Raw genomic sequence first — 209,985 nt, 5'->3', positions numbered from 1 at the left:
CACCAAAACATTAAAACAGCTGTTTTAAGAATATTCCAGTTTGATAAATCAGTATTGCTTTGGTGTAATTCAGTCAAACGGAATTATGAACCATAAAGGAGTTTGTGTTAAAACATGTTAAATCCCATTAAACATAAATGCATTATTAGTGTGACAGGAGGTCGTCTCCCTCCTGGCCGCTGTTGGGCGCCGTGCCAGCGGTGCGAGTACCGTAATCGCTGGGCGGTACCATGCGCCCTTTATATTCAGGTGTGCAGGGGTGGAGCTTCCTGTCCTCCGCTCCCTGCTTGCTTCCGTGGTGGCTGTGGTTTGGCATGACGGCGTTGGTGGACGCAGCCGTTCTCTGGTGTATCCAGCTGTTGTGATTGCCGTCAAGGCATGCTGTCTGAATACGTAAGTGTTCTGCCGCCTTCTTTTATTTGTGGCGTGTGATTACATCTGCTGATCACCATATTTCCACTCCTTCCAGCGTGGCTGAGTGCTGGGTTGAATTCCCCGGGGTGAAGCGGGGATCTGCTGGAGCCCTGCTGGGCATAGGATCACAGGCTCGCTCTGGGTGGGTGTGGGTGTGTGCGAGCCGTATTCTTGTGGCTCACACCCTCCAGTTGCCAGGTACGTGACGGGTTGGTTTCCCCAGCCGCTATTCTGATTTTATGTAATGAGTTTTTTAACTCAGTGTTATTTTTCTTTCCAGTTAACAGCCCGGCATAATCGGACTGCCACCATCACTTCAAGCTGAGCTGCTGTTTTGGTTCTCTTTAATATTTGTTTGGTGAACTGTTTATGTTTTTTTCATTCAGTTGTTTGCGGCGGCTTGGAGCGGACTTCTCAGCCCAGCAGGGCTGAGTGCCGTCTGCGTCCACTCCGTGCAGAGGCTGGTTGTGTTGCTGCTGTGTCAGAACTTGTACAGCTGCAAGGGCTACTTCAGTTGATGGTGTTTTGTTTTCTTTGTTATTTGGAAATTAATTCAGGTATTTCCTTTTGGTGTCTTGGTTTGCTTTGTTGCATTAGTTTAATTGTGTTTTTGTTATTTTCTTTGTGAGTTTATTTAGCCTCATGTATTGATTTAATTCATCATTTATTGTTCTTTGGTTTTGTTTTCTTTTGTCCACACCAGTTATGGTTAGTTTGGGCATGTTTTATTAATCTTTGTCTCTGTCTTCTGTGTACAGGTGCTGTGGCTTACTGTGGCAGTTATTTCCTGCTGGTGGTGTCTTCTTCACGGTCCCCCCTTTCTTTTGGTTTTGTGTGTGTATTATTTGCAGTGTCACGGGTGATTCATTTGAGGATTCCTCTCCCCTTTGTGGTTGTCCTGCCGCAGGGTAAACCCCAGCCTGGGTTTTTTTTTTTATTCCTTGTTGCCCATTCTTTCTTTTAGTTAGTATATGTTAACTGGTGTGTGACATTATTTCCTTCCTCACAAATTGTTAATAAACATTGTTAAATTTGAACACGTCTCGCCCCCCTGTGTTAATGGAACTTGTTGAGCCTTAATTGGTTTAGGGACAGTGAAACACACCTGAGCTAGGATTTCCTGGGTGCAAGTCCCAGGTGGCGTTGTCGGGACCATAATTGGTCTAATTGGCTACAAACATTCCTCGAATTTTGCCACATTAGGGAATACAGAACTGTTTGGTTCAGATTGTTGACTCTTTTCCTACCAGTGTCTTAACAGACAAAATGAAAAGTTATGATGCAATCACATAAGTCACAAAATAGTTTATTAGTCAGCAGCAAAATCAGAACTATTTACAATGTGCAAAGTACAAACTGTGGTGGGCCTCTCCTACAGTGGAGGACTAAAAGTAAAACTATATACAACTAAATCTCAAGTCTCTGGGAGGTGGACTCACTGGCTGCCCACTGCCTGCACCAGCTGCCCCAGTACACCCAGCACTGCCTGCACCAGCTGCCCCAGCACAGCCAGGAACGACTGGTTGAAGGCAGCATTCTGGGCCATCTCCTCCCGCTGCAAGGCCGCTTCATTCTCTCTTGCCTCGCTGAGGAGCAACCAGATGTTCTCATCATGCTGGGCACGGTTCCGCTCCTTCTCAGCCTGCATCTCCACAAGTACGCTTGGAAGTTCCAATTTTCTGTTGCACCTTTTCCTCTTGCCTAGACCAAAGACAGAAAAGTGATCAGAATCGGCTTTAGTAAGTACACAGCATGCAAGGAATTTGGTTTCGGCTGTTAGTGTCACACTAGGAATATGGAAGAGGGTAATAAAAAATACAGAAACTATAGAAAGAGGAACAGGAAGAAAAATGAAAGAGCAAAATTAAATAAAACAATATATACAGAAATTTACAGCTAGCCTGGAATAATCACATTACAAGGCCACATCTACAAATGTAAACACTGCAACACAACTCAGACATGACTGCATGTTCACAGTTGAATTATGTAAACTATTGGAAAAACAAACTAAACTAGCTCTTTCATGTGTATGAAATAAAGAAAAAGTTCATCACCTACATCTTCAAATTAAACGGCAAAGTGTTGCTCTCCTCTACTTGCAGCAATACAAGGAAAAACAACACGGGCCACAAGAATATCACAGGCCCTCTCAAGAATGACCCTGAGGTGACATAGACACTATAAATGAGCTTTCACCAAACCTAGGATCATCTACACCTGTGCTCTTGTCCTACAACGAGCCTGCTTGAACTTCTGTTGGGGGTCAACTTAGAAGATCATCACTCTGGTTTGACATGGTAACCTCTATCACCCACCAAAAGACCATCAAACTCTCCTGTAATGTACACTGGATACATTACAGTATATTGAAGAACATAGACAAGTCAATCATATTGTTAAAATCTTTAGGCAACTTAGCACATCGCAGTCTATTGCTCAAGTTAAACCCATCACAAATCCTCAAGCCATGAACAAAACCACACCACTTGACCTCCACACTAGAAATAATATACGCAGCACCACATATGATCTTAACAGTGCAGAAAATAACACATGTTGAACTATAATGCAGCCTTTAACATTTTGAAATTGTACTCAATCTACCTGCAGCCCACCTGCACATTTATGCTGTCAATGCACTTCCTACTCACATAATCAGCTTCAGTATGTCAGGCAACTGTGATGGTGATGTGTGTGCCATCTATGCAGCCAATCACACTGAGAAATCCTAAAAGACATTAAAATTACTAAGCCCAATCTGACATTGCAACATGATGTCATTAACAGAACATAATGTAACATTAATTTAACACATCTCTACATCATTGATCTGCAATCCTGTGAAACTCCTCCTTCATGGCTCTGACAGGTTTATGTCCAGGGAAAACCACAAAGATGAGTAAAAACCCTTTCAAGGCCAAGCACACTTTCCTGCCTCTCCTACACACAGCTGCCTTACTGAAGTGCTCTGCACCTCACACATTATATGGAAACACTTCCATTTGCAAAGAACCACAGTGCAACACACAATATCTGCTGGGATGTCAGAGCATAACTGCACTTGGTAATGTCACAAATGTAAGGACAGATTAGGTTGTGGATGTAGATTATGAACTGTGATGTAAAACAGTACCACTCTAAAACACAACTATTCAGAAATGCAACAACATCTATGCACAGTCTGATAACAATCTCCCAAAAAATATTTAATTCTCTGCACAGTAATGCTGCTCCTTCAGCCACTGCACCATTAATCAAAGGACATGACATTTTGACACACAGCAGAACTGGGCTTCACAAAAACTCACCTGCTGACTGAATGAATGACAAAATCAAATAACACATGTGGCTGAAAAAGGCCAGAGACGGAGAGGAACTCAAGGTTTACTGAGATAAACCTGGTCCTGACCAGGTTACATTCATAGACTCCGTTACTACAGTAACTAACCAAAAGCTTTACTTACCTCTCTTTCTGAAACAGGCTAGAGTTACCCCTCTGTCTCTAGTTTGAGCTACTTCCCCTTGTGAAACAGAAAACCCTGAGTTTCCCTTATTTCAGGGTTAACAAACTCAGACTTTTCACTAAACCTACTGTTACAAGATTTTTTATATTATCATTAATGATAATATAAAAACCTTCTAACATTCCCTCCTGTTTATCATTAATACATTCCTGGTGTCCCGTCCTCCGTGCTGCTGAGCGTCTCTGTGGCCACATGAGCGGAGTCTGAGAGCAGCAGCAGCTCTGGGATTTACTACCGGGACTGAGGGAGCATCTGGATTAACACCACACACCAGATTTTTTATTTGTCTTTTTGTTTTGTTTTGTTTTGTTTTTTTTTTTTGAATTGTTGAAGCTTTTTTTTCTATTTCTGGTCTGAATGAACAACCTGCAGTCATGTCTTGGGGTCGGGATGATGTGAGCAAGCTGACAGAAAGTACCTACAAGGCTGGTTTGTTTTTATTGTTAACACTGAGAGCAGAAATCAGCTTTTTACAGTCAGGTGAGGCTGGTTTGTTGTCATTTAAGGGAACCCCAAAGGTAAAAAAAAAAAATTATAATATATATATATATATATATATATATATATATATATATATATATATATATATATATATATATATATATATATATATATATATATATATATATATATATATATCATGTTTCAATAAATCTAAATGCTAAATCTAAATATTAAATCTAAACCTAAATGAGTGAGACCGCAGCTGGTTTGTTTTTATTGTTAACACTGAGAGCAGAAATCACCTTTTTACAGTCAGGTGAGGCTGGTTTGTTGTCATTTAAGGAAACCCCAAAGGTAAAAAAATAAATAAATAAATAAATAAATAAATAAATAAATATATATATATATATATATATATATATATATATATATATATATATATATATATATATATATATATATATATATATATATATATATCATGTTTCAATAAATCTAAATGCTAAATCTAAATATTAAATCTAAACCTAAATGAGTGAGACCGCAGCTGGTTTGTTTTTATTGTTAACACTGAGAGCAGAAATCACCTTTTTACAGTCAGGTGAGGCTGGTTTGTTGTCATTTAAGGAAACCCCAAAGGTAAAAAAATAAATAAATAAATAAATAAATAAATAAATAAATATATATATATATATATATATATATATATATATATATATATATATATATATATATATATATATATATATCATGTTTCAATAAATCTAAATGCTAAATCTAAATGTTAAATCTTAAATCGTTTGCCAAGTGTAAAGCTAAATGTTTAGAAATTATGCAAATTAGGCAGGTTAACGCCAGTCTTCCACGCCCCTTGCCGTAGCCTCAGCTCACGAAGCCCCGCCCATACCTCCGACTGCGGCTCAGTGGGTGATGCGAGGGGAAGAAGCAGACATGGCGGGCTCGCTCCAATCAGACCAACACGAGAGGGCGGTTATGGCCGGTGTACGGGCTGCACTTTAGTCCACACCACAAACGGTAAGTGAAGCGGTTGAATTTCAACTCATTAACTCATTCTGGACAGAGTTGCTGTTAACTTAATTAGCCAGACCGACAGGCTAACGTTACCTTTCGTCAGTGTGATGCTAGCAAAGGTTATGTGATTCACATTAAAGATTTCCTATTGCTGTGTTTGAAAAACGTAAGCTCATTTAATCACTGCTTAGTGGGTACCAGTAGCAACAGTGACCATGCTGGGCTGTGATTAATATGTTAAAATGTAATTTACAAGTAGCTAACGTTAGCTTGATTGCCAGCTAAGGTTTACCTGGTCTTTACAAGTCTAAAATTCCTCCACTTTAGGCCGCAAGTCTAGGAGTTAAGCTACATATAGTTAGATCTTAAATATGTTGGTATTAAATATATTTAATATGTTGTAATATGTATGTTTTTATACACGCAAACCTTTAGTGATTAATGAGAGATCTTTATTTCCATCTGTAAAATAAATCAACCCTGATCCACTTGTAAGTCATCTTGAAATTGATTCATTTATTGATAAGCCAACATTTAGTGTAGTTATTTGAAGTGATTTAAGTGTAGTGACTTGAGACACAATGTAGAAAGAGATATTAACCGAAACAGTGTTTTATCGGTTCGTAAGTAATTAACTACTTAAAATTGGATAATTACTTTTGCCCAGTCTTTAACCAGTCTACCTACCCTGTGTTAGGGACAGGGGCTTTTCCACCACATCTGACATTTAAAACTTTGTTTCAGGTTTCCACACCACAGATACCTCTGGCCGGGCCCTCACATACTTCAAGTTTTGCCGCGACCACCACGTCACTAAGATCGGTAAGTAAAGCTGTCATATGTGGCCAAATAACGTAATGTAGGACACACTGGAAATGAGAACAGGTTGATATGTTTTGTGCAAATCAGGATACCTGTTGGCAAATTGAGTTAAGCCTTGGATTGATTAAAGACGCACTTGATAGAATTAATTTTTTTTAATTAATTTTGAAGTTCAACATTGGTCAAAGTAGGTTTATGTAAACAGTGATGTGGATTTTTTTTTCCTTGGATGGCATATATTTACATTCTGTGTGATACAAAAGCCTCCACATCACTGAATTTCAGCATATAGGCATATAGCATATAATTCAGATGTGTTGAATGTTTCAAAAGCAGCATCAGGTTTGTCAAAATGTATATTTAGTATTTTTGTTTTGAAGGTCTGCGAGAACTTTGACCAAAGAAGAAATCATAGGAATAGTATGGGCACATAGTGAGAGGGTGGTCACAACAGCCTACAGACCAATCTACATGAGCCGAGGGAATGTGTGGACGACTGCCCTCCGACAGTTTAGCAGGCATAGATTCGCTGACAGCACAGACATGCTGTATGTCACTTTTGCCAGCGATGAAGACACCAATGAGGATGCAGAAGACCTTGGAGGCCCCAGACGAGAATTCTTCCATCTACGTGGAAAAGCTGTCTTTAAAGACAGTGGAGCATTTGAAGGTAATCTTTTTTTGCATAAGTGCTGTGTAAAAAAATGTCATAGTATAGCATGTGGCTCAAAAAAGTCATAGTATAGCATGTCGCCCAAAAAACGTCATAGTATAGCATGTGGCTCAAAAAACGTCATAGTGTAGCATGTCACTCTAAAAATGTCATTGTATAGCCTTTGGTCCAAAAAATGTCACAGCATAGCATGTCGTCCACAAAACATCATAGTATAGCATGTCATCCAAAAAACGTCATAGTATAGCATGTTGCTCAAAAAACGTCATAGTATAGCATGTTGCGCTAAAAACGTCATAGTATAGCATGTTGCGCTAAAAACGTCATAGTATAGCATGTCGCTCTAAAAATGTCATTGTATAGCTTTTGGTCTAAAAACGTCATAGTATAGCATGTTGCTCAAAAAACGTCATAGTATAGCATGTTGCTCAAAAAACGTCATAGTATAGCATGTTGCGCTAAAAACGTCATAGTATAGCATGTCGCTCTAAAAACGTCATAGTATAGCATGTCGCTCTAAAAACATCATAGTATAGCATGTGGCTCAAAAAAGTCATAGCATGTCGCCCAAAAAACGTCATAGTATAGCATGTGGCTCAAAAAACGTCATAGTGTAGCATGTCACTCTAAAAATGTCATTGTATAGCCTTTGGTCCAAAAAATGTCACAGCATAGCATGTCGTCCAAAAAACATCATAGTATAGCATGTCATCCAAAAAACATCATAGTATAGCATGTCATCCAAAAAACATCATAGTATAGCATGTCGCCCAAAAAAACGTCATAGTAAAGCCTTTGGTCCAAAAAAACGTCATAGTATAGCATGTGGCTCAAAAAAGTCATAGTATAGCATTTCGCTCAAAAAAGTCATAGTATAGCATGTCGCTCTAAAAATGTCAGAATATAGCCTTTAGTCCACAAAACATTGTTTTGTCCTGGCTGTCTGAAGTAGGTCAGGAGCAACACAAAAACAGTCCAAACGCTGGTTTCCAGAGGGTTAGACGAGTATTTATTTGAAAGAGGAAGTTTACAACAACACAACATGTGAGGGGGTTAAAAGCAAATGGGTGTTAGTAAAATAAAAATAAATAAACAGAACTAAAGTGAACTTCATGTTGACATTGATGGGCATTCCAACCAGGAACAAAGTAAAAGATAATCAATACAAAAAAACCCTCTTCCTGTTCACCTCTTAAAACCCAAAAACACACCGCAGTAGCACCCTAAACTAAAACTACCAATGGGTTCCCTGTTTTCCTTTCTGAACAATTCAAAGGTCCCTCTCTATCTCCCCACACATCCACCAACCACTGGAACACATCTCCAAAGTTCTGCCGGGCCAGTTCAGCTTCCCTTCAGAAGAAGTGCCGCCACCTGCCAGATGAAGGAGCCTTTTGAGAGGCAGCTGGCATCGTGATTGGACTGTACTTTGGTCTGTTCCAATCCAGCTTCAGCTCCAGAGACGGCAGGCGGGACGAGTCAACGGAGGCCGGGTGGACGAAGGCATGCAGCTGAGTACAATCCAGAAAACAACAGAGGAGGAGTGCAGTGGCCCAGGGCCAGAACAACCACAGTAGCATCGTATGTCTCTTAGAAAACATCATAGTATAGCCTTTGGTATGAAAAACACCATCATATACATCGTATATTATACAAATAACAAGTCAAAGGAAAGAGACATACATTGTAGAATTGTAGTAATTCTGGGCTGACTGATTTACTGATTATCAGTATTTTGTTTTTTACCGATTTACGGTAATAAATCAATTTAAAAATGGCGCTACTTTGGCTCTGAACCTTGATCTACCTGTGGTCGCTCTGTCTTCTGGAGTAATTTGATTGGTTATACGTCATGAATAAAACTCCTTTAACATCTGTAAACAAAACAAAAACGTATCAACAAAGTTTTCTGTTAAAGTTTGTGTTCTTGTAAGTTTAACTCCAAGATTTTAAATACTTTCATTTACTGCAAATGAATATCCAAATGAATATACTCTAAATGTTTTACTAATAATCATTATCAGCCTTAAAACCAACAAAACACCCCTCTATACTCGACCACACTTAGTACAGTCCGGTTCCCCCTTCTATAAATCTGCTTGGAATCTTCCACTTCCTGTTTGTCAAAGTGGCCTTCTACCTGGACAGGTTTTGTTGGAGCTCATGCAACAAACATTTTGGGTAACTGCACTTTAATATGGATGGATGACACTGAATTAGAGTCTGTTTTAATGAGACTGAGTTAAGATGTGTAGCTCTGTCATTAAATAGGAAATTATTTCTCAGAATTCACAGAGAAAAGTCTGAAATGTTTGCTAGGTTAGCGTCCCACATGTTCTTTGGCTCAGCTAAAGCTAACTCTCTCCAACTTCTGGATCTCTTGAGTTGCTTGTTGTTAAAATATCTTGCTAGAGGTGCTGAAGCTCAGAAAGTCTGAGATGTTTGTTCAAAATAAGCTCATTCTCAAGTCTTATCTGAACTGTCCTCTTTTGTTTTAACTTTCCCTAAACTTAGGAGTTAATGACAGAGCAGCACATCCAGACTCAGTCTCATTTATGTAGAGATTAAACTTCAGTGTCATTCATTGATGTTAAAGTGCAGTTTTTCAAATGTTTGTTGCACATGCTCCCGACCAAACCAGTCCAGGTGGAAGACGATGTGAAGAGAAAGCTCCAGAGGATGAATATCACACATTTACGTTGGAAATAAATGTCCTTTAATTTGACATTGTCATGCAAATGATGTTCAAATCTTTGTTGAGTGTTTTGTTGATGTTGGTTTCTAAATGTTTTTTGACACTCGGCCCCAAAGATTAAAACCTTCTACGGCTCACAAGCTGCAACAATTCACACATTATCAACTATCTTTCTGACTAAACTAAGATAAAAAGTGAAAAACTGCCTGATTCCTGCATCATGAATGTAAATCTTTTTGGTTTTTATGACAGCAAACTTAATATATTTGGGTTTGACATTTTATAAAGCAAAACAATAAATGAATTACTGGAGAAAACAACAGATTAATGGACAAAGAAAATGTGTTTTCCAACATATATGGCTGAATTACTCCATTACAAGATATATACAATTTTAATTCAATTTTATTTATATAACGCCACTTACAGGTCAAATTGTCTGAAGACACTTTATTTTTATATTTTTTGTCATATCTAAAATATGACAAAGTAAGAAATTAAAATTTTGTGACTAATCCAATTTATTATTTGGTTTTTCAGAGACTAATGGGCAACTAAAATAACTTTCTAAACTAAAACTAATAAACATGAGGTCAAATAGAAGGAAGAGTTTTAAATACTGCAGTCCCACAACGACAAGAATAAAGTTTGTCAACAAAAAGTAAATCTGCTGGTGGATTCCATTAAAGTCCTAATAAATGATAATAAAGTGTGATACTAAAGGTTTGTGGTGCTAAAAATCTCAAAGTAAAGATATCAAGTTGAACATCTGGATGGAGGTTGATAAAAGTTGACCTCCCTTCATTTCTCTGGAGCGACTCCATGGATTTTATGGATGGTGGTTAAAGACCTGCTCTTCTAGTCGTCTTCCTTCTAGTCGCTGTAAAAAGTCAGTCCATCCTGACCGACTTCAACACCTCTTCATGACAACTTGTTCTGCCTCCGACCTCGTGGAAACTCCAGAAACTCGGGAAAACCTGTCGAGACTCGAAGAACTCGTGGAGACTCGAAGAACTCGGGGGGGGGGGGGGGGGGGGGGGGGGGGGGGGGGGGGGGGGGTGTTGGGGGGGGAGGCCACCACCCACCTCCCCGCCTACTCTCCGCCCCGGCTCCACCCAGACTCCGCCTTGGCTCCACCCATGTGGTCACTTCAGGAACTACGATGTCAAAGGGACGACGAAATTATTTCTTTTTATCTGATCTGTAGCTCAGTGAGTTAAGGATTTGCCTATGGAGCTGCAGGTCGCTGGTTCAAGACCAGACCCTTCTTAAGTTTTATCAAAATCCTGACAAAGACAAAGAAAGAAAACTGCCAGTGGCGGGTCTTGAACCTGCGACCTTCCACTCTGTAGTCTCTCTCTTATCCCCCTGAGCTACTCGCTCAGATACTAAATCTTCTTTTTTTTGCGCATTTATCATCTAGTTTTTGTCATTTTCGAGTTTTTTTTTTAACTCGAGTCTCGTCTCGACCGTTTTTCTCAGGAGGTTGGACTTCAGCCTTTGTGCTGGAGGGTGGAACCCTCAGTTCCAAGACTTTCCAAAGCCTCCAGACCTCCCGAGTCCTCAGGACCTGAGCTTTCACACAGTCTGAGGGCTGAAATTTTCTAAGTCCCACAGTAGTTCTCTGTTAGATTGAACTTTCAGACAGCCCAAGGACTGATATCTTCTAAGTTCCTGAGTAGTTCTCTGTTAGTTTGAACCTTCAGACAGTCTGAGGACTGAAATCCTAAAAGTTCTTGAGTACTTCTCTGTTAGTTTGAACCTTCAGACAGTCTGAGGACTGAAATCTTAAAAGTTTCTCAGTACTTCTCTGTTAGTTTGAACTTTCTGGTTAACAGAAGCCTTAAAACTTGTGACCATGAGTCTTGATTTCACATTTAGACCATCCATCTGAGTTCTTCTCAGACCTTCACCTGTGGGTTTTTTAGAAATCCTCAACAAACTTTGATTCTCTTCACTGAACAGTAAAGTTTGTGGAGATCAGAAGGTAACATTAGTTTGATCGATGCCTTCAACTACTAGTAGACTTTATCTGGAAAGCAGTTTTCTTAAATGAGTTCTTAGTAAATCTGTCCACAATCAAACCAAGAACATAGAAAGAGGAAATGTTTGAAGAAACAACTTGATGTTTTCATTTCAGACTAGAAAACACTTGAAGACCTTTATCTGTTTTTGCTCTTTTTGATCGTTTTATTGTCCCTTCTGTTTAATTTGATCTTCTAAAGTCTAACTGGTGTCTTTTCAAATGTTTTGTCTTTAGTTTGATTCTTCTTAAATGTTTAGTTTTACTTGTTTCTCACCTTTTATTCTTTTCTAATGTCTGATTTGATTTCCAAATGTTTTGTCTTTTTAATGTTTGTTTTTTCAAATGTTTATTCGGCTTGTTTGAAAAATTTCCTTTTCTTTCCCAATGTTTAATTTTTCGATTAAATCTTTAAGGTTTTTCTTTTTAAATGTTTTACCACCTTTTAATGTTTAATTTTCTTTTTAAATGCTTCATTGTATTTTCTGTTTAATTCCTATTTAAAGTTTTATTGTCTTTAAGATTTAATTTTCTAATTAAACATTTATTTTTTTAATTAAATGTTTTATCTTTTTAAAGGTTTAATAATCTAATTAAATGTTTTGTATTTTTTTTAAATGTTTAATATTCTTCTTGTTTAATTGTATTTTTTAATGTTTAATTATCTAAAATATTTCATCTTTAATGTTTAATATTTTGTTTAATAAACTTTAATTTCATAATTACATGTTTTGTATCTTCTGTTTAATTATCTAATTAAATATTTTGTCTGTTTAATATCATTTAATTGTATTTGATATTTAATTTTCTTTTTAAAAGTTTTATTGTATTAAATGTTTTTTTTCCTTTGATTTAATTGCTTTTTTTAATGTAGTTTATTTCTTTAATTTTTTTTTCTGTCAAGATTTTAACCCCAACCTTAAAAATGAAACAAACTCTTAAATCACAATGAAAATACTTCTGTTGTCACAATCATGAGTTAGTCAATTATTCAGTTTATCAATTCAACTTTATTTGTTTAGCACCTTTCACACAGATGACAAAACTAAACAAGCAAAGAGAAAAAACTATGCTAAAACTATGATTAAACCTCAAAAACATATTTAAAAAAAAAAAATTTAACATCGTAATTAAATCTGTTGTGTCCAGGGGATGGATGGAGTTTATTGAAGTCTTCTTGGGCTCACATGGGAAATCATTTAAAATATAAACTTGATATTCAGTCTAAGGAAACTGCAGAGTGACAGAAGAACCAACAATATCTCCTGTTTTCTCCTTTAATGAGTCGACTCTTCTTGTGCTTTCAGACCAAAGAACTACAGACTCTTCACAACCTGCTCAAACTCTTGGTACAGGACCTCACCACACGGGTCAAGAAGGTTTCCGTCTCATTTCTACTCTGAAGCTCACCTTCTCCTGCTCAAACTGCTGACAAATGTTTCTGCTGCTCTAAAGTCTGGTCTCCAGAACTTCCTAAAAACTCTCAAAGTCTCTTCTGCTGCAGGTTGCTTTGTAGAACTGTTCCAGAAAACCTCACTAAACCACATGGAGGGGCCTCAAGATAGTCGTCCAAATGAAACCGTACAAAAACCAAACTAGCACAACCCAAACGCTAAAGTCTCCTGCAGCCTACCAGAGAACCTCTGAGAACAGAGAATCAGGACAGGAACTCTTACCTTCTGGACAACCAACGATGGTTCTCAAACAAGAATACAGAATGTGTCTGACCAAAAACCTCTAAAGACTCACTACAGCCAAGATAAAGACACAACTCAGCTGCACCAAATCCACTAATCACTGCACACATTAGCACCATGTGCTAACTGTGGCTAAAGAACCACATTTACCAAGACAACTATCCAGTACAAAGCCCTAAAACACACCAAGAAACACATTAAAGACGATTTTACTGCTGGAAGCTGCAAGCCAACGCCTAAAGAACAAACTAAAGCAATGGAGCCAAACCCAGTTCAGTGGTGAAGAGAAGCAGAGGAAATGTTTGAATGCAGCTAAATAAAGCAGGAAGACACTGAGCTGCTCAGGTGTTCCTGATAACACCAAGCAGCCACCTGGACAGCCAATAGGAACACAGCTTACTGGAAGTCCAGAGGGCTGGCTTAGTGAAGGAAATTTAAAGTTGAGGCAGAAACTTAACAAAGAAAGTTGAAAACCACCTTCTGATACCTGAAATCTCTGAGTTTTCACACAAAGAACACCTGAACATGTCAAACTGGTTCCATAGTAGAACCATCATTGTAAAAACGTCATAGTATGGTGTGTTGCTCAAAAAACATTACGACCCGGCTGTCTAGGGTCGCCGAGGAGCAACACAAAAACAGGACAAACGCTGGTTTCCAGGGGGTTAGGCGGCTATTTATTTGAAAGAGTAAGTTTACAACAACACAACATGTGAGCAGAAAAATCACAAAGTCTGTCTTTAGTTCAACTGAAAATATTAGTTTTTGTCTTTTTTATTGACCAAACTTTTCAGGAAGTAGATGAAGAATAATTGAAGCTCTCATGTAGAAGTCCAACTTATTTTGGATCCTTGTGGAGAGTTTAATCTTAGAGTTTGTAAAGCTGTTGAGTTTTTAGAGTCACATGGATTGTTTTGACATTTAATAACCGAGTCCTGAAATAAAATTACAGTTGTGGATTTCTGTCATTTAGTCTGGACTAAACAAATAACAGCAGCATAAATCTCAAACGTCATTATGAGGAGTCTGGATTGAGGTTTCTCACTTGATAATGATCAAAACATGAAATTTAGGTTGGTTTAAAGGAATATTCCACCTTAAATCTTTGAATGGTGACCTAAAAGGTTGGTTTCAGGAAGTATTCCATCCAAAATCCTAGACCAAAAAATCTTGGTGTAAAGGAGTATTCCACCTTAAATGTAGACCTAAAGGATGGTTTGGAGTAATATTCTACTCTAAAATCTTCCAATGTAGACCTAAAAGGTTGATCTGATGGTATATTCTACCCAACATCCTGGAACATTTACCTAAAATGTTGGTTTAATGGTATATTCCCAGAAAAACCCTTGAACATTAGGCTTAATGGTATATTCCACCCAAAATACTTGTACATATACCAAGAAGTCAGTGTAAAGGAAATGTAGACCTAAAAGGATTGTTTAAAGGAATATTTAAACGATTATTTTCATTATTTAATAATCTGTTATCAGTCAGAACCCTGGCAAACTTATTTTCATCAGTTTTTTTAGTGGAAGTCACAAATAAAGGAGCTCTTGGTTTTTCCCTGGCGTTACTGAGTCCAAAGCTGCTGTTTCAACACAGAACGTTCACATGCATCCACAAACCTCTCAGCACTCAAACACCCACAGACAGGAGGCCGGCTGGACCGAGGCTCGGCGGCGTCCTCAGACCCACGAGTCGGGGAGTCGCTGAACTTGTTGGTCCGGTTTGAAGGCCTCCATGTGGTCCAGTAGAAGTCCACGTAGTCGGTGTTGGCTTTGAACCGCAGCGACTGGCCACCATCAGGTGGACCGGCTCGTCCTCGTAGGGCTCCTCCTGTAGCCTTGAGGGAACCACAGGAACATTCAGTAGCTGTTGGAGTTCTTCCTGTCAGGCTCGTGGTAGAACGGCTCTGAAGAATCTTGTACTTGTCTTATCTGGAACAATCTAACAGCCTAAACTGTTAACAGCGGTGTAAAGAAGCAAACACACAGGCATAGATTAGGACTCAAACTAGATTTATTTTAGAAAACAAATCAGCTTAGAGGCATTTGTTCACACATGTGGCTGAATAGGAGGCCGTCCAATCAGATTTGAGGTCTTCACTCTGTAGGTTGGTTGTTTGGTGAGACTCTTGGACCTCCATCAGCTGACGTGGATGTTTGATGGTCTTCCTCTCTAGTGCCAGATGATTCATCCATGAATTCAGCAGCTACAGACTGAAATGAAGCTCATGCTGCCGTTATTGAATTCCTGTTCCAGATCAAATGTTCAGAGCTCACCTTGAATGCAGCCGTCTGCTGTCTGATAGTTTTTCTCATTGTAGTCTTCAATAAAGTCTTTTTCCTCATGTCAGGATGTGGTGAGACTCTTTCTCAGTCTCTGCAGACGTCCCTCATTGTGCATCTCCAGAGAAGAAACAGAAAAACTGATCACTGCTTCAGCATCACAAACGCTCTCCAGCATTGAGAGTGTTTTAGGAATTCATTCATTGTGTTGTGAACTTTGAAGGAGCAGAAACTTTACAGCTGCCAAAGATATGAGCTCCAATTCTGGATGTTTTAGGAAATGAAGTTCATCAAATGAACACTTGATTTTTGCTGATAACGCTCATTAAATTACTGAAGAAATTTAACATAAAAACCTGTAAACTCTCAGGCAGCTTTTGTTAAAGTTTGTCTATAATTCTATCATCATGTTCTGGAACCAGGACTCTGCAGAAGTTCCTTCAATCAGATACTTGTGTGTTTCTATTTAAGGCCTCAGGTTTGAACGTACAGCAGAGGATTAGAAAGGAGTGATTTTAATATTTAAATCAGTCCAGTAAATGTTTGGCATGAAAATTATTAAAATTTTGATTTAGATAGATTTGTGTCAAATAATATTGTAGAGTCTCACTTAAATATATCCAAATGAGTTCAGTGTATTTACATTTTATAGAATATTTGATTTCTTAATCTCAATACTGTAGGGTCTGACCCTAAATATTATAATAATGATGTCAATTTAAATAATATTTTAGTGCAGAGTAATAAACTTTAATCAGCTAAACTTACATAATAAATATCACTGCACAATCTTAACCTGAACATTCATATTATTGAGGTAAATTTACATAAATCATGATATTCTAGAGTCTTAACTGGAATATTTCTAACATTAATCTTTTTGTATTGTGCTGATAAACAACAATAACCCGACTTTCAGATAATATTTGTTGTCTGTGATTGTGAGACTAAATTCCTCCACATTCTGGAACTGGACTGAATTTCCCAAAATGGAAACATGGACAGAATTTAACACTCATGTATCCATGGCAACGCAAAAGTTTCTGCTTCTTACCAAAGTTCACAACACAAGTAAAGATTTTAATGTAAAACTTCAGGGATGACTGCTGACCATAAGTATTCTGATCAATACTTCATGATCAATATCAGGACAGATGTTACAACTCCAGCTGTTCCATTAGACTGCAGTTATTCACAGAGAAATTAAAACATCACATTCCTCATAAAAACTAGATGGGACTTTTATTAAATAAAGTGTTGGTGAATAAACAGTGTAAAAAGTGCAAAGCAGCTCCATTAAATCAGGAGATGTGAGACTTCCACAGCATGGATCACCATCTGCTGTGTTGATTCATAGCTGAATGTCAGAATGAACTGAGCTAGAAAAGCTGCTTTGAGCTGCAACATTACGGTCTGACAATCCAACACCATCACAGTTTTCATCTGGTTGTTTTGCTCCAACATGCTGTGAAGTTCAGTTTTTACCTGAATCAATACAGAGATTCTATTTCCAACCAAGACTGGAATAAAAATTAGAATGTTATGAGGTTATTAATGCAACTAAATCCTTTCAGATGGAAGGATTTACTTCTAAGTTCTAATTCAAGTTTCAGTTGGAGCACATTGCATTCACAAAGAAAAACAGTGAAACCTTCATAGCAACATTTAATAAACCTAAAGCTTCCCTGTTGGCTCATTGGTGGAGTTTGTTACTGAGCATCTGAACCTTAAATCCAGTGAGACGACCATCTTCAGTCGAGGCCAGTCAGAGAACTTCAAGACCTTCCATCAGCTGGACCAGATGTGGCATCATCTCCCTCTGAACATCTGGATGACAGGAGAAAAGACAGAAATCAAACACAGATCACAGAAATACAATTTATTCACTTTCATCATTTTATAAAAGTAGCATGAACTTTATTAAAACTTGACAATATCAGTAATGGAAGTAAATGTTTTTATCTCGTGTTGAAGCTAAATTTAAAGTCAATTTTAATGACAGTTTATCCTGAGAGGAGTGAGAATGGAGCTTTTCTTTCCTTTTTAGAATATTCCCTCAAAATATTCTGTTTATTATTGGCTTTAGAAGCATTTTTCTTTACTTATTTATTTTTACATACCTCAGACTGATGCACTTTGCTGGTTTGCAGATAATTTCATGTACAATGACAATAAAGATCTTCTATTATAACATATTTTGCTAAAACAAGAACTGCAAACCTTCTCAACCATCTCTCAGTCTGCAAAATTCCAACTGCGACCAAGAATTATCTGATGTAGTTATTATTATAATCTTTACTGAACCAGCCCTGGAATTAATAAAAATCTGTATATGGATATGATTTTCTCTGATGGGACCACTAAAACTGCATACAATAAAGTAAATCTCTTCTGCACTGCACACATACTACACTTTTGTATAACTCTGGATGTCAGAGTAAAGGCAGACAGATCCACCGATCAGCCACAACATTCTGACCACTGACAGCTGAAGAGAACAACATCCATCATCTTGTTCTAATGCAACGTTCTGCTGGGAAACCTTGACGTTCATGTGGATGTTTGACATGTACCACCACCTAAACACTGCAGGACAAACAACCCCCTAGTCTCCATGGCAACAGCAGTCCTTGATGCCAGCTGCCACCCTCAGCAGGACAATCTAAAACTGCTACTACAGGAGTGGTCCGAGGAACACGACAGAGCTAAGCTGTTCACCTGGGTTCCACACTCCCCACATCCAGATCTGATTGAGCATCTGTGGGATGGTCCAGGATCAGCCTGGTCTAGGTAGGACCCACCCTGCAACCCACAGGATCCACAGAATCCACAGGACATCCCCAGAGGTTCTGATGAACCACTGGGTCAGAGGAGTTTTAGCAGCATAAAGGGACCAACACAGTATTAGTCAGGTGGTCAGAATGTTATACTGTTATATTGTCATGCTGATTATATGATCAGTAAATGCTACCATCAATTATAACGTCCACATTGATCAGGAAAAAAAACAAATTATCAGTTCATTCAGAAACTGTGGGGTTAAACCTAAAAACACAGACCTCAACAGCAGTTTGTTTCAAAGCAGAACACCAGCTGGTTTTCACTAAAAAAGCTTTCAAAGCAACAATTAAATTACAGTTTTTTTCTCATTAAGTTCAGAGTCAGCCAAAATAATGTACACACATCAGGAAAAGAAAAACTTTAATAAATATTTCATTTGTATAAGTACTTCTATACATATAGATACCTCTTTATAAGTTTCATCAAATCACGATAACTCTGTGTCCTGGTGTACGATGTTTTCCCAACAGATGGCGCTACCCTCATGAATGGAGCATCAACAAGTGACGTCTACAACAGAACAGAAATGTCTGGAAGCCAGTGGCCACCACTTTGAGCACCTCTTGTAAGTAATGCTTGTAAGTCTTTTGGTGCACAAATTCATCCTCAGGTTGGTCCTGGAATATATCGATACATGCATCCAGTTTAATATCTACAGGGGCTAGGAGGAGCCATACAAAGAACACTGCCATGCTAGCAGCTTGATTCTTTTGTTTTGTCAAGCACTTTATAGCTAGAATTGGGCAAACTGTATACAATGTTTCTGCATGCCAAAAGCTTCTTTTGCCATATTACAATTAAAAATTCCACTTCAGGTGATCTCTACTGCTAGAAAAGGGCATATTATACTATTATACTGAAATTTTAGTTTCAGGCAAAAACAGTAGCTAGGCAAAAAGTGTGTCGTTATCTGGATTACAGCAATATACATACCTCATTTTTTCCCAATTGTGCTCGAAAAGACAGATTGACTTTTGCAACAAGTTCTTTAAGTTCATCCCTCCAGGCTTCTGAAAATAGTGCTGCGAAATAAATATGGGAATTGACTCTCATTATTCTAAATCTAAACTGCATTCTTTCATGGCTCAGCTTCAGAAAAGTAATGAGAAAATTTAGGTGCCCTGTACGCACTTAAACCTCACCTGATTTGTTATTGTTTCCGCTGACTGCATGGAGGTTTTGAGTGAGTGGGAAGGTAAAAGTGGGCCCGGGTGATTTCCTGAGGACGTGGCTCTTGAGAAGTGGATGAGGAAATAATGATGAGGTGACACACCAGTCATCTCGTACCATTCAAATTGGCCTGCCATTGAGTCCTGTGGATGGGAGAGCAGCTTGGTAATGACTATGCAAACAGAAGATAAAGTACTTCAGAAGTAAGGGACAATCAAACCTGTACCCTGAAGAACTACAGCCATTAGATTCCCTGCTGAGACTAAATGCAGCAACTTCATGGCCACATCAAGGAGAAAAGTGACTCTTCTACCAATAAAGCAGTCGTCTCTTTCATGGAAGATATTGGTAATACAGGTGCCCAAAGAGCAGGCCATGAAATATTTCATTTGAAGTGTATGTAACTTCAAAGTGAATTATTACTAATCTCAGGCATGGACGCTGTCAGGGTTAATGGTCTCATTTATCTTGTTATTTAATGGATTTTCAAATCATCACCACCTGAAAATGTGGGTGTGAGACTTTCCAGTGGTAGAAATTTTACGCAAAGCCTCAAAGTGCTTGGCAGCTGCAAAGAGAAAACCCTACTTGGGGGAATCAGAATAAGCTGCACATGCAAAATTATCACATGAACATATTAACAGAACAGTTTTTAATGTAATAGGAAGCTATTCAAGCAGCATGAATTGTCTTAGCATCTGCTAACAAGTCTAAAAGCTCATCTCTGTCCATCAACTTTACATGTTTAGAATTTTTCTCCCAGAAAGTAATCCCTGCATATAATGGCTCAGAAGTAAGTATACCCTGTTGCTTCTTCTAGAATGTGCCAATCTATGAAATCCCTGCGTTTTTTTGAACCCACCCACCCATAGCCACTCACTGCAGCCCAAGCACTGCAGCTCACCTACAACTCAGCTTGAACACCACAAAACTACTCTGCACTACATAATGGCAAGTAGTAATACTGGAGTAATTTATCCATACATGTTTGACCAAGAAATTGAGGATTGGTTCCTTAGGTTTGTTCTGTATGAGACTCTGGAAGTCTAATCTTTCCAGAGATTCTGTGATTTTAGGATGGAAATGCTCAGCCATGGTGTCGACTGCTAATTTAATTCATGATTTGCCTTCCAGCATATACACAACACTATAGACATGTTTACAAGGTAAAAAGCTTGATTTCCAATGCAATTTTTAATACAATTGTGAACATTTTTATATAACAATGCATGGTATCCCTGATCTTTCCTGTAGCTTCACCAGAAGACTGAAATTTTGGGTTGTTATTGAAAAGTAGCTTATACATGTGTTTAATAAGGAAGATCTGTTCCCTCATGAATATGAGCTTTTCCTGCTGCATTAGTCTTTCCATCAATTCCATTTTCCCATGCAGCCAAAACACTTCACTCTCAATCTTGATGTCTCTGCTCCCATCCAATAATCTATCCACGACTCAATCAGGCTGTAGATTCTTTTAAATCATTGCAGTTCTGTCACTCTTTCTCCCAGCTGCTGAACATTTTATTCTCCTCCTCTCCATCTGCACATTATCACAGCTAGTTGTTGTTTTGTCTGTCACTCTATGCACTCCTGAAATCACTTCAATATTTTATGTATTTTTCAGCTGTTAAGTGTTTTATGCAACTGATTTACTTTCATCTTACAAAGCCATTGGGCCAAATTGACTGTTCTCTATTTTTTGAGGTTTTTGACCATTGTTGCAAAACTAATTATCCTGCTGTCAGCTTCAGCTGTGCTTTGTTTTTAGTATTTACATGCAGGCCATGTTAGCATTTAGCTCAAAACACTGCTGTTTTGTTTAGTAGAATAGATTGAAAATCAGAAAGCCTGAGTCAAAACAGGACAAAAGGTACTTTTTGTCATGATTTAAACAATCTGCAAATGATATCTTGATATAAACATGTCCACAAAACATTAGTGTTTCATTTTTACTTTTTTATGTAAGATTTGTTTTTGTGCTTCTTTCTTTTTTTTTTAATGAATCAAAAATGATGAAAATAATGACAATAAATAGAAATTTAAATCATGTTCCAAACCTCTCTGAACTAAGAAGGAAATCAAGGTTCAGCTTGAATCAGTTGCTGTTTCTAAGCTTGTTTATTAAACTTTCAGTCGATGCTGATCTATGAAAGAAACCATAAAGTGCATTTTTGGTTGTTAACCAAACCAATTAGTCAATATGAAATCAATAATCAATCAATAGATGCTAAAGTGCTCAGGGAGACTGCAGTGTCAGGTGAAAATTCTCTACAGTTCCCTCTGAATGGAAACGCAGGCAGGTGTCAGAAATAATCTGTTTTTTAATTTGTGTTGAATAGAGAGTCAATTATGGTGATCAATAATTGCTCATTTCTCCATCCAGTAATGATCATGATAATGAGTGGTAACAATTAAACACAGCTCTAAAAAATGCATATAATTATTTGAAAGTTGTTTAGAGGAAAGGAAAGGAAAGGAAAGGAAAGGAAAGGAAAGGAAAGGAAAGGAAAGGAAAGGAAAGGAAAGGAAAGGAAAGGAAAGGAAAGGAAAGGAAAGGAAAGGAAAGGAAAGGAAAGGAAAGGAAAGGAAAGGAAAGGAAAGGAAAGGAAAGGAAAGGAAAGGAAAGGAAAGAAAGGAAAGGAAAGAAAGGAAAGGAAGAGTTAGTTTAGAGACCTTGTTCTGCCTACCTTGAATATTGTCACCCGGTGTGGATGAGGGTTGTGCCGGGAGAAGAATGAGTGGTGACTCAAGGCCCCAAAGCGTGGGCTGCTTTTTGTCAGTGTCTTGGTAAATTCAGTGTTGAATGGGTCTTGATTTATTTGATTGTGGCTCCTTTCTCCTGTCGTTCCCTGGGAGTCTGGTGCTGTAAACGTATCTGAGTGATGAATGTAGTTTTGTCTAAATCAGAAGGAGAAAGAAGAAGTGAAAAGCTCTTTTGATATGATGTGACAGAAACACCAAAACCTTATTATAGTAGTAGTTTTTTGTTTCAAAGTTGCTAAAAACTAAACACCTGAGAACTTATCAACTACCCTGGTGCACACAACTCTGACTTCATGAACTAAACTTCAAGAACAAGTAATGTGTGTTTTGTGTCTGATTGGAAAGAAATGCATCAGGTAAACACATTTTGAGAAAATAAGATTGAAGGACCACTTTACCTCTGAAAATAGGGTGCAGCTCCAAACTTCTGGTACCAATGTTTGTGTGCTTTGGTTGCTAAGAAACCTCAACTAAACAATGGCATCTGTGTACTGGCACACTCAGTCAGGAGTTTAGAGTGGATGTGCAAAGCAAGTGCGATTACCTATGGTATAATATTCTATAATTAGTATTGTATGAAACAGCTGAAAAAAGAAATTAATGCAGAGAGAAGAGACACTGCACCCGACCACACATGTAGTTTTATCTGGCTGTAGTTCTATGTGGAGGAACAAGAGAAAAAAAAACAATGTCTTACCAGAAAAATGTGTTTGAATTGAAATTTTTAACCCTAAAACTATCTGCAGATGTTAGCTTCTCCTCTGCTCATGCATATATGCATTTTAATGCAGTCCAGTTCCTGATAAATCTGTTTTTATTTAGCTATTATTCAGTTTTTCTGTTGTCAGACTGTGGAAAAGTGTGAAAAAGTTCACTGGCAAGTTTTCAAACTGCTGTTCTGTTTAGTTAAAACACTGATTTTATGACTGCAATGTTATCTAACAACCCCAGTGCAGTGATGAGTTAACATGAACAGATGGCCAATGAATTCAGCAATTATTTATAAGGTAAAATAATTGTTCAGAGAGAAAGTTAGGAGTGACTGAAAGCCCTGATCTTGCACTGATTCATGGCTCAGCAGTGTGCTGGTTGGTCAACTGTTTTGCTCTGCGTGGTTGATCATAGATGCAGAGAGAGTTTTCTTCCTGAAGTGTGTGTGGACAGCAGTTATATTTAAAGTGACATACACTGAAACAAGCTGTTTAGAGCTCAAACTGAAATTTTCCCTGATCATAATTGAAAATTGACACACATAAGAGTTTAGATGCAGTTGAGAGTGATGGCTATGTGCCTGCTGTTTGCCTTCATTGTGGTTTTGTTTCTGTGTGTGTGCATTTCATTTCATTTCTTCATTTGTTTTTGAAATGGTACAATTTGTATGAATGTACATTTTCATGTAAATACAGTAGGTTGTAGTCATACAGTTAATTTCTGTGTAAAGTCTCACTGGCAGATCAAAATTAGGGAACATCATAAGACCATAACTGAACAACAAAAATATATATATATATAAATATATATATACACACACACACATATATATACACACACATATATAAAATGATAACACTTAGTGGACATAACAGACAGAAGTTGAGATGTTGAGGCAGCTACCAACCACTAATTAATTAACATTTATATGTGATTATATTGCAAATATCTCTTTGTTGCTGTTGCCCATATCTCTCTACATTATTGCACAGTCATATTACACTTATCTATGAATGTGTATTGTTGAGTGAAAGAAATTAACCATGGGTTGTCATCAGTCCAAATCAGGTGAGAGTCGTTGTTCAAATGTGAAATCAATTAATAATTTTCATAAAGAACAATCTGAATGTAAGTGTGATGCATTCACAGGTAAAGTTAAATTTCATGCATTTATGGTGGTCAGTGTAGCAGGAATTCAGTCATTAGTCAGAGCTAAGAACACAGATGAGAAACTTAAGATCATTGTTCTTTTTCAGGAAGAATGGAGTAAGATAAAGAATAAAGAGATTGAATGTGGATTTAACACAGAACCTGAGTCAGGATTCGGCTCAGTTTGAGGAAATGGTGATGTAGAAAAAGGACAGGGTGATGATGAGTTGATGAAAAAGGTTCAACAGTCTACATGTTCTTCATGTGTTTGTCTTCAAAGTGATCAGATGGAGGAGTCAGAGCTTTGTAAAACTAATGCAGCTTTCCCTAAATGCATGATAGTTAACACAGCTGTGTGTCAGGTTTGGAGCTCGGTGGAGGCCAGAGATCTAGTGTTTAGTGTATCAGATCCTTTCACTAGTGTGATGAAATATCTTGATTGGTTGTGGGTTCCAGCTCTATTGTATAATCTTGTGGTTCCAGAATGAAGTTATTGTTGCACTGTGTGTTTTGGAACAGAGTGGTCTGTGTTTGAGGAATCTTTTGATCTACTTCCTACTGAGAATGTCCAGTGACCTGACAACCTAGATGTGCAGACATGGTTAACAGAGAAGGTTAAAAAGGCAGTATTTAAACATGCATGCTGTATTGTAAAACTTTACAGGGTTGATGTTTGTGTGTAGGATGATGATGATGAGTCTCTGTGAATATGTAATGAATGGTTTGAGGAAATGTGGGAGTTAGGAATGGGTTGTGATATGAATGAGAACAATGCAGTGGTGTTTGGGTTAGTTGTAGGGAGTGTATGTTGTGAGTTGTGTGTTGATGGAAATGTACAAGGATTGTGGTTTTCCATGGAATGATGTGCAAAGGTTAAATATATGTTTGAAGTCATAGATCAGTGTGAGTGTTGTTTTTCTCAGAAGGGTGTTCCATGAAGAGAGTGGAAATGCAGACAATGCTGGAAGTATAGGAGAATGAGACACTGTGCCAAAGACTGCAGAGTAGTAAAGAGCTAGTCAGTAGAATGGAATGTTTGTAATTGTGTAAGTACTAGAGTTTAATATTGTTGTGTTGAAAATCTAATATGATGAGTAGTAAAAAGGAAAGGGATCATTTCAAAAATATTTTTTAAAATAAAAATGATTTTTTTCCTGTGATATAACTTCAGCATGTAATGGTTTGGTATTGGTGTGCTCAATAGTGAGAAACAAAAATTCCATTTGTGGTGGATTTAAATAAATTGTAATTTTAAAAGTTAACTATATGAAGTAAATTAATGTGTCTCTAGTAAATAAAATAGCGTTAAAGTTTTAGTCTCTGTAGTTTAAGGGTATTCTACAAATATTTAATTTGTTTTTAACATTTATAGAGTAAATAGATAGCAGAATAAATGGAACAAGATCAATTGGTGAAATCAGTAAAGTATATTACAAGTTGTACTGATCAATATTTTAGTTCAATATCTTTTGAAATGCTGTGCATTATTATGTAATTAAATTGGAGCTATTAATTGATAAAGGAGGTATATTTTCTGCTGTATGTTTCACTGATAATGTTTGCATTCGTAGTTCTCAAATGGTTGTTGTAGGAGTTTCAGGCACTCCATAAGTGAATAATTTTTGATCAAGTTTATGTTTCAAAATCAGGATTAGATGTGGAACATTGTATGTGATTCTCATAATGGTATTTTGATTTAAAGAAGGAGAGATGATCAGTATTTTTATCGATTTCTCATTTAGTTTACCATAGAGTTTCTATTGAAGGTTGAGTTGAGTTGAGTTGAGTTGAGTTTCTATTGAAGGTTGAGTTGAGTTGAGTTGAGTTGAGTTTCGTTGAAGGTTGAGTTGAGTTGAGTTGAGTTGAGTTGAGTTGAGTTGAGTTGAGTTGAGTTGAGTTGAGTTGAGTTGAGTTGAGTTGAGTTGAGTTGAGTTGAGTTGAGTTGAGTTGAGTTGAGTTGAGTTGAGTTGAGTTGAGTTGAGTTGAGTTGAGTTGAGTTGAGTTGAGTTGAGTTGAGTTGAGTTGAGTTGAGTTGAGTTGAGTTGAGTTGAGTTGAGTTGAGTTGAGTTGAGTTGAGTTGAGTTGAGTTGAGTTGAGTTGAGTTGAGTTGAGTTGAGTTGAGTTGAGTTGAGTTGAGTTGAGTTGAGTTGAGTTGAGTTGAGTTGAGTTGAGTTGAGTTGAGTTGAGTTGAGTTGAGTTGAGTTGAGTTGAGTTGAGTTGAGTTGAGTTGAGTTGAGTTGAGTTGAGTTGAGTTGAGTTGAGTTGAGTTGAGTTGAGTTGAGTTGAGTTGAGTTGAGTTGAGTTGAGTTGAGTTGAGTTGAGTTGAGTTGAGTTGAGTTGAGTTGAGTTGAGTTGAGTTGAGTTGAGTTGAGTTGAGTTGAGTTGAGTTGAGTTGAGTTGAGTTGAGTTGAGTTGAGTTGAGTTGAGTTGAGTTGAGTTGAGTTGAGTTGAGTTGAGTTGAGTTGAGTTGAGTTGAGTTGAGTTGAGTTGAGTTGAGTTGAGTTGAGTTGAGTTGAGTTGAGTTGAGTTGAGTTGAGTTGAGTTGAGTTGAGTTGAGTTGAGTTGAGTTGAGTTGAGTTGAGTTGAGTTGAGTTGAGTTGAGTTGAGTTGAGTTGAGTTGAGTTGAGTTGAGTTGAGTTGAGTTGAGTTGAGTTGAGTTGAGTTGAGTTGAGTTGAGTTGAGTTGAGTTGAGTTGAGTTGAGTTGAGTTGAGTTGAGTTGAGTTGAGTTGAGTTGAGTTGAGTTGAGTTGAGTTGAGTTGAGTTGAGTTGAGTTGAGTTGAGTTGAGTTGAGTTGAGTTGAGTTGAGTTGAGTTGAGTTGAGTTGAGTTGAGTTGAGTTGAGTTGAGTTGAGTTGAGTTGAGTTGAGTTGAGTTGAGTTGAGTTGAGTTGAGTTGAGTTGAGTTGAGTTGAGTTGAGTTGAGTTGAGTTGAGTTGAGTTGAGTTGAGTTGAGTTGAGTTGAGTTGAGTTGAGTTGAGTTGAGTTGAGTTGAGTTGAGTTGAGTTGAGTTGAGTTGAGTTGAGTTGAGTTGAGTTGAGTTGAGTTGAGTTGAGTTGAGTTGAGTTGAGTTGAGTTGAGTTGAGTTGAGTTGAGTTGAGTTGAGTTGAGTTGAGTTGAGTTGAGTTGAGTTGAGTTGAGTTGAGTTGAGTTGAGTTGAGTTGAGTTGAGTTGAGTTGAGTTGAGTTGAGTTGAGTTGAGTTGAGTTGAGTTGAGTTGAGTTGAGTTGAGTTGAGTTGAGTTGAGTTGAGTTGAGTTGAGTTGAGTTGAGTTGAGTTGAGTGACGCAGCGCTTCGCAGAGTGACGCAGCGCTTCGCAGAGTGACGCAGCGCTTCGCAGAGTGACGCAGCGCTTCGCAGCACTTCTTCCTGCAACAATAACAGAGCAACAACTTGCAGCGACTGACATTCTTCCTGCAACAACAACAGAGAACCAAGTAGCAGCGCCTGACGTTCTTCCTGCAACAATAACAGAGCATCAAGCTACAGCGCCTGACATTCTTCCTGCAACAATAACAGAGAACCAAGTTGCAGCGCCTGACGTTCTTCCTGCAACAATAACAGAGCATCAAGTTACAGTGACTGAGGTTCTTCCTGTGACAATAGTTTACAATCCAAACAATTTTTTCAATAAAGGTTTTTGTTTTTATTGACAACAAACTTGTACAAAACATAAAAAAAAGAATCAATTCTTGCAATTTCTCACAATAATCTATAAATACCAAAGGCAATCAATGCAGTCAAATGGAGTAGAGTGGAATGGAGTCAAGTGGAATGGAGTCGACACCAGAATGTGGCAACATTGACAAAACTCCTTGTGCAACATCCTCCAGGAAGGTCCGTGTCACCTTTGAAACATTTATCAGTAGGTCAGTTCAAAAGTCCAGCCAGTCACGCTTAAGCAGGTGATGTATTTTACGCAGACTACACTTTTATCAGTTTTTTTTTTTTTTCCCCGTCTTGATGGAATCTAAAAGCACAGATGTCAGCACAAATGATGGTCTAGACTAAACGGTGTGTGCTTTCATTTCTTACCCATTTTCAGATTGTCTTTGAAGGTTGTTAGGTCTTCATGGCAGAATGATTTCCACCTTCGTGGAAGCTGAAGGTTTCTGCTTGAATATTTCTGATCTTCATCAGGTGTATTTGTTACCCGGTAATGCTTTGTAGCAGATGGTCTGGGGGAGGAAAACATCAAAAAAAATGTGTTGAAGTATAGAAAGCTGAAAGCCACACACTAGGGCATATATATGAAGCACTGCATTTTATCCATGAGGAAATTCACCTGTGTGGGTTTTAAACGTTTATGAGGATTTATACATGAATAACCTAAACTAATCCATCAAAACTGGATACTTACCACGGGAAGAAACTCAGCTGAAGGGGTAGGTAGGAAACCCATACAGGAACCGGCAGGGGTACAAGGGCAGAGTCGTGTCCAAGAAGCTCTGGTGGTCACGAGTCGACGCAGGATGTGCACGTCCATGGTGGAGCAGGGAGGGAATGACAGAGCTGGCTTATATGCTGGGAGGTGGAATTGCAAACAGGTGACTGGTGTGAGCCAATTACGGCAGCTGATTCTCATTGCTGCAATCAGACTGCAGGCAGGTGGAAGATTCAGGGAGGAAGGGCTGAAAGCAGACAAGCAAAATCTGATTAGGAAAACAGACAAGACTACAAAATTCAACAAAGACTCTAAACTAACAACAGAGGGGAAATTTAAGAAAACCATAAATGAATAACCTAAACTAATCCATCAAAACCGGATACTTACAACGGGAAGAAACTCAGCTGAAGGGGTAGGTAGGAAACCCAAACAGGAACCGGCAGGGGTACAAGGGCAGAGTCGTGTCCAAGAAGCTCTGGTGGTCACGAGTCGACGCAGGATGTGCACGTCCATGGTGGAGCAGGGAGGGAATGACAGAGCTGGCTTATATGCTGGGAGGTGGAATTGCAAACAGGTGACTGGTGTGAGCCAATTACGGCAGCTGATTCTCATTGCTGCAATCAGACTGCAGGCAGGTGGAAGATTCAGGGAGGAAGGGCTGAAAGCAGACAAGCAAAATCTGATTAGGAAAACAGACAAGACTACAAAATTCAACAAAGACTCTAAACTAACAACAGAGGGGAAATTTAAGAAAACCATAAATGAATAACCTAAACTAATCCATCAAAACCGGATACTTACAACGGGAAGAAACTCAGCTGAAGGGGTAGGTAGGAAACCCAAACAGGAACCGGCAGGGGTACAAGGGCAGAGTCGTGTCCAAGAAGCTCTGGTGGTCACGAGTCGACGCAGGATGTGCGACTCCATGGTGGAGCAGGGAGGGAATGACAGAGCTGGCTTATATGCTGGGAGGTGGAATTGCAAACAGGTGACTGGTGTGAGCCAATTACGGCAGCTGATTCTCATTGCTGCAATCAGACTGCAGGCAGGTGGAAGATTCAGGGAGGAAGGGCTGAAAGCAGACAAGCAAAATCTGATTAGGAAAACAGACAAGACTACAAAATTCAACAAAGACTCTAAACTAACAACAGAGGGGAAATTTAAGAAAACCATAAATGAATAACCTAAACTAATCCATCAAAACCGGATACTTACAACGGGAAGAAACTCAGCTGAAGGGGTAGGTAGGAAACCCATACAGGAACCGGCAGGGGTACAAGGGCAGAGTCGTGTCCAAGAAGCTCTGGTGGTCACGAGTCGACGCAGGATGTGCGACTCCATGGTGGAGCAGGGAGGGAATGACAGAGCTGGCTTATATGCTGGGAGGTGGAATTGCAAACAGGTGACTGGTGTGAGCCAATTACGGCAGCTGATTCTCATTGCTGCAATCAGACTGCAGGCAGGTGGAAGATTCAGGGAGGAAGGGCTGAAAGCAGACAAGCAAAATCTGATTAGGAAAACAGACAAGACTACAAAATTCAACAAAGACTCTAAACTAACAACAGAGGGGAAATTTAAGAAAACCATAAATGAATAACCTAAACTAATCCATCAAAACCGGATACTTACAACGGGAAGAAACTCAGCTGAAGGGGTAGGTAGGAAACCCATACAGGAACCGGCAGGGGTACAAGGGCAGAGTCGTGTCCAAGAAGCTCTGGTGGTCACGAGTCGACGCAGGATGTGCGCGTCCATGGTGGAGCAGGGAGTGAATGACAGAGCTGGCTTATATGCTGGGAGGTGGAATTGCAAACAGGTGACTGGTGTGAGCCAATTACGGCAGCTGATTCTCATTGCTGCAATCAGACTGCAGGCAGGTGGAAGATTCAGGGAGGAAGGGCTGAAAGCAGACAAGCAAAATCTGATTAGGAAAACAGACAAGACTACAAAATTCAACAAAGACTCTAAACTAACAACAGAGGGGAAATTTAAGAAAACCATAAATGAATAACCTAAACTAATCCATCAAAACCGGATACTTACAACGGGAAGAAACTCAGCTGAAGGGGTAGGTAGGAAACCCATACAGGAACCGGCAGGGGTACAAGGGCAGAGTCGTGTCCAAGAAGCTCCGGTGGTCACGAGTCGACGCAGGATGTGCGCGTCCATGGTGGAGCAGGGAGTGAATGACAGAGCTGGCTTATATGCTGGGAGGTGGAATTGCAAACAGGTGACTGGTGTGAGCCAATTACGGCAGCTGATTCTCATTGCTGCAATCAGACTGAAGGCAGGTGGAAGATTCAGGGAGGAAGGGCTGAAAGCAGACAAGCAAAATCTGATTAGGAAAACAGACAAGACTACAAAATTCAACAAAGACTCTAAACTAACAACAGAGGGGAAATTTAAGAAAACCATAAATGAATAACCTAAACTAATCCATCAAAACCGGATACTTACAACGGGAAGAAACTCAGCTGAAGGGGTAGGTAGGAAACCCATACAGGAACCGGCAGGGGTACAAGGGCAGAGTCGTGTCCAAGAAGCTCCGGTGGTCACGAGTTGATGCAGGCCATCAGAGCTCATGGTGGAGCAGAGAGTGAATGACAGAGCTGGCTTATATGCTGGGAGGTGGAATTGCAAACAGGTGACTGGTGTGAGCCAATTACGGCAGCTGATTCTCATTGCTGCAATCAGACTGCAGGCAGGTGGAAGATTCAGGAAGCAGAGAGACACAGTAGAAAGTTTTAATCACAGATTAAAGTGTGGCTAAATGCAAAGAAGAAAAAAAACAGCAGGAGAAAAAGGTGAAACACTTAATCAGTCATTTACTATGGAAGTCTAAAAACAACAGAGTTAAAGCTTTATTAAACAGGATGATAAAACAAGGCTGAGTATTGAAAGACTTGATTTCATAGATTCAACTCTATAATCAGTCCTATCAGTTCTCAAATCTCTGACAATGTGGTTTCTTACTCATTTCATTAACAAAACAGAATGAATTAAGACTCCAATAACTCTTCATTAACAAATCTGAATGTCCCTTGAGCTACTTCCTCCCCATTTTAGACAGCAAGAAGCCTTTAAAAAAAAAAGAATCCTGAACATTGGACATGTTCTTAACACATTTTTAGTCTGACTCACCAAATGTGCTGTTGCAGGTAGGTGCCTGCCATTTCCAGCAGCATTTCATGTAATATTCTTTTCCCCTTTTGCTATTCGAGCGTTACTGTTTTCCCATTTACTTTGGAAAAAGCAACAATCACAGTGCTAGTCACCGTGCTGAAAATGGCAGGCAGGTCCGCTTGGTTCTTTCAGTGAATTAGCCATTTTAATGAAGGTGCTCACTTCTATATGCACAAATGTTCCACCAAAACAAATTCCCTCAGAGGTGATTTTGCAGGGACACCATTGCTGCATGCCTAATATGATTTTGACTGACAGGGGTAAAGACATACAAAGAAACCGGGACGTATTTCCACCCACAGCAGAATAGCAATAGGTGCACATAGACCGTTCTTCAATGCTGACACATTCATCCATCCATTCATTTCCCTCCACATAACCAGTTCCAGCAGGCTAAGCAGGTCATTCCATCTGCAATTCCATTTCAAGAGAATTTCTTGCTTTTGTTTTTCAGCCCTCCTTCAAGGACTGTTTTCTGGCTCAGCTCAGTCATTCTTACACAGTGAAAGGAAAATACATTATATTAAAATATACAAAAATACATCTATTAAATAGATGTAGAATACATTACTGATTACTCATCAGACGTTCTATTCAAAGTTGATGATAAAAATGCAGAAGAAGATTTTTTTTAACCCCTTTTTCTGGATTTAAAAACATATTCACACTGCTTCTGACCACCAATCTGTACAAACAGCAGCTCCATTCTCCTCTTTTTTATCTACTTCATTGCATGATTGCCATCTCGGTAACTTCAGAGCTGCCGTTAATCGCCACCCCACCGGCCTACACTGCTGAGTTTTCACGACTCTGCCTATCTTTGGTGGAAGTCAGCCGCCCACCCACTGCAGACACTCTTCATTAAGTCTCGCTGTATATGTACAGACAGATACCAGTTCTTCTTCAGCAACACTCATAGCTCTCAGGGCTATGCATTGCATTGCACCATGAATACAAACTACATTTGTGAACAAAGATTTACATAGACTTGCAAAGAACACGTATGTCATGGTGGTCCTGAGTTTCCAGTGACTCCCGTAACTCTGAATTTATTGTCATGGAATCATTAAAACACACTCTGTCACAAAAAACAATCATGCATGTTGTTTTTTCATCGATGACAGGTACTTTGGAAATATGACAAAATCCACTGCTTCAAAAAGAATGTGCAAACAGCAATGGTAATATTTGGTTAAACATCCCTTGGTCATTTTCACCTCAACTAGATGCTTTCAGTAGCCATCTCCAAGTTTCTGGCTGTGTCCTTGACCACCCATCTTGACAGAATCGGTGCAGTCCAACTAAATTTGTTGACTCACACAGACTTGTTTCTTCAGCACAGTCCACAGGTTCTCAATGGGGTTAAAGTCAGGAGTTAAAACCAGTCTAAAACCTTAATTCTTGCCTGATTTAACCATTCCTTTACCATGTTTTTGGTCATTGTCTAGTTGGATCACTTAACTCCATCCAAGACTCCTTCTGGCTGATGATTTGAGGTTTTCCCGAAGAATGTGGAGATAATCATCCACAAGAACCAACATGCACGAATGTTTTTTGGGACAAAGACACGTGTTTCGTTCATTCCAGCATAGAAAATTAAGAGCTATAGCAGTCACTGAAAATTCAAGATTGCCACAATATGCACGGTCTTTACAAGTGTATGTAAGCTTTTTTTCACTACTGTACATACTAACATCAGCATGATAACAAGCTTACCCTGACATTTCTCATGGTTGTTAGCGTGTCCCAGAAATGACAGATCATGTATTTTCTACATTTGTTTTTGATGGTTCAATACAGTGCCAGTTTGTATTCAGATTTAAATATTTTTGTCCTCATAATTTGCCATATTTTTGTCAAAACACTCAAAGTTCTTAACATATAAGTATTTGAGAAATTCACATTTTGCTTTGATAATGGAGCTACATGGAAGCTTAGGTTTGCCCAAGCTTATTTCATTCAGAGGCCAATTTTCCAAACTACTGTTGGCACAAAGAATCACCACAGTTTTTTGGAATCATCCTCTGGGAACCATAAATGCTTTTACAAAATTTCACTGGACAATCTATCCAATGGGATTTCAGACAAGACCAAAATGGAGCGACTGAAAGAGCAACATTTTAATCCATAGAATCATATTGAATGCATGGCTAAAAAACACAGACTACTGCCTGGACATCAGTGTAGATTAGTTTAAACCTAGAGATCGTGCTGTTATCTTTATATTCAAATGGAATCAGGAATTAAAACAATGCAAGAAATAGGCAGAAAAGCGTGAGAGCTGGATGTGTGTTTGACCAAGAGGAGTTTTAATAAGCTGAACAAAACATACTCCTACAACAGCCTTTTCATATTCAACCCAACACTTAACTGAATGGAAGACAGTTATCATGCACACTACTTCTGGCTCTAGGCTCATCTCACCAGAATACTTGTCACTCTTTGTTTGTATAGTACTCTTTTGTATGTTATGCCTTTTATCCTTCACCGCCAGTGTTTGCTAAATAATGAAAGGATATCATCTGTACGTTCTTGTTACATGTTGCCACATTGTGAATTGAATTATGAGTAATTATGTATTGTAAGTTATCATGAACACTTTTCTGCTCCTGACAGGGATCTTAAAATAGTAGAATGTATAACAGGGGTATATTATAGCAAAACAATAGACAGATGATGCAGCTGCGTTGTGTTTAACTGATGCCACATTAAAACAACAGCTCCAGGGCAAAGATGTCTCATTTAAATGAAATGCCTGTTGCCTTGACTCCTCAGATTGCGGACGTACAAACTGGGAAATGAGATGAGGCATCAAATTGTTCTGATCAACCTCCACAAAATCATTCAGCAAAATGTGAGTGCAGTCCATGTTGTTGGCAGCATGTAAACAGTAAGTTAATGCCCTGAATCGGTCCTGTAGCTTGCTACATTAGAATAGCATGCTAACATTTCTGTTATTCTAGCTCACTCCTTGTTTTTGTTAGTTTTTTGAATTACGTTAAGTATGTCCACGTCGCAAGGTCTGGATAGCTTTCAGCGCATGTGTTTTTTTCTGCCCACATTTTGGTGATTTCAGCCTCCAGGCTTCAGCCTACTATCCCACCACCTGCTCTGTAGTTGGTTACCAAGCAAGTCCAAAGAATTTGTGCTTGTCCTCCTTGGTTTTTTTGTTTTTGTTTCTTTTTGTAGATTTTTCTGCATTGTTAAATCCTTCTCCACCTGTTATTCAGCTCTTGGGTTGATCATTATTATTATTATTATTATTATTATTATTATTATTATTATTATTATTATTATTATTATTATTATTATTATTATTATTATTATTATTATTATTATTATTATAACAAAGCCTATATTTTGCTGAGAGAAAAACTTCCTTTGTTTGTCAAATGGAAAGGGATGCATTCATTTTGAAATGGCAATAAACTGTTTGTTTGATGTCAAACCAAAGCGACTGATGGAACAGTTCATATGCAAGTTAAATGCATTCATTTAACATTAAGAGACAGTTTGTACAGAAAAATACTTTTTACTGAGAGAGGAGTCAAACCTGGGTTATTTCATCTTTAGCTCTATTCCTGGCTGATAAGTGCAATGCATACAAATATCCCACCTCTGTTTGGTGGGATGAAAAACACATTAAAAGTCATCTCCCATGGGTATAAAGCTTTAAAACATTGACACCGCTTTGAAAAACAAAGTTATACAATAACACTGAATAAATCATTAAAAAACATGACGAAAAAAATAGCAGAGGTAAAACAGGGAGTGATAATGAAAAATTTTGAGGGGCCCACATAGGTGAGTCCTTGGACTTTATTTACTTATTTTTCCAAACCAATGCTCAGGTAAGAAGCTTCAGCACCAGGAGGCTTAGCAGAGCCTAACGGAAGACAGAAGGGGAGCATGCTGTGCTTTAAAGCTAAATCAGCTAAATCAATAGTAAATCACAGGGAGACGTGAATGGGAGTAATGTATGTTCTTCTCCTGGAATTTGTTGAAAACCAGCAGCAGCAGAAACTGCAGTGTTAGTAGAGAATGACTAACGGGGTAAAGCAAACAGTAGATCATGCAGTAGAGCTGCAAGGATTAATCACAAAGGTGCCGGTCAGTAGAAGAAACCGTGACTTTAAAGGTCAAACACTCCCGTTGTGGGAGAATGTTAGGGGAAAAAGCGAGCCTCGATAATGAAAATCAGGGTAGGGATGCAAAAATTCATCTCCAGCCAGCTAAGAAAACCAGGAAAATATCATCAGTATAGAGTTGGAAATTAGTGATTGTGATGTTTATGAAATATGCAAGCAAATGGTGACACATGGAAGACAAATGTAGTTTTAAAACAACTGCCCCCTGTAGGACAATGCTGGGGCAACAACTTTCTCAAATAAAACCACAGAATGATTTGTCAAAATCATTGGCAATGTTTTAGAAATAAAAGCATATCCTGTTCTAATATGGCAGTGGAGGTTTGGTTACAATAGTTAAAAATACGATTGATTTAGTTTCACTTTACTAACTAAGGGTAGTTTATTGGAATGTCTGTTGTTCTCAGGCCTCTTTTGAAAAAGAGACTAGATTAAATAACGTTTAAGGAGGGCTTTTATTTCACAGTTAAGATAATAACCACTTTGTCAAACATGAGGAAATATCACAGTAAAAAACTAATTTCTTCCGTGTGGATGAGCATATGACGTTTCAAATAACTTGACTGCCTGAAAGATTTCCCACACTGGTTACAACAATGTGTTTGTAGACTGATCCAGCTCTCCTTTACTGAAACCACTCCCAGCTTCAGCGGGAATCGAACCCGGGCCGCTGCGTCGGGGGGCCAGTTCTGTACATGCGTCACCCGCGTAACACGTTGAGCCATACGGGTGTTACAGCAGGTCCTTGAAGCATTTAGAAGATTATAGAAGTGCATATTGTGCTGCCCTCAATATCATCCAAAATAACCAACACAAATGTGTGTAAAATGTTGATAGCTGTTTTATACAGCTAAAACAAAGGACACCGATGCGTATAATATGTGTACAGGACATTGAAAACATATCATCATGTTCATTTTATGTTTACCCAGTCGTCCTCATCAAATTAAGAAACGTCATTAAATATGAAGCAAAAAAAAAAAAAAAAAAAACGTCAATCATTTATTTAGAGACTTTAAAGATTGAATGGAGTCAAACTGACCCCAAAAGTAATAGGAGGGCTAACTATATACACTGAAAAAAATGATTTTTTGGCTTTGTAATTATTGCTTCAATTATCTATAAAAATTCAACTAAAAAATATCAATTCAGTGTTTTTACTTTAAAATAGGAGTTTTTTTGGATCTGCTTCAGTTATGCAGATCCTCACAATTAGCCTGTAGGATATTAACTATTTCTCATTAACATTTTTTTCCCAGAGCTGTATATATATATATATATATATATATATATATATATATATATATATATATATATATATATATATATATATACATACATATATATGTATATATATGTATATATATATATGTATCATATGATCATTTTATAGTCACTTGTCAAAGGAGTGGTTGTGTTTTGGTCACACTTTCTGGTCACTGTCCCTTAAAGTCACATCTGACAGGTCAGTGGTTGAGAATTTGTCACCATTTGAACTGCTCAAAAGAATTTTCTGCATGATTGGCTAACTTCAACCCTTTTCTAAGCATCACATTAGAAACTAAATGTCTATCTTTCGTTTCCTATTGCATCCACATTTGGTCTAATATCTTTCTATATCACATAACTGATGTCTGTGACCACTGTGCAAAAGTGGCATTTCACTTTGAAAGAGCATTTGCCTGTTCTCATTCCCTCGACCAAAGACATGTTTTTCATCTTCATATAGTCTCATTACAATTTCATCAGGGGGCAGGATGTACCAAATGATTGCTTCTGATGTATTCTGAAAAAACAAAATCATGTTATCTGGCAGTAACAGTTATTATTGTGCAGGGTTTGAACAGTCTGACTCCCAGATAGTTAATTGCTGTTTATTGTGAAGCCACTGGAAACCTTGAAACTTCTATTCAGTACAAGCAAACAGCTAAATGTGTACAAAATGTGGCCACAGGCAAGCAAACAATTTAAATTAGACTGAAACTATCTCAACTTTTTCACAGTTTTCACAAGGGGGTGGGGGGGTGGGGGGGGGTCAACCACCAGGAGTGATAGAGATATTTTGCCTCAACTCAATTAAGTCAACTTTATTTATAGAGCACTTGAAAAACAAACACCGCGGAAAACGTAGTGAAAATGATGCCGTTGGACGAGGCGTCCATTCAGAGCGAGCTGGCTGAAATCCAGGCTGCTCTCCATGGTGCTGAAAGCCTGAGCGCATTCTGGGTGTCTTGTCCCGAGGACTATGGCACATTGAAGATGCTGGCTATGTATGTGCTCACCATGTTGGGTTCAACCTACATCTGCGAGGCTGCGTTCTCCAAGATGAACTCGATAAAAACACACGAGAGGAACCGACTGTCAAACCAGTCTTTGGAGGACTGTTTGCGCATAAGTCTGACAGCGGCCAAGCCTGATGTGAAAAAGTTGGTGTCAGAGGGGGAATGTAAGTTCAGCCATTAAGCAGTGTGAGGAGCCCATTTCAGCCTTGTGATCTGAAATCGCTATAGCCCACTTAACGTTTTATTTGATGTGCGAACATTATTTGTGACCTGTTTTGTTCTGGTACCAGGTTAGTATTTATTTACCATGCTATTTTAAGTTATGCCAGTTGGTTTTTCCTCCTTTTTTTGTCCTGAGAAGTCTACTAGTTTGAAGCTTGTTGTTGAGACTTTGAAATAAAAACCAAATGTTAAGTAAGGGCATGAGGAAAAGTTATGTTAAAAAAAAGAACTGTGTGAAACAATAAATGTTAAACAGTGCAGCGAGTCTGTCCTCATTTCGGAATGTAGCCTAAATAGAGTCATAAATGGTGGGGATTACTGATAGTTAAGAGTCTCAGTTATTGTTGTTTTCAGTTGCTTTAATAGTGTGGACCACATGATAGTTTCTCTTTGATCCTCACAATTTTGGAATCCAGTTGGGGGCCGGATTGGACGGTTCGGCGGGCCGGATTCGGCCCGCGGGCCGCCAGTTGATGGTCACATTATTAATATATATCTGAAACATCTATGGAATCTTTAAAGTAATATCTGACTGGTTTCCCTGTTGGAATCTGTAAGCAGAAGAAAAGTTATTGATCGATCTCAACAATAACCAACCCCTGTGACTTGGAAAGCATAAAAAATGCTACTTTTAAACTGTCTGTTCAAAAAAAGGGCAGTCCTTTCAAGTGTGTGACTGTCAGGACTGTGATTTTTTTCATGTTGATTGTTGCTGCTCACTCCAGCATTTCAGTGGGAAAAGAGTGCCATCATTAATGTTATTAGCTGCCTTTGTTACTTTCCAGCTATAACAGGAAAGACTTTCATCTAGTTTCAAAGAAAGATCAGATGATTTTTTGCTTTTACCTTCTGCAGGAAAAAGAAAAGAGCCGTTAAAATGATGATCACAATTGTGCTGCTATTCACAATTTGCTGGGCTCCGTTCCACACAGTCCACATGCTGTTTGAGTACTGTAAGTATTGCCGGATGCATTAAAGGTCGATGGGAGTTGTTGATATAGCTCAAACCTCACTGCATGCATCAATCTGAGTCCTCTCTGTGTCTGCATGTCCAGATGACCTTGAGAAGAAATACGACGGAGTCACACTCAACATGATCATCGCCATTGTTCAGGCCATCGGGTTCTTCAACAGCTTCAACAACCCCATCGTCTATGCCTTCATGAACGAGAACTTCAAGAAGAGCTGCGTCTCCACGCTCTCCCACTGCGTCCGGAAACCCAACCAGCAGGTCGACGTCATGGTGGCACCCAGGCTGAGCGTGCAGTTCATCAAACCCCAAAACAGAGAAGCCTTCATAAAACCGGACGACGGCAACAGCTTGGAGCTGCCCTCAGCGGAGAAAGGCCCTTCAACTTCATCGCAGGGAGAGCGCTCGCTGGAAATGATAGGCGAAAAAATCTCCACCATCCAAACGGAGCTGCCAGCAAATAGCTCCAGTCAAGTCAAATGAGGACGAAGTGGAGCAAAGTTCAGGTGTTTCAACTGTTCAACTCGACCCTCCTGTTTGCTGTCGATCCCTGGCGCTTGGCACAAGCAGCCACGAGCACCTTAGACATGATTTCAAGTCTCACAGTTGCAGTTCAGAAGCCTCAAAAGTCCAACAGCAAGACAACAAACTGTATCTCTGCAGTGGCAGGAGCTAGAATCTGTGTTTTCATTCTGGTCAGGAGTACAAGCAGGAGGACTGGGAATGGATATTAAAAAGAGGCAGCTTTACTATAAAAACTGGGAGCATTCAGGAACAGTGGTCCGGCAGGTGATTTATGATTTTTTGACGAGGGGACAGCCAAATAAGAGCACTCTGTTGGCAGGTTAACAAGAGGGAAGCAGTTTGGTAATTTCTCCCTCAATATCTACTCATCATCCTTTCAAATCGCCCACTGACCACTCTTGAAAATTGCAGGACATCCAGCCTCTCCCATACCTATCTTCCACCAAATTATTTCTGGTTCTTGAACTGGTTCCATTCAGGATTCTTGAAATCTTGGTGTCAAACAGTGAATAGGCTCCTGTCTCCACCAGTGATGGATCAGTGTAATTAAGAACACACTTAACAACAACAGAGAAGCATTGCACATCCTTTTTCTTTCCAACCAGTAGGGTCTGACACTCCCACTGATGTTGTGGCATTTCAGGGAAAGGAATAAAGCTGGGAACCTTCCAGGTTCTGAACCAATTCTTTTTTGGTTGAAACGCTCCTAGTGGCTAAAACTAGATGTGCAGATCAGAACAGAATGTGTTTCCTGTTGGTGGTGAAGGGCTTTCAGTGAGCATTTAATGATGCATGAGAGGCAACCATGCTCAATGTCATCCTGAATGAGCTCAGACTAGAAGTACGGTGTTCTCGTAGAAGGGAAAATGTTTGGAAATGTCACACAATTTAAAATGGCCCTCATTCATTCAACTGCTTACATGCACGTTTCAATACCGACCCTCAAAGTTCTTCTCTCCTTTGCCAACATGTTCATTTCACACACAAAAGAGAAACCTTGCAGCAACTTGTGTGTCAATCAGAACAAACAGAGATGAGAAGCCCAACGGGGAATACATAAAGCAGCTCTGTCTAATAGTTTTTAATGCAAAAAAAAAAAAAAAAATCACCTGATCTTTTTTTTTTTTGATTGTGCATATGAAATTATTTTACCACTGATAGGTTAAAGAATGTATGTAGCGTGTGCAAATCCTGCTCATTATGAAATTCAGTCACATCTCTACCCCCTATAGAATGTACTAAAATGTATTCTGTGGGTACAAGTCATAAAAGTGCAGCATAATAGGTTTCACTGGGCTTTGGTTTTCATGCTTTACAGAATCCATAAATCCTGTCCACATTATCCTTTTTTGAAAACTCACAACTGCTGCCGCTGGTGAACGTACATTTACACTGATTAGTCAAAACTAGGGATGACCAGATCATGCTTCTCTCCCCGGTTCCAATTGGATTCGTTTAATATTTCGTATCTGCTGATACCCAGTTATAATCAACACTATTTCCCGAGAAAATAAGCACTTAAAGTCTAACCCTGGCCAAAAGACTGAAATCATTTAGCAAATATTGTTTAGTCACTTGCGCTTACCTGTAAGGTCATACAAATGAACCCTCTGGTGGCGTCCTGTGGTGTCTGGCTTTAGTAAATTCTTTAGCTCCTGTGGGTTGTGGGGTGGGACGTCTGTGGATTAGTCATGTGGATGCTCGATCACACTGGGACTACTAGAATCTAGAGGCTGGGTAAACTCCTTGGACTCTTTTCATGTTCCTCAAGCAGTTTTTGTGGTTGCCCTTGCTGAGGGAGGAAAAGCAAAACAAGATTATCAACGTAATTCACTTAATCTGTGTATATTTTGGCTGATCAGTTTAAGTGCCAACAGGAAAAGTCCTGTTAGCAAGATGAGCACCAGCAACAAACAAAAGAGATGACATTGCAAACTACAACTGTTTTCACATTAACACTGAGATTCTGAATATCTTCACAGCGGAAGGAGTTTTGTGAAAGTTCAGGTTGTGTTTGTATGTGGATGAAAACGCATTGAAGTTAACTTTTAAAAAATATCTGTGTACGTGTGGACAAAGCCTCGGTTCAGCTTCTATCATTGACACATCCTGGTTTACAACATGATTAGAATTTCAACTACAGCTTTTATCCTCTGAGCCACTTTAACTCCTCTGCATTTTGAAGACAAATTATCTCTTCTTTTATGTAAAGTACAGATGAAAAAAAAAACAAGACTGAGAGCATAAAAGCAAGTCTTCAACTTAAATGGGGAACATCTTGTTTTTCTTTTCTTTTTTCTTTGAAAATTTGTCTCTCTCAGTGTGGTTATAATTTGGGAAATGGCTGTCCGTATGAATACATATGTGCAAAAACTAATCAGTGTTGCAGCATGTAAACATTTTCAGATCCAAAGAGATTGTGTTTTAGTCAAATTTGCATTCATAAAATGTGAATGTGAAGTCAATGAATGCTTTGTTGTGAAATAAGTGTGAATGTTGAGTACTTACTGTGAAGGTGAACTCAGCTTTAAACATGAGGTTTCTCATTCATTCCTATACAGTGACAAACTCTTCATAAGCTGCCTATACTCACTTTGGAAACTGGTCAAGAATCTTTACTGCCATCATGCAATTAGTTTTCACCAGTTACATAATGAAATTTTGTTGGTAGTACCGGCTTAAAAGTCAACATTAAAAGACATGGTCAGTAAAATATACAGTGCATTAAAAAAATAGTAAAAATACATTAAAAGTAAGAAAATATACATGCAACAGACTGATTTAACTAACCCTAACCCTCTACAAAGTTTCTTTAACTTACCCTTGAGACGGCACAGAAAACTGTGTGTGTGAGTCTGTCAGGGAACCTAATTTATTTTAATATTCTGATTTTGAATAAATGAGGGATGAAGGACTTTTGCAGACTTCAGCTAAGTATTAATTAAAACTCATATTTCAGTGAGTCTTACGGCACTAATGAACTTCATTAATGCTGTCAACAAGTAAAGGAAGAGTAATATGCAAAGTTTTATACAGCATAATATATATGGGAACACACATTTTTGTGTACTTTTGATCTTCGGCTTGGTGAATGTTTTGAATCTTAATTTTACAACATATATTAGAATGATATTCGGTCCCAAGTCTGAGTTTCAACTTAACAGTTGTTGAGGTAAATTTGTCATTATTTTAGTCTCACGATTACATTAGCTTGGTTGTAATTACAGTCTGCATTCCTCCACCGAGAAAATATTTACTAAACACAAAAAACTGTGATGAAGGGTGTCTGCTATATACAGACTTATAGTCCAACACAACCAAGCGGTTTTATATATGTGATTTTTATCTTGCTCCTTTGCTTTTTTTTACATTAGATCAGGGGTGTCAAACATAAGGCCCACGGGCCAAAACCGGACCAACGGAGAATCCAATCCAGCCCACAGAATGACATTACAAAGTATAAAAATTAGACAGAACATTAGCTGCAATTTTGAATTTTTCCACTGTTCTGCCACAACTTTAAATATATATATATATATATATATATATATATATATATATATATATATATATATATATATATATATGTTTTGTGCCTTTGGAGACACACTATGATCTGTAAATTGTAATGCACATAGTGTAAATGATAAGCAGAGGCACCTTAAGCCATGATCTAAAAGTCAGCCATGTACTGTGTGGGTGGAACACTTGACAGCAGTTTGGTTTAATCACTGCTGCTGAAGCTCCTGTGATGTCATTCAGAGGTTTTCCTGCACATGCGGATCAGGATGCCATCATTTCTTGCTGAAGAAACCCTTGGATGCCCAGATCTTGGTTTGTCTTCCAAGCTGTTGGTTTGTCTGTATTTCTGCAGAGCGTATCCAACTGCTGAAGGACTGCATCTGCACTTCCTGGCTATCAGGCAGCAGCTGCACCCTTCCTGGCTGAGAATCTGTATCTTCAGGCGTGTTTCCTGCGTTATGTTCCTTGTTTCAGATATTTTTGTCTCTGAAGAACTTTCAGATGTGCTGGCTTTATATAGACATGAAGCACGGCAACAAAAATTGTGTTGTTTAATAGAAAGCACGACCTTCATTAGTGGATCACTGGTACCAAAATGACCCAATACTCAAAAGTTTCTTATGTATTTTTATGGAACCAATCAGTTTTAAGTTTTTAATGGCTTTTTTCGGGATTTTTTTTTTTTTTTTTTTTGGTATTTTGTCTGTGACTGTACTAAAAGAAATAGTACTTGAAGACTGAAGAGTGATTCTTAATGCAGTATTTCACAAATGCATTGGGTGTCTGAAATCTTTTTTCCACCACTTTATGTAAAGATGGAAAAAACCTCCATGATGTATGTAGATGAATTGAATTAGAATAGCTTGTTCCATCGTTAAAGTCATATTTCACATAGGCATGCATACAGACATAAAGAACGCTCAGCTGAGTCACCTTGTACTTGTTATTTCAAGATAACACCAGAGTGGAGCATCTACCTATGTGGACTGAAGGATGCACAGAAGAATAATTTAGGTTTTAGACATAAAAACTAAACCAAATCATGTAGACTTCAGCACTTGGATCTGCTTGTCTTTTTTGTCCTATTATAGTGTTCTGGTGGCCAGTTGAACTACAAGGTGAATGTGAAAACTGTGTTTACATTTGTTGTATAGCCTCTATTACAGCCTTGCCTTTCTGCCAAAAACACACTGAATGGCTGTTTCAGTGTGACTGAATGGAAATGACAAATATAGAGGATTAACATATATTTATTGCTGAAACGCAACAGATTTGAAATCAGAAGCTGAAAGATGAAATAAATGTGTGCTAATGTTCTATAACTATAGGCCACCCTGGTAAATGAGAGCTCATGAAAGGACACTTAAGACAATGAAAAAGACAAAAAAGTGGCGTTATATTTTTATGGCTTAACATGTAACAACCATCACATAAGCAATTATTTTATCTAGCTGAAGAATAATAATACAAAAAATCAAGAATTATGACATTAGACTTTAGTTTAAAGAAATGACAAATGGTATTATTTGTAACTCCAGACCAACTTTACAAAATGAGGAGACTTTCATGACGGCTTCTCTTATTTTTTCTTACTGAAGCGACCTGTGGGGAGCCTCCTGTCTCCTCTGGTGCACTCGTTCAGTTGTGCTAATAGAAATGGAAGCTGACCTTTGTTGGGCAAGCAACTGCCACATTCTGCTGGTAGTAGCCACATCCTAGTAACAGCCTGAAAATGTTGCAAATTGTCCTGCGTATGTAACTGCATTTGGTCTCTCACTCCTGTGATCCTTTTAGGGTTTAGGGTTGTTGCATTTGGAGTGTTGAGATCTTTCATGACTGGGTTAGAATATAAAATATAAAAATGCTGCTTAAATAAGGGCTGGTCCACTGACTGTATTTAAAAGATCATATATATACTATATATATACTGAATGACCAGGTCTTTCCATCAGCGGAGTTTTTCTTCCCTGATGGCACGGACATGATCCAAGATGATGATACCAGGATTCATGGGGCTCACATTGTGAATGAGTGGATCAGGGATCATGAGACGTCATTTTCACACATGGATTGTCCTCCACAGAGTCCAGACTTCAGCAACATTGAGAATCTTTGGGATGTTCTAGAGAAGACTTTGTGCAGTGATCCGACTCTCCCATCATCAATATAAGATCTTGGCAGAAAATGAATCCAACTCTGGACAGAAATGTTGTGACATTGCAGAAGCTTATCAAAATGATGCCACAGCAAACGTGTGCCACACTCAAAGCTAATGAAATGGTCCAATGAAATATTAGAGTGTGTGACTTTTTTTGGATGGGGAGTGTAAAATCTGATTATATCGAAGTCTGTGAGAAAATGGTCCTGCGTCTCACTTGATTTGTTACCTCAATAAAATTTGTTTTAATATGTTTATGGACTCGACAGCTAGTGCCAAGTCTCCTTGAATATTGAATGATGTTTTTTAAAGAAAAATACAGTCCCATTTAGGGTAAAATAGATGACAAAGCAGGAGTTTTTTAAGGTGAGGCTACTTTGTGACCATATCACATCACCATGCATAGCATTTTTTGGGTTCTCCTGTCAGATCCACTGCTCACTTGTTATGTATAATTTTAATATAACTACATGACGACGACCAAATTCCACTCTTAAGGCTTCAGTATAACAGTCCACAAACTAGTAGGAGATGTCAGGGTCACTTTGTCTATTTTTTCTATACAGTCTATAGGCTGGACTCTCTGGAGAAGTCTAAAGAAAACAAATGGCACTGAAGATCGAATCCAACCCTGACCCAACCACACCAAGCAAATTTAAAATATCTGAGTCAAACTTCCAAACACCTCATTCACTGGAAAACAGTCTCACACATATACATCAATAATTACTATCATGCATTTACCATGTAAATTAAGAAGCTGCAAAACGAAGTTGACCATACAAAACCTGGTAGCCAGTTCAACCAAGACGTAGCTCCTTCCATAGTGCATTTTTGTTCTTCATATCCTGAACTTGAATGTTCAGCAAGCTCTCGCAGTCAACTTTAAGTGCCGACGGTGCATCAACAGTCTCTTAACAAATGCAGGGTCAGCATTCAGTCCGTATAGCCTCAGCCATCCAGGCTGATCTGGCCACCAGTAGCCTCAGTACGACACCTGATGACTGGATCAACTCCTTCCCACTGACAGAGACAAAGAGGTGAAAGGGATCTGAATTAAACTTTACTAAAAATGTGAGTTTAAAAGATGAGACATTCTGGTTTTCTTACCTCTGGTAGTCCAGCCCCAGCAGACTGACTCCATTAACAGCCAGGATCCTGTCTCCTGGTACGAGCTTCTCACAGCGGGCTGCAGGAGAGTCTGGGACGACTGCACGGATGAAGATGCCCTTCACCTTTAATGAAGTGTCCTGCAACACAGGGTCACAATGTCATGTTCTCGCTAGGGATTTCACGCTGAGGTGACACTGTATGGAATGTAGGAAAACAATCAAAACACTAAAGAGTTGGTGAAAATTGTTTTCAGTCATGTAAAGAGCACAAGTGGTAGCACACAAAATATAGATAATGGGGCAAAATAGGTACAACAGATCTACATCCTGTAAAGGAGATATGCAAAATGTTTGAGAAAAAACCCTTTAGTATCAGTTAAACCAGAAATTTGTAACTTGTTTAACAAACGTGAATATTTTTAAATCGACCGCATGGATATATTTTGTTATGTTATGACTGCAAAATATATCATGGATAACATGTACCTCTCACCACCTAGCATCACCCATAGATAGATAGATAGATAGATAGATAGATAGAGTAATAGTGGAAGAATATGTGCCTTGCCAGAGTTGGGTTTGTTTAATGTTTATTGGATTACTTTACCAATAGATATCTGTCTCTCAATTAAATATTTCATTGTTCATATTTATGTTGTTGTCTTAAATTTTTGTAAAAGAATAAATTACTTAGTATTCTAATTTTCCATTCTTGTGTTATGCGGTGGTAACCTACAATCAGTCACCGACCCAGTAGTGCAGTCACGTTATATCTTATATAATATATCTGACAATGCAATCATCCATCTGCAACATTATTTGGTCCCACATTGATTTGTTCAACTATCTGTTGAATATGTGTCAGAAAATGAGGGGTTTTCGGGGTATTTTTATATCAAAATGGCTCTCTTCACTCTCCCTGTAAAACTGAGACTCATGGAGAGAATCACCTCTCTACCCCACAGAGACCTGAAAGCATTTTCCTCATCAACGACCCTGCAAAAGAGTCATCTGTAGAACTGTTGGCAGGACTCCTCCAGCTGCAAACAAGCTTCGTCTTTTACTCTTTATATTATGCATTTTTTATTCCGGCTTCATATTTGTCCCCAGAGCTTAGACAAATTTGTTAGATTTTCATGACATCATCCCCATATAACTCCACTCTGGACCATTTCTTTGTGTGTGTGGATTTCATCAGTCACTGAACTAGAAGCATCTCTCACCCTTGTGTCAACCAGAGCAAGACCAAGTCCTCTTTCACCTCGCTCCAGCTCCAAGCTAAAAACCTCTTCATTATTGGCATCGTAATGGTCATCTGGCTCCTCTTCCTCCTCCTGCTCCTCTTCCTCTTCTTCTTTTAGCTCAACAAGTCTTTTCATACTGTTGCAATCTGATTTCAGACGGTCTACTTTCAGCGCAGACAGACATTCAAACACAAATCCACCTACAGAGAAGAAAAAGTGCCTGCTCAGTTTCATTTTGTGCAAAACACAAACAGAAGAAAAACTTGAATCTAAAATGTCTTTCTGTACCTTCATTATGCGCATCAACTCCAGAGGACCAAGAAGGAAGCATCTCACTGTCAGCCTTCATCCATTTCTCCTGGTCTACCTTCATCAGATCTACATGATCTATGAACTGTGGGGTGTTAGGTGGGGTGAGGAGGCAGGAGGGGTCCAGGGTCGACCTCTTCACCTCACTGCTCTCAGTCTCTCTGATCTGCAGCTCTAGATTTCTTAGCTTTTGGGACAAAATGTCAGCGCCACAGGAGCTGAAGTCATCCAGGTAGTGCGTGAAGAGAGGAGAAGGGGGTGACGGCGGTGATGGAGGCAGAGCAACAGAGGTAGTAGAGGAGGACAGGCAGTGTTGGACGGTAGCCTGAGATAAGATCACCTCAGCTGGAGGTGAAGCCGAAGTTTCCTGACCGGCACTCGGAAGGATCATCTGAGTCAGTTTATCCTCCATCTGAATGTCACCACCCTGGGAGAGAATTACTATTAGCACAAGACGAACACATTTGAAAACCACATTTAAAAACGGGCTAATTTAACACAGCAGTTTGGCATCTTGTATGCTTATTCTTTGCCATGTTGGGATTAGATGAGAAGATGTGCCTCTACAATAAACTTTTTCTTTTTCTAATTTTTTGTACAATTTAATGCTGCACTTACTGATTTTTTACCACTTGGGGTCACTGTGTCAAGCTGTAAATCCAACAATGACCTATAATCACTGCTTATTCACATCCACCCATATGGAAAAACATGAACATTCATGTGGAGTTTCTGACCACATGGTGAGTTTTCAGTCTCCTTATAGAGCTGTTTTTGTCTCATTAACTCCTGGGGGAAACATCTGGCTCTATAGATCCTAAATGTTTCGCTGTCTTTACTGCAAGCAACAATCTCTGGTGCTAAAAAAAATCAAGCTGACAAGCAGGTGTCAAAATTGCACTTCCTTGAAGAACGACTAAAGGGTGACTCCAAAAGCAAGTCCCTATCGATCTTTATGTTAAAATGTCCAAATTTACAGCAGAAATAAACATGTTTACAGTCTGGTAAAGTAATGGTTTTGATCTCCATTGATAATGTCCCTGTTCATGACAACTATATGAGTGTGAATTTTATATACATTAGCATCCTTTCTACAACCACAGGATATGTCTTCTAACACGGTTGTTCAAGAAATGAGAAGCTCCTCACTGCATCAGTTAGGATTAAATAAGTTGTTGCAGCTGAAATGTATCCGTCACTGCAGTAATTGTCCAATGAAAGGCTCTTACCTATTTGCTTAGCTAAATCCAGGTGGCGACTTTTTTTTTTTTTGGACAGGCAGCGTATATTAATGTATGCTATTTGATCAAACTGTCAAAGCTTAGGGTGCAATTATATTATGAAGCAGTTTCCCAGTTGTATGAACACTGCATCAAACAGGAGACACTTTATAAGGGCAGCTGCAGTAAAGGGAAAAGAAAAGGTATGTGATTTGGAAGAGTCAGTGTTTCTAGGATGCTCTTCTTGACTGGTTTGTGGTGTTGCAAATCATCAGTAATATAGAGCATATAAAATGTTATGTATATTTAAATATTATTAAAAAAAATCTAAAATCATTAATGCCATTTTTTGTACCTGTTGTTCCCCAGCAATGCTGACATTTAACTGGGAGTCAGAAAGAGTGGAAATAAACAGTTTGAGCTTGTCCAGCTGTTTCCTCAGGCTGGAATCTGTCACTGCCCTCCTTAGCTGGAGACAGTAACCGTCATCAGGCAGCACCAGTGGATGGTGGGTGTCAAAGCTCTCCGGGATGTCAGCTGAAGAAGGGATATTGCGAAATTAAAGGTGAACAAATCCTATGAGGATCCTGCACATCATCGTATTCATGGCATGCCGACCTCTTACCAGTTTGGTGTGCTGCAGTTTGGTCCTGTGCTGATGGAGTCCACATGTGTCTGCAGGGAGACGCTGGACTGTACAGACTCAGCAGGTGGTTCAGCTGAGCGGGACTCAGGGCCGGATGGTCGGAGCGCAAAGACACCCAGGACGTCTGCACACACAAATATTTGATCAATCAATACATCATTTAGAATATTTTAACCCTCGTGGTGTCCTGTGGGTCAAAATTGACCCATTTTAAAGTTTGAAAATGTGGAAAAAAAAAATTTTCACAATGAAACTTCTGATGTCCACATTTTCAACATTTTTGGTAAATCTTTGAACATTATTTGGTGGAAAAAAGAAATGTTAAAAATGTTTTTTAAGAGCATTCACCAAGAAAAATCAACCAAAATCCAGCAAATTTCACTGGATGTTCTTCAAGAAAATATTTGAAGTTTTACTGATATATATGGAATCACTTGAGATATTTTTAGGATTTTTTTTTGGAAGATTTTTACCCATTTTTTTGAAAATATTTACAAGAATTTTCCTGCTAAATTGGGGGATTTTTTTTTTAAATAAAACTTTTAAGGGAAACTTGTAAGGAATTATTGGAATTTTCTTCCTGAAGGTTTTGCAAATTTTCAGAAATTTGGGGAATTTTTTTGCTTAATTTTGGATTTTTTTCAGACAAGGAAACAATATTTTTTGGTGCCACATAAACCTATATACACTACCGTTCAAAAGTTTGGGGTCACCTACACAATTTCATGTTTTCCAAGAAAACTCACACTTTTATTCATGTGTAAACATAATTGCACAACAGTTTTCTAATCACCAATGAGCCTTTCAACACCATTAGCTAACAGAATGTAGCATTAGAACACAGGAGTGATGGTTGCTGGAAATGTTCCTCTGTACCCCTATGGAGATATTCCATTAAAAATCAGCCATCTCCAGCTAGAATAGTCATTTACCACATTAACAATGTCTAGACTGTATTTCTGATTCATTTAATGTTATCTTCATTGAAAAAAAACTGCTTTTCTTTCAAAAATAAGGACATTTCTAAGTGACCCCAACCTTTTGAACAGTGGTGTATACCTTGGAGCAGGACTGACAAAACAATGTACACAATATGTAGCGCTCAACTATAGTATTTGTCTTTCTTACTGTTGTGTATCACGTCTCTTTATACTTCACAACATGTGTGTTAAATAAACAACAAGAATGTATGATGTAAGTTATTATGAACACTGTTCTGTTAAATTGACAGAGATCAGAAAATACAGCGGTAGGTTGTAAGCAAACAATGAGCCGATGGTACATACTTCATATTTAATTGAGCTCACTCCTTTCCAGTGCCTCTTCCTGTCTGTCTGTCTGTCTGTCTGTCTGTCTGTCTGTCTGTCTGTCTGTCTGTCTGTCTGTCTGTCTGTGTCTCTGTGTGTGTGTGTGTGTGTGTGTGTGTGTGTGTGTGTGTGTGTGTGTGTGTGTGTGTGTGTGTGTGTGTGTGTGTGTGTGTGTGTGTGTGTGTGTGTGTGTGTGTGTGTGTGTGTGTGTGTGTGTGTGTGTTTTGATGGAATTGGCCACGTTCAACACACTTTCTGTCTGCCGGAAATCATCCAGCACACCTCAGGTTCATCAGCAGGAAATGAACTTTGGATCAACTCTTCGTTCTCCACCAGATTGTTCTTCCTGCTCATGTGGTTCTAACTCCAAGTCACCAGTCAGACCAACTTCCTCTGAGTCTCCACACTGGAGAATCTACCCACAGCTCGACACCTCTAAGCTCAGCTCCACAGCTATGTAGCTGATCTGAGCAAGGAGTGAAACCATACCATCAGCTGCTGTACGCAGTAAAACAGGAAGCTGTAATTTTCAGGGTAGACTGCTGCTCTGTTCTACTAGATTACATTTGAGCATAAAAGTCTATTTGTGATAGACTCCAAAAGACAAGCCAGAAAAGCATTAAACTTTCAGGATATCATTTTTTGTCCACCCTGCAGAAACTGCATCATTCAACCCTCAGTTATGGGTCTGCTGATGATTTATAGTTGGATAATCATAACTCTGCTGAGCCTGTGGTGTGTGTGTTTGTCTCTTTACCTGCAGTAAATTCTTTCGAGGTGTAGCCAGCAGATTGATAGCAGAAGAGAGGGTGTGTGTGTGCTCGGAGGCCACTTCTCCCAGTCCAGCTGCATGGGCCCAGTCCAGGAGCGAGTCCAGATTGGCCCGCATTCGCACGCCTCTGGACCACTGGTAGAAGCCTGGCTCTGAGCCTGTGTACACATCAGCGGACAGTCATCTCTGAAATGAATTCTTCGTTCACTGTCTTTTAGCAACACTGCAGCAACAATATTCATGTGTTTCTCGCTGTTGCAGACAAAAAAAGCAGACTTTATCAGGAGACATGTCCATAATCAAAAACTGGAAGAAACATCACTGCAAAACAATAATCCAGAGGCAGATTCAAAGTCAAGTGTATCTCTGCTTCCACTGTTGTCAAAAAAAAAAAAAAAAACACTCAACACCACATCTGTTCAGGTAAACAGTCACAAGAAGAACCAGTGTGTATTAATCCCCAGCAGACAATAGTTCCCATATTTATTTACAAAAAACCTGCAACCCACAGGACCCACAGAATCCACTGTCACAATCCTCAGAGGTCCTGAGTCCATGAACCACTGGGTCAGAGGAGTTTTAACAGCATAAAGGAGACCAACACAATATTAGGCAGGTGGTCATAATGTTTTGCTGATCAGTGTATATTTGTAGAAAACTCTAACATTTTAACATCCTGGACAGTTGTAGAGCTCAGTAACATACCGAGCCAATTTACGTGTAGATATTTTAACTTTCAAAACCCCCAAAGTGCTGGAGAGTCATAAAAGGAATGTTTTCTTTTGAAAATCTTCAGACTTCTGCACATTGGTTAACTTGCATAGCGACATTTATTAGTGCGACATTTCAGTAATGGACTTTCACCCAGAACAAAAATCTATGCCTCCTGTTTGAGTTGCTTTTGTGAAAATCCGCAGAAAAATGACCCAACTTTCACTGTGACTAACTGTTAAGAGCTTCAGTTGGAACCACTCTCCTTGGAACTGATTGGGTTTTGTTTTGTTTATCTGATTTGTGGAAAAAAAAACATAAAAGACAGAATGCTTGGCTCATCATATAACCTGGTGTTGTCTGCTTACTGCTTCTTTTTTAATGACAGCATAAGTACTTGTGTTTCACTGTCCACCCTGCACATTTCAGAGGTTTACAAAGGAGAGGAAAGGCCAATTCTCTGTACTGCCACTAGGGAGCAGGCAGTCACAGCTAAACATCAATGTGGTCGAGCCAACACTTGTGGTCTTGAGCACTTGCATGCTGGTTTATGAGCCTGCAGGTAGTAGACCAGTGTCTCACGTCAGAAAAATGTCAAAACACACCGCATGTTTAACTCACACTCAATGCATCACAGACTACTGAGCCAGCGCAGAAGGAAACTGAAGAAGCTGAAGTTTATACGCATGTTGTCAGTGCAACTGTTATTCGTCATATCCAAACATGACAAATCATTAACAATCTGTTCCTCTTGGTGCACCTGCAAAGCAGGGGTGGAAGGTAAGTATATTTAGTCAGGTGCCTCAAGTGCTTGCTTGTGCCTTACTGAGGTATCTCCATTTCCTGTTGTTGTACTTTTCACTACATTTATTTAATGATTTTAGGTCCTAGTTACTTTTTAGATTTAGTCTGATAATACAACACATAAACAACAATTATGATGTTAAATTATAGGTTAAATTGATACTTTATTGGTCCTGGAGGAAAATTTCACAAACTACCCAACAGATAAACTGCATTAAAAATAGTGATACATACATTATTCTGAAATATACCATTCTTCAAAATGAGTGCTTTTACTTTAGGTACACTTAAATGAATGACTTTATGATTTGACTTGTAACAGTATTTCTACACTGTGTTGTCTATACATTCATTTCTGGTGATAAACTGTAGATTGCATTTTTGTGATGGAAGACGTTGCTATAAGCCGGACCATGTTACTCAGAGCTGCAGTGGTGAAATGAGAGGGTAAAAACTGTCAAGAAAACTTCCAATTTGCAACTTTATAGTGTCATGCATTATGAATTTAGTGTGGTACCCTCACTCAGTGTCAGAACTCTGTTTAAACCAAAAGAGGACACATGAAAGGCTGGAAAAGCACTGCTCTTTTCTGTCAAGGATCCTACAGCAATGATAACAATTATTTCAGTGATCTGATTGGTCAGTGGTCAGAGCAGTTAACAGGTTTTGATCATATTAAAGCTAGCTGTGCAGTATAGGTAGTGATTTGCACTAATCAAAGGTGGGCCTAACGCTGTGAAACCTGAGGATGAAAAATACGTGGATAACCTACTATTCTTGATCTGTGATACGGGCTCTGCTGCTTTGTAAAGATTAGGCACCTTATATTCACTAATTAGCGACCATATTAAAATCCCTGACGGCTGAAAAGAATAAAAATGATTATCTCATTACGACGACGTGTTCTGCAGGCAAGTCCTGGGATTTATACATGCTACTTCAACACATATCACACATAAATATTGTTGCAGCTCAAGGAACACAAACAACAACCCATGAGGTTGGCCCAGCCTCTAAAATCCATGGATCCCAATTTGATCAAGCCTCCCTATAATGTCCCAGAACAAGCCTGATCCAATGAAGCCCCAGCCTGTAACCCACAGGACCCAAAAGATCCACTGTCCATGTCTCCAACAGGTCAGAACAGTTTTGGCAGCAGGAAGTGGAGCAACACAATATTACAGGTGAGTTTATGTTGCGGCTGATTGACGTAAAGTGCATTTAGGTTTAGATACCGCATATGTATGTGTACATGTACACTACCAGTCAAATGTTTGGACACACTGTTATAACGCTACTGGAAAGGTTTATCAGAGCTTTGAACAGAAATTGAGCTCTTGATAAAGATGTAGCTAATCTGAGAAAACCAGCAAGAAAATACAGTGTGCCTCAGTGTTAGAGGAGTGAATGAGTTCATTGCTTTGGATTATGAGGGTAGAAGGGACATTATTTGGATTTTCAGTCAAATGTAAGTTAAAAAAAAAAAAAAAAAAAGTTCTACAGGAAACACTTGTTTCTTTTTAATGTACAGTCAGAAAGGGTGAGGTAACTGAGTTGGGCCAAAGCTGATTAAGACATGTAATGTGAGCTACACGTCATACAAGATTAACACAACTTGCCCAGCGTCGGCCCAGCTCTAGAGGCGGACCCAGCCAGTGTACGATAGCTGATGAACACGTGATGTGCTCTAGACATGCTGTTACCTCTCTCCATTAGCGAGTTGAAGAGTGATGCGTTGATGAAGTAGAAGAGGTAGCCGACGAGCTGACAGGAGATCTCGTGGTGGACCTGACAGTCTGACAGTAGTGTCCAGCTCTCAGTCAGGACCTCCACCACCTGTTGGATCTCCCCTGGGACCTGCAGACCTCCGGTAACCAGGACCTGAGCACTCTCTCCACCCTCCTCATGACTCTCCCTGAATGGATTGCAGTCCAGAAGTCCCGGCAGGATTGGGTAAAGGACCTGGCAAGACAGAAAAGCAAATGTGTAGCTGAGAATGACTCACTCATCCATGTGGAGCTGGAGATTGTTGACAATTCCTGTGGGTCAGTTTGAGGTTGGAAAAGTTAATGTTGTGTGGTGGATGTTCTGATCACTGGGATAAACTAAAACATGTAACCCTCTAATGCAGACTTCAGACCACCCATACAGTCTCTGCATGTCTGTCTCTCACACTACAGTATAGCTGATATAAGATTAGTTTGACACAACCAGCAGGCGCAGCATTAAAGGAAGACAGAGTTTCTAACATTTCCTGCCTTTCAGCCAAAGGTCCTCGCTGTTCTTCAGGGCGAGCCCGGACAACGGCCGCTTTGTTCGGGCTAATTGTACACAGACATCCCCCTTCCCCTTCAATCTCGCTCTTACACCCACCAAGCATCCGAGGCCAGCGCCAGCCGTAGATCCACATTCCTAAAAAGCTGAATATGGCTCATGTGGGCTTGGCATGGTGTTGCAACAAGGACTGCTGAGTGAAGAGTTCTGAAGGAATCCACCCTGAGCAGATCAGTTTACATTTACTGTAGGCCCCCGCAGGCAGGCAGGCAGGCAGGCAGGCAGGCAGGCAGGCAGGCAGGCCGAACACGAACAGGAGAACATAACAGCCACGGCTCCCATCACGCATGAGGCAATGGATATGGCCGAGCATTAAACCAAATCATTTTGCGAGTGTTGTTGGTTGGAAAATGTCGCTCAGCGGAGCCAAGCCAGAGAGGATTCACTCACTCAGCAGCGCTAGATTCTGGGATTACCACATGCATCTATGGCACGTATTAGGATGGAGGCAAAAAATAAAATGCATTGTCTGCTTATTTGTGCGTTCATTGTGACAGACAAGCAAACACGCAGTCTGCCCACAAGCCTGTTAAAGTGCGCCGTTTATTCATCACGACATGTCATCAGCTGGAATAGCTGCTCACCAGTGGCGCCTTTTGTTTTCCATCCCGCAGCAATAACCCTCGCATCGCATGGACGAGCATGAAATATCCCAAATAAACAGAGATTTAAGAAAATGTTACCACGTCTGTTGTGGTTTTGATCAGGATTTGCTGTGAAGACGGTAGAATTAGTGTCACTGTCTGTGTCGTTTAATGGAGGTTGAAGGTGAGCTGAGGGAAAAATAAACTGTGGCTCAGTGTTCCTGTCTGTTGTCAAACCTTTACTTCTGACGCTACAGTGAGTTTTGCCAAATATCCCTCCGTCTGCTGAACCCTGTGAACCTGCTAGTGAAAGGACAGGATCACTGCTAATCATTAGGCCTTAGATGAGGTAACTGTGTGGACTGACACCGGTGAATACACAACATTCCTCGTAGATCTAAGCTGTCTGTGGAATGACAGTCATGATGGATGACACGACACGCATGGATTAACCGGCAAGACCAAGAAAAACTGAGACCATGTCAGAAGAAGGTCAGCTAAATGTGAAAACCAGAAGGGCAAAACAATGAGAAACCAGATTCTACGCCTTCCTCATTCAGTCAGCAACCAAAGCAGTGTATTACAGGCAGTGTTGGGCAGAGAAACATTCCTTAATAATGATTTACAGTAATGTTTCCATTGTTCACAGATGAGTACAGTGGTGTAATTACAGCAGTGCTGGAACTGAAGTACAATCCTGAGGTTCAAATTTTAAGCTACTTTATACTTGAACATTTTTAGACACCACATTCATTTGATATACAATTTTATTTACAGGAGAGATGCGGATACATGACGAATAATGTAACACACGCACTGTGACTTTTACTTACACAAATACATTTTGCTGAATTTACCTTCAATAGCAACATTTTATAGAACTTTCACACTGTGATATAGTAATTTTTTCAGAGGTAAACATTCAGAATTCCACCTCTGTGTTACATTTGTTAATCCCAATAAAGCTTCAACTAATATTACCACCATCTTTGTCTTTTTTTCTTCCTATAAAACATCAGACAATAGTGAAAAATGCCTGTTATATGTTATTTATTTGCCATGTGTCAAGACGACAAACCTTTGGGGAGCTGAAACAAACAAATGTCCATCACTATAATGATTATTTGTTGATCAAAAGAGTTTCAAATCAGTTTACATCAATTAAGCAATCTTGGCAGCTCACACTCAAGGTGATGCAGTGTTACTTCAACATTCAGCATGTTTTTAATCTGAATTTAATTTGTTGTCTATTTTATATCTGTGTGTCGAGTGGATAAAATGGTAATGACATGTTCGCTTAGCATAGAGGGTGGAGGTCATAGACTGTGTAACAAAGATGGTCAAATCTCTGGGTATGAAAAATGGAAGCCAAAGTGAAGTGCCTCAAACCTGCAGTCTGTCTAACAACCAGCAGAGGGCGACTCCTGGTAGTAAAAATGTTTTAAGTCTACGAGAAAAGGACTTTGTTGTTACTTGTTTTGTTACCTCGGTAAACATTTTCCTAATGGGTTTGCGGTCTAAATTGTTAGTCTGACGTCTCCTTCATTGCAACATGATGTTCATTTTGTAAGTTATGGTCTCATTTAAAGGAAAACAGATGATAAAGTAGGATGAGCTTTTGCGGTGGGGATACATGGTTCCTGGCAGATTGCTACTGTATCAGTGTGCATCGTGTCCATGAGAAGAGTAAGATGGTGATTTAAGGTTTTAAAAAGCAGTTCATAAATAAATAGGTAATGTCACAGTGGCTATATCCATCTATATCCAATCGTCTAATGGGAGTTAGAAGGACTTGGCAAGCTTTTGCAACATGAGAAAAAAGAACACTGCAGTAATAAGGAGTTGTCTAATATCCACTGGTAGCACCAATATGCAGAAGTGACCTGGGTTTTATCCACAGTCGGAGGATATCCCTGAGCTTAAACCAACTGTTGCTGCTGGTGATCATGAAAATTCATGCTGGCATGTGATTGCAGAAGCTGGAAGCTGTTTAACGACACTTTAGAAGGCATAATGGAAAGTAATAAGTAATGTAACTACTCATATCTACTTTGCAGTAAATAGTGAAGAAATTAAATGTATGTTTTTAGTTAAGCAATTGTTTTGTTTCCTTAACTTGCCCAGCCTCTCGTCAGAGGTGGAACAGTGTTAAACAGTTGAGTGTGAAACCCAACACAAGCACTAATGGTCATCTTCATGACAAGCTGAAATGACAAAGGCAAAGCAATGCATTGCTGAACGTTACATTTCTATATTGTAAGTTGCAGTCATGAATATCAGATTTTGGGATTATGGTTTTACTGACACAACCACATCTGGAAGTAATTTGATTCGTCAGACAGATTTGCTCAGGGAATGACTACTATCTGAGAGTAGGTAGTTAGATAACCACATCCTACTGCACTGAGCAAAAATGTGCTGTCTCAGACTTACAGAAGAGCAACTACTGATGAACTTCTATAGTGTCCTCTTTGGAGATCCACTGTGATTTCACTGACTTCCTTCCTGCATGGAAAACCGATAGTGAAGAAGACTTAAACGAAGCACATCAGGCACAAAGTCCATCTAAGTTCCAACTGGCTGGACATATGAGACCTGGACTTGGCTGCTGCAGTATGTCAGTTCTGCGCTGCATCGTGCTTTCTCTGATAGGCACAGTAGTTGACATGACACACGGACATGGATTTGTACTCTTTCATTCTTCAGTTGCTGATTTGTAGCATGAAGGCCACTGGAAATGGAGATGGGATAACCACCTTATGTTATTTCTGATTCAAGTCCCGATTGAGGAGGAACAATTTTTGAAAAATTAGTAATTTATATGTCATTGTGTGAACCTAAATAGGCCAATCTGTTCATTAGTATTTTTTGGATGCTGTTTTGACCCACACCCACACAGCCCAAGTGGAAATTTGTCTGAAACTTTCCTGGGCACAATTCCATGGGTGTGGTGCTTCAGTGAGAATGCACACAACTGAATACTGTGGCTACAATGAAATATTATTTTCTCTTTTTCCAATGAACACTGTGAGTTTAAAGCCCAATTCAGCCAAACGCAAACTCACAGTGTGTAACCCTGCTTTTTAACGTACAGTTTTAAGAGGCCTTGGTAGTTTGGGAAAGTATTGACTTTCCTGTTGAGAGCGAAACAAGAAGGTTGATTTCCTCTCATGTATGTGTGTCAAGGATGGAGCTAGAGCAAATTAACTAGCTTAGTATAAAGGCCGAGAAACAGGAGTCTACCTAACATATGATGATGCTGAAATAATTGTTAAAATAAAAAAAAGACAAATTTGAAGGATGCCATTTTCCACATATCATGTGGTGTCATTAAACTGTTCCTTTAGCCTTGTGCTCTCATGCGGATGCACACATGCCCATCTGTGGACACCCACTGTTGAACTGTTACACTCCTTTCTAGTCCGCTTTGAGGACACATTTGATACATGTGTAGTAGGTCAACATTTGCCAAGCGTCCTGCAAAGGACGTGCATGACTGTCCTTGTAGTGGAATCGTTGCACAGACTGCATGCAGATGTGCACAGTGGGGTCTGCATGGATATTAGCAGATCCGGGCAGATGACCAAATTCGCATCAGTTGGACCCTTATCGAAGCAGATGTTGAAAGTATAGCACAAAAATAGATGTTAAGCATGGAATTTATTTCAAATAAATAAGTGTCAATATTTTTGGGGGTACTTGAGGGCAGTGTATCAACCTGTATGTGATATATCAACATATAAGTTGTCAGGAATCAGCTGCCTTTTTACACATATAGTAAACAATGGAAAGATGAGAATTTTTTGGAGTCATGTTTCTGGACACCCCATGAAGGTATGTCCATGATTTTTTCACTCTCCTTTCAGCTCTGATTTGGTTTTCATGGGCTTCTTAAGAGGAATGTGGTTATTTAGTTGATAAATGCTCTCCCAACCTTGTCAGTGGGGAAGAGCATGCTGTAATTTGATCTATTGTTAATGCAAAAATATTGATTAGTGCAGCTTTAACAGCTTGACTTGTACAGATTTACTGGCTGAGGAGCAGCTGCTGCTCCTGTTTTTTGGTTTTCAGTCTTTTAAATGGCAACACATGGGCCTCGACAGTGCACTTGATATTGATGAATCTAAGACGGTGCAATGCGAAGGTTCCTCGTCAATATGAATGGCATTCTTCATCCTCCCCCAACACACACGCACACGCACACGCACACGCACACGCACACGCACACGCACACGCACACACACACACACACACACACACACACACACACACACACACACACACACACACACACACACACACACACACACACAAAGGTTCTTCGTGTCCCGTCTCTCTCCTGTCACAAAGCTCCCAGTGTGGTCTGGTAGTGCTTCTCTGACTAACTAGGCTCTTTATTCTCAGCATGTCTCTGATTATTTTCATTTCTTAAGACCACACATCATAATCATCAGTGACTGGACCAGACAGAGCTGCTACACAAGTCTGCTTGGATTCTTCTCTGATGGCCAAAATGATTCCCTTTAGCGTAGGTGATGTTAATACAACCATTACTTGTTTACATATGTTTGTTACCTTGGTAATGTAGTACACACACTGCTGGAACGCCAACATGATGACCTCCTCTAGGACAGCCATGGTCTCCTCGCTGGCTGAACGGACACAGGACAGACGAAGCTCCAACAGGGCTGAAACACATGTTCACAAGTACATAAATACCTATGAAGTGATATGGGCTAGAACAGAACTTATGCCAACAACATTTCTTTCAGTGATCAAACTGACAGTGTCTCGTCCATCATTTATAGAGCGCTAAATCCTTATTAGTGGCTGGAGCCTATTACAGCTGATTTAAGCTGAAGGCAGACAGGTCACTAGTCTATTACAGGGCTACATGTAGAGACAAACAATCACATCTACGGACAATTTAGAATTATCAATTAACCTCAGCATGTTTTTGGACTGTGGGATGAAGCTGGACTATCCTTAGAAAACCCACGCATGCACAGGGAGAACTCCATGCAGAAAGATCCCGGGAAGGCGGGGACGTGAACTGGGGATCTTCAAGCTACAAGGCGACAGTGCTAACCACCAAGCCACTGTGCAGTCTGAAAGTCAAACTAAATGCATTGTTTCAGTCACTGTCATCACATATATGACTAACCCAAGTTCTCTGCTTCCTTGCTCTCATCATCCTCCCTCTCCTCCTCTTCCTCTTCCTCCTTTCCCTGCTCCTTTCGGGTTCTCCACTCCAGAATAAGAGGCAGCTGGTACTGAATGAACTGCAGCAGTTCCAGACTGTTGGACATCCAGGCCACCAGGGGGCACAGTCCTGAGATCACCTCATGCAGAGTCGGACCCTGTAGGTGTTCTGGGTTTGGGCCTTCACTGAGACAGCAACACAGGAGAAAAAGATCTTCAGTGCTCTTCATAAAGTTTATCATAGGTGATTGCTGGAGGAAAAAGTGGAGTGTGTGCTTACGCTTCAGGCTGAACTGCAGCTAGGCCCTTGGTTTGCTCCTGCATGAGAAGATTGAACACACTGGTGGCTTAATGGAGGAGGTGTGAGTCAAAGCTGTTCTAACATGAATATGTGAGTACAGTCTGTTTTATTATGACTGTGGAATTGGACATAAAGTGGAAATGAGCGCCAGTCTATTTGCTGGTAAATGTGATGGTGCAGGTTCAGACAATACTTGCAGAACTCAGAATATGTACTTATCCATAATGCAAAGGAACTGTTCACACATGTATTTCGTGAGACAGGTGCATAGGAGAGGGACGCCTATTTCCAAAAGTGTCAAACGGACTGCAGCACATTGTCAAAATTGTACAAATCCATTTATTCGCAACATCTTGGCAGACCAAAACATCACCAATAAATGGATTTCCGTAAGTTAGACACTTTGCAGTGGCCTGTCCGAAACATTACCATAACTCACCCATATGGCACTCTGAACTCCACTTGCAATGAGCAGCAGAAGCCTGCGGAGGTCTGCGGTTTGAAGACACGCCGACGAATACTGAACACACATGCACAACAAAAAAGAAACAGTCAGCGGTGGACTGTGGTTGATGCTGCTGTTGCTTCCCATAGCAACAATCTCCTTGACAATACGATCCTGATCCTCAGCCTCATAGTTCAGAGTCAGACTGTGGCCTTTAGGGGAACTTAGGAATGGGGGGCCTCTGCTGAGGGGCTGTTTGCAGTTTGTATTCTGGAAGTTAGTGCAGGTTGAGATGCAGGTGTTGCAGAGGATCATCTGTCTTGTGTGGCTTGTTACAGCTGGAGAGGAGGTGTGGCCGAGTGTCCACGGAGCAGCAGGGAAGCTGGGATCAGGAGCAGCACTATTCGTGTCCTTAATTAACAAGAAATACAAGGCAGGATTTACATACATGTAAAGTTAAGAATTAATGAAAAATACATGTTTGATCCTATGAAGGGAAACTAATCTGTCATATTTAGAATACACTGGTGTCTCACCTTTTGCGTTACAGCTAAGGGATCTTTGAAAAGAAACAGGTAGTGTTGCCCCAACCCAATAACATCACCAGGGCTAAGTTGTGTGTCATTTCTCAGCACTTCGCCATTCCTCGTGACCACAGCGTCCTGACACGGGCAGAGCATGGTGGGGCCACCGGCACTGCAGCGATGGAAGCAGCAGTGTCTCGGCAGGATATCAGCAGCAAACAGAAGGATGTCAGCCTTTGATGCATCTTCATGATCGCTTTTCTGACCAATAGCAATGTTAGGGCCCGCAAGTAGGTAGATGACAAAGTCCTGAGTGCACAGATAGATGCCAAGTTATAGTGCAATCTGCAACAATTCAGCATTTTTTGTCTTTTTGTCTGCATCTCTTGATGTTGTTTCAAACTCTTTGCATCCAGCTTTGAAACATTTCCACTGAATTTTCTGTTGATATGTTCCTGTAGGTGGTGATCTTGTCTTAGCATATTTATACTCATAGTAACTAACCATTCTCCCGTGTTCCACATAAACATGGTGAAAAGCAACTAAATACATTCCCGGGAATAATACATTTCATGCTGCACTGTTTGCCACCTGAGGGCAATATGATAAGTTGCTAACATGCCAACATGATGGCAATGTATAGTCGTTTTTATGTGTTACCAGGTGTAAATTTACTATGGAATGTATGAAAAAATGGATGTAGCCAATAGGTCTGAAAAGTAAAGGCAATGGGGAACTATTGTAAACCTGAATTCTTTCTTACAGCCAGCAGGTGGCGACTCCTCTGATTGCAAAATGATGTCTAATTGTATAGAAGTCTATGAAAAATGACCCAACTTCTAACTAAATTTGTTACTTCAGCAAGAATTTTCCTCATGGGCTTATGGTCTCAGTCACTACCTTCAAGCCTCCAGCAAAACAGAATGATGTTTACTTTATAAATTTTGGTAAAATACACATTAAAGTAGGGCATGTTTTGAAGGCGGGGCTACCTTAGATTGAAAGGTCACTAATGTATTGCTGTGTGTAGTGTCCTTGAATTCTCAGTCACATCTACCCCTCGTTCATTACATCTGATTTCAACTGAATAAGATGGCCAAATTCCAAACTCAAAGCTTCAAAACAGTTGTCCACAATTGATGGGTTACATCAGTGTTGCTGCATCCATCTTTTACATTCAGTCTATACTATTTATAGATCAGTAAATGCAGAGAAACATTGGCATTCATTTGAAATCATGTTTCCCATCAGTAATCGCTAACTTTTTAAAACAGGTTGCCACTGTGTATGGAAAAGATGGTGGTGAGAGAGAATCAGAAAATTAAAGTTGCAGGCTTTAAAATCAAAACAAGAAGCTTCAAGATGCTACAACAGACTGTAGTTGAGGGGGGCTGCAGAATCAAGAAAGAACTCTTGGTGGGTTTGTCACTATTGGTGACACTGATTACATAAGATATTGTCATTTGATGCACTGGTTATGCAAAAATATTGATTAGTGCAGATTCACGTACAGCTCTGAGTTATTTAGATGGGAATTTTAAATGTCTATTTCACTCAATTTCACAGGGAAATATTATCGATTTTATGACAGCTATACAATTGAATTTGCACAATGTTATACATAAACATATTTTTTGGTGTCACTATTTTACTGCATGTAATAATAACCATTTTAAAGGATGCAAACCTGCATAATGACTGCTTTTCCTTTCTTTTACTTTTGATGCTTAAGTTTATTTTAAATGCAGGGCATATGCTTGTAATGGTTAATATTGTCATCTTGTCAACAGGACACATGTCTAAGTTTTTATTATTTTGTTAAGGACTTACAAAAAGCAGGAACACTGATTTTTAATTTAGTGCTGACATTTATTGCTTCCACCATCGGCACTGTAACAACAATCTCTCACAATGAAAGCTTAGTTGTCTGATTATGGGTCTGTTAGAATTACAGTCTTGATCCGAGAATAATTAGACAAACAATGTTCCATTAAACCCAGCGAGTGGCACAATGTGCAGGGATTATTATGTTTGACATTCCCCTTGTGATGCCTGATTTCCAACCAGAGAGATTTAACCAGCTGAATGAATACACAAACCTCTCTAAACCTTGTTCATAATAGTATTTTGAGATCTTTTGGGAAAACAGTTGTGACGCAGAGTCATAATCACCACAGTGTGAGAGAATTTGTGTGTGTGTGTGTGTGTGTGTGTGTGCGCGCGTGTGTGTGTGTGTGTCTGCCTGCGTATACGTAGCAGTTGTCCACTGTTAAAAACCAGTGGTAATCAGTCAGGAAGCAGTGCCAGGGCCATCGTTCTCTGTTTCCTGATCACTGTTTTGACACATAATTTTTCTATGTACAGTTCACTGACCTTACACACAGTGATCTCTCCTCTTTGCACTGAAAAAACATGCTGGTTTTTCTGTGTATTTTACTGGCAAGTAAAGGGCATAACCCTGTATTTACTTACTGTATTTTAATTTATGAACGTAATTTAAAATCAGCCTGCATGCACTCAAACGTGTGAGGGAGCTGCTATGTCAAGGAGGTCAAATTTACTGTTAGCGATCCCCGTCCCACTTGTTGTTGGCTGTCTGTTATCGCATGCCACATTGGCCTTTCATATAGATAACAATGGCAGTTACCATTAAAATACAGGGTGATGTTTAACACAAAGGGTTCTTGTGTCAGACAAAGATAAACAATGTAACCATCAAATGCCAATTTTGCATGCAGACCTGACAACTGTAGAAGCTAGCCAGCCAGCTAATATGGCTAACTCTGACTACAATGGCTATGGAAGTATTTGTCAATGCTTCATAGTATAGTTATAGCCAGAAGTACTGATTTACCGGTGACTGGACCTTCCATATACAGGTGTCTTTATATTACAATCACCGAGATACATTCACTACACTCAAACGATCTCCATTTCACTTATAGATAGAAGCTCTTATTTGTCATTGTGTAAATCCAACAGAAATTTATTTATTCTATTATGTATTGTTTATTTACACTACCATTCAACAGTTTGGGGTCACCCAGACAATTTCATGTTTTCCATGAAAAGTCACACATGTGCTAACATAACTGCACAAGCGTTTTCTAATCATCAATGATCATTTCAACATCATTAGCTAACACAATGTAGCATTAGAACACAGGAGCGATGGTTGCTGGAAATGTTCCTCTGTACCCCTATGGAGATATTCCATTAAAAATCAGCCGTTTCCAGCTAGAATAGTCATTTACCACATTGACAATATCTAGACTGTATTTCTGATTAATGCTGTCTTCACTAAAAAAAGAAGCTTTTCTTTGTGACTCCAAACTTTTGAACGGTTGTGTGCATGCTATTTATTCTGGTGACTACTAGCATCAGCTGGCTGCATCTGTGTTTAATTAGATCAGTCACCTTAAAGAGGGTGAATACTTAATTCAATATTAATTGATTACTTATTTTGTTTTATTTTTAATTTCTTTGGAATCTGTTTTCACTGACACAAAAGAGTCTTTTTTTGGTAATTCTAAATAAAGCTAAATTAAAGTGACCATGATTCAATGTTGAAAAGCAAAAAGGGGAACTTCTTAAGAGGTGAATACTTTTATAGACACTGTTCATTCCTGAGTTATAAATGTCACCTCTGATTGACTTTGTGTGTGTACCTGGGAAAGACTACTAATTGCACGTTTAAGTACAATTTTGAGGTGTCCTACTTATACTTTCTGTGAGCAGTGGTTCTCTTACAAAAAACAAAACAAAAAAAGCAAAACTAAAACAACTCCCTGCAATATTCTGGCAATAATGAGAAGCTTACCACTACTGGCAAACATGTTCACCAGTGGTTTGATTCCACAGTTTGCTAGCAGTGTTCAATTTTAGTAACCAGAAAAACTTTGCCGTTTGTGGAGAAATGTCAGTTTATGTATGCCATAAATTCTGGCATTAATGGTTTCTGTCAGAGCTGTAGTTAACATTTGGCAATGTGCAAGGCCATAATTTTATAGGCAAATTAGATTTGTGGCAAACTTGCAGTAGACTTCTGACTAACTTTGTGGAAATCTCATGGTAGGTTGCTAGAATGTTTACTGTGTGTTTAGTTGTATAGAGCTAATGGATTAGACCAGGGGTGGGCAAACTTTTTGGCTCAGGGGCCACATTGAGTTTTGAAATTCGACAGATGGGCCAGGCCAGCATCAGATGGATGGAAATTGTGCAAACTAATATGAATTACAGGTTAAAGACATCACTGACAAAGTAAAGAATACTCACATTCAGTTTCAGTGGGAACAGTGTTGTTGATCATCCTTTTTTTTCTCCAACCAAACTTAACCAGCGGACATGAGAGTGGTCAAGCAAGTGCTGGTGATCAGCATCAGTTTCTTCAAGAAACTTAATGAACTAACGATGCTGAAGCCCTCTCGCTCGTATAAAGTTAACGAGTTTTACGACTGGCTTCACGACATGATCAAGATGCAAAACAGACTTACAGAGCGCTTCCTGATGGATTATGCAGTGGAGGAAAATCGCATCCAACTCAGGGTTTTCCTCCTTCACTTTATCCTGGATTCTTTTCAGCAGCCCGATGTTTTTTCCTTGGCGATCCATCCGTGGTGACATTGGCGAGTTTACACCAAGGCAGCTTCAGCCTCTCGATGACCCCAGACATCCTGTCGTACAAGTCCTCCGCTCACGTTTCCCCTTCATGGAGTCCATGGTCAAAAATTCCTCCGTTGTCTCAAAATTGTCATTAATCCCTCTAATAAAAATGAAAAGCTGCGCAGTCTCTTTTATGTCATTACTTTCGTCCAGTGCTAATGAATACAACTTGAAGGACTCCGCTTTTTCGTTCAGTGAGCTGGCTAAGTCTTCACAGATTAGCTCAACACGGCGAGTAACTGTCCTGCGTTTTAAACTAATTTTTTCAAATTTGTTTGTGCTCTCTGGACACAGGAGACCTGCTGTCTCTTCCATGCATTCTTTCAAAAGCTCCCCTTCGGAGAAAGGCTAGCTAGCCTTTGTTATTTTGAATGCTAGCAAATAACTTGCCTTCGTGCTTGACTCTTGAATCGTAGTTTGTCGAAGAAAGTATTTTGCTGAGTCTGTAAACTGGCTGCTAACCTCTGAGCCGTAGCTGTCCGTTCTTATGCTAACTGGTTGCTAGCGTAGTTAGCATGCTTCGTGGAAAAGTGTCGGCTGATACTGTATTCTTTAAAAACCGCAACGGTTTCATTGCAAATAAGACATACAGCCTTTGAACGGACTTTAGCGAAAAAATATTTAGTAGTCCACTCCCTCTGAAACACTCTACACTCACTGTCGACTTGTCTTTGATCCACTCCTTGTTACAGCAGCTCAATTCAGTTGCAAAGTAGAAGAAGAGAGAATAAACCAACAAAGGTCACTTGTGTCTGGAGTGCGCCATCTAGTGGCGTCAACAGAAACGCCGGGTTCTGCAGGAGAAGGCCAAATGATTGTGGTCTTTACAGTAATTTCGTCAATTCTAATTTTGACCAAATTATTTTGAGGGCCGGAAGGGCCGTATGTGGCCCGGGGGCCGTAGTTTGCCCATGCCTGGATTAATGCCTGGAATATATTTTCCAGGCATTGGTAATGCAATATGCTGTATGATATTATAAAACATTTTTAAGGTAGCAGATGTGTAGTTCATGAATGAAGATTTGAAAGCAATGCTAGGTTACAGCTGTACATTATGAGCAAGACATGCTAGCGGTTGCAGCATACATTAGAAGAAATGAGGCACATAACCACAACATCCATGGTTTGATTTCCATTTCCACACTCCCCACACTCTCTGCTGGCTGTCAAATGAGGAGAAATTGCCAAAAAAAAATAAAAAAATCTAAGCAGATAAATGCACTATTTAATTCATTCCATTGTATCTATTATTGTGTATTTAGTTTTTACTTATTAAAAAACACTACCTCCCCAATTAAACCCTTTTAATGCACATTTCTCTCTTAATAGAGCCCCACACTGGAACATGTGGAGAAAGCCAAAGCTGGACAGGTCTAACCTGCCTTGCTTATTGCTGCTTAACCATGCTGGGACAGTTGTCTTTCAGGTTAGACTGTGTGTTTACCTGTGTGAGGCTCCAGCCCTGCAGCAGCAGCAGGTAGGGACAGTCATGAGGAGGGTGAATGGAGTACTGTGTGGTGTTATCGTCGCTGCTCTCCGTCTCCTCCCTCTCTGACTCCTCTCCTTCCCGCTCGCCCCTCGGCCCCGACGGACAGAGGGTCTCTGTTTTGGCCCGTGACCCACTGTCCCCCTCAGAGGGAGCTGCCAGGCTGTGAATGTGATTCTGTTCTAAATCTGCTTTGAGGCACTGCTCTGAAGCGTGATTCAGGCTCTCGCATCGACCCTTGACACATGCATCATGATCCGTGTCCTGTTTGCTCTCAGTATCTAAGAGGTCCATCTCGCTTTTGCTCCTCCACAGTTTCTGAGTGCGACCCAGAGTCCTGTCTATGAGGGTGGAGGTCACTCTGGAGCGGCTCTTCTGCAGCTTACGAGCCTGGGCGTTGATGCCTAACAGGGAGATGAATAAACACATTAGAGTGCTGGGAATGGTGTTAAAACTACGTGCAAATTCAGCTGCTATATAAATACATTAAGCGCAGGGCTGATGGAACGTGGCGATAGAGTGACACCCTTCCCCCCCCCCCCCCCCCCCCCCCCCCCCCCCCGAAGCAAGGTGAGGTGCACATTTGTACATGTTGTGTTTATGCCAGAGTCAACACAGAGAAGTCCCATGCAGGAAACAGACCTCAGTGGAAAGAAAGACAGAGCTCATGGAAATAAAAAAAAAAAGAACAGCTCACCCCCACAGCAGGCATCCACAAGCTGACACTGATAGAAGGCTATCACAATCTGCACCATTCATAAAGCAAAACACATAACAGGACACACTCCTACACCACAACCCCAGCTGTGTCAACTACAGCTGGGTCTCCAGTAGAAGTGATAGATAAAGGTCCACCCTGCACCTTTACAGCACCATGTAGTGTCAAAATCTGTGCAAAGTTCTGGTCATTTTTCTGTCACATCGTGCTTTGTAAGAATGATTGGATCAGATGTTTTGCAGAGTGAAGCCTTTCTAGCTGCTAACAGTGAAGTATTAAAGAGGGTGTGTCACTGGTACAAGTTTAATTAGATCGCAGTGTGTCTGCAACATTCATCAAATTTACAGTTTTAAAGAACATTTTAAAGGCAATAAGAATGAAACAGAAGTCCAAATTTGTGACAGAAATTGAAAAGGAAGAATAAAAGAAATAGTAGACCTATTAAAATATAGTTTGGTCTGTGTGGCTTGGCCGATTTTCACTGGAAAAAACAGAGTGCCAACAAACCACATTTTTACTGTGAGAACTCTAAAACTGCATTTAATACTGACAATGCTTCATTTAATGGTGAAGACTCATAGTCCAGGACAGGCAGACACCCTGATGCAGGATGTGGTGTGCTGGGAAGTGATCACTCCCTAAAGCGCTAAAGGCTGAAGCCTACCAGCAGTGATGGTGTCCTTCTCTTTGGATGTCTTCTCCTCCACGGAGCTTCTCTTCTGGATTTCAAACCGTCTTGCCAAACCCTCTCTGGGTTTCCATAGTGACTGCAAGAGGAGGGGCTTCTCGTTGTCACCGACAACTCTGAACCCTTCTGTTCTCCACTGCAGATTTCCAATGGAGCCAATGGTGTCACAGAGAACATAGGACTCGGCCTCTTCCTTACCCAGGCCATATCTAGTTCACACAGTTAACACAAAAGTAACTGTTAATGGAAATAGTTGTGTACAAAGAATTATCCAATTCCTGGAAAGTTAAATTCAGAAACCTAGCTAATGTTCTAGTAGGCTCGGTAGGGCGTTATCACCTCATTTAATGGTGGTGCAGCCATCATTTAGCATTTATAAGTCAAAATACTTTCACCCAGGAGACTTGTGTTCCCATCAGGGACCACAATTCCCATTTTATTTTTTAAACTAAGTCTTGTTATGACTTTTGCCGTCACTTCCTGTTTTTCACTCAGTGTTTGGTTTAATCAAATTACTTGGACAGGTTTTGATAGGATTTTTGGTTCCTGTTAATGTGTCTACATGTACCAGTTGTTATAAAGCTCCATTTTATCCAGTGCAGGTAAAATCTCCGGAAGTTCACCAAAGTTGTCAAGGCTACATTCCGATTTTCAGTGATCAGAATGGATGATATTGTACCTACTGAGTCTATTAGAAGGTGGAGGAGGTCCTTACTGGCTCATATGTATGGACATGATGTGTGTTACCATTTAATGGGCTGACAACATCCAAATCAGGTGCTACCTAAAGGCAGCACAACAGCTAAGCATACCAGGCATATGGTCCCTATTAATAATTGATACATACCTGTTGGCAAATAGCTGCTTATTTACCCAGAATAATGCTACCATTCATTGAGAATTGTGTTACCTGTCCGTTTAATGCATGTAAGTAAAATATTTACTCTACTTTCAGCTCTGTTTTGGTCTCCACCTTGGAAATATCTGTCTTTATAGATACTGAACGCAATGAAATGTTGCTAACTTTGTCTGTCTGCTGTTTGGTGCAGAGTAGTTGTACTGTATGGTGAGTTTTTAAGCTGGAAATTATGTTGAGGGAAGTGAACCAAAACAGAAAAGCTGCAGGTCATCAAACTCAAATTAATGAGCTTCAAGAAGTAACATGCTTGAAGTAGGCTGCAGAATCAGAGGATAATTCTCTGTGGGTTCCTCACTAAGTGCAACACTTTTCACATTAAAGATAGCAATATGTCCTGCTGTTAATGTAAAAATATTGATGAGTGCAGCTTTAATGTTGCTTTGGAAGTAAACAAACCCGCTTTTACGTGTTTCCACAGACTAATCATAGCAAAATGTATGAATATTTAATTCCCCCTGCACACAGCACAGAGATACAGTTATCAGGAGTCATAAAGATGCCATGTGTTTAATGCTAAACCATCACTATATGCATGATGTAGGAATGACACAGCTAAATGTCACTGCTACAGTGTAGGTTTTTTCACATAGAGTAAAGAATAATGATTGAGTCTTTCCTCTACAAGCTGAATACCACTTGCATTAATCATTCCATTATGTTTTTTGGCTGAAACATAAGCAAAGACTGACAGACACTGACTCTCTAGAGACGCTGCCTCGGAGCTCGTGCCGACACTGGCTGTCTCTCACACAAGTCTGTGGTTTGCTTTAGACCTTTTCAGAATCACTAACTGAACGGTTTGGCACACACACACTGTGAGCACTGTAATGGAATTACAATAAACAGAACAACGGGTCAAATCGACTTTGTTCATCTGAAATACACTAATCAAAACAACATGAACGTGCGAAGCTTCCATCAGCCGCCAAAACTTCATGCGTAAAAAACTGTTCTGACTGCTTTGATATACAAATGATGTAGCACAGAGGTAGAGTACAGCAGGGGAAACATGTGGATGGACATAACTCACCCTGAGCAGACACACAAGGACACACATACAAAGCAGACACATGTCAGGCAGGCAGACACGTGTAGCCAGATAACACATGGTCTCACCGTTCAAGGGCCTCCTTGACGAGCTCTTTTGCACTAGAGTGTGTGGTGGCCAGGACGCTCTTATAGTGAGCTCCTTCACAGATTTCATTCCCAAAGATCTTGAGGATTCCTGGAGCAGTTATCTGATTGGAAAGCTCCGCTGGGTCGTCCACTATTAGAACATCTGCAGGGATCACTGCAGACATGACGAGGAATGGAAAGAAGCTTTAATGTTCGGGTCTCAGTTGTGGCTTATGAGCACTGATGCAAGACAGTACACCCTCATTTGATTGCAAAGGCAATCAGTGGAAGCCCAAACACTGTTTTGCAATGACTATACAATAAACAAGAGCCTGTACTAACAGGAGATGATGCAAGACATGCACCGATGAATGTAGTATAAGCTGGTTCCACGATATCTGTTGAGTAGCACTGCCGTTAAAAACCACATTAAACAATTGAGCAATTTAAGATTATTTGTAGGTATTTGTATTTTTAGCTTATCTTGACAATTTTGCAGAGTGAAAGTACAAAGTATGGTGAGTATTTACTGTACAGTATGTATCAGTCAAACAGGTGATGTCCCCACTACCTAAACGTAACAAAAAATGCAGACTAGATTCCAAAAAGGCCATCAGTTGTCTTGATAGTTGTAAACCAGTTACGTTTTGCACTTCTGTAAAGTTTAGACAAATGGTTTAAAGTGGTTATAATTAAAATGACAGAGGCAGTGACATTCTAAGGTTTAGTAGAATAAAACTGCTTCATTCTTTCGGTTTTCCACTGCAGGCTAGAATAAGGGTGGCCCACACCTTTAAGCATGTTCCTGTACAGGAACTGCTCCTGTAGAACCTCTTTCAGGACTGTTTTTGCGAGAGAAAAAGTAACTACTGCAGGGTAGGTACTTCCTGCTGTACAGGTCTCAACTATGTTTGGTTAAATTCAGAGGAGACAAGAAGCACCTTTTTACTGTTCTCCTAATGTCCTCATTGAGTAGCAGTCTTCTCCTCTGTAAAATCGCCATCTTCAATGTAAAATTTTCCGCATAGGTGAACGTAACAAACCTCCATTGTTTCATTTTCCTAAGTGTTCAAAAGAACTGGAGTTACATCCAGTAACTACTATTTGTCTTTGTTTTGGTGCACTCAGACTTTTTTCCTCAAAGCTGAGGGTGAAACAGGGCTGCACTCTCAGCACCACTCTGTTTAACATCTTTATGAGGAACTGGCAAACCACTAGAACAGTCAGGTATCCCTGGTTAACATCGCGGTTGAAGCTGTCAGATCTACACCACAATGGAAACGGAGAGGCTGGGAGGGCCGACTACATGGAAGTTCAATCCACTGTGCACCTACGCCGAGTTCCTGCAGTGGAAAGATGCCTTTTGTCAGACGTTCCCTGCCTATTAAAGGCTCATGTCATTCAAATGCTTAGTGATGCAAGATTTCGTGCTTGAAGTGTGAAGCCTCAAAGCCCAAGCTTTAGCACTTCCTCCAGAGCCACAAACAGCATTAAACTGTTTCCACAGTTGCTTCTGTGACTAGTAAATGATCTTTATGAATAAAATCAGAGGCTGCTTTAAAGTAAATGATATTTAAAAGTCAGTACAGACATGCAGAGAGAAAATAACATCATTGTCACGTACCGCTGGCCTTCCTGGCTTGGACAGACAGTGATGACTTGAGTCCTGCAGTCAACGCCATGGAGCCTGAGCTGGAAGTGGGCCGGTGGAGAAAGACACCTGAGAGGCGGTTGGTATGGCGACGGATGCGGCTCTTGCTGGGCTGTCGGACGGCGACGCCCTCGGCTGACCTGCAGGTGGATAAACTGCCAGTGGATGAAGCTGACCTGGTGAATGAGAGAGAAGATAATGGAACATTTTCAGTTGAGTAACAAATGAAGCAGTAGCATTGGAAAAGGGAGGGCCCGGAAAAATAAATGAAGAATCAAAACTATGGGCCTAATGATGACAAGAACAAAAGAAAGTTTTTAGCAGAAAGAATGAAAAATTAGCACACATTGTACTTTTTAAAAAATGTTTAAATAAATTTTTAAATAATGACAAATATCTCTAAACAAGCATTTTTTTTCTTTTTTTGCTGATTTGAATACAGTAAAAAATAATATATGTGATTTCATGGTCAAACACTGAAACAGAATGAATTACCAGTTATAAAAATTTACATTTTTGGCCAGTTTTGTTATTATTAACATGTAAATTTATACTTTCTTTTTGAGAGTATGCTAGTTATTGTCCGTAATTTGACAGAATATGGAAAATACGTCAAATTGCAGTAAATTCTAAAAAAAATAAATACTTTTTAAAACAATATAGTGAACCCTCCTTTCATGTTGTGGGTCAAATTGGCCCATTTCAAAGTTAAAAAAAAAGTTTTAAAAATTGTTAAAAGTATTTTTTTTTGGGTATGAAACTTCTTCTGCTTGGCTTAATAAGTGTAATGAACATATACAATTAAAACGGTTCATTTTACATATTTGCAAACCCACCCTGAACAGAAGTCTCGTGTTTATTTATCAACTCCATAAAAACAAAAAAATTCTAAATGTAGAATAAATAAATTTAAAAAATCTATGCCATGTAAAACTATTGTATTTTGTATGTAGCTCTTTTCAATGTACATTAAAAAAAGTTTTAACATGCATTTTTTAGGAAAAACAAGTGAATTATCCTCACTGAACCATGATCTGTGATAGGTAAGGAACGTCATTGCATTAAACATTGTTAGTTAATAATGAGATATGGACAGTGTTTGTTGAGTTTTTTGTTTTTTTTTTTGCTTTCCAACATTTTTGGACAATTAAACATGACCCAGATGCTGTTCCTGAGAAATCAACCCAACAGGAGGGTTAAAGCTACATTGCAAGATGAGGAGTTTCATATGAATTGTGTCTTCTTAATGCACTTTTTCAAGCACAAATGGGAATTTTAAATTGCATGCTATATAGGCCATAAAGTTGGAAAACATAATTCAGAACTGTATACAAATAGCAAGTGACAACACCGACCATTCTGTTAAAAATGAAAAAGAGAATATATTTTTAAAATAGCAATTCTATCAGAAAATGTGCATAACTATTCCATATATCAGGACTGGCCTAACATATCCCAGAGTAATGCAGCGTATACATACCTGTCTGTCCCCAGCTCCCTGCCCTGGTCTCCTTCACCATGCCTCCCTCAGCTCTCCCAGAACACTAATGAAATAATGAAGGTGCTGTTTTGCTCAGACCAAGCTTGTAAGCTTCTTATCACTATGGTTCAAAGGTTCTCTGCAGTTCCGCCACCGCTTGGATATGAAAGATTTTCAATTTCAGATGAATACTAGAGTGGAACTGGTGGAAGTTTGTGACAGAGAAGCATTGCAAAGATATGACACATGTGGGATAGTAGTTCGAGTGCAGCATCCAGCTGCGTTTATAGAATAATGAGATCTACCTCAAGCTCTGTTGCCTTCAAATGTGTCATTATTTTAAAATAAATACAATTTCTGAGGCTTTTTTTGTTTACTGTTCCAATGAAGCACATTAAAGCACCCTTACAATACAAGAGTATGCTGCCTTTTATTGATAATAATTCTAAAATAACCTGTGTATTTGGTTGATACTCACGGCTGAGAGCCATCACTAGTCTTCCTTCCCAGCCTGACAAACCGTCTCTTCGGGGAAGCTGCAGGTAAACTCTGAGGTCTTGGTGGAAGAGAGCGCAGCTCCTCAGAGGAGATTTTCATCTGATTCATTCCTGTCTGATCCTCTTGGGTGTTCCTGCTCAATATGAACGGTTGCAGATTTGATTTAAATCAGTGGAGAGGCGTCTTCTTCTCATGTCCCATCGTAGCGCAGCTGGTGATGCTTCATTCTAGAGATGTTCCATCCAGGACAAGCGGCACAAAGCCATTCAGCTGCTGCTTCATTTTACGCACAGGCTCTGCAGATGTTTCCAGTCCTCATCCAGCTGTTGGAACTGCTGACTGTAGACGGGCTGTTCAGTCCAACGACGAAGGCTCGAGTTACAAGTTCACCGCGTAGTTTTAGGACGATGACACATGAGAGGAGTTAAGACATATTCTGCTGTCAGCATGCCAGCAAACAGACGGATCAAAACACTGGTTACATTATGTGATTTGCTCTGCGCGATGCCAGAGGAGGCAGTTTGTTTCAAATTCATAAGGAACCCGCTCTCCAGATGTGCGTCCACAGCGCAACTGCTTGGAGATGCCAAGAGCGCACACACCCGCCCACCCACAGGAAATCTTTCAGAATAAAACCGTCACAGAGGAGTTCCGGGGTTTTTAAAGCCGGTTACGGCATTATTCAGGAGGGCACTTATTGAAGAAGACTCTTGGATAGAAAATGTGCTGAACTTAAACGCACATCAGCCTGAGAAACAGGCACAGAAACGAACTGAATGAACCAAGCATTGAAATATTTCTGACTCCAGGATTCCATCTTCTGGCTGCGCACAGATCACAGCTAAGATTAGAGGATTTCTTGTAAGCAATGGTGAAAAGTAACAAATGACATCTACTCAAGCACAGTACTTAAGTTAACTTAAACGTGAGAGGTGTATTTCCACTTTCTGCTTCTTTTTATTTCAACTTGAACACATTTCAGATGGAAATATTCCATTTTCTACTCCATTGTATTTATTTGAATGCTTTACCTACATAAAGATTTCACATAATGGGTAATTTAAGCTTTGAAAATGCAAAACGTTTGTAAAGGTTTAGATTCTTTGGAGCAGGATGCTCTGACTATGAAATACTATTAAAGATTAAACCAGTGGCTTCCAGCCTTTTGGCTTCTTACTTAACTGAAAACAGATTTGTGAATCAGAGCTAAGTCTTTTGTTCTTTCCTCTTCCATTAACTGTGTTCGGAGCCCCTAGATTGATCTGTTTTCCCTGTACATTAAACTGGGTATAAAGTGGGTCAAACTCACTCCTCCTGCAGTAACAACATTAACATGTTGCTTACACACTTAAAGACTAAATTTACTTACATTTTACTGCTAACCTTCTTAAAGGGGTTCTACTGGGATTTTATATTTTCCTTCCATAAAGGCAGGGGACACATGAAAGACAGATGAAAATGGATGTAGCCAGAGGTCAGATATCATGGCCTCTACTCTTGCAGAATCGTACATCCTACTCTGGACATTCACCTTTATGTCTTTAAACCAGTTAAGCTTTAAACAAATCTTCTCTCAAGTTAAATATCTCTTGCAGACTAGATCAGGTTGTCCTCCAGGGTTTTGCTGCATTGATTTTACCCTCTAGTTTTACAAGCCTTCCAAGGCCTGCTGCCAAGAAGCGCCCCTACATCATGATGCTGCCACCACCATGCTGGATGGTGGAGTCGTGATAATGTGTACAGTGTTTGGCGTCTGCCATACTTAGCGTATGATTTGATGGCCAAAGGGTAAATTAAAAAATGGTAAATTTTGGTTTTATCAGACCAAAGAACTTCAGAGCCTCCTACATGTCTTCTGGTGAACTCCAGCCCAGATTTGATATGACCTTTTTCAACAGTGGCTATCTGTTTACCACTCTCCCATAAAACTTTGACTTTATGAAGACCAGTCAACAGTCGTTGTCTGTCTCTTTGGTCTCAGTTACAGAAGCTCGTAACTCCTTCAGAGGAGTTATAGGTGTCTCGGTGGCCTCCGTCACTAGTCTGTTCCTTGCAGTCATTCAGGTTTTGTGGACCACCTGCTCTCGGTAGATTTCCTCATGTGCCATATTCCCTCCATTTCCTAATGATGAATTTAGCAGTACTCCAAGGGATATTAGTTGACTTGGAAAAGTTCTTGTATCCATCTCTTGACTTGAGGTTTTTTGGTAACCTTTTACACAGTGTCTTGTAGTGTTCTTTCATCTTCATTGTGTAGTTATATCAGAGGTACTGATTAACCAGTGACTGCACCTTCTGAATAAATGTGTCTCTACTACAATCACTGAGATACATTCACTGCACTCCAATAATCTCAGTTTCATTAATTGTGACTTCTAGTACCAGTTAGCTGCACATATGTTGAACTGGGTGACTCACTTTAAATGGGCTGGATACTTATGCAATCACTTATTTTATTTCTAATTAACTGTCATTACTTTGTTAAAAAAATAAATCTATTTTCATATTGATATGAAACTAATGAAGAGTATAAATTCGTGTCCAAAAAGCCAAATTAAGTTACTAAGAGTAAGTTTAGTTACTTTTACTTAAGTGAAGGATTTCTGACACATCTGTTGCAACCATGATCACCAACATTGATTCAAAGTTTATACTTGTAATACGGTTTAATAAGGTTAGTGCTAATTTAATATTAATGCTAATACTGAAATAAATATTCCTGTAAGCTCCTCATCATCTATTCTGCTACTCCTCTTATGTCTACCAAAACATATTTCAGTGTTTGTGCTAGTCAAAGCCATGGTGATATATGCATTATCCCAGTTGACCACTAGATGGTGTGCTCTGCCTTGGAAACACGTAAGTGGAGACGCCTTAAACAGTTTACCAAAGTTCTGCCTTCATGCTATCAATGCTTGTAGGCATAATGAAATACAAGGAACTAAAAAAATAAAAAAAAAGAAGATGAAATTATTATATATCATAATATTAAAACTGTTGCAGCCATGTTGTTTAAATGCAGCTTTTTGTTTCTTTTGAGCTCTCTCTCTTTTTTTTTTTTTAGCTCTGTGTTCTTCAAACTTCCGTGCATTTGTTTGATTTGTTGTAATTTGTATGTCTTACTAAATCAAACAGCAGCCAGTGAGCCAAAGGGAAATCCCTCCAGCTTCATGAAGAGTTAAATGGGCTTACCCAGCACTGGGCGGAGCTGCTCTGTAAAGGCCCTGCTTAGATAACATGACACTCCTGATACCTGAGGACTTGTGACAGCCCCTGGAGTGTAAATACAGGGCTTCCCTCACGTGTTGTGGTAGCATGGTGAGTTCACACTCTGCAGGCCCTCTGCTGGGTGGCTTGATATACCAGCTCTTCATCAGAAAGGTGTCCATCTAATCTCGAGCACAGAAGAATCTGCCCAGGGGCCAAGGTCAGCTCTTCTTGGAATGTAGGAAGAGAACAGAAGGGCTTAACGTCTGGTAATCAGATCCCCGGTTGGACAAGAAGGAGTGACACCTAAAGCAGGAGTGGAGACTTAGCCAACCCTTACTTCTAGCACAGGTTCCACTGGAGTACTATCTGAAGTCAGTGCTGTTATCTCACCACCAATGATAGACCAAACACATCTGCTGTTTTGCAGCGAGAACCAAAATAAAGTAAAGCATTGTATCTCTCATGTCTCTGTAATTTGCCTTGATATTTGCAGCAATATCTGGTGTTTTAGTTAAAACCTTAACTCCTGAAACTGCAATAAAGATTATTGAGAACTTTAAAGCTTGATATCTTAGAACTCTTTATCTCAGGCAGATATAGTCTTATACACAAGAGCAGTATCAAAATATTAAGTTAAGGGTACCATCATTTTTGTCCAGGCCTGTTTCATGAGTTTATTTATTAAAATAATTGTTAAACCACGGTTCAAAAGTAATGTCTGATTTTCACTGCTTAATTTTCATAGAATTATTATTTATTATTACTTTTGTCAGATTCAGATTATGTCTGTGACCATAGTGGGTTTTTCTTTCATTAACCGAGGGGTACCAACAATTTTGTCCGTGTGTGTATAACAAGCAGCACTGGTTGTTGTTATGCTGCATGTGTTGTAGCCATTCACTGAGGACAGTTACACATCTCTTTTTTTTACTTTCAAGACAAGGATCAGTCAGATGGTAATTTAACAAGGTAGTGTTCTTGTAAAGAAGAAGGTCTTAATGGGGCTCACCACTACTATTAATCAGGATGTGTCAGTATGCTCAAAGCAAAGTAGTTCAAAAAATGTATGACCAATGAGTGAAAAAAATGAAAAATTAGGAAAATATAGAAGTGCCAAAATTTACATTTCCTTGAATGGCTTAATGAGAGTCAGTCCCCATAGACCCCATGTTAAAATATCCAACTTTACAGCAGAAATAAACATGTTCACAGCCTGGTACACAAAACAGTTTTGGTCTCTTTAGCTAATTTTCCCATTCATGACAACTGTGCAGGGGTCACCTTCTGTATAACTTACCTGTTAACTTGTATTAAGGCTCAAAGTTATGCGTTAAGTTTAGCGGTGTAGCTGCTTTGAGTGGCAGGTGAGTAATAGGACAGGCCATGGCCCAGAGACATTCACATGACCCACCTCAGCTCCTGTCACGCTCCACCTCTCTGCTCATTGTTGGATTCCTAGAGCGTTAGGCGGAAACAGGCACTGCTAACATACCGATGGCTGGAATCACCACACCGAGCATCAAAACCACTATTTGAAAAGCTTCTAGGTGACATATGGGAGGGTTTGTCCATCTTTAGTTGCAGCGGTGGCCACATTACAAGACAGCAAGGAATGGGGAAAAGAGTACGATGCGTTAGTTCAGAAAAAGTGATGATGGCACAAACATGGCTGAAAATCTTTCTGGGAAGGTATTCATAGAGTTGCACCCTTTTGTATGCACAAAAAGGACAGAAATATTGTTCTGTTGTTGCATATTTGTGATTACGAATATCAATTCATGTTCAAATCTGTAAATTGTATTCACTGGGGGTATAATGGTATGCGATGGTAACAGTTCTGTTTGCACATTGGTCGTGGGGTATGTATGCTTTTGGTTTAGCTGAGAAAGACACAGCTGTCTTATTTGAAAAAAAAATATTTTTATTCTCTGGACAAAACCAACCAGTGGCTTGGTGCTTAGGCTTATAGTGAGCTCCACATGGTGACTGGCTGACTGATACAGTGCAGGAAGGTTGGTTAAACAAATAGTGTGAGCGGCACAAATAGTAAAAGAAAAACAAAAAATGCAGTGATTCTCTCCGACACAGATATGAAGGTTAACCCTGCTAGCATGCTATAGCTGATAGACAACAAGCTGACTGCCTACATAACATGTTCTAGGTGGAACTCAAGGTCTAGAATTTCTACTCTGGAAGTCCGAGTATGTAAACATAAATAGACCTCTCGGCGTTTGAACAAGTCTCATTCCTAACTGAACATCAACTTCCAGGTCTTAGTTACGACTGGGAAAACTAACATGGAAGCCTAACAACAGCCAAAGAATGTGGTTCAGTGCTACTGAACTCAATTTTAATGGATATGGTACGTCAGGATTTTCAGAGTCTTAAATTGGGAAAAGTCATCAGCATGAGAAAGTGTGACAGGTATATGGCAAGCACTTAGTTTGGAACATACTGATAGTGTAAAGCTTCATTAGCAGTGAGCTCACAGCTACTTCACACTTGCGTATCCGACAATGAGCTCAGGGTTTACTCAATTCCACCCCAGAGCAGGGTCATCCCTGACTTTTCCTACTGTATCCTGAAAATACAAAGTTGGTGTAAAATGTTGTGAATGTGATTTCAAAAATGTTTCAGTTATTGATCCTTGTGGCTACATTTGCCCTCAGCATCCGACCAACCATGACTGTTTGAGAGGCAGTCATGGCCACAGGGCAGCAAACTCTAGCTCTGAGGCCAATGTCCTCGGAGAGGCTTGCAGCTGTTTCAATGTGGAGAAGAAGCAAGTCACATGCTGTAAGCATTCTGAATCATAGTCTAACCTCTGATTGCTTATGCTGTGTCCACATGAAAAGCATAGAGTGTCCAGCATGTTAGTTCTGCTCAGGCACAGCTCCAGATCTGTAGGTCCGTAGGTATCCTGTATTTGGCAATGAAAAATATACAGTCGCTGTGTTTTTCGCAAATAAACAAACTTGAAGCATAAACATGCACTTCATGCCATGCTTGTGGGTATCTAGCATGGATGAAATGTCCGTATAGACAGCTTATTATGCAGTCAGATGTGCTTGAGACTGAGGACTCAAAGACTTTCTAGACACAGTGTCAGAGTGATGGTGTAGTACAAGAATTAAAAAAAAAAAATGCAAATGTGAAATGAGGATAAGCTACCTTCAGGCTGGCCAGAGTTCTATTTTCACTAAAAATATTTTTTTTCTGTCTTGGCTGTAAGTAATCTGATCTATTACAAGAGGGCACACAGGGTGGTACCTTTTTGGCTAAAATAGCTACACAACTAAGAAAATATTTATTTCAGTTGTGTAGGCCACGTCAAGCACCTGATGCATACTTCAGGTTAATATTTAGTAATACTGAACCACTCCAGGTTCTCATGCACAAACAAGCAGGCTTCAATGAAGACAAGTGTTAGGCTTTTACACACATACTGTTCGCTGGGCATGTGCCAACTGATAAACTACTATTCCCAATGACAAGGAAAAATGATGCAGCTGTACAAACCAGAACTCCCTGTAGGGTGAGCTCCTTTCTGTCAACTGGTGGCTTATGTCTCGTGTATGTCACAAGACATATGTCTCTGACTGCATGATTTACTAACATACAGACTCTTGTGGCCCCAAGTATCACAGCCCACAGGGAGTACTTTAACAGCACAATTAAATAAAAAGCAGCCCAACTGGGTGGGAAAGTTCCTCATAGTTGTGAATGTACCTTCAAATATTGTTTATATCTACAAGAGTGTCTGTCTGAAAGTCTATGACTCTGCAGGTTTGTCCAGTAAATATTAGACCAAGTGTCCAATTAAAAAGCCCCAACATCAAAACAGCTACCATATAAAAGTGAATATCAGTGAGCATCTTGTTATAATGTCATGTTCTTCTGGAAAGCCCTGAATCCTGGCTTTTCTCAACATTGAAACATAAAGCATACACCCCCCCGCCCACCCCTGCCCCTCATGGCTGACCCTTCGCTCTGACCCCAATTGGGATATGCGAAAACAACATTTCACAGCGTTGTAAAAATGTATTTGTGATTGCTCAGGAAAGGCTGAAGAAACAAAACGAAGGGCCCAAGGGTTTGACCGAGCCTCCAAAGTGCCCAGACCCCAGTGGAGCATCTATGGAATGCAGCAGAGCAGGATGGATCCACAGAGGCCCCACAATGAAATTCACAGGACCCAAAGGATCCACTGACAATGTAGCAGTGCTGGACACCACAGGACAACCCCAAGAGGTACTGAGTCCATGCCCTGACAGATCGCAGCTGTTTTGTTGGCACAAGGTGGATTCACATGATATTAGGCAGATGGTTTTAATGTTGTGGCTGTTCAATATTGTGTAAGTTTACATGTAAATACATTATTTTTCCTTATTTGGGAGCAGGACACAAGCAGCACAGAGCGAAAAAATAAACAAATAGAGTGAAAAACAACGGGAAGTTATCAGCACACTGAATATCGTGTCAATATACATACCAAAAATAGTATCTCCATATAGAACAAAACAAAGTACCCCTCATATCTCTAAAATAATACAATTAGTTTATGTTACCACATGGTAGCTGTTCTAACAAAGTCTGTAGTTGGGGCCTGGATCTTCAGGATGACCATGTTCAAATAATTTTATCTATTTGATAGAGACAGTGCACATTAACGAACGTCTATTTAGACAGCAATAGACGTAAATATGCCAGATTATAGCAACAATGCTAATTTGCATCCTCAATCCCCAGGCAGATTTAAAAAAAAAAAAAAAAGAAAAGAAAAAAACCAGAACAGTGAAACATAGGGCAATAGGTCACAATAAAAGCACAACTTAAGGGGATTTTTTTTTTAGGTGGTATTCATGACCATTTTAATGAACACAAGTTTTTAAATTGGCAAATTAAAAAAAACAACAAATTGTCTGCAGTGTTAAGTAGGTCATCCACGGGACTTGAAATTGTGACGTCAAGGTGAAAGAATGCAGTTGTCGAGCTAATTTCATTCATTCATCTCAATTTGAAATTAGTTTTAAACCAACTTATGCAGATCCATCTATCCATTATCTATACACTGCTTAATCCTCATGGGCCGTGGGGGGCTGGAGTCTATCCCAGCTGACTTAGGGTGAAGGCAGAGGACACCCTGGACAGGTCACCAGTCTATCACAGGGCTACATAGAGACAAACAATCACACTCACATTCAATTCAATTCAATTTTATTTATATAGTGCCAATTACAGTTCGGATTGTCTCAAGACGCTTTATAGAACCCATATGTCTGAACCCCTAGAGCAAGCGTTAAGGCGACAGTGGCAAGAAAAAACCTTGAGCAGAACCCAGCTCAAATAGGGGGACCCATCTGCCGCTGGGTGGCAGGTTGAGAGGGACAGAATCTTCTGGGATACATGCATGATTAGAGTAACAGATGATACATACAAAGTACAAGCCAGCATTGAAACTGATTCATAAGTTTACTGTTATGGTGTAAGGCTCTGGCATTAAATATACTACATGTATAGCTGGTAGTAAGATGCAAACAGTGTGTAGATGAGCATATCAAGTGTAGTAAGGGAGATGCAGAGTAGGTTACAGTAGTGTACAGTCACACCGTATATTCAGAATCACCGATTAACTTGAGCACGCTTTTGGAGTGTGGGGAGGAAGCCGGAGTACCTGGAGAAAATCCACGCATGCACAGGGAGAACATGCAAACTCCATACAGAAAGATGCCAGGAAGGCCGTGACACGAACCAGGGACCTTCTAAGCAAGGCAACAGGGCTAACCACCAAGCCACTGTGCAGCCCACTTATGCAGATATTTAAGTTTAAGTTACAGACAATATTCAGTTGATGCAATTAGAGACGCTATTATGCCAGATGAACCCATAAAGAATAATGTTTGCATAATGTTTGAATTACCTTTTAGAATGCAGAAACACACTGTAAACAACAAAGTGCAACAAAGACAGAAAATAGTGAAATCTAAACAGTTTTCAAGGTTCAGTTGCTCCCAGCATCATGGAGAACTTGTCGTCTGTGGGTTTACTGCGACTCCTGTGTTTCCTGATGTGATCCCAGACTGACTGGTGATGCTGGGCTCTGTGGGGGCCATCTGCTGCCGGACCAGATAACTGATCATGACTCAGCCTGTGTGTTTGGGCTGGTTGTCATGGTGCACAATGAAGTTGAGAACAATCAGACGCCTCCCTGATGACACTGTGAGAGGAGAAATTAAACAGCTGGATCAGAGAAAACCGTTGCAGTTTCACATTTGTAACTGTTTGTTTGTGAGGAGTTAAATAATGTTAATAAACAATAAACTTCTTCTTTTGTTCAGACTGGATTGACTAATATAAAAAAGTAGGAACCACCAGACTCTTACCCAGATTTGACCCTAAATCCCCTCCTCTAAACCCTGATGACATGACACAGCAATAAACCATAACTTCATGCTGCTGAGTCATGCTGAGTGAGTGTGTGCGCTTGTAGCAGAGTGTGTGTGGGAGCGGGAGGGGCGGGGCTTAGTAAGCAGCCGCCCTCCTCGCCATCGTGACAGCCTCCCGTAGAAATAATTCCTGCCTGACTCCGGTTGACTTTTCTTTTCACCTCCGAGCGGAGCGTTTCCTGACGCCGCCACCGGCCACGCTGCCACGAAAGACGGGGAGTGAGACGCAGACAACCCGGGGCGCTACACATACCTGTCCGTGTGGCATGTGACAGCCAGAGAGCGACTTGTATCGCGAAGGAAAGCTGGTCGGCGAGACGCCCCGACCTGTAGAGGGATAAAGAGCTCTCCGCTGGTTCCTGGTCTCCCGCCGCGACTGAGATGGAGCGGCTGTGCGGACCGGACCTACCCTTCTGGGTGAGTAACTACCAGCCGCTGGTGTTCCCGGTGGTTTGACGTGTATTTTAAAAATGTTCCTCCGTCTTCACCTCATGTACTACCTGACAAGGTTGTAACCGTCAGTGTTATGTCAGCTTCGTTTTCTTTCCGGGCAGCCATTCAGAAGTGCAGCTAGCTAACTATAAATATCCCACTTAATAGCATTTACCGTGTTAACGAGCTCAATTAACCACACGTTGAATTAGCTGCTTTCGGTTCGCCGAAAAGTCGGTCAGTGTTTTCTTCTTTTCTCGAGGAGGAACACTTCTTCAGGCTAATTAACTGTCAGGTTTAGCTCCATGTCAGTGTTAGTGTGGTGTTTGTAGTACTACAAAGTCACGGTGTGTAAACTTATCTCAGAGTCCGTTTACAGTAGCAGGCCCTCCACTAATAGAGATAACACTACTGTAAAGGGAGGATAGTCAATGAATAGCCCATTAAAGACACTGTAGTGAATTATTCTGTATGGTAATAAAATACTTCACAGTAACAGACATCACTTTAATATCACTATCTGGCACCGCAGACACATTCTTATTAAATATTAATATCATGAATGTTATAGTAAACCACAGGCTATGTCAGGACAAAGTCACTACTACACAGCTACATAAATGGAGTCCTCAGTGGGAATATTAAAGGAAGTGTTTATTTTTTGACCTTAGTTATTTTCCTCAAAGATCAATACTGTTGTTTATGATGTGTTAGAGGTAATCAGGGTCAGGCTCAGTGTCATTCTCACCTTTGACATACTAATCCCTGTTTAATCTTGCGTGCTATTGACCTGTTACAGCCATAAAACGCAACAACAGCTCCTATTGTGCTTTTATTTGGATGTGAGGCTATAATAATTTTTAGAATGCACACCCTGTCTTTTTTAATAGGTCAATGATAGTTGTTTTAATGTGTTATAATGTCAATGCCACCACGAGGAAGTCTGTTTATGAAAGTGTCGCTGTGGTAAATCAGTGTGTCTCAGAATAGGTGTGGGTGACATCGAGAAAATGTGTAAATGTCGTGATGGAGATGAGAAACGGTATACAAAACGTGCAGCATACGTTGTAATAAAACCAGAACAATAACAAGCTTATTTTAGGAAATAACATTGGATGTGAACATGTAGAATATATTCAACTTTGTGTTCATTGCACTGAGTACAAGTACTAAGACAATGAAAAATAGTTTAGCATCTAACTAAAGGTGTAAAAGAAGCATTGAAAGTGCAGCATAATATAAAATGTCTATGTGGAATTGCTTTAGGAGCAGTATGAATGTGCTAAGATTTGAACAGTATGAACAGTATTAACACCATAAACTGTGCATATAAGTATGAGAGATACATGAATATCCAAGATGTCTAACTAATACAGCACATATAGTAAATTATTATAGATGTACCCACAAACAAAATGACCTTGCGCTGAGTATAGGCTTGTGTTATGCATGTGTACATTATGTACGGATACTGAATCGTGTGATCTAAATATGTAGCAGGCGGTGGGAATTGATGAGACTCGGAAATACCCCCACAATTTAATCAACTGTTCCTTGTATTATTTTGGACGGATGAGTCCGCAGTGGTGGATTTGTAGTAGGATCGCAGTCAGGTGATCGTCAGCAGGCAGCTGACATAGTGTTCAGTGTGAAATGTGTTCAAAGAAAGGGCAGTTGATGTGCTTATAGTGTTTTATGCGGTAATAATCCATCACATGGTTTAAATCTATTACCCAATACATATTAAACTGAAGTTATAAAAACATATATTGTTGATCACAGTATCTGTTAAAAGAACTGCAACTAGATATCTTACCAATTGTTCACAATTGTTTAAATAATTACTTTAAAAGTGTTTTGGCCACACACTGACATATCATTATGTAAAGTTGTCATGTTGAGAGCATTAGCCAACAACTGCCTATTTAATCATCCAGCATACATGGAGTGATATTAGTGTATTTCTGTTCCTGTCTTCACTCTGGTGCTGCTATAGTCCCCACTATCTGGATGTTTCTCAGATCCATATGTCATTCAATCCACCAGCTATTGGCAACTTTCTGATCCTGGGAACTCAGGGTAAAACTGACCTACTAGCTGTTTATCAGAGCTTTTGTATTGTTTTGAACCAAACTAGTAATGTTGCAGAACCTATAACTAAAACAATGATCTTTAAAGATGCTAAAACACTAGAGCTGAGGGCCTGTGCACAGTTGGATCATAACTCTCAGTTTGTGTCCTTTCTGTATTAAAAGTTGTCTTTGTAATTATTTGCTAATACGAAAATATCCACGAATGCAGCTTTAAATACATTACAATACATTCTTAGAATGTGAGCATGATGACATCAACAAGTCAAGCCTTTATACCATTCAAACACCCAAATTGTGTAGATCAAATATTATTATACTGTGTGTGTCTCTATTCTGTGAGGTCTGTATGAGGTTTAGGAAGCTCTTGGCCCACAGTGTCATGAAGATACCCCTCTCTGCATCTAACTGTGCAGCTGACTTGCCTCTGGCTGGATCTTACACTAAAGGCTTCCTTGTTGTCTAGGTCATCTGAGGTGACTTGAAGAGGACATGATGCTTCTCCTTATTTTCTGTGATGTATGTGTAACTGTGTGGGGTGTTAGGAATTGTAAATTATGCAAAGCCATTCTGGAGCAGTCCCAGAACAAAAATATTGAGCCGGGAATGAGGATAACACGTCCTCTTTAGACTATTTACGTTCACCTCAAACAATTTGGAGGTATTTTTAATCCGCCAGCACTCAGTAGTGCGTGTTCAGGGCATTTCAGGTTGAATACTAAGGTCTGGTCAAGGGCTTCATTTGCAGTCGTATTGTTTGTTAAAAGGTGCTAAATGTACCCTGCACCTTTATCTCTAGGTGATAGTTCAAACAAGCTTGTACAAGTAAATGTGCTGTTGTAATGCTCATTGCTTTGCTGACTGGTCTGAGTTTGCCTTGGAGTGAATTAAGCTGTACATGATCTTAATGAAAAAGAGATTGGGAAGTCTTGGACGGGCAATGTTTTTGCTTTCACATTTCACAAGATCTAGGTCGCCTATTTGACAAACCTTCACTTATGTTTGGTTAAAATCTGCCTGCTTTGCTTGTTTTCCCAAAACAAACCAAATATGCCAGACGAGTTGATTGTATTTGACATTTGCATCTGTCATACTGTCAGTCTATAGTACCGTGCATGACAAATCACTTTTCACCTACATTAGAGAAAACATGTTGTGTTGTTTAGGTTTATTTCATAGATATTTTAATTTAAAACCAATACATAATGGTGGGATTGAAAGCATGTGCTTCCTTAAAATAACCTTGCATATTTTTATTAAATGAATTTATGTTTCTAGTGTACAATATATTGACCATCATTTTAGCAGCTTTTTGATAAACGCTATTTGTTGTGAAGCTGTAAACAGATAAATTTAAAAAAATATATGTAGAGTAATGATTCTTACTAACAAAAGGTCTGATCAGTCAGAATTAGACGTGGGTGTCTCCTGTGTAAACATGGCCTGCAGTTCAGCTGGAAATTCCCAGATTTTTTTTCACCAGACTCTTGGTTGGAGCTGAGTCATTAATGGCTTCATAGTTGTGCCAAGGAGAGCATCACTGATTTTTTTTTCTTTTCTCTTTTTTTTCCTCTTTTTGCAGGATCTGGTGCAAATATGCTATTTTTGAATGAGAGATGTAAAATAATGTGATATTGATGAAGTCAAAATCATCTGTTATTGTTAGCTATTTACAGACTGTGTGGGCTGAAACAAGAAACAATATTCACCTTGAGGTAAACTCATTAAATATGCAATAATTATGATCAGTGTTTGTGAGTGGTGGCATTAAAATGTGCCAGGGGACTTTTCGGGGCAAAATTTTTGTCCATGGTGCCCCCTAGATCTCCCTAACGTCCCAGTTATTCCCAATGGCCGACTACTTTATATCTTTGTGGAAAGTTCTGGTGATGTCTCTGCTGTCTGGCTATTACTCCACCAAGAAACACGACAGAGTTTTGTGACAATCGGCGTACGTTTATTTGTCTGTCTGTCTGCAGATTATCTTCTGAATTATTTCTTGTGGCCAGGTGGCTAAAATTTCAGAAATGTCCAAAATGTTCATCACACCATAATTTTCCCCAAAGCCCAAGGTGAAATATTTATAATGCTTTCATTGGTCAACCAACAGTCAAAACAACAAAGATTTTTACACTTAAGAGGCTACCACAAGTACTTAAACAATTAAATGGTTATTTAAAATTGTTGCATATTTTTTTTCTGTCTGCCAGTAAATCAATGAATCTAGTAACTGATTCAGCATACTCATGTATTCATGTATTTTTCACTTCACTTTACACACTTTACAGCACTTTTTTAGTACACAAATATACATTGTACAAAAAAGTGCCGTCAGTCATCAGCTCAACAGTCGTGTTTGTCAGTTGCCTGCAGCTGCTTCTCTGTGAATGGTATCCTGTTCTGCTTTTTTAATGCCACATAAATTCTAGCTTTTTGTAACCTGGTTGGAGTTGTGATGAAATGTTGTGCAGCTCTATTATCATGTGTTTGACAGTAATTTTGTGTGTTTGTTTTGAGATATCGTCTCATAGCGTGGACTGACAATGCAGATATATTTGTTAGACATTGTGAAATACTGTGTCCGTCATGAAGATTCACAGTGAGCTACTTGTGACATGGATGCATGCAAATTTTGATGAATGTTACTCTGTAGTTTCACTGCAGTGTGACTGGTATTTACATATATTTACATGTTGTGTGAGCAGTGTTCCTGGTCTACTGTCTGTCAAAGTCTAAAATATTGCGATTTTCCTTGTAAACCAGTTGACTAAATACTCACCAAAAAGTCCTTTAATATCAGTCTTCCTACAAAGATTACATTTTCATTGAATTGTAGACTTTCATCTCTCTGACCATTTTAATAAAGGACTTGAATGTCAGCTTCAAGGTTAATGTTAAATGTCTTTCTTAACACTGGACTTAATTTTGAAAACATCCCAGAGATCAAAAATGCCCAGAAAAATCAACAGTTCTCTAATAACTAACCATACTTCAACTGCCTTTAATGAACCTTTATAATGAGAGCATTTTCCAAAGTCTTAAGTGTGTTTAACAAAAACTGACTGACGCTTTCAATAAAATTTTTATGAACTGAAGTCGTGATGTTTAAGACTTAAATGTAATAATTGGAACCCACATGTAGAAACAACCACATGCTAGAAATGTGCTTTCCAGCTACAAGAGCTATGAGGAGAATATTCATACACGAGGGTGTACAGTGACTCAAACAGAATATATGGCATGTAGTACACACATTAACAGGTTGATCCAAAGCCTGTTTATCAGCAAAAATGTGATTAAACAATTTTAATCTTCAGCAGCAGGTAGGATTACAGTTGCGTTGAGGGGAAGAGCAGGCAGGAAGGAGGACCTGGGAATTCCCTGTGCTCTCAAAGACTGTAAAGACTAAGCATTGTATAAATCTGGAATAACCTCTGTCTTATTTATCGTCATTGGTTACAGTTTGATTACTGGGGCTGAAGCTGTATTGAAACTAAAAAAGAGGAAGATAGAAATGGAGAAGTCATGACTATAAGGATATTTGGTGGGAAAGCTTAGTGCTTCACAATAATCCCAACACATTTATGGTGTTTGATTTGTAACTGACATACAGAAATATTTTGACCCTTTAGGTCAAAGCCTTTCACACTGAATGAGCAATCAGACTGTAGTAAACACTAGTAGCACTGATAATGACTGAATTTAAGGGAGTCCATGAAGTTCAAATAGAGTTGCATTTATCAGTCCATACACAAGGCAGACTGACCACCTGTGTGTTATTTTTTCTGAAAAGGAAATGTCTCACACCCTGGAAAATTGCCTTTCACTTGTTTATTCCTTCACTGTTACTCATTGTATTTTTATATTTTGCTCAGTTCACTGAAAACCAACTTCCTCATTGTTGTTTTTTAAAATAATTCAGTAACAGGGCTTGAGTCAGAATGCGCTAATGTTACAATGACTCCTTTAGAAAACAGAAACATAATGTGCCACTACAATTGTTAGAATTAGCAGGGTTCTCATTTTAAAATTTATTGTGTACAACAGAAGTGCATGCGCAATATCATTTAATTTCAAAATCAGCAATTTCATTATTTTTAAGTTGACAAGCAGAGTTTTCTCAAGCTTTGGAAATATGTTGAAAATACAGGCCCCAAAGTGGAAATTCGATGCAGCTAAAGTTAATGCACCATCAATGAGACACAAGTTGACAACTTGTGATCACTGAAGCAAAATTAAGAACACCTGTGATTTCCAATTTGCCTCCTTGCATGTACATTTTTTAAAAACAACCTTTGAACACCAGAACTTGCTCAAATTTTGGCCTTTGCTGTGTGTCTCATTTCCACATGCAAAGAATAGCCAGAGGTATTAAAAAGCTTGATTGTAAAACTTCACAAAGATTAAAAAGAATGCCAGAAGACCAGCAGTCCACTAACAATCAGCAATAATCAGGAGGCATAGAGCAAGGTACAGTAATGGGAAAATCAAGCTCTGACAGTCAAACAGCTGAACATCAACTTCTATGAAGGGTATAAGAAAGACACTTTCTTTGCTCTTCAGCACTAAACTGTAGGATTAAACTTGACTAAAAGGCATGAACTGCAACCTTGTGAATATTGGCAGTTAATTTAGTCAGATGAGACCAAGATAAATTTGTGGTGCTCAGGTATTTGATGTGAATCTGACCAGGACAACCACAGTGATTGCATAGTCCTGGCAGTAAAGCACAGAGGATATACCAAAATACTGGCTGACAAGATGACTCCCAGTCTGCCGATGCTTGCCAGAGGAGTGATATTTCAGTGTGATAACCATATAAAGCACACTGCCGATATCACACTGGACTTTCTAAAAAAGAAAAAAGTAAGAATTATGAACTGCCAAAGTATGTTGCCTGACTTGAATGTAATGTAATACCCCTCCAGCAAAGAGCAGCTGAAATAACATTTACTCTGAAAAAATGAACATCTCTCCCGAAATTTCTGCAAGACTGGTATTCCCCATACGAAAGATTTCCTCTGTTGTCAGAAATATGGTCGAAATACAGTCAAAATCTGAGTTGAAAAGATGTGCTGGCTTTCATTGCATTGACTTTCACCTATGGACATAATGTATTTTTTATGTAGAACATAGAAGCTGTTATGAACTAAGAAATAATACAGTTATTGTAAGGTGATACAATATTGAATCATTTGACATTTAAATGATACCACACAGGTCTACTCACTTTTGTTTTATGGTTTATGAACTGTATTAACCTCCTAAGACCTGGCATCCAGGTCCTGTGGACATCATTTTTTTCGAAAAGAGTGTGTTGTTAATACTACTACTACTACTAATAATAATAATGATAATAATAACGCTAATAATAACAATAACATTAATGTAATAAACATAATAATCACATATTAGATATTATCTGATTATTATTGTTATTTTTTGGTTGCTCCTTATCCGAAATAACTGGAAGAAATCTAAAATGCAAACTCAACCAAAGCTCGGGTCTTAGAGGTTAACAATTACTTCGTTAGTTAGCCAAAGTACAAAAGTCAACTTTTGGTTGTTACCTAGTAAACATTAATGGCATGCTGGGGTCAGACTGCCACAAGATGTCACTGAACAGATAAATAAAACCATCTAGCATTAGCTGGCTATCATTTGCCATCTGTTTGCAGCTATACACCAGAGACTGTGCTGATCAAAAACTAATACTGTGTGATTTTAATTTTCCTGTCATCCATGTCAAAGTAGTCTCCTTGTGCAGCAATATAGTGCTCCCAGCGCTTCTGCAACGCTTGTAATGATCCCTGAAAGTCATGTTATGTAAACATTTCAAGCAATATTTGTGATAGAGGCAGATTATCTTACAATGTGTCAAAACAGCAAGCTATTTGACTTTCCTTGAAAGTTGTACTTCTTAACTTTCATTTCGGGTAAGATGACAAAGTCACAAACGTTCTACCTCAGACACCTCAGGACAGGAATGCTCTTTGTGTGACCCTGACTTGTTGTTCTAGTCCTGTTTTGAAACCTGCAGCTCTTCTGCTGGTTCTTCTCTTAGATCCACCTCTCATGATGATCCTCTAGATGAAGGCTGGATGAGCCTCGCTGCTTTCTGACACAGTTGCCACGTTTACATGAGACCTTTAATTCCTCTTTAATTCGGAATTAAAGTTAATTCCGCTTTAAAATCTCCTTGTAAACACTTAATTCCGAATTAAAAAGTTAATTCCGAATAAACTACCTGGTTTATTCCGATGTTAATTCTGAATAAACTAATTCCTGTGTACGTTCTATTCATATATACAGTTAATTCCGCTTTAGTTAATTCCAGTCATTCTGTGCATGCTTGGCTCCTCACGTAGCGATGACGTAGCAACGTACACAGCTTGGTCGTCTGCCTCCCTTCTCCGGTATTCTATCTCTCTTCTCCTTCTCAAATGACGCAACAGAAGTAGTATGCCATTGTCGAGTTGCTGTTTCAAAACAACAATAAAAAGCAAGGCAAAAAGCGTGCTTATTAGTTGTTTCTCCATGTTGTTGGGGGAAAGAAATGCCACGGCAAATGGAGTTTGTTTTCTTCCGGTAAACAGGGATATGTCACGTCCACTCCCTGTCCAATCAGAATCCTTTCCAACGCCCAAGCGTTAAAGCGGAATTAAGGAAGGAATATTTCCATGTAAACGCGAAGTACATAACTTTAATTCCGAATAAATTAATTCCGAATTAATAATTCCGAATTAAAAAACTTCATGTAAACGTGGCCAATATGTGATGTTTTTTTCTCTGCTCTGGTTTTTGGTCCACAGAGAAATTGCAAATGTGCACATGTGCGTGTGTGTTGCATATGCATGACTGTGAACATGCACTACAAACGGTCTCAGAACTTTTTGATCAATCCTTGTAGCTATGGAGAACTGACAAACATCTAATGCTAGTAGATGATAAATAACAGTTGGAATACATCAGATAAACTTACTTTAACTGATGTTTTAAATTTTTAATCACCTTAAGCTTAATCTTTGAACTTCTTCTGTAAATTTGTAAAACTGTTTGCCCACATGATTTTAGCTTACAGCTTAAGAAGTCACAGAGACCATTTAGTAGATCTAGTTTAGCTCATATTTTTTTATCTTCAACTGCTATTGTCAGCAGCTGCAGTTTGTCATTATTGTCACAAATGGAAAACTATGAGGCGGACATCACTACAGTGACTGTAATGCCACATTTGAACATCCATTGAATAGCTACACTTGCTTGAACCCTGAACAGGTCATCAGCATATTGAAACATAATACTGTGAATAATGAAAAGTTATTTCTGTTATTCCAGTTATGTGTCAATTGTCACTTTAATGCTAACCACAGTAACCTGTGAAGTCTAGGTTTCTATGGATTTTGTATTTGACGTAGGAGAAAATACTGATTGCATGTCTACAGTTAGGTTTGTAAAATTTTACAATTTCTTTTAAAAATATTGCTTATTTGTCTAATGTAATATGTCTGATTTCATTCTGTACATGATGTTATTCCATGTTTTCAAAGTATTTTAAAAAGTACCATTGGCTGCTATTGTTTTGCCCACTTCCCTCACTGGAATAGCAGAATCCCCAAATGCAGTTTGTATTTCCCAAACCCAAACACTGGTAACTTAGCAATAAAAGCAATTAGGAAGGGTGGTTACCACCCAGTGACAGCATGTTGCTTAAAACGTTTGATGTGAACCTGTGAGGTCAGAGCTGCGATATACCAGCTTACTGTTAAAAAATGTCATTTAGATTTGTTGAATGAGATTCTTTCCAAGCATTCCAAATTAGTGCTCAATTCCTTCACGTTATCTATGTCTTATAGCATGTTGGTCTGCATTTTATTTCTGTCTGTGCACTGTGTAGCATTGTAGTGACTTTCATTTACAAGTTACACAGCAAATCTCCTCTGAATTGTAACATTTTGTCCACTACAAATATGAACGTCTGTCCTGTCATGTGTATTGAAGAGAACCGGCAGTGTCCACTAAACTGTGAAGAGTGCAGGTCCATGAATAACATTGTTAGTGTTTTCCATGTTGAAGAGTAAGCACACATAGCCAGCAGCAGTTCCTGTCCCCATGCAGTCTTTACTGTTGTCAGCCTTCCATTCGTACCACCGGACAGCTTTTCAGTGTAACAGAGAACAGATGGAGAGCCCGTTGTAATTTATTTTCTCAAATCATTAAGTACACTAGAAAGCATACTGTAAGCCTGACGCCCCCACACCTCCTGCACAGTTTACAACCTTTACGATTGACGGCTGTGTTTCTCAACACTGCAGTGTTGAGCATTTCAAGATCCATGCAGAAGGTAGAACTGATTCATAAAGTATAAAGTGTCTTTGTAATTATTAATTCTGTTCTTTGGTCCATTGTTTGGCTTCCATTGCTCTGCTTCGTGGTATTAAACCACTTGTGATGAAAATACTGAACTAGATCCACAAAATTTTATGTAGTGGAACTAGTAGCGGCGGTTGTATTAAATTGAGATACTGTACTTGGATATTGATTTGTAAACCACAGTTACAAAATAATACCTTTACATTTGCAGAATGAAATATGTTTTTTGTTCACAATGGTGTGCCAACAGAGAAACCATACTAATAATACAGTAATCATTTCACATTTTGGAAAATACTTTTATGTGTTTCAGTGTTTGATGAGAAAATTGCTGCCACTCTGTGGTCTGTATTCTAAGCATAAAGGTACTGCCTTATAGCCCATGATGATAATGTGATTAGGATGTACCAACAATAGAAAAAAATGTATATGGAACGTTTGATAGTGTCACTTAAATGCTTTTGATGCAAAAACATGTGTTTCCGTTGCAGTAAGGATTTTGTGGTCTGAAAACACTCATGGTTCTGACACTTCCACCAGTTATTGATAATGGTGAAAAGAAACACTTTATTGTACTAACATTTTCAGCTGTTTTGCCCAGCCCTGCTGCCAACTGCTGTGTTGTGTCAGTGTTTTCTCCTCTGCTTCCTTATGGCTTTATTGAAGTTGCAGCTCGTAATGCAACTGAGAACTTCCTTCTGCTGTTGCTGCTTCATATTAAACCCTCTCCATTCATGAACCTCAGGAATGTGTTTGAGTGTAGTACAGCTACAGGAAATACACTGACAGTGGTAATTTTGGCACCTGATGTACCTCTACTCTGCAGTCATACACTTAGTGCTCACTTAGCATTAGCATTACCACAGTTACCATCTCGCTCCACTGAAAAGCATAAGCTCATTCAGTAAAATTCACTCATTCACCATCATTTGTTCATTAAAATCCTGTTTCCTTTCAGGGTTTAGCCTTAATGGTTAGAAAACATTAATCCAATTATCCCACTTTTCAGAGCATCTAGAGAAAGCTTTTGACGGAGTGCTATCATTAATGTAGAACGGACCCATTCCTCCTGACAGGAACATGAAAGTCATCTGACTAAAAGTAACATTAATGTAACATCCACATCAGCTATGTTGCATTAGCAGTGTTAGATTACTGTCTGCTTACCTTTTTAGAAATGTCAGCTGCTGCGGGCGTCTTCATAGCTTGTCTCAGCTGGTTGGTTACAGCTTTTCTGTGTAATTACTCTGCCAAGGAACACGGCGGTGTTATGTGACGATCGCGGTACTTGCATCTGTCTGTTCACAACATTACTCAAAAACAGACAGAGTTGGATTAAATTTTCAGGGAAGGTCAGAAATGACACAAAGACCAAGTGATTAGAATTTGGCAATGATGCGGCTTATAGTGTGGATGCACGGATTTGTTAAAGATTTCTGTATCATTGCAAGATAGCGGCATGGCGTCACTGTAACTATGACAACAAGTGAACACTACGTCAGCTGCCTGCTGATGATCACATGATTGTGATCCCACTACAAATCCACCGCTGTGGACTTATCGGGACTTATCCGTCCGACATTATACAAGGAACAATTGATTAAGTTGTGGGGGTGTTTCTAAGTCTCATCAATTCCCACCGCCCGCTACATATTTAGGTCACGTGAGTCAGTGTCCATACATAATGTACACATGCATAACACACACCTGTGCTCAGCGCAAGGTCCTTTTGTTTGTGGGTACATCTACATTAAATATTGAATGGCCACAGTCTATGTTGCCCTGATTTCTGATCATCAATAACTAATAAACAAATGCTGCAATTATAAAAAAATTCTGCATTTCTGACAATGCCATATGGGGGAATGAACAGGCTTGGTGGAGTACTGCACTCTCTGAGTGCTTTTCTTGTTAATTAATTTTGATGGGAAGGTTAAAAAATGTGGTCATAGTCAGTGCCCATCTTAAAAACTAAATTTTATTTATCTTTAGTTTTGTTTTCGTTGTGAAAATTGATGTTTCACAGAGGTCACTAGGGATGAGTATTGTTAAGATTTCAATGGTACTACTACTATTACCAATCTGCTTATTGATCTGGTACTTTTAACTGTCTTCTTATTGGTCCTTTGGGATTGTTTTGGTTTGTTTTGTTTTTGAGAGAAAAAATGATGATAGTCTGTTGTAGACTGCATACAACGCACAAGCTTTTTGATGTAGATCTGTATTTGGTCTTATTACAGTTTACATTGTAAGTGATTTTTGCATTTGAAAAATATAATTATGTTTACATATTGTTTCACTGCTTCAGTGTGGAATCAGCTGATGTTTCCTGACTTCAGCCAGTACAGAGCATTTACACATGAATCGCTTCAAATTAAGTTTTTGACCTGGCGCCAGCTTGCTGTCAATAGCTTTACCACTAATTCTGTCTCAGTCAGTTATTTACTTTACTACCCATTTATAGTATAGTCGTTCTGTGACATGACATCCATGGAGGAGGTTCACTGTAGATGCTGCTATTTAAACCAAAAGCTCAAAGGCACTGTGTTCTTTGTATAAGTTTCTTCTGATGAGATGCATCAGTCAAAGAGGCAATTTGCTGAAGGGTTCATATTTACCTTCAGATCAGGCATCACATGAGCCACAGAATTTTTTATTTTTCTTTGAGATAATCAGTTTGGTTTTGTTTACCTGAGCACCTGTAGTTATTTACAAATTCTCCCATGAAGCACTTGGAAACACATAGGTGATCCAGAGCTTGTGGATTTGCAACATGGTCATTCCACAAACCGTATACGGCTCCTTTGTTTTTGTGTTTTATAGCTGAAGCGGTTCTCATTTTGGATACACTTTAGACTTCTAGAGAGTCCACCAGCATCTTTCATTTTCTCCAGCTGTGGCCACAGCAGCTAAATGTACATGACGTGCATTTATAAAAGCAGGCTTGAGGTGATGAGAATACTGTATGAGAGTCCCTCATCAGTCCTAACTTCTCTTGGGACTACCACCTGATGTTTCCTGACTGTCACTGTCATAATATGGTTCGGCTTTTAAATTATTTGATTCATGAAGGGGCAATAATTTCTTATCATAAGCAGCCTCAGATACATTTCATTTTGCAGATGTGTTGTCATCTGCCATCTGCACTAAACCTTTAACCAGCTGCAGCACGACAACATTACTAACTAGAGCCGCAACTCTTTATCAGTTAGCTGTCAGCTTTTAAATTGATTGAAACTATTTTGATAACGGAGTATTTGGGTTGGGTATTTTTAAAAGAACCTTCTTAAAATTTTGACAGCAAACTGAATATTTTTGGATTGTAGACAAGATGAGACATTTAAGGACACTATCGTCATCAGAAACACTGATCTGAATTTTTCAACGGCCAGGTAATATATAAAATGATCAGCAGATTAATTGACAGTGATAAAAATAATTTAGTTGTCGCCCCATCATTAATATGACCATTACTACTGTGACTAATACAAAACGTTACTGTAACAATAAGCCATTCAGACACACTTCTGCATTACTATGTCCAGGTTTTTGACTGTAAATAAAGATGCGTCATACAAATTTGAGCACCACGTGAAGAGCTCAGAATTAGTAGACTGTGTATTTGTGTCTTTTGTGACTTCCAGTCACTCGGAAGGTGAGAATATGGGACAGACAAGAGCAGGAAATGAAATGAATTATTCCTATATACCATGAGTCATCTTAAAAGCTCAGGTCTCAACAGCACGTTTCATGATTTGTAAACAGTTTGGAAAGTGTGTCATGGTGCAATCCAATCCTCTTTGACACACTGATAGTAGTCAGGGTCAAATTGTAATTTAATGGTTGATATGGAAGGAAGATAGAGGCTATTGCACCTTTCCTTTGACTTTATGGCGTTACTGTTTATTACCAGGCTTGGCAAAGAGAGACAGCAGTTTACCGTTATGGTAACCAAGTGGCCGACTTTCCAGCCTGCTGTGCTGATTTCATGATGAAGTAAGATGGAGTTATATTGTGAAAAATGCCAAGAATATAAGATTACTGGCTTTGTTACCAGCTGATTTGACAATATACAGGTAGTGTGCGACTGTGTGCCAGCCCGTGTTTCTGTGCGTTTCATTTCACTCTCTTTTTTTATTTAGAGGTGTGGGTTGTCTTTCATTGTGTGTAATTCTACTGTCAGTCAATAGGAAGCTAGCGTGTGAAACCACAACTTACAAAACACACTGTCTCAATGTCGTATCTCTAAAAAGTGTTTTGCTGGAAGTTCAAATTGTTTGTTTTCACAGTTGTATTAGTGAAGGCTGTTTGATCTTTAATTGATCTCTGCTGCATTCAAAGAAAGGAAAAAAGCATGTGCCTATCCTTTGTTGCTTGTTTGTTGAGATGTGGGCAATACGAGTTCTCTGATATTCTCCCTTTTCACTGTCAGTTTTCTAAAGTTGACTTGTCTCTTTTTGTATCTCTCTGTCTTCTGTCTGTGCTTGTGTGTTCTGTCTACCAGTCCTTTTAGAGTGTTGTAAATTTGTGGTCCTTCACTTGAAGTCCCCTTCCACTCAGAATATGCTCTGCTTGTTGTTACTCCACTTGAATGTTTGAGCTTTACCATGGAGACTAACGAGTGTGAAGCAAAAGGTTGTTTTAAGTTCATCTGCTGAAATAGGAAAGTTTCTTTGTGCTGTCTGCAAATCTTAGTTAACACCTGAACATACTGTACGAGTGGGAATTTGACTTCATATCTATTCTGAAAGCCAGTCGTTTGTCTACAGGGCGACGTGGAAACTTGAAACCTCAAGTGCATCAGTTACATTTTTGAGCTCTATGGTGGTGTAGCAGGGTATTTTTGGATTCCTGTAGCCAGTTCCAAGTTGATGAAACACTGAGATTTTTTAAGGTCAGCAGCCAGCAAATCCCTCATTGAATCTCTGACTCGTGATCTCTGCTTAGCTATGCTCTCTGTGACACTGTAGGCAGCAGGGCCATGCCACCATACCATGGTGTATCAGTTAATGACACAACTGCAAAACTCAATATTTGTAGGATAGGGTACGACAACACTTGTGCTAAAATATTTTAGATAAGAAAAATGAGTGCTCGGCCTTTGTTTTATTGTGTTCTGTGACTTCTTGGAATGTAGTAATGCAACCATGAGTCTGCACCAAGAAAATATTAAAGCAATCTGCGGAGTTGAAGCTAAGGTATTTAGGGCAAAAATTGTTTTAATGGAAAAAAAACTCCTACATATGTAACTTTGACACACAGAGGTGAATTTTTTAGGGTTTACTCCGTGACCAATGAGTGATTCTTAAGTGGTTCATGCATACAAAACGTCAGTGATTGGAAGTGATATTTTGAAGTGTGATGTTGATTTAATTTTCTACTGCTGCCCCAAGAAGGAGAAAATGATGTTTTCTCTTGTAACAAAAAAGAACATTCAGCTGTGATAGAATAAATGGTAAAATCCCCACATCCCTTCAGCAAAGTGGAATGTCTATGACTTAGGCTTGAAAGTCAATTAAAATAGTTTCTATAATAATCTTTCTAAACTGAAATTACACTGCTTCACCTACACACAACAAAACAAGCAAGTCATGACATCAACTCTCGTCGTCATTCTTGTCTGGTAATTGGTTACCTATTAAAATTACCAGTAGTGTTGTTAACATGGTCAGAAGAAGCTACTGAAACAACAACAGCACATACTCAAAAAATTTCAGGGCCGCTAGGTTGGTGAATGACTGATTTCCTCTGGCCTTGAGTAGCATGACTTGTTCCAAAAAAAAGGAAGGAGATGTTTGGATTTCCGATACAGGAAACTTCAAACAAGAGGATATTATGACAAGACGTGATTTGATTGTTCACACAGTACAACTGTTGTAACAAGTGTCAATTTACAGCAATAATTCAAAGCTGCAACTAAGGCTGCAGCTAATGATTATCTGTTACACTAACAATTTTGTTCGTTTTGATTGAATAATTGTTTACTCTTAGAATATCAAACAATTTATCAATTCCCTAGAGCCCAAGAAGTTCTGTTTAGTATGACTATAAGTCTTGAAGCCAAAGATATTCATTTTACAGTGATATTGAAACATTTTTCACCATTTTTGTTTGGCAAATTGATTAATATAATAATTCATGATTAATCAACTAATGATTACTATGAAGTGAACAGTGCGTTTACTAAGTTAGATCCATTCGATCTCTAGTGGTTCTGAAAACCCTGTGATAATAACTAGGTGCTATGCAACAATCCCACTGAGTGATGAGAATAAAAGTGGCCCAACGTGTAGTTGAACTCTGTTTCATCTCATAGCCAGTTCATTTCAAACTCTCTGGTCCTTTATTGTGCAGCTTTTCACTCAGTTAAGTAAAGCAATCTTCTTGCCAAGCTCTCTGCTGGCTGACTGTTATCGCATAGCGCCTCACCCTTTTCATTTCTCCTTTTGTTAAAGTTAAAGTTTCAGGTTTCAGGTCGTAAGTGTGGTGATAACTGCCGTGGAAGTCTGTGATATACAGGCTAGACAGGCTGTGTTTAGTAATTGCTGCACTGTGTTAAAAGCAGCTTTTCTGTTCTTTTTCATGGTAATCATGAGCATTTTTTTAATGTAATGAAGGTAATTTCTACTGCTTCAAAAAACTTTTTAAAACTTACCTTTAATTCACCTGTTAGAAGCATCAATATGGTCAGTTCTCAATTACTAAAGCCTTTAAAAATGTGATGTGTTTGAATTTCAGCAAGAACAACATTGTTTCTACAAAGCAACAAAGCACTCAACAATCCAAGCCATTTTTTGGTCCTTTTAGCCTATGACAGCTATTCTTCCAGTGAACACAAAAGTCTTAATATCTGTGGACAAATGTTTTTCAAATATTGTCTTATTTAAGGTGAGCCATGAGAGCAGAAGCTAATTAGACCACATCTTATGTACATTCAGTGCCATGATAAGAAGTAATATAGCACGTATGAGTGAGAGCAAAGAAACCCTTTGTGCAGCATGGTCAGTCATTAATCGCGGTATTTGCTCATGGCCTTTTCCTCAGTGTACAGTGGAGATATGGGGATGCTTTTAAATTTGGCATTTACCATTCATTGCTGGGTGAGAGAGGGGTTTGTGTTACATATTATATGAACACAAATAATGTGTTGTTGGTTGTTCTCTGGCTGCTCAGGTTGACCTTAAGCATAAATGTTGGAATGAAGGACGTATGATTTGCAATGCAAACACTGCAGGAATTATTACTTCTACTGAATATATGCCATAGAGGAGGGCATAAAATGAAACATGAATATATCCTAAGTCCAGTGTGGTGAAATTTAAAGGATTTATTGTATTCAGAAGCAATTCCTTTTTCTACACCACACCTTGAGAGTCACTTTAAAGCAATAGCCTGAAATGTTGGGAAATATCCTAATTACCTTTGTGGGTGACGGCTGCATTACAAGATTGATAGCACTCTAATGTGTGTCTGATAAATATGAGTTGTGACAACAAAAGGATGAGAAATGGTTTGCTGATCACATGACTCGTGCTATTTTGCATCCTTATTATTTGTTCCTTGTGAATCCTCTAGATGTACCTATTGCACGTTGTCTCAGTTTTTAAGGACCAGTTTAATTAGATCAAAGCCTTTTTCAGGTATGAACAGCAAGGGCTTATTTTTTACTCCTAGCAACTCCAAACTTGCTAAAATGGAAAATTCCAGTTTAACAACAATATGTTTATGTCTCTTCCAAGTGTTTATTCAATTTTCTGTTGAGTCATCAGGAGATCAACAGTGCATCGTGTAAATATTTGCTGTCAATAAGATTAATGAAACCACTGATTCACAGCTCGCTTATGAGCCAAAATGTTGAGTCCATCTAAAAAGACATTTTACAGCTGCTCTCCTTGCCACATTACTCACATGCACCGGTGCAGGCAGCTACCAGACACCTCGCTACTCCAACGCTTTCACACACACTTGACCTTCCATACATGGGTGTGGTGATTTGTGGAAAGTTGTTGGAGGCTGGCAGCTGTGTTTATCTTGGTTCTATCTGTGGGTGGGCCTGCAACCGTGTTTGTCCAGGGGAGCATGATAACCTCTGCGTGAGGGTGTCTCTGTGATTCATGTTTACTTTACCTGCCTCGTCCGGATGTCCTCTAGTTATTGTTCTTCATTGCAAAATGTAGAAATCATATCTGTTTCGTGTGAAGTGCTGGAGGTTTAGTAGTAACATTTTATCCCATTTGGAGCTTGTCTTATGCTTGTTTCCTGACCTTTTTCCTACACAGAGGTAGACAAAGTATCGTCTCTGCCTTACTTGTGTAACATCAGCATGATGTTTGGATCAGTTTTTAACAGTATGAATTACTGGTGCAATTTACAAAGTGAGCACAGCACTTACACCTTAATGGGTCTAAAGATCATTTATGTTTCAATGTGTTACCATAGACGTGTGTACATGGAGCTTTTTAGGGTCATCCAGGGTCTGTAGTCAAGGAAAGAAGGTCACTGATGTGTAATCTTAGGGCCAAGAATGATACCCAATAATATCAGTCTAACAAATATAAAAAGGAAAATCTGGAGATTTTTTAGGCAGAGGTGTTTATTTCTTGAATACTGTGTGAGTATTGAGACAGCCTTTAATAAAGAGAGGCACAGCTTAACATTCACAACTGGCTTAAGTCTGCAGTACATTCCCTACATTATCAGATATGAGCATTGGCTGAAACTCCATTATCAGAACCCTAACAGTATTTTAAATTGGCCAATAATATATCACTCAATTTAAAATGACAAAACATGCCACTTTACGGCAAGCTTCAGATGCACAAAATCAGAATGTGCGCGTTGTTGTGCAGTTAAACGTGAATTGGAATTTGGCTTTTTACACACTTACATTCCTGTTAAATGAACTATCTCTGCTTATTGGAATGTTGTCAGGCTGTTGTGAATCTGACCTTAAACTGCTCCTGTGAAGCTGGTAATCTTGAAATTTATGGGTATTACTTCCTTGCAAGGTATCACTTTTTGTTTCTCGCCCCTGAGCTTAGAGATAGGAGACTTCTAGTTCAAGGAAAACATCTGGTATGATGGCATTGTGGTGTTTGTTTGTGTGGGCGGTGAATGTTAGCTGACACATGAATTCACTGTTTGGACTATGCATCTTGATTTCTGTTACCACTAGATTGTTTCTGTCGGTTAGGGCTGAAACGATTCCTCGATTTATTCGGGACGCTTCTATTTTAACCGGTGCAGCTTTTCTAGTGTTTACAGCGTTGTGCAGATCAGAGGACTGAGCTATGAAAGCATTTTCACATTGTCCGGCTTTATTTGTGTGAGTCGGCTCGACAAAAACTAAAACCTCAGTCAGAATTAACAGGTATGAAGGTGGTTTTCAGCTTTCTTTGTTATCTCAGACTTTCTGCTTTAAACTCGTCACACAAACAGGAGCGTTTAATGCATCATTTGACCCGTTTTCGGCACAAAACGAAAGGATTGCAAACAGGTTGTTTTTATGGAGAACAATGAGGAACATGAAAATTTATGATGGTAAAAAGCTGTGACTGGAAATTATGTAAGACAGGAATACTTGTAGAAAACTGTTAAATGTGTGTAATGTATTTATTTTACTGATCAGTGCAGCTGATTATTTCTAAAGCTGCACAATTATTATATTTAAACATAAGGTTGTATTGCACAGCATGCTCACTTCAGCTTTTGATGCTGTAATGCCAAACACAGAGTCCAATTACTTGATTAATCACCAGAATAATTGATAGAATACTCGATTACTAAAATGATTGATAGCTGCAGCCCTACTGTTGGTAGTAAGGTCCACTTTGCTGTTGTTTCATAAGAGATAATGTCTGTAAACTAAAGCTCTGTTTCCCGTCTCCTGTGTCTTTACAGGTAGCCAATGAGACGCTCCACACAGATCGGCCCAACCTCCCAGAGTGTTTTCAGCTCTCTGTCCTGTCATGGCTGCCAAGCATCTACCTGTGGGCTGTCAGCCCAGTCTACCTCTTCTATCTCAAGAGGAACAACAAAGGGTACATCATGATGTCCATTATGAACAGGTTCAAAACGGTGAGAGGGAACTTCATTCATTCATTCATTCACTCATTATTTTACTCATTTGTAGTTAAATATGTTTTCAGTGTACAGTTCCATCTCAGAAAAATCATTTTGGGATCAAAAATCAGCACCACCTACAATAACATCAAGGTCGGCCAATATTTTCAACAACCTTTTGTGCACATATTAAAGCATTTCTCACGAGATCAAATACAAACATTACTCATTCTGTTAGGATAGATTAATTGATTTATATGAGTTTTCTTAAACTTAATACGGATTATGTCGGTTGGCTACTGTTATCCTCAGGACCGTCCCACATGAATACACATGCCCACATGAATATGAATTAGTTAAATGTCTTATCTATTAGGACAAATGAGCAAAGAATGAGTGGTTCCCATTCATTCTTTATCTGTGCTAAGCAAAAACAATTTAAAATATAACTTATACCTTCCAGGTCAGTTTCATCTCTTCTTCTTATCCATCTGACAGCCAGTCTCAGGGCTTGCCCTACAGCTATTTGAAGTGTCATATAACCCAGCATATGGCTTTCTCTACTCTGCTTTGTAAACCTTTTGGACACATTAGTTGCACTGTTACCAGGTTTGTTAGTGCACATGTTCATTTTGTGACACTGTTCTTCCACGTAAGGTTAAACTGATAAATCTGGTCAAACTGTTTATGAGACAGTTGTTCGGACCAGTGTCGGAGTGAATAATGTCTTAGGTGTCATTCTAATGTATTCATTAAAATGACCAACAGAACAATCCCCAGAACTTAAATGGCAACTTCAAATAAACATGGTTATTACTGTAAACAGTGAGCTGGGACCTGGCCAGAAACTGGTCCAGTGCTATAAAGTTTAGATTGTTTCATCATCTCTTTTACTTTTTTCTGTTTTTATAGTGTTTCATGTCTGTTTTTCCTCTCTGTGCATCCCTTCGCCCTTTCTGTTTGCTCTCAGGTGTTTGGTTTGTTGCTGTGGATTGTGTGTTGGGCAGATCTCTTCTACACATTCCATGAGCTGCGGCAGGGACTCAGCCGGCCACCCATCTATTTTATCACTCCGCTGGTGCTCGGCATGACCATGGTGAGGAACATGTACCTTTGTAAAGTTTACTTTTGAATAACTCATGGCTTGAGAGCAACATTTATTCAGCATGCATCTTTTGCTGTGGAATTACACAAATGAAATCTTTTTTTTTGTAACATGCAAATGCAGGCTGATCCAAAGCACAGGGTGAAGAGAGGCTCTCTGAGAACATAGTGATAAAAGCTAAGGGTCACTGAGGCTGCACTGTAAAAATGACAGCAACACGTTACGGCTAATGCTGCCTCCACTGTTTTCAATGTAAATCTAGTGGCTGTTGATCCCAGCAGCAAAGAGATGGAGGGTGGCTGCTGCTCTCATATGGCGGGGTACTTATTTGAATGAATCAGTTAATCAACATTATAACTTTTTCATGTCAGCTTTTTGGAAAAATTAATTTGTCACATGGGCAGGAAGTCTAACCTTAATGCTGTGGGGCTGTCTTTACTTGCATGTAGCTTCAACTATAAATCAAAGCTTACCTTAGTAGCAAAAAAACAGTCAAGATCTGTTAACAAAATAAAAATTTCGTTGTTTTGTGTACACCCACACACCGATGCAATGGACCTCCTCCGTCCTTGCTAGCGACTAGCCATTTTAAACAATGTAACTTAACTATGCAGGACGGTGAGGACAGCCAGAATCATCCCACCGCTGGAGAACGGCAAGCAGTCATGAGTGCAGATGAGGAAGAGCCGGTATAGAGAAAATAATAGGTGTTGGTCTTGTGGCCACACTTTGGCTTCAGAAAACACGATACAGACTGAGGCCTCTTAAACATTTTAATCATCTTAAACACTTATGTCACAGAGTGTGCTGAGTGCATGGCCAAGAAAAACAAGAAAAGACAGCAGAAAATTGCATACATAACTCAGACACAACGGTCTATTCCACAGTGTTTGCTAATGCTGCACCATAGGCTAGAACTATTTAATATGGAATGCAAAGACTGCAGTATTTAAGCTATTTGTTTTTTTGATTTCCAGAAGCAATAAGAGATATGAAACAATCCTTGAATTGTAGTAAAAGAGTTTCAGTAAAAAACACAACTGGACTTTTCACTGGAGCTCTTGGGATTACTATAACCTGGATTATTGAGTTTCTACACAGACCAATCCCATAGTCTTATTTTTTGATTTAGCAACCAACAACAAATGCCTCCTTATAATATCGATATCACCCTGTACTATGCTCTAATGAATGCACATGGCCCTGTGCCTCTGTTTTCAGAGTTTATGATGGTTCAACTTTTCAACTTGCCACTGGTTTGCTGTGTGGCCATGGCAACTACAGAAACTACAGAGAGGGAGATAGTGCAGGAAAGTGATTTTACAGGTACTGAGGTATTCGTGTTAAACACCTCTTCACCAGCAAAACACAGAAAGATCAATGAAAGAAAATGCCATTGAGCAGCATTCAGTGTCAGAGTCTGATTGACTGAACTGCCAACAACACATAGTTTTAATAGAATTATTTTACCTCATTTGAAGCTAGTCAGTATTACAGTAGTGCTTGAATTTGAGCCACAAACCAAGAGTTGGGAAGGGAGTGACAAGTGACTTGGGTGCTTTGTGTTGTAGAGTCACCTATCTAGTCTGTCAAATGTCTACAAATTCTAAAATTACTGAAAAAGGGGTCTAAAACCTGAAGATATTAAGTTGGCAATTTCATTTCCCCATCTGTGCGCATTTAGTGACCTCACCAAAATAGTCCAGTGAATCTGTTTAAAGTTATCTCACACCTTTGGGTTTCCTTATAAAACGATAATGCGAACAACAATGAAAGCAGAATTCAAAGACAGGAATGTATTATTTTTTTCTATTGATGTGAAGTAATTGAGCTGAACTACAAGGCTGAATGTAAAAAAAAGAAATCAAATACATTTTCATGATCTCTGTCACGCTGCAGATTATCGTGCTTCACAGGCATCTAAATGATCATTGTCACCGTGCAAAGCTAGTGTTAGTATTTTCTACATCTGTGAATATGCCAGCATCAGATAGGGTTCTCGTGACGGAAATTTAATCATCTCTTCATGTCTATCGGTGTCTGGTGCGCATGCTTGGCAGTAGTGTTCATGCACGGAATATGTAGATACGACTTACTGCGCATGTATGGAAGTCTGAGCGGACTCCAGCAGACTAAAAAAGTAGCATCTAGCATCAACTATGTCTCCGTGGTGTCCGCAGCTGTCTATGCCTGTGTGTCTGCGAGGCAGCATAACCAAGGCTGTTGGCCATGACATATCATTGTTTTACAGACGATTGCCACACCATCAAACAGTTGTTGCCATCCATCCATCCATTATCTATACACCGCTTAATCCTCATTAGGGTTGCGGAGGAGGTGGAGTCTATCCCAGCTGACTTAGGGCGAAGGCAGGGGACACCCCGACCAGGTCACCAGTCTATCACAGGACTACATATACAGACAAACAATCACACTCGCATTCAACGCTACAGACAATTTAGAATCACCAATAAACCTCAGCATGATTTTGGACTGTGGGCGGAAGCCGGAAAACCCGGAGAAAACCCACGCATGCACAGGGAGAACATGCAAACTTTATGCAGAAAGATCCTGGGAAGGCCGGGACACGCGCTAACCACCAAACCACTATGCTGCAGCAGTTGTTACTAGTTATTTCAAATGTAGTTAAAGCCAATTTTATCTGATGGTTACACCAGATAAATAATTTATTTTATTTAAAAGCGAAAAGCATTCTTGGCTTCTCCAGGAATTTATAGCAAGTACAACTTGTTCAAGCAGTAAGAAGCAGAGTCATGTGCATTCAAGGGTTTATTTTTCAAACAAATTGTGAAAAGGCCAACACTGTAAACCTAACCAGAGGCTGTGTAAATAGAAATACTTGGCATGATGAAATTGAATTGGTCTTCACAGGGGATTTTCACTTGTTATAGCTGCTTAAAGCAGGTCAGGTCACTGTTAGTATCCTGTGTAACAGGAAAGTGACATTTCTTTTCTTCTACAGCAATGGAATGTGTCATCACTTCTGTTGTTATTATTAGCATATAATTACTGTCAAGAGAAGAAGTTCAGTGTAGATTTAACAACCAGTGTGGAAGCCTGAACTAACAGTAGCTCCTTCTCAAAACAGTAGGTCATGTTTTTTTTCTCAAATGAAAAGATATGAACAAACGATTTTAGATTTTATGCTGTAGGAACACAATGTACTTGCTACAATAACATCATCAGAGGCTTTCCTATTAATAAGAAAATTAGAGACATGAAATGCTTCAGTATCGCTACAATCCAAACACAGACCTGCAGACTACAGCATTTGCCAAATCTAAGGCAAGAGAGGAAGTACTGAGATGAAAGAGGTCACAGCAGCAGCAGAAAGTTTTGAGAGGATACAGCTTACTTCTAAGTGAACTGAAAACTTGAGAGAATCTTAAATCAGGTTGTGAGGCCTCAAATAACTCAGGGTTTGGATTGAACTCAAAGCAGTAAAAACGTGTGTTCTGAATTTGTCACACTACTGGAAAATATGCTATTAGCCACTGAAGAAAAAAATCACATCATCATTTTTATATTGATTTCAATGGAGAAAAAAACAAAGCATTCCCACTGTAATTAACTCATATCACAGTCACAATATCTGTCAAAGTAACCCAGTAGCGTTCAGCCTTATGTGCTACCAATTATTCTCTGCAATGAGATTTGGATAGAGGAGGCTAATTGAAATGTTTCACCTTTTTTGATTTGTTCTATTTTCCAAGATCATTTCTGGAACTGTCCTTTCTGTTTTGCACTGCATCTTTGGAGAATAATTTGTCCAATGACAGCACACTCAGAAATGGCCGTGCATGTTGTACAAATTCTGATTAATTTAGTCACTTTTCCAGTTTAAACAAACTTCAGACGCAAAAGCTGCTCTGAATTAGTATGGAGCATGAATATGGGATTGTTTATCTGTTTAACAATACAGACCGTAATATCCTGTCAGAAGCATATGTTTTTTGGCGTCCCTATGTAATGCCAGCAGAGAAAAGTATCTGGATAGGGCAGCATAATTGAGAATAGTTTGTCCACAGTTGTCTGAAGGCTGTGCTGGCTTACTGATAATCCAGAAAACTTTTGGAGCAGCCGTCTAACTCAGTGTTTGATGGAGTAACAGTCGGCACGAAAGGCTGACCTAGTGAGACTGTGGTTTACCTCGCATGCCCTTAGTCGTTCTGTCTCGGCTAATCTAACTCAGTCTCTCCCTCTTCCCCCCAATTCCCTTTCCCTCTCTCCTTGTAATATCCCCCTCCCTTCCCTCTCAGTTGTTGGCCACGTTTCTGATACAGTTTGAGAGGTTACGTGGGGTTCAGTCCTCAGGGGTCCTTTTCATCTTCTGGTTCCTGTCTGTGCTGTGTGCCATCGTGCCTTTCCGCTCCAAGATCCTACAGGCCTCCAGTCAGGTGAGAATACACCATATCCCTAAATGCCTTTTACATGTCTGCCATCATCCTCACTGCCTGCTGCTACTTCATCTTCAACCCTCAAAGATCTTTAACCCTCAAAGATCTTCAACCTATGTTATTCTTACTCATCATTCTTTTCCACTCCTTTGCCTCCTAAACTGTTTAGCATTCTTGACGTTTAAGGACACTTGATCAGTCAGCTTTGCTACACCCTTCCTTCCATCTTGTTGTTTTAGTAGTTAGTTTGGAGCTTGCAGTGAGTGGATGTGCTGGAGGAGGTCAGATCAGGGCACTGCTAAGCAGAAAGCAGAGTGGGAATAGTAGGCCTGTTGTTCATAGCATACTTATCTTACCTCCAGCTGCAGGGCTGCAGCACACAGTAAACAAATGCTGCAGGCAGCAAGACAAGACAGTCTATGGTGTTAATCAACAGAAAAAAATACTGTTTGTGCAACACAGACTCCCCCCTGTTTTTTGAGAGCAAAGTGATTAGTCACCTACGAAATATTTCTGCTCCTAAGGCTGAAAAGCAATGTTTTTTAAGCAGAAAGAGTTATCTAAAATTCATTAACAAATTTTCTGTAATTTCTTGTGAAAATGTAGGAAATATAGAGTCTTTTTGAATTTGTTTGTAATTTAGTTATGATAATATGATGATAATATGATGATAATATGTGTATATATATATATATATATATATATATATATATATATATATATATATATATATATATATATATATATATATATATACATACACACACCACTCAGCTACAGGTAGACCTGACTGTGAGAGATCTTACTTCACATTTTTTGTGTTGCTTCATATTAGGCTGCAGGTATGTCAAAGTGCAAAAGGTGTGTCTGACTTTTACTACAGATTAGTTGCTTTTGTGTTGCAGTCTAGAGACATGATGGATGGAGTTTGGCATTTATTTGTGAAGTGTTCTTTGGTAAGCTTGTTCTGCAATAGTCACATTGATCTAAAAATGAACCTTTGCCCAGTTATGAGTCAAGCAATTTTAGGCTGTCAAGTGTGTAGCACTGATTCACAAATGTCTTCATGTGCTCACGTGAAAAAACATTCTGTGGGTGTGTTGGCTGTGGGTGCGTCCTGAGAGCTTGAATGAATGGATAGACGTTTTATGTCAAACGACAGATATTGACGGACTGCTAGCATGGTTTTACTCTTGTTTGCTCTGCTGAGATTCATGCAGAATTCTACTTAGTCTTTCAAGTCTTTTTTAGCCATGCAAGTAGCATTGCTTGAAGGATGGCAATGTTGGTCTGTCACAAAAATCTTAACTGGATTGCTATGAAATGTTACATAGACATCTGTTGTTCTTAGAGGGAAAAATTATTGACTTTGTGACCGGATTTCCTGACTTATTATCCAGTGGTACCATGAAGCTGAGGGTTTAATTTGTGATTTTCAATGACATACACTGATGACCGCTGGATGGCTAGCCATTAAATAATATTGTTGCTGCATCTACCATCACCATCCACTTCCAGAGTTTATCTCTATGTGTGTTTTGAAATAGCTGCATTTAACAAAGCAATTTGTAATTTGCCAAGGCTGCAGTCTAGGCTACATGTTATACATCACCAAGGGTCTAAACTGTTGTGTCAGTCGATATACAAATTTTTGAAAGGTGTCCCATGGGATAATGACTATTTGCCTGATAAAGGTCTTGCACCAAAACATACGCTTCTCTCCTACACACCTGCCTCATATAACAGTTGTGCAGAGTTCCTGTGGTTTAAATCATGGAACAATGTCCCATCACAAGTATTACATTTATTACAGTTGAATATTGAACTGAAGCTGAACTGTGATGATCACAAATCCAGTCACAATATCTATCAGAGAGGTCACATTATTTTTCCTAAATCTTTCAGCTCCTTTCACGCTAGCATTGCTGTAGACTCTTAAGTGTTGTGACACCCACATTTTGAGGAACTTTAGTTTCCCAGTAATTATTGGGCAGGAAATTGCCCGTAAATGTAAGTACATGTAAATTAAGTTTTCCCAGCAAGGCCAAAGCGCTGGAAGACAAAGCAAATTAGTCTGCTGATGTATCGAAAGCACAGAAGTGTTGAACTCTATCTGAGGGCTCCATCTCAAACTGCTCCATCCTTCAGAAAGTACTACCCTTGAATAGTGACTTTTTAAAAACTTTAATAGGTAAGGAATACTCCTTTAGGTCTATGAAGTTTTAATATCTGTGCACAAATGCATTGATGTTATGTTTTTCCTTTCAGTGTGAAACAATGTCCATTTAAGCATAGGTGTCATTTTAAAATACTAATTAAAGCACTAAAAAATGTTAGAAAATCTTTATTGATACACGATACACATTGCCTGACTTTACTTTATGTAAACCCACTATTGTACTGCTTTTAACTAATTTCTACATTAACTCTCTGCATTTGGGAGTGACCGTGTGTGTGTCTTTGTTTCACGTTTCAGAGTGAAGTCACAGACAAGCTGCGATTCACCACGTTTTACTTCTACTTCGGCATGGTGGTCTGTGAGCTGATCCTGTGCTGCTTCAATGAGAAGCCTCCTCTTTTCTCCAATGTTGTCACTGATCCTGTGAGTCGTACATTGTGCTGCACTCTCCACTCACCATCCAGGAAGCATGTTTGTGTGTTCCTGAACATGTAAAGATCTTAAATCCCTGTAGATATTGTATTTTCAGTGTTCTGAGTGGTTAGAAGTCTTGAGAATGCTCTGCAGCGGCTCCATGCTTGTTTAAGCAGGTCACACTCTCTTTCACACACACATGCGCGCACGCACATTAGAATTCAGTTGCTGCTCACAGAAGTGTCCTCGTTTAACCTCCCTGGCCTATTTTTCTGAACATTTTTCAATTTCTCCTCAGAATCCCTGCCCTGAATCCACTGCAGGTTTTCTCTCCAAACTGACGTTTTGGTGGTTCACAAGGTGGGCTCACACTTCTCTCTTCCACTGCACCCAGCTTCCTTAGACACACACTTTGTTGTATATGTTGTGTTTTACTTTAGTAAATACATTGTAATTACAGAGCATAGTATGATATGGAGCTTCAAACTGTTCAATCATTATGAAGTGAATAATTACCTGTATATTTCATTTTAGATTTATTTTTCAAAAATACGATTTCTAAGGTCACTTTTCATAAAGCTAAATCTTATTTTATGTAGCAGACTTTGCTGTTAGTTAGAGCAACAAGAAAGACAAAGAAAGTCTAAATTAACCAGCAAGTTGTTAGTTCTGTAAATGCAAACCACAGACATATTTCTCTCTAACTTCTTCTCTACCTTAACAAGGCTAGACCAGCAACCTAAATATCAAATATGCCATTTAATATATCTAGCTAGTCTATATTGCTAGCCTGGTTTGCATTGTGAGAAGCCAGTGTTAGCTGCCAGCTTGGGTGACCACAGTAACATACTGTATTGTTGCTCCTCTCAGAGTTGTGTCTTACTCTGAGGAACATGTTTAGAAATCAAATCACTATCAAAGTAATGCTGAATTAACTAGCTGCTGTTGTTCATGCAAGCGACATAGTAGTTGATTTGTGCATTTATGCCTTGGTCATTAGTAGAAGCAAATGAAACTAGGTTTGAGATGATTAGCAATTGTCCTCGGTGGTTCTGTTATTATCTGTTTATGATACCTTTCATTCCTGCAAAAAACTGTTCTTGTTTTTCTGGTAGGAGCACAGCATCTTCTTTCTCTTTTGCACTGTAAGCCAATCTCCCACTTGAGCTAGACAATACATCAAGCCAATTTCCGGTGAAATCTAATCCAATAGTTCATAATGATGATTAGCAAATCCAGGAAACTTGATTAAGGTTTTTTTGTGGAGAGCAATTCTTACTAAGATGCCTCTTAGATAAAGGATTTTAGTTTCAGAATCACATTTTGATAAATCAATGAAACACACACAGGGGATGGAAGAAATCATTCTGAAGGAGGTTCAAAATGTGGTCTAATAACTATTTAGGTAATGTCTCATTTGTTTACAGTAATTACACTTGTTAGTGTCGAATTGCTTAATGTACCAGATTGAATTAAACTGCTGTTTCTCTCTCTCAGTCTGGCCATTAAAGGCTACAAAATGCCCCTACAAGCCAAAGATCTGTGGTCTCTGAATCACCGTGACACCTCCAAAGTGATGGTGCCCAAACTCCTCAAAGAATGGGAGAAGGAGCAGGCCAAGGCCAAGAGGTATGTTTGTTAAAAAGAAGGTTGGAGGAATGGTTGCAGAATTGTTGATTTCTGAAATACATGGTATAGAAGACATGTTTTCCAATGTCTCTCTGTCACTCATATGAAAGTTTGGCATCACAGTGTATGAAATTGAAAAAGTCTTTGTGTTCGCACACTAAAACAGCAGGATATTAGGAGAAATCAGGGTAAAGCTGGTGACTGGAAAACTATTATGACCTGGACACTTTGAAATCGGCAATTGGTCTATAGTCAGATCTATTCGCTACCATGTTTTGAACCTAAACTAGATTATTACTCCGCCACAGAACACAACAGTTATATGACTATCACCGTTCGTTTGTCTGTTTGACTGTGCGTAACATTACTCAAAAATGGAATAACGGATTTGGATGAAATTTTCAGGGAAGGTCAGAAATGACACAAGGACCCACTGATTAGATTTTGGCAGTGATGTGGCTTGTAGTCTGGATCCACGGATTTGTTAAAGATTCTTGTATCATTGCAAGATAGCAGCACGGCGTCACTGTTACTATGACAACAAGTGAACGCTACGTCAGCTGCCTGCTGATGATCACATGATTGCGATCCTGTTACAAATCGACCACTATGGACTTGTCCGTGAGAAATCATACAACTGAGCAGCCTTGATGGAGTACTGCGCACCCTGAGCGCTTTTCTTGTTCTAAATGTATTACTAATATGTGGCGCTTCAAGAGCGACAAGGCTCCCTAGTGGGAGCACTCCGTTTTTCCTTTATGTGAAGGGTTCTGCATATATACACAGAATTGTATGTTAATTTCACGTATTTGTATGTTAATTTCAGTCTCAGTTTGAGTCAGAATTTGGATTAAATTGTCCTGGGCACAGAAAAAAGAAACTATGACTTCTTTCATCTCTCAGCACTCTAGCCAAAACAATTGTGTTTTCGTGGGCCCCAGTATCCTGTTATGAAGCTTATCACAGTTTTGATTATATTGGAGATGCAGTGTTTACAAGAAGCACAGATAAATCTGGCTCTAAATATCCTGGCATACATGATAACTGCCAGTATCCTAGTTACTGATTATTGTATACCGTAGGTCCCTGTGGTGTTGACAACACAAATTGGTAACTTAACCTGTCATTTCCATTATTACTAGCCTAGCCTTAAACTAACTTGGCTGTGTCTATTGAAAGTGAGGCAGCCTTGACTGTTAGGTGGCTTAGCGTTGTTAAATGTGAACGTTTTGTTTCTCCTTATTGCCAGCAAAGGGGAAATGAGATGTCCTCCGCTTTGTCAGGCTGTCACTGCCACTAAGTAGGACAGAGAACTGTGGATGAAGATATGCAGCTGTTACTGGTGGGATAGATCATAATGAAACCCTAAGACATCAAGTGGAGATAAAATTTCCATTTGAGTAGGTCATTGTTCCTACTGAGGATATAGATGTTTTTAAACATCACTATAATGCTCGGCATTATAATTTTCAGCATTTGTTGGGGACTATGAATGAATTCGCATTAGGTGCCTTTTTGAGTATTTGGTGCGACATTACATTGTATGTATACTTTATAATGATAAACTACAGTGTGTGTGTTCCAGGTTATGAAAGAACATGTCAACCCATGCAAAGGTGTGGCTCACTGATCTTATTTAAAGCTCAGTGGCACAGAGGAACACACACACATTTGTTATACTTGTTTTACTGCACTTGTTAGCATAGTGGGATCAATTTACTGTGGATTTTTGGCATTTGGATATTACCAGACCATTTCCTGAAGTGATAGTGGATAATACTTTTCCTTTCTCCAGCACCATTCAAGCTGTGTTAATTTAGTTTCCATCTTCACAACGTAGTCCCACTGAATGAGACCTTAGGTTTGCAAGTTAATCCTAATTCTCACAGAGAATTGTTTACTGTGACTCATATACATCTAGAATATGCCTCTTTTTTGCAGTGTGCAACTTGTCATGGACTCAGACTTTGTTTTTTTCAATGAAACAGCCCCTCCTCTTACTTCTTTGTCAGATTAGAGAAAGGAAAGGAAGTTGTCTTAGAGGGCAGGGCTCTTTGTGCTGGTGTGTGTGTGTGTGTGTGTGTGTGTGTGTGTGTGTGTGTGTGTGTGTGTGCGTGCGTGCATGCAGTCATAGGTTCGCTCTGTTTTTGCACAAGTGAAACCATGAGCATGTGTTGTGTAACCTTAGCAGCAGAATAGCTACTTACAACTGCTACTACTGCTGCTATTTATTGTCAGTAAAGAGCTGAGGGAAACTTCTTAAAGGAAACATCAAAGAGAAAATAAAAACCTTCACACACATAGACTGCAGTCATGTTAGCGTCATGTCTGAAGACAATCAGCACACATCAGAGAGAGCATATGAAATGCTCTGCTGTCTTCTGTAGCATTACTGCTCTCATATGCTCTGTATGTTTATAGAATATTTTGTTTTTTTAATGTTACTGCCTCCAGGGATAAAACAGATCCCCCACTGCTCTTCAAAATTAATCACTTTTGTCATGTCTGTAATATTGCATTCCATGGTGTAAGTCTGTTTGCCTACGCACTAGACAAAATTGGTATAGTTCTGTGGTTGCTGGGAACAGCATTTCAGCTACACTTTGTACTGCTTCAGCAAAAAAACACGCTCAACAATTCGGCTGAACTCTGACCTCCATCAGACTGCTTCCTCTCTCTGTGCTGCAGTTTTCCTGTCAGAGTTTCACTCTGATTTTTTTACACTGAAAGCAACTTGTAAAATGATATGGAAAAGCTTGATTAGGCCTTTTCATTTGTGGTCTGGAAACCTGTTTGGTTTGTCTTGTTAAACTGTAGTCATTCGTTAGTTCACCACTGGAATTCGACTCCTGCACTTTAGACTGGTATTAGAATTTATTTTGTGTAGTTTGCTAAGCATTCTTTGCACTGATATTTACTTGTACTATGTCCCACTGCCTGAGGTCCTTATAGACAAATGGACACTGTTATTTACCTGTTGAACAAATGCAACCACCAGCAGTCAGTACAAGGGACACTACTACATAGATGCTAATTACCTTTCAATGTTTGTGTTACTACTTGCTGTTTTGTCACAATCTTTCTGTTTTTGTCCAAGAGATTTGACATCTGACATGTGCTATATGATCTAACTTTAGAGCTAAACAATTTGTCATTTAAACAACAATAAAAACATCTGTTGAGGGGTCTGATTATTGTTGCTAATAATGTTGAGGCTCCGATACAGCTTAAATGTTTTTATTTTCCAACATAAGAAACATAAAAGAGTTTGCGTACCAAGAGATATTTCTAAAAAGTGTCTATTGTCTGTCTCAGTCTGTTGTCTTTCATAGCTTGTGATTAAGAAGTGACAGTTGGAAAGAATTAAATCCAGCCTGAAGATGACAGTTAGGGCTGGGGAGGAACCCCTGGCATATACAATTGTATCATCTAAGAAATTGACAATTAATTACTGAACAGGAAGGATGATGTATTTATGGGGTAAATAGTAATGAACCAAGAATAGAACCCTGTGGCAATCCATTACTGATGGTTAGAGGGCTTTACTGAACACCATCTGTAGTCTCTGCAGTCTCTCTGGAAGCACATGACTTTAAGAGCATGATCTTTGTGACGTTCTCTCGCTTTCTTTCTGAATTTCTTTTATCCCCCAAATGCCCAACCTTTCAGCCATTGCGAACAGAGTCTGTCGAGTCAAGCTGCGTACTCCAAGCCCCCACAATTGACCACCAACCACACTGCAGGAGGAGGAGGTGAAAGCAGCCCAGAGGAAGTAGAGGTGCTGCTGTCCAATCAGAAATCTGCTCCCCGCCAGCCATCCTTCCTGCGCGCCCTCATCAAAGCCTTTGGACCCTACTTTCTGATTGGCTCGGCCTACAAGCTCCTGCAGGATATTATCACCTTTGTCAACCCTCAGCTTCTAAGGTAAAAAGAAAGATTTGAAATTGCATGCTGTATTTGCTACAACACAGTACCAGGCAAACTGCCAATGTTCCAGTGTTGTCAAATACTGTCTTCAGAACATATTTTGCAAGTTTTGCATTTGGTTTGATTTTTTTTTTCTTAAGTATGGCAGCTGTCTTTTTTAGAAATGCGTACAGTCGTTGTTCTGCATGCAAAGTCATTATGTAAATATGTTTCTTCTATATGCTTGTAATGGCCCAAATGGAAATTTAGTGTTAACAGCTTTTCTGTGAAAGCCTTGTCTCTATGTAAATGAGATAAAGTATCAGAGATAGCTGACCAAATATCATGCGGTTCAAGATTGATCTTGATATTATATCTTTGCTACTGGTGTCAGGCAAAGCTGCCAAATGTATCTTAAGTCTAATTTTAGATTCAAATCTGCTGTTCTTTCATAAGACATCACGACATTAAAAATGGATCTCTTGATTTGCTATGCTGCTTTATATTTGAAACAAAGCATCAAATTCAGTGTGGTCGAATACCACTAAAATAAGGAATAGGAAGTAGATTTTGGGAGATACTTTTGAACCTTTGAACGTGTTCTACATGAGCAATACTTGAACCTTTTTGTTACAGATAAAGTATGTCAGACACATTGCAGAGGACTGTTTAGAAGTTTTGGTACTCAGAGTTTAGTAAATACCTTAGCAAGATAGTTTGACCTATCATTAAGTAAAGCAGTGGCTCTCAGGCTGTGCTATCATTCATCTAAAGTTGCAATGCCATGACAATACCATTATCTTGCTCTATTATAGCTTGCCTTTGAGCTGCTTTTAAAACCTACACCCACCCATGCAAACCCCAGACCTGAACATCGTTGTCTGCTCAGTTATTCAATCATCACGATAGATTCGGTTTCCACTACTTTTACCTATAGCCAGTACTTAGCCACCTTTATGCATATGAGAAACTATAAGAAAATTGTCATAAATTGCACCCCTCAGTTGGTTAGGTAACATGCTGCCTGAGTCATTAGATACATCAAATGACAGAAAATATGTTTAGCTGTTACTGGCATGCTAAGATAACTGTCATGCTGCCCAAACCACCAAGTACATAGAACAAAAAGCTGCATGTTAATGCTGCTAGCATTTAAGGTAAGTAGTAAACTAAAAGAATGCCAGGCTATCAGCATGCTGCACTCTCCACCAAACTAACTAGTATCCTGGATGCATGCTGAGCAATCCCAAGGTGACATTGCTACTTCTCCTTCGAAAATAACATGCATCCAGACAGACAGATAAGTAAAACACTCACAAAGAAGTATATATTATTATTTATGGAACCATTCTCTACACAGACTTGGTTTCCTGAGGCTTCAAGGAATTTGAATCGCTATAAGGGCAAATGCTTGAACACACAGGACTAGCAGGTTATTGTTTTAAAAAAAAAAGAAAAAAAACATGTTAACTTTACCATTTGTAATTTTTGTGTTGTCAAAACAGTTTCAACAACGTATTGTTGTACACTAGACACTGGCTGTATGAAGCATGTTTGGTTTTGATAACAATCGGCATGTTGCAGACGAGCCAGAGAGGAGATTAGAATCCTCGGGAGGGCAAGTAAATAGAGGTGTGCTGACTCTTTCACAGCAGAAAGGCAACATGGCTGCTGAGTTTTCTGCCAGTGTGAGCAATTTTTAATAATTGTTCCGGGACTAGTTACATTATCTTGTGAATGCTTGGCTTAGTTTTTAATATGGTATTGGGGGTCACCAGCCAGGTTAAACTTTGTGTCATAGTAAAAGGTAGTATTTAAAAGTCATGTTAGGAGACTACAAATGGAAATCTGGGAGTACATGGGGAGTACTTTAGCATAAGCATGGAAAAATGCCTTCATATCAAATACTTAGTGACAATTTTTTTTTAAACTTAAGTAAGGAATAGTTCTATTCAAAAGTAACGCTCCCTAATACTGGATATACATCATACCTGCTTTTGTTGTACATCAAAATGAGCTCATTTTCACATTAAAGTTGCTATAACTGATTAACATTGTGGTCTCTCTGCAGTAGTCCCTTGTCCTGATGCCAAACCGAAAAAAGTTGTTTTAATGTCAGAATTGAAATGATGGATGGATGGATGGATGGATGGATGGATGGATGGATGGATGATGATGGATGAAACGGCGAGAGCGCAGACAGCCCAGCCGGGCGGAGACACGATATTTGGCAAAATCGTGCGCAAAGAGATCCCTGCCAACTTTCTGTACGAGGACGATTAAAGTTGCTATAACTGATTAACATTGTGGTCTCTCTGCAGTAGTCCCTTGTCCTGATGCCAAACCGGAAAAGTTGTTTTAATGTCAGAATTGAAATGATGGATGGATGGTTGGATGGATGGATGGATGGATGGATGGATGGATGGATGGATGGATGGATGATGTGAAGTTAACTATGTGCCCTAACACTGGTCAGTTCACTGTTACGTGCTTTAATATAATTGAATAGTTCCTTTTCTTTCACTTTTATAGGCTGCTGATCGCATTCACAAAACAGAAGGGCGTTCCTGATTGGTGGGGTTATGCACTAGCCATAGCCATGTTCTTCACAGCCTTGCTGCAGACTCTCATCCTCCATCATCAGTTTCAGTACTGTTTTGTCACTGGAATGAATGTTCGCACAGCTGTCATTGGCGCTATCTACAGGAAGGTATGCCAGAGGTTGCATCCTAATTTTCTGACTGTGCAGTCTTAAAAAAAAGGAAGATGCTAATATAATAAGTTCTGGTCATGTAGTACATGTCATTTTGGAGGTCATATGGTATGCTTCACAGAAGAGGAATTTATCGCACTGTTAAGAGTTGTGTTTTTGTCCCTCATCATTATTCTGCAGTCACTGGTGATAACTAACGCCGCCAAGCGTTCATCTACAGTGGGAGAGATAGTCAACCTGATGTCTGTGGATGCACAGAGGTTCATGGACCTCACCACTTTCCTCAACATGCTGTGGTCTGCTCCTCTTCAGATTATGCTGGCACTCTATTTCCTCTGGCAGGTACATGCACAAACAGCAGGAGTTTTTCATATCTTTGAGTTCATTTTGTGGAATGAAGTCATGAGTAAATTGTATAGTTATGACCAGGATTTTCTTTTCATGTTTAAGAAGCTCCTCAACGCCACAGGAAGTTGGGACAGGAGTTTACATGTACAACAATGAGTCTCTCAGTCATTGTTGGCCAACCCCACACAGTGGGCTGTAACTTAGCCTTTTGTTTCATCTTTCAGTAATCATTTGTTTCTCCTTAGCCAGAAGCATTGTAAAAGACAACCTCACCTTCATTGAATTCCACTAAATCTAATTACATTAAAAACTGTTGAACCTGCACCAGAAAATCTGAAAGACTCAAACAGGAGCTATGTCTGAGTTATGTTAGTAGAATTGTGTTAGTGCAATACAGCAGTAAGTTTGTGCTTCAGTTTATTTTGTTGGATTGTTAATAAGTCACAGTCGCAATCCAGATCAATGGTTCTCAACCTTTTCAAGTCAGAAACCCCCTTAACATCTAATCAAGTCGGTGACTGCCTTCCCCCAAACATTAACAGTTGGACATTAAAATTCACAACCCCATAATGCAAACACATCATTTGCTTCTAAACTGTCTGCACATCTTTTGTCATTACCAAAATCTCTTCCAGTAGCTGCACTGTATGCTGGCAAGTAGAATATTTATATATCTTTGCTGTTTAGAAGCAAGTAGGCATATGTTCTTCATAATGAGTATCGCTAAATTGTTGTTTTCATGTGTAGATGCAATGCTGTCCATAATACTGAAACAGAGTGGAGGAGAATGATAGACTGACAATTGAACATGTTAGTTCAGTTGCACTGTCTTTTGACTGATTAGTTCTTCTTTCTCACATTGAAAGACCCTAAGGATCTGGTGATGACAGAGGTTTCATTTCCAGATGTCTAGTTTTAAGACTTTATGCGTTTGGCTGTGCATGTGAATCTATATTGCGGAAATCCAAGCTGGGACTTCCAGAGCTTGTAGAGAGCTTAGTTGATAGAGCTGCTTCTTGGACTTTCAGCCACCTTCCTGTTAGCCTGAACGCTGAGTTTGAATACTTATTCTCAGAAGCTCCATAATCCTTCTATGTGACAGCTAGCAAAACTGGCTGTGGCTGCTTGGTTGAGCATAATACTGTTTGACACAAGCCCCAAAAGATTTTTTTTGTGTGGCCAATCAGAAACCGTTTAGATACAGATCACAGGTAAAGGTGCTATGATGTGAAACATACTCCAGTCTAAAATAAGTTATTTTTTTACGTTAATTTATTCTTTTCTCCACAACCATCTGGTGAATCCCAGAATTTATCTTACATCTTGGATTTAGCATCTGCAAATTGAGAACCATTGATCGAGAATAACTGATAACTTGCAGCATTGGACATTAGCCATCAAACATAATGAGTTACACATCAGCTGATTTATTTCTCTTACCAGGTCTGAGATTGATGTTTTTCATTGGTGTCAGACTGTTTAGGAACTTCTTAGATGTTGTTGAACTTCTACTTTGTACTGCATGATACCTTCAATGTCTTGTTTAAATGTACATGTTTTTATTGAAAACAGGAGTTGTGTTTCATCTTGAGTTTTATCTTCATAATTTGCTGACTGCGTTGTATTTTACAGAACCTCGGTCCCTCTGTGCTCGCTGGAGTAGCAGTCATGATCATGCTGATCCCTTTTAATGCTGTCATTGCCATGAAGACCCGAGCCTACCAGGTATAAACAGTTAAACTACGAATTTGCTCAGTTTAATATCATATTGTGATGTCGTTTCATAGATTTTGAAAATAATTTTTTTAAATAAATTAGTTAAATTAGATTGATTTGTGTTACTGGGTTTTGTTGTATTTTTTCTGTTTACAGGTAAATAATTCCTTCTGGTAATGCATGAAAATCAAATGTAATTCTTTACATTACCCATCGGTTAATTATTTTTATGTGGGATTTTGCCAAACTGTCCCTATATATCAATATGTCAAAAATGAGGAATTAATATGGACAGCATTAGCTTGTATAGAACACTACCCAGGTTTGACTTCTGTAGTTTTGTTTTGTGTGAACTTGAATGCATTGATTGATTTGGAATGTGCTGCAGTGTGAAGTACAGTGTGTCATTTATAGGATTTACTGGGTTTGCAAAACCTTATCTTTGTTTACTTTTCACTATTTTTCGAGTTTGTTCAGTTTCAAGTCTTGTCAATTTTGAGAAAAAGAAAAGTTTCTCCTCTGGGCATTTTTAGGTGGAGCAAATGCAGTACAAGGACGCTCGCATAAAGCTAATGAATGAGATCCTGAACGGCATAAAAGTCCTCAAGCTGTATGCCTGGGAGAACTCCTTCAAAGAAAAGGTCCTAGCTATTCGTCAGAAGGAGCTCAGTGTGCTTCGCAAGACAGCCTATCTGGGAGCGTTGTCCACCATGGCCTGGACCAGTGCCCCTTTCCTGGTAGGCTTGGTCTAATGTCTGGAAGAGACTTTACTGTGAAACTGATTTGTCAATATCCTGGACTTGTGCCCATTTTGTTCTACTATATCATATGAACCCTAAATGTGCAACAAATGTAAACAGGCTGCATGAATGTCTGCCAAAACACGTCTAACATTTTCTTAAGGTTACAACATAAGTATTAACACTGTTTGCTAGGTATACCTTATTAGAGGAAGTCTTACTGCCTTCAGGTCGCCTTCTTAAGCTCATAAATAATGTTTGACAGCTGTAATTACAACTTGGCAAGTGTTCAGGTAGCCTAGTTTGTGGTCAGAATGTACTAAGGAGCTTTATTTAAAACTATTTTAGAAACCAGGAAATAAATGAGCTGCTTTGTGTGGAAGCTGATAAAGGAAGAGAATATTCGGGTCAGTTTTGCAAAACATATTTTAATGACTTCAACAAGTGAGGCTTGCCTGGCATTAACAAAACTTACATTTCCAGAAAATGCTAAATGTCACATGTAGGCATCATGGGAATTAAGGAACTCTTAATTTGTTGGCTGTTTTGCATTGAGTTTTAACCAAAGGGTTTTCATATTATTTGCAAATACAGAGCCACATACATCATTTAAAATCATGTGTTGTAGTTTACATGAACAATCAATTAGTCACAGACAATAGAGTTGCAGAATGCCCAAATTATAATGGCTGAAGCAATTTGAATATGTTATATTGCCAGAAAGCTTTGGACAAAGGAAATTTAGATAAGCCACGACTTCAATGAAACCCACAACAACTGATTTTTTTGGGCCATTTAGGGTAAATGGAAACAAACTGTGAGCACAACATTGACATATTGTTACCTTTTAAATTGATATATAAATAGCAGTAACTGTTACATAACAAGAACATGTCCAAATAGAACAACATAAGCATCAATTTGGAGTCATGTTTGTGTCCTCCGAATGAATTTAAGTACAATATTTACTTTCTTTTAGCTCTGGCTGAAGGCTATGGTTCTACTACCTCCTAAAGAGGATCTCTTGTCTGAAACTGTGTGTCTCTGCTGTTTTGCTGCATAACAGATAGTACACAGTGTATTTTTGGGGCTTTGTCAACAAAAACAGCTCCATGCTGTGGCCAAATTTAAAAATAATTTCCAGTCAGGTTATTACACAAAACTATTTCTCTATGCAAGTAAAACCTTACCATTTTCTTTCCTTTGCAAACATTTAGCCTTACAAGTTTGCTCCCCTCATGACTTTTGTATTACAGACAAGATTTCAATCAGTGTCAACTCACTAAAGTTGCAGCACAAACCAAATGCAATTAGGATCTATCAAAATTAATCACACTGCAGTTGCCTGCCCTCAAATTCTCGGAATATGCTGCACAGGTTCACAGTAATATGTCAGATCTGACCCTTTCCAGTGCTTTAAGATGACCTGCTGACAGACGGCATGGTTAAAGGTTTTCATGACTGGGCCCTCTACCTACTGACAGCAGACACAGACAAGCCTGAGGGCAGATACCATAGCAACAGTGCCCGTCCACTGACTTAAATCATAAATTTAGTGAAAGACATGGCCTCTGTTACTTTTGTGTAAAGAAAAGCATTGAAATGCCTCCACATATGCCATGACAACAAGGTAATAATGTAGGAACAGTGTGAATGAACAACAGCTTTTTTTTTAGGAAAAATGTGGTCATCTGCATCGGGTTTTAAATGTCACAGTTTGATTTTGTTTGCATGTTTTTTTTGTCAGATAAATTCACTTTTTATCAGCCATACCCGGTGAACATCAGTGATTGTAAACTTTGTAATGTGCTGATTATCCCCAGCTTTTGACGTTAAGCTTTTTGCTGAGTCATTGGTCCTTCCGCATCACAGCACTGACCGATGTACATCTCTGTGGTAATCTGATGGACTTTGATGTCTGAGCATCCTGTTGCCATGTGTTTTCAGGTTGCCTTGACAACATTTGCCGTGTATGTGACTGTGGATGAGAACAACGTGCTGGATGCAGAAAAGGCCTTTGTGTCGCTCTCGCTCTTTAACATCCTCAGGTTTCCTCTTAACATGCTTCCTCAAGTCATCAGCAGCATGGTGCAGGTGAGCATGCGTTCCTCTCTTTCTTATCATTGCCTTTGGAGCATCTTTTCCTGTTTGTGTTTACTTAGCACATTTCACTGATTGCCTGTGTGGTTATTCTACATATTAGGCCAGTGTGTCACTGAAGCGAGTCCAAAGTTTCCTGAGTCATGATGAGCTGGATCCAGATTCAGTAGACAGAAAGAGCTCAGCCACAGGTAAAGTGAAACGTTCAAGTAAAGTTAGAACCTGTACTATGCTACTGTCCAGCTACTCTCCAGTTTCTGTCGGGTTTTGTTGGATCCATGATTTGTCTGATTGCAGTATCCTGAGAAAATGTGCATTGCATATGTCATCAGTCCATAGTGTGAGCTGTTGCTTTTTTTTTTTTTTTTTTTTTTTTTAATACATGGCTTTAGTGCAAAGCCATTGCTTTACCATTTATATTTTCCACCCACTGACTCAGCCTGGAGAGATTTTGGATGACTAATAGTGTTTTCAGTCTTTTGTCCTATCAAATCTGCACTATCATCAATTAAAAAGCAACTGAAAAGAAACCCATATGTCATTTTGTTTTGCAACAGACTTTTCAGTGACAGTTGTCAATGGGAAATTCACCTGGGCTAAAGAAGATCCTCCTGTTCTGCACAAGTATGTCATGAAAAGCCACTTACTGTATGTTTTTGGGCTGCACATTTTAAACAGTTTCTTTAACGATCTTCACAGTCATTTGAGACCAAAATAATCCTCATATCTGATCTACAGGATGAACTGATTTGTTCAATGTAGTTAGCATTAGTTCAGCTGCTCAGCTGAACAGATAAATACTGTTAGAACAATTGATCAATTCAGATAATGTCAGTATTTACTGTTAACTCTAAAATGGATTTGTACTCAGAGTAGAGCGTCGCTGATACGCTTCATCACTTTAGTTGAAATGTTACTGGAAATGTGATCTGAGTCCGGCTCCAGGTCTGTGTTACTGTCTGAAAATCCTAGTTTAGCGTAAGCACTGGTCTCAAGTAGCTAAGCTGAACAACCATCAACTTTGTCCAACTTAATACCTTCAGAGTTCATCAACACGACTGTTACAGTTATCAGTTAGACAGCAGGGAGGTTCACTTCTTTTATGAGACCCAACGGCTGTTATACACCTGTAACTCCATCTCGGTAACATTAAGAGGTTCCACTTGGTGTCACATCCAGGTACTACAGAAAATCTTAAATACATTTGCTGTATGTTGTACAGAAAATCAGATTGTGTATGTAGTCTGTAGCACGTACTATGTTTGTTCTTGTCATGTGTGTCCTCTCTTCATAGATTTTAATGTTGGCTGTGTGTTTGTAGTATTAACGTGATGGTGCCTCAAGGCTCCCTGCTGGCTGTGGTGGGCCACGTTGGCTGTGGAAAATCCTCCCTAATCTCTGCACTGCTGGGTGAAATGGAAAAAGTGGAGGGAGATGTTTCTATTCGGGTAGGACTTTACTTCATCTTCACTTCATGTGTAACATATAGAGAACGGCAGAGTATATATATTACTACAATGATCATTCCTAGACTCGATGGAGAGTTTAAGTGTTTGTTTTGGTCTTTGTTTTGGCTTTTTGGGTGTATCTTTCCTGATTTGGTTCAGTCTCAACTCTCACCTTATCCTCATTTTCATGGAACAAAAAACAAAAATACAGCATTAGTGTTCATACTGGTTCAGAAGTAAACATCCCTGGGGGCATTAACATTGAAATCTCTGCATCATCTGTTGATGTTGTCACTGATGCATTGTCCACATTCATATTTTATACTCTTTTTTTAACTACCTTTATTTCTACATTTTGTCCCATGACACCATACATCAGCTTTTTTACATTATGTACACATTCACAAAAGACAGAGAAAAAATGCTAATAATGAATGGATTGTCAGCACACTTCAAAGAGCTTTACAAGTTGATGCAAATCTCATTGAAAAAACAAGCAATTACTCAAAAAGGAATCAAAGAAATATTACCAATGCACCTAAAGTTCACAGTAAATATATAAAGTAAAAATTAAAAAATGGAAACATGACTATGGGAGATTTTGTTCTTGTGCAATGAATTTGAAGCTAATGATGAGAAAACTCATTGCAGTCTCACTTTAAATAATGACAACTAATCTCAGTGATTGAGATCAGTTATGATTAATGTTAATGACTGATGTCTTTCTAATGTTACTGACATTGTGAGGAATTTGTATACATTTTAGAAAATGCATTTACATTTATTTGTACAGATGATTGTACCTACAGTGTGTCAGTTACTGAACATTTGAGGTACTTGCTAGCTGTTCTGCCTTTCTTTTTAAGTCTTTGGCCAAATGAAACTAAGCTAATCACCAGCTGGCTTTAGCTTGATGTTTAATGTACAGCTATGATAATACTATTGACCTTTAAACACTGTCAAACGGCTTCTGACTCTGGTTGTTTAGTCATTAAAATGAAACATTCAAATAAATGTTGAGACAGTGTGTCTCTGCTCCATACTTTATGAGGTTATAAAGAGCACAAATTATTACACAGAAATTCAGAAGAGTTGCATTTCGTAGACTACAACAATATTGTGCTTAGCAGATTGTAATCTGTTGAATATCCTCTATGCATTTTAGAAATTTCTTAAGAACTTTTTTTTCTACGAATATCTTGTAAATGAGAAATCATATTTTGTGTATATAAACATGTTACAGGTTTCTAACAGTTGTCTGCTTCTTCTCCCAGGGGTCAGTGGCTTATGTACCACAGCAGGCCTGGATACAGAACGCCACCCTGCGGGACAACATCCTATTTGGGAGACCTTACAACGAGCAGAAGTATCGCTGTGTTCTGGACGCCTGTGCCTTGACCCCGGACCTCCAAGTCCTACCTGGAGGAGACATGACTGAGATAGGAGAGAAAGTGCGAAAGCAGAACAAGCACTTTGATTTTCCTCTTTTGGTTTTAGTGTCTGCTTTAGTTCTGGTTTCCTCGCAGCAATTTTTTTTTTTTCTCTGAAATCTGTCTCTTTCTCGAGTTAGCTGGATACTTACCCTACTTATAAGTTTTACTTACACTGTAAAATGCACATGGTGGACCAGTCAATAACCACAGTGATTGAAGTGTCGTGTTTTGTTCTTGTAGGGCATCAACCTCTCCGGTGGTCAGAGGCAGAGGGTGAGTCTGGCTCGAGCTCTGTACAGTGATGCTGAAGTTTACCTATTGGACGACCCACTGTCCGCTGTGGATGCCCACGTGTCGAAACACATCTTTGACAACCTCATTGGCCCAGAGGGGGTGCTGAAGGGCAAGGTAAGCAGATTCGACACTCAAGTTTTAAGTTAGTTAACAATACAAAAAATCCCAGGAAACAACACCACAGAGGCAAACTAACTAGAGAGTGCAGTAAGTAAATCTGACATTCACCTTAAGTCCTTGAAATGTTACGCTGTCTGTTGGAAAAGCACTATTGAATCTGGTCAGCAGAGTCTTGTTTCAGGCTACTTTCATTTTCATGAGACAGTCAACATAGAGTGATTTCTATCATAGCTTTATGGTCTGTCCTCCTCATTGGTGTCATGAAAATTTGTGTTTTGACCATGAACATAAATGCTACCTAAACGATGAAATGTAATGGCTTTGGTGAAATCCTGACTTCCTCTGCAGTGACATCAACAAGTTAAAGATTTCACTAATCCAGCTTAACTTTGTGTTTAGCCCTCATCAAGAAACATTGAATGCTAAAAACTAAATTGAGATGGTTGCCATTGTAAACATTGTACCAGCAAACACTAGCATGTTAGCATTGTCATTTCACACCTGTTCACATGCTCATCTTAGCATTTAGCTAAAGCACCACAATGCCAGCCTCACAGAGCTGCTTCCCTGGCTGTCCTATTTCTCAATGTTTACTCATTTGAGGGAGTTTTATCTTATCATTTGACCGTAAAGGAAGTTGCATCTGGTTTTATCTGTTTATTGCTCGGTGGCCTTTTCTGTTATGACACCATTCTCTGATAAAAATGGTGTGACTTCCGTTATGACTGAATTCTGCTGCCAGAGTGAGGCCACTAAGATTGCGTTTTTAAATAAAAGTTTGTCTATGTTCATCTGTAGGTTTGCTTTATTTACGTGCTTATATGGTGTTCTGTGTGTCATTTACTAGATCACAAAGTAATTTCTTTATGTTGTTTGACTCCAGACACGCATTCTGGTAACACACGGCATCAGCTTCCTGCCTCAGGTGGATAACATCATGGTGATGGTGGATGGCCGAGTGTCAGAGATGGGTTCATATCAGGAGCTGCTCAAACAGAACGGAGCATTCGCAGAGTTTCTCAGGAACTACTCCCTGGATGACATTGTAGAGGAGGACGAGGCCACCGGTACACACTTTTCTCTTCTGTCATCTTACAACAGTGCAAAGAAGATGGTTGAGCTTGTTTCTTGGTTGTGTGTCATACTGTTCTTTTCAATGCTTTTACAGAGGATTTACTCAAAGATGAGGAATTGTTCCCTGACGATGCCCTTAGCAACCATGCAGACATGGTGGACAGTGAACCAGTGATCAATGAAGCTAAGAGAAATTTTATGAGGTACTGGAAATATTTCAACAAAATTTTGTTGAGTTGTCCTTATAAGAGCCTTTCACAGTCTATGTATGCTGTCACAGTCTGTGCTTAAAAAGTATTAAGTAAGCAAAACCTCAAAACATGCTTATGTTAAAATGATTTTGATACAGCAGAGCAGTAACTGACTGGATATCTGGTCGTTAAAAACACATACGTAAATATTCTTGTGCTGGAAGTTCTATATGTAACATTTAGTACTTTATTGGCTTTTTCTTAATAGGATTTTCTTTGTTTAACTTCCTAACATTACTGTACTTAAGACATAAGACGTGGTAAAAACATAAAATGACCATTGCCAAACAGTGCAATACACAACTGTGCTTGAAAAACTGTTACTAACATAAAAATATATTAGGAAACCTACATTTGTAACACCATGGAAATAAAAGTGGCATCTTGCACACTGCCATTGTACACTGTCCTGAGCTCGTTGCCGTCTCTCCTTTTCACAGGCAGATCAGCATTATATCTGCGGATGGAGAGAACCCCAGATCCCGTTCAGTAAGGAGACAATTCTGCAGCCAAAGGAGACATTCAGAGACACAAGAGAAGAAGAAACCACCTGAGGTGGAGAAACTCATCCAGGCAGAGACAGCAGAAACAGGCAGGGTCAGTCCATCCATCACATTTCACTTTTCTTTTGCAAATATCTAAACTAAAAAGTATCTATTTCTATATTCTCCTCCTTTTCACAGTGTAGTGGCCTCTGGTCATTTATTTTAAGGGCAATTTTTGCAGATTAGTCTGATGAGCAGATAGAATAGAAAAAAGGTACCTTATTTCATTTCTTTTGATGACAAAACAATGCATTTGGCATTTTTCATACTAAACTGTCATTAATTAATGACACCATTCCCTCATAGTTTCAAATGAATCAGATTTAACAGGTGTAGGTATATGAGAAGTAAATATTTACACTTGCATTTAATTTCTGATGATGCATTACATTTAATAAGATAAATTAAATAAAACCAAAACCCTTAAAAAATTGTTGCAGTATCGTCGGTTTCCTATCTAAAAATGTCCAGTGTTAGACCCAGCACTATGCAGACAGAAAAAAATCTCTTTCTGAACATAATAACACCAGGGAAAACACTAAGTCTGTTATCATCTTACAAAAATAAAATATTTTTACACCATCAATGTGGCTCATTTATAGATTTCAATTTATAACAAACCTGTACTTCCTTGTTTCTGTCCACATACTTAAGATTGCAATATTACAAAATGCTGAGTTTAAAGAAACATAAGACCACAAAATACAGTTATCTGCATGATGAAACATCATAATGACCTGAGACTTGACAGTAATCTGTTAAATGTACTCTCATTCCTAACCAGGTGAAAACTAAAGTGTACCTGGAGTATGCCAAAGCGGTGGGGCCGTTGCTGTCAGTGTTAATCTGCTTTCTGTACGGCTGTCAAAGTGCAGCTTCAATCGGCGCAAACGTCTGGCTTAGCCAGTGGACCAACGATGCCTCGAGTAATCAGACCCAGGAGAATGTTCATATGAGGGTGGGGGTGTACGCAGCACTGGGCATTGCACAAGGTAAGAGACACTGATGCTGAACACGACAGTAAGTTATGAATAAAGCACTAGATGTATTTACTGTATAAAGCTGTCGTTTGTCAAAAAAAGTACAAGCTGTTCTTTCAGGTGTACTATGCTGCCATGTCATGGTGCTGAAATAATTATTATATCTGGACAGCAACTTCACTCAATGGTGCCACATGAAACTTCCACCCACACAGCTTCTTGTTGCTGGTTTCATTTAAATAATCTGAATGTATTTCCCTTGCAGCCAGTAGAAAGGTCTTTACATACTGTAAGATCATTAGAGAGTGCAGAAGACTGGAATAGCTTTAATACACAGACTCAAAGGGCCGCCATTACATCGAATAATTACTATGAATTGTTCTTGTTTGATGGTTTTTGTTGGTTGAATGCATGGGGGCTGTGGATGTGAAACAATGATTTATTGCAATGTCTTTCCCAGTGAACTGTTACTTTGACCTTTTTACACTCAGGACAGATGCTGCCTGTGTCTACTAGTAATTCCATTGCATTTTCATTCCTCAATAAAACCTTCCTCTCCAATATCTTCTCCTCTACTCCTCCTCCTGTGGTTCAATCCAATCCCAGGTATCCTGGTCATGATCTCTTCCTTCACACTAGCCATGGGGAACATCGGTGCAGCCAGGAAGCTGCACTTTAACCTGCTCGAGAACAAAGTTCACACGCCCCAGTCTTTCTTTGATACCACTCCTATAGGACGCATCATCAACCGCTTCTCCAAGGACATCTACGTCATAGACGAGGCTCTGCCAGCCACTGTGCTCATGTTTCTGGGCACCTTCTTCGTTTCTCTGTCCACCATGATAGTTATCGTTTCCAGCACTCCCATTTTTGCAGTTGTCATAGCACCCCTGGCTTTCGTATACATCTTTGTCCAGGTACTCGGGTAGGGGAATGGGGTTGTTGCTCGTGTGCCAAATGATCCTCTCTGTTCCTCTTTTCCTTCTAAATGTGTGACTCTTCCCTTTCCTGGAGTGGCATGCCGCATGCACGTTGGTGCAGCAAATTTTGTAACCTTTCAGTTTTGGCTTTTGTTTCTCCGTAGCTTGTGACGTTGTCCATGATGGTCACCTGCTGCTGTGGTCTTAATCATAAATTTACTTTGCTCTCTCCGCAGCCAAAACACTTCCTGTCTTGCCTGCAGCCTGCTTCGACACCTTTCCACACACACACAACACACACACATAAAGGCAAACACTCTGTCACGTTGACCAGTACAGTCTCAGAATGCATAGAATATACTGGAGCTGACTTCATATGGAGGTACTTCCTTCTTTATTCAAGAGCTTGCTCTTTCAATTTAAGATTATTTTTTCATTTTATGTTCAGATTTTGTAATTCTTTCCCACCATACCTTGCCTTCCTTCTCAAAAACCCCCTGCCCTCTGCTCCTGTTCTGAACTGCCTGTCTACGTGCAGATGCAGAATACTTACTTTCTTACAGAACTCCTCGGGTTTCTTAATACATATACCAGTGTTCATACTTTCCTGTACTAGCTACATATAATAGTATCCTCATAGCACATTGGTTTCTTACAGACTTAGATTTCTCATAGCATCTGTTATGGGCAGTTACTGTTTAATCCTGTTCAGCAGATCACTCGCCAACATGGACCATCCCAATCAAAGACCTCAAAAAAGAATTGAATTTAAATCTTACTGTCGATTTCTTCAGATTTAATTAGTAATGACATATTTGAAAGGATGCAGTGACAATTTTATTGGTCAATGTTATACGTAGCATTCTGTTGGTTGGGGACTTTGACAGGTTAGTTTCACAAAGATCCGAGAGCGAGAGCACAAATCTGAGAGCAGAAGTTTTGCAAGTGCATAGAAGCAGTCCGAGAGTGAGCATACTCACCCAAACTGAAGCACACCATATTTGTGCAGCAGCAGCCTATCTGAGATGCAGACAGACACTTTTGAGCAGGATCAGAGCAGACTTGCACCCGAGCAGGGGTTATTTGAGAGACAGGACAGAGATTGGAGGTAAAACATGACAAAATATGAATGTAAAATGAAGAAATAATGCCTTCAAACTTAAAGCTGATGTTTTTGAACAAAGATAGGAAATTAACTCTGTAACTTCTACATAGTGCCTGTTCATTTAAGCAACTAATGTAATGTTTGTCAGACTTTAGTGGTCCATGACCTCCCTCTAGTGGTGGACAAGTGTTAGTACAACAGAATCTACTCAGTTTACTGGGTCTTTATTGTAGGCCAGTGTGACTAATTTCAGGGTGTCTGGATTTGTTATGGGGATTATACAAGGTATGTCTGTAGAACTGGTTGTCACGATTATTGCATAGCCTTCGTGATTTAGTAAAGTGTTGTCATGGAAACATGGAGCTTCTCAGTTCTCTGGTGGAATAATAGCAGCTGTTCTATTAAGTTAAAAAAGAGTCCCACATATTTGTTTCAATTCAAGCTTATTAAAAACTCCAGTATTTCTAGTCTATTTATTATTTTTAGTCATAGATAATAACCATGCATTATTAGTAGTGAAATTATATTTATAATTGATGCCATACAGGATTTAGGTACAGTGCTAAAATGCTTAAAAACTGCAGCTGAATAAGACATTGGATCAGCCTCATTCAGTGTTATAAAGTTTTTCTTCATCACTTATATTAATTTAGGTGTGACAGAATGCAGACTTAGTGTTTCCTATCACAGCTAATCCATAGCTTTGTGTTACTTTACTTAAAATTGATCCCACTACAGTCTACAGAATTTAAATGTGGGGAAAATAGAGCACTGCTATTGGATTAGTACTCTGTGTGGGCAGATACCATGAGCTGAGGTATTAGGAGGTTTGTGAAAATGCAAAGTAAGTGCACCAGTTAATCCCATTAACACTGTTCCTATTATTACCATTGCTGTAACACATCTACAGCTGTGTAATTTATAAGAAACAACTATTCTAGAAAACTGATTTCCTTAAGTAGGTGAGGTACAGAGTCACAAGGTACAAATGTAGAGGCAGGTGACGTCCCTGTGTGCGTTGTGATCCCACATCTAAAGGACTGTGGCCTTACAAAGCAACAAGTAATTAGAAAAAAAATGATTAAACACCCTCTACTTTTATCAGACTGCCCTGGCACAGAAGAAGTGAGGATTTCTATGTCTTGTGTTTGCTTTAATCACATCCTAAAATACTTAAACTTAAAAATACCCTGCGTAGTAATAAGCACCATGGCAGCATAGTCAAAAAAATTTAAAAGGAGCACATAAAAGGACAAAGTGGTTATTAAAAAGCAGCTTTAATTTGGTCTTGTTTTCAGTCTTATTAGGTGTTCAAAACCCACAGTTGAGTGCTAAACCTGTAAAACTTACAGTGAGAGTGGAAGCTGCTGTTTCTCTCGACATTTAGAACGGGTTCTAATCTATTTAACGAAGGTGTTGTTGTGTTGTCACACTTGATCCCCTCCCCTCCCCCCTTCTTGCAGGTGTGCTGTTGTTGGTTAACTGCCTGTTGTGCCGGGCCTACAGTATGCTGCGGGCAGCCAAGCTCACACACCACAACATGCTTCAGGGGGTCCTGCGAGCTCCGCAGGCCTTCTTCGAGAGCACCCCTACTGGGCGGTTACTAAACCGCTTCAGCAAAGACGTTGATGCTATAGACTCCCACATCCCAGACAATATTGACATATGGATGCGCACTTTCTGGTACACACTGAATGTGCTGCTCATATGCTCTGCCCTCACCCCAATGTTCCTCATAGTCATAGCCCCGTTAATGGTGTTCTATTGGTGGGTTCAGGTAAATAGGAAACGAGTCTGCTAACTCATTAATACAACATGCATGTCTGAGAGTGTTGTTGAGTGTGTGTGCTGGTAGACTGCTGCATGTGTTGAAACAGTGATCATTGCTGTTCTAGTGCTTTAGGTGCTGTGTGGTTTGGTCTCTGGTAGTCCAGTAGGCATCGCCAGTGGTGGCTGTTGTGGCTCAGTGGCTCGTCTGTAGTTTAGGACTGCGTGAGCTCTAGTTTGCAGCACCACTTGGTTCAACTGGTTACGCACACTTTTTAGGTGATGACAATGCAATGCAACAAAACACAAGTCAATTTGAATTCCGATGTAATTGGCAAATTTCACTTATTCCTCTGAACCCCCATACCTGCCAGCAGCTTTCATAGGCCGGTTTTTCTTTTAAAAATTGCCAAAATTACACCATTTAACGTGGCATAAAACAGAAAAAATCGCCAGACGTTCAATGTTTCGACGGCCTTTGAACTTACCTTGTGTGATGCACAATTAGAAGAGAGAAAAAATATCAAAACCTAAGCCTAAAATTGTGATATCTAAACAAAGTTAAGTTATGCTACATGTCTCATTCAAAAATTTGCTAAAAAATAAAAAGTACCAGATCCTGTAAAACACAAAACACCTCAGCGCCCATCAGCACAACAGAGAAGCCGTTAGTGACTCCACTGACAAAAACTGAACTGCAGCCTGTGTTTAGACAAAGCAAAGAAGATGACAAGTGAGACTGAGAGGAAAATAAAGCATACTTGATCAGTAAAATAAATGCCACATGGCTCAAAAATAATGTACAAAGGAGCAGGCTTTCAGCATGGTGAAGTATTTTTCTAGAGCTGATGTGCAGAGTGGTGTGAAAACTGCTTAGACAGTAGATGTTGTTAAAATGCAAATAGACCTATCTAGTCATACATATCTATCGTATGCAAAGTACCTAATCCTTTCACTACATGGAACTCCTGTGGGCACATGTAAAAATACTGTAGATATTGATTCTTTTTATTTTCCATAGTTCATAAAAAACTAAAAATCCACCAATGGTATATGGTATTGGGGTTCAGAGGATTAAAAAACAGTCAGTTATTGGAGGCAGGGCTGCTCTGAAGGCAGACTTGATTCATATCAGATAAAGGGCTGTGCACATTCATATTTTCTCCAATATGTTGAGAAAGGACGAATATTCCTTTCGAAATGTGTAGTCAGAAGGAATGTGGTCTACTCATCCAAAAGGTTTCATCATTTTCAGAGCTCAGAATTTGCCTACTAACTAACTAAGAAGGGCTGTGTTCGTACAGGCTACATGTTGTTGTGAGGTTATGCAAATAAAACTATTTTTATTACCGTATGTGCTTGCACAGGTCTCAGTACCAGGCAGCTTACGGAAGACTGATAATTGTTCTGCCACAGCAGCAGCTCTGTCTAACTGTTAGCGGTTATGGTGTCAGAGCCAGGTGAACTGTGGTAGCTGAGAACAGCAGTTAATGGTGGTGTGTGGGTGTGTGTGTATGTGTGTGTGTGTAGTGTTCATCACTACAGCATAATCAATAATACAGCAAATTCCAAATCAATGCAAATTTTTGAAAATAAACACTTAGTAGAGGTCTAAGTAGACTATTTTTGTGTAGTGTCATAGATGGTTAACTGAAATGTTTGGGTTAAGAATGGCATTCAGAAATATATGGCAATGTTAGCTTAATAGCATTAGCTGCCTGTTGCTCTCACTCTAGACATCAAGAGGACAAATTTCTGCCATGTCAACAGTTTTAAGACATGAAATTCAGTTTACTTGTCACAACGAATACTAATTAGTCTGTGAAAACACTTAATGAATTCTTGTATGGTTTTGGAGAGAGCTTCCCAAGTAAAAAACAAAAACAAAACAACAAAACCCCACAAGATCAATCTTATTTCATCTTGGGCTTGATCCCTAAAATGTTTGATAGAAATCCTGCATTACAAACCGTAGATGTGAGGTTGAAGAGGATCAAGCTGTGTCCCATACATAGGATAAAATTCAAGATTCCTTGACCGGAGCTTCCTTAAAGTGACATATGAGGTATGATCAAAAGGTTCAGAGACTGCCGATAAAAATGTGAATGCGGTCTGTATTTGCATTGCGCTGCATCCCTGTCGAAGTGGTCCTCTTGTGCAGTGATGCACCGCTTCCAGTGCTCTTGTAACACTTCCTCAAAGTCCCGTCATGTCAACAGGTCGATGACGATTGTGTTGTTGCAGTCTAAGTACCCTCATGCCATCGCAACACAGTTCAGGTGTTTTGCGCTGAATGCTCTCCCTCAGACACCTCAGGACGTTTAAAGTATTCTGCCTTGACCAACCTTGCGGAATTTATTCAAAGTGCACAAACAGATAAACACTGAAGAGAACAAGCATGGTCCTGGTGCTCCTCACATGATGCCTTTTCTGGTTTTGTAACTGCGGACTCTTCCACCACGAAAAGTGCAGTTTCTTCTCTTTCATTGACACTGATGATCCCACACAAATGCGTGCGGTCATAAAAACACACAGCGAACACAAAAGTGGTCACAAAAACACATCAAACTCAGGTCCCTATGTTGATAGCACAATGTCACGTGACACCCTGAGTCCTGACAGTTACTGCTCACTTGTGTACTAGGCGCATGGCATGCACATGCAACACAGTCTCAGAACTTTTTGATCAGAAAACACACTAAACCACTGGAGTTCCCCTTTAACACACTGAGGTGAAATCATACCATGTTTATCATTTGGTGCTTCAGATTAGCTTTCAATTAAGCCAACAAACACTAAGTTTAGCGATTAAGCAGTGTAACATTCCCTATGATGCAGTGTCAGGTGTAAACTCACTACTTTTGTTGCATTAAGTGATGAAAAGACTTGTGTCATAATATACATTTCAAGCATGCCCTAAAAATACTCAGTCTGTCATAAGTCAGTCAGAAATCAATTAGACGATTGTAGGACAGGTAGTCATTAAAGGGATGGCCTTTATACTCACTTTGTCATACTAATCAAATCTAAATTCTGAACTGAAATCAGCTGCACTAACACAAGCTCATATGATTGCTCCACTTTGTCATGGCATCCATCCTGCATGGCCTGTCTCTTTGTTGCATTATGTGTCTTTAATCGTACTGTTTGGAGGGGCTTCTGTTTGATTGATGCAAACAAAAATAGCAATATGATAACACATTCTGTAGGTGCTAAGGTTAACAGAACTATTGCTCAAATCTTTTATCACTTTCAAAAAACATGAGACTATAAATTTGGTGTGGATGCCGATGTATGTGTAATGAAAAACAAAACACCTGCAGTTAAAGATCTCAGTGTTGTTGACCCTGTGGACAGCATGTATGTTTATATGTTATATTGGTGACTTCATTAAACTGCTGACATGCACCTCAGAATGTAAAACATTCCTGTGGTTAATGCAGCAGAGCTGATTTGCATGTAGACTTGGAACTCACAGCTTCAGCTGAGCTTGTGTAACCACAGCTAGCACCTCATCAGAAATCTAAAAATGAATATCAAATAAGCCCTGCAGGTGTTTTGTCCACATAGGCTTCCTTTATTACTCTGCGTGTGAATGAATGTGTGTGCGTGTGGGCTTGTCTGTGTGCATCATTATTGTTTTCAAATATCTGAGCATTTTTAAAGCCTTGCTGGGTTGTAATATTGTGTTTGTTTCTCTCCCTTCAATGCTTGTAGAGATTTTACGTTGCCACATCTCGGCAGCTAAAGCGTCTGGAGTCAGTCAGCCGCTCTCCCATATACTCCCATTTCTCTGAGACCATCACTGGCTCTAGTGTAATCCGAGCCTATGGCAGACACAATGCCTTTGTACTGATGAGTGATATGAAAGTGGATGAGAACCAAAAGAGTTACTTCCCTGGTATAGTGTCCAACAGGTACGTATCCTGTTTCAGCTCAGCACAACAGAAGCTCTGTGTTCCAGTTTTGTTGAAAAGGCTTCTTCTGTCACTCTATACACAGCCACTGGTGTCATGGATGAGGCATTTAAGATCCTCTGTCTTTGTGTTGTTGGATCTGGGCCAGTAGCAGTGTTGAATTAAGGCTGCTGTTAGCTCATATGTTCTATCATCACATCAGATAGGTGTTCAAAGTCAAATATATTACATTTGAGGGTAAACAGCCTTTGAAAACTTTCTGATAAGCTCATAGTGTCAGCATTATAGTTACAACTAATCATTATTTTCGTAGCTGCTTAACTGATCATAACTGTTACTTTTTAAAAATAATCGATTGCTTAGTAAACAATGCAAAATGCCCATCACAAGTTTTATATTTTGATGGTCACATTATCAGATGTCCTAATTTGTACATCAGATAACCCAAACCCAAAGATATTCAACTTGCAATAATGTCAAAACAAGTAGAAGCCGCAGATTCATGAAAATAAAACGCCAGACACACCAGATTAAACTCTAGGTCAACTGTACTGCACAACATATCCTATACTGCAGTCTTTGCAATCTGCTAGTTGCATTGTTTCAGATTGTGAGTTCAATTTGAAATTGATTAAGTGCTCAGCTCTTTTTATACCACACACTTACATTTTGGCTCAAAGTGGCATTCATAAATACAAATCAGCGGGAGCACTTTATTTCAGGCAGTGTGCAAAGTGTTTCATGTCTGTGTTGTATTCATCCTATAGGACTCAACTTTGTCCTGGTTTGAATATGAAAAATATGTTTAAATGAATATTACTGCATGATTCAGAACTTAAGGGAATAGTCTGAAATTTTTGGCAGTTTGCCCATTTGATTTGTTGTCAAGCGTTGGTGACAAAATATTACGTCTGCCACTGTATGCTGCAGCCAGGAGGTGGTTATCTCAACAGGATCAGCAGCTTTCCTGTTATGTGACAAGTGGTGGTTAAAACCACAGCCTTAGATGTTACTGGTAAAGGGGGTTTTGCAACTTTTAGACAGCTAAGACAGCAGTTTCTACCTGCTTCCAGCCTTTTTGCTAAGCTGATCTATTTGACTGCTCGCTGTAGTGTTTTGTTTTTCACATACCAATAAATAATTCTTGGCAAAAAAAAAAATAATGAAAAGTGCCAAAACACACCTTTAAATACATGTCAGTTTCTTCAACGTCTTATCAAAATCGGATAGTGTTTACTTCCTTTATGTACTGTATTTGAGTCTGATAAAAATGTCTGTTTGGATGATGGAGACACATTAAACATATTCTGCAGCATTACACAGGGTTTCCATCAACAAGTGTTAGCACTGACGAAATATCTACAACAAATGTCTCAAGCGAACTCCATTACATCCCTTTTGTTGGAGATGTAAAACACAGATGGTGAGAGGCACAAAAGACAACAACCTTTGAACACTGGAACACAGTGTTTACACGCTTAATTGAAAATCCACACAACCAAGGCTCAAAGAGTCATTACTGCAGAAGGATTCATTTAAACATTTACTACTCGGCGTATACACTCACATACCTAAACCACAATGTTTTGTTGTACAACACCTCAGCACAAACAACTCCACCCTCCAATTGGACACATTTTAATCAAACTGAAATAAAGTAAGTAAACACTATCCAATTTTGAATAATCAAAGAAATTGACTTCCCTTTAAAGGTTTGTTTTAGCAGCTTTTAATTTTTTTATTTGCCAAGAATTTAAGGATTGATATGTGAAAATATATTACAGTACACCACACTTCCACCTTTACTGTACTCTATTTAATGGCACCATTCTCAGCAGACATTTTGACTGGTTAAAGTACAGGTTAACAAAGGTTCAGTTTCACTTGTTCAGTAATCCAGAACATCAAACTTGTTACACTTTTATGTAGAAAACAACCCTAACTGTGGCAACATTACTGTTAAATTACCTTATAGGGTAATACATTTGCACTCACTTCCATATTTATACCGGAAGCTAAGTGTCTGAGTTCTCTATGAAGTCTGACTTATAACTGTCACCCTGCTGTCCTACAGGTGGCTCGGAGTGCGTATCGAGTTCATTGGAAACTGCATTGTGTTGTTTGCTGCTCTGTTTGCTGTGACTGGAAAGGAGAATCTGAACCCAGGCCTTGTGGGTCTGTCAGTGTCCTACGCTCTGCAGGTACTACTACAAACTAACTGCCGTAATATTATCTACCTATACCATATGTTACCAGTAATTGACAGTTTGAATGAGGTAGCTGTGTCATCCTCATCTTTACATATGCTGACTTTACAAATGTTGTATAAGTATTTATCTGTTAAAGCTGTACCAATCAGTATTTTCACTCCGCCAAGGAATGTGGCAAAGTTATATGATGATCTGCATACGTTTGTCTGTCTGTGCGCAACATTACTCAAAAACAGAGTAACAGATTTGATGAAATTTTCAGGGAAGGTCAGAAATGATACCAGGACCAAGTGATTAGATTTTGGCAGTTATGTGGCTTATAGTCTGGATCCATGGATTTGTTAAAAATTTCCATATCATTGCGAGATAGCAGCACAGCGTCGCTGTAACTATGACAACAAGTGAACAGTACATCAGCTGCTGCTGACGATGACAAGATTGCGATCCTGCTACAAGTCCACCACGACTTACCCATCAAAAATGATACAAGGAACAATTGATTAAACTGTGGGGGTGTTTCCGAGTCCCATCTATTCTTGCCAGCTGCTACATATTTAGGTCATGCCATTCGGTATCCGTACATAACGTACACATGCAGAACACACCTGTGCTCAGTGCAAGGTCATTTTTTATTTAAGATTTCAGCCGTCAGAAATGATACAAAGACTGAGCCTTGGCAGAGTACTGCATTCTGAGTGCTTTTCCTGTTATATTAATATTGGATTAAATTAGTCTTTTAGCCTCTTTTAACTCACTGTTTTGGTTTCTCGTGTCATCAACCTTGTTTTCAACATCTTGCATCTTTTTACAGCCATAAAAGCTCTGATACAGCCAATGTACACCAACAGCCCGACACTGAACAGCAGAATTTAGCTCTGTGGTTCTATAAATATGTAATGAATAAACAGTTTTGACCATTTTATTATTAGCCATTTATTCCTTACTTTAAGTCTTTTTACCACAGACTTACTTTTAACTAACTCTTACAGCTTTCATGTTTGGCCAACTCTTTCAACAGTTTATTTAATACTTTTCTCCATTTAAACAGTTTAGAAACACTTAGTCATGTCTTTCAACTGTTCATCTGTTATTTAGCCAACCATTACTTTTAGCTAAATATTTTAGTATTTTTTACTTTAAACAGTTTTAACCACTTAACCGTCACTTTGAGCTAACTTTCAACTATTTATCCATTATTATCCATATACTTAACTGTTTCGATCAATTATCTATACCTTATAAGTAATTCAAGCATTTATGTATTAACTCTTTAGACCTTTGTTGCTTGCTAACATGTTCATACACTCAGTTTTAAGAGCTAGTGTTCAAGTGTTACCCCGGGATTCAACATGTGGATCTATTTCTAATATTGCAATTTTTTTTACATAGCTGAGTTACTCCACAATGTCTACACACACTTTCTGCCTCCAGAAGTACCTACTACTTTGGCTCTATTACTTTATTCTGTTCTTGTTTAATGTCTCTTACAGCTGTAAAGCCCTTTGAATTGCCTCACTGTTGAAAGTGCGGTAGAAATACATTTGCCTTGCCTTGTTTAACTGCAGTACATATAGTAATCGTCATTGTGAATTGCTGACATACATGATATAGCATTAAAAGACCTTATAAGCATGACTTTAAAGCCAGCACTGTTTTAATAGGTGACCATGTCTTTGAACTGGATGGTGCGGATGACTTCAGATCTGGAGAACAACATAGTAGCAGTGGAGAGGGTGAAGGAATACTCTGAGACCAAGACTGAGGTATGTTATGAAGCATGGGAGTGAATTCATACAGGATGTGTCCACTTCTGCTCTTTTGTTCTGCACCTCTGTTCATGTGTTTGCTTTTAACGTGTTTGGCATTATCCTGCACTTTAAACTTAGGAATGTGCCCACATTCCAAACAACTGCCCCGCTGCTCAGCTCAAACAACACAAGACCTATAAACTGTAACTAGATCCAGAAATGTTAGATACCTGGTGCCAACAAGGGCCCCTCTGTTACATAAGACAAACAAGGCATTTGTACTGTACACAATGTACTTTTTGAGCAGGCATCATAATATGTGCCCCTTCTGTACTTTGTTTGATTCATCCAGAGGTGAGTTAAACATTCGGCAGCTCTGAGTGACTTTGAGCTGTTTGAGTTCTTAGAGTGATAAACATATCAGTTCTACCTAAAGCCAAGCAGGCTAGTGAGTTGTTCAGAAAGTTTTCCGACTCCAAAAAGCTGTGTTTGTGTTCAAAGGCCCCCTGGGAGGTGGAGGACAAGAAGCCCTCTTCTGAATGGCCCATGCAGGGGAATGTGGAGTTCAACGACTACAGCGTTCGATACCGAGAAGGACTGGACCTTGTCTTGAAGAACATCACGCTGAAAGTCAAAGGGGGAGAGAAGGTGGGAGGAGGGTGTGGTGAGGTGATATCTGACCAGCAAGAATAAGCAGATCAACAGTGTGCTGATTACAGTTGTCTTTCTGTGCAGATTGGTATAGTTGGCCGTACAGGTGCTGGCAAGTCCTCCATGACGCTCTGCCTCTTCAGGTTGCTGGAAGCAGCAGCAGGAGAGATCACCATTGATGATGTGAAGATAGCTGAGATAGGCCTGCATGACCTGAGGTCCAAACTCACCATCATCCCGCAGGTACACAGCCCTCACAGTCAACCTCACTCAAAATGGGGTGTCAGTATGAATCATTGTGGCCCAGTACCCATATGTTTCAACTGGATCTTCTGGTCTCTATCACAGCTTTCCTCGTAATACATTTTGTTTACGGATTTATATGACAAGCACAGTGTTCACTGACAGACATGAAGAATGAGTCAGGTAACACAAAAGGCCAGTTTTCCATGTTTCCATCTTGCCAGTTGGTAAATTCTATTTCAAGGTACACAGCATAGCTGATATACAGACTAATATCTGAACTAGTTTAATCAACAACCATACCGTCAATATTCTCAAATGTATGTCAGCTCCCTTTCTGTTGTTTATTTAAACATGACTCTGAAATCACCAGATGGCATGACTCAGTAAAAACACTGGAATTAGGTGACCACTTAGCCTGGCTCTGTCCTGGTAAAAAAGGCAGAACTATTGCAATCAGCTGATTAATCGCTAATTAATAGCAGTGTTCACTAAAAGCGACATGATTCATGCTTACTTTTCACCAACGCCAGCTAAACAGCTGTGGCCAGTGGTGAGCCTGTGTTTCAGCTTTTTAAAGTCCACTCTCTGCCACAGGAGCCGGTGCTGTTCTCTGGGACACTGAGGATGAACCTGGACCCCTTTGAGAAATACACTGATGAAGATGTGTGGAAAGCTCTGGAACATTCTCACCTCCAAAAATTTGTCAGCAATCAGCCAGCAAAACTGGAGCTGGAGTGTTCGGAGGGAGGAGAGAACCTCAGGTGTGTTCAGAGGAAGAGAACCACAGTCAACAAGGGTTCTCTAACTGTGTTTCCATAATATAATTTATATAAGAGTTCATGGGACTGGCAAAATTTGAAAGAACTTCCTCAATTTCATAAATTGCTTTTACACTCACTTCATGTGGTTTTTAATCTTTTTTTAGATTTAATGAGCTTCATGAGAGATGGAAACACCTTTTTTGAATAAGTTCCTCAGCAGTAAACATTTAACTCTCATGACTGATCAGCTACTGCTTTTGCTATATTCGTCTTAGCATGATTTTTTTTTTGGCCACAATTCAAAATTTGCTTGAGCTTCACTAACATGGACTGATAGGTTGTGTGCTGATGTGTTTCCAGTGTGGGCCAGAGGCAGCTGGTGTGTTTGGCTCGAGCTCTCCTGAGGAAAACAAGGATTCTCATCCTGGATGAAGCTACTGCTGCTATAGACCTGGAGACAGACGATCTCATCCAGTCCACCATAAGGACTCAGTTTGAAGACTGCACCGTCTTCACCATCGCACACAGGCTCAACACAATCATGGATTACACAAGGTTCGATCTGTATATATGTGCTATTACTCTGAAGGAAAAATCCACCACAAAACTCTTTATAACTGTGAAGAGAACAGCAAGTCTGTTTTGTAAATAACCGTTGATATGATGAAGTATTTCAAGTGGGCCCACAGTGTAGAAGATCCTACAGGTATTTAGAACACTCACACTGAATGTTGTGGTTTTGGTTCCAGAACCAGAGAGAGAGAGGGAGTAAGCACGCTTTCAGCAGAAGGATTCAACAATTCGACAATTCAATCAGATCCATTAGAGAAGAGGCAAAGAGAGCATTGGTCCATTAGCAACAGCTGTGTGTGCAACACGCAATACATAATGTTGCTCTAAAAGCATTTGGGGATATTATATAGATATAAAGGACATTGCTAAATAGACAAAGCGCCGCATTATTAAATTATAACACTAAATAGCCATTTATAAACCTTGTCTTACATACAACTCATGACCATGTTCCAACATATGACATACACTGTCATGTCTGATAAGCATCTGAGCCACTTTCAAATACTCTAAGCATTAGTAAGTTCACCACTGTGCAATATCATTGTAATGCCAAATGGTCCTAATTGTTTTATCTTACAATAATTGCATTATTTCTAAGTTGAACAGGAGGTATTTCCTCTTACATAAGATCAAAAACTGTTTAGATTTACTGTATTAGAAATACAGGCCCCACAGTTAAAACTCAACGCAACAAAAGTCAGTACGTTTCATCACTGAGAATCAAATATCTTGATTTTATTTTTGTATTTTACATTTTTTTCCACCTTTATTTTAGATGACAGACTCAATCCTCCTCTGCATGGAGGATAGCAGTGTTGCGCAGTTTTCTGGAGAGATGCTCCGTTCTTCTTCACAGACTATTTTTTCAGCTGCTCTTTGCTGAAGGCATTCTGTTTCTCTACTTTTCTCCTAAAATACCCCAAAGGTGTTCTATTGGATTCAAGTCAGGCGACATATTCGATCAGGTCATAGTTTCCATGTTTTTCTTCTCTAGAAACTCCTGTGTGATTTTGACATTGTGCTTTGGATTATTATCTTGCTGGAATATTGCTCTTCTGCCAAGCTTCTGCAGACTGGGAGTCATCTGGTCAGCCAGTGTTTTGGTATATCCACAGGCATTTGTAGTTGCATCGTTAAATATCATTTCCCCAACACCTTTCGCACTTATGCAGTGCCATATCATCACACTCTAACCTCCGTGTTTCACAAATGGGAGCATGCATTCACTGTGGTAGTCCTGGCCACAACAAATAAATCATCTTACCAAAGAATGTTCTCCGAATATTCTCCCAAGTCTGAAGCACTTGGCCATCTGTTTCTCTGAGGTAGACTGTAAAGGCAGTGTGTCATTTTAGGAAAATAACCACTATAGCTCTGATTAGTGGTACTATGGCTTGTTCTGTAACTCCTGATTACTGTTGGAACTGTGTTTCAACAGATTTTATTTGGTTGCAGATCTTCCTGTATCCTTTTCTGTCTTTGTGAAGACTCAAAGCAGCAGGCAGACACACAGATTATGCAAAATAAGTTCTGGTGTTCAGAGGCCTCATTTTTGTTGTACTGGTTTTCTACTTTTGGGTCTGTATTTTCAATATAGTTTTTCTAAATTGTTCATTCAGATATGAGTGTAGAAATAATTCAGGAGAACCAAAATCAAAAACAACGATCAAAGTGTACTGCCTGATGAATGCAGCCTGTCTAGACATGGGGACGACTCATTTGAAACCATCTCACATTTACTGATGTTGCACTCAAGTTTGTCCCAACATTTTTTCTGATTTGCCTTTGCCAAAGAAGACATTCCTCAATGATAAAAAGATAAAAAGCAATAGAATGAGTTTTAAATAATCAGATGTAATCACCAACATTGTAATTTTGTAAATGCAGTTTATATTTTTTTCAGTATGTACATATATTTTGCTATCTGGCACTGTTTAAACTGTACAGGCTTTGTGAGTGAATCATCCTCTCCTCTCTTCCCACAGAGTGCTGGTGCTGGACAAGGGACAGATAGCTGAGTTTGACAGTCCTACAAACCTCTTATCACAGAGAGGAATCTTCTACGGCATGGCTAAAGATGCAGGACTGGCACAGTAGAACCGCTTTCTGGTCCCGATGACACGAACTCTGGCTGAGGATCAGCTTAGGTCACATCAGTCTCACTCTTTTAGACCTTCTAAACTTTTAAACCTGGCAGTGGAACTGAAGAGTACTTTTTATGTGCACGTGTTCTTTTTTCAGGACACTTACTACTCTTGTCGAATCAAGCCTGAACTCCTTTGCAGATTTGGGTCAGTTAGCAGTTGCAAAGAGTTTTAGTGTTTGTCAGAAGCCACTTCAGGTCATTTACATGCTCTTTGTTGTGACTGTATTGTCCTGCATGGCATCCCTGCCCATCTGTTTGGTGTCTAAATAGAAAAAAAAAGCCATATATGCAAATGCTGCTTGATCCAAGTCTGCTCTTTAGTGCCTTCTGCCAGTGGGATAAAGAAAGCCAGTGAATGTATCATTTTCTAATCGGCTGTCTGCTGCAAAACAGCAAAAAAAGGAGGAACTTTTTTTATTTTATTTTTTCTACAAAGAAGAATACTGTGCCACTGTACCTTCCTCACAAGAAAATACTACAGTTTTGTGATAAACCCACTTATTTTTGTACTGTAACATTATTTAAGCTACTTTTTAAAGAACTGTCTCATTTAGGGAAGTTTGCTCAGTTAAATATGTGATTCTTCTGTGAACCAAATCTATAAAAACTTGAATTCTGTACCACCAAAATATGAGATATGATAATGCCTTTATTAAAAAAAAGAAGGACATTTGTGTGCTGTTATTATGGGAAATTATGGGATTAACATCACCGTGAGCATTCATACATAGATCTCTATGGTAATGTTAACAGGTTCTTGCATGAATTCATGTAAAATCACTGAATAGGGCAAGTAATATTAAAGTCAGACCACCTCCTGTAGAAACATAAATCCCATTAAGGCTTTCAAGGTAATATATTATTTTTAAAATCACTGTCTTGTTGCAAAGTTCAGTGCTGCAAAAAGGCAAGTTTTTCTGCAGACTTCCTCCAGAATCTTACTGTAGTTTTTTTTAAAATTTATTACATGATGCTGTTCATTTCTTATTTCTTTTGCCAAATGAAAGCCCTGTCTGTGTACAAACAGCTCCATTTTTGTCTCACCCAACCACATAACTGATGAACAAAAGCTTTCTTCTATGACCAGTTAAGCTTTTGTAAAGGCTGGGTGAGCTTTTGTGTGCCTGTCTTGGAGAAATAAAGGCATCCTTGGTCAACACCTATGGACACCAGCATTGTGCTATGTCTACTTTGAGATGTTGGCACTAGAATTGCCCAGATTCATCAGGATGGTCTTGGTGGTGAACCTTGGATTTTTCTTGAACACACTTTCAGCTTCCTACCATGACCTTTAAGATTTTTCACAGTATGGAACTACTTTTTTTTAGTGATGCTTTGCACTGTGGCCATTGGGTCTTGGAAACACTTGGACTTGACTTCATAGCCTGTCCCCATGAACTGAACAGAAATCTACTGCATCAGCTCTTCTGCAGTTTGCAGTGTATTAGAACGCACTAGAACAAAGCAGAAGCTACTGGAGGAGTAGAAGAATATATAAGCTGACAATTTCAGGGTATGAATAAGTTTGGATGTGGCATTTAGAGAATGTTTTGTCACTTGTTAATATAACTTTCAGCCAAAAGAAGCCTATCAAGTCAAATATAAAGTCACTATAAATCAAAATTTGGCATTGGTATCACAAATATGGGGTGTAATTATGTACCTAAACAGGGTTGCTATATTTGACTTGATAGCATGGTGTTACGGCCAGCGCCTCCTACCCTGTGTGTGTGTGTGTGTGTGTGTGTGTGTGTGTGTGTGTGTGTGTGTGTGTGTGTGTGTGTGTGTGTGTGTGTGTGTGTGTGTGTGTGTGTGTGTGTGTGTGTGGGTGGGCGTGCGTGCGTGTGCGTGTGTTTTAACTACCGTAATTTCTGGACTAGAAGCCGCTACTTTTTTCTCACGCTTTGAACCCTGCGGCTTATACAACGATGCGGCTAATGTATAGATTTTTACGTGCGAGCTTCATGCCATCAATACGTTTAGCCTCGTCACATCAGACCAATAAAATTACCGAACAGGTCACAGTGGACCAATGAAGCTGTTCAAATTAAATCAAACACACTCACACTAAATTCTTCAAATCAGTCATTTTGCGCTTCATGCACACATCCTCATCATGGAAAACACGGAAAGAAATGCATATGATGCAGCTGTTGCAGGCCGAGTCTGCTCTCCTTTACCCTCGGCAGGTTGCGATGTGTGTGTGTGTGTGTGTGTGAGTGTGTGTGTGTGACGTGAGGAGGAGCGCTGCAGGTGTGTGTGTTGCAGAGATGAGTGTGGAAGCGGAGGCATAGTGAGATGCACCATGATGATACAGCCAGTTATACAGGACAAGAGTGGGAAGCCAGTGCACGTGGACAGTTGCTGCTGGTTCAATAAAGTGCCTCATTCTCCCCCTGCAAAGTTTGTCCGGACTTATATCTGGCGGTTACCATTAACGAGCCCCGCTAAGCTAAGCGGGCTAGCGCTGCCCGAGGCTGCCCAACCGCTAAGCTAAGCGGGCTAGCGCTACCCGAGGCTGCCCAACCGCTAAGCTAAGCGGGCTAGCGCTACCCGAGGCTGCCCAACCGCTAAGCTAAGCGGGCTAGCGCTAACCGAGGCTGCCCAACCGCTAAGCTAAGCGGGCTAGCGCTACCCGAGGCTGCCCAACCGCTAAGCTAAGCGGGCTAGCGCTACCCGAGGCTGCCCAACCGCTAAGCTAAGCGGGCTAGCGCTGCCCGAGGCTGCCCAACCGCTAAGCTAAGCGGGCTAGCGCTACCCGAGGCTGCCCAACCGCTAAGGTAAGCGGGCTAGCGCTAACCGAGGCTGCCCAACCGCTAAGCTAAGCGGGCTAGCGCTACCCGAGGCTGCCCAACCGCGGTTCGGCGGCCGACAGAATCGGGTCGGAAACACAGTTTTTTAGTTAAAGGCAACCGATCTGCCTGTCGAAGAAGGAAATAGAGCGTAAGCTTGATATCAATGAATCAATGGTGAGACGTTGGAGTCGGCCGCGTGAACTGACTCAATACGTTTTACTGTGATGTTACAGGCACTGCTCGGAAAAAGCATACTTTAATTAAAAGTTTAAAAAAAAATCTTTCTGTGTAAATATCTCATGTTACAACGTGGACACCTCCGGCTTATAGTCAGGTGCGGCTTGTATATGTACAAAACCTTCGTTCTTTTTCAATTTAGTGGGTGAGGCTTATATTCCGGTGCGCTCAATACTCCGGAAATTACGGTATATGTTGTGGCTATGCAAATAGGGCTGTGTGATCCCCACTCCCTGGTTGGACCACGACGGCAGAGGCGTGACTGCAACCAGGAGGCTGGTGATGAAAGGACAGAAACTTAAAGTACCTGCGACTGATCTTATCTCATCAAAACTTTCTTGTGCTGTATGTAATTCTCCACTCTAAGTAAGGAAACTGTTACTTTTATCAAACATTGAATCCTCAAATAACCCCTTGCCTGGGGGTGTATCATTCAATGATTTTGTGGTTTTCATTGCTGCTAGGAGTTTTATTTGATTCCACTGAATAAGCCCATCATTTCCAATGTATTTCTAGCCCCAACATGTATCTATCATCACTGGGTTTGACAGGAGTTTATTAACCTGTATGAAATCTTTCATTTGTGAATGACATGTTCAGACTGTGGAGAGCCGACTTTACCCTGTTCTGAGGAAGTGATGGGAAATTTTGTTTGATGTAACACTCATGCATTCTGATCGTGACGAAATGTGTGTGTGTGTGTGTGTGTGTGTGTGTGTGTGTGTGTGTGTGTGTGTGTGCGTGTGTGTATACAGTAGTACATATACACACCAATCATCAATTAGCCTTTCAACACCATTAGCTAACACAATGTAGCATTAGAACACAGGAGTGATGCTGCTGGAAATGTTCCTCTGTACTCTGTAGATATTCCATTAAAAATCAGCCGTTTCCAGCTAGAATAGTCATTTACCACATTAACAATGTCTAGATTGTATTTCTGATTCATTTAATGTTATCTTCATTGAAAAAAAAATGCTTTTCTTTCAACAATAAGGACATTTCTAAGTGCCCAACCGCGGTTCGGCGGCCGGCAGAATCGGGTCGGAAACACAGTTTTTAAGTTAAAGGCAACCGATCTGCCTGTCGAAGAAGGAAATAGAGCGTAAGCTTGATATCAATGAATCAATGGTGAGACGTTGGAGTCGGCCGCGTGAACTGACTCAATACGTTTTACTGTGATGTTACAGGCACTGCTCGGAAAAAGCATACTTTAATTAAAAGTTTAAAAAAAAATCTTTCTGTGTAAATATCTCATGTTACAACGTGGACACCTCCGGCTTATAGTCAGGTGCGGCTTGTATATGTACAAAACCTTTTTTCTTTTTAAATTTAGTGGGTGAGGCTTATATTCCGGTGCGCTCAATACTCCGGAAATTACGGTATATGTTTTGGCTATGCAAATAAGGCTGTGTGATCCCCACTCCCTGGTTGGACCACGACGGCAGAGGCGTGACTGCAACCAGGAGTCCTGTGATTGGTGCGGCGCTCACCAGGCTGACCAACCGAAAACTGCCAACTCTTAAAAGCGTTGGCAGTTCAACTGAACGAGGCAGCTGACTTCTAGCGTGTCATTCTGTGTGATCTGTGTGGTTGAGGCAAGATAGACTGTGTGGTAGGAACTGGGCCAGGATTAGTGTTAAAAACTGATACAGCAACTTTTCATTTCATTACAGGTAGTTTTCGTTTGTCTAGTTTTCACCAGGGTTAGGGGTGCTGACTCCCATGTAGTTTTGTTTTGTGCCAGTTCCTAGGTAGTGAGCCTTTTTGTTTAATTTTTTCTTTTGTCCACAGTGATTGTATTGTAGTGTAGTGTTAAGTTCTCCTTATGAGAACTCCTCTTGTGTTTTGCCGTTTTCTTTAATCTGAGCAGCACCCACCAGCCCTCTTCCTTACTTTTGCCTCATTTGTATAATATCTTGCACATTTTTGTTCAAACTTTTCTATAATAAATAATTAGATTTTTACCAACTACAACTGTTTATGTTGCTTCCCTTCCCCACCAAGCCGGGGTTCTAACAATGGTGAAAGGTAACTGCATAAAAATCTTTGAATGTAAATCACTATGTAATTACTCCAGTTATCCACAAGAGTGTGCTCACAGTTAGTCAGTAATCCATGAGCTCCACTGCTGTCCCCAACCTCCGCACAGAAAATTTACCAAGTAACCTTACCTAAATGTGTGTCTACTAAATGTTTGTATACTTCTGCAGTGCAAGTGGTGGTTGTCACATTTCCACACGGCATTGTGTATTTTATTATGCCTTATCTCAATGAATGAATGAATTGATAGTAAGTATGATTACTTACAAAAAAATACACAGATCATGACAGGACTAAGAAGCATTGTTCACCTCTGATCCCTTACAGCAAAATGTCTCTTTGACACCCACTGCAGTTAACATTTCTCAACGGTTCCCCTTAATTACTGACTGTGCACACACCCTCGCTTTGTCTCTAACATGCCAAAACTGACAGATGCTGATGTCCCGGGATGAATGAGCACTTAGCTGCCAGCTTGCTCTGTAACGTCCCTGCCGGTGGGGAGGTTTGGCTCTGGCTCTCTGCTGATTTGCCCCATCAGTTTATGCTGTAGGCAACTGAACCAGACTTGTGAGGAAGACTGTAAACAACCTTAGCAAAGCAGTGACAAAGCCAGAAGTTCCTTGTTTTTCTTCCAGCACTTTAATTGGGATGTGCCAGAGTGTTGCTCAATGTTTTGCCTGTTAATAAGAAACTGCTAAGGATGTGCTTTTGCTATATTTGGGCCACCCACAGTTGTCTAAAAAGTTACAAAAATTCTTTTTTTGGAAGAAACACTCGTTTGCTTTTTTACTGAGACTTCGATAAGAGGACGAGCATCAGTCTCAGATGAAATATGGAACTACAATCAGTAGCCTGCTAACTTAGTTTAGTTTAAAGACTGGAAACATGGAGAAGCAGTTAGACTGACTCAGTCCAGGTGAAATAAACAAAGAGGCAGCGGTAGATTTAACACATTCACTTATAGTAATAGATGTACTTAAGCTACATGATTTAGGCTGAGCTTGTTTGTTTACCATAGCATTAAAAACTAGCATGTCTGTACAACAAATATCTGTTGTATATATATATATATATATATATATATATATATATATATATATATATATATATATATATATATATATATATATATATATATATATATAGACAGAATGCTAACATATTGGCGTATATACGGCCCTTATGTGCTCAGTAAGATATTTTAGTTTTTAGTCCTGTGAATATTATTAATGGTAACGTTTCGGAGATAATAAAATCAAACTACTATTTGCACTTGAAATGCTCACTAATACATTGTACAGTAATTATATTATCAGGTGCTTTAAAGTCTAATGTCAGCCAGTTGAGTTACTACAGTGTTTGACACTGGACTCAGGAGGCTGGTGATGAAAGGACAGAAACTTAAAGTACCTGCGACTGATCTTATCTCATCAAAACTTTCTTGTGCTGTATGTAATTCTCCACTCTAAGTAAGGAAACTGTTACTTTTATCAAACATTGAATCCTCAAATAACCCCTTGCCTGGGGGTGTATCATTCAATGATTTTGTGGTTTTCATTGCTCCTAGGAGTTTTATTTGATTCCACTGAATAAGCCCATCATTTCCAATGTATTTCTAGCCCCAACATGTATCTATCATCACTGGGTTTGACAGGAGTTTATTAACCTGTATGAAATCTTTCATTTGTGAATGACATGTTCAGACTGTGGAGAGCCGACTTTACCCTGTTCTGAGGAAGTGATGGGAAATTTTGTTTGATGTAACACTCATGCATTCTGATCGTGACGAAATGTGTGTGTGTGTGTGTGTGTGTGTGTGTGTGTACAGTAGTACATATACACACCAATCATCAGTTAGTCTTTCAACACCATTAGCTAACACAATGTAGCATTAGAACACAGGAGTGATGGTTGCTGGAAATGTTCCTCTGTACCTCTATGTAGATATTCCATTAAAAATCAGCTGTTTCCAGCTAGAATAGTCATTTACCACATTAACAATGTCTAGATTGTATTTCTGATTCATTTAATGTTATCTCCATTGAAAAAAATGCTTTTCTTTCAAAAATAATGACATTTCTAAGTGACCCCAAACTTTTGAACGGTAGTGTATATAAAGCAAAGTCTTTAGATAGCGCAGAAAGGGACCAGATATGTGACACCTCCCACACAGTAAATAGCTGTTAAAGAAAGCTGATATTCACATATGCAGAATGTGTGCAGTTGCTTGTCATTAGGAGTGAAACAGAGCAAATATAATCCTTCTTACAAGACTGAGACCTGCAGCTCTGGAAGCTCAGAAAGCTCTAGATAAACAAGGCTTTATAGTTTTTGCCTGTCATGCACACACACACACACACACACACACAAAATACACAAACTTACACAACAAATCATCATGTCTGCCTCAAGAACAATTTCCCACACACACTTGGACACAGCTTGAGTTCGCTGTTGTAATACTGGAAGGTGTTCTAATAACTGCCATGTCCTCAGCTGAACTATGGAGAAAACCAATCAAAGTAGTTTACACAGGACAGGAATGAGCAGGGGAAATTCTAATAACTTCATTCATTAAATGCTGTGCCAACGCACACGCCCACTGCAGAGCACATCACCTGATCTTTAAAGCATTTTTTTTTTTTAAGTTTTACTGTCCTCATCTCACCTCTTCTGAGTCAGATTTGTAAAGGCATGTATTCAAAGCTACATGTTTGCTATTTTAGGTCCTGGAAATGAGGCCACATTCTTAAAGAAGTACTTGAGTGTTGGGTGATAACCTGTTGCAATGCTGCAATTAAGATTTTCTCTAGTCTGTCTAATGCCCCAACGCATGTATTTGCAGCAGCAGAGTCAGTTTTTTTTTTTTTCTGGAATTTGTTTGCCTTCTGAATGAGTCAGTAAATTTCCATAAATCCACACAAAGTGCTTGTACGGACACAACTAATCCAGTGTACAAAGACATGCTTTGTAGGATGTATACAGTGAAAATAAATTCCATTCATGAATGTCGTTGAGAAAATAGAAATTGTTTTGCCACAGCAGTCACGTATTACCGGTTACATGCATGCAAAACTGTATTGTGCTTTTAAGCATTTGTATCTTTAAAATTCCACCATTTATGTTGTGTTGATTCAACCTATTTCATAGTGCACAAAGTCTATTGCAGTTATTTCTAAATATGTGTCAGCTCACTCAGTATTTCAGCATATTCTTTAAAAACCTGCTCCATGCAGTCAGATAAAGCTGCATCACAAGTGCTGTTGCTGTCTAGAATATGTGCCAGATAGAAAAGATAACAAAATGTACATAATCATGGCAAACCTGAAGGAAATTTGCTTTTATTATTATTGTTGATAGCAAATAGTTTCTTTATTCACTGCATTTTAACTGAGTTTTATCAACCATTAATGTCAAACATTTTCCATTATAATTATTAGTATTTTAAAAATCCAAGTATATCAGCAGAAATAATAATTTTGTCTTAGTTTTGTGTTTTGTATAAGAAAAACAAACAACATACTTTCGAACTGCATATTTTGTTGTTAAAAGTTAAACACAAATCCTTGTTTTCTGAAACGTTTCTCTTCCTGCAACAGACGAGTAAAAAATATATCGATTTTTATGATAACGTACTCAACAGAATATACATCGTGAACCTTCACACGTGATGACACGTTGTTGTACTTTTTAATTATTGCACTTTTCTGTGACAAGTACAATAATTGTGTGCTCCGCATCACTTTTAATTATTGCACCATAAAATACCAAACGCACAACATTTGTTTCAAACATTCTGACTGTGATGTAAACCGAGCATGTGTTTTGAATTCCTCTAATTGTTAAATAATACCTTTTTTAAGCAACAAATGACCTTGGAAACTTTTTTCTCCGTGCGTCTTTACGCACGGTGCGCTCCGGCGCCGCTGGAGCCCGCAAAGGGTTAAAAGGGGTTACCAGCAATTCCTTTAACAGGCAGGTGCCCCGCCAGCTCCAGCCCAAAGATCGCACCGACTTTAAAAAAAAAAAAAAAGCTTCTTCCACCATCTGAGGAGGAACTCGTAGCCGTCATGTTGTGTGTTGGTTGGCGAGTTTGGTTTACGGTGATGGCTGCAGACCGACGGTATAAATAGAGCATCATCGCCGCAACTGAACTGGATTCATCAGTTGGCACGCTGATCAGGCTGAGTCCCACATGCAGGCACGTGTGATGCGCATTTGACTTTTTTCTTTTTTTTTAAATTTACTTTTATTTTCAAAGAAGTGGAATTCGTTCACAGCCGAATCACAGAAGTGCACAGATATTTTTAATCTTCACCTCTCGTTGAGTTGTGTCCCGCTCTGGAGATGTGGTGGATGCTGTTTCCACGGTGGATCTGGTTCCTGGCGTGTGTGTCAGTGTGGATGGAGCTCCATGCCGGAGTTTTGTCCCATATTATCTATTCCCACGCGGGTATGTGTCCCAATGACATGAACCCCAACCTGTGGGTGGACGCCATGAGCACCTGCACACGAGAATGTGAATCTGATCAGGTAATGTCAGAATATTATTTTAGGATGAAAGTTTATATTAACGGCTTGTAAATGTACTATTAAATAAATGCTTTTCTATTCAGTTTGTTATGTAATTTCTATTTTGTTTATGATATATATAATATATCTCAAGTGTATTGTTAAGTTTTGTTTGATCTCTAGTTTATAGTCTACTTTATCACTGCCCACCGTATGTGAATGCTCTCCACACACATTTAGAATCTTGCATCTGTCATTTCTCTCGTCTCCTCTTACAGGAGTGCGAGTCCTTTGAGAAGTGTTGCCAAAATGTCTGCGGGAATCGGAGCTGTGTGGCAGCCCGTTACATGGACAAAGATAAGGGCCCCGTGGGAATGCCCAAAGAAGCAACCTGTGCAAGTTTTATGTGCACCCAGCAGGGGTCTGAGTGTGACATCTGGGACGGCCAGCCGGTGTGTAAATGCCGGGACCGCTGCGAGAGAGAGCCGCACTTCACCTGCGCCTCCGACGGCATGACATACTACAACAAGTGCTACATGGATGCAGAGGCGTGCTCCAAGGGCATCACCCTCTCTGTTGTCACGTGCCGCTTCCACCTCACCTGGCCCAACACCAGCCCCTCACTGCCCCAGGCGACCACTCTCCGCCCCACCACTGCTCCCCTGCAGGCGACTATCCCACCTCCTACTGAGCCTCAGCCCCCCGTGGTGGTCAGCAGCCCTGCTCAACAGACCGTGAACGTGGGGGACACAGCTAGCTTCCTGTGTGATGTAACGGGTCGGCCACGCCCGGAGATCACCTGGGAGAAGCAGCTGTCAGATGGAGCTGAGAGGGTGATCATGAGGCCCAACCACGTGCGGGGCAACATGGTTGTCACAAACATCGGTCAGCTGGTTATCTACAACGCCCAGCCGCATGACTCGGGCGTCTACACCTGCACAGCTCAAAACCCATCGGGCTCTGTGAAGGCCAACCATCCGCTCACTGTGCTGCCCACAGAGGTGCTTCAAACTCCTGAGCCCAAGAACCTGACTCGCTGCCTGCCTGAGGAGTGTCAGAAACCCCCTGACAGCTCAGATGAATGTGGGAGTGAGCTGGAAAAAGTCAGCTGGTACTATGAGCCCAAGACCAACAACTGCTTCTCCTTTACACACTGCCACAGCAACAACAACAGCCAGCCGTCCAGGAGGGTGTTTGATACGTACGAGGAGTGCATGCAGTGCTGCGGTCCGGAGCTGTCAGGCCCTTGTGGGCTTCCTAGCCTGCAGGGCCCCTGTAAGGCTTACGAGCCAAGGTGGGCCTACAGCAGTGCTCAGCGGCAGTGTCAGTCCTTTATCTACGGAGGCTGCGAGGGCAATGACAATAACTTTGAATCTAAAGAAGCCTGTGAGGAGATGTGCCCCTACCCTAAAAACCACCACTGCAAGGCCTGCAAGCCCAGAGGCAAGATGGTGACAAGCTTCTGCCGGAGCGACTTTGTCATCCTGGGTCGTATGACGGAGCTTACAGAGGAGAAGGACTCAGGTCATGCCCTTGTGTCTGTGGAAGAGATCCTCAAAGATGAGAAGATGGGTCTCCGCTTCTTTGGCAAGGAGCCTCTTGAGGTTACTTTTCTCAACATGGACTGGAACTGCCCGTGTCCAAACATCACCGGTGCCGCTGCAGAGGGACAGGTCATCATCATGGGCAATGTTAATGATGGCATGGCCGTCCTTCAGCCTGAGAGCTACGTAGGTGCTTCCAGCCCTCGTCGGGTACGGAAACTGAAAGAAGTCATCTCCAAGAACACGTGTGACATTCTCAAAGCGATCACCAACAGCCCGCAGTAGGGTTCAAGTTATCAAGTGTACCTAAAGTTTAGTCAGAAACAACAAGCTGAAATCTTATCAGCATTCACTGCGGTAATGTTTTGATTTTTAGAGGCCATTCCTGTTACATTAAATGGAATTATTTATGTTTCTAGACATTTTCAGGAGTTCCTGATGAGAAATCCTGTCATATGACATTTTGTATGTTTTCATGTGGTCTGTTTTGCAGCTGAGCTTTTGTGGTTATGTTGTGGCCATTGGTGTTGTTGATTGAAATACCATGTATGTGAGCACAGGAGACATCCATCACAACCTTCTAGTTACCTTAACCCCCAGACTCTGTCTTCCCTCACGCCCCGTCCTGCCTCCAGCAGAAATGGAGCTTGCAGACTTTGACAAGACACAAAGAAGTCTGATGGTATTGTACATAATGTAACTGTCTTTTGATTGTTGTATTTTCTCCCTGACACTTGCTTTACTTACCTTACTTTAACATCAGACATTTAGTCTGTATTTCATACATTATCTGTGTACCATATTGCACATGAAATGTGACAAGGTAGATTTGGTTAATCCAGATAAATGAGTTGTAATATATATTTTTTAGCTGCTGCATTTTCTCACAATAAGTCGTGGAATGTTTTTTAAAAAAATTATTTTCTCCTATTTCTTGGCTATTTATTATCATATAAGCTTTTCATTGTTTTTGTCTATGTTTTTTTGTTGTTTGTTTTTGTTGTTTGTTTTTGTACTTCACATCATTTCTAAAATTAAATGGAATTTTGTATAATTTTATGTAATTTGTGAAGAAAATAAAAATACTTGACTTCAGTGTCTTTTTGCTCCATTTTCTTTGTATTTATTTTTGTAATACTGAATAAAATTGAAACTATAGGCCAGGCTGAATGGTTTATTTTTTTGAAGCTAATAGGGATAATATACACATAGTGACTTTCTGCATTCAAATGACCCTTTCACCTTGGTTTTGGCTCCCTTGTACCCGCTGGATGACAGAGTGCAGCTGCTTGGCTACCTGTGTGGCTTCTGACAGGCTGTGATAAAAGAGATGAGGGAATAGCACATCCCCAGCCCACCCTGCCCCCAACCCCATCCCCCCAAAAGACTCCAAACAGAACCCATCCATTCTAAAGACCCCTGTGGCATTGTAAAAACTTCACCCTATTTTGCTTTGCCTCCATGGTCTAGCCTAATTGGATAAGGAGCCCAAGCTGTAAACCCCAGATCCACTCCCATGCAAGAGTTATGTGTTTCATGCCGTGCCAGCAGGCGTCTCTGGGTTACTAGGAACGGGCCTTGGTGGGCTTCGACGAGGGTGTTCTACATCCCAGATGAGATTCTGTTTCTCCCATTCACAGCGGCGAATGAGGCAGCAGATCAGCCCATGTACGGTGTTCCTTTACTGGCAAAACCACCTGGGAGCTCAGACCTGCACTTCAGCAGCTGTTGAGGCTCTGGAGCAGAAAGATATTAGATCTGCAGCACCTTGGATCACATCACAAAGTGATATAAACAAAGTTCACATCAACAGCACAAACCTCTCAACACTTCTGTGGTTTGCCAGCCATTTAATGGTTTTAAGATACATCGTAGGAATGCAGTTTTTTCATTCCAAAATAACACACTTCCATTGCACTTGCAACATTACATCAGCTCCTGGTGTCTGCAGTGTGGGTTCACTTGGTTCATTCACATAGATATTTTCTGGCCTATTAATGTTAGAGGTTCATTAATGATTTTCCTTTGAATCCTTCATATTCTGGTTTGAATCCTTAAAGTTTCTGGTGTGTGTGTGTGTGTTTTTTGTTTTTTGTTTTTGCTTCTGTCATATTTTTGTTCACTGTGGACACATTTTTCACTGCAAAATTTTCTCTGTAGTATATTTTTTATTGAATATATTACAGAATCTTCTCAAAACTTTGAAGCTCGACCACTATTCTGAGTCTGTGAGAGTACTGCCCACAATTCTCCTGATTATATCAAAATATAAAAAATATACTTTGGGGTTATTTAGAGATATGTACAGTGGTATGTTGCCACAGGTAGGTAGTCCTACTGTATGGAGCAGAGATATGGAGGACAACAAAGACCACCATCAGCAAGGTGCAGACGTTCATCAACAGCTGCCTGAGAAGGATCCTCCAGATACACTAGCTAGGTTACTTAGTTTATAAATCTGTAAATCTACGTACTTTACACATAGTCAAGGTATACTGGAGGCTGCCTGGCTTTGTGTTTAGATCTGTGTGTGGGAATACATGGAACCCTATTCCTGCCAGGAAATAAATAACATACGTGAAAATGATAGAAAATAACAATACAGTAATCTGAAATAAGTCAGAATTATGAGCTATTATTTGCAAAATATGAAACCCAAATTCAAAATTGAGAAATTGTAAGTCAAAATTATTAATCACTAAATCAACGTTATTAAATAACTTGACAAGTCAGCATTGTGAGATAACGTCATTCGAGTAAGTTAAAATTTGTTGATTTACTAATTCAAAATATGAGATCCACATAGAGGTAAAGAGGGTGTTGATGTTGCCAGTAGGATGTTATCCCACTCTTTCCAACGACTTGGTGAAGTTGAAGGACATTTTCAGGAACAGGATCATGTTGTTGAACACGTCCATCCAGAGCTGTTTGAAACTGTTTCTTAAATGACAAATTGTGGAGTTGTGGACATTTCAGTGCCCTCAGTGACAAACCAGCATCGAGCAGCCAGCAGCCTCTTCCCATCGTTCTCTTGTCATCTGTAGCATTGTGTCATCTGAATATAGCTGCAAGCTGCGAAATGAGGGTGAGAGAGATGCAACAAGTTATTGTGGTGCATCGTTGCTCTCTTAACCTCGAAGGTACGTGGGCGCCATACTTTGTGACTTTTTAAGCAGTCAGATAAACCTTTGGGAGGTACAGGATAAGCCTCTCTTTAACACACAATGGAGAAACTTTGCTTTCATTATGATTATGGGTGGTACATACACAGTGGAGCCAAAACATTACAGGCCTTCACAGATGAAGCAAAAAGCATTGATTATCTCATAAAAATGGCACCCGTCAAGGTCTGGAATATATTAGTTGGTATGTGAACAGTCGGTTCTGGGAGTCAAGCGTGTTGGATGTGGGATAAATGAGCAGGTGTTCAGACCTGCAGTACGATGGGAACATTGTGTTGAAGCATTTTTGAAATGGTGAGGCCTGTGATGTTCTTCTAGTCAGTAGTGGTGGTGATGATGGTCTGAGGAGGGACATACCATGAACCAGTGACAGGATGTTTGAGGATGTGATGGAAGAAGTTTAATACAAGGTCACTCTAAGTTGCAGCTTCCAGAATTGAACGATCTGCTGCTAACCTTCAGAGGTCTTGCAGAGTCCAGGCTTTGGCAGGATGGTGTTGTTTGGATGGGGAACGAACTATAAACAGCATATTATCATGTGATCATCATGCTTTCCTCATCCGTGCATGTGCATTGAGTGTATTGTCCCTGTAATGTAGCTTGGATTGGGGCCAGACATTCACTGGTACAAACAACAGTTCAGCTAAGGGAGCAAGTTCAACTATCAACTCAAAACTGCTTAAAACAACCGCAAATTCCATCAATTATTTTTCTTCTCTTCTGATTTTCCAACCTGTGTCTATTAAAAAAAAACACCTTTAACCACTTCAATGCATACTCTGGGGTCTACAAAAGCACAATTTATTATCAATTAAAATTCAGCATATTTGAAACATGTGTGATCCTTATTTTTCAAGCACTCACAGACTTTTATGCTTGTCTAATTTGAGTTGGGCCAACTAAAAGGGCACAAGAGTTATGCTTTGATATGCTGTGCAGAATTTTCGCTCATATTTTTTTTTCCTCTCCTTTCTTTCAGGCTTTGTTGATTTGAAGGGGTCATTGCGTTCAAGAGCTCGGTTCACACAAGCCCAGAATAGTCAGTGTGGTCCATGCGAGGCTCAGATGTGGACCTGCATCAGGTAGAAAGGATGCAGAGGGGAGCAGAGATGGGGACTGTGGACCTGGTTACACTCTGTGTGTGTATCTGTTGTGTATCTAGAGGAGATCGGACGGTAGCAGCTGTGGAACAGATCAGCTAGCCGGGTGGTTTAAGACCTTTGATTCATGACCTGCATCTGTTATGGTCATATCATTTGGAACGTCCATTGAAAAGATACAGTAGCCACTCACACGCATTGAGTGGAGATGAACAGGCTCCCATGGCAGTATATCATCCTGTGGCAGCAGCGACTGAAAGGTCTGAAGCTGGTAGGTGGTAGCTGCTCTGAAGCTGACGGTTCAGATCTCTGGATGGGGAAATGATTGAGATATGCTGTCACTTCCACGAATCACACACAGAGGCGGCCTTGAACAAGACGCTTCACCACCAGACCCTTCTTCGTCAAATGTGATAGACTCTTTGACGCTGTTTGTCTGAAAAGGCAATCAGCGCATGATGGAGTAAAGGCCAGGAAAATAGTAAGTCAAAATAAAGCTTACGACAAATCTACTTCTTTAAACAAGAGAGGAAATTAAAGCCAAATCATTACAAGAACCATCTTGAAGTAATGTCAACTGGATTTTACTGTATAATTTCATAATTGATAAAGTCATTGTCACCGATAGTTTCTTTAGTACTCGCCTAAATTATTTATGGGACTATACTGGACAGGGTCACTTGCATGTTTTTGATTGATTCATGGTCAGCATATAATGAAAGCTTGGGCATCAACAATTACACCTATTCGCCAATCTGACCTGATTAATATTGTGTGTTTTTTGCAAAAGTGTAAATGTTACTGATTAGGAAGATTTTAGTTGAGTGGGATGTAAGGTTTGTATTTAGCGCAGTAAAAGCATTCTCAGTGATCAGTGTGTTTGACTCCGTTCCTGTTTTGTGGTTCTGTATTTGAAGAGGTAGTGAGAGTCACAGCATCCTCTGGTGTTGACTGCAGTTTCTCTCTGCTGCCAGCACTCAGCACAAGCCAAACTAGATAGATATTGAGAAAAAAAAAAAGTTAAAATCTAAATATTAAAGAGTCTGTTCATTAATTAAACCCATTAAAACTCATATCTGTGTATCAGTTACATGTTTAGATTTTTTTTGCTTAAAGATTCTGCCTTTCTGCCTTTAATTTTCTTAGACACAACTCTACACTTTTGCTTTTTTTAAAAGATCTATGTATTTGTACTTCTTTCACTTTGCAGAACTCCCCTGTTAAAGCAGCTGGAGCACACCAGCTCACCTACCACTCTTCTCAAATACTGTAAAACTATTCTACCCTATGAAATGGGAAACTTAAACACTGGACTATTTCATGAATATACACTCCCTGGCCAAAAAAAAAAAATGCATACCAATATTTCATTGGACCGCCTTTAGCTTTGACTATAGCACACATTCACTGTGACATCATTTCAATAAGCTTCTGCAAAGTCACAGCATTTATTTCTGCCCAGCGATATATTTATTTTTCACCAAGATCTTATATTGATGATAGGAGAGTTGGATCGCTGTGCAAAGTCTTCACCAGAACATCTCAAAGATTCTCAGTGGGGCTGAGGTCTGGACTCTGTGGAGGTCAATCCATGTGTGAAAATGATGTCTCATGATCCCTGAACCACTCATTCACAATTTGAGCCCCATGAATCCTGGTATCATCATCTTGGATCATGCTCATGCCATCAAGGAAGAAAAATTCCAATGATGGAAAGACCTGGTCATTCAGTATATTCAGGTCATCAGCTGACCTCATTCTTTGGGAACATAATGTTGCTGAAGCTGACCAACCCCAGATCATAACTCTAACCCCCACAGGCTGGTAGACACTAGACATGATGAGTGCATCACTTCATCTGCCTCTCTTCTTACCCTGATGAACCCATCACTTTGGAACAGGGTAAATCTAATTTCCTACGATCAAATAAGAGTTTGTTCCAACCACATTTGTTCCTCAAGATGATGGTTCACCACTATCCTTCAGGTTTTAATGATGCATTGGACAGTTCTTAACCTGATTTTAGTAGTTTCAGAAATCTCCTTAGTTGTTTTCTTTGTTTGATGCAGGCCAATAATTTGATCCTTCTGAAACTGATTAACATCCTTTCCGTGACCACAGGATATGTCTTCCAACATGGTTGTTCAAGAAATGAGAAGCTCTTCACTGCATCAGCTAAGGTTAAATAAGTTGTTGTAGCTGAAACATTTTCATCACTGCAGTAATTATCCAATGGAAGGCTCTTATCTATTTGCTTACTTAAATCCAGGTGGTGATTTTTTTATTTTTTTTATTTTTTTGGCTGGGTAGTGTATGTTCTGTGATCTGTTATAAGTATATATTAAATAAATTAAATAAATCCATGTTTTTGAGGCTGTCATCGGTTATACTGTATATTCACACTTCAGATCTGCTGATCAGGACCTCGTGTTAAATTGTTTTTAGATTTGACCAAGTAGATTAAGATTTTGGTTTTGATTGTAGTTAGGTGTATTTTACATTTATTTGCTTTTTAATTCAAATGATTTCCGATAATCTTCTCTATAGATTAAAAAAAAACTATCATTGATGAAAAACACACATTGTCAGTCAATTTTAAAGTAATTCTTGTTCTGAATACAAAGATAGACAGACAGTATTCATCAGTGATGGGTGAGGTATTCAGAACCTTAGTTAAATAAAAAACACCACTAGTTAAAGCGCATTAAATATGGTCATTAAGGGACTAATTAATGGATGTGTGCAACAGCATCTCAGACCAAAACTAATTGAAAGTCTGCCAAACCTCCCCACCCCCTTTATTTTAATAACCAGTGTGTGTGTGCGTGTGTGTACGTGTATGTATATATATGTACATTAACTATATATATATATTTGGGTTTTTTTGTTTGTTTTTTAAATGGCCACAAATTTTAGCAAACTCTAGCACTGCAAACATAATGAATAGCAGCAACAAGTTGTTGTCAAGCTGACTAATGGTATTTTCACGTCACCCGTTTCTTCTTTGCTGTGCTCTGCTTCAGTCCATCTGTATGTTTAACCATGATTCTGCGACAGCAGTAGAGACACACATGGTGAAACAGAGAACTGAGGAAAACAAGGAAACTTCAGAGGAGACTCCATTGCTGAGCTGAAATGAAACAAGTGCACATAAATTAGATAAATAAGAGGTCAGGCTGTTTATAAGTCCAGGAACTCACATGTACTAACATGCACACGTGATTGGACCGGCCATTACTCCACTATATCAATACATAGTAATAGTTGTTGCTACACTAATGTTCAAAATCTTATACATGTTAAGTAAAAGTAAGTCAGTATAAAACAGTAAGAGAACACAAATGATTAAAACAAAATAGTCCCTGTGATATCTTATATTGTGACTCATGCATCAGCAAAAAAGTAATTGGTTGAGTACATTTTTAAAAAGACTGTGTAAACATGATTATTTTCAGGACATATTAAGAAGTCAGTTGGAAGTCAGGGTTGCAAAAATTCAATAGCCAAAGTGCACATTCACAATGCTTTGGTTGCTTGGTCTGACTAACAGTCCAAACCTCAAAATGATAAATAATTTATAACATTAAGAATAATTAAAAGACAAAACCACTGGAACCATGAAACATTTGGCATCTTTACATGAAAAATGACTACTCTCTGAATAGTTACCAGTGAATTTGCAACACATTGTTTCAGCCTCTTTTAGGTTCTTTCATTTATAACACACTGTAATGTTTTATAAGGGCTTCCAATTGAATTTCTTAAGTAACGTAATCTGATACAAATTAGTGGTAATACCCACTTTTCAGCACAGGTGATCCCCTCACTTGTCTCTAATAAGAAGTCAGATTCTACTTAAGTCAGCCTCCATGATCATAAGACAGTCCAAGAAGAAAATATATTACACTCATTGATACATGCTTTTCTCTTTATGTTTCCCAATAAGTCTGTCTGCATTATCCCTGCAATGCATGTGCATGTTTAGAGTGCTTTGCGATGCATGCTGGGATATGCCTCTGCTGCTGTGAGCTCAAACAGAGTGCAGCACACCTTCAGCTCCACTAGAGGGCAGCACAACCTCACATAATCTGCTGCCTCCGTGCTGAAGTACAGAGGAATGGCACTGTGACTTTACAACATCAATTCACTATCTGTTAGTGCATTTTCCCCATGGACACATTTGGACAACTTCAGAGGCCAATGGTCCGTTGTCAGAGTCTTATTACCCGCAATGCAGGGACACGTTCAGGAAAAGTAGTTCTGGTGTTGCTGGTGTTTTATTGTCCTCTGGTGGAAAAGTGCTGTTATCTAAGGCCCAGATAATTGACCATGTAATGAGGACACTAAAGGGAGCTATTCAAATGGACTGCAGGGTTCTGTCTCCCATCCAGCTGCAAGATTACATTTTATACAACCTCACACTGAAAACTGGTTACTGAGCCTGGGGTCACTTCTGTTCCGCTACCGCTGCCGTCCTTATGTAATGAACGATGGGAGCATATAAGAGCACACACAGTTGTGTTTCCATCACTTCAGAGGATAGTACTGTAAAGTCTTCACTCTAAAGGTAAAGATTTATGGTACAGAATCCCCCAGAGGAAGGCAGGTCTCCCCCATGTATCTCATTCAGGTCCCCACAACATATATAAGAGACACACACACACATACACACACACACACACACACACACACACACACACACCCAAAATGCAAGCTCAGCAGGTTTCAGTGCTTGGAGCAAAACAGTGACCAGCTGGTGGAAAATGAGGGGAGAAAGTGCATCATCCTCCCTTCATTTATTTTCATGCCACGTGGGGCTGAGATCACTGAGTGACACTTTCAGAAGCACTTTACTGTCTCTGATTGACTGTTGCTGAATATTTCATGGATGATAATGAGATCTTTGATACCGATTCCGTGGCATGGAAATCCTGACAGCAGTAAACATCAGCAAAGATTGCATAACAGTGGAGTGAATTTCACGTTAAACATTTAAATCAGAGTGGAGTGTAATGTGCTTGATTAAAGGTATAAGGGGAGTTGTGTGAGGCAGAGTATGTTTGACAGAAGAGGCAGAAGTGGAAAGTAACTAAATCTAAACTATTTTGAATTACTTTCCTGGAGGATTTTCATTCTATGCTACCTTTTACTTGACAGCTTTAGTTCCTTTAAAGGTGGATATTTAACACAGTGGAGAGTAAAGCAAACTTTAAAAAAAACAACAGCAACATATTGTTAAAGATCAATCCAGTGGTTTTAAACCTTCTTTGATTCTGACCTCTTACAGAAATATTATATAGTTGGTTCACAGTTACAATTTTTCCTTCTGAATTTCTTACCTTGTTTTATTTTTCATTGAAAATCAAAGATTAGAGAAAAAAAATCAAAACAGTTTTTTTGTCTTTCCTCTTCCATTAATCATGTTTGGAGCCCTCAGATTTATCTCCTGTCCCTGCATTAAAGCTGTATATAAAGTAGTTCAAACTAGCTCCACCTGCAGCAGCTACAACAGTAACATGCTGCTGACACACCTATACTTCAATTTTAATAATCGAAGGATAAATATATGCCATATAATATACACAGACAGATGGTATATACAGAGAAAAAGCTTGGTAAATTAGATGAAATTTAAATATCATCATTGGAAATGCTCATGCTAAGCTATACTGTAGCTGTTTAAGGAGGTAGACAACATTGGCTACAGTATAACTACAGTTTACTGGTTTTAGTGTAGCTCTGCTTCTGGTGTTAACGTAGTCTAGCATGACATTTAACATATTCGTTTTTCCTGTTAATGATCCCTAAAGCAGATTTAGATAAGTATTTTGCTAAATGCGCTCTTCCACCTTCTTTGGTGGTAACGGCTAGCTGTGCCTAAAATATCAAAACATATATGCCTATGTAGAGGATGGGGAAAAGCCTCTGTTAAAAGTATCATAGAAAAACTGACACCCCCCCTTAAAAAAACAAAACACAGTAATACATTGTTGTAGAGCTATTTTATTAATTGTTTTTAAATCAGATTAGAATGTCAAAAGGTCACTGTCATAACCTTTTTGTGACAGTAGGTGTCACCCAAGTGCCAGGACCAGTAAGAGAAACACCACTGAAGCGTACTGTCACGTGTGGCAGAATAAAATGACGCTTGCAGCGGTCACACACGGATAATTGCGTCTGTTCCTTACCGCTCCACAGGTACGTAGAACGTGATGTTAAATCACTTAAATATGAGCCGGTGTTTCACTTCGAGTTTGTTTACACATCCCGGTTTACTGGTGTACAAAACAAGTGTTTGAGGACAGAGTTTGACCATGGTTTGTGTACAAGGTATTTTCCGAGTTAGCCATTAGCTTACAGTGTCCACAATATGTGTCTGAGTTAGCCGTTAGCCACGACGTGACAATGTGTGGAAATGTGTTGTTTTATGAATACTGTGAGATAAATGATTTGCAATGTAACCCTAACAGAACCTGATGTAAGGCTGAAGCACCCGTTCTGTCTTTTGTTGCCTTGTTACTAGTTGTATGTGAAAATAGAGTAGGTTTGTATGATGTTGTCGCACCGTAGTGCATTAATGGCAGCCGCCTTGTGATTTTGCACTGGTCTTGCAATTGTTGCATTTTATGTAAGAACCCTGTGTGAGATGAGTTCATAAATTAATGTTAATGTTTATGTGAATGTGATGTACATGGTGTGGCATAAATATGTTTCAGATGACTAGAAATGACTGTGGATTTGAAATTAAGTGTCTTAGAAATGTGTTTTGGCCACGTAAGTGGCAGAATAAAATGACGCTTGCAGCGGTCACACACAGATAATTGTGTCTGTTCCTTATTGCTCCACAGTTTCTGAGAATTGTGAAGCAACAACGGTACCGGCCCAGGCACCCCTAGGCTGGAGGCCTACTAGGAATTCTAAAGCTTCCTGGTTATTGTTTTGTATCTTGTCATGAAGTAGTTTCAACATTTAACTCGCCCTAAATTCTAATGTTTTTACATTCCTATTTTTGTTTAAGTTAAACATACAATATTCAAAGTATAAAAAGCTTTCCAGTTAGCAATGCTGTTTCCCCCTGCCTCCATTTTGTGATGCTTACTTAAACTAAACATGTCATGACTCCAGCTAAAGCGCAGACCTAACACAGTTTTTGTGAACTCTCAAACATTTTTTAGGGTGAACTATGCTCTGAACAGTGTCTTGCCTATTTGTGACTGGCGTTTTCTCCTGTTATGAGTTTTTAAGCTAAGCTAGGTTAAAATATCCTGACTCAAGAGGTCATATGTGAAAACAAATGTGAGTGACATCAAGCTTCTCCATCCAATTGAGAAAACCAAATGAACAAGCATGCCTTCCAAAACATCATATTGTACATTTAGCATTAGAAATATTTAATCATTTATGTGGTAGTACGTTAAATAGATTCCACCCTGAGTCAAATATGTCAACAAACCAAAATAAATGTTGATGTGCTGCTTGGTCATGCAGCATGTGTTTGTAATGGTTGACCCACTGGTGAGTCAATGGAGCTGAAAAGCTGAAAAACAAAATTGTTCCACTGTGTTCATGCCGTAGCATGTTGCTGAATGTTACATAGGAGCAAAACTGGCTCTAAATTTAATGTATAAAAACACCCCAAAGCATCAGTAAACCCAGAGCATTTTAAAAAGGCAACCTATAGGCCTAAACACGGCAAAATTGTACTATACTAATGGTATCAGAAAAAAACTGATGTTTACTGACTGAAACAAGACATTTTTATTGTAATAATTTTTTCTATTATTCTATTTTTGCACATTTATTGCCTCCCAGATGACCAAAGATAAACAAACAGGAGATATGTTGAGTGTTCCATCTTTAGACACAAAAGGAGCCTCCTAAATTACACGATTCAGGCAAGTTGTGACATTTCCACTTGTTCTAAATGTGTGTATTTCTGGGTCTGGTTGAGGAGGGGGAGTGTTGCTGTACATGCGTGGTGCTCGCCCACTCGTTCAGGCTGTTTTATTTTTGGAACAGCACACGGACTGGTCAGGAATAGAACAGCGGTCAAGTCGAGAGGGTTGACAGCCTGGAAGGCCGCTCTCTCCTGGTTTCTCCTTCACTTCCCTCCATCTCCTCTTCAGACATGGACCGAGCTCCAGTTGCCTGAGTGTGTCTGGTCTAATCACTCACACTGACTCCCAGAGCCAGCATGACCTGAATCCATCCCTTCTTCTTTCTTATGCAATCCCTTCATCAGAGAGAGAGACAGAGAGAGAGAGTGAAGCTGCTGTTCTAAATCTCCACTGCCCCGCTTCTGTTGCATGTATTATGCAATCTGCTTTAGAAGTTTAATCAGGGTGCTGGCAAACCACAAAGGCACAGAGTGAGCGTGTGTGAGAGAGAAAGAGATCAATACAGGATCTATCAGGGATGTTACACACTGAGCCATGTTACACAGTCATCGTTAGCAGTATAAACATCAGAGTCAGAAGGAACACGACTGATTTAGTTTCAGATTAGAGCAGCAGTGCAGGGTAAACTCGAGCAAACTAAAACAAACCTTCTATTTTTGGCTCAGTGGAGTTGATCCGCCTCGATCTAAATCTGTGTGACATAATTTGTGACGTAAGTCGGCGTTGCTAATTGCATAAAGAAAAGTCTGTTTCAGGATGGGAACATTCTCATTACTGCTAATTTGGAGCTAAAACAATTGTTTATGTTGGTCATTAGTGGTGGGAAGAACATTAACTGTTCTCAGCTACTGCTTCACTTGTACGCTTATGAATAACTTATATTATTTCTATTATTCTATTTCATATTTCTACCATACTGCATTTTAGAGAAAATTATTGCTCTATATAGTTCCTTATTTAAATTTTCTATTTCTGCAATTCACTGCTATACACTTATTAGATACCTCTGCATGATCATACATGAGAGATTTTTCATGTGAAACATGATCAGCTGTTTGTATGTAAAATATGTGATTACATTAAATTGTACAATGTACTTCATCCTTACATATGAAGCTGCACAATAACAAACACTACAAAACGGCTAAAATGAGCTCCATCACAAACAGGTGAAACATTAAAATGCCACTCATATGTCAAGGCATCAGTAAAAATAAAACATTACTACAATATAAATAATGTTGTTTAGTCGGGGAATTAAAATTCTACACAAGTATGACTACTCTTGATTCTAAAAGCTAACGCTAAATTAATTGATGAATCAAGTAGTCACAGGTCAAGTACTACTTTAGATACTTGTTTAAGTCATTTATGAGGCAAAACATTGATTGTTTACAGCTTGTTTCATTATTATGCACTTGACAGACTAAATAATTCAGATTATTCAGTGATGAGAATTATCACCAGTTGCAGCACTACTTTAACACTTACAGCTGTACTTATTAATTTTATTTTAATGCTATTATTCACCCACTTGGTGGCTACAGACAAAAATGTGAAAGTTGACTTCCTACCAGTTTATATGACTGGTTAGTGAAAGTGAGGTTGTCATGTTGTTTGTGTTAGTGTTGATATAAACAAAGTTTGCGGGCCACAAAACCAAAAGCTAGTTGACAGACGCTAAAGCTAAAAACCCTTTAGTATATCTGATAGAGACTGTCTAATTTGGAGATGATTCTTGGTTGGTGTGTTAATAAAAATGACCCCATTCACATTATGCAATGTCATTTAATCCACAGATAAGTTAAAGTATTAATGGGTTTATCTTTAAGTTTTTACTGCTGGCCTGAATATCTTCCACCACCACTCTGGATGGACACATTTTGGCAAAGTTATGTTAAATGAAAATGGAAAAATACTGATGGTCAGTACAAATCCATATGCAGTAAGTGTCTGTGTGAACAAATGTTTTTTCTCAGCTTACATTAATTGCATGGCAAATTGCCAAAACAGACAAAAATCGCCCTGTCCTAATAAGTGCAGCGGTTATAATTGGAAAATGAAGTATGAGACAATTTCTGTTTTGTCAAAACACAATTAGAAGAGTGTCTCCAGCCTCCAGACTGTAAAATCTGTCGGCTGTGTGTTGGCGGAGAACTTCATTAATTCCTACATGGTGTTGATCTCAGCCGAGTCCTCTTCCTCTCTTGGCTCCATTGTTTGTAGGCTCTGAATAATTTGCTCATGTTAAAGCGGAGCAAAGCTTTTAAACCCAGATTTCCCTCGCTCATTCAGTCATTTCCCTCATTCCCCCGTTCATCTCTATCTCTCATCCTCCTCTTCCCTGCCTGTATCAGTGTTCCTCCATGTTGTAGGACCCGCCTCCCTCCCCCCTAATCTGGGATAGTGCTATCCAATGAGCTTCTACTAGGGAAAAAATCCATCTTAAATAGTCATTAAATCTTTAATTGACGCTTCAAATCTCCTGTCAGTTCAACTTGAATCAATTTAACTTGTCTCCAACACAAACCTTCACTTCGATGTTCGAATTTTCTTTAATCAGCTTACATTTTGTGATACTTGTAAAGAGGCGTTTCCCTTAGTACAGTAGTTCTGAAATGACATTTACAGTATATCTTGAGGTTTGTGATAAGTATTTTCCATTGTGGACCTTCAATTATGACCCACTGATCAGCAAATAAAGCAATATTAGGATTATGTTCCGTAAGCAAACAACATTGTCCTTTTATTTTGTATGCTAAACTAGCTGGGTAGTTTGAAAAACCAACAAACAACAGATTGATGAGGATCTCTACACTGTTAGTTTATTCTTCATGTTTCAGCTCTTTACTATAAGGAACTCCCTCTGGAGGAAATCAGTCTGAATGGTAAAGCTGCTAAAGGAGGAACCAAGTTGCTGCACTATTAGTTATTAACGATACAAATAACAAACCTTAACTGCGAAATGCAACAGAGCACTAAGACTTAGCAAAATCTAACAAACGTATGGGTTAGGAGCAGGGTTATGTTCAAATTCAGGGCATCAACTAATTGCCTGTCCAGATAAACACGGTTAAACCAGCATCTGGAGTCTATCTGAATAGGTCAACCTGACCCAGTAACTCTTCATTTGACCGTGGTTGGACACACGTCTAATACAGGTCCGTTTTTGGTTAGGGTCATTGACACAAGTTGATTTTTTAGAATCTGATTGTATGCCACATAAAACATGTGAGTATAACATAAAAGATTATGACTGAAGCTTCTGTTAAAGCAAAGCAGTAGTTGCAGTAATGTTCCATAAAGTGGCCACTTGAAGAACCTAAATCGTCATAAAGAGATGACTGTACATGCTGTGTTCATTCCTGTGTGCTGTGTAGAGTCCACACCATTTCCACTTTAACTGATGACTGTGACACTCTGACTGGCCAGTGATGAGTGCTGAAGTGCTGTAGTTTGACCAGTGACCTCTGAACGTCTCCAGTGCAGACTGAATGCACATCTCTAGACAGAGGCAACCACAGGGGCATGTCAGAGGTCATTTAGGCCACCGGGACTGGTAGAGTACAGATACAAACAGACTCCCACACACTGTCTAACTTGCTAAGATACATTTATTGGCGCATCGTTTCAATGCTAGATCTGGAGTCAGGCACTGCCAAGATGGAGCCATCACACTGAGGTTCAGGAAACCTGTGGGTGATGTCAGAGAGGGTTCATCCATCTTTATATACAGTCAGTGGTAACAGCTTTCGGTTTGATTGTGTGGTCTACAAGAGAACATGTGACCTCAGATCTGTTTCCTTTGGTTTTGCCATGTATAGTGGCTCACACATACAAAACATTCTTAAGACATTTTAGATTAAATCGTCACACTAAAACAGCGACTTTGACCAATAACATGCTGTGTGTGGCATTTAAGGTGTTCAGTCAGCAGTTACACGGAGCTCTTTTACAGTTTCAGCGACAGTCAACAGGGGAAAGGGAATGTTTTATGTAGTACCACATTTGACCACCGAGACAAACTGGCAGCAGAGCTGAAACTGTTGCACCACACTGAGTCTCCTGGTCTCTCCTGGGAAAAGTGCTTCTTTGAGGGTAAATGAACAGAAGATGATCAATAATCAAAAACTTCATCAACAGAAAGGTGCAGACCTTAGAGCCACCCTAATGACCGCTTAGCACTTGGCATGTCGCCAAAGTAAGAACAAGAGGATCTCGAGGATTATCACTTTAAATTCTCAGTGCACGTGCTGGTGTGGCGCCTAAGAGTGTGTGTGTGTGTGTCGGTGTGTATTTTAGGGGTTCTGTTTTGTCTTTATGCCACTGGTGCCAGCCTGCAGGCTTGGCAAAGGGGACAGCCTTCAAGCCACATGAGCAAACCCTCTACTCCACTGAGCTTCCAGAGGACGAGTGAAAGGTAGTGAGGGATGAAATACAAGGAGGGAGAGTGAGGGAGAGGAGCCTGTGGGTGGAGGGGAGGTGGTGTCGAAACCATTAACGGGCTGCTGAAAACCATGAAAAGACTCAAGTAAGGTTTGGAGTGTAAGTGCAGGAGGGGAGAGATGAAGCTGAAGAAGAGGATAGAAGTCAAGGGCACCGGAGGGGTATCAGTGGCAGTACGTGATGGGTGGTGGGGGCAAAGCGAGGTCACAGGGGTAGATCGGGTTGGGGCAACGACAGAGAACAGGATCAGGGCGGAGGGTGTGATAGGAGGTGTCCCCGAAGCACATAGCTGTAAGCAGTCTCCCACAGTTGGACCCGGCCCAGGAAAACTGTGCCTGGGTACATCGTGTTCACTCTCCCATTTCTGTCTCACACACACACTCAGCACACACAGACCAGCACACCAACACTCCCACGCTCAAATTTGTTCAGAATTGCTGAGACATATTGACACAAATAACAGTCTAAACACAGAAAACAATCTGTTAAGCCACACAGGCGTGCGCACACACACACACACAAACACACAGAGTGACTGTTTACCTCATGCAAACTGTAATAAGTAACCAAAGAATAATTCGAGCAAGAATAAACCAAACAAGTAATTCTGCAGCTAATCTCCTAACTGGTCATAAACATCACAGGGTTTGATTGGAAAGTATTGCAGCAGACTTCCATTCTGTGGGAAATATTCCCATACGATTACTTTTTAAAAGAAAAATACGTGATTGCAATGTTAACAAAACAAACATATATGTTTCCCATAATAAAGAACAAGCATTACAGTTCCCACTGTCATGGATTCCGTGGACATGTTGTCTCTTGCTTTCAAAAGATTCTCATATGTCCTTTTTCAGAGGACATCTAGCAGCAGAAACTGTTATATTAAGTTACAACTATATGACCTTAATGGATTTCCTTTGGTGTTTTTGTTCTTCTTGTGCTGACATTTGCGTCTCTACTCACCTTTCCTCTATTAACCGCCTTCATTTTGTCACTCGTGATAGAAAACACTATATTTTTTGATAAAAACTCTTTATTGTTGACCAGGACTGGTTTTCTGTTGCTTTGTTTACAGCAGTAATTTCTTCTTTCACATTTAAAGGCAGGAAACGAGGCTGGCATTTTCAGTTAGGATTAGTTGATGAATACACAGCATGCTTTATTAGGTCAAAAACAGAGTCTGGCCCTTTAAATTACATCTTGTTTACAACATCCTTGTCTACTTTAGCATTTACTTAACTAACTTACTGAGGGTGTCTCTGCCCTTTACCCAGACTAACCCCACAGGTCATTTGTGCAAGCTGCTTCTGACCCATAGTCATCTTATATTGCAGTTCTGCACCGCCAGTGTGACTGCATCTCATTACCATGCTGCTACATGGGGGGAAGAAAAAGCCTGTATTTCTTTTTTTTTTGCAAATTTCTTGAGCGATGGTGCCCCTGCAAAATAGCCTTGGGGACGACCTCTGTAATTCAAATGTTTAATTCACCTAAAGATGAGTAAGCTGCTGCTCAGAGGTTGTTGTTGGAGCAGGAAAAAATCTGTGTGAAATGCTTGGGTTTCTAGCCATCATCTACAACTGTTGAGTTAGACTAGTGCCATTGCAGTAGTGGCAGTAGTTACACCAACAACGTAGGAAGTGGGGACACAAAACTGTAGCATTACAAAGGAGGGGTTGACAAAAGATTGGATTTTAACATGATTATACTGTAATGCTCATCTGTGACATCTATACACAAGTTCAGACTGGAATCATTCAGGGGATGAATCATTCAGTCTGAAAAGACTGGATGCTGACACTCTTTCCTAAGAAAAATGTGTTATTTTTCAGCTGTAAACATGCTACTGTACTGGCAGGATTCTTGTTTTGGAGAAATAAATTTTACAGTTGATGCAAACAAAAATGGGTAGAACAACTAAAGAATGTACAGCTCAAATCCCAGACTGTAGAACATTATCAAACTTACAGAAAGGTATTAATAGGATATACATTTTTTAACTACAATGCCAGTAAAATTAAAATATTCCAAACACATTACAGAGATTACATTCACTGAAGAGTGTCAAACAAGACTGAGATCACACTCAGTGGAGTTTCTTGTTTGAATGTTGTAAGGTTTTAATGACAGTAATAAAATAAAAAATCCCTTGAATGATAAATAAAGTCAGGCAGAAAAAGAACATTTTCCCTTGGACTCTGTTATATAACTAATACATGCATATAATATTTCCCTGTTTCCAGTTTTTACATTATATCTTCTGGAGGCTTACTTGTAGTTCTCGGAATTCTTCATTGAGAGAATGCCAAGAGTGTGCAAAGCAGTAATCAAAGCAAAGGGTGGCTATTTTGAAGAATCTAAAATATAAAAAATGTTTTGACTTATTTCACACTTTTTTTGCTTACTACATAATTCCCTATGTGTTCATTCATAGTCTTGATGCCTTCAGTGAGAATCTACAATGTAAATAGTCATGAAAATAAAGTAAAACCATTAAGTGAGAAGGTGTGTCCAATTTTTTGACTGGTAGTGTATGTATAATGTGTGAAACTCGGAGAGTTTTAATGTGGCCCCTGCATTATTACCTAAAGCTGGAGGTCATCTTGTGTCTGTGTGAAAGATTGGTTTTAATATTGCTCTTTATTTTATTGAAGGGAAGTGACGGCAGCTTGGGGGACCACAGCTCTGGGACATCCATACAGGTTCATCCAGCCCTGCTGTGTAGCTATTGGGCTCCTGTAAGAAGATACAACAATGAGACACTCTACACTTGTTCTAATGTGATCAGGAATAGTGCAAATGCACAGAAGGTGAAGAGGGGTCGTCAGACATGCCCTGAGCTGATGCCACAGCAACTCTCCTCCATGCTGGCTGGAGTGGACTCCCTCCCCGGCCCCTCAGGAGCAGCCTGATGAAACCTAAATGAGTCTGTCTTAAAAAAGAAAAAACAACCACTCTGCTCCATGAGGGATTTGCGGTGATGCAGCAGATCCACTCGACTGGGAAAGACTCTGCACCGATAGTTGTGTGTGAACTCACCAAGGAGAGGCATTGTGGATCCACAGACAGACTCCCTCCAGGATGACTGCTCTTCATGAATACAGATAGAGACTGTGTTAAAACGAGATGAGATGAGTCACTGGCTTTTCATGTTCCTCATCTTGTCTTCTCAACGTCTAAGGTTTGTCTCAAAGGAAGCTGCCAATGTGAATCTCTTTTTTTTCCTTTTTTGCCTCATAAGCTAACCTCGAGCGTTGCTCATAAGTCTTCTAACTCTGAATGCGATTCTCCTGTGCATTCATTCCAGCTGCTCAACAGCTGATGCTAATGGCTCTGTAATTCATCCAGCCTTCGGTACATTATGTTCTTGTAAGAGTCTGTACATGTCAGTAGCTGAAACATGTTGTTCCCTCTCACGATTGCATTTGATCTGTTCAGTTCTTAAAGGATCAGTCAAATTCTAGAAAAAATATTTTCCCCTTTACCTAATTACTGAGGGTGTGTTTTCCCTTCACCCAGAACAACCTAATATGTCATTTGTTCTCGCAGCTTATTACAACTCATAGTTGCCGTTCAGTGTGACGGATGGCTGTAGTTACTGTGATACCAGCAAAGGAAGAAGTGAGGCAGCCAAATTATAGCACCACAAAGTTCCAGTCCAGGGGAGGTTAGGGAGGATGGACGGACTGGCAACACATTGGGCTTTCACACAGTAGAACTCTGTTCAGTCTAATTTCTTTTCTTATCAGTGGTGAAAAGAAATTTACAATGACTCTGTTCAGTGAAACTTATATTAAATAATGGATAATAGTTACAGGTTGGGGACAAACAGTCTACATAGTTAATATGTGGGCTTGTCTTGAAATGATCATAATTAAAGCACTGGTTAAATTAAATGGATTTACCCAGTTTGGTTAGCAGTGCTACTTCCTGTACCCTGTGTGGGGTCGCCTTGTTTGCACAACTTACTACCGTTTCCACTACATTTTGGTAGTTTTGTACTTGTGTGGTTGCCTATTGTTGTGTAGGTGTAAGCTGTCTCTTGCTTTTGCACAGTAAAGCAAGTCTACTTTGAGATTAGAATCTAACCCTGGTAAGTTAGATGATGAATAAGTGAGCTGAACTGATTTCCAGTTTCTACCACCAGTTCAGCGCATGAGTGAGGTAATCCTGAATGGAGACACCAGGCTATGTCAGCCTGTGTTGTGCAGTGCTGTTGACAAGTCATTACTGAAAGCAATAATTTGCTTTTAATGACAAGTTTTGGGCCTGTCCTATGAAGCAAGTTTAACATACCGAGCAGTCACACTAACCAGTCACATGAAGCTGGTTATTACTCTGCCGAGAAACGCAGTGGAGTTATGTGACGATCGGCGTATGTTTGTCTGTCTGTCAGTTCGCAATATTACTCAAAAACAGACTAATGGATTTGGATGAAATTTTCAGGGAAGGTCAGAAATGACACAAGGACCACCTGATTAGATTTTGGCAGCGATGTGGCTTATAGTCTGGATCCATGGATTTGTTCAAGATTTCTGTATCATTGCGAGATAGCGGCACAGTGTCGCTGTAACTATGACAACATGTGAACACTACATCAGCTGACTGCTGAGATCACATTATTGTGATCCTACTACAAATACACCACTGCTGACTTACTGGGACTTGCCCATCAGAAATGATACAAGGAACAATTGATTAAATTGTGGGGGTTATTTCTGAGTCCCATCAATTCCCGCCACCCGCTACATATTTAGGTCCCACAATTTGGTATCTGTACATAACATACACATGCATAACACACGCCTGTGCTCAGTGCAAGGTCATTTTGTTTGTGGGTACATCTATATTAAATGGATACATTCTATGGTACCATGATTTTTGATCATCAGTTACTTATTTTAAAAAAATGCTGCATTTCTGATAATGCCATATGGGAGAATGAACAGCCTTGATGGAGTACTGCACTGTCTGACTGCTTTTCTTGTTAATTTGTTAGGTCAGCTCAGGTTTTCTGAATGTAGCCTTGGTTGTGTTCACACTACAGGTGTGGTATTGACACCAGATGGTCAGTCGCAAACATGAACAGGTCTAGAACCATGCATTTCTACCAAGAAGAACAAACTATAATCCTAAATCTATATGAAGATTTTAAAAAAATATAATAGGCTACAAGCAACAGTGTTGCTGCAATCAAAGCAGGAAGGAACGCTCACAAAAGAAATACTGTGCGAATACATAGGTTAATAGGATTATCAATATCACTGCCTCATGATTAGGCACAAGTACATCTGATTATAATTACAGTTATGTTTTCCATTATTGTAATATGTTGCTTTGATGTATTCTTATGCCGTGTAAAACTATTTTAACCTTATTGTCCTGGTGGTGTTAAACGTTCCTGAAGGCAAGCAAAGAACAAATCTAAAAACATAATTCAGACTGGTAAATAGCTTATTAGGGCTCTTATAGGGTCAACAAGTTCAAGGCTTTAATGCTTTAATCAGTCTCTGATTTAGGATTATGACGCTGTACAAAGACCTATAGAACAATGAAAAGGCTTTGGAATAGCTTGCAGCTCTAGAAACCTTTGCCCTCACAGGATCTGCTATGTATCGTGATGCTGCTTTTGTAGGAAGATGATTGGTCAGGAGCACTCATCTGTTACCTCAAACATAACCTGTTACGAAGCAGGTTTGATGTGCAGCAAGTTACCATGGTGATGTATCTCAGTAAGAAGTGGAGCACTGTCAGAACCCTGAAAACCCAGAGTTAAACCTGAAGTGACCTTGTTAACCCCAAGCCCTGTTTTGCGGTACAGGCCTCTGGTTAAATGAAATAGAAAAGAAAACACCATGCTGGATGGTGCTGTGCAGAGTTAACACTGACCACTGCTGGGTATGAGGTGGTGTTCTGAGTAGGTAGTACGGCACCGGGGTATGCTCATTACTCAGAACTTATCTGTATGATTGCCTGGTGTTGCAGTGAGTGGGCAACAAGCCTGCTATGATAGCCTTGCCCTGGCTGCACCTCGCAGCACTCTCCAAATTGCTCTTGGTTGTAAACAAGAGAAAAACAGAACTTGAGAGAATAGTTCAAATTCTGTGTATTTTCTCTTCTGCAAACTGGTTGTTGAGACAGAAAGTCCCAAAAATCATCATATCATCCCCTCTGATTGCCGCTTTAAGAAAGAAATCCACAGTGAAGCCTTTGAGCATCACAGGTAAAGTTCTATTTACCTTCAAGTTGCACACTCTAATATTTCATTGGACCGCCTTTAGCTCTGAGAACGACACACATTTGCCGTGACATTGTTTCGATAAGCTTCTAGAAAGTCACAGCATTTATTTCTGTCCAGAGATACAGAGATTACTTTTCTACCAAGATCTTATATTGATGATGGGAGAGTCGAACAAAGTCTTCTCCAGAACATCCCAAAGGTTCTCAGTGGGACTGAGGTCTGGACCCTGTGGAGGTCAATCCATGTGTGAAAATGACGTCTCATGCTCCCTGATCCACTCATTCACAATGTGAGCCTCATGAATCCTGGCATTGTCATCTTGGAACATGCACATGCCATCAGGGAAGAAAAAATTCCATTGATGGAAAGACCTGGTCATTTAGTATATTCAGGTCATCAGCTGACCTCATTCTTTGGGAACATAACGTTGCTGAACCTGACCAACCCCAGATCATAACTCTAACCCCCACAGGCTGGTAAACACTAGACATGATGAGTGCATCACTTTATCCACCTCTCTTCTTAACCCGATGCCCCCATCACTTTGGAACAGGATGAATCTGATTTCCTACGATTATATAAGAGTTTGTTTCGACCACATTTGTTCCTCGAAGATGATGGTTCACCACTATCCTTCAGGTTTTAATAATGGATTGGATGGTTCTTAACCCAATTGTAGTAGTTTCAGAAATCTCTGTAGTTGTTTTTTTTTTCTTTGCTTGATGAAGGCCAGTAATTTGACCCCTCTGAAACAGATTAACATCCTTTCCATGACCACAGGATATGTCTTTCAACACGGCTGTTTAAGAAATGAGAAGTTCCTCACTGCATCAGCTAGGGTTAAATAAATAGTTGTTGCAGCTGAAACATATTCATCACTGCAGTAATGATCCAATGGAAGGCTCTTACCAAGTTAAATCAAGCTGGAGACTTTTTTTTGGACAGACAGTGTTCTTGTGGAGGCAGAAATCTTGCAGGAATTCTGTAACATACTTTAACAATTACACGACAGCAAAAATGGCACTTTGTCAATTACCTCACACATGTAAAGTAGTTCAAATACTTTACACCTCAGATTATTTACGTGTGTCTGAATGTCAGTGCTTGTTGATTCAGACGCTGAGTGTGTGTTTCTCATCACACTGTGTTTATATTGGACATGGAAACACATGCGTGCAGTTGATTGTGATGAGTCACTCACCCACCTCCCCCACTCCTCTGCTATATTTGGACTTTATCTCGAGGCTCCAGTTAAACATTAAAAAGTGAAAGAGGCGAGGAGGAGGAGGAGGAATAGATCTCGTGTGTGTAACAATTCCTGCCGTGTGCACTGTGACGTCAGTGTGTCTACGTCAGAGCTGGGGAGACACTGGTTGTTACCACGCAGCGTGGTTCTCCACTGCTGTTGTCAGTTCCTCCAGTGAAGGAATATTCACAGCCCGTCATGACGCTTTAAGTTTGGACACCATCTGCAGAGTGGCAGCAGCGATACAGGCCTGCTGTCTGGCTTGATTGGAAGCAATAAAAGGGATTACGCTGATTGTGCCACATGGGGGATTTTAACTTAACAACAGCACTATAGTCTGCAGCACCAAAATAAATCTCCCTTCCCCTGATTTTCTTCCCAACACAGAATGCCACTGAAGTCAAAGATGGAGCCTCAGAGGGAGAAAAAAACATTCCAGTGTTTTATTTAAAACACCTTGTCCAGCTTCTTAGACTGTCGGTTAACTCAGACTCTCCACAGCTCTGAACAATGAAGGCCTCGGCATTCACTTCCCCCTCCTGCTGCGTTCCAGCACTTAAGCTCATTATTTCTCTGATCCTACATGGTAATTAGATGGCTATTTCTCCAAATCAGCACGCTTGCTCATTTTTAATGTGACCAAAATACATTGAGGTTGCCACCCTTGATCTGTTTCGCAGCATCAGCTTATTGTATGAGGGTTTAGAAGAACAACGGGAGGGAACGCTTCACGTGTGTGTGTGTGTGTTGCTTGAAGCTCACCTTATCAGTTTGTTTTTCAGCTTTAAACGCGTTGACCAAGAAACTGGGAGGGTTACTGTAGCGACACATTGTGATCTGCTCTGCCTCGTGACTTTTACAACATTGTGATTGCATTACTGCTGCACTTTGACTCTATCAAGCTAAATTCCAAAGCTGAGAGAAGAAGTTTTCCTGCATCACTGACTGTTCTGTAGGTGGCTGTGTGGATCTACAACCAGGTGTCTTTAAAAAATAATTGCCTCTGTGATATTTTGTTCTAGAGTACATGCATAAATTCAAGGCTTTATTAGCACACGTGCCTCAACTTCCAAGAATCACACTATATTTTCCTCCTTAAATGACTTGTGGGTGACAAAGAAGTTGAGTATTTATGAGAAAATGACTCTAAAAATTACTAATTAACCAGACAGACCTGAGACACAAACTTCCTACTTCTGCTGCTCTCAAGATACTGTTAGCATGTCATGTTTGCACCAATAAAGGAGGCAGTAAAAAAATAATCAAAACTCATCACACAGCCACACATATACCAGCTATTTTATTGAAATGGTGTAAGAAAAAAAAAACAGTATTCAAATTAGGCATGTTTCCAATAGCTGAGCAGATAATAGGCTTCCTGAAGGCACATCCATTAGAAAAATGGAAAGAATCCTTTAGGAGTTGATTAGTAACAGACCAGATGTTACTGTTCTTTCTGTCGAGATAATCCTGGTTATATTTCACACATTCTGTCAGCGGAACAAAGTAATGTTTCCATGCATCAGCTATGTACTGCACAGCCGTGATAGGAATTTTAGATGCAATTTGAACATCTGTCCCTCCATTATCATCTACTCATTTTATCCTGGAGAAGGTTGCAGAGGGCTGGAGTCAATCTCGGCTGACATTAGATGAGACATTAGGGTTCCCTCGGCACATGTCATCAGTTCATTGCACACAGACAAACAAACATGCACGCTCACAGTAACAAATACCACAAATTTAGAATCACCAATTAGCCGATTACCATGCAAGCAACAGGAGACAATGCAAACTGTACACAAAGAGGCAGCAGCTGAGTAGCAGGTATCAGGAGAAGATCGACAAACACTCCTACACACCGTGCATTGTCAATATGTACTGAAAACATACATTTTGTATTGTGATCTCTTGTCATGCTTTTAATGTTTTCAGTGCGGTACCTACACCACCACTGTTCTCTCCTAACTCCCAGATAATCTACAGTTAAACAAAGAGGAGGAACATGAGTGGCCAAACCTTTTTTTATGTATAACTTTAAGCCTTAGTACAATTTAAATAGGTGAGTTATGTATAAATTCACCGTCTGCATGGTTGTCATGAATGGGGAAATTAGCTGCAGAGACAAAAAAAATTCTATTTACACGTTTATTTCTGCTGTAAATTTGGGCATTTTAACATCGAGGTCTTTGTGAATTCAATTCACTCTGGCTGTCTTTATTGAAGTTAATATTTTGTTCAGTCTTGTCAAACTCCGAATTTTGCTAAAGAAAAGATGTAAGTAAGGAACATTCTGTTGAACTTATTTATTTTTTATTTTGTTGAAATTTTTTAACTACATGTTATTAACATCGCATGGTATTCTATATTTACACAACATGAGAATATATATAAACATGAAATGTGCAGATGTAGTTTATAATGGAGTTTTATATTTTATTATAAAAAAGTAGTCTCAAACAGTATAAAATCTAGTACAAAACAATTAAACCTATTACAAATAATTCATAATATCTTTCAGAAAGATATTATTAATTATTTGGTTGGTGGGTCCAGACAGGCGGAAGTTAAGTGGAAGAGGTTCGACCTGAGTCAGGACTCAGGGTGAGGTTTGGTCCCACCACTTTTCTTAAAGAAATTGACAAACCTCTTCCACCAGGTCTTCTTTTTTTTTCTGGTCTGTCCACCACCTCCTCTATAGAATCTATTTTCTGGTACGAGTTATCTTCTTCTTTAGAAAATGCTGTCTTTAGCTCTGCTTCGAGACGGCACTTTTCCACCTCCCACTGGTGCTGCTGTTCCTTAAGGTGCAGCGGAATTTTTTCAAGCTCCATTTTTAGTTGGGAGTTTTGGTTGACCTGTTCGACCAGACAGGTTTCCATCTCTGTCTTTTCTCTCCTGACTTCTTGTAGAGATGCTTCCATTTGTTCAATGGTGACTGAAGTATCTCTCATTTTCAGTCTCTCTTTATACAGATCCATGGACAGATCAGCGATCTGTCTCGTGGACTCTGCCTTGATAGCTTTCAACTGCAATATGTGCTCTTCAGCAGACAGAGGATTTTCCTCAACAACAGCCTCTGGCCCCGGTGTCTCTATGGGCTGTGCTATGGTCTTTGGCACTGGTCTGGCCAAGGGTTCTGGCCTGGGTCCAGTTGCAGGCTGGTGCCTTGGTCTGGCCGCTATCTGTTGCCCGGGTCCAGCAGCGAGCCTTGGTCCGGATCGAGCCGTGGGCCTTGGACCGGGTCTAGCCACGGGCCTTGGACCTTGGGTTGCTACTGCTGCGACCAGTGGAAGCTCTATTGGAGAAACTGTGACATGGGTTGCTCAGGTCTCTGTGTATACGCAGTTTAATAACATTGTTTTGTATTTATTTACAACCCTGCAACCCACAGGACCCCCAGAATTCACTGCCACCATCCTGGTGCCACAGGACATCCTCAGAGGTCCTGTGTCCATGAACCACGGGGTCAGAGGAGTTTTAGCAGCATAAAGGAGACCAACACAATATTGGGCAGGCGGTCATAATGTTATGTCTGATCGGTGTATTTTACTGTTCGCAGACATACAGATTGGTAAACGCAGCTTTAAAACATGTACCGATAGATGACAATGTAAGATGTAGATTGAGACCTGTGTATACAATTTTGACACACTTGCTCCCATGACAAAAAGAAAAGTTATCCTAAATGAATGCGTAAACTTGCATTAGCCAATGAGAGCTTTACAAGGAGGAAAAAAGAAGACATCAAATTAGATTTAAGTAGATAGAAGGAAGACTGACCTTTACAGTAAGTTAAAACTAGACAGCAGCCCCACTATCGTCACTAACACACCTCTTAATTACGTACTTTGTTTCTTTTTAGGGTGACTGCTCACATGCACCAGTATGCCCAAGGCCAGTGTTCCCTGGTAACAGGGTGAGGTGTGGGGTGGGGGAAGGTCCAGGGTGACATGTGTTTATGAACAACTGTGCAGCGTTGATGAACGACCAAGCAGGCGAGCAACCGTTTGAGATTAATGCGTGTAGATGAGTTCAGCCAACAGTGGACACTAAAGCACCATGACCGCAAATAAATCTGCCAAAGCAGACACTATCACTCTGCTGTGAAAGTAATCGTGCCCACGATGTTCACAAACACAGAAGCTACTGGTGCTGCAGTTCTAAACTTCTCCACTTTCTCCCTGCTGTCTTCATTTTAAGCTGTGCTGGCTGACTGGTCATATGTAGGCGGTTTCAAATGGCAGCAAACTTTAAAACCCACAAACCCTGCAAGGTGACATCAGCGCTTCAGACCTGAGTAACTTTACAGTGTACTACTTTAAACCTGTAGTGTGCCACTGCATTTCAAATGGGAAATATTGTACTGATCTTACAGCTATGATTGCTATTATTATTAGACTGGTTCTACAGTGGGGCAAAAGCGAGATGTGGGCCCCTTGTCAGACCCGCCTACCCCTTTCCTCACCCTCTGAGCCACTCATGTCAGTTTGTAATGAATTAAATTCAAAACTATGTAAGAGCTTGATGAGTTTAGCAGAAGTGAGTTTAAGATACAGAACAGTCTGGTAAAAGGCTGCCATTGGCTGCACATTTACACTACCATTCAGAAGTTTGGGGTCACTTAGAAATGTCCCTATTTTTGAAAGAAAAGCATTTTTTTTCAATGAAGATAACAATAAATTAATAAGAAATACTAGAATGACTATTCCAGCTGGAAACGGCTGATTTTTAATGGAATATCTCCATAGGGGTACAGAGGAACATTTCCAGCAACCATCACTCCTGTGTTCTAATGCTACATTGTGTTAGCTAATTATGTTGAAAGACTATTTGATGATTAGAAAACCTTTATGCAATTATGTTAGCACATGAATCAAAGTGTGAGTTTTCATGGAAAACATGACATTGCCTGGGTGACCCCAAACTTTTGAAGGGTATTGTAGCTTTCTTCTCCCATTCCACTACCTACATGCTGCTGTTTCAATAGTTCTCTTCACCATGGTAAACAACAACAACCTATGGGCAGCAACTTACATGCAAAAATTTCTAATTTTGCAGAAGGTTTGGATTCTGCAGCAGATTATTCTCTTTAATGTCGGTGCTCACCTCTCTGCATTCAAATGTTCCGCCACACAAATCCGACATCACTATTTTAAGTTAACAGTGCTGGTGTATCCTGTTCTTAGTCCCACACCAAGAAACTTTGATTGGTTTAAAGAAATACAAATAATCCAGACATTTTTTTCCCCTTTAGGAGAATGAGGTGTAGCCAGACCATTCTTTGCACTACTGAGAAGATTAGCCTGGCTAATCAACACTATTCACACAGTGTCAAACAAAAGTAATGGCGCTCATTGCATTATGCAAAATTAAGGATTCTGTATTTTAGGATCATGACTCACACAACAGACTGTAATTAGGATGTCTTGGACTCTCCTACTTCAATTGTGGTGCTTCTTCTTGTAATCTGTTCCTTGTTTGTCCAGCCAACTTTGTGGAAGTGCAATACTGAAATACTGAACTACCTCTTAGACCCCTTCTCATTTTAGTTTAGATTATGTGTTCTGGGTGAATATTACCAAACAAATGTTCAATTAAAGTCACAAAGTAAATGTCACAAAGATAAAGGATTTGTGTGCCCAGCTGGTGATCCCTGCCAATTGTAAATGTATGCAGTAATTATAACAAGCCCATTTTGATTAAAATGCTTCTTCCTCATTATTGACCAATGAATACTGAATATGAAATCATAGTATTTCTATGTAGTGAGAGCTTTATTTTAGCTCTAAGTATAGGGTCTGAAGACTTCCTCCATCCCTACAGTGAACTGCACACAGCGTGTTCATGTTTATGCTCAGCCTGTGACACTTGATTCCAGCACATTCTACAGATAAGTGAGGTCGGAAAATATTCAACAATGAGTTCAGCTTTCACAAACTGACCGCTGTTGTAAGATATATTTCTTTCTTGATTCTGAGTCATCGTTTCATGTGGGAGGGAGACATGTCCAAACCCAACAGCAGAATGTCATTTGGGCAAATAGAATGCACAGCATCCCAGTTAGCATTAATGGTATGCTCTGTGTAGCAGTGGCACTTTGTGGTAGAAGCTGATGAGTGTGTTGTGACATAAAAATATCACTCAGTGCAGCGTTTTCTTCTCCTTTGTGTTCTTGCTGTTCTATGCTTTTTCTCGCTCCCCTAACTCTACCTCAATCACCCCCCCGTGTTCCTCGCCTCCGTTGCCCGTCAGCGTCACGAACAATGCTGACATCATTCTCATTATGCAATTCCATCAGCCTCGGAGCGCAGAGAGTTGCTTTTTTTAGCAACTGCTCAGAAACAACGGGTCATACAAGCCTGCACATCTGCCCTCAGTGCGTGTGTGTGTGTGTGTGTGTGTGTGTGTGTGTGTGTGTGTGTGTGTGTGTGTGTGTGTGTGTGTGTGTGTGTGTGTACGGGTGCGTGCGGGTGCATATGCAAGTAAGCGCGTATGCGTGCTTATGTCTGCTACAATTACCCAGGAGATTGAGAGAGAAAGGGTCACAGAGAGGGAGAAATACTGCAGTAACCCAAGGGCAGCTTGCTGCTCAAGTGGAGGGATGATGCACCTCCTGCTACCACACACACACACACACACACACACACACACACACACACACACACACACACACACACACACACACACACACGATAGCCCAAAACAAACAGCTCCTCTGACAAGCCAAGGTTAGCGGTGGCACATTGAAACATATGTTTCTCATAAGGGAGTACTATTCTCCCTCTGCTATAACGCTACAGGCTCTGAGACACTGTGTCGCTTTGCAATATTGCACCAGCGTGCTCATACACTGAAGGCATGTAGACGCTCATACAGATACTGGGCTGATTTGACTGTTCACACACACACACACACACACACACACACACACACACACACACACGAGTCTCCATGTGATAGAGAAACTGTTGGCAACTTGTCTCTGCCCGCCATGCAGCCCCTGGAGTGCTGATACAGAGAACAGTCTATCTCTCCTGCTCTCTCTGCTTCACACAGACAGAATAGAAAACAGAGGAAGAGGACTGGAGCTGAATCCCAATATTCCTCCTGAGCCGACTCCTTCACGTCCTGAGGTAGGCCTCCAGTGGTACAGACAAGTGCAAGTTTATTTAAATACTGCCTTATCATAGGCAAAGTGCTACACAAGGAAAAGATAAGACAAATAAAAAGATGTAAAAGAAAACAGACCAACTTAACTCTGAATTGATGGAATATAAATTGATTTCCTTAGTGCACTGGAAAAAGAATAGTTTTTAAGTTAGTTGGAGAGTCATGCAGTTTCTCTATTCCAAGGGAGCTTATTCCAGCATGGGCAGCAGAACAGCTAAAACCCATTTGACTATGTTTGGTTTGAAGTCTGGGCACCACTAGCTGACCAGTCCCTGCAGATCTGAAAAGCCTACCAGGATTGTTTTCAACATATCTCTGCTATATTTTGGGCCCAGAGCACTGAGAGGCTTCTGAACAATAACTAAGGCCTAAACTCAATTCTATAGTTCCATCGTTTTTTGCTGAGTGCTCCTTCTTTTTGTATGCACTTTGTAGATGAAAGTCTCTGAACTTTTCCAAAAAGCACTGGTGTCGTCACTGTTGCTCCTGACATTAGCGTTTAGCTCGAAGCCGCACTGTAGACCAAGTACAACCTCACTCAGCCACTAACAGTTATAAACTCTCCACATTATTCTCTGACGCTGTTTCTCATAGTCAATAACTCGTCATCCTCATGTGAACCTTTTGTTTTGTGTTGCTCCCCAAAGTTCTATCGTCCTCCACTTGTTTCTGCTTAAACCAGGGAGACAATAAGTAGTTTACCAGGTATCACTTTTATGTGGATGATTTTCAGTTAGACATCATGAAGCATCACAATGTCACAAAATGTTCTCTTTCACTTCCCAAACTCTATTAGAACTGGATGGCAGATCATTTCCTACAACCTGATGCCTATAAAAAAGAGTATTTCTGCTCCAGTCAGTCTCATCCCTGTGGTGCTACAAAATCTCAGCTCAGACATCTGAAATCCAGATGTCACTATCAATCAAACACTGACTCTTGAACAGCATGTGAAGTATGAGATGTGTCCTGTTTTTTACTGCTCAGATATGGACCAGTTATGTCTCAGGCAGAGATGGAGATCATCATTCATAGTTTGATTTCATTCTGTCTAGACCAGCGGCCCTGGAGGCTTTTAGCTTTTGACCCTTAAGGATCAACGGTCTTGTCTGCTTGTGACCTCTTGTCACTGATTGCATACGTCCAGCGCGACCAAAGACAGAGAGGTTGAGTTCTCATTTGGTTTTGTTTGAAATTCATTAAGGAGCCTGAATCTGTAAAAATCCCACCAATTCACAGACATTAGATGAAGTCTGAAAAACATAAACCTACTTTTTGCTCTTCTTTTCTCCTAATTGTTTTGTGTCTCCTTCAGTTCTTCCTCTGACTCCTCGCTAGATCCTGACCTCCAGGTTGGGATGCAGTGGTGCAGACTAGTTGTGACTTCACCTGTGTTTGTAAGACCTTAAAAGTGGCCCAGGATGCTTCTACAAAGGTCTCAGATGACACTGCTCCTTTCTTATGGCTTCCAATTAAATTTAACATTCTTGTGATCGCTCTAACAGCTCAGTGTGCTCATCTATCTCTGCTCCCCTCTGACTGGGAACTGTTGATTTGTAAACTCCTTGGAGAACCAACAAAGCAGCTACACCATGTGGATTGAGCAAATGTTGACCTGATTATCGATAACTTCTGTTCAGCTGCTCCAGATCAATTCATCGGTCATCACGTGGATCCACTCTCATATTTAGGAGAGACAACACAAGCATGTCCTTGGGGTGAAATGACTTGTAGAGGAGATTGCTCTGTTTTGCAGCCTCTGTTAATGAAAGCTATAATTATCACACAGCAAAATCAATGCTCTCAATTCCTTTTAGGGAAGGGGGTAGGGTGGGTGTAGTGTTTAGGGTAAGACTGGAATGAGCAGTGGGACTTTGCTCCGCACAGCCTGAAAATAAGATTTATGGAAAGGCTGTGTTCATAGCTGATTGGCTCTAATTGTCTCCCAGCTAAGCAAGAGTCCCATTCCACTAAATCAGCCAGCGATCAAATTCAAATTCACTTATTGGCTGGCAAGCATGCAGAATCTCTTCGCTGTTCAGCAGAGATAGTTTCGAGCATTTCTGTGCGTGTTTTTAAGGGGGATAAATAAAAACAGTCATTATAACAGCTGTGTGGATGAAGATTAGGGAAGAGCAATTAACAACTGCCTGGCCGGGGCTTCTAACACACACCAGGGACTGAACTGGTGATGGAGTACACCAGCTCGCCTGGAGTCTGGTCTGTGGTCATTTTAAGTTTGTGACAAGCAGACTGCCACCAGCAGCATTTAGTACAGCTTTACAGGTCAGGTATAAGTCATTGCTAAGAAAAATTATTAAAAATCCTTTGATTTATTGGACCTAAATCTGTTCATTAATGGGTCGAGGGTGTTAATGAACAACATTTTATCTGGAAGTGAGAAACTGCTGAGCATTTATGGAATATTAAACACACCAGTCAATAACATTTTTCACAACCTGGCAAACCAAAATGTTTTATTTATGGATTATTTAACTCTTGTAGCTGATCTATTGAGTATTTTTAAATGATTTTTAACATTGAAATTCATCTGAAGCTAATTTCCAATAAAGTCAGAAGATTGGGGTCACTTAGAATGTCCTTATTTTTGAAAGAAAAGCCGTTTTTTCAATGAAGATAATGTTAAATTAATCAGAAATCCAGTCTAGACATTGTTAATGTGGTAAATGACTATTCTAGCTGGAAACGGCTGATTTTTCATGGAATATCTACATAGGGATACAGAGGAACATTTCCAGCAACCATCACTCCTGTGTTCTAATGCTACATTGTGTTAGCTAATGGTGTTGAAAGGCTCATTGATGATTAGAAAACCATTGTGCAATTATGTTAGCACATGAATAAAAATGTGAGTTTTCACCAAAAACATGACATTGCCTGTGTGGCTCCAAACCTTTGAACGGTAGTCTACGTCAACAGGTTTTCAAGCCAAGTGGAGCTTTTCCAAAGTTTCAGTGTTTTTTGTTTAATATTTATTACTGTGTTTACTTTGCAGCTCAACACAGATTAAATTTTGTACTAAAATGTTTGTAACTTTGAAAATTATCCACTGAATATGACTGCTCCTGAGACCTGTAAGTTTTGTGCAGTCTCACTTACATTAGAAACACACCTTGAAGACTTCTTTTAATGCAGCCCCGTCTCCCCATAATTATGTTAGTGTACAACTAAACTGCATCCTCAGATGCAATCACAAATACATCACAGCGCATCATGTCACAATGCTTTTCAACTGTCAGTCATCACTCTTGTATCCCAGCAAATGGAGAAGAAGCTTCAAACAAATGTTGTATTTTAACCCAAACAATGACGGTTTTTCCGTAACCTAACCAAGTAGTTCAGCTGCTTAAACCTAACCAAAGAGTGAGTCAAAGCAAAACTCAAGCCAAAAGATATTGGTCTTATTATAGACCATATACAAAGTTTCCTAATTGGCAGTGCCTGATCAATCCTAAAAATATTAGCAAAAAAGTGGACCATTCGTGGAGCTGAGAGGGACCATTTATCCGTTTCTAGGTCATGGATTGTCCTTTAATGACCCCCACCTGTCACTCATAGAGGCCACACACTTAATTAAGCTTAACTTTTGGATTAATTTATAATATGTTGTATAAAATTCTGAGTCATTTTTTGTTAACCAGCCTCAACTGGTCACCTAAGAAACGGCAGTTTTTGACATTTCCACATTAGAGGTTGCTGCTTTGGTATAAACAGGACATGATCTCTAGTCTCCTTGGTGAAGGTCCACCACCTCCGAACACAGAGTTCATGACTCTCTGAAAGTGGGAATGTTTCTCACTGCATCACACTGTTACCTAAAATCTGTTTCTCTCAAGACCCAATTGCAAATGCAGTTTAGCTGTCTAGAAATGTCATTTCCAAGAGACAGCGATGCTTGAGATTAACAGGAAGAATGATTACAACCAGACTGTAAGAATAAAGCCTAGTTGCTATTATTGCATTTCACTAATCACAAGTAAGTGGCTGCGTAATTCCCAACTCTTTTACATCTACATGGGTGAGGTGCTCGTGGTGTGGGTGTGCTATGAATATTCTTCTTGTGAGCTATGACTAGTTCAACCCCACCTGTGACACCCAAATAACAAACAAATCTCTTCCCCTTTATTTGGTTACAACACCCAGACAGAGCTGGCAAAGCAAACAGTAGAAGCCAGCAAGATGTGCAACGCGGTTTAAACAGTCCCTGAAATATGATCCTGATAATATGTGAGATTCAACATCATACAACTAACTAATGCGGAACTATGTTACCACATGATATTAAAAGATAATACATATTACACTGGATGCACAATGCCAGATACTTTTAAAATTGCTGGATTACTTTAGGACCCAAATAGGAATATTATACATGACATGACAACAGAACACATTGATCTAGTCATCTGTTTTTGTTTCTGTAAAATCTGCTTCTTTACATCCTGGATGACAATAATGAGCAGTCAGCTAATAATACTAAATGAGGAGTAAATGGCTGTTTTTTCATGCAGTCCTTCTGTACAATAAGCACATCTCTTGACACCTTCAGAACACAGAAATACTAATCTAGCTCAAATGTCACATTTCATTATTACTTTTTGTGCAGGAGGAAATAGAATTAGTTAAGTAGCTCCAGTTTTGCTTTGACTAAATGCAGTAAATGAGCCAAAGTGAAGGTGTGAGAGAGTTTAAGCTCTCAGCTGACATAACAATTTCAAAAAGCTGCATGAAATCAGTCCATTGTTTTAAATGTGAACCAGCTCCATGAGGCTTGACTTTGCCAACAACTCTGTGTTGCCAGTATAGTTTAAATCCATTAAGTTAGAGAGAGATCAGACTTATTGTTAATAATTTTAAGCTATAATATCGGACAGAAACATTTAATAATGGCGATGGTGACACAAATTAAATGTGTAAAAATTTCTGTAGTTGGAGTAGAAAGATCACTTCTTATTAGCAGTTGTGCCAGTCAGGCTGCAGTCTGAGTCAGTTCAGACAAAATTCAGGCAATATGTTAATGCAACATCTTCAGTTTTGTTCAGAGTTTACTTGTTTGTTGGTCATCCATCCATTTATTTTCTATACTCCTTTTTCCTTTGGATGGCTTTGAGATTCCAACACAGAGGGACATGCGCACCTACGATCAATATAGAATCACAAATTCACGCATGTTTTGCAGATTGTGGGAAGAAGCTGGAGCACTCCATACAGAAGGGCCAGCTGACCTGCTGATTCAAACCCAGGACTCTCTACTTTGAGGCGACAGTACCACCAAGGCATCATCATGTCATCCTACCCAAAACCAAGTCCTGTAAAATCTTTTGACTAATTTGTGAGAATTTCTTGTTTTTAAACATAGGAATGCTTGCATTTCCACGCTCAAAAAAGCACCTCAGCTGGGAAGCTATTTTAAAGATTTAGTATCTCCAGAAAAAAACTCCCACAGTCATACATTTTATCGAGGACACAGGCAAGATTGTTTCCAGTAGATCTAAATGATTGAATGGCTCCAGCAGAGGCCCAATTGTTATTTACTTGCCCTTGAAAATGGGGAAAAATGCAATGTTTTGGTGGTATTAAGGACCCAGAAAGTTCCCCTCCTCATTGGACCTGAGATGGTGACAGAACATAAACTATTGGCACCAACAAAATCATCACACGGAGGCTACTTGAACAAGGTCGCCTGTGTGTTTGGATTCACTGCTTACGAAGACCAAGAGGAGCGGAATGTGATGAGGAAGTTCATACACCTTCACACAGAGTGGGCCAGCTGCCTCGTTTAAGTGATATCTGTTATCTAATTGTTTAAAATCCTTGTCATACACTCATCTCCTACGTTTGTGTTTTCTGAAGTATCGATTATATCAAGACATCAGGCCTGCAGTACCAAGTTTCAGTTGCCCAGCTGTGACTGGACAATTGGTGTTTGGGGAAATTTCTGAATGCTTCATTGCCATTTTTCATTAACTACTGAAATAAATAAGGATGAGAGGTCTGAAACCAGGATACAGTAGTTCAATTTACATACTGGCGACAAGCAGAAATTCGCCTTTAACATTTGGCGTGTGTCTGTATGTCATTTTATTACTCCACCATGGAATGTGGCGTAGTTATGTGACGATCTGTGTACGTTTGTATGTCTGTGCGCAGCATTACTCAAAAACGAAAAAACGGACTTGGATGAAATTTTCAGGGAAGGTCAGAAATGACACAAGGATCACCTCATTAGATTTTGGCAGTGATTCGGCTTATAGTCGGGATCCACAGATTTGTTAAAGATTTCTGTATCATTTCGAGATAGTGGCACGGTGTCACTGTAACTATGACAACAAGTGAATGCTACGTCAGCTGCCTGCTGATGATCACATGATTGTGATCCTACTACAAATCAGGACTTATCCATCGGAAATGATAAAAGGAACATTTGATTAAATTGTGGCGGAGTCTCAGAATTCCATCAATTATCACCACCCACTACATATTTAGGTCACACGCGTATCGTACCTAGCAACCACATGCGTAACACACGCCTGCGCTCACTGCAACATCCTTTTTTATGAAAGATTTCATCAGTCAGAAATGATACAACGACTGAGCAGCTTTGGCAGAGTACTGCGCTGTCTGATTGCTTTTCTTGTTTGTTATCTGTTTAAATGATAATTGAAAGGGTTTTTGTAAAAACTTTAATCAAGCCTTTCCTTCAAATTTCTTGTCCTTCCCTGGTGACTCTTCTGTCTGGAACCTTAACCCCAGCACATGGTTCAGACATTTAGATCAGGTTCAGCAGAGGCACAGAGAGCAGCCGATGTTTGCTCACGTGCAGCACAAACATTTGAAAATAATCACTTCTCTGACACAGGAGTGGGCTATTTATGACATTTCCATTACAAGGCAGTGTCAGGCATGTGTGTGTGTTTGTGCTGGTTTGTGTGGCTGTTTGTCACGTATATCTGAGTGTCCTCTGCCAGTGTGAGAGAGCACTCAGGATTTATGACCTTTACAGATGCTGCATGTGGCGATAAAGCCAACAAAAGGGTAGAATGGAGAAGCACGCCGAGGTTGGGATGTCATATTGGATATTAGAGGACGACTGGTGTAGGAGGAAAACTACCCACGGCTTCTTCTTGGCTGGTGATAAGCTCTACACAACCCAGCACTAAGAAAACAAGCTACTTCCTCCAGTTCTTGTTAGTGTGAGAGCAAAATTACTGTGCTGGGAAATTCACTTTTATTTCAACATGTCTACATCGGAGATTAGAGGATTTCACCTATAAACAAAACTTAATTAAAATGGGACTAAAATTCTGTTCGTATGGGGCCTTTGAGCATTCCAAGCCTCTCTGCATAGCTGCTGAATAGCCATAAATTTGCTCATACGGCCATCTCCACCTATAGAATCACTCTCCAGGTGTAGGTTCCAGCTTAAATGTTGTATATGGGTGGATATGAGCTAGAGGAGACGCAAACATTCGGAAAGGTTTTCACACATCCACATGTGTCTGTCTGTTGATGTGCAGAGTAACTGGGCTTCTGTTCCTGTCATCGACGCCCACTCAAGCGAGACAAAATTAGCTCCTGAGTCGGTGACGTGCATCGGTAGCGTCATACTCCTGCATGCCACGCACATGCAGCGTGGGCATGCATATCTGCTGCCTGTAGCTCAGCAGGTGTGTGTCTTTATTCTGCATGTTTATGTGTGTAAAAGTGTTGTGTCTGTCAATAAAATGTTACAGCAGGTATTCTGAGAGATTCCTTCATGTAAATAAATAAAAAGCTGTCACTGCTGTGATTTAAACAACGTAGACTGAGCAGCCATAACATTAAAACCACTGACAGGTGAAATGAAAAACACTGATATGTTACAGTGTAGTGTTCTGATGGAAAACCTTGGGATGTGGCATTCATGTGGATGTTACTTTGAAACGTACCACACACCTAAACATTGCTGCCAACCATGCATCCCATTTTGTTCAAGCTATTCAATGTGCAATCTATTAGGGTCAAAAGGGGATAAAAATTAGCACCTGACTATGAATTTGCCTTTTTTTAAAGTAATTTTTTTGGCCTCATTAGACATGTTAGTAGAGAGGCAGAAGGGAAAGTAGACAGAAGACTTGCAGTAAATAGGGCTGTGAGCTGGCCTTGAACCCACCTGCTCAACCTGTTGAGCTACCTGGGCGCCAGTAGCTTAACAGTCTCTTCTGTCAAAAGCAGGCTAACGGTTTTGGAAGAAATTTCAGGAAAGGTCAGAAATGACACAAGGACCAAGTGAATAGATTTTGGTAGTGATGAAGGTTATAGTCTGGATTCATGGATTTGTTAAAGATTTCTGTATCATTGTGAGATAACAGCACGACATCACTATAACTATGATGACAAGTGAACACTACATCAGCTGTCTGCTGACGATCACATGATTGCGATCCTACTACAAATCCACTGTTGCGGATTTATCAGGACTTATCTATTGAAAATGATACAATGAACAATTGATTAAATTGTGCGGGTGTTTCCCGAGTCCCGTCATACTTGCTCTACATTTGTATATATATTTATCCCTATTTGTTTTCTTACATAATTGTTGCACTGCCTGTTCTACATGCCTTTTTTAATTGCCCCCTTGGGACAAATAAAGTTTTCTGAATCTGAATCAATTCCTGCCGTCTGCTACATATTTAGGTCATGTGATTCGGTATCCGTACATAACGTACACATGCAGAACACAGCCCTCTGCTCAGTGCAAGGTCATTTTGTTTGTGAGTACATCTATAGTAAATGGTCACATTCTATGGTGTCGTGATTTCTGCCATGAATTTTTTAAGATTTCAGCCGTCACAAATGATACGACTGAGCAGCCTTGGCGGAGTGCTGCACTCTCTGAATACTTTTCATGTAATTTCTTTGAGACACTTCTGCTAACTCGAATTGTCTAAGCCACAAAAGAAGCACATCAATGTTCTGCTGTTCCCTGCACGATTGAACAGAGCAGTGTTTGTGCATTCCCAGCATCTGAGGAACTGAGGAAAAATCGAGTAGATTATTTGTGTTTTTGATAGCAATGCCACCAATGTTCCCTGTAATTTTTCATGAGTCTGAGCAAACACACAAACTCCCTGAGCGTCCCTTGGACCACTGTGAGCAACATCAGACGTGTGCACTGTGGTCACACCAGCATCACATCCATTCAAGTTACATGGTTCATTAAAAGAATCAAATTACAGCATTTACATTTCTGTTAAAACACTTTGTCAACAGGAGCCAGTTGAAGGTTGCAGTGATTTTAGTGACACTACAATGTATAAGAGTGAAGTTATTGAATATTTGTCTCTCTTTACTGTTGCAGCGGTTTTGCAAATTGCAGACGGACCCTGTTCACTCCATAGACACCAATGTTATTCCTGTAGCTTGAAAGACAGCTACTTTTGATAAAACTGGGCTTGTAGCACATTGTCTGCCTTGCAACAATGGGAAAGAGGCACCGTTTATGTTTTGACAACCTATATCTAACGAGTTATTGATGCTGGAAGTCCGAATCTGTGAATATCTTTCCAACTTTACTGAACTTGGGGCCACTACCACCTAAGGAGTGATATATTTAATTTTGAAAAAAGCATTTAGCCATACTTAAAGCTTTAAGTGCTTTATTAACACGGAACTAAAAATTTTGTATTGTTTTATGATCACAGGTTCTGTCTGAAAAGAGGTGGCATCATTTTAAACAGTGAAATCGAACTAACAAAATGTAATGACCAACCAGTGAGCAATACTGGATTCTGCAAAAACATAAACAACTTTTTTTTTAATCTAAATCTTATCTCAACACAGTTAATGTATTAACTTATTTTTGTGTGTATGCATGTATTTATTGATTTATTTAGTACTGGTAACATATCAGAGTTCTGAGTGAATTTTTCTTAAGATAGGCAAAGGCCATTTATTGATTACATATAGGCTATTAAATGTTTATGAAAAACTAAAAAGCATTTCAAAAAAAACAACTTAGGCATTTATTGAGTCACTAAAATACTGTAGAGTACAGACCACATCAGCATGATTATAAGCATCCTCTGGTAAATGAACAACCAGATACTGATGTCTCTCACCATATGGACTTCAGGAGATGACTGGGGGATGATAAACTGTGACCTACTGGTTGGGTTCTCTCTGTTCTCATGTTTCTTACATGTTTGTCCCCTGACAGCCGGGTCCTAATGTTTTTTGAGCAACACACCATACTATGATATTTTTACAATGATGGTTCTACTATGAAACCAGTTTGACATGTTCAGGTGTTCTTTGTGTGAAAACTCAGAGATTTCAGGTATCAGAAGGTGGTTTTCAACTTTCTTTGTTAACTTTCTGCCTCAACTTTAAATTTCCTTCACTAACCCAGCCCTCTGGACTTCCAGGAAGCTGTGCTCCTATTGGCTGTACAGGTGGCTGCTAGGTGTTATCAGGAACACCTGAGCAGCTCAGTGTCTTCCTGCTTTATTTAGCTGCAGACAAACATTTCCTCTGCTTCTATTCACCACTGAACTGGGTTTGGCTCTGTTGCCTTAGTTTGTTCTTTAGACGTTGGCTTGCAGCTTCCAGCAGTAAAATCGTCTTTAAGGTGTTTCTTGGTGTGTTTCAGGGCTTTGTACTGGATAGTTGTCTTGGTAAATGAGGTTCTTTAGCCACAGTTAGCACATGGTGCTAATGTGTGCAGTGATTAGTGGATTTGATGCAGCTGAGTTGTGTCTTTATCTTGGCTGTAGTGAGTCTTTAGAGGTTTTTGGTCAGACACATTCTGTATTCTTGTTTGAGAACCAGCGCTGGTTGTCCAGAAGGTAAGAGTTCCTGTCCTGATTCTCTGTTCTCAGAGGTTCTCTGGTAGGCTGCAGGAGACTTTAGCGTTTGGGTTGTGCTAGTTTGGTTTTTGTATGGTTTCATTTGGACGACTATCTTGAGGCTCCTCCATGTGGTTTAGTGAGGTTTTCTGGAACAGTTCTACAAAGCAACCTGCAGCAGAAGAGACTTTGAGAGTTTTTAGGAAGTTCTGGAGACCAGACTTTAGAGCAGCAGAAACATTTGTCAGCAGTTTGAGCAGGAGAAGGTGAGCTTCAGAGTAGAAATGAGACAGAAACCTTCTTGACCCGTGTGGTGAGGTCCTGTACCAAGAGTTTGAGCAGGTTGTGAAGAGTCTGTAGTTCTTTGGTCTGAAAGCACAAGAAGAGTCGACTCATTAAAGGAGAAAACAGGAGATATTGTTGGTTCTTCTGTCACTCTGCAGTTTCCTTAGACTGAATATCAAGTTTATATTTTAAATGATTTCCCATGTGAGCCCAAGAAGACTTCAATAAACTCCCTCCATCCCCTGGACACAACATATTTTATTATGTTAAATGGGTTTTTTTTTTTAATGTGTTTTTGAGTTTTAATCATAGTTTTAGCATAGTTTTTCTCTTTGCTTGTTTAGTTTTGTCATCTGTGTAAAAGGTGCGAAACAAATAAAGTTGAATTGATAAACTGAATAACTGACTAACTCATGATTGTGACAACAGAAGTATTTTCATTGTGATTTAAGGGTTTATTTCATTTTTAAGGTTGGGGTTAAAATCTTGACAGAAAAAGAAGATTAAATAAATAAACTACATAACAAAAAGCAATTAAATCAAAGGAAGAAAAATTAATACAATACAACTTTTAAAAAGTTTTATTATTAAAAAGATTTAAGAAACTTAAGATGTAATTTTCTAATTAAACATTTAATTTTTTAATTAAATGTTTTGTCTTTTTAAAGGTTTAATAATCTAATTAAATGTTTTGCATTTTTTTTAAATGTTTAATATTGTTCTTGTTTAATTGTATTTTTTAAATGTTTAATGACAGAAAATATTTTGTCTGTAATTTTGAATATTTGTATTTTAAAAATTTTGTTTAATTTCATAATGACATGTATTGTATCTCGTTGAATTATCTCATTCAATATTTTGTCTGTTTAATAGAGTTACACATTAAATTACATTAAATTATATTAAACAGACAAAATATTGAATGAGATAATTCAACGAGATACAATACATGTTTACAGGATTTACTTCAACGCTAAAGCTTAGGACTGGATCAATACCAGCTCTCCATGGCCAAAGTTCAGATTTGTAAGCCACAACTTTTGCTTTTTTTTTTTTTTTTTTTTTTTTTTTTTTGACTGTAAGCTGTCAGAGCAGCCTATTGTTATCACATTGTGCTGCTAATGTGGTGGACATTATCATGAATTTCTGTTGTTGTTCCAGGTCTAACTGTGGTTCAAAAGTGTATGGTTGAACTCCTATATTTCTTTCTGTTTTTCTTCTGTACATTTACAGCATAGTAGCATTTCAAATTGGTATTTCAAACATTGATAATAGACTTTTGTTTTGCCTTTTTGCCACTGTAGGTGGTGTAAATAATAAAATGCCAATGAAATGGCATTTTGCAGGCCTTAAAAATCACTGATTTACTTATTTATGTTTTCAAAATCCCACTTGCACAGATATATTGCAGCGATATGATGAAAATCTTCCCAACATCTGCCTTATAATAGCATTAAGTACAGTGAGATTTACTGCCACCCGAAGTTTTTACTGTTTTACTATTACATTTTACAGCATTAGCAATAACCAAAACTGCTATCACCACTTTCCTTTATGGAACCCACAAGTGGCTCAGTTTTTAGACTGGGAGGAAATCTAAGCTGCAGAGCTCAAAAGAAATTGCAGTCTATGTCAAGTCAAACTGGGAGAAGCTGAAACCTCATAGAAAGAAGAAGCTGAAATCTGATAGAATGAAGAAGCATTCACACAGGTGCTACACGGAACCAATCTGCGGCTGCAGGTTTGCTACCTGCAGCATAAAAAGGGACACACGCAGCACTGAGGAGGAACGGAGAATGAATGACCTCTTCAAACAAAGTGGCTGTGAGCGTGAGGATCTGCGGCAAACTGTGCAGGACTGCTTCATCTACAAAAATCCGGGTAGCAGCCGGTAAGAGCAGAACCATGAAAGATCTAGGAGACTGTTTAACTTGCCGATGTGAGCCGCTGCAAAACGTGTTAGCATTAGCATTAGCCACGGAGATCGGCGTCAGCCACGAGCGGCTGGTTGTTTCTTATATCTGTATGCCGTTTATTGCTGTGTGTTTGTAATTGCTCAATTGTAAATAAGATTGCAGGCTAATTGGTGCTTATTAGAGGTTTTCCAGCTAAGGTTAAAAGACCAGTTAATTCATTCTGTTTGTAATGGTAGGCTTGCAGTATGCACTTTATTCTATTTTTTTATTTATTGGATCTGGAAAGGAATGCACTTTAAAAGTCACTTTATGCACTTTAAGTAATTTTAAAAATGTGAATTAAAAAGTATAAAAATAGTTCAAAAAGTCTGATAGAAATGTTAAGAGTAAAATTTGTTAAAATGTGATTAAAATCAACTCTTTAAAATGCAGGTAAATTGAGCAGCATTTACTAATGAGGTGAAATTGTACATGGGGAATGGCTATTACTATCTGCTGAATGCAATATTGTGAACATTGTTCTTTTGTGTTTTGTTTAAAGGTTTTTCACCTAAACCTATCAAGTAAACCTATCACCTAAGTTGCCATCGTTGTATTCCATGACCTTGCAATCATTGCAAAATAAAAGAGGAAGAAAAAGAAAGCAACTGTCTGACTCTTGAGTGGAGCCCAGCTCATCACCTGGGTAGATGAAACATCCTTTTTCAAGTGGGGAAACTGCACACAAAGCCTCAAAAATCATCAATGATATTCACACGTCATTGAAAGTGGGAGAACACTTGACAGTCTAACAGAGCTATTTTTTTCAGGAGAACCCTATGTTCTCAAAATTCTCTGAAATATAATTTTAGCGACTTCACAGACGTCAGTAATTACCACAAATCTCTGTACATCGAGGAGATTTTTTTTTTAAATCTCGTGCACACATCGTTTTTTTGTCACTTCTCTAATTTGTATATCTTTGTACCCTCAAGTCTTCATCTCCAGCCACAGATTTAACCCCAGTCTGTGCAAAAACCTCTCTTTCACAGACTGCCTTTGCACTACGTGAGTCCTGGTTATTTTTTCCAGTGGGTCAGGTGATACAGACAGCTGGACTGTTGGCTATTCACCCTCATCATGTGATATGTTAGTGGTGTCGTGGGTGCTGTTTCCAAGGCACAGAGTTACTGGCAAGGGGAGTGACGTTACAGAAGCTAAAACTGCGTGCGTGCGTGTTCGTAGGAATGAGTTTCACTGTGTGCCTGCAGTGAAACTTGATTTACAAAAGCTAAGCTGCACTGCACAAACATCCTTACTACAAATACAATATTCTGTTAACTGGTGAAATTTGCATATTTCAAACATAAAATCTACTAGTTGGGTAAATCTAGCCACTACAGAAACAGTCCAGCTTTGAAGTGCTAGAGCGGTATCATCTGGTATGATTAGGTTTGTCAGGATATTAGATTTTGTCTACGCAGTTATTGTGGCAGAAAGACATAATAATAAAACAGACGTGACATCTACAGATAATATGAATAAAAAATCGAATTTGACTTCACTGTGTTTGTTGTGTCTTATTTCTTTTTTTGGCAAATGAATTAATCGCAAACATGAGTGTGGAGACGTGGAACTGTATGTTGTTCCTGTGTGTTAACCAGATAGTTACTGGCATTGGATTGTTTACAGTTGTTAACATAATATCAGTATTTCAACATTTAAACATAGTTATCATACCAGTGTAGTAGCATAAGCGTCCCACATCCAGTACTATATTGCATATATGACGTCTGTATATGGAGTTCGCATTACAGCTGTACATTGGAGGCGACCTGCTGCTCATTGTTCAGCAGCCAAAAACATCTTCAGTAGCCTTTCAGAGGATGAACATTTACTTTGAGACTGACTGAAATTCATTTTGCAAACTGTCTCATGGAACAGGCTGCTGCTCTCATTTGTGCCGCTTGTCTGCTGTTTTTCTGCTGCCCTTTATCCTCACCCCAACCAGTTGAGGCAGAGGACTGCCCTCCCTGGGCCTGGCTCTGCCGAAGATTTCTTCCTCTGAAAAGAGAAATTTTGTTCTTCACCTTACTCAAAGAAAATCATTTGGATTTGTTGGGTTTCTTCCTGCAATATAATATTTAGGGCTGGGCAAGTTAACGGCAACAATTGCGTTATTGCGCGTTAATGGAGTTTATTATTATTATTATGAAAGTCTGTTGCTCACTGGCTCTGAATACACAGACAGATAAACCATGGGTCACAGGAGGGCTGGATGTTGATCAGGACTTGGGATGGGTCTCACCCAGACTAACAGTGGAGGGAGGCTTCAGCAGACTGATAGGATGCAGCATGTGGGAGAAATACAGATACACTAAAACAAGACAAGCTAAGAAATGCCACAGAGAAGTAGTTAGCTATAGACTGCGTTCAGATTAGTTTTGTGGAAGATGTCAGTCTGTCGGTTGATTTGATTTATATACATTAATGCTTAAGTTGAGATTTACAAGAAATATGTTAACTGCTACCATGTAAAGGGAAGACTGCTGTTAACCCTTTAGAACCCAGCGTAGCGCCGGCGCTACATTTTGCATATTGATTTTTGATTGGCTGTAGATTTTAAACCAGATAAGATAGATCGATAATTCTTTTTGTATATAAAATCTGGGGAGTTACACTAACATTTCACACATTCACCAGGTCTCAGGGTGCTTTTTCGTTGCAGTGATGGGTTTGTAAAAATACACAATAAAGCGCACACAACAAAACTCTTTATAAACCAGACCACCGGTATTTGGAGGACTTCTTACGTTGAAATAAGCGTGATCACGTTGTGGCCATGACCTGTCACATTATTCTTATGTGTCCATACCCGAGAGGCTCTCGTCCCCATCAACAGGAAGGGACTTTGTTGCCGGGAGTTGTAGTTTTTCAGCCGAAAACTACAACTGTAGTTTTCGGCTGGAGCCTGCACAGATACGAGCCCTCACTCGTTTCAGTCCCACTTTTTTTTTTTTTTTTTTTTTTTTTTTACAAAAACATTCAGACACACAGCCCACACACACACACACCGGACATCCACCACGGTCCGTGTATGGATCTGGTAATTGGATTTTCCGTTCTGAAACGGGTATTGAAAAACAATAAACGAGTGGTTATTTGATTTTCGTTTTAAAATACGAAAATTAAAATTGAAATACAAGGCGTTTTTCCTTTCCATGATCAAAAAGGGATATACGATTTTTTTTTTAAATGCTTTGATTTTCGTTTTATATTTAGAATAACAAGAAAGTAAAATCAGTAAGAGACAGAAACGAAAAAAAGTCCGGTTTTTCATTTTCTGAATCCGGAAGTGGTCATCAGCAAGTGTGGAGCCAAACAGAGTACGGTGCATAGACTGTAAATACGTTTTTTTCGTGAGTTTTCATGGTCAAAATGAGAGATCAGGTGGCCGATCTTAAAATAAATCAATATTGATTTTTTTTTATAGAACGTTAAAGTTTTGTGAAGCCAGGGGGCGGGACTACTTGATTGACAGTCCGGTCCGGAATGATTGACAGGTCCTATGGAGGAGACAGCAGAGACTCTGTTCTCCTCGTTTGGATTAATTCTGATATAATAACTGTTGGTTTATTTATCGGTGGAGCAGCAGAACATTTTCCACAGACAGTTTTCCTGCCCGTTGGCTTGTTTTAACCAGTTTTCTACCTTCGGCTGATTCTGCCAGCAGACACTGAAAGGACTCTGATAGTTCGGTAAGTAAATGTTTACTTTCGTATCGGTGCCGCTTTTAATGCACTTTATATGCAACTTTAGTGTCAGGTGTAATGTGTGCCATGCACTCCAGATGTTGGTGGAGTTTGTTTCAGTGTGTGTTGACCAGAGAAGAAAGTTGGCATAGTAAATATTAGCTTTAATGTTAGTGATGCTAACCGAGCTAGCTGCTCAGTGGTAGCCTGATTAAAGCTAACGTAGCATCAAGCTAATGTGTTGAGTTTCATGTAAACAGCTGAAGTGTGTTGTGTTCCTGTAATGTGGTTCATTAAGTTCATAAAACTGTGGCTGGTTGACATTAATGTAACGTT

The 209,985-nt window shown here is 39.6% G+C and overlaps 4 protein-coding genes and 2 long non-coding RNA genes across 13 annotated transcripts; 3 read left to right on the top strand and 3 right to left on the bottom strand.

Annotated features, from left to right (window-relative positions):
- Positions 1 to 14,556: 14,556 nt before the first annotated feature.
- On the bottom strand, positions 14,557 to 19,765 carry LOC129347342 (uncharacterized). 4 transcript variants are annotated; one of them, XR_008599397.1, is made up of 4 exons: positions 19,599 to 19,753; positions 19,390 to 19,478; positions 15,389 to 17,442; positions 14,557 to 15,287 (listed from the first exon to the last, which is right to left on the bottom strand). It is a non-coding gene; the product is annotated as an uncharacterized LOC129347342 (long non-coding RNA). The 4 variants fall into 4 exon arrangements; XR_008599394.1 differs by lacking the exon at positions 14,557 to 15,287 and having other exon boundaries at positions 15,329 to 15,546; positions 15,610 to 17,442; positions 19,599 to 19,752; XR_008599395.1 differs by lacking the exon at positions 14,557 to 15,287 and having other exon boundaries at positions 15,329 to 17,442; positions 19,599 to 19,765.
- Positions 19,766 to 27,634: 7,869 nt separating this feature from the next.
- On the bottom strand, positions 27,635 to 28,869 carry LOC129347451 (uncharacterized). The gene is made up of 3 exons (XR_008599564.1): positions 28,605 to 28,869; positions 28,280 to 28,422; positions 27,635 to 28,092 (listed from the first exon to the last, which is right to left on the bottom strand). It is a non-coding gene; the product is annotated as an uncharacterized LOC129347451 (long non-coding RNA).
- Positions 28,870 to 39,232: 10,363 nt separating this feature from the next.
- On the top strand, positions 39,233 to 40,042 carry LOC118470911 (pyroglutamylated RF-amide peptide receptor-like). Its single transcript, XM_035952225.2, has 2 exons — positions 39,233 to 39,419; positions 39,522 to 40,042. Exons 1-2 carry the CDS (start codon positions 39,344 to 39,346, stop codon positions 39,917 to 39,919), a joined length of 474 nt encoding a protein of 157 aa, XP_035808118.1. The 5' UTR covers positions 39,233 to 39,343; the 3' UTR covers positions 39,920 to 40,042.
- A 4,830-nt stretch (positions 40,043 to 44,872) lies between these two features.
- Positions 44,873 to 76,971, bottom strand: LOC111574405 (ras-associating and dilute domain-containing protein-like). Of its 2 annotated transcripts, XM_035952224.2 has the most exons (19): positions 76,355 to 76,483; positions 75,877 to 75,940; positions 74,370 to 74,572; positions 72,746 to 72,920; positions 70,687 to 70,919; positions 69,263 to 69,708; positions 63,169 to 63,465; positions 62,627 to 63,043; positions 62,167 to 62,204; positions 61,849 to 62,072; positions 61,260 to 61,372; positions 55,470 to 55,728; positions 52,237 to 52,409; positions 50,152 to 50,296; positions 49,882 to 50,063; positions 48,286 to 48,733; positions 47,977 to 48,197; positions 46,752 to 46,891; positions 44,873 to 46,664 (listed from the first exon to the last, which is right to left on the bottom strand). In XM_035952224.2, the coding sequence occupies exons 3-19, from the start codon at positions 74,425 to 74,427 to the stop codon at positions 46,571 to 46,573; spliced, it is 3,663 nt and encodes a 1,220-aa protein (XP_035808117.2). In that variant the 5' UTR covers positions 74,428 to 74,572; positions 75,877 to 75,940; positions 76,355 to 76,483; the 3' UTR covers positions 44,873 to 46,570. The 2 variants fall into 2 exon arrangements, with proteins under 2 accessions (XP_035808117.2, XP_035808116.2); XM_035952223.2 differs by lacking the exon at positions 75,877 to 75,940 and having other exon boundaries at positions 76,355 to 76,971.
- Positions 76,972 to 86,147: 9,176 nt separating this feature from the next.
- abcc3 (ATP-binding cassette, sub-family C (CFTR/MRP), member 3) lies at positions 86,148 to 151,114 on the top strand. 4 transcript variants are annotated; one of them, XM_035952220.2, is made up of 31 exons: positions 86,148 to 86,447; positions 106,823 to 106,999; positions 107,955 to 108,080; positions 112,370 to 112,507; positions 114,984 to 115,109; positions 115,399 to 115,460; positions 116,598 to 116,729; positions 120,399 to 120,653; positions 123,168 to 123,345; positions 123,529 to 123,690; positions 125,329 to 125,421; positions 125,946 to 126,149; positions 128,100 to 128,246; positions 128,356 to 128,443; positions 128,810 to 128,876; positions 129,574 to 129,700; positions 130,975 to 131,151; positions 131,374 to 131,541; positions 132,431 to 132,614; positions 132,716 to 132,824; positions 133,313 to 133,469; positions 134,202 to 134,409; positions 137,886 to 138,199; positions 141,907 to 142,106; positions 144,181 to 144,307; positions 145,978 to 146,079; positions 146,566 to 146,712; positions 146,800 to 146,958; positions 147,556 to 147,722; positions 148,083 to 148,277; positions 150,284 to 151,114. In XM_035952220.2, exons 1-31 carry the CDS (start codon positions 86,412 to 86,414, stop codon positions 150,393 to 150,395), a joined length of 4,644 nt encoding a protein of 1,547 aa, XP_035808113.2. In that variant the 5' UTR covers positions 86,148 to 86,411; the 3' UTR covers positions 150,396 to 151,114. The 4 variants fall into 4 exon arrangements, with proteins under 4 accessions (XP_035808113.2, XP_023134746.2, XP_054860585.1 ...); XM_023278978.3 differs by lacking the exon at positions 137,886 to 138,199 and adding an exon at positions 135,004 to 135,314; XM_055004610.1 differs by lacking the exons at positions 86,148 to 86,447; positions 106,823 to 106,999; positions 107,955 to 108,080; ... (17 more) ...; positions 133,313 to 133,469; positions 134,202 to 134,409 and adding an exon at positions 135,182 to 135,314.
- Positions 151,115 to 159,549: 8,435 nt separating this feature from the next.
- Positions 159,550 to 162,673, top strand: LOC111574400 (WAP, Kazal, immunoglobulin, Kunitz and NTR domain-containing protein 2-like). The gene is made up of 2 exons (XM_023278964.3): positions 159,550 to 160,055; positions 160,313 to 162,673. Exons 1-2 carry the CDS (start codon positions 159,870 to 159,872, stop codon positions 161,861 to 161,863), a joined length of 1,737 nt encoding a protein of 578 aa, XP_023134732.1. The 5' UTR covers positions 159,550 to 159,869; the 3' UTR covers positions 161,864 to 162,673.
- Positions 162,674 to 209,985: the final 47,312 nt, after the last annotated feature.

Source organism: Amphiprion ocellaris, chromosome 18 (genome assembly GCF_022539595.1).
Source record: "Amphiprion ocellaris isolate individual 3 ecotype Okinawa chromosome 18, ASM2253959v1, whole genome shotgun sequence".
Classification (NCBI taxonomy): Eukaryota; Metazoa; Chordata; class Actinopteri; family Pomacentridae; genus Amphiprion; species Amphiprion ocellaris.
The sequence above is the reverse complement of the archived record's forward strand: the minus strand, read 5'-3'. Positions and strand labels throughout refer to the sequence as shown.

What these genes read in the sequence shown, in the direction of transcription:
- LOC111574400 (XM_023278964.3), top strand. Translation starts at nt 159,870, where the DNA reads ATGTGGTGGATGCTGTTTCCACGGTGGATCTGGTTCCTGGCGTGTGTG. An exon ending in GAGAATGTGAATCTGATCAG is followed by an intron (nt 160,056 to 160,312) that starts GTAATGTCAGAA and finishes CTCCTCTTACAG; the next exon opens with GAGTGCGAGTCCTTTGAGAA.
- LOC111574405 (XM_035952223.2), bottom strand. Translation starts at nt 76,482, where the DNA reads ATGAATCAGATGAAAATCTCCTCTGAGGAGCTGCGCTCTCTTCCACCA. An exon ending in CCAAGCCAGGAAGGCCAGCG is followed by an intron (nt 72,921 to 74,369) that starts GTACGTGACAAT and finishes TCATGTCTGCAG; the next exon opens with TGATCCCTGCAGATGTTCTA. An exon ending in CTGGGGCTGGACTACCAGAG is followed by an intron (nt 46,665 to 46,751) that starts GTAAGAAAACCA and finishes TGTCTCTGTCAG; the next exon opens with TGGGAAGGAGTTGATCCAGT.
- LOC118470911 (XM_035952225.2), top strand. Translation starts at nt 39,344, where the DNA reads ATGATGATCACAATTGTGCTGCTATTCACAATTTGCTGGGCTCCGTTC. An exon ending in CCACATGCTGTTTGAGTACT is followed by an intron (nt 39,420 to 39,521) that starts GTAAGTATTGCC and finishes CTGCATGTCCAG; the next exon opens with ATGACCTTGAGAAGAAATAC.
- abcc3 (XM_035952220.2), top strand. Translation starts at nt 86,412, where the DNA reads ATGGAGCGGCTGTGCGGACCGGACCTACCCTTCTGG. An exon ending in AGAGGAGGACGAGGCCACCG is followed by an intron (nt 132,615 to 132,715) that starts GTACACACTTTT and finishes ATGCTTTTACAG; the next exon opens with AGGATTTACTCAAAGATGAG. An exon ending in AGACAGCAGAAACAGGCAGG is followed by an intron (nt 133,470 to 134,201) that starts GTCAGTCCATCC and finishes ATTCCTAACCAG; the next exon opens with GTGAAAACTAAAGTGTACCT.